Source organism: Pleurodeles waltl, chromosome 5, assembly GCF_031143425.1.
Source record: "Pleurodeles waltl isolate 20211129_DDA chromosome 5, aPleWal1.hap1.20221129, whole genome shotgun sequence".
Classification (NCBI taxonomy): Eukaryota; Metazoa; Chordata; class Amphibia; order Caudata; family Salamandridae; genus Pleurodeles; species Pleurodeles waltl.
In genome coordinates this window covers 527,334,288-527,622,645 of record NC_090444.1, presented here as the reverse complement: position 1 = coordinate 527,622,645, position 288,358 = coordinate 527,334,288, and the positions used below count along the sequence as shown (strand labels likewise).

Here is a 288,358-nt window from a genome sequence, read left to right as displayed (position 1 = left end):
CACAATCTTTCTGGGGTCAGTCAACTTGTTGTCAATCAGGTGCAGGCACAGCTCTGGAAAACAAAGACTGTACAAGTGCTCCCAAGCAATTGAGTTGCAAAGCCCCTCATAAGGTGTTACCTTCCTGACCTTCATCCAACCATCCAGTGAACTGCAAAAAGAATCAACACATTCCAACCATGCTTGGGATTCCTTCGTTTTGTAGGATCTAAATTTGTCTTTATACTGCTCAGGGGTAAGACCATACCTTGTGAGTAGGGGATCTTTCATGATAGAGTACGTGAGCCCTTGAGGATCCCCTAAGGATGTCAGAGTATCCCTCCCCTCTACCTCAAAGTGCTTCCACAGAACCACCCCCAATGCGCTTCAGGGACCCGATTCATGTGGAGGACAGACTCATACCACTTAAACCACAAGTATATGTCATCTTCCCTCTTATAATCCTTCACTAGGTCCTTAGGAATGTGCACCCTTCTACAGACTGCACTGTGTTATTGGGCCACCATCCCTACTATATTGGCTCCTCTGATCCAGCTCCCTCAAACTAAGGTCATGAGCCAGGATCAGCTTTTTCTCTTCAATGGCCAGCCTCCTCTCCTTCATTTCCCTCTCCTTTTTCATCCTCAACTTCTCTAACTCCAACTGGTGAACCCTCTCTGCCTGTCTGTCCTGCAACTCTTTAGGAGGCAGAAACGTGAATGACACACTGCTACCTGCCCTGGAGACACTCGCCACAGTCATAACAGGTACATCCACTTCCACAAGATGGACACTCTGCAGCTCTTCACCATCACCCTCCCCCTCTGTGTGCCCCACAGCCTCCTTGGCTGTCACCCACGCCCTCAGTGCCTTTTACAGCTCCTCCTTCCTGGCGGAGCTCCTAATAGGACAGGCAAGATCCTTACTGAACTGCTTTAGTTGCACAACTGTATAACTCTCCAGATTCTCCAACTCAAAAACAGCTCCAACTGGTGCATCTCCAGATTGAGACATGAAGCCAAATTAAAAAAAAGTGCAACGTTCCAAGGCAGAACAAAGAGTTCCCAATGTAAAGTTCAAAAATCAAAAGCAATGGAAGCAGATGAAGTACAAAAAGAGAAAAAACAAAAACAAGTAGTATGTGGTCACATAATGGTCTGCACTGAAACTAGTAGTGTACTTTTAATCACTGTATGTCAAGTACAAATACAAGTCTAATCCTCGCCGCTGATCACCAATGTTAGAAATTGAGTCTTTGATTGGCAGTCATGTTGCCCCCTATCCAAGCAAGGACCCTCACTCCAGTCATGGTAACGGAGAATCAGACTAAGTTAACCACCGTTCACCCCATGGCAGCTTGGCACAAGCAGGCAGACTTAACTCAGAGACAATGTGCTAGGTACTTGTACCAACACACACAGTAATACAGTAAAAACACTACAAAATGACCCAACAGGTTAGAAAAATAGCCAATATTTATCCGAACAAACCAAGACCAAAACAACAAAAATCCAACATACACAAGTTATGAATTTTTAAAGATTAAACACAAAAATAGCACTTAGAAACTCAAATGATTTGAATAAGTGATATCTAAACATTGTGACGGAATCGTTCCCAACAATCCAATGACAATGGTGCCAGTCATGGAGTCACATAGACTCCTAGGTACAGTACCTTGTGAAAATGAGGAAACAAGGTGGTGCATGGAGTCAGGGATTGCGGCGTCGCTGGATCCGAGGTGGCGTCAGTTCCGGTGCTGCAGAGCGAAGGAGTGGGGATGTCACAAATAGGCGTCCGGTCGTTGCTGGGGAGCAGTGGAGGTGAGGCGACGTCGGTGCAAAACGTTGGACCCATGCACTTCCGGTGGAGTTGATGTCCAGCGGTCACGGCGTGATGCGGCGACTCCCATGGAGTTGCGGACTTCAGCAATGCTGCAGTGGTGTCGGGTCTGCATGGTCGTCACACTCCACCGAGGACCATGGCTTCGGTTGCAGGCGGCATCATGGGATTCAGCAGCGGCGTCAGTCTGGAGTTGTCCACAGTTGGTTTTCAAGGGCCCAGGGACTGGAATAGGCAACACTTGGCAGGGCGGGAGTCTCAGCAGAGTCCAGATGCGTGCTGGCAGAGGAAATCTTTGATGGCCCTGAGACTTCAGCACAGGGGGCAAGCTCAGACCAAGCCCTTGGAGATTCTTCTCAAGCAGGAATATACCATAAAGTCAAGTCTTTGTCCCCTCTCACAGGCAGAAGCAGCAACTGCAGGATAACCCAACAAAGCACAATCACAGGCAGGGGCAGCACTTCTCAGCTCTTCAGCTCTTCTCATTGGCAGAAGTTCCTCTTGAATCTTGAAGTTTTCTAAAGTCTGGGGTTTGGGGTCTACTACTTATACCTCTTTCTGCCTTTGAAGTGGGCAAACTTCAAAGGAAAGTCTCTTTTGTTCACAAGATCCTGCCTTGTCCAGGCCAGGCCCCAGACACATACCAGTGGAGACTGCATTGTGTGAGGGCAGGCACAGCCCATTCAGGTGCAAGTGACCACTCATCCCTCCACTCTAGCACAGATAGCTCATCACGATATGCAGGCTACACCCCAGCTCCCTTTGTGTCACTGTCTAGAGGAGAGGTGCAAACAGCCCAACTGTCAAACTGATCCAGACAGGGAATCCACAAAAAGGCAGAGTCACAGAATGGTTTAACCCCTTCGCTGCCTGGCCTTTTCCCCCTCCTGTGCCAGGCCTTTTTTTTGCTATTTGGGGCAGTTCGCGCTTAGGCCCTCATAACTTTTTGTCCACATAAGCTAGCCAAGCCAACTTAGCATCCTTTTTTTTCCAACATCCTAGGGATTCTAGAGGTACCCAGACTTTGTGGGTTCCCCTGAAGGAGGCCAAGAAATTAGCCAAAATACAGTGAAAATTTTGTTTTGTTTTTTAAAAATGGGAAAAAAGGGCTGCAGAAGAAGGCTTGTGTTTTTTTTCCTTGCAAATGGCATCAACAAAGGGTGTGTGGTGCAAAAATCACCTGCTTCCCAGCTTTCAGGAACAGGCTGACTTGAATCAGAAAACCCAATTTTTCAACATAATTATGGCATTTTATTGGGACATATCCCATTTTTACGTTTTATTGTGCTTTCAGCCTACTTTCAGTCAGTGACAGAAATGGGCATGAAACCAAGGCTGGATCCCAGAAACCTAAACATTTCTGAAAAGTAGACAAACTTCTGAATTCAGCAAGGGGTAATTTGTGTAGATCCTACAAGGGTTTCCTACAGAAAATAACAACTGAAAAAAATATGTATTGAAATTGAGGTGAAAAAACCAGCAATTTTTCTCTACGTTTTACTCTGTAGCAATATACCGTTACCTCTGCTGGACTCTTATGGTTGCGGGGATATATAGGGCTTGTAGGTTCATCAAGCGGTACCCAGAGCCAATAAATGAGCTGCACCCTGCAGTGGGGTTTCATTCTATACCGGGTATACAGCAATTCATTTGCTGAAATATAAAGAGTGAAAAATAGCTATCAGGAAAACCTTTGTATTTCCAAAATGGGCACAAGATAAGGTGTTGAGGAGCAGTGGTTATTTGCACATCTCTGAATTCCGGGGTGCCCATAGCATGTGAATTACAGGGCATTTCTCAAATAAACTTCTTTTTTACACATTTTCTTATATTTGGAAAGGAAAAATGTAGAGAAAGACAAGGGGCAATAACATTTGTTTTGCTATTCTATGTTCCCCCAAGTCTCCCAATAAAAATGATACCTCACTTGTGTGGGTAGGCCTAGCGCCCGCAACAGGAAATGCCCCAAAACACAACGTGGACACATCCCATTTTTTGACAGAAAACAGAGGTGTTTTTTGCAAAGTGCCTACCTGTAGATTTTGGCCTATAGCTCAGCCGGAACCTAGGGAAACCTACCAAACCTGTGCATTTTTTTAAACTAGAGACCTGGGGGAATTCAAGATGGGGTGACTTGTGGGGCTCTGACCAGATTGTGTTACCCAGAATCCTTTGCAAACCTCAAAATTTGGCTAAAAAAACACATTTTCCTCACATTTCGGTGAAGGAAAGTTCTGGAATCTGAGAGGAGCCACAAATTTCCTCCCACGTAGCTTTCCCCCAAGTCTCCCGATAAAAATTATACCTAACTTGTGTGGGTAGGCCTAGCGCCCGGACAGGAAATGCCCCAAAACACAAAATGGACACATCACATTTTTTTACAGAAAACAGAGGTGTTTTTAGCAAAGTTCCTACCTGTAGATTTTGGCATCTAGCTCAGCCGGCACCTAGGGAAACCTATCAAACCTGTGATTTTTGAAAACTAGAGACCTAGGGCAATCAAAGATGGGGTGACTAGTGGGGCTCTGACCAGGTTCTGTTACCCAGAATCCTTTGCAAACCTGAAAATTTGGTTAAAAAAAATACATTTTCCTCACATTTTGGTGACAGAAAGTTCTGGTATCTGAGGGGAGCCACAAACGTCCTCCCACCCAGCATTCCCCCAAGTCTCCCGATGTATATGAAACCACACTTGTGTGGGTAGGCCTAGCGCCCGCGACAGGAAATGCCCCAAAACACAATGTGGACACATCCCATTTTTTGACAGAAAAGTGAGGTGTTTTTTACAAAGTGCCTATCTGTAGATTTTGGCCTCTAGCTCAGCCGGAACGTAGGGAAACCTACCAAACCTGTGCATTCTTTAAAACTAGACACCTAGGGGAATCCAAGATGGGGTGACTTGTGATGCTCTGACCAGGTTCTGTTACCCAGAATCCTTTGCAAACCTCAAATTTTGGCTAAAAAAACACATTTTCCTCATATTTCGGTGACAGAAAGTTCTGGAATCTGAGAGGAGCCACAAATTTCCTCCCACGCAGCGTTCCTCCAAGTCTACCGATAAAAATGATACCTCACTTGTGTGGGTAGGCCTAGCGCCCGCAACAGTAAATGCCCCAAAACACAACGTGGACACATCCCATTTTTTTACAGAAAACAGGTGTTTTTGCAAAGTGCCTACCTTTAGATTTTGGCCTCTAGCTCAGCGGGCACCTAGGGAAACCTACCAAACCTCTGCTTTTTTAAAACTAGAGACATAGGAAAATCCAAGATGGGGTGACTTGTGGGGCTCTGACCAGATTCTGTTACCCAGAATCCTTTGCAAACCTCAAAATTTGGCTAAAAAAACACATTTTCCTCACATTTCGGTGAAGGAAAGTTCTGAAATCTGAGAGGAGCCACAAATTTCCTCCCACGCAGCGTTCCTCCAAGTCTACCGATAAAAATGATACCTCACTTGTGTGGGTAGGCCTAGCGCCCGCAACAGTACATGCCCCAAAACACAACGTGGACACATCCCATTTTTTTACAGAAAACAGGTGTTTTTGCAAAGTGCCTACCTTTAGATTTTGGCCTCTAGCTCAGCGGGCCCTTAGGGAAACCTACCAAACCTGTGCATTTTTGAAAACTAGAGACCTAGGGCAATCCAAGATGGGGTGACTTGTGGGGCTCTGACCAGGTTCTGCTACCCAGAATCCTTTGCAAACCTCAAAATTTGGCTAAAAAAACACATTTTTCTCACATTTTGGTGACAGAAAGTTCAGGAATCTGAGAGGAACCACAAATTTCCTCCCACGCAGAGTTCCTTCAAGTCTCCCGATAAAAATGATACCTCACTTGTGTGGGTAGGCCTAGCGCCCGCAACAGTAAATGCCCCAAAACACAACGTGGACACATCACATTTTTTGACAGAAAACAGAGGTGTTTTTAGCAAAGTGCCTACCTGTAGACTTTGGCATCTTGCTCAGCCGGCACCTAGGGAAACCCATCAAACCGATGCATTTTTGAAAACTAGAGACCTAGGGCAATCCAAGATGGGGTGACTTGTGGGGCTCTGACCAGGTTCTGTTACCCAGAATCCTTTGCAAACCTCAAAATTTGGCTAAAAAAGCACATTTTCCTCACATTTCGGTGACAGAAAGTTCTGGAATCTGATAGGAGGCGCAAATATCCTTCCACACAGCGTTCCCCCAAGTCTCCCGATAAAAAATGATACCTCACTTGTGTGGGTAGGCCTAGCACCCGTGACAGGAAATGCCCCAAAACACAACGTGGACACATCACATTTTTTGACAGAAAACACAGGTATTTTTTGCAAAGTGCCTACCTGTAGATTTTGCCCTCTAACTCAGCTGGCACCTATGGAAACCTACCAAAACTGTGCATTTTTTAAAACTAGAGACCTAGGGGAATCCAAGATGGGGTGACTTGTGGGGCTCTGACCAGATTCTGTTACCCAGAATCCTTTGCAAACCTCAGACTTTGGCTAAAAAAAAATCCTCACATTTCGGTGAAGGAAAGTTCTGGAATCTGAGAGGAGCCACAAATTTCCTCCCACGCAGCATTCCCCCAAGTCTCCCGATAAAAATAATGCCTCACTTGTGTGGGTAGGCCTAGCGCCCGTGACAGGAAATGCCCCAAAACACAACGTGGACACATCACATTTTTTGACAGAAAACAGAGGTGTTTTTAGCAAAGTGCCTACCTGTAGATTTTGGCATCTTGTTCAGCCGGCACCTAGGGAAACCAACCAACCGATGCATTTTTGAAAACTAGAGACCTAGGGCAATCCAAGATGGGGTGGCTTCTAGGACTCTGACCAGGTTCTGTTACCCAGAATCCTTTACAAACCTCACAATTTGGCTAGAAAAACACATTTTCCTCACATTTCGGTGACAGAAAGTTCTGGAATCTGATAGGAGGCACAAATATCCTTCCACACAGCGTTCCCCCAAGTCTCCCGATAAAAAGGATACCTCACTTGTGTGGGTAGGCCTAGCGCCCGTGACAGGAAATGCCCCAAAACACAACGTGGACACATCACATTTTTTGACAGAAAACACAGGTATTTTTTGCAAAGTGCCTACCTGTAGATTTTGCCTTCTAACTCAGCTGGCACCTATGGAAACCTACCAAACCTGTGCATTTCTGAAAACTAGAGACCTAGGGCAATCCAAGATGGGGTGACTTGTGGGGCTCTGACCAGGTTCTGGTACCCAGAATCCTTTGCAAACCTCAAAATATGGCTAAAAAAACACATTTTCCTCACATTTCGGTGAAGGAAAGTTCTGGAATCTGAGAGGAGCCACAAATTTCCTCCCACGCAGCGTTCCCCCAAGTCTCCCGATAAAAATGATACCTCACTTGTGTGGGTAGGCCTAGCGCCCGTGACAGGAAATGCCCCAAAACACAACGTGGACACATCCCATTTTTTGACAGAAAAGTGAGGTGTTTTTTGCAAAGTGCCTACCTGTAGATTTTGGCCTATAGCTCAGCCGGCACCTAGGGAAACCTACCAAACCTGTGCATTTTTGAAAACTAGAGACCTAGGGCAATCCAAGATGGGGTGACTTGTGGGGCTCTGACCAGGTTCTGTTACCCAGAATCCTTTGCAAACCTCAAAATTTGGCTAAAAAAACACATTTTCCTCACATTTCGGTGACAGAAAGTTCTAGAATCTGATAGGAGGCGCAAATATCCTTCCACACAGCGTTCCCCCAAGTCTCCCGATAAAAATGATACCTCACTTGTGTGGGTAGGCCTAGCACCCGTGACAGGAAATGCCCCAAAACAGAACGTGGACACATCACATTTTTTGACAGAAAACACAAGTATTTTTTGCAAAGTGCCTACCTGTAGATTTTGCCCTCTAACTCAGCTTGCACCTATGGAAACCTACCAAAACTGTGCATTTTTTAAAACTAGAGACCTAGGGGAATCCAAGATGGGCTGACTTGTGGGGCTCTGACCAGGTTCTGTTACCCAGAATCCTTTGCAAACCTCAAAATTTGGCTAAAAAAACACATTTTCCTCACATTTCGGAGACAGAAAGTTCTGGAATCTGATAGGAGGCGCAAATATCCTTCCACACAGCGTTCCCCCAAGTCTCCCGATAAAAAATGATACCTCACTTGTGTGGGTAGGCCTAGCACCCGTGACAGGAAATGCCCCAAAACACAACGTGGACACATCACATTTTTTGACAGAAAACACAGGTATTTTTTGCAAAGTGCCTACCTGTAGATTTTGGCATCTTTTTCAGCCGGCACCTAGGGAAACCTATCAAACCGATGCATTTTTGAAAACTAGAGACCTAGGGCAATCCAAGATGGGGTGGCTTCTAGGGCTCTGACCAGGTTCTGTTACCCAGAATCCTTTACAAACCTCACAATTTGGCTAAAAAAACACATTTTCCTCACATTTCGGTGACAGAAAGTTCTGGAATCTGATAGGAGGCACAAATATCCTTCCACACAGCGTTCCCCCAAGTCTCCCGATAAAAAGGATACCTCACTTGTGTGGGTTGGCCTAGCGCCCGTGACAGGAAATGCCCCAAAACACAACGTGGACACATCACATTTTTTGACAGAAAACACAGGTATTTTTTGCAAAGTGCCTACCTGTAGATTTTGCCTTCTAACTCAGCTGGCACCTATGGAAACCTACCAAACCTGTGCATTTTTTAAAACTAGAGACCTAGGGGAATCCAAGATGGGTGACTTGTGGGGCTCTGACCAGGTTCTGGTACCCAGACTCCTTTGCAAACCTCAAAATGTGGCTAAAAAAACACATTTTCCTCACATTTCGGTGACAGAAAGTTCTGGAATCTGAGAGGAACCACAAATTTCCTCCCACGCAGCGTTCCCCCAAGTCTCCTGATAAAAACGATACCTCACTTGTGTGGGTAGGCCTACAGCCCGCGACAAGAAATGCCCCAAAACACAATGTGGACACATCCCATTTTTTGACAGAAAACAGAGGTGTTTTTTGCAAAGTGCCTACCTATAGATTTTGGCCTCTAGCTCAGCCGGCACTTAGGGAAACCTACCAAACCTGTGCATTTTTTAAAACTAGAGAACTAGGGCAATCCAAGATGGGGTGACTTGTGGGGCTCTGACCAGGTTCTGCTACCCAGAATCCTTTGCAAACCTCAAAATTTGTCTCAAAAAACACATTTTCCTCACATTTTGGTGACAGAAAGTTCTAGAATCTGAGAGGAGCCACAAATGTCCTCCCACGCAGTGTTCCTCCAAGTCTACCGATAAAAATGATATCTCACTTGTGTGGGTAGGCCTAGCGCCCGCGACAGGAAATGCCCCAAAACACAACGTGGACAAATCCCATTTTTTGACAGAAAACACAGGTATTTTTTGCAAAGTGCCTACCTGTAGATTTTGCCTTCTAACTCAGCTGGCACCTATGGAAACCTACCAAACCTGTGCATTTTTGAAAACTAGAGACCTAGGGGAATCCAAGATGGGTGACTTGTGGGGCTCTGACCAGGTTCTGGTACCCAGACTCCTTTGCAAACCTCAAAATGTGGCTAAAAAAACACATTTTCCTCACATTTTGGTGACAGAAAGTTCTGGAATCTGAGAGGAACCACAAATTTCCTCCCACGCAGCGTTCCCCCAAGTCTCCTGATAAACATGATACCTCACTTGTGTGGGTAGGCCTGCAGCCCGTGACAAGAAATGCCCCAAAACACAATGTGGACACATCCCATTTTTTGACAGAAAACAGAGGTGTTTTTTGCAAAGTGCCTACCTATAGATTTTGGCCTCTAGCTCAGCCGGCACTTAGGGAAACCTACCAAACCTGTGCATTTTTTAAAACTAGAGACCTAGGGCAATCCAAGATGGGGTGACTTGTGGGGCTCTGACCAGGTTCTGCTACCCAGAATCCTTTGCAAACCTCAAAATTTGGCTAAAAAAACACATTATCCTCACATTTTGGTGACAGAAAGTTCTGGAATCTGAGAGGAGCCACAAATTTCCTCCCACGCAGTGTTCCTCCAAGTCTACCGATAAAAATGATATCTCACTTGTGTGGGTAGGCCTAGCGCCCGCGACAGGAAATGCCCCAAAACACAACATGGACACATCACATTTTTTGACAGAAAACACTGGTATTTTTTGCAAAGTGCCTACCTGTAGATTTTGCCTTCTAACTCAGCTGGCACCAATGGAAACCTACCAAACCTGTGCATTTTTGAAAACTAGAGACCTAGGGGAATCCAAGATGGGTGACTTGTGGGGCTCTGACCAGGTTCTGGTACCCAGACTCCTTTGCAAACCTCAAAATGTGGCTAAAAAAACACATTTTCCTCACATTTCGGTGACAGAAAGTTCTGGAATCTGAGAGGAACCACAAATTTCCTCCCACGCAGCGTTCCCCCAAGTCTCCTGATAAAAACGATACCTCACTTGTGTGGGTAGGCCTACAGCCCGCGACAAGAAATGCCCCAAAACACAATGTGGACACATCCCATTTTTTGACAGAAAACAGAGGTGTTTTTTGCAAAGTGCCTACCTATAGATTTTGGCCTCTAGCTCAGCCGGCACTTAGGGAAACCTACCAAATCTGTGCATTTTTTAAAACTAGAGACCTAGGGCAATCCAAGATGGGGTGACTTGTGGGGCTCTGACCAGGTTCTGCTACCCAGAATCCTTTGCAAACCTCAAAATTTGGCTAAAAAAACACATTTTCCTCACATTTTGGTGACAGAAAGTTCTGGAATCTGAGAGGAGCCACAAATTTCCTCCCACGCAGTGTTCCTCCAAGTCTACCGATAAAAATGATATCTCACTTGTGTGGGTAGGCCTAGCGCCCGCGACAGGAAATGCCCCAAAACACAACGTGGACAAATCCCATTTTTTGACAGAAAACACAGGTATTTTTTGCAAAGTGCCTACCTGTAGATTTTGCATTCTAACTCAGCTGGCACCTATGGAAACCTACCAAACCTGTGCATTTTTGAAAACTAGAGACCTAGGGGAATCCAAGATGGGTGACTTGTGGGGCTCTGACCAGGTTCTGGTACCCAGACTCCTTTGCAAACCTCAAAATGTGGCTAAAAAAACACATTTTCCTCACATTTTGGTGACAGAAAGTTCTGGAATCTGAGAGGAACCACAAATTTCCTCCCACGCAGCGTTCCCCCAAGTCTCCTGATAAAAAGATACCTCACTTGTGTGGGTAGGCCTACAGCCCGCGACAAGAAATGCCCCAAAACACAATGTGGACACATCCCATTTTTTGACAGAAAACAGAGGTGTTTTTTGCAAAGTGCCTACCTATAGATTTTGGCCTCTAGCTCAGCCGGCACTTAGGGAAACCTACCAAACCTGTGCATTTTTTAAAACTAGAGACCTAGGGCAATCCAAGATTGGGTGACTTGTGGGGCTCTGACCAGGTTCTGCTACCCAGAATCCTTTGCAAACCTCAAAATTTGGCTAAAAAAACACATTTTCCTCACATTTTGGTGACAGAAAGTTCTGGAATCTGAGAGGAGCCACAAATTTCCTCCCACGCAGTGTTCCTCCAAGTCTACCGATAAAAATGATATCTCACTTGTGTGGGTAGGCCTAGCGCCCGCAACAGGAAATGCCCTAAAACACAACGTGGACACATCCCATTTTTTGACAGAAAACAGGTGTTTTTTGCAAAGTGCCTACCTGTAGATTTTGGCCTCTAGCTCAGCGGGCACCTAGGGAAACCTACCAAACCTGTGCATTTTTTAAAACTAGAGACCTAGGAGAATCCAAGATGGGGTGACTTGTGGGGCTCTGACCAGATTCTGGTACCCAGAATACTTTGCAAACCTCAAAATGTGGCTAAAATAACACATTTTCCTCACATTTCGGTGACAGAAAGTTCTGGAATCTGAGAGGAACCACAAATTGCCTCCCACGCAGCGTTCCCCCAAGTCTCCTGATAAAAATGATACCTCACTTGTGTGGGTAGACCTAGCGCCCGCGACAAGAAATGCCCCAAAACACAACGTGGACACATCCCATTTTTTGACAGAAAACAGAGGTGTTTTTTGCAAAGTGCCTACCTATAGATTTTGGCCTCTAGCTCAGCCGGCACCTAGGGAAACCTACCAAACCTGTGCATGTTTGAAAACTAGAGCCGTAGGGCAATCCAAGATGGGGTGACTTGTGGGGCTCTGACCAGGTTCTGTTACCCAGAATCCTTTGAAAACCTCAAAATTTGGCTAAAAAAACACATTTTCCTCACATTTTGGTGACAGAAAGTTCTGGTATCTGAGGGGAGCCACAAATGTCCTCCCACCCAGCATTCCCCCAAGTCTCCCGATATAAATGATACCACACTTGTGTGGGTAGGCCTAGCGCCCGCGACAGGAAATGCCCCAAAACACAACGTGGACACATCCCATTTTTTGACAGAAAAGTGAGGTGTTTTTTGCAAAGTGCCTACCTGTAGATTTTGGCCTGTAGCTCAGCCGGCACCTAGGGAAACCTACCAAACCTGTGCATTTTTTAAAACTAGAGACCTAGGAGAATCCAAGATGGGGTGACTTGTGGGGCTCTGACCAGATTCTGTTACCCAGAATCCTTTGCAAACCTCAAAATGTGGCTAAAAAAACACATTTTCCTCACATTTCGGTGAAGGAAAGTTCTGGAATCTGAGAGGAGCCACAAATTTCCTCCCACGCAGCGTTCCCCCAAGTCTCCCGATAAAAATGATACCTCACTTGTGTGGGTAGGCCTAGCGCCCGCAACAGGAAATGCCCCAAAACACAACGTGGACACATCACATTTTTTGACAGAAAACATAGGTATTTTTTGCAACGTGCCTACCTGTAGATTTTGCCCTCTAACTCAGCTGGTACCTATGGAAACCTACCAAACCTGTGCATTTTTTTAAACTAAGGACCTACGGGAATCCAAGATGGGGTGACTTGTGGGGCTCTGACCAGGTTCTGGTACCCAGAATCCTTTGCAAACCTCAAAATTTGGCTAAAAAAACAAATTTTCCTCATATTTCGGTGACAGAAAGTTCTGGAATCTGAGAGGAGCCACAAATTGCCTCCCACGCAGCGTTCCTCCAAGTCTACCGATAAAAATGATATCTCACTTGTGTGGGTAGGCCTAGTGCCCGCAACAGGAAATGCCCCAAAACACAACGAGGACACATCCCATTTTTTGACAGAAAACAGGTGTTTTTTGCAAAGTGTCTACCTGTAGATTTTGGCCTCTAGCTCAGCGGGCACCTAGGGAAACCTACCAAACCTGTGCATTTTTTAAAACTAGAGACCTAGGAGAATCCAAGATGGGGTGAGTTGTGGGGCTCTGACCAGATTCTGTTACCCAGAATCCTTTGCAAACCTCAAAATTTGGATAAAAACACACATTTTCCTCACATTTCGGTGAAGGAAAGTTCTGGAATCTGAGAGGAGCCACACATTTCCTCCCACGCAGCGTTCCCCCAAGTCTCCCGATAAAAATGATATCTCACTTGTGTGGGTAGGCCTAGCGCCCGCGACAGGAAATGCCCCAAAACACAACGTAGGCACATCACATTTTTTGACAGAAAACAGAGGTGTTTTTAGCAAAGTGCCTACCTGTAGATTTTGGCATCTTGTTCAGCCGGCACCTAGGGAAACCTATCAAACCGATGCATTTTTGAAAACTAGAGACCTAGGGCAATCCAAGATGGGGTGACTTCTAGGGCTCTGACCAGGTTCTGTTACCCAGAATCCTTTGCAAACCTCACAATTTGGCTAAAAAAACACATTTTCCTCACATTTCGGTGACAGAAAGTTCTGGAATCTGATAGGAGGCACAAATATCCTTACACACAGCGTTCCCCCAAGTCTCCCGATAAAAAGGATACCACACTTGTGTGGGTAGGCCTAGCGTCCGCGACAGGAAATGCCCCAAAACACAACGTGGACACATCCCATTTTTTGACAGAAAACAGGTGTTTTTTGCAAAGTGCCTAACTGTAGATATTGGCCTCTAGCTCAGCGGGCACCTAGGAAAACCTACCAAACCTGTGCATTTTTTAAAACTAGAGACCTAGGAGAATCCAAGATGGGGTGACTTGTGGGGCTCTGACCAGATTCTGTTACCCAGAATCCTTTGCAAACCTCAAAATGTGGCTAAAAAAACACATTTTCCTCACATTTCGGTGAAGGAAAGTTCTGGAATCTGAGAGGAGCCACAAATTTCCTCCCACGCAGCGTTCCCCCAAGTCTCCCGATAAAAATGATACCTCACTTGTGTGGGTAGGCCTAGCGCCCGCGACAAGAAACGCCCCAAAACACAACGTGGACACATCCCATTTTTTGACAGAAAACAGAGGTGTTTTTTACAAAGTGCCTACCTATAGATTTTGGCCTCTAGCTCAGCCGGCACCTAGGGAAACCTACCAAACCTGTGCATGTTTGAAAACTAGAGACCTAGGGCAATCCAAGATGGGGTGACTTGTGAGGCTCTGACCAGGTTCTGGTACCCAGAATACTTTGCAAACCTCAAAATGTGGCTAAAAAAACACATTTTCCTCACATTTCGGTGACAGAAAGTTCTGGAATCTGAGAGGAACCACAAATTGCCTCCCACGCAGCGTTCCCCCAAGTCTCCTGATAAAAATGATACCTCACTTGTGTGGGTAGACCTAGCGCCCGCGACAAGAAATGCCCCAAAACACAACGTGGACACATCCCATTTTTTGACAGAAAACAGAGGTGTTTTTTGCAAAGTGCCTACCTATAGATTTTGGCCTCTAGCTCAGCCGGCACCTAGGGAAACCTACCAAACCTGTGCATGTTTGAAAACTAGAGACCTAGGGCAATCCAAGATGGGGTGACTTGTGGGGCTCTGACCAGGTTCTGTTACCCAGAATCCTTTGAAAACCTCAAAATTTGGCTAAAAAAACACATTTTCCTCACATTTTGGTGACAGAAAGTTCTGGTATCTGAGGGGAGCCACAAATGTCCTCCCACCCAGCATTCCCCCAAGTCTCCCGATATAAATGATACCACACTTGTGTGGGTAGGCATAGCGCCCGCAACAGGAAATACCCCAAAACACAACGTGGACACATCCCATTTTTTGACAGAAAAGTGAGGTGTTTTTTGCAAAGTGCCTACCTGTAGATTTTGGCCTGTAGCTCAGCCGGCACCTAGGGAAACCTACCAAACCTGTGCATTTTTGAAAACTAGAGACCTAGGGCAATCCAAGATGGGGTGACTTGTGGGGCTCTGACCAGGTTCTGTTATCCAGAATCCTTTGCAAACCTCAAAATTTGGCAAAAAAAACACATTTTCCTCACATTTTGGTGACAGAAAGTTCTGGAATCTGAGAGGAGCCACAAATTTCCTCCCACGCAGTGTTCCTCCAAGTCTACCGATAAAAATGATATCTCACTTGTGTGGGTAGGCCTAGCGCCCGCGACAGGAAATGCCCCAAAAAACAACGTGGACACATCCCATTTTTTGACAGAAAACAGGTGTTTTTTGCAAAGTGCCTACCTGTAGATTTTGGCCTCTAGCTCAGCGGGCACCTAGGGAAACCTACCAAACCTGTGCATTTTTTAAAACTAGAGACCTAGGAGAATCCAAGATGGGGTGACTTGTGGGGCTCTGACCAGATTCTGTTACCCAGAATCCTTTGCAAACCTCAAAATGTGGCTAAAAAAACACATTTTCCTCACATTTCAGTGAAGGAAAGTTCTGGAATCTGAGAGGAGCCACAAATTTCCTCCCACGCAGCGTTCCCCCAAGTCTCCCGATAAAAATGATACCTCTCTTGTGTGGGTAGGCCTAGCGCCCGCGACAGGAAATGCCCCAAAACACAACGTGGACACATCACATTTTTTGACAGAAAACACAGGTATTTTTTGCAAAGTGCCTACCTGTAGATTTTGCCATCTAACTCAGCTGGTACCTATGGAAACCTACCAAACCTGTGCATTTTTTAAAACTAAAGACCTACGGGAATCCAAGATGGGGTGACTTGTGGGGCTCTGACCAGGTTCTGGTACCCAGAATCCTTTGCAAACCTCAAAATTTGGCTAAAAAAACACATTTTCCTCATATTTCGGTGACAGAAAGTTCTGGAATCTGAGAGGAGCCACAAATTGCCTCCCACGCAGCGTTCCTCCAAGTCTACCGATAAAAATGATATCTCACTTGTGTGGGTAGGCCTAGCGCCCGCAACAGGAAATGCCCCAAAACACAACGTGGACACATCCCATTTTTTGACAGAAAACAGGTGTTTTTTGCAAAGTGTCTACCTGTAGATTTTGGCCTCTAGCTCAGCGGGCACCTAGGGAAACTTACCAAACCTGTGCATTTTTTAAAACTAGAGACCTAGGAGAATCCAAGATGGGGTGACTTGTGGGGCTCTGACCAGATTCTGTTACCCAGAATCCTTTGCAAACCTCAAAATTTGGATAAAAAAACACATTTTCCTCACATTTCGGTGAAGGAAAGTTCTGGAATCTGAGAGGAGCCACACATTTCCTCCCACGCAGCGTTCCCCCAAGTCTCCCGATAAAAATGATACCTCACTTGTTTGGTAGGCCTAGCGCCTGCGACAGGAAATGCCCCAAAACACAACATGGGCACATCACATTTTTTGACAGAAAACAGAGGTGTTTTTAGCAAAGTGCCTACCTGTAGATTTTGGCATCTTGCTCAGCCGGCACCTAGGGAAACCTATCAAACCGATGCATTTTTGAAAACTAGAGACCTAGGGCAATCCAAGATGGGGTGACTTGAAGGGCTCTGACCAGGTTCTGTTACCCAGAATCCTTTGCAAACCTCAAAATGTGGCTTAAAAAAACACATTTTCCTCACATTTCGGTGACAGAAAGTTCTGGAATCTGATAGGAGGCACAAATATCCTTCCACACAGCGTTCCCCCAAGTCTCCCGATAAAAATGATACCTCACTTGTGTGGGTAGGCCCAGCGTCCGCGACAGGAAATGCCCCAAAACACAACGTGGACACATCCCATTTTTTGACAGAAAACAGGTGTTTTTTGCAAAGTGCCTAACTGTAGATATTGGCCTCTAGCTCAGCGGGCACCTAGGAAAACCTACCAAACCTGTGCATTTTTTAAAACTAGAGACCTAGGAGAATCCAAGATGGGGTGACTTGTGGGGCTCTGACCAGATTCTGTTACCCAGAATCCTTTGCAAACCTCAAAATGTGGCTAAAAAACACATTTTCCTCACATTTCGGTGAAGGAAAGTTCTGGAATCTGAGAGGAGCCACAAATTTCCTCCCACGCAGCGTTCCCCCAAGTCTCCCGATAAAAATGATACCTCACTTGTGTGGGTAGGCCTAGCGCCCGCGACAAGAAACGCCCCAAAACACAACGTGGACACATCCCATTTTTTGACAGAAAACAGAGGTGTTTTTTACAAAGTGCCTACCTATAGATTTTGGCCTCTAGCTCAGCCGGCACCTAGGGAAACCTACCAAACCTGTGCATGTTTGAAAACTAGAGACCTAGGGCAATCCAAGATGGGGTGACTTGTGAGGCTCTGACCAGGTTCTGGTACACAGAATACTTTGCAAACCTCAAAATGTGGCTAAAAAAACACATTTTCCTCACATTTCGGTGACAGAAAGTTCTGGAATCTGAGAGGAACCACAAATTGCCTCCCACGCAGCGTTCCCCCAAGTCTCCTGATAAAAATGATACCTCACTTGTGTGGGTAGACCTAGCGCCCGCGACAAGAAATGCCCCAAAACACAACGTGGACACATCCCATTTTTTGACAGAAAACAGAGGTGTTTTTTGCAAAGTGCCTACCTATAGATTTTGGCCTCTAGCTCAGCCGGCACCTAGGGAAACCTACCAAACCTGTGCATGTTTGAAAACTAGAGACCTAGGGCAATCCAAGATGGGGTGACTTGTGGGGCTCTGACCAGGTTCTGTTACCCAGAATCCTTTGAAAACCTCAAAATTTGGCTAAAAAAACACATTTTCCTCACATTTTGGTGACAGAAAGTTCTGGTATCTGAGGGGAGCCACAAATGTCCTCCCACCCAGCATTCCCCCAAGTCTCCCGATATAAATGATACCACACTTGTGTGGGTAGGCATAGCGCCCGCAACAGGAAATACCCCAAAACACAACGTGGACACATCCCATTTTTTGACAGAAAAGTGAGGTGTTTTTTGCAAAGTGCCTACCTGTAGATTTTGGCCTGTAGCTCAGCCGGCACCTAGGGAAACCTACCAAACCTGTGCATTTTTGAAAACTAGAGACCTAGGGCAATCCAAGATGGGGTGACTTGTGGGGCTCTGACCAGGTTCTGTTATCCAGAATCCTTTGCAAACCTCAAAATTTGGCAAAAAAAACACATTTTCCTCACATTTTGGTGACAGAAAGTTCTGGAATCTGAGAGGAGCCACAAATTTCCTCCCACGCAGTGTTCCTCCAAGTCTACCAATAAAAATGATATCTCACTTGTGTGGGTAGGCCTAGCGCCCGCGACAGGAAATGCCCCAAAAAACAACGTGGACACATCCCATTTTTTGACAGAAAACAGGTGTTTTTTGCAAAGTGCCTACCTGCAGATTTTGGCCTCTAGCTCAGCGGGCACCTAGGGAAACCTACCAAACCTGTGCATTTCTTAAAACTAGAGACCTAGGAGAATCCAAGATGGGGTGACTTGTGGGGCTCTGACCAGATTCTGTTACCCAGAATCCTTTGCAAACCTCAAAATGTGGCTAAAAAAACACATTTTCCTCACATTTAAGTGAAGGAAAGTTCTGGAATCTGAGAGGAGCCACAAATTTCCTCCCACGCAGCGTTCCCCCAAGTCTCCCGATAAAAATGATACCTCTCTTGTGTGGGTAGGCCTAGCGCCCGCGACAGGAAATGCCCCAAAACACAACGTGGACACATCACATTTTTTGACAGAAAACACAGGTATTTTTTGCAAAGTGCCTACCTGTAGATTTTGCCATCTAACTCAGCTGGTACCTATGGAAACCTACCAAACCTGTGCATTTTTTAAAACTAAAGACCTACGGGAATCCAAGATGGGGTGACTTGTGGGGCTCTGACCAGGTTCTGGTACCCAGAATCCTTTGCAAACCTCAAAATTTGGCTAAAAAAACACATTTTCCTCATATTTCGGTGACAGAAAGTTCTGGAATCTGAGAGGAGCCACAAATTGCCTCCCACGCAGCGTTCCTCCAAGTCTACCGATAAAAATGATATCTCACTTGTGTGGGTAGGCCTAGCGCCCGCAACAGGAAATGCCCCAAAACACAACGTGGACACATCCCATTTTTTGACAGAAAACAGGTGTTTTTTGCAAAGTGTCTACCTGTAGATTTTGGCCTCTAGCTCAGCGGGCACCTAGGGAAACTTACCAAACCTGTGCATTTTTTAAAACTAGAGACCGAGGAGAATCCAAGATGGGGTGACTTGTGGGGCTCTGACCAGATTCTGTTACCCAGAATCCTTTGCAAACCTCAAAATTTGGATAAAAAAACACATTTTCCTCACATTTCGGTGAAGGAAAGTTCTGGAATCTGAGAGGAGCCACACATTTCCTCCCACGCAGCGTTCCCCCAAGTCTCCCGATAAAAATGATACCTCACTTGTTTGGTAGGCCTAGCGCCTGCGACAGGAAATGCCCCAAAACACAACATGGGCACATCACATTTTTTGACAGAAAACAGAGGTGTTTTTAGCAAAGTGCCTACCTGTAGATTTTGGCATCTTGCTCAGCCGGCACCTAGGGAAACCTATCAAACCGATGCATTTTTGAAAACTAGAGACCTAGGGCAATCCAAGATGGGGTGACTTGTAGGGCTCTGACCAGGTTCTGTTACCCAGAATCCTTTGCAAACCTCAAAATGTGGCTTAAAAAAACACATTTTCCTCACATTTCGGTGACAGAAAGTTCTGGAATCTGATAGGAGGCACAAATATCCTTCCACACAGCGTTCCCCCAAGTCTCCCGATAAAAATGATACCTCACTTGTGTGGGTAGGCCTAGTGCCCGTGACAGGAAATGCCCCAAAACACAGCGTGGACACATCATATTTTTTGACAGAAAACACAGGTATTTTTGTCAAAGTGCCTACCTGTAGACTTTGCCCTCTAACTCAGCTGGCACCTATGGAAACCTACCAAACCTGTGCATTTTTGAAAACTAGAGACCTAGGGGAATCCAAGATGGGGTGACTTGTGGGGCTCTGACCAGGTTCTGGTACCCAGAATCCTTTGCAAACCTCAAAATGTGGATAAAGAAACACATTTTCCTCACATTTCGGTGACAGAAAGTTATGGAATCTGAGAGGAACCACAAATTTCCTCCCACGCAGCGTTCCCCCAAGTCTCCTGATAAAAATGATACCTCACTTGTGTGGATAGGCCTAGCGCCCGCGACAAGAAATGCCCCAAAACACAACGTGGACACATCCCATTTTTTGACAGAAAACAGAGGTGTTTTTTGCAAAGTGCCTACCTATAGATTTTGGCCACTAGCTCAGCCGGCACCTAGGGAAACCTACCAAACCTGTGCATTTTTGAAAACTAGAGACCTAGGGGAATCCAAGATGGGGTGACTTGTGGGGCTCTGACCAGGTTCTTTTACCCAGGATCCTTTGCAAACCTCAAAATTTGGCTAAAAAAACACATTTTCCTCACATTTCGGTGACAGAAAGTTCTGGAATCTGAGAGGAGCCACAAATTTCCTTCCACCCAGCGTTCCCCCAAGTCTCCCGATGAAAATGATACCTCACTTGTGTGGGTGGGCCAGGTGCCTGCAACAGAATAAGGCCAAAAACCTGTAGAGATAGAGGGGATAGCACAGCGAGTTGATAAGGACATATTCTTCTTTTATACATCTTTAGGCTGACTCTGCTTTGGGGACCCACACAAGTGAGGTGTCATTTTACTTGGGAGACTGAGGGGAACATTGGGGAGTAGGAATTTTGTGCTGGAGCGGTGATCGTACAAATGAAAGTCAGGAAAATATGCTTTTTTAAGCAAATTTTGAGGTTTGCAGAGGAGTCTGGGTAAGAAAATGTTGGTGGATCCACGCAAGCCACACCTCTCTGGACTCCTTGGGGTGTCTAGTTTTAAAAAATGTCTGGGTTTGGTAGGTTTCCCTAGATGAAGGCCGCACCCAGGACCAAAAACATAGGTGCCCACTCCCCCCCAAACACAGGTAGTTTTATAATATATCATTTTGATGTGTCCACATACGTCTGTGATGTGCCAAACACTAAAATTGTGAAAAGAAACGCACTTAGGTTATGTGAAAAAGACCCCTCACCCACCAACCAAGTTGGTGGCATGCTTCATCATCGGGGTCTCACCTGAGACACCTAGAGTGTCTCAAGTGTGCTGCGACGCCTGATTACAGCGGAGCAGGTTTTGTCATTACCACACATACTGGTTGGATTTGGCACGAGGGTGAGTGATGGTTCAGTAGATACAATTTTATTAACAAGAGATTTCACAAAAGGGAAATGCACTGGTAATAACTGAAAGGACAAAAAACTGAACCAATGACTCACAGCTCGTGAGCTGTTAAGCCACGGCAAGGCACCTACCACTTTACAGTCCATTCACACACCTTTCATACATGACATGCTCAAGATCATTCACGCTGCCAGCCACAGGCCAAGCACATTACAACACTCCCATCGACAGACAGCGCCAGTCAAGGGCCCATCACTTTCATATGCCCACATGCCTGATACAGCAATCACACCAGCTGATGAGTGTGTGGACTGGCGTTTGGCTGGCACCGCTAGCCAAGCGCCACCCCACCCATACCGCCAGTCAAGCGCCACCCCAAGCGCACCGCCAGCCAAGCGCCACCCCAAGCACACTGCCAGCCCCGGGCCACCCCAACCATACCGCCAGCTAAGCGACACCCCAAGCACACCGCCAGCCAAGCGCCACCCCACCCATACCGCCAGCCAAGCGCCACCCCAAGCACACCGCCAGCCAAGCGCCACCCAACCCATACCGCCAGCCAAGCGCCACCCCAAGCACACCGCCAGCCAAGCGCCACTCCACCCATACCGCCAGCCAAGTGCCACCCCAAGCACACCGCTAGCCAAGCGCCACCCCAAGCACACCACCAGCCAAGCGCCAGCCCACCCACACCGCCAGCCAAGCGCCACCCCAAGCACACCGCCAGCCAAGTGCCACCCCAAGCACACTGCCAGCCAAGCGCCACCCCACCCATACCGCCAACCAAGCGCCACCCCAAGCACACCACCAGCCAAGCGCCACCCCAAGCACACCGCCAGCCAAGCGCCACCTCACCCATACCGCCAGCCAAGCGCCACCCCACGTACACCGCCATCACTTTTTTTTTGTTTATAAACAACAAAGAAACCACTAACTAATTATAAAATAAGTACAAAACTACAAACACAAAAGCTCTAACTAAATACATGGCAGTAATGGCAACCGTGAAAACGAACATATGAAAATATAAAATAGGCAGTTTACGCTCACGGTATTTCCCAAAAGTTTTTCCTTGTGTGGTAACTTCTAAAACAGCCGGGCACACACAGCCCAGGCTTTGAAGGGCATTCGGGGCAGTACATCCGGCTCTCCCTCCGGATTGATCTCCGGGCACATACTCTACATTTCTTTTTGGGCAAGTCTTTTTTGGGAGTGGGAGGAATGTGATCTGGAAAGTGCAGATCTTTCAATCTAGCCACATCCTCCACCACTTCTACTCTAGGAACTCTTGCCTGTTCCACCACAATAAGGCTTTCTATCACTGACTCCTGAAATTTAACAAATGTCATCCTTGATTCAGGTGAACAATCCTTGAACACAATAAAAGCATTAAAAGTTGCCAAATGAAATAAATGTAGGGCCAACTTTTTATACCACTCGTAAGACTTATGAAGAGCAGTGTAAGATTCCAACCTCTGATCTACTCTATCAACACCACCCATGTGCCTATTGTAGTCCAAAATGCGCTTCAGCAACCTGACCCCAAACAGTCACAGGGGAAGTACTCTCATCATGGATGGTAGATAGCATGTACACATCCCTCCTGTCTGAAAATTTCAGAGCTAGTAGCTCATTATTCTGCAAGGCACTGCACTGTCCCCGATCAAGTTTTTTACAGACAAGCTCCCTTGGATAGCCTTTCCGGTTAGAACGGATTGTGCCACAAGCAACAGTGTCCACTCTAAACAACTACTTGAACAACTGCACTCCAGTGTAGAAATTATCTACGTACAAATGGTGACCTTTGTTAAACAGTCGTCTACCAAGTTCCCACACAAATTTTTCACTAACTCCAAAAGTGGCCGGACAACCAGGAGGGTCAATACTGGAATCCCTAACAGTGTAGACCCGGAAATTATACACATATCCTGTACTGCTTTCTGACAGCATATACAATTTAATCCCATACCATGCCCTCTTACTAGGAATGTACTGCTTAAAAACTAAACGCCCCTTGAAAAGGACCAAAACTCGTCCACACTTATCTCTTTGCCTGGAACATAGACCTCTGAAAACCGATATACAAAATGATCAAGGACAGGCCTAATCTTAAAAAGACGGTCACAATCAGGGTGATCTCGTGGCAAGGCTAAAGCATTGTCTACAAAATGCAGCATACGAAGAAGAAGCAAATAGCGATTACGTGTCATAGTTGCAGGAAATATAGCCGTTGCCATCAAGGGACTAGTGGACCAATAAGAAGCCAGTGACGGCTTCCTGATCAACCCCATCAAAAAAGTCAAACCTAAAAACTTTTTCATCTCTTCCAGATATGTGGGAACCCACTGAGTAGCTCTAGACTAAGGCTTAAGTCTGGCAGCGTTGTCCCGCAAATATTGCTCTGCACACAAATTAGTCTGCTCCACAATCTCTTCCAAAAATACATCGTCCATAAAAAAGTGAAAGAAATGGACAGGCAAAAAGTTTTCCGTATTGACTCTACACCCTGGGAGACCAGTAAATGCAGGTTACTGTGGGTGCTCCATGTTTGTGGCAGTCCAGGTGTCAGGTCTTCTAATGGGAAACCCTTCAGCCCCAGGCTGCTGCACTCTTGGCACATCAATGTCCTCCTCTTCAACAGGCCATTCATCTGCACTGAGAGTAGCTTCCTCATCAGAAGAATACTCTCGGACAGAAAACTCACTGCCAGAATCTCTCACTTCCTCCTCTGCCTCAGATGCAGAGTCAGTCTCGTAATCATGGTCTGAAGACGACTCAAAGAGCATGCCAACAACCTGCTGAGCGGTCACTCTGCGGCTAGCCATGATCCTCACTAACAACAAATGGATTGCCAACAACAACTAGCACTTAAATAAGTAATAAAAAAGTGTACCTTTATCACAAAGAGTTATGTACTAAAAAACTATACCACTCACTTGCCTGAAAAAGCTACTCACCAGCAACTACTCTGCACAGACACAACAATCACCAATGATATCCCACTAAAAAGAAAAAAGAAAAAAGAAAATTAGACATATGACAACACAAATATCATTGTCCTCAAATCTAAGGACAATTGCACACACAATACTGCATTTAGTACACCACCTACAAACACGTCATTCATGCATGTCAACAATACTCCTTTGGAGTAAATTGCTTTCACTTACCTAAAACATGCAACTATGCAGACCGCAGGACAACTACTGCCAAATCCGCAAGGATCCACAGCAAAGGAAGCAAAAGCTTTGAACTAGAACAAAAAGAAGAAATAAACTGTAATAATCACAAATACAAATACTTTGCCAGTTGACAAACACCCCACCACCAAGAACTTAGAAATTGTCCCTGGTGCCTAAGTGGCTTCTGCCCTACTAGGAGGCAGATGGGCCTAACAAAAAATAGGCTGATCTGCCTCCAAGGTGGGAAGAAATGGCCATCACTAACGTGCTCCCTTTGGGGGGCGACCCTTGCCAAAGGTGCCGCCGCCCCCCCCCACACAAAACACACACACACACAGGATCCCTGGTGCCTAAGTGGATTCTGCCCCCCTTGGGAGCAGATGGGCGTAAAGAAAATTGGCCGATCTGCCCCCAAGGAGGGCAGAAATGACCAACAGCTCTGTGCCCACTTTAGGGGGCGACCCTTGCCAAAGAGGGCAAACGGGGGGTAACCCCAGCACTAAACAAAAAAAGAGGAACCAAAAAAATAAAATTCCTGCCTTATTGGTGGTTTCTGCCCTCCTTGGGGGCAGATGGGCCTACAAAAATAGGAGATAGCTAATACGAAATTTCCCCCCTTTGGGGGGGCGACCCAAAAACATGGCCTATCTAGCCCCAGGGGGGGCCGAAACATATAAATAAATAATTGCCCCCGGGGCAGCGACCCTTGCCTAAGGGGTCGCTGCCCTAAAACAAAGAAAATAATTTCCCCGGTGTCTATTGGTTCCCCCCCTCCCCCCCCCCCCCCCGGGGACAGATCGGCCAAAAAATTGGCCGATCTGCCCCCGGGGGAGGGGGGGGGGCGAAATAAGAAAAAAAATTACCCCCAATGGGAGCGACCCTTGCCCAAGGGGTCGCTCCCAAAATATATACAAAATAATAACATCCCTGGTGTCTAGTGGTTTTTCAGCCTCCCCTGGGGGCAGATCGGCTGAAAAATTGGCCGATCTGCCCCCAGGGGGGGCTGAAAAAGGAAAATAATACCCCCCAATGGGAGCTACCCATGCCCAAGGGGTCGCTCCCAAAATATATACAAAATAATAACGTCCCTGGTGTCTAGTGGTTTTTCGGCCCCCCCTGGGGGCAGATCGGCCGAAAAATCAGCCGATCTGCTCCCAGGGGGGGCCGAAAAAGGAAAATAATGCCCCCCAATTGGAGAGACCCTTGCCCAAGGGGTCGCTCCCAAAATGTATGCACAATAAGAACATCCCTGGTGTCTAGTGGTTTTTCGCCCTCCCCTGGGGGCAGATCGACCGGAAATTCAGCTGATCTGCCCCCAGGGGGGCCGAAAAATGAAAATAATGCCCCCCAATGGGAGCAACCCTTGCAGAAGGGGTCGCTCCCAAACAATATGCACAATAACAACATCCCTGGTGTCTAGTGGTTTTTCGCCCCCCCCCCCCCGGGGGCAGATCGGCCGAAAAATCGGCTGATCTTCCCCCAGGGGGGCCGAAAAAGGAACAATATGCTCCCCAATGGGAGCGACCCTTGCCCAAGGGGTCGCCCCCCAAAACTACCTGAAAAAAAAATCCCTGGTGCCTAGTGGGGATTCCTTCTCCAGGATTGCGGTCCCCGACCGCGATCCTGGAGCAGGAATCCACTGAAAACAGGCAAAGGGGGAAAGGAAAAACCCTTTCCTTTCCCCGTGTCTGTTTTCCCCCACCCCCCAAACAGGGAAGGACTCACCTGAAGTCCTGCTCCCTCGACTCGCTGGAAGCAAATGGCTTCCAGCGCGTCCCTCGGTAATATTTGATGACGTTGGCCCGCTGACGTCATCGGATTGCCGAGGGAGGGGTGGAAGGGGAAGAGCTTCCCCTTCCATCCACGACCGGGGGGTGTGGGTGGGGGGGCTCATGGGGGAAGCGCTAGCGCTCCCCCGAGTTCCCGGGTGCAGGACGAGGTGATCTTGTCAAAGGCACCGTAGGGGTTAAGGAAGAAAATGTCTACTTTCTAAAAGAGGCATTTTCTAACTAACAATCTATAAACCAACTTCACTAAAAGATGTATTTTTAGATTGTGAGTTCAGAGACCCCAAACTCCACATTTCTATCTGCTCTCAAAGGGAATCTGCACTTTAAAATTATTAAAAGGCAGTCCCTATGTTAACCTATGAGAGATTGGTCTTGCAACTGAATTTAGCAGTAGTTCACTATTAGGGCATGTATCACACATCAGTACATGTCCCACCTTTAACATACACTGCACCCTGCCCATAGGGCTACCTAGGGCCTTCCTTAGGGGCGCCTTACATGTATGAAAAGGGAAGGTTTAGGCCTGGCAATTGGGTACATTGCCAAGTTGAATTAGCAGTTTAAAACTGCACCCACAGACACTGAAGTGGCAGGTCTGAACCATGTTTACAGGGCTACTCGTGGGTGGCACAACCAGTGCTGCAGGCCCACTATTAGCATTTAAGTTACAGGCCCTGGGGACCTCTAGTGCACTTTACTAGTGACTTACTAGTACATCAAATATGCCAATCATGGATAAGCCAATTACACATACATTTTACATAGGAACACTAGCACTTTAGCACTTGTTAGCAGGGGTAAAGTGCCCAGAGTATCAAAAACAGCAAAACCAGAGTCCAGCACACATAAACAACCTGGAAAGCAGAGGCAAAAAGTTAGGAAAGACCACACCAAGGATGCAAAGTCTAACACACCCTATCCTAGAAGCCTTTAGCGACTACCCTAGGGGTAACTTCTAAGTATTAAAAGGGAAGGTTTAGGCCTGGCAAAAGGTTTATTTTGTCATGTTGAATTGGCAATTTAAAACTGCAGTACAGGCTGCACTGACTGGGCTGAGACATGTTTTAAAAGGCTATTTAAGTCAATGGCGGAGTGAGCGTTGCAGCCCACTAGTAGTATTTATTTTACAGGCCCTGGGTAGAGGTGGTACCATTTACTAAGGACTTCTGAGTAAAGTAAATGTACCAATTAGGCATAGGCACATTTTACCATTTTTTCAATGGAAAGCATGATAACTTCACAACTGATTAGCAGGAATAAATTGCACAAAGTTCAAAAAGCCAACAAAATTGGTTCAGCAAAGGAAGGCAGAAATCTCAGGTAACCCAGCAGAAACTGCCCGCTATAACATACATGCATTAAATTGTGAAAATGGACTACAGACACTTGTGTGTCAGATGAGTTGGTGAAATATTGCACTACCATAAGTAGTAATTACTACTACACCTAACTCACAATCAGGGCCTATGTAACTTGCTCAGAACCATGACAACCTCACAGGAAATAGGCCAGAGAAATTGAGAAAACTACTGGGACCCCCCCAATGCCCCACAGAAACTACACCATGTAGGTAAAAAGCCAAACATTTGCTACATACATCTGGGATTATCTGTTAGTCTCCAATGCTTCCAAGAACACATAGCACATAAGGCAGTAAATTGCACAGAATTTGAGTACCAGTCTCAGACTTCCTAGTAAGAGCCCAGGACCAAAGCTACCAAGGAAGAAAGGTTCAAAGATTAAGTAAAATTCTGGAATCAAGCCAGAGGTTCCAGAAAATACCCACAATGTGAACAAATCAGTGAGGAGACTGTTTTAAGTGTTCCTATAAGGCCTATGAGGCAGGGTGGATGCTGGCAGATGGAGGTGACATTGGATACATCCATTTTGCTGGACATGGTGGGGGTTTTGTTGGGGTGGTCATCAGGGGGATGCAGTGGGCAATCCCCTCTGAAGCAGGTATTGAATGAGTCACAAACATAGACTGATTATACTAATAACTGCTATAATGTGTTTATCTATTGCTTTGTTAATTTTTTAAGTTGATAGCTGTTTACATAACTTATGTTTTATATGATATGCATAGTTTATGTATGTGCAGATGATTTTCATAAACAGTATGATTCCTTACAGTATTAAATATTCTGATGTATTAGGTCTATACATTGCTCTCTCTGCGGTGTTCTCATTGTAATTACAGGTAATAGATTGTGCTTAATTGTCACACTGCTTGACAGTAATGTGGTTGCAACAAGCACTGGCCTTCCTTTTCACTGTTATCTATGTCAGCTTGTAACTGTCTCGAGAAAGTCTGTATAAGCCACATTTCTTAGCAGCAGAATTTAAAAGTGTTTACTTTCAGCAGGTTTACACCCAAATCCTGCATTTGCACCTCATATATTCCTTAATATCCTGCATTAAAAGCTGATATTCTATCAAACTTTTGTTATTGTTACTTACTTCCACACCGTTTTTTTAAAGAGCACAACTGTTTCTCTTCTTCCTTAAGCCTCTTTTTTTATACAAGTTTCTCTAAATCTCATGCCTGTCCATATTAAGCTCTTTTGAAACCATAGCAATCTTATTAATTCCAGGAAACAATTGCTTCTCACATTTATCCCTCTAATGATCATGCCTGTATCAATAATGTACCACAGAAAAACTCGTGTGAATGTATGGAATGAGCATGTAAAACGAACATCAAAACCTAATGGACTGACCACTAACTTTGGGCTCGGGGTAGAGTGCTACTCGCCGTAAAGCGCTTTGACTACTTGTCAGGGGTAGTAAGCACAATATAAATGCAATTTAAATATATATATATATATATATATATATATATTTTTAAACGGTTACCCTTCCATCGGATCAAGATCCCTGGTCTATGGCTTGGGAGTTCATGCATCAAGCTTCTCCGTCATCAATGAATAACATAAGCTAAAAAGAGAAACAACATGACATTGGTTCCCTTAAGCCTCAACCATAAACCTGACAAACAGAAATATCTTGCAGATAAACAAGAATGTACTGGATATGTGTAAATATGCCGGGGATGCTGCGCTCAAGATATGCTGTGATGCTCTGCTTCCAGTACCTCAATTAATAATGACCTAGAAATTACTAAATACAAAGCAGGAGTCTGGAGGAAATGAAGAGGAACGAGTCCAGTCAGATCAGTAAGTTCAATAAGTACAGTGATTGCTTTCCGTAGTATAAATGAAGGCAGATGCAACCAGTTTTGGACGTGTAAAGGAATTCCCTGGGGAAATGTGCCAAAATTCAAATTCACACATGTGGGTACAGGACAAAATTGGTTCGCCTACAGTAAATGAGTGAGACAATAGCAGAACCGAATTTTGAAGAAAACTCGGTATGGAAGACTACAATCCTGTAAATAACGTTTGCACCTGCAGTATCAGTGAAAAACCTTTCAGCTCTTCTTTGTAAAAAATCTATGTCTTAAAACAACAAATTAGGAAAATGTTGCTAATTTCACAAATGCCCATAATCGTGATACTACACAAAATTCCACGTGCATGGCAGTTTTCCCCTGTGTGTTTTTTTCGTGGTGCAGGCCGGAGTCAGACTAGACGTTTATGAAAGCAGGTGAGCAAAGCTCCCATCCCTCCCTGCATTTCGCAGGGGCATGCTTAACATGCTTTGTTGAGACATCTATCTGAAACCTGTGTAGCAGGTCAGGAAGGTGCTCACTCTCCTCTTTGACTTGGCCAGTGCCAATAAGAAAAGCTGTCATGTCCTCTGCTTTAGTGCCACATTTACAAGAAAGTGGCGCATCAGTACTGAAGCACCAATTTTCTTGCGTTGCCCTTGCCCCACCTAACAACACCATGTGTGCACCGTATTTGTAATACGGTGCACCATGGCGGTCATTAGAACAATAGCGTCAACATTTTTTATGCTCTTGTGGTGCTTTGCTACACTAGCATCAAAAATGTTGAGGCTAGTGTAGCAAAGTGCAAGGAGGCCCATTGATTTCAATGGGTGTGTCATTTCAATGCCTGCTATGGGCAGGCATTAAAACTGATGCCAAAACTTTCGCAGTTAAATATTGTCGATTTCACTGTGCCATTTTTGTGGGCCTCCTAATGCCAGAATGCCCTCCTGCACACAATATACCTAACGTGTGGCCCATAACAGGGCTGCAGTGCGCACTCAGTCCAACATCGGTCAGCAGCGTGGAGCTACTGCAAGCTGCGTGGCTGCACCAGCGTCAGCTCCAGATCCAGGCTACTTTCCTTTCACTGTCCTTAGCAGCCAGGAGCACGGTGCAGAGGGAGGCAGAGAGCCAGGCCACAGGCAACGGGGACTGGACCAAGCATTCAGCCAGGTAAGACCCTTGTTTCGCTTTCCCTTCAGTGTGCACACGGGGGCTGGAACTGGACATGGACAGTATTTCCATAAGCTTGAAAAAAAGGAAACTTGCAGTCAGAGTTCCACTTAAAAGGAACTTGTCTCCCCAGAGTCCCTTGGAAAGTAAGTGGTGTTATGGGGTACAGTTCTGAGGCCAGCAGGGAGAGCAGGAAACCAGGGAAGCATCAGCTGCTGAGTGTAGTCTGGCAGCCCCAGGCCAGATAGTGTCTTAGAGCCTAGTGGCAAGCATGGGTAGGCACTTTGTGAAAATACCAAGCTGCTGGTGGTGAGCTGGTTTGCTGCTGCTAGTGCTGGGCCCTAAAGAAAGCGTGGTCTGAGGCTGTGTGTAAGTGCAGAGGAAGCAATGTCAAGGCTGGTGCAAGACAAGGGGTGTGCTTGGCCCTCAATAGCAGGTTTGTAAAGGAGGGCAGTTGGTGAAGGGAAGTGTGTAGGTGTGAGAGGAGCAGGCTCCAGGCTGGTGGTCTGTGCCAGCACAAAAGGCCTGAAACAGAAGCTTTCGCTGACTATGGGTGCCATACCACCCTGGCCTGAAAGCGGTGCGCTCTATCTCAGAAGCTCTAACAGGAAGTCAGGCCTGGTTAGTGCTACCAACCAGGCCCAGCCCTGCTTAGCGCTTCTGAGAACAGGTGCATAATTCAAGCCAGGGTGGTAGGGCAGGTGGCACTCAGCTGCAAGCAGAACTCCAAGGAATTCCACAGAAGTTTAAGCCAACTAAGTGGAATTCCACAGAGTAGAACTCTGAACTCTGCCCACCAGTTACTAAAACACCCCTTCACAGTGATAATAGCTTTTTGGGCTATTCACCGTAAGTATACGCCAACACAAAATGTTTCTCTGTACTGCTTTTAAATACTTCATACCATACCTTTTGGGGTAACAAGGCCTACCTAGGGGTGACTTATCTAATTTTAAATTCAGGGTTCTTTTGAGTCCAAAATGATTACCTTGACAGGTTTGACTGCAGGTTTAAAAGCTGAAATGTGTCTGTGGAAAGTTTTGAGAGATTCTTGCCATCTGTCTCCAAAATATACAATGGTCTTGATGGAGAACCCAATTTTTCTTAGCAGTTTTGTATTTTAGGGGCCCTCAAAATTGCCATGGCAGTTCTACATAGAGGTCTAATATGCTTTTTTCCAAACGTTTAGCTTAGTCTGTGGCTCTCCTAATCCGTTTGGCTTAACAGGTATGACATGCACTTATCTGCAGTCATATAGAGCTGCAGGGGATTACTTTGAATCAACTAAGTGTTGTCACTGTCCCACAGGGCAGTCATCCAAGGGATGTTCAACACTGTGCTTCAAAGTTAATCGCCTTCCTGTAAGAAACCAGCCATCATAGTCCTGTTTCACATCATGTATTTGTGTTTCACTCTGCACTCATTGGCCTAAACATCTTATAGTGTTGAATGGAGGTAAGCTCAACTTTTCTGATTAAGGCATCCTTATTGTCTCTATATTTCTTTTGATCAGTCTCACTCAACTAAAGTATAGCTTAGTCCTCAGTTGTGGAAGAACCATTTGGAAGAACCACTGCCATTTCCTCACTTCTGCATCTCACAAGCTAGTAAAAGCTGTGCAAGAAAGCCAGCACATCTTCTCAAATGATGTAATTGCTTTGGGGTATTGAGAAGAAGGGTTCTGACATTTGTAGAGGCAGTGATGATTTATAATTTACATATAATTTTATGTTTCTTAATGGTGTTGGGGTAGATGATGAGGATTTTTCACTTACTATATGAGTCTGGGTTATGTTTCAATTAGTTTGTATTGGGATTTCTAAAGTATAGGCATACCAACCTGTCATTAAAAACCCACCCTCAAAAACGACCAGCAATTCCTGCCCCCACTGATCAACCATACATTACCACCCACATCAAGATTTATGCAAATAAACTAATATTTATGAGCTGTTCGCCATTTTCACAAACTATGGGTTTTGGAGATCATCTAAAAGTCACAACACTCACAGGTCCTTCGTGCATGTTACAACCCTGTGGTCTCTATTATGGTACTCAATCGCCGGGTTCCATTGCTTCTGAAACTTTTCTCGTTTGTCAGCCATGTAGTAGGCCAGTTTTTCAGAGTCCAGCAATGCCCATAATCTATGTGGTCAATAAATATAGGTTGGTAGTTCTGTTGGGTCCCAACGTGACAGAATCATGTGCTTTAGATCCAAGGAGCAGATGTTATATTATTTTCCATCTCCCAGGGTGGATAGAGTATAGCTCTTTAACAGGTCTACCCAGAAAGACTGTCTAGGGAGTTCTCTCTATGTCTGTGATGATGATTTGAGATATGACTGTCAGCATTTCTTCCTAGAAGTGTGCTCATTTTGGACATGACCACAATAAATGTTGATTGTGCCTGCTTTAATGCAATATCGCCAACAGCAGTGTGATTTCGTACTGTTGAGTTTCACAGGGGTATGGTTCATCAGTTTAATATTTTAAAGAAAGCTTCCCTCCCTTGAGCATGATATGTGTAACTATCTAGCATTAACTCCAAAGTTAAAAGCATTTGACTATATTGTATTCCCCAAGCATAGTATTCTTTGGATTAAAATAATGCAAACAGTTTTATTGGAAAAATAGTTTAACATAGCTTGAAATTCGTTTCCGGAACACAGCAACATTAACTTGGTCAAGAGAACATTATTCTCACTATGTCATGGTTCAAATGTTTCGAAGGTGTGTATTGGATTCATAGAGAAACTCGACCCATAGACATTCTGGATATTTTAATGTTATAAACCAAGTTGGTGGTCCTAAATAACATAGCATGTTACATACTTCTGACAATGGGGGTTATTCTAACTTTGGAGGAGTGTTAATCCGTCCCAAAAGTGACGGTAAAGTGACGTATATACCACCAGCCGTATTACGAGTTCCATAGGATATAATGGACTCGTAATACGGCTGGTGGTAAATCCATCACTTTTCCGTCACTTTTGGGACGGATTAACACCTCCTCCAAAGTTAGAATAACCCCCAATTTATTTTGTTCCTCCTGTGTTTGCTATCACATTTATGATGTTTGATTCAAGTTGTTGGTCCCCCTTTACATATTTTTATAATCATTGGTGAGCAGTCAAATTGCTAAATGCTCCACATTTTAATGAACCTGAGGATTTAGACTTAAAGGGGACTATTCACAAAAGCACTTTTGAGTATGTAAAATAGTACCCCAATAGTATTGTTTAACAGACTGACAAATGCTATTCACACACCTCCCCACCTACACCTGCGCTATTTCTTATGAGTGGAGGTATCCACCACAAGTGTAGAGAACTCCACATGTGGAGGTAAATGTTTCTGTAGTAAATGTGGTATAAACAAGGGGAAATGGTAGAAATATGGGGTATATCTACTACTAAATGGGAGGTTAATGCACAGGAGAAGTTGAGAGAGTGACATGCAAATAATAAAACACACCCACAAAATACTGCAACAATTGCTAATCATAAAGGTTACTCTGAAATGTACTACGGTAGTGCTACTAACAAACAGGCTGTATTCTAATCCATTGAAACAATATCAAGCACCACACATGGTCAATCACTGGCACCACAAGACACTCTTATAGAAATCAGTAGAGGCACAAAATAGTACTAAAACAATACAGGGAAAAATAAGGCAATACATACATTTTTGTTTTATACATGTCTCACAATTTCTTTTATTGTTTTGCATAAATATTAAATATTTAAAATAACAACCATCATTAATTTAAGGTACAAGTAATAGAAAAAAGACATATTGCAACAAGGATTTAATCTCATTCAAAACACCTGCTACTGCAAAGGTGAAGTGGGGGTTGAAAAGTCCGGACTCCATCACACGCATCAGTTGGTGAAACCCACTACAGTATCAATCAATCATCCAAAGGATGCCTTGATATGAAAGCCCTAAATGGTAAGTATCTTTGTTGTCTTTCACCCTCTTTCTGAGGAACAATTATTTGAGGAGGAGAGACAGGATTTACAGCAGAGGATCAACATCCATGTCATGCTCAATGAAGCAGTCATTGCAAGGTACTTTGCATGGTTGTAGACCGGAGAAGGTGCTCAGTTCACCTACAGCCCCCTCTCAGGTCACCTGCGCACATAATTCAGTATGGGATGCACTCAATTTCTTGGCCACAAGATCTTTCCTGTGGGTCAGTGGGGAAACCAATGGCATTTCACAAAGAAAGCCAGTCAAGCTGCTTGTAACAGGTCAGCTTGGCAGTGTAATTTTAAGGATTTGTGGGTTTCTAGGCAAAAATATTTTGGGAGACCCCTATACAAACACTTGGACTTTTGAATTCATACTATTGTGAGCTATTTCAAATCTTTATGGCACAAAAACTTAAATCAGATCCTAAACTTTCTAAAGATGGCAGTAAAATCAATTGAAAACTTAAGCTGTCCAGCACCCAAAAGCTAAAAAAGAAAAGACCAAATGAAAGCTTGAAAAAACATTGATAAAACATATTTTTTGTGTTGCAACAACATCTTACATGGCATTCAGAGTCTAACTAGTCTGTCTTTATCTTGTAGGTTACAACATGGTGAGTATGACTTGGTGGATGTTTAGTAGCAGAATGGAGAATATTAAAATGCGACATCTGGACACATCACTTGAATTTGTAGCTTGTTCAGATATTTATAACCACTTATTAGTCCCCCTTGATATCTGTCATTCCCTCACCATTCCACATAAAAATGAAATCTGATAAACTGCTCATTGACTCTGTCACAACGCCTTGCCCGCCTCTCCTCTTTCTATGTGAAAACTTCTCTGGCTTGAAACAGGTGAAATAGAGAGAGGTTGAAAGCATGGTATAATGTGAGAGCTGACGTCAAGGACGATAGTCTGAAGGAACAAGCTAAAGTGATAAGGGAGGAGAGGAGAGAAATACGGTAAAATCTGAAAGGGAGGTAATCAGAAAGAAAGATACCAACGGGAATAAAGAGTAAGAAGTAAGTAGAGAAAGAAGGGTAGAAAAAAGGTAAGATTTTAGAGCAAGGAAGGGAGAGGAATGATAGAAAGAGGGCAGGAGTGGGAAGCAGGTGGAAGGGTAGTGAAACAAGGCAAATAGGATAAGAGGGGTAGAATGACAGGCCAGGCAAAGAGAATAGTAGTGTAGACAATGTAAAGATAGAGGGGCTGAAGATAGAAATAGGGATAGAATAGATAGAAAGGAAGAGAAGTGGATGAGATACAGATAGAGTAGTGGGGTTATGACAGACAAGGCAAAAGAGGGTGTAGTAGACAGAGGGGTGATATACAGAGGGGTGCAGAGAAAGACAGGAGAGGTAGGGAGATGTCAAACGAGAGAGTGTCACATAGAGGTGAGGAACATAGGATAGATTATGTAGAGAATGGGCTACAGAGAACTGATAGAGAGACGTTGTAATGACAGAATGTAAGGAAATGCCTCCTTGGCATGGTTGCCCCCTGACTTTTTGCCTTTGCTGATGCTATGTTTACAATTGAAAGTGTGCTGAGGCCTGCTAACCAGGCCCCAGCACCAGTGTTCTTTCCCTAACCTGTACTTTTGTATCCACAATTGGCAGACCCTGGCATCCAGATAAGTCCCTTGTAACTGGTACTTCTAGTACCAAGGGCCCTGATGCCAAGGAAGGTCTCTAAGGGCTGCAGCATGTCTTATGCCACCCTGGAGACCTCTCACTCAGCACAGACACACTGCTTGCCAGCTTGTGTGTGCTAGTGAGAACAAAACGAGTAAGTCGACATGGCACTCCCCTCAGGGTGCCATGCCAACCTCTCACTGCCTATGCAGTATAGGTAAGGCACCCCTCTAGCAGGCCTTACAGCCCTAAGGCAGGGTGCACTATACCATAGGTGAGGGTACCAGTGCATGAGCATGGTACCCCTACAGTGTCTAAACAAAACCTTAGACATTGTAAGTGCAGGGTAGCCATAAGAGTATATGGTCTGGGAGTCTGTCAAACACGAACTCCACAGCACCATAATGGCTACACTGAAAACTGGGGAGTTTGGTATCAAACTTCTCAGCACAATAAATGCACACTGATGCCAGTGTACATTTTATTGTAAAATACACCACAGAGGGCACCTTAGAGGTGCCCCCTGAAACTTAACCGACTATCTGTGTAGGCTGACTAGTTTTAGCAGCCTGCCACAAACCGAGACATGTTGCTGGCCCCATGGGGAGAGTGCCTTTGTCACTCTGAGGCCAGTAACAAAGCCTGCACTGGGTGGAGATGCTAACACCTCTCCCAGGCAGGAATTGTCACACCTGGCGGTGAGCCTCAAAGGCTCACCTCCTTTGTGCCAACCCAGCAGGACACTCCAGCTAGTGGAGTTGCCCGCCCCCTCCGGCCAGGCCCCACTTTTGGCGGCAAGGCCGGAGAAAATAATGAGAAAAACAAGGAGGAGTCACTGGCCAGTCAGGACAGCCCCTAAGGTGTCCTGAGCTGAAGTGACTCTAACTTTTAGAAATCCTCCATCTTGCAGATGGAGGATTCCCCCAATAGGGTTAGGATTGTGACCCCCTCCCCTTGGGAGGAGGCACAAAGAGGGTGTACCCACCCTCAGGGCTAGTAGCCATTGACTACTAACCCCCCAGACCTAAACACGCCCTTAAATTTAGTATTTAAGGGCTACCCTGAACCCTAGAAAATTAGATTCCTGCAACTACAAGAAGAAGGACTGCCCAGCTGAAAACCCCTGCAGCGGAAGACCAGAAGACGACAACTGCCTTGGCTCCAGAAACTCACCGGCCTGTCTCCTGCCTTCCAAAGATCCTGCTCCAGCGACGCCTTCCAAAGGGACCAGCGACCTCGACATCCTCTGAGGACTGCCCCTGCTTCGAAAAGACAAGAAACTCCCGAGGACAGCGGACCTGCTCCAAGAAAAGCTGCAACTTTGTTTCCAGCAGCTTTAAAGAACCCTGCAAGCTCCCCGCAAGAAGCGTGAGACTTGCAACACTGCACCCGGCGACCCCGACTCGGCTGGTGGCGACCCAACACCTCAGGAGGGACCCCAGGACTACTCTGATACTGTGAGTACAAAAACCTGTCCCCCCTGAGCCCCCACAGCGCCGCCTGCAGAGGGAATCCCGAGGCTTCCCCTGACCGCGACTCTTTGAATCCTAAGTCCCGACGCCTGGGAGAGACCCTGCACCCGCAGCCCCCAGGACCTGAAGGACCGGACTTTCACTGGAGGAGTGACCCCCAGGAGTCCCACTCCCTTGACCAAGTGGAGGTTTCCCCGAGGAACCCCCCCCTTGCCTGCCTGCAGCGCTGAAGAGATCCCTAGATCTCCCATTGACTTCCATTACAAACCCGACGCTTGTTTCTACACTGCACCCGGCCGCCCCCGCGCTGCTGAGGGTGAAATTTCTGTGTGGGCTTGTGTCCCCCCCGGTGCCCTACAAAACCCCCCTGGTCTGCCCTCCGAAGACGCGGGTACTTACCTGCAAGCAGACCGGAACCGGGGCACCCCCTTCTCTCCATTCTAGCCTATGTGTTTTGGGCACCACTTTGAACTCTGCACCTGACCGGCCCTGAGCTGCTGGTGTGGTGACTTTGGGGTTGCTCTGAACCCCCAACGGTGGGCTACCTTGGACCAAGAACTAAGCCCTGTAAGTGTCTTACTTACCTGGTTAACCTAACAAATACTTACCTCCCCTAGGAACTGTGAAAATTGCACTGTGTCCACTTTTAAAACAGCTATTTGTGAATAACTTGAAAAGTATACATGCAATTTTGATGATTTGAAGTTCCTAAAGTACTTACCTGCAATACCTTTCGAATGAGATATTACATGTAGAATTTGAACCTGTGGTTCCTAAAATAAACTAAGAAAATATATTTTTCTATACAAAAACCTATTGGCTGGATTTGTCTCTGAGTGTGTGTACCTCATTTATTGTCTATGTGTATGTACAACAAATGCTTAACACTACTCCTTGGATAAGCCTACTGCTCGACCACACTACCACAAAATAGAGCATTAGTATTATCTCTTTTTGCCACTATCTTACCTCTAAGGGGAACCCTTGGACTCTGTGCATGCTATTCCTTACTTTGAAATAGCACATACAGAGCCAACTTCCTACACAGAACTAAAGAAGGTAGAGGTGCAGTAGCAGTGGTGGCAAGAAAGGAGTAAAGGAGTGAGAGTGGAAGGGGAAGGTCTCCAGAGCCATGTGTTCAGAGTCCTGATTTCACACAGGAGAGGCTTGTGGCTTCGATCAGCTAATTCATCAGCCAATATTGGAAACGTGTTAGAAATACCTGGATACCCATCTCCCTTTTTGTAGAAGAAACTGAAAACCAGGCAAAAAAACCTCCAGGAGAAGGTAAACAGACAAAGCAGCAACAGAAGGGACTGAGCAGGAAGTTGTAGAAGAAATGCTAGGTGAATATTCAGAGTGAACAACTAGCTGCAGCAGGCATTGCTGTGATGCACTGGATACTTCCAGTGGCTTCTTTTTGTAGTGTAGCCAAAGGGCCTGGACATCTATCTGAACCAGAGCTACTTGATGCTTATTTCCCAATGTAAATTCACCTCTGGCATTTAAATGCATAGTGTTAATAAGAATGTGATGCTCCTGAATGTATTGTGAGGTTGACCCTTAAATGGTGTTGTGATGCTCTGCAAGCTTAGCCTGATTTTTCCCCTCAGTCCTGACTGCCTGACATCTGCAGCCGAAGAGACCAGAGAGCCGTGATTCAACACACATGTATCCCAATTATACAGGCAATGATCCGCGTGGAAGCAAGGTGGTGCCCGCCACCCATCAGGCTCTCTCTGCAACAGTATAGAAAGGGTGGGTGCACAACTCTCCTGGCTTGAGAGCCATTGGGCATGGTGATGGACAGAGTGCACCTCTGGCAAGTACTTGTGCTTCCAACATGCTCTTTGCACAGCGATATGCCCTGGTGTCTGTGCCCAGACAGAGAAAGGTGATTCAGATGGAGTAGAGGCAGAAAGAGAGAGGGTTGGGGGGAGAGGAGGCAGTGAAAGAATGGTGAGTTAAATTCAGGGGTTATATAGCGAGAGCACGAGAGGTGTGAGTTAGCAAGAGATGAGGAAGTGAAAGAAATGTGAGGTAGAGATAAATCAAAGGTGTGTGGTACACATTGTTGAAGTGGAGAGACATGTGAGAGAGGAGTGACCTATAGAGGTAGGAAGAGAAAGATTGAGAGGTGAGGTAAAAAGAGCAAACAGATTGAGAGAGAGGAAAGAAGCGGAAAAGGAGAGGTACAGTAAAGTGAGGCGGATACAGAGCACTGAGAACCGAAGAGGTGATGAGTTAGAAAGAATGTTCAGCCAGAGAGAGGAGAAGAAAAGAAGAGATCTGGAAGCAGGCACAAAGACTGGTAGAAAGAGAGTTGAGGTCATCAGAGAAACTAAGGGAGATGGAATAGCAAGAGATGTAAGGAGAAAGGTGAGATAGACAAAGGTAAGGTAGAGAGAGTTAAGATACAGACAGCTGGGGTAGGTACAAAGAGATATTGAGAAGGGAGAAAGAAACATAATGAAAGAGAGGCGTGGTAGAAGAGGTAAGATAAAGGCGAGACATGAGACGGAAAGATAGGTAAAGAAGAGAAAATGGGACAGTTGTTGGTAGCAATGGCATACACGTAGTCACAGGAGCAGTTTATGGCAATTAAGTAAAACAACAATCTGTTTTTATGCTGGTTTTACAGCAGGGCGTCCAACTGTCCCAGGGCCACTTGGAAGGTGATGGCTGAAGGCAATTGCCTACTTTGCACATGCCTCAAAAGTGCCCTGTTTCCTGAGTGCACACAACAGTCACATCTTCGGACAACCATCTCTTGCATGTCAGTTGTTTTTGGAGATTGCGGTGATATATGGCTGCTAGGTAAATGTTATTAACTCACACTGGATCTGAATGTATACATAGGGAATGTCATCACAAATATAGTCACTCATAACTTTATCATATTAAGTATAGCTGAGATTAAAATGAAATCCATATATGAATAGAATATCTGCAGCATTTCCAATCAAAATACATTAGAAACGTATCACAGAGATCGCGCGCCAGAGCAATTAAGATGGCAGCAAAATAGCGGCGTTCCTGAACTGCAGAGGCCGTTTTTTTTTCCTGGAGAGCGTTTATTCGACGACTAGCACACTTCTTCTTCAAAATGTGGAATGTAAATATGCAGGGAGCAGTTTGGTGAGTTTTTTTAATCTTTTTTCACAGTTTACTTCTTTAAACCTGCTGCTCCCTTTCTCACAAAACTGTTGCACCATTTTGTGAGGACCACTTTTATTCCTAAACTTTTTGTTTTTTTTCTCCTTGGCCATGCTCTATATTACCCACTATTATTTTAATTAATGTGGGGACCTCTATAATTTTTTTTTTTTTTGCCATTTTGAGATGTCGACTCAAATCATTTTAGGTACTTCATTCTGGATTTTCTTCTATAATTAACCTAACCAAAGGTGAGAGAACATCAATAAATAATACTGTTTTAAGTCTACACTACATTGCTAAAATAGAGATTCCTCATACTTCAAAAGTGTCTGTATCCTCTGTATCTAATTCTAATGGTCCGGGGGTAACAAAAGAGCTAAAAAGGACCCATCCTCTCCAACTAAGTCTCCATTGCCTCTTACATTGGAAGACATTATGGATGAACTCAAGTTATTAAAGCCTTTTGTTATGGAAACAAATATTGCACTACAACGAATTGGGGAGAAATGATCACGTCTGGATTCTAGACTTTCTGATGTGGAGCAGAGGATCAGTGACATACAAGACACTCCTATTAAAGTTGATAATCTGACTACGGAAGGCATACTAATTAAAAAACAGACAGAAGATTTGGAAAATCGTAATCGGCGAAATGATCTTCGCATTTATGGCTCGGAAGGCTCAGAAGGCCAGGATTTGATAAAAATTTTGCAAACTCATATTCCAAAGATTGTTGGTCTGCAGAATACCACGATCCTTAACATTCAGAGAGCCTATCGTATTGGTCCTTCTTCTACATCTAAACCAAGAGGAATTATCGCCCTCTTTCTACAATACTCAGATTTAATGACAGTCTTAAATGCCTCCAAACAACATAAACAAATGTTGTGGTCAGGCCAAAAGACTTTCTTTAGCCAGGATGTGGTCACGGCGACAGCCAAAAGAAGGAAAGAATTTCTGGATCTCTGACCAGCTATAAGATCTATGAATGCTGGATTTGGCCTTGTTCACCCTTGTTTCTTTAAGGTTACCTTCAAGGACAGAACAACTACTTTTGAAAATCCCTCTGACTTGAAACTATTTATACATACCCGCAACGGGGAGGCAATGGAACTCAGCAAGACTTGATTGGTTAATATTGGATTTTTAAATCATTTATTTTTTCTTTACAGGTTTTGAAAACACTGAAATGTCAGGCAAAGAAAATCCCCTTTCCGATTGTGTCTATATTCTTGTATATCTCGACATCATGGTGTTCTTCCCCTTGTTGGTAAGTCACGTCGTCAGTTGTTTATACTGTAATGTATTTATTCTGTTTTAACGTCTCTCCTCCCTTTTCCTATATAATTATTTTAATTCCTTGGGGTGTTGTTGCTGATTGACCTCTAATTTTTTTGCTTCTCCCTTTCTCTCTTGCAAAATATATTGTTGTTGTCAGGATAATTATGACTGAAGCCTTTTTGCTTTTCGTCATCTTGTTTTTCTTCTATCAATGGTGTGCTTTTACCACCTCTTTACTTCTCCATCTCTTTCGTACTCTCTTCTTCTCCTTTTGTCTTTCTTTCTTCTTTTATATTTTTTTACCTTACAATGCAATGTTGGTATCCACAAGCAACCTCAACTGAATATGTGTTCAGAATTTTCCCTTCCACCTTACTCTACGATTCATATGTTGTATGTGTCTTAGATTTAGTTAAGGGTCTGTTGTCTATATGTCTTCCCCCAGTTAAATGACCAGTCTTCGTATTATTTCATGGAATGTTAAGGGTTTACGTAATCCAGTTAAGAAACAAAGAGTGTTCCATCATCTCTCTAAATTAAACTGTCAGGTTGCTCTCTTACAAGAAACACATCTTAAGGAGCAGGACTTTAAAAGTTTAAATAGAAATTGGGTTGGTCATGTTTTTGGTTTATCTGCAGGTCATAACAAGAATGGGGTAATACTTTTGTTTCATACATCTTTACACATGCAAGTTATAGAAGAAATTAATGATGTTACAGGTAGATGGATATTACTGGCAGCTAAAATTAATGGGGTGCTGTACTCCATTTGCAATGTCTATGGTCCACCTGGAGTAGAGCCTCAATTTTGGATTAATTTTTCTTCTTTACTATTAGCTTGCAATTCTGCACAATCTTGTGGTAGGAGGTGATTGCAATCAGCTTACGGATCCTTTTGTAGATCGTCATTCTCAAACTCGTTATATCCCTAATAAAATGCAAAAAGCATTTCATCAAGCAATATCCTCCAGAGGTTACGTGATATATGGAGAATTGCACATCCAGATGTATTAGAATTTACGTTTTATTCTGCAGTCATCACTCATATTCTAGAATAGATTATATATTTGCTACACAAAATATTTTACAATCAATTTCACATACTGACATTGGGTCTATTCTTATATCAGATCACGCCCCAGTAATTATTGATTTGAACTTTCCAGGCAATTCTCCAGCTTCTAATCGCTGGAGATTTAATAACATCTTATTGCAAGACCATTTATTTATTGAACAATTTACAATGTTTTCTAAAGAATTTTTTAGGCAGAACTTATCTTCCAATACCCAGATTAAATGTATATGGGGTGCATTCAAAGCTACTGCTAGATGCTTTATTATAGATTATGTTGCCACTAAAAAGAAAGACAATTATAAAGTTTCCTCTCAATTACTTGCACAAATAAAGCGTCTAGAGCATGAATACTTCTCCTCTAACAAACCAGATATTCTATCCAGGCTGATTGATGCTAAATTACAATACAACAAGCAATCTTTGGATAGTGCATGTGGTACTCTTCCAAACAAATTCCAAATTTTATAGGGGGAAAAATAAAGCGGGTAAACTATTGGCAAACTACTTAAAGATTAAAAAACAAAAGTCTAAAATTACTGTTATCACAGACACATTTGGAAACAGACACACTAATGACTTAAAATTCTGGAATATTTTACTGATTACTATACCACATTATATACTCCTGAAAATGCTTCTAATATATCTGAGGTTGATGCTTTCTTCCACTCTATTCCTATGACACATAAAGTAGATTTGTCTCGATTCAATTGAATTTTACTGAACATTTGCATCCATTTTAGTTCCAAAGTTATTAACACTTATACAATATTTCATATCGCAAGATCAAGCCAAGGGCACCTTTTCTGAAGCTAGGTTGTGCTTGATTCCTAAAAAGATAAAGATTTATCTAAATGTGGTAATTATAGACCTATATCCCTTATCAATGATGACTGTAATTTTTTTGCAAAATTCCTTGCCTTACGTATTAATCATTTTATCCCAGATTTAACAGACATTCACCAGATAATTCTAGAACTTTTCTCAATATTCTCCATCTTGCTTCTAAGTCCAGGGACCCTATAGCTGCTATAACTCTAGATGCTGAAAAAGCCTTTGATCGAGTTTGTTGGGATTTTATGTTTGGAGCATTAAAATAGCACGGTTTTAGACCTCATATTAATAAACTCATTAGTATTTTATACTCCTCACCTTCTATGTCTATTTTAGTCAATGGTAAACAATCCTATTACTTCTCCCTACACAGAGGTACTAGACAAGGTTGTCCTCTATCACCTCTTTTATTTATATTAGCCCTTGACCCCTTCTAGAGAAAATAAGTAGGTTGTCTGATTTTTACGACTTTAAGCACAAAGACATAGAGATTAAATTTACAGCATATGCTGATGATATTCTGCTCTTCATCTCTAATCCTCAACAGACTATTCCAGAATTCTTTTGCTCACTAAGAGAATACTCAAATGTCTCAGGATATAAGCTTAATGTAGACAAATCAGACGTTTTGCCATTAAATGCTTATTGTTTACCCGACATGTTTAAAGGCACTAGTTTTACTTAGAACTCTAAGCATATTAAATGCCTGGGCATATCCTATTCCAATTCTATTAAAGACACTATTCAAATTAATCTCAAAGAAGTTGAGTCAAAGATTTTGAAATTGCTTGACAGATGGTGCCACCTTTATTTAACTTGGTGGGGAAGATTGGCCACAATCAAAATGATGTTGTTGCCCATTTTAAATTTGTATCTATCTATGCTCCCATTTAAACTCCCATCTGGTTTTTCAAAAACTATAAATACATTATTTTTGTTTTTTTAATGGAACAAACGTAAATCTTGTATATCTTTAATCAAACTACAAGAACCTACAGATAATGGAGGTGTAAATTATCCATGCCTTAAAAGATATAATTCTGCATTTGTTTTAAAAACAAATTTGGTTGTCCCTCTCTCCCACTTTTCACAATGGAACCTCTCTATGGAGTCAATTGGAACACTCACAAATTACACCATTTACTCTTAGAGACGCAATTCGGCTTTCAAAACCCCCTAAATCCCTTTAATCCCCGATTATCACTCATTCTGTCTCTATTGCCAAGCCACTACTTATTGCCTATCACTCCTCATCTGAGAACCTTAGGCAAACTCCCATATGGTACAACAAGGATATTAACATTTATAATAGAACTTTAGTGTGGAAGGAGTGAATGCGCAAAGACATTATAACTCTGGATCATTTAATTTAATTTGAGATAATGCTGTACTTGCATTTCAAGATATTCAACAGACATTTCATATTTCCTCTCATTACGCCGTGCCGTTCCAATCTCTCTCCGCTATCCTCTATAAATTATTATCTCATACTTTGTCTAGGCCCTCTGCTACACAGCCTATTTCCCAACCTCATAATTTCTCCTCACAAGTCCCAGCATCCTTTATATATAGAACCCTTACACATACCAGTTGTGTGAGACCAAAGTCTAAATAGAATTGGCATGGGAACAGGATTTCAATCAACATTTTCCTATATCTACATGGAAACAAATATGGTCACAAATCCATACAATATCCTGTTCAGCGTCTACAACCCAAACATGATTTTATTTTTATAATCGGTTGTATTATACTCCTATAGATCTTTATAAATTTAAACTTACTACAGACAGTAATTGCTGGTCGTGTTCTAAAGAAAATAGCCATTATATGCACATGTTTTTTGAGTGCCCTTCAGTCCATACTTTTTGGAAACAAGTTTGGGATAAAGTCATTCAAATTTTGTCCATTAATGTACCCTTCAGTATATAACATATTGTTATGGGCAGTACCTCACCTATTTGGCATTCCCAATCCCTGCATGGCAAACTGGCTGATTTACTCATTGCTAGTGCACTGCAAATTATAACTTCTAATTGGAAAGATGCCACAAAAATATCTGTTGTAGCTTGGTGGAATCTGATTTGCTATAATCACAGAATGGATTGAGCAAATACTAATACTACTCAACTGTTAATTAAAAGAGACAAGTTATGGCTTCCTCTCACATCTTTTCTTTCACAACACAAGACATTTCATACTGCTGTTAATACTGCTTTGGAACCTCCTTGAATGTCCTTTATTTTTTTTGTGTTCTTTCTTTTTTTTCTCTTTTTTATTTAGAAATAATGGTTGCTCTATTGAGAACATGTGATCTTCATTTTGCATTGTTTTCATTTTTCTTTTCTCTCTTCTCTTCCTTCTTTACTAAAATATGACAAAAATGCTATTATTTGATGGTACAATATTTTATTTTGATTGTGTATATAAATTGTTTTTATAGGTATAATTATCCTTATGACTTATTTTGTTCCAATGTAGCTATCTTATTGTACTAATGTTTGCTAACTCATTTAATAAAGCATCATTAAACATAAAAAAAGAAACGTATCACACGTCTTTGTTGTGGGTGATGCTCCTCTCTCCCCAGCTGTTCACCCCCTTTCTGACATCCAACCACATGGCCTCATCAGTGGTATAACTAGACACATACACGCTTGCAAACCATCATTGAGTACACCTTTGGTGTCCTCAAGTCGCACTTCAGATGTCTTGACTATGTGGAAGGGGTGCTCCAGTATGCCTAAGAAGTGGTGTGCAAGATGATTGTAGCTTGTTGTGTGTTGCACAACATCGCCATGCAAAACAGCTTACCTTTAGACCCTTCCCCTGAAGTACGGTCCCATCTATGTTTCAAGAGTGGGATATGGAAGAGGTCAGTGTCTGAATGTGTGTGACTAACTCCTGGCATAATTTTCTCCTGAGCTCCTAGTTTGGTTTCTGTATCACAGTGGTTAGACAGTATTGAGTCAGTGATAAATGGTAGCCTACATCATCCATAGATACATTCCTAAACCATCACTTTTTCACCACCATGATGTTACAGCCAAACCTGCAAGGCTTGCTGTAATATGCACTCACTAACATTTCACTCACTCACGTATTCTTTCATAGATTACATATTATGACTATATACATCATTCACATACAGTAACTTTTTATTTCACATTCTAGCATCCAACAGAAATATTCACTTAGAAGGTGGATTACATACACACAATGTCATTAACCCATATATATATATATATATATATATATATATATATATATATATATATATACTCTTCTGAACGTATTTACATTGTTTTCAATTAATATTTCATTACACGAGTGTTCTTTTTATTTGTACAGGCATGCCTAACCTTTTTATGTTTTTACAAGATCACTGTTTTCCTACTACGTACCAGATTTCTAAGCCTTCACTTTGAAGGTGGAGACCTTTTTACCAGTGGCAGAAAACTCTGTAATCAGGGTGTAGCTCTCTTCTAACCATGACGAGCAGGAAATGACATAGAAGAACAGGAGGTCGGTCATTACTGAGCCATCCATTGACCACAAGACAACCGTCCTACATCCCACTGCTTCATTCTACAGTTTGCCAGCAAAATAGATGAGAGTCATAAAGAGAGGACGCACCAGTTTTTGCAAAAAGAATAAGAAAACATTGAAAAGCTCTCAGCTAAATAAGTTGAGGAGAGACAACGTTTTGAGTAATGCAGCACAAAGCCAATGTGAGAAAACAGGGCTGATTGCAGAGGCCCCCTAACTTTTTGCCCCCATTTTCCGCTTTTGGCTGGTGTTTTCCTGACTTTGATGGTGCCCTGGGTACTGCTATCCAGTCCCAGAGCCTGTGATCTGTGTAAAATCAATATGCAAATCAGGCTAATTATAATTGGCTAAGTTAACCTACCTATAAGTCTCTAGTATATGGTATGGCATGTAGGTTTAGGGACCACAGCATAGGGAGTGCACCCATAGGTGCACTGCTGAGGTGCCCAATGTCATTTTAAAGACAGGCCTGCCTTGCTGGCTGCTTTTAAATTAAAGTTATATACAAATTCAACTTTGGAATTAAAAGTAGTTCCAAAGTCTTAAACTACCTTATTTTTACATATAAGTCACCCCTAATGTGTGCCCTATGTGTCCTTAGGGCTGGGTGCCATGTAACTATATGCAGGGACCTTGTCAGAGTCACCAGATCCTCGGGGTCTGTGCACGTTCCCAACACGTCCACCACTGAACAGCTCCAAGACTCTGATCGATAAATCACAGAGACTGAGAGAGTTCAAGAGGGGAAGAGGGGATTAGGAAGGGAACAGCTGGGAAGGAGACCTGTATTAAGAAAAAGGTTAGAACACACAATATGAAAATTATATCTCCTGAAATCAATACTAGACTATGATTCTAAGCCTAGTCACTCTGAGAACATGAACAATCTAAGAGTTAAGTTAAAAATGATTAAGTTTCAAGATGGCTGGATACCTGTAGGGGAATCAAGATGAATTAAATTAAAACTTTCTTATTCAAGTACTTTCCTTTACATGAGAATCAGAAAAACATTCTGATTAAATTTTAAAACCAGTCATATAAATCCTGTTTTGAGAATGTATACTAGTACCATACAATATTGCATCTAGAAACTCTGACCTTCTGTGTACTCTTAAAATGGTTCAACACAAATTGCGCATATTGCAAATGTATATATATATATATATATATATATATATATATATATATATATATATATATATAGTAAACACCATAAAAGGATTGTGCACCATGAATAACACGATATGGATTCAGGAAACAAATCACATAACTTGTCTACTCGAATATTACATAATAAATATCTTAGAATAGTGGCATACAATAAACAACATGAAAGAAACTCGAGGAAAGAATCGTGCGTCTTGCCGATTCGAGTGTCACCATGTAAAATACCAAGAAATGGTAACACGCAATGAATATCAAGGTCAAACCATCATTAATCGAATTGCGCGTCTTGCCGATTCGTAAAACACAATGTAAATGTCAAGAAATAACAGCTCACAATAAGTAACAAGATCAAAGTACAATGAAACGAATCGCACTTCTTTTGCAGATTCTTAAGCCACCATGTAAATGTCAAGAAATGGTAGCGCGCAATGAACAACAAAGTTAAATCCTCATGAAACGAGTTGCGCGTCTTGTCAATTCGTAAAACATCATGTAAATGTCAAGAAATAGTAGCGTGCAATGGACAACAATGTTTAAACACCATAAAACGAATCGCGCGTCTTGCCGATTCCTAAGCCACCATGCCAATACTCAAGAAATGGTAGCACGCAATGAATAACAAAGTCAAACCTTTATGAAACCAACTGCGCGTCTTGCCTATTTGTAAACTACCATATAAATGTCAAGAAATGGTAGCGAGCAAGTAATCTGTTACTCATTTAAGAATTAAACCAAGAATCTGAAAATTCTCAATAACGGTGTCCGGAATGTCCAACCACCGCCTTACCGCCTGGAACAATGATCACCAATGAAGGATGAAGGGCAGAAGACTGGAAAATCCAAATACGCCGCCGGAACAGGAGCTCAGGAAGAAGCTGCTGCTCTGCACCGGGACCTCTGAATAGTGAGCACTGGGAGTTGGGCTGGCTCTCTTTTATAGAGTCTTGGCCCAGCCCAGAACCACACCCAGGCATGTTGCAGGGAAAGTCTCTGGAAGGCCCTGGAAAGGGGTCACACCCTAACACACTCTGAAAACCTGCAGCAATACATTGCAAAGGAACAGTATTTGTAAGCATATTAAGAATACGTTTTCAGGATTGAACTCTGCAATGCAAAAGGTTAAACCACAAAATATCAGTACAATGCATAAATTACTTTGTTTTGAGAGTGCTGGGTTTTTTCATTTTTGTCGCCAATAGAGCGCGTACTGCTCTGTTGTTGACAGACCTTATAAAAATAGTTTTATAAGCCCTGGTGTAGTAAAAACAGCCAAATTCATTTTTCCCTCCTTGTAGTGAATGGCCTTCATAGGCTAGAATAGGGAGACTTTATTTTAATTTTAAAAGTCCCCTTAAGTAATGGATACCAAGAGCCTGGTATCAAATTAATTGTTATAATAAATCCCACAACTTCCAGTTGTTGGATTTAATATAACTTGTTCAGGTAAAGAGTTTTAAACTTTACCTGAAAAGTTGCCAATTTCAGCCCTGCATTGTTTTTGCTGCTGTGCTCTGATTGGCCAGCCTCTGGTAGCCTGGCAAGGCTGCCTTGATGAGGTGTGAAGTGGCCTGGCTTCACACAAAAAGATGTGCCTGTTGGAGGGAATTTCCCCTCAGCAGGTTGAGGCAGGAAGTGGGAGGGCTGTCAAACTGGTCTTCAAAGGCAGAGAAGGACATTTGGAGCAACCCAGTAACACCCCCACATCCTGAAACCCCAGACAACTAGGTGTCCCCTTGATTAGATTAGGAGAGGGCAAGAGAGGGGTGTGTTTATGATTTTTAGCCACACCAGTGGGTGGGCTCAGCCAGATGTAATCAATAATCAGATTCAGCCATGATGGATTTTTGAAGAATGTTGCCTCCTGTGATTGATTTTTGCCACACTTCCCAGGAAGTGGTCATCACAGGGGGAAGGACACTGCACCTGATTGGAGAATCAGGACCCCCCTGTTTTTCACCCAGGAGCAAGGATAAAACTGGAAGACCTGCACCCACACCTCAGTTCCCTACCACATCCCTACCAGGAAGAACTACAGAAGAAGAAGGACTGCCCTGCTGGATCCCTGGCCTGCACCTGGAACCTGCACTCAGAAGGACTGCACCAGCTGCACACTTGGGCTTCACCACAAGAAGGAATTTGCCTGGCTTCAACTGGTTCAAGGAGGGACTCCCTGTTTGCTACAGGTGAAAAATTGCTAACCAGAGTGCCCTGTAGCAACTCCTGAAGAAATCAACCAATTGACCACTGCCCAGTGGCCAAAAAGGACTTTTCACCAGGTGCATTCTGGGAGTTGTAGTCCGCACCCCCAAGGATCATCTCAGAGCTTCTGGACCCTTGGGGTGAGCTGTGGACCCCAAAAGAACCTTAAAAGAACATCTGGGAGATGCCCCAGACGTTTGGAGAACTTTTGAAAAAAAGCTCCCTAGTGGGACCGACCCGCTGCGGCAACTCTAGCCGGCTTGCCTCAACCACGACCCGGCCTGATTTGCAGGTTCATCCCGGTAAAGAAAATCTCAGAAAAAGAGACTAAGTCCGAAGGTGAAAAGTTGACCGGGACCTCCCAGCCAGCGTATCCGAGGAGGGCTCCAAGGACGTCGGATCAAGATCCAGATTTACCCCGGTCGAAGGATTTTTACCTCGAAAAAACAACTAAGTCCGAAGGTAAAAATCTCCAGAGGGTTCCTGCGACGCGTACCTGGAGAAGAGTTCCAGGAGGTCATATTGGACTGGCAGGTTCGTCCCGCTGAAGAAAATCTTCAGAAAAGAGACTAAGGGGGTCATTACAACACTGGCAGACGGCGGTAAGACCGCCAACAGGCCAGCGGTAAAAAAAATTGCAATTACGACCATTGCGGAAACCGCCAATAAAGACAGCCACTTTAACACTCCGACCGCCAGGGCGGATTCACCGCGGATAAAAACACGGCGGAAACAGGAATTCCGAAGGGAAAACGCTCACCTCTACACACCCCATGAGGAACGAGGGCACCATGGAACCGGAACTCCAAATTCTACCTGCGATAGTCTTTCTGCTCCTCTACCAAGCGCACAAACGCCGGCGGCGAAGACCATGGTGAGTACTGCACCTACGACACAGGGGAGGGAGAGGCAAAAAACAGGGGGACACACACGCAACACCCCCTCCCCCACCCTCACCCACTACAACACACACACTAATACATGTTGATACATTACAGTTACACCCCCAAACCCCCGGAAGAATGCAAAGACAAAAGGAAATGAGTGTAACCATTGTAATCTATTAAAATCCAGTACTCAAAAATATATATACACTATAAACAAATATATACACCAATAATACAAGTCCAGGTATTGCACCATTTATAGTCCGTGGACCACTGGGCCCAAAATGCATGGGCGAGGCCCACACTCGATACCTGATCATACCAGAGAGAACACTGCAGGGGCATCAGATAGAAATACAACAGGCACCTCAGGGGGAAGGGAAGGGGGGGCACCTCAGCCGGATGAGTGCACAATGCCTGATCCACGAGGGGGCTCAATGCCCACTGTTCAATCCTGGGGAGTGCAAAGCCACAGTCTCTAAAGTCTCTACAGTGGGTGGTTTGCCCACTGCCATATCCTGGGGAGTGCAAAGCCACAGTCTCTCAAGTCTCTCCAGTGGATCGGTTGCCCACTGCATTATCCTGGGGAGTGCAAAGCCACAGTCTCTCAAGTCTCTCCAGTGGGTGGTTTGCCCACTGCCATATCCTGGGGAGTGCAAAGCCACAGTCTCTCAAGTGGATAGCAGTCTCCACTGGTTCTGGAGGGGGACTGGTGCCCAGAGTGCTTCATCCTGTGAAGGACAGACGTAGTGGATGGATCGCTCCACTGGTTCTGGAGGGGGACTGGTGCCCAGAGTGCTTCATCCTGTGAAGGACAGAGGTAGTGGATGGATCTCTCCACTGGTTCTGGAGGGGAACTGGTGCCCAGAGTGCATCACTCACCCCGTGACGGACCCAGTTGTGTCAGTGCCCCTGCCGCTCATTGGCTAGCGGTGCTTGAGTTGGCGGTGCCCTGTTCAGCAGTGCTTGATTTGGCGGTGCCCTGTTCAGCGGTGCTTGATTTGGCGGTGCCCTGTTCAGCGGTGCTTGAGTTGGAGGTGCCCTGTTCAGCGGTGCTTGAGTTGGCGGTGCCCTGTTCAGCGGGGCTTGAGTTGGCGGTGCCCTGTTCAGCGGTGCTTGATTTGGCAGTGCCTGTGCTGGCGGTCCTTCATGGCCCAGCGGTGCTTGTGCTGGCGGTCCTTCATTGCCCAGCGGGGCTTGTACTGGCGGTCCTTCATTGCCCAGCGGGGCTTGTACTGGCGGTCCTTCATGGCCCAGCGGGGCTTGTGCTGGCGGTGGCCTCCTGGGCAGCTGGGCTGGGGCTGGTGGTGGCCTCCTGGGCAGCTGGGCTGGCGGGGCCCTCCTGGGCAGCTAGGCTGGGGCTGGCGGGGCTCTCCTGGCCGGCTGGGCTGGGGTTGGCGGTGGCCTCCTGGGCAGCTGGGCTGGGGCTGGCGGGGCCCTCCTTGCCAGCTGGGCTGGGGCTGGCGGGGCCCTCCTGGGCAGCTGGGCTGGGGCTGGCGGTGGCCTCCTGGGCAGCTGGGCTGGGGCTGGCGGGGCCCTCCTGGGCAGCTGGGCTGGGGCTGGCGGGGCCCTCCTGGGCAGCTGTGATGGGGCTGGCGGGCCCTCCTGGGCAGCTGGGCTGGAGCTGGCGGTGGCCTCCTGGGCAGTGGGGATGATGGCGGTCTTCTCCGCCATGCAGCTCTATCCAGACTTGCCGGGTTTCTTGTGGCCCTTCCCCACCTTGGGAGGTGTAACAGGTGACTCCACACTCCCACCGGGACCCCTGCGAGTGGCTTTGGTGGCTGGAGTCTTCCCCCTCTCCCGCCGGGCACTGGCCAACTTCTAATGCTTCACAGGGGGGGACTGGCTGTGCTGTGGCTCCGTGCCACACTGGCTGTCCTGCTGGCCGGTGCACTCCACATACCTGTGACAACAGGCACCACTGGTCCCATATATGTTGTGGCTGAGGTGCTACTTCGAGACCTATGAGATGGACGGGGTGGGGGAGGTGTGGGCAAAAGGTCAAGACTGGACAGGAAAATTATTTTGGACACACTGGGACGGGTAGCTGGAGGGGGTTTGGGAGTGGAGGAAGAGGTGGTGGTAGTAGGAGGTGTACGTTTGGTGACTTTGGGTGCAGGTGCATGCGCTGGAGGCTGTCGTGAGGTGGATGGCTGTTGGGTGGGTGTGTGCCTGTGTTTGTGTATCTTCAGAGGGGGCGTCACAGACACACTGGGAGAGGACACAGGGGACATGTGAATGGTAGTAGGGGTGGTGACTGCACATGAGCGGGGTGTGCTGGTGGGTGTGCTGGTGGGGGATGACCTGGCTGTAGAGGTAGTGCATGCAGGTGTGAGTGTAGACGAGACTGGGAGGGAGGAGGGAGACGACGAGGAGGGGGACACAGTGGAGGCAGAGGATGTTGGTGTGTCTGCATGTGTGTGTTGCTTGTGTGAGTACCTGTGGGATGTGAGGTGCTTATGTTTGCCTGAGCTTCCCTTGTGTGGTGAGGTGTGTGCAGGCTGGTCTGATAGTGTGCTTGGGATAGGCAGAGGTACAGGGGATTGGGTCTGGGTGGAGGAAGTTGGAGGGGGGAGGCTAGAGACGGTGACAATGGCTGCCATCAGTGCTGAGGCCAGAGTTTGAAAAGCTCGGTGAAGGGCCTCCTGACCAGAATGAATGCCTTCCAGGAATGCATTAGTTTGTTGCAACTGCCTTTCTACACCCTGGATGGCATTTAAAATGGTAGACTGCCCAACAGTGAGTGACCTGAGGAGGTCAATGGCCTCCTCACTGAGGGCAGCAGGGGTGACTGGGGCAGGGCCTGAGGTGCCTAGAGCGAAGGTGATGCCCACCCTCCTGGGTGAGCGGGCACGGGGCAAAGGCTGAGGGGCTGCTGGGAGGGCAGTGCTGGTAGGGGGGGTGGCGGCTGTACCTGTAGATGGGGGGGCACAGATGTTGCCGCCACCACAAGGGAGCTCCCATCAGAGGACGAGTCTGTGTCGCTGGTGTCAGGCTCCTGTCCCCGCCGTGGAGCTCCCCACGCCCTCCGTCCCACTGGTGAATTCCGAGTCCGTAGTCTCGCCCTCCAGGGCCATGTGGGATGCAGCTCCCTCGTGCTCCAGTGCCACTGCTCCTCCGCCTAATGATGCTAATGCACACAAGAACAGGAAGACCACAAAAAGGGGGGGAGACAGAAGAAAGACATGTTGAGTGCATGGAGTACCGCTACCGTTGGCGGACAAGATAGACACAGAGGCCCCCTGCACTACGCCGCACTCTTGGGCTCCACAGTGCAATTCCTGGCGAAATGGCCTACAAGGCTATGGATGACATCTGCACACATAGATGACACAGGGGCATGAATAGCTGTACTTGGCACTCTACAGAGGTGGGGTGGGGGGGCCACAGGGCCATGCCTTACGGAGGGGCCTAGCCTACGGAACTCGCCCTGGCCTAGGGAAACCCACAGCCCTCCTCCCCCACCCAGACAACTCCACTGCGCGCAAAGTCAGCTGAATGAGAGTGTACTCACCCCCTTGTGTAGGCTGTGATGCCCTCAAGCACCCATCCAACTCCGTGTAGGCCACCGCCAGGATCCTGAACATCAGGGGGGTCATGGTTCGACGGGCACCCCTCCCACGTTGGGAGGCCATCCCCAGCTGAGCCTCCGCCGTCTTCTTGCTCCAGCGGCGAATGTCCTCCCATCTTTTCCGGCAGTGGGTGCTCCGTCTGTGGTAGACCCCCAAGGTCCGGACGTCCTTGGCGATGGCATGCCAAATATCTTTCTTCTGGTGGGCGCTGACCAACATGAAATGTACAGGGGAAGAAGAGAAGTCATTACCAACTGCACCGTCAAAGTGAGTGGCCCCCATCCCTACCCTTGCCATGTGGCACATGCACTCACCGTCTTACATGCACGCAGCACTCTGCCCCCTTACTTCTTACATCCAGCCCACTCCACACAGGCATAGCCCATACAACATGCTTCCTGTGTACTTACCTGTTTGTCTGGAGGACCGTAGAGTAGCGTGTACTGGGGGAGGACCACATCAACGAGCTTCTCCAACTCCTCCGATGTGAAGGCAGGGGCCCTTTCCCCTGACGCAAGAGCCATTGTCTCTTCCAGACTGAGGTCACAGTAGCACTTGCAGTGTAGGTCCTCTCCTGTCGAAGATCAGGTATCGAGTGATTGAAGTGATAGAAAATGTCGGTCACGTCCGCGGCTGTCACGTCCGCGGCGGTGTGTACCATCACCGCCGGCGTACATCGTCATTGGCTCCTGGGACCCATAGGGTCCAATGTTAACCAATGCAGCATTGGGCCGCGGTCTCCGACAGCCTACCGCAACTGGGTACAACGCCAGCGCAGTTAGCTCACATCCCATTGTCCCACTTTAGAGGTCAGGCAGCCTCCATTTCAGGGGCCCACATGGCCTCATTTTCAACTGTGTCACACATACCTATGCCTAGTTTCAACACACATACAGGTCACCTTTTGTGTATGATTGGTGTTCTGTGTAAACTGTGGGTACGTACCTCTGAGTTGCTTGACTCTGTGGTCGCTGTTGTCCTTCATAGGCACCGTCCACTGGGACATGTGAGGAGATGGCGGCATCCTCCGGTGTACTGACCGTTGGTGGACTTGTTGACAATGGAGTAGCGACATTTGATAATCACCTACAGGTTTGACCATGCCACAATCCAGGAACTGTTAACCCAGTTGGAGCCAGACCTGATGTCAGCAATCTGCCATCCCACAGGAATTCCCCCTCAAGTGCAGGTGCTGTCAGTGCTCCATTTCCGTGCAAGTGGATCTTTTCAAACAACTGTGGCCATGGCATCAGGGATGTCTCAGCCTATGTTTTCCAACGTATTGTCCAGAGTGTTGTCTGCCCTTCTGAAACACATGCGGAGCTTCATCGTTTTCCCTCAGGTGGAAGATTTGCCTACAGTGAAAGGTGATTTCTATGCCCTGGGACATATCCCCAACATCATAGGTGCCATTGATGGGACCCATGTGGCTCTGGTCCCCCCCCACAGGAGTGAACAGGTGTACAGAAACCGGAAGAGTTATCATTCTATGAATGTACAGATGGTATGTTTGGCAGACCAGTACATCTCCCATGTGAATGCCATGTACCCTGGCTCAGTGCATGACGCCGACATCCTGCGGAATAGCAGCATCCCTTATGTGATGGGTCAACTCCAGAGGCACCGTGTGTGGCTATTAGATGAGCCCCTAGAAGCAAGACAGTGGGAATGGTTGTCTGGGGTTATCCCTACAGGTTAGTGTGTGTCTAACAGTTGTCCCTCGCCATTTGCAGGTGACTCTGGGTACCTCAACCTGCCATGGCTACTGACCCCAGTGAGGAATCCCAGGACCAGGGCAGAGGAATGCTACAAAGGCCCATGGGCGAACTAGAAGGGTGATCGAGCGGACCTTCGGCCTCCTGAAGGCCAGGTTCAGGTGCCTCCACATGACAGGTGGATCCCTATTCTACTCACCAAAGAAGGTGTGCCAGATCATCGTGGCCTGCTGTATGCTTCACAACTTGGCTTTGCGACGACAGGTGCCTTTTCTGCAGGAGGATTGTCCAGATGGCGGTGTTGTGGCAGCTGTGGAGCCTGTGGACAGTGATGAGGATGAAGCAGAGGAAGAAGACATGCAGAACAGGGACCAGGTGATCCAGCAATATTTCCAGTGAAACACAGGTGAGAATACAATCCTGCCTACTACATGTACTTTTACACTACTACCTCTATCCTGTCTGTCGTTTTCACCCAGTGTATGGTCACTGAGTTGTCACTTTCCCTTACTGTTTCACAGATGTGGGTCCCACTGTATGTCATCTGCTTAAATTCCTCATGGACTAGAGCTGTGTGACATAGGTATGTTGACATTACTATTTTTTTTAAAAATTGTCACTGTAATTGCAAATACACTATTTTGAAATCACAGACAGACTCCAGATCATTTTGTGCTTTAGGTGTGTTTATTTAAATGCAAAATATTGGAGGGGGAAGTTAAATGGTGAGGGGTGATGACGGAGGAGTGTCCATGGCAGAGTCCAGTCTATTAGTCTCACAGGTGCATTGCCCATATGGGCATAGGAAGTGGAGCTGGGGCAGTTTAATTATGGACAGGGTGACAAAGTGGGACAGTAAGATGACAATCAGGGTGGTCTCATTTCTAGGCGGGGGTCTTGGCATCGTTCTCTGTCTTGTTCCTGGATCTCAGGGACCGTTTGCGGGGTCGTTCTCCGTCTGCAGGGGGTGGGGTGCTATGGCGGGGCGTCCTGTCTACTAGTGCCGGCAGAGGTGGTGGGCAGTTCATCGTCCATGCTAGTGTCAGGGGCCCCTTGTAGTGCCACAGTGTCCCTCCTGGTGTTGAGTACTTCCTTCAGCACCCCGACGATGGTGCCCAGGGTGGAGCTGATGGTTCTGAGTTCCTCCCTGAAGCCCAAATACTGTTCCTCCTGCATGCGCTGGGTCTCCTGAAACTTGGCCAGTACTGTTGCCATCGTCTCCTGGGAGTGGTGGTATGCTCCCATGATGGAGAAGAGGGCCTCGTGGAGAGTGGGTTCCCTTGGCCTGTCCGCCCCCTGTCACAAGGCAGCCCTCCCAGTTCCCCTGTGTTCCTGAGCCTCCGTCCCCTGGACCGTGTGCCCACTGCCACTGCCCCCAGGTCTCTGTTGTTGTTAGGGTGGTGGGTTATCCTGGGTTCCCTGTAGTGGTGGACACACAGCTGATTGACGTGTCCTGGGGACGGAGGTATGGGCCCGCTGGGTGGGTGCTGTGCTGGTGTTTCCTGAGGGGGGAAGGTCTGTGGTGGCCTGTGCCTGTGTGAGGGGAACTGACTGTCCAGAGGTCCTCGATGGTCCGGGCTGGTCATCTAGATCCAGTTGGACAGAGCAGCTGTCATCACTGTGGGCCTCTTCTGTGGGTGAAGTGGACATGCCTGGACCCTCCTGTCTGGTGACGTTGGGTAGGGGTCCTGCAGGGTTGGAAAGGCATGATTATTGCATCTGTGTGTGCCATGGTGTGCAATGGGTGGGTGACCGTGTACCCCAGTGCTGGCATTCCTGTGTGGGAGCTTGTGTGATGATGGTTTAGGGGGGTGTATGGTTATGTGCAGTGTGCATGCTTTGGTGATGGGTGCCCATGCTTTGTTGTTGCATGCAGGGCTTGGTGTTGGGATGGGTGATTTGTGATATTGGTACATTTGTGAGGAGTTGGTGTGATGGGGGTGAGGGCGAGGGTGGGGGTATGTGATAGCATGCAGGTAGGGTGGAGGATGTAATAGTAAAGCTTTGACTTACCAGAGTCCATTCCTCCAGCTACTCCTGCAAGGCCCTCAGGATGCAGAATCGCCAAGACCTGCTCCTCCCATGTTGTTAGTTGTGGGGGAGGAGGTGGGGGTCCGCCGCCAGTCCGTTAAACCGCCCGGTGGTTTCTTGAGACCACGCAACGCACCTTTCCCCGTAGGTCGTTCCACCTTTTCCTGATGTCCTCTCGATTTCTTGGGTGTTGTCCCACTGCGTTGACCCTGTCCACTATTCTTCGCCATCGCTCCATCTTCCTTGCAATTGAGGTGTGCTGCACCTGTGATCCGAATAGCTGTGGCTCTACCCGGACGATTTCCTCCACCATGACCCTGAGCTCCTCCGAGAACCTGGGGTGTCTTTGCTGTGCCATGGGGTAGTGTAGGTGATGTGTGGGGTGGAGTTTGTGGTGATAAGTGTGGTGATATGTAGTGGTGTGTTGTGTGAGGTGCGTGGAAGTTATGTGGGTGATGGTGTTATGTGCCTGTGGATGCTGTTGTACTTGCTGGTGGTGTCTCTCTTTGGCCTTCTTTCTGTATTTTTTGTCGTGGGAGTTTGTGGGTGATGTGGGTGTGTTTTTATATTGTAATGGGTGTGTGGGAGTGGTATGTGTATGTGTCTCAGGTGTGTGTATTTTGAATCGTCCAATGTGGGGATGTTTTGTAGAAGTGTGTGTATTTTGAGCGCGGTGGTGTGTACCGCCAATGGAGTACCGCGGTTGAAAGACCGCCGCGTGGATTCGTGTGTCGTGATAGTGTGGGTGTATTTCTGTTGGCGTGACGGTGGAGGTTTTGTTATCGCCAGTTTATCACTGACATTTGGTGTGGCGGACTTGTGTGGGTGTCTGAATTTTGGCGGATTCCGAGATGTGGGTTATAATAGCTGTGGCGGAATTCCGCGGCCGCGGCGGTGTGTTGGCGGTCTTCTGCACGGCGGTAAGCGGCTTTTACCGCCAAAGTTGTAATGAGGGCCTAAGTCCAAAACTTTTGACTGAGGCCTCCCGCGAGCTGTAGCCGAGCAGGGCTCCATCGCGGTCGGCCTTAAACTTTGACTTTGCCCCGGTTGAGGTGCAACCAGATGACCCGATTGGCGCTCTATGTTTCTAGGTGCTAAAAAAAAAAAAAAAAAATCTTTAAAAATTTATATCTACGGTTCCCCTTATCCGATTTTATTTGTTTTTGTGTCATTTTAAAGATAAAAATATAATCTATTTTTATAAATTGGTTGTGGATTTTTAAACTGTTTCCTGTGTTTTATTTAATTACTGTTTTGTGATATTTGAATGCTTTACACTGTCTCCTAAGTTAAGCCTTGTCGCTCGTTGCCAAGCTACCAAGGGTTGAGCTGGGTTTAATTTACTGGGACCTAACTGGACCTAAGTGGAGATTAGTGGTCTATTGCTAAGTGTAGGTACTTACCAATAACCCATTTTCCATCAGCCAAATATGGCAGGACATTGCCAGTGCAATTGGTGTTCACACTTTCACCATCACCAAGCATCACAGTGCAACACACCACAACTCAATGGACACATGCCCTCAGCACCATTCAACTTGAAACTTCAGTAGGCCTTCACCAGGTCATTCAGAACTTCTTCGCCTGGATCTCCAATTGTGCCAACAGTGTTGTGGCACTGAAACAAACATAAGTGAACAAAACCTCAGAACAAGCCACCTAGTACACCCCAGATCTAAGATCCACCAAGCGCAACTGCCATCGACTCGAGAAGTGTTGGTGAGTCACCAAGGAACCCTCTGACAGGTCAAGCCAGAACAAGCAAGAAATCAGGTGGTGCCACGAGACTGGAAGACTACAGCGGTAAGAAGCATGCAAACCGTGACAGATTGCAATGCCCAAAGATTCAGCGTTGCTCTGGAACTATGGAAGAACCTCCCTAAAACATTGTGGAAACTGCACAATTGATGCTTCACACAGTACAACAACAAGCCCAAGAGTTACAAAACCTGTGTGCTGAAAATACAGCACTGACACAAGCCTTGGTTTCTCCGTCCATTGAGATACCTACTGTCTCTGCCTCAACACCACTTTATTCTGGTTTATTCAAGTTAAAGGAATTCCTAGATTCCTTAATGGTATAGTTTGCATTTTGACCCACTCAGTTTACACAAGATAAGACCAAAGTGGGTTTTCTGATCAGCGCCCTATCTGGCCCAGCCCTAGCTTGGGCAGCCCCCTTGGTAGCCGCTGATGACTCTTTATTGTCAAACTATTCAGCCTTTATTAAAGCTTTTGAACAGATGTTTGAACGACCTGGACTGGAGACCACACCTGAAGAAGCTTTATGTGATGAACAACAGGGCAATCAGGATGTCCTGAATTATATAACCTGTTTCAAACAGCTAGCGGCTGAAACCACTTGGCTTGAACGTACTTTTGTAACTTTCTTCTGTCAATGATTACGAGATAAAATTAAGGATGACTTGGTGCATTCCACTCTGATAGAATATTTAAAAGAACGGATGGATTGGCACTAAATATAGAGTACCGTTTACGAGAATGTAAGTTGGAGAAACGAAAGACCAGGGTGCAGTCCCAGTCAGGAGCATTTTGCCCCTCAGTACGTCGCCCTGATGAAAATATTTTATAGAGAAGAAGAACCCATGCAAATAGATATTGCTTGTGGACCTTTGCCTGAAACCGAGCAAGAAAACAGACGAAGTAAGGGCCTATGTATTTATTGTGGCAATGCAGGTCACTTGATTTTAATGTGTCCTATTTGTCCTTCCAGACCTTCGGGAAATGCCAACTCCCGACCCCTGTGAGAAGGAAGGGGACAGGATGTGTTGAAATACCTTCTACTTGCTCTTCAAAAGAAAATACTACAGCTCTCTTTATATTGTCCGTAATCCTACAGTGTCCTAATAATCAAGAATAACAAGTATTTGCATTAATGGATTGTGGAGCAAGTGGAATTTTTTTATATGGGAAATGTGCTAAACAAAAAGGAATACCTCGTGTCACTAAAGAGATACCAGAACATGTCCAAACAGTTGATGGCTCTCCTTTAACCTCTGCACCAGTGGTCAATACTGCTCCTACTCTTGGCTTGCAATTCAGACGACATCAGGAATAACTTACTTTCGATTTGATATCTTCCTCTAATCATACTATGACTTTGGGTATGCCTTGGCTACCACAGCACAATCCATATGTTAATTGGGAGACAAGGACTATATCGCTTTCATCCCAATTTTGTCAACAACATTGTTGTTCAACTGACTCATATTGGTCCCCTAAGGGTCCCATCATAACTTCCAAAGAAGCTAGTGGTACCATCAACATGATTCAAGGAGTGCCCGGCTACTATCAAGAAAACTCTGAAGTGTACCAGAAACCTATAAAGCCCATTTTGCCTCCTTATCAGGAATATTACTGCACCATTCCCTTGATATCTGGGGAGTGGTTCCTTTTGGAAGAATGAATTCCTTATCTGGACAAGAAAAGAAGGTACTTAAAGAATACATAGATGAAAGCATACAGAGTGGATTGATTGCTCCTTCTTCTTTACCTGCCGTGGCTCCTCTTTTCTTTGTGCCAAAGAAGACTAAGGATCTAAGCTCCTATATCGACTTTCGAGAGTTGAATAAGATCACCATCAAGCATAGGTATCCTCCACCCCTTACTAAGGATGTCTTAGAAGCAGTCAAGAAGCCAAGTTGGATCTGCGGGATCCTATCATCTTTTACGAATTAAGGAAGGCGACAAATGGAAAATCGCTTTCTGTACTCCCTTAGGCCATTTTGAATACCGCGTTATGTCTTTTGGCATCACCAATGCACCTTCCATATTCCAAAGATTTATGGACTCACTGTTCGCTGATCTTTTGAACCAAAGTGTTGTAATATATCTAGATGACATTCTGATATATTCTCGTTACCCCAAACAACATTCTAAGCATTTTCTTCAGGTTTTGGAAAGACTTCGACAAAACAGTCTGTACTGCAAACACGAAAAATGTGAATTCAACAAGACCGAGGTACAATATCTTGGGTTTCATATCAATCAAGTTGGCATCGCCATGGATCCAGAAAAGGTACAAGCCCTGCTTGACTGGCCATCTCCTGCTTCTATTAAGGAGACTCAGGCCCTCATTACAACCCTGGCGGTCAGTGTTAAAGCATCAACAGGCCGGCGGAAAAAAAATGGAATCACGACCGTGGTGGAAACCGCCAACATAGTCAGCCACTTTAACACTCCGACCGCCACGGCGGTACAAACAAACAGCATGGCGGTCACCGCCAACAGACAGGCGGAAGACAATGTGCCGCCCACACTATTATGAGAGGCCAATCCGCCACCTTTTCCTGGGGCGGATTCAACGCAAACAAAAACACAGCGGAAACAGGACTTGTAAAGAAAACGCTCACCTCTACACACCCCACGAGGAACCAGGACGACATGGAGCCAGAACTCCAAATATTCCCTGCGATTGTCTTCCTCCTCTGCCAGAAGCACGACTGATGGCGGCAACGACCACGGTGAGTACTGCACCTACAACACAGGGGAGGGGGGAGGGAAAAGAGAGTGACACACACGCAACACCCCCACCCTCACCCACAACAACACACACACCAATACATGCTGAAACGTTACATTCCCACCCCCAAACCCCCCTGGAAGAACGCAAGGACAAAAGGAAATAATTTTAACGATTGTAATCAAGAAAAATCCATTACTCAAAAATATATATACACTATTAACAAATATGTACATCAAGATTTCACGTACTTGTACTGTACCATATAGTCCGTGGACCACTGGGCCCAAAATGCATGGACGAGGCCCACACAAGATACCCGATCCAAACGGAGAGAACACTGCAGGGGCAACAGATCGAAATAAAACAGGCACCTCAGGGGGAATGGAAGGGGTGGCACCTCAGCCGGATGAGTGCACGACGCCAGCTCCACGAGGGGGCTCCATGCCCATTGATGTATCCTGGGGAGTGCAAAGCCACAGTCTCTCAAGTCTCTCCAGTAGGTGGTTTTCCCACTGCTTTATCCTGGGGAGTGCAAAGCCACAGTCTCTCAAGTCTCTCCAGTGGATGGGTTGACCACTGCTGTATCCTGGGGAGTGCAAAGCCAAAGTCTCTCAAGTCTCTCCAGTGGGTGGGTTGCCAACTGCTTTATCCTAGGGAGTGCAAAGCCACAGTCTCTCAAGTCTCTCCAGTTGGTGGGTTGCCCACTGCTGTATCATGGGGAGTGCAAAGCCACAGTCTCTCAAGTGGATAACAGTCTCCACTGGTTCTGGAGGGGGCTTTGTGCCCAGAGTGCTTCATCCTGCCAAGGACAGAGGTAGTGGATGTGATACTCCACTGGTTCTGGAGGGGGCTTTGTGCCCAGAGTGCTTCATCCTGCCAAGGACTGAAGTAGTAGATGTGATACTCCACTGGGTCTGGAGGATGCTTTGTGCCCAGAGTGCTTCATTCTGCCAAGGACTGAGGTAGTGGATGCCTTTCTCCACTGGTTCTGGAGGGGGCTTTGTGCCCAGAGTGCTTCATCCTGCCAAGGACTGAAGTAGTAGATGTGATACTCCACTGGGTCTGGAGGATGCTTTGTGCCCAGAGTGCTTCATTCTGCCAAGGACTGAGGTAGTGGATGCCTTTCTCCACTGGTTCTGGAGGGGGCTTTGTGCCCAGAGTGCTTCATCCTGCCAAGGACTGAGGTAGTGGATGTGATACTCCACTGGTTCTGGAGGGGGCTTTGTGCCCAGAATGCTTCATCCTGCCAAGGACTGAGGTAGTGGATGCCTTTCTCCACTGTTTCTGGAGGGGGCTTTGTGCTCAGAGTGCTTCATCCTGCCAAGGACTGAGGTAGTGGATGTGATACTCCACTGGTTCTGGAGGGGGCTTTGTGCCCAGAATGCTTCATCCTGCCAAGGACTGAGGTAGTGGATGCCTTTCTCCACTGATTCTGGAGGGGGCTTTGTGCTCAGAGTGCTTCATCCTGCCAAGGACAGAGGTAGTGGATGTGATACTCCACTGGTTCTGGAGGGGGCTTTGTGCCCAGAGTGCTTCATCCTGCCAAGGACTAAGGTAGTGGATGCCTTTCTCCAATGGTCCTGGAGGGGGCTTTGTGCCCAGAGTGCTTCATCCTGCCAAGGACTGAGGTAGTGGATGTGATACTCCACTGACGGTGGGGCAACATGCAAACTGCCCAGGCCCCTGGAACTGACTACCAGCCTCGTACGAATGACCACTGGGGATGGCAGCCATGTCTGCGGTGGTGCCACTGGCTCAGGATGTGAGGTGGCCACTGGCGGTGCTGGCGGCGAGCTCAGTAGAGGCGGTCCTTGCTGCGAATATTGGGCAGCGGTGCTGGTGGGGGGCTCACTGACCTCGGTGCTGGCGGCGGTGTCATGAGCGGCGGTGCTGGTGGGGGGCTCACTGACCTAGGTGCTGGCGGTGGTGTCATGAGCAGCGGTGCTGGTGGGGGCTCACTGACCTCGGTGCTGGCAGCGGTGTCATGAGCGGCGGTGCTAGTGGGGGGCTCACTGACCCCGGTGCTGGCGGCGGTGTCATGAGTGGCGGTGCCCGTGGCGGTGGTGCATGTGGCGGTCTTGTCCACCGTGCAGGTTGGCAGCGACTTGCCTTTCTTTCTCTTCCCCACCTTGGATGGTGGCGCAGCTGTCTTGCCACTCCCAACTGTTGTCTTTGATGAGCCTTTGGTGGCAGGTGTTTTGGGCTTCTCCCTCCGGGATGTGGGCAACTTCTTCTGTTTTGGAGGTGGGGGAATGTCCTTGGCTTCCACCCTTGGCACTGGCAGACCAGCTGCTTGGCGCACTCCAGAAGCTGGTTACTGCTGGCACCACTGTGCCCAGTGATGTAGTGGCTGAGGTGCTGGGTTGGGACCTGGAAAGGCGGGCCCTGGGGGACGGAAGGGGTGGGGGGAAGGGAAGAGGTCAAGGTTTGACAGGAAACGTTTTTTAGACACACTGGGACGGGTAGATGGAGGGAGTTTGGGAGTGGAGGAAGAGGTAGTGGTTGTAGGAGGTGTTTGTTTGCTGACTTTGGGTGAAGGTGCATGGGCTGGAGGCTGTTGTGAGGTGGATGGGTTTTGGGTGGGTGTGTGACTGCATTTGTGTAGTTTGGGAGGAGGGCTCACAGACACACTCGTAGAGGACAGAGGGGATGTGTGAATGGTATTGGGGGTGGTGATTGCACGTGAACAGTGTGTGGTGATGGGAGTGCTGGTGATGGAGGTAGTGGCTGAGGATGTAGTGCATACAGGTGTGAGTGGAGACGTGACAGGGAGGGAGGAGGGAGACGTGGAGGAGGGGTACACAGTGGTGGCGGTGGATGTTGGTATGTCTCCATGGGTATGATGCTTGTGTGAGTGCCTGTGGGATGTGTGGTGCTTATGTTTGCCAGAGCTGCCCTTGTGTGTTGAGGTTTGTGCATGCTGGTCTGATGGTGTGCTTGGGATAGGCTAATGTACAGGGGATTGGGTCTGGATGGAGGAAGTTGGAGGGGGGAGGTTGGACACAGGGACAATGGCTGCCATCACTGCTGAAGCCAGAGTCTGAAATGCTCTCTGCTGGGCTGCCTGGACAGAATGAATGCCCTCCAGGTATGCATTTGTTTGTTGCAACTGCCTCTCTACACCCTGGATGCCATTCAGAATGGTAAACTGCCCAACAGTGAGGGATCTGAGGAGGTCAATGGCCTCCTCACTGATGGCAGCAGGGCTGACTGGGGCAGGGCCTGAGGTGCCTGGGGCAAAGGAGATGCCCACCCTCCTGGGTGAGAGGCCACGGGGCACACGCTGAGGGGCTGGTGGGAGGGTGGTGCTGGTAGGGAGGGTGGCGGCTGTACCTGTACATGTGGGGGGCACAGAGGGGCCCGCCACCGCAAGGGAGCTCCCATCAGAGGAGGAGTCGGTGTTGCTGGTCTCTGCTCCAGTCCCCGCCGTGGAGCTCCTCTCGCCCTCCGTCCCACTGGTGAATTCTGAGTCTCTTGCCCTGATGCACATACACTCACCGTCATATCATGCATGCCTCATCCCCCCCATCTCCCATCCACACCACTCCAAACAGGCATTGCCCATACAGCATGCCCATAGTGTACTCACCTGTTGGTCTGGAGGACCGTAGAGTAGCATGTACTGGGGGAGGACCCCATCCACAAGTTTCTCCAACACCTCCGAAGTGAAGGCAGGGGCCCTTTCCCCAGACACTTGAGCCATTGTCGGTTCCAGACTGAGGTCACAGCAGCACTTGCAGTATAGGTCCTCTCCTGTCGAAGATCAGGTATCAAGTGAGTGAACAGAGAGAAAATGGCGGTCACGTCCGGGTAGTGCGTACCGTCACCGCCGGCGTACATCGTCATTGGCTCCTGGGACCCATAGGGTCCAAGGTTAACCAATGCAGGTTTGTGCTGCGGTCTTCGACCGCCTACCACGACGGTGTACAACGCCAGCGCAGTTACCTCATATCCCCATGTCCCACATTACAGGTCAGGCAGCTGCCATTTCAGGGGGTCACATGACATTAATTTTAAATGCATCACACATATCTAGGCCTTGCATACACACTAAGGCAGATACATAGAGGATTCACTAATGTGCGCAAGAAAGTTGCTATTTTCGTGCCTCAGTGTTGGCTGACCCTTTGATCGCTGTTCTCATCCATAGAGCACGTCCGCTGGTACAGGTGAGGAGATGGCGGCATCCTCCAGTGTACAGACTGCTGGTGGACCTGTAATAGTAACCTACAGACTTGATCGTGCCACAATCCAGGAACTGTGTGCCCAGTTGGAGCCAGACCTGATGTCAGCAATCCGCCATCCCACAGGAATCCCCCCTCTAGTGCAGGTCCTGTCAGTACTCCATTTCCTGGCAAGTGGGTCTTTTCAAACTACAGTGGCCATAGAATCAGGGATGTCCCAGCCTATGTTCTCAAACGTGTTGTCCAGAGTGTTGTGTGCCCTGCTGAAACACATGAGCAGCTACATCGTTTTCCCTCAAGTGGAGGATTTACCTACAGTGAAAGGTGACTTCTATGCCCTGGGACATATCCCCAACATCATAGGTGCCATTAATGGGACACATGTGGCCTTGTACCCCCCGCAGGAGTGAACAGGTGTACAGAAACCGGAAGAGCTATCACTCTATGAACGTGCAGATGGTGTGTTTGGCAGACCAGTACATCTCCCATGTGAACACCAAGTTTCCTGGCTCAGTGCATGACGCTTACATTCTGAGGAATAGCAGCATCCCTTATGGATGGGGCAACTCCAGAAGCACCGTATATGGCTATTAGGTGAGGACAAGGACCCTATACAGTGTGAATAGTTGTCTGGGTCTGGGGTTGTCCCTAAGGGTTAGTGTGTGTCTAACAGTTGTCCCTCGACATTTGCAGGTGACTCTGGCTACCCCAACCTGTCATGGCTACAGACCCCAGTGAGGAATCCCAGAACAAGGGCAAAGGAACGCTACAATGAGGCACATGGGCAAACTAGGAGGGTTATAGAGAGGACCTTCGGCCTCCTGAAGGCCAGGTTCCGGTGCCTCCATATGACAGGTGGTTCCCTATACTACTCACCAAAGAAGGTGTGCCAGATCATCGTGGCCTGCTGTATGCTGCACAACTTGGTTTTGTGACGACAGGTGCCTTTTCTGCAGGAGGATGGTCCAGAAGGAGGTCTTGTGGCAGCTGTGGAGCCTGTGGACAGTGAAGAAGAGGAGGCAGAAGAAGAGGACATAGACAACAGAAACACCGTGATCCAGCAATACTTCCAGTGAGACACAGGTAAGAAGACATTACTGCCTCCTACATCTGATAAAATTGTTCGACCTATCCTCTCTCTGTCACTTTCACCCAGTGTATGAAAGCACAGACTGACTCCAGATTTTTTTGTGATTCAAGGGTGTTTATTTAAGTGCTAAATAGGGGAGGGGGGTTGTAAAATGGGCTGGGGTGATAGTGGAGGAATGTCCATGGCAGAGTCCAGTCTATTAGTCTCACAGGTGCATTGTCCAAAGGGGCATGGGAAGTGGAGCTAGGGCAGTTTAAGGATGGACAGGGTGACAAAGCGGGACAGAATGATGACAATCAGGGTGGTCTCATTTCTTGGCGGGGGTCTTGGCATTGTTCTCTGTCTTTGTCCTGGATCTAAGGGACCTCTTGCGGGGTGGTTCTCCATCTGCAGGGGCTGAGGTGCTTGTGTTGTGGTCCTGTGGCTGTGCCTCCTGTCCACTAGCACAGGCAGAGGTGGTGGGCAGTTCATCGTCCAGGCTAGTGTCAGGGGCCCCTTGTTGTGCCACAGTGTCTCTCATGGCGTTCACGAGGTCCTTCAGCACCCCAACAATGGTGCCCAGGGTGGTATTGATGGATTTGAGTTCCTCCCTGAACCCCAGATACTGTTCCTCCTGCAGCCGCTGGGTCTCCTGAAAGTTAGCCAGTACCGTTGCCATCGTCTCCTGGGAATGATTGTACGCTCCCACGATGTTGGAGAGGGCCTTGTGGAGAGTGGGTTCCCTGAGCCTGTCCTCCTCCTGTCGCACTGGTTTTCCTGGGCCTCTGCCCCCTGAACCGTGTGCCCACTACCAATACCCCCAGGTCCCTGCTGTTCTTGGGGTGGTGGGTTAGCCTTGATTCCCTGTAGTGGTGGGCACACTGCTGCTTGACGTGTCCTGGGGACAGAGGTATGGGGCCGCTGGGTGGGTGCTGTGCTGGTGTTTCCTGAGGGGGGAGGCTCTGTGGTGGCCTGTGCCAGTGTGAGGGGAACCGACTGTCCCGGGGTCCCAGATGGACCGGGCTGGTCATCTAGATCCAGTTGGACAGAGCTGCTGTCATCACTGTGGGCCTTTTCTGTGGGTGGAGTGGACATGTCTGGAACCTCCTGTCGAGTGGCGTGTGGTAGGGGTCCTGCAGGGGTGTAAAGGCATGATTGTTGCATCTGTATATGCCATGGTGTGGAATGGGTGGGTGACTCTGTACCCCAGTGCTTACATTCTTGTGTAGGACCTGGTGTGATAATTGTTTAGGGGTCTGTGTGGGTATCTGTAGTGGAATTACATTGGTGATGGGTGTCCATGCTTTGTTGTTTCATGCAGGGCTTGGTGTTGGGATGTGTGGTTTGTGATAGTAGGACACATGTGAGGAGTTGCAGTGATGGGGGTGAGGGTGAGGGTGGGGGTATGTGATGGCATGCAGGTAGGGTGGGGGATGGAGTAGTTAAAGCTTTGACTTACAGAGTCCATTCCTCCAGCTACTCCTGCGAGGCCCTCGGGATGCAGTATAGCCAAGACCTGCTCCTCCCATGTTGTTAGTTGTGGGAGAGGAGGTGGGGGTCCACCGGCAGTCCTCTGAATCGCTATTTGGTGTTTTGAGACCAAGGAATGCACCTTCCCCCGTAGGTCGTTCCACCTCTTCCTGATGTCATCCCATGTTCTTTGGTGCTGTCCCACTGCATTGACCCTGTCCACGATTCTGCGCCATAGCTCCATCTTCCTAGCAATGGAGGTGTGCTACACCTGTGATCCGAATAGCTGTGGCTCTACCCGGATGATTTCCTCCACCTTGACCCTGAGCTCCTCCTCAGAAAACCTGGGGTGTCTTTGCAGTGCCATGGGGTGGTGTGTGTGATGTGTGAGGTGGTGTGTGTTGTGATGTGTGGAGTGATGTTTAGGGGTGTGTGGTGTTTTGTGCGTGGATGTGTATGTGTGATGGTGTGGTGCGGTGTGCCACTGTATGCTGGTGTGGTCTTTGCTAGGATATCTCTCAGCTTCTTCCAAATTTTTCGTTGTAAGGGTTTGTGGGTATTGTGGGTGTATGTTTTATATTGTATTGGGTGTGTGGGAGTGGTGTGTGTATGTGTATCAGGTGTGTGTATTTGGAATTGTCCAATGTGTGTGTATTTTGAGCGCAACGGTGTGTACCGCCAATGGAATACCCAGTTGAAAGACCGCCGCGTGGATTTGTGGGTCGTGATAGTGTGGGCGTATTCCTTTTGGCGTGATGGTGGAGGTTTTGATATCGCCAGTTTATCACTGACCTTTGGTGTGGTGGACTTGTGTGGGTGTCTAGATTTTGGCAGATTCTGTGCTGTGGGTCGTAATAGCTGTAGCGGAATTCCGCGGCAGCGTCGGTGTGTTGGAGGTCTTCTGCACAGCGGTAAGCGGGATTTACCGCCAATGTTGTAATGAGGGTCTCAGTGTTTTCCAGGGATATCCAGCTCTTACCGACAATTCATAAAGGACTTTGCCCAACAACTAGGTCTTATAACCCACACCATCAAAAAAGAAAAACAAAAAAAAGGTTTCATTTGGATTGAAGATGCAGAAAGGGCCTTTCAGAATCTTAAACGTGCCTTTAGTCGAGCCCTGATATTACATCATTCTGACACAACTAAGAAATTCATAGTGGTCACGGATGCATCAGACAGAGCCATTGGAGCTGTGTTACTACAAAGGCAAGACAACAATGGCTTAGAACATTCTGTAGGTCATTCTGACCCTGGCGGTAAAATCCGCCAGGGCCAACGACCGCGGGAGCACCGCCAACAGGCTGGCGGTGCTCCCTTGGGCATTCTGACCGCGGCAGTACAGCCGTGGTCAGAAACGGAAAACCGGCAGTGTACCGCCACTTTTCCGCTGCCCTGGGGAATCCTCCATGGCGGCGCAGCTTGCTGCGCCGCCATGGGGATTCCGACCCCCATACCACCATCCTGTTCCTGGTGGTTTTGGCCGCTAGGCAGAGGATGGCGGTATGGGGTGTTGTGGGGCCCCAGGGGCATGGGTACTGCAGGGGCCCCCGTAACAGGGCCCCACCAAGATTTTCAGTGTCTGCCATGCAGACACTGAAAATCGCGACGGGTGCAACTGCACCCGTTGCACCCCTTCCACTCCGCCGGCTCCATTCGGAGCCGGCATCCTCATGGAAGGGTGTTTCCCGCTGGGCTGGCAGGCGGCCTTCTGGCGGTCGCCCGCCAGCCCAGTGGGAAACCCAGAATACCCGCGGCGGTCTTTTGACCGCGCAGCGGTATTCTGGCGGTCCCAGCCAGGCCGGCGGCCTCTGTCTTTTATATATCCCACATACGGACAGACACTGAACGCAACTATTCTGTGTTGGAAAGATAACTGCTCGCTTTAAAAGCTGCCTGCAAAGAATAGAGGCATTTTCTGATGGGTACTAAGGAGACATTTGAGGTCAGGACTGATCTTTGTAATATACAATGCCTCCACAGCTTTCAATGCCAAACAGTTGTCAAACCAGATGGGCTTTCTTTTTCAGTCAGTATGATTTTGTAGTCACATAACTACCTGGGTCCTAAAACCTTGCGGCAGATGGTCTATCCCACTGTTATCAGGAAAACACGATTACTTCTTCCCCACATATCATAGAACCATGTCGAATCATTGGAGTCGTACATTCATTTCTTGATCGTGTGAAATCAGAATATCAGAATTTACCTCTTGAAGAGTGGAACACTCTAAGTCCCCACGGAAAAAGAACAAGGAAAACTATTATCATCAAGACACCCTGTTTCTGCCTACTAAGGATGTTCAAATAGAAGCCTTGCAAATGTGTCATGACACTCCTATTGCTGGGATCAAGAACACGCAGGAATTGCTCCGTTGTTCCTTTTGGTGGCCAACTTTAAGACTGACGCTGAAACATATGTAAATTCTTGCCCAACATGTGCTCAGACCAAGATACCCCGAACTAAACCAGCAGGTTTATTGACGCCCTTACCTGTTCCATCCTTTCCGTGGCATACATTGTCCACAGATTTTATTTGTTTTCTGCCATCTTCTGCAGGACACCATGTCATAATGGTAACTGTTGACCTGTTTACCAAAATGGCTCATTTTAAGTCCTTGATGAAGTTACCCACAGCTAAGGAAATGAGCCAAATCTTTATGCAAGATATATTCCGCCTGCAAAGCCTTCCACAAGTAATCATTTCTGATCGAGGACCCCAATATGTGTCCCGTTTTTGGAGAGCTTTTTGTAAATTTTTACACATAGATGTTGCTCTATTGTCTGGATTCCATCCTCACACCAATGGTCAAACAGAACGCCTAAAGCAGGGGCTACAACAATATTTACACTGATTTGTAATGCCACTCAAAGCAATTGGTCCTCGTATCTCCCACTGGCCGAGTTTTCCTATTATAATACACTCCACAGTGCAACAGGTTCCACACCTTTTTTTGGTACGTATTGTTTCCATCGTATGGCTTTTCCTAACGTCACCCAGGAGCAGTCATCTGTTCCAGAAGTTACCTCACTTGCTCGAAGTCTCCGCCATGTACAGGACTTGCTATGTACCAAGCTTTTAGCTACAAAACGTTATATGAAAAGAGTAGGTGATACCCGACATAGGCCCTAATTACGACCCTGGCGGTCGGTGGTAAAGCGGCGGTAAGACCACAAACAGGCCGGCGGAAACAAAATGGCATTGGTCATCCGCCACTTCATCATTCCGACCACCATGGCGGTGATGATCGCTGGGCTGGAGATTTCGGTCTCCCCCGTCCGGCAGCCGTCACTAGACCGCCAACAGTATCAGGACCCTGCATACCGCCATGGATTTCGAGTGATTGGAAACCGCCATGAGATCCATGGCGGTAGGCACCATCAGTGCCAGGGAATTTCTTCCCTTGCACTGATAGGGGTCACCCCCGCTATCCCCCACGAGTCCTCCCCCTACACAGCCACCCCCCTGCCACCTCCCAAAGGTGGCACAACCCCACTCCCCTCCCCACCCTCACCCCAACATGCACATATATACATATACACACCCCTACACGCACACAACCCCAACATGCACATACACGCACCCCTACATGCACACATGCCTCACCACAACACATACCCGCACACATACCAACAGACATGCACACCGACTGACCAGCACACATTTCCCATACACACAGCACCCTCCCCGCACGCATACACGCACTCACACACCCCCTCTACACACTCACACGCATACCCCCATGCACACACACAACACACATCACCCCCCACCCCCTCCCCTAACGGACGATCAACTTACCTTGTCCGTTGGCCCTCCGGGAGGGGATGGGATCATGGGGGCAGCTCCGCCACCAGCACACCGTCACCAGAACACCACCACACCGAATCATGGGACGTGATTCTGTGGGCGGTGTTCTGTTGACGTGGCGGTGGAGGTTAAGCAGCCTCCACTTTCCCACCAACCGCCAGTATGGCTGCTGGCGGCTTTCTGTACGGAAAAGGACGGAGGGCTGCCAGCGGTCATAATACGCGGCACGGAAGACCACCACCACTGGCGGTCTTCAGCACAGCGGAACCTCGGCTGTCTTGCGAACAGACCGCTGAGGTCGTAATGAGGGCCATAGTGCTGCACCATCTTACCAGCCTGGGAATAAAGTATGGCTTTCTTCTAAGTTTTTGCCCTTTCGTTTGTTCTAGAATAAATTCAAGCCCTGTTACTATGGACCCTTTAGAATATTGCATGTGTTGAATCCAGTCTCTGTTGGACTTCGTTTGCCATGGACCTGGAAAGTTCATCCAGTTTCCCGTGTGTCTCAACTCAAGCTTTTTGTTTCTGATCCATATCACAGACATGCCCATTGTCCTCCTCCTCCTCTTTTGGTTGATGGCTATCCTGAATATGAGGTTCAGGAGATTTGTGATTCCCGCATTTTTCAGAATCATCTCCAGTTTTTGGTTCACTGGAAAGGATATCCCCTGCTGTTCTTGGGAGGATGTTTCTACTCTCCATGCTCTCTGCTTGGTGCACACTTTTTTTCAACATTTTCCGGACGAACCTGGAGCTTTGGGGGGGGACCTACTGCGATGCTGTGGGGACCCACGGTATCTCCCTTGCTGGCCGGATTGGTCGGATTGGTGGTCTGCATTTCGGGGGGCAGTCCTGCCACGAGCCGCACTTTGGGCCGGGACCTGTTTTCTCGACCGCGGCATGGCTCAGGAGTCTTCTCTTGGGCTCTGGGTCATGCCGTGTTCGCTTGTTGCCCCATTAATTTTTCTTACCTATTTGCTGGACTTCTTTTTTCCTTTTTTCTTTCTTCTTTTTCCTTTTAATTCTTGTGGCCATATTTTCTTCTTCCCAGGTGTCTGTGTTTCCTTCCATGCATGCATTGCACTACCTTTTCTACAACAACACTTTTTCCATTCACCTGTATGTGGCTTTCCCAATCCAAGATGGTACCTTTAGTTCTTCCTCCATATCACTTCCTTTTTGTTAGTATATAAGCACAGGTCTTCTTTTCCTCGCGTTGCAAACACTTCCGTCCTGGTGGTGTTCCTGGCTCCTTCTTACCGTGTTTTTGGACCTATCTTGTTTTTTGCTTGCAGTTTTTGTTGTTCTTGATTCTTTTTTCTTGTCTGCTTCTTATCCTTTGCCTCTTTTCAGGAGTTCCTTTAATCTGAGGTTTTTTCCCAATTTTGGATTTTACCTTTGGGACTCCTTCTGGAGGTTACAGCCTGCTAAGTCATTGTATTGTCAGCAGCACCGTGGCTACTAGAAAGGGTCGCCCTTACCTTGGTCAATCCAGAACACGCAAGGAACCAGGTGGTGCCCGGAGACTGGCAGACAACAGTGGCAAGAAGCGTGCAAACTGTGACTTGTGAGGGAACTCTTCAAAACAGTTAAGGAATTTTCCAACCCAACAGCCACAGAGACTACCATCCACCCCTTACAAGAACTATTTGACTTCCTTTCAGACTACTTCCACAGCAAGATTGCCACCATCTACAACAACTTTGACCCGCAAGCCTCCACCCCCCCAGCCTCGACAACCAACTAGCTAACACCAGCCATACGATCACCACCTGGTCTCCGCTCACCACGCAGACCACCATGACCATCATGTCATCGATCCACTCTGGGGCACTCGTCAATCCCTTCCCCCACCATCTCTATAACCTTGTAATCAGCCCTATCAGCACAGAACTCACCAGCATCCTCAATATCTCCATCTCCACAGCAATTTTCCCAGACAGATTTAAACACGCCAAGGTCAGACCCCGCCTAAAGAAACCTTCAGCTGACCCCAGTGACCTAAAAAATTACAGACTAATCTCCCTGCCTACCTACCCAACCAAAGTATTCTAGAAGGCCATCAACAACAGCTCACCAAATGCCTGGAACAAAACCACCTACTCGACACCTCTGAATCCAGATTCCAGGCCAACCACAGACGACATCAGAACACTCCTCGACCACAGAGAAAATGTGGCCATGATCCTCCTTGACCGCTGTGCTGCGTTCGACACGTATCCCACCACACCCTCATTGATAGGCTCTACAACAACAGAATACAGCAAAACACCCTCAAGTGGATTACATCTTTTCCTACTGGACTCACACAGATCATCAGACTACCCCCTTCACCTCCCAGGAACCTAATATGCAGAATACCCCAAAAATCAGCCCTCAGCCCCACCTTATTCAACATCTGCATGAACACCCTTGCAGATGTCATCAGATCCCATGGACTCAACATAATCTCATATACAGAAAACATTTTCTCGCTGACCGACTACCTCACCAATCCCAAAACCAACTTCTAAAACACCATGATCAACATAGCCAATTGAATGAGAGACAACTGCCTCAAACTCAACTCTGACAAAACAGAAGCACTACTCTTTGGGAAGATCCCCTCTGTATGGGCCACAACTGTTGGCCAGCAGAACTTGGACAAATGCCCACACAGCCGAACCATGCATGCAACAGGGGAATCATCCTCGACAGCCAGCTGACCAAGAAACAACAAGTCAATTTAGTCGATGACTCCCTGCTTCCACATCCTTCGCATGCTCCACAAAATCTTCAGATGAATCCCATTCAACACTAGAAAGACCATCATGCAGGTCCTCATCACCAGCCGCCTCGACTACAGCAAAGCCCTCTATGCCAGAATTGCATCCCAACACCTTAGAAAACTCCAAACCACACAGAACACCACAGTCAGGCTGATTCTGGACCTCGCCAAATGGATCCACATCATCCCAACCTCTGAAAACTCCACTGGCTTCCTATCTAGAGCAGAAGCCAGTTCAATATCTTCACCCATGCATACAAGTCTCTACACAGACAAGGACCATCCTACATCAACCATTGACTGCACTTCCACCTACCCGCAAGACACCTGCGATCCACCTCACTAGTCTTGTACCCCCTGCATACACACAGCTGCAGTGGGAGACACTCCTTCTCCTACATCGCCGCCAAGTGCTGGAACGACCTGCCCCTCCATCTCTGAACCGCTCTTTCCCTGGCGGACTTCAGAAAGAAACTCAAGACCTGTTTTTTTGATGGAGACATTGCACCCTCAGCACCTGGATACCCCTAAGGGGGATAGAGCTGCACTATACAAATGCTGATTGATTTATTGATTGATTGGTTGATTTATTGATTGATTGATAAAGCCAGGGAATGCCAAAATCCCTGGGAGTACCTCCAATGCTTAGCATATCTGAAGGCTGAGGTATCCTTTGATTGTCATTCACAGTACGAAAGTCTCTCTCCACTGACCAGGAGGCCCTTGAAATAGTCCGTCTGAGCCTCCATGCTCAGCCGGAGACAAATGAGCAGCAGAAAGAGGTAAGTCTGATCATCATCAAAATAATTGCATATGTGGTTTCTAAGTGTTCTGTCATGTGTCATAATTTATTTGTTTTTTTCATGGGAACGTTGTCTGTATTGTATGCTGTCCTGTAAAATGTATGGCCGAATAACATGAGTGGCTAAATATTATGACATGTGCCTAAATCTTAGGATGTATTATATTTATTTCATTTCAGATTCAGATCTGAGATTGTTTCAAATACATCTCTGGCTTTTTGACACACACAAAACGGTCAATGTAAATCAATGCACTCACAATGAACACTTTAAATCATCTGTACCCCTTGTGCTAAGATTGAAGTTTTACCATGTAGAACATAGGAAAAAGCTAATAAAGGTAAAGTAACTAAGGGGGTCATTATGACCTCGGCGGTCTTTTTGAAAGACCGCTGAGGGACTGCCGTGCTGAAGACCGCCAGTGGTGGCGGTTTTCCGCTCGGCGTATTATGACTGTTGGCAGCTCTCCGTCCTTTTTCGGACGGAGATCCGCCAACAGCTATACTGGCAGGCGGCGGGGAAGTGGAGGTTGCTCCACCTCCACCGCCACACCAACAGAACACCGCCCACCGAATCACATCTTGTGATTCGGCGTGGCGGTGTTCTGTTTTGACGGTGTGGTGTCGGTGGAGCAGCCCCCATGGATCCCGTCCCCTCCCGGAGGATCGACGGACCGGGTAAGTCGATCGTCCATTAGGGGAGGGGGTGGGGGGGAGTTGTGTGCGTGCATGGGGGTGTGCGTGCGTGTGTGTATGTAGAGGGGGTGTGTGAGTGCATGTATGCTTGCGGGGGTGTTGTGTGTTTGGGAATGAGTGCGTGTATGTCTGTGGGTATGTCAGTATGGATGTGTGCATGTGTGTTTGAATGTGGGTGTGCGTGTCTGACTGTGTGTGGATGTTGGCATGTATGTTGGTGTTTGTGCATGTATGTGAGTTGGTGGTGCTTGCGTGCGTGTCAAGTGTGAGTGAGTATTGTGATGTTGGGGGTCAGGGTGGGGAGGGGGGCCCTGCCACCTTTGGGGTGTGGCAGGGGTGGTGGGGGGTGTAGGGGACGGAGTCGGTGTGGTGGTTGGGGAGACCCCTATCAGTGCCAGAGAAGGAATTCCCTGGCACTGATAGTGCTTACCGCCATGGATTTCATGGCGGTTTCAAACCACATGAAATCCATGGCAGTCAGCCGGGTCCAAATACTCCCGGCGGTATAGTGATGGCCGCCGGGCTGGAGACCCAGGTCTCCAGCCCGGCGGTCGTCTCCGCCCTGGTGGGCCGAAACGGAGAACCGGCGGATGACCATGGCGGTAACCGCCATGGTCATAATTCCACAAAAAAAGACCGCCAGCCTGTTGGCGATCTTACCGCCGCTTCTCCGCCTTCTGCCAGGGTCATAATGACCCCCAAAGTGTTTCAGCTGCTCAGCGAACTATAGACAACCACTCTTAAACACAAACTGTGGAAATAACTGTCTTGCTGCAGTGAAGCCAAACCCAGGAAAAAGCAGGACCAAGGGTGAATACAACAAAGTACCTTGGCTACTAGGCAGGCATTATAGAACTCAGAACAACCACTGGAGAGAAGGAAAAATCCAGGCCTAGGGAGTGTGTGCCCACCCAGAGAGTCACTTCCTCACAAGTCAAAAGACTCTGGGCAGAGGCTGTAGATCAAAATGAGGGGACGTAATGCTGGACAGGGGCCATGGAGCCAACTGAGGGGAAGTAATGCTGGACATGCATTCCAGGAGTAACAGGGTTCCTTCTGGTCCAGAAGGTGAAACATCTGTGGTGTCTCAGGAGCAGGCACCTCCGTCATTGGAGCTTGAGGCCACCCCAGAATCACTCAAAAGACCTGTACAGCAACAGGACCTCCAGCTACACCCTCTGCTCCACTTCCTCCTGCATGTGCCCAAAGGGAAAATCAGCAACCAGGAGTATCATTGTGCCACAGACTTGTTGACAGTGTTAGTACATGTTGGACTAGGCATTTGTCTCATCTAGTGAGTTAAACCTCCTCACCCGCTGTTGTTGTGTCACCCTGTACATCTGTCCATGCTGGTCCCCGATATACTCCAGTGTGTCAAGTAATTAGGTTAATGTCCAATTCCGCCCAGGAACTCCCCGTGTTTGCATTACATGACGGTTTGCTTGGGGTTATTAAGTCAGAGTTGGAGGGTGACCAGGAGGTTTTCCCCCAAACGCCATGTTTTTTTTCTATTCCCCACCACCATCGACGTTGATTTTTCCTCCCAGTTCTTAGGCACTATTTTCTTCTTTCACTCCTTCAGAAATGGATGTCACCCTTCTAAAGCTCAAAATGCTTTATTTAAAGCATTATTATTTCACCTGTTTTTACTCATTCCTTCATGTGTGGGCATGCCTGTTGCATGTATGTATGATGCAGTAAGGGAAAATATCAATTGAAGCAGGTTCTATGAAACAATACAGTAAACTTGTTCATACACAAGAATCTTATTCAGCTGGGCAAAAATAAAATGACACACCAATCAATGGTAGTTTAAATGGATGTGTATGACAAAGGTGCACAAAAAGTTTCAATACATGCAGAGGTTTGTAAATAGTGGATGTAAATGTGTTGGTATATGGAAGGGTGAGTCATTGAGGGGTGGGGTAAAAGGTTTATGGATTTGGTGGTTGATGTCCATGACTACAGAGGTTGTCCATGAGTCTGTAACACAGTACTGGGTCTAGCAGGTTTTAGGGTTATGGTTGTGGTTGTGGAATAGGACAAGGTGGATTTGTGGGTGCAAGAGGCTACAGGGAGCACTGGTAGCTTGTCAGTGGGGTTTGTGGGGTGGGTTGGACTTACAGGTTGGTGTAATGCCCCATGCTCCTGTGCAATATGTCCTGCATCATCTAGATGGCCTAGGCTTGTTACCTTTCATCCTTCTCCCTCAACAAACTAAGAGGTTACTGCACAATTTAGCCATGCATTGGATGGAGGATTTAATCTTATTCAAGACACTGGTCTGTCTCTCCATCAACCTTGGTGAGCTCAATGTTTCACAGGGTCTAAGACATTTGCTGACTATATCTAAGCATAGATGTTTCCTACTGCAAAACGTTATCTTTACAAAGAACAGGATTTGTCCATGCTAGCCCACTACATATGTGGGCATCCAAAAATGCTAGCAGGTTTCCGTTACATAGAGGGTTGACATTTGGGAGGTTGTGAATTAGAAAATAGGGGTTTATTTTCCCTTTACAAAAAAGAAAACATGGGTGGTGCACCAGCTTATTGAGGGGGTAGCATGAGAGTCAACTAGAGGACCTGTATGTAGACATTTGGACTGAGGATCGTCCAGTATAACTATTATAGCAATCATACAATATTAGCAGTCGTTGGGGGACTTGTAATCTGTAAGAGTTGTCTAGAAGGTAGGATGCTGATATTTGTTTTGATTTTTTCCCTGAATAGGATAACTAACCTCCCCCTTCCTCCTTTTGAGCTGTGGTAGCTTCAGACATGGCTGCTCGGAGGAGGATAGTTTTCTCCCTGGTTTACATGACATCCTCTGCTTGTGGGCAGTGCGGCATCATCATCAGGCTCTTGGTACCCAGGAGCTAATGTAAAAGTGCATTTTAAATATTATGGTGCACATTAGAGATCATGTATGATTATGAAACTTACAGATTATACCTGATTTGTGATCAGTTGCTGATACTTCAACATGAATAAAGAATATGTTTCAATCTTACCTTTATTAAGTTAGTGATCATTAAATGGTTCAACAACTAAAAGTTAGAATTAATCAGACCTGCTCTTGCCATGGATGCTTTGTTTGTAGATAGACCATAAGTTGCCAGATGCTGAACCTTGGTCCTAGAAGTGAGTAGCAGATATGTGTCCCAAGATCCAGCTGCTGATGTACTAAAAATATGAGAAGCACATTTGTATTAGTGTGACTGAGATTAATTGGATTTTAAGACTAATAATACATTTTATAGAAATATTTAATTTTTTCTTAAGACAGAAAAAGTGAACAGTAGAAAAACATTTGGTAGAAAAGACAAAAAGAAAAAAATAAGGGAGAAATCTTTTTAAATAGCAGCACATGTAATCATGTCACACACTTACCTAATGACAGAGGGCCAAATTGTTGCTTTCAGGATGTTCCTAAATATCTTATGCGAGGTATGTGGTATCAGTGCCAGGGGCATTGGGTCACTAAAGTGTGAAGGACAATATTTTGAAAAACACACAATTAGTCAGAAATGTTAACAGCGTGTATAGAAATGTCTGACATACATCTGGCATAAAGAAGGACAAACAGATTGCCTGGATCAAAACTAGTGGGATGAATTCCCAAGTTATAATTTATAGGAATATAGCATAATATGAAATATAAAGTACAATTCATCAAATGCAAGCATTCGGAAGAAGGATGGCAAGAGGGGGAATAAAGGAAGAATAAATATACTTATCAATACATCAGAAAATTAAAGGATGTGTTTAGTGACATAATAAATGCAAGATTTGCCATTTAAGTTCATACTTTTAATTTCTTTCACAAATATTGCATGTGGAACACATGAGTTAAAATATTGCATGTACAAATTTCAAAACTTGTCCAGATTCTTTTGGAGAAAGAAATATGGTTAAACACATGAAAAATTATATTCTTAAAGACTCTTCTCTCCATCCATTGTTCATGGTCAGTCAACATTTTGGTATACTGATGGGAGCAGAAAAGGAGGTGATGAAAGTTGGCAGATGGGCAGACAACACAGGACCTTTGAAATTAAGTATGACAAGATATGAATGAGTACATTGGAAGCCTATGGATCAACAATATATGAGCATGTAGAGTACATTCAAGTGGAGAACCTTTTTTAAAACTGGCCTTGTTGTTAGTGAAGCACAATTGAATTGCTATTCTAAAAGCAAATGTATGTACCTCAATACTGTACTATGCATCCAATGTGTATCTCTCATAATCCACCCAGAACCTGAAGTTAAAGATCAATTCACATCTCACATGTAATTGAACTGCTATTATAAGCAAACAATTATTTGTGCTTATTATGCAGGCCCAGAGGATATTTGTGGTGAAGACTTTAATTAATTGGATTATTCAAAACCTTTTGTCAACAACTTGCTCAGGTGTCAAAAATGATAATTTTCAACTAAGTGATAGAATCACATTTTTTGTGGACTCAGTAAACACTATAATTGTCTAATGTATTTCCCTTTAAACATGCATAAATATTTAGAGAGCAGGCTATTCAAAATCAACTCATTCTAGCCAAGGTGGAGCAGAGATACAGGCTAATAGCATCTCCTGCATGGAACCTTGAGCCTAATCCCGCCTAAGGATTTAATCTGTGGTCACCAAACAATGGGGACAGGTTCAGGTGCATTATAACTGAAACCGCAGATCATTCAAATTCAGGGAGACATCAGAGTGGAAGTGATACTTTATATAAGACACAACAACATTTGAATAATGGTTCAGGGGGTTGTACCAAAGAAATACATAGAGTTTATTGAAATGGTATACAATTCCTTCTGTAACACCCTTATGTTGCAACATTTCCCCCTTTATTGGTCCTCATATCTTATTGGCTAAGAGTCTTTCAAGCTATATTCTTTTATTTTATAGAAGGGATTATAATTCAATAAATAATCAAAAGCTTAGTACCCTTTCTTTGAATCTATGAATTCTTGCCGTAGGTTTATGTTTATTTGGAATTATCATGAAAAGTGTACCTTCAATATTATGTGTTACTCCTACATTTTATGTAATTTCTTTACCATAAAGACAGTGATGAAATACTTTTCAAGACAGTTGTTTTAAAACTTTCCTAAGTGATGATGCGTTATTCTTGGCTTCTTGCCCAAAAACAGATTGAAATATATGTATCGTTTGGATGCTGAAAGTAGAACACATATAGGGGGTCATTCCGACCCTGGCGGTCATGGACCGCCAGGGCCGGGGACGGAGGAAGCACCGTCAACAGGCTGGCGGTGCTTCAGGGGCAATTCTGACCGCGGCGGTAAAGCCACGGTCAGAAAAGGGAAACCGGCGGTTTCCCGCCGGTTTTCCCCTGCCCCAGGGAATCCTCCACGGCGGCGCTGCAAACAGCGCCGCCATGGGGATTCCGACCCCCTTCCCGCCAGCCTGTTCCTGGCGGTTTACACTGCCAGGAAGAGGCTGGCGGGAACAGGTGTTGTGGGGCCCCTGGGGGCCCCTGCAGTGCCCATGCCACTGGCATGGGCACTGCAGGGGCCCCCTAACAGGGCCCCATTAAGATTTTCAGTGTCTGCAAAGCAGACACTGAAAATCGCGACGGGTGCCACTGCACCCGTCGCACACCAGCAACTCCGCCGTCTCCATTTGGAGCCGGCTTCATTGTTGCTGGGGCTTTCCCGCTGGGCGGGCGCGCGGCCTTTTGGCGGTCGGCCGCCCGCCCAGCGGGAAAGTCAAAATGACCGCTGCGGTCATTTGACCGCGGTACGGTCTTTTGGCGGTCTCCTCTAGTTATTGCTTTGTATAGAAGTGCTATTCTAAATATTATCATGTATTTGATATTTTTCATTAAGTTCTTAATTTCATATAATAAGGTTTTTCATGCACATATAATCTCATACATGTGCATCCGGATGAACCTTTGCACATTGGGGTACTCACTTAAGCCCAAAACCTTAGTACAAGGGTTGACATTTTTTCCCCAACCAAGAGACAGATTCACACTTTCCAACATGGTTGTGATCATCAACCTAAATAATTTATTTTGGATGCAATAATGAAGTGTCAGGGTGGCTGAATACCAAATGCCGTAATTAACTTATATAAACCAAGTGCTACCTGTGCAAAACAGAATATACAACAATATACATTTATATCATTTATTGAAATGCACTTGCAAGTAAAACAGATATTCAGACTACAATTAAAAACAAAATAGTAAAAGGGGAAAATTACATAAAGTAGATACAACCATATATGTTTACAAGTCTGTCTTTTTATTGAATACACTCTTTGGAATTTCCAAAAACCAGACATGAGCACAAGAAATGAGTCCCCAAAGTTCATTGACACATTTTGGTGGAATCACATATGATTCAGTCCTTGTTTCTTCAGGACATAATTTTATAATCCTTCTCATATGGCTCAAGAACGAGTGTGATGTAAAATCAATTATGTTAAAACATGCCTAGAACCAAACATAAATATAGACATTACAACAAAATGGACTTGGAACACGAAACAAAGTTATCAGGTTGTTAACAGCATTTGTAAGACAATTTTTGCACAGAAAGCGCCAAGGGCATCCACTGAAGATGTATAACCTTGGGTCCTCAGGAAGAGTAAAGTATTAGATCTAAGGATCGGGGTGAAATACTTATCAATTAAAATATTCAAACATGTAAAAAGAAACACCCTTACAATGGAAACTTACATCCCTGAAGGGCTTCCAGCACGGGTAGCCACCAAGTACCCAGCTTGTCAGACTGGTACTAAAACCACTAAATTGCTATTTTATTGTCTATTTATGAAAATGTATTTCTTGTCAAAATTGATTCCGTATTAATGGTACTAAAAATCTTTAAACCTTCAGAACAGATGACACGAGGTTAATATTACAACTTTTAGTATGTATTTATTACTATACCTCAAACTTCAACAGCCAAGATCTCCAACGACTATGAATGAATTTCCTGAGAGATTCAGGTTTTCACTGAATGTTCTGGAATATATCCTAATTCCTACCAGGTCCTGAAGTGTCCAGTAAAGTTTCTGGTGCCTGGGCTCTTGTAGCCATATGATGCATGTATGTATGTGGGTATAATTTACATTATATTTGATTGAAGCCCCGGGGATATAATGGCCCCCGGGGCTCCAGGGGGCAGTGCAGCCCCCGCGTTGTATCTAGTTGTATGTAGTTGAAGCCCCGGGAGGTGGCAGTCCCCAGGGGGTGCGGGAGGGGTGCATGAACCTTTGTTTTTTAGTATATATTCACTAAAGAACCAAAGGTTACAGGAATTTTATAGTTAGTTCCAGATTTACACACACAAAACCATTTAAATTCAGCTGTTATAGTTATATTATATTTGAAGTGAGTACAACTTGTGCCCTAAGGTAACTATAACTCGTGCCCTCAGAAGACTTTTGGAATCACTCTTTGAGGCCTCTGTTCAAGACAAGCAGGCCCAATCTTTTCTTTTCAATCATCAGGGGAGTCCCTCTTTCACAGACAGCAGTGCATTCCTTCTTCTGAATCTTCCACAGGTCCAGGAATGTTCTGATGAGAAGTTCTACATGTCTCATTTTTATACATGATGCCAGACTTTGTGTGGGGGACTACCCTGATATACCTCCAATATGGGGTCTGTTCAGTTCTTCCCCTTTCCCTTTGTTTGGCTCCAAACTGTCTAGAGTGATAAATGAAAGGTCAGGTGTGACATCAGGTTCTTCTGTGTGTGCTGCAGTCAGGGACCTTTGAAATGTAATCAGGGCAGGGGACAGGTCCCCCCAGCCAATCTCACAGGAAGACCCTCTACCCTTACAGCTAAGGCTTACTTTTTTTTCTGCCTGAAAGCAATACACAACCCACAACAGCATAGCCATTCACAGCCATATGATCAAGGACACTGGTGGAAAGGCTCAGCATGTGTCAGCAGAAAAATGTCCGCTTTTTAAAAGTGGTATTTTCAAAACTGTACTTAAAATCCACCATACCCAGCAAAGAGGATTTAAAATCCAATTCATTTGAGTGTAAACCTCATTACTCTATCTGCACCCAATTTGAACTTAGCCCTTATTTAATGTAACACAGTAACTCAGTAGTCCATGGGAGAGGTAGCCTTAACAGTGTGAAAAATAACCTCATGTTTTCCACTGCCGGGGCATGTGAAACTTAAACACAGATGTCCTACATTTTAAATACCGTGCACACAGACCTTTAAGCCTACAGACCCTACCTTACGGATGACTTATAATATTAAAAATGAAGGTTTAGGCCTGGCAAACGTTTTATTTTTGCCAGGTTAAAATGGCAGTTTTAACCTGCACTTCTGGCTGTGGTGTCAGGCCTGAGATATTTTAAAATACTACTTTTGTGAGTGGCACAATGAGTGCTGCAGCCCACTAGTACCATTTAATTTATAGGTACATGTAGTCTATTTACTGGGGACTTATTAGTAACTTAAATTTAACAATCACGTGTGGGCCAATTTTAGCATGTTTTCAAGACAGAGCACAAGCAAAAATCTGGGATGACTCTGCAGAAAAGCCAGGGCCAACACCCGTGTTCCCATTTCTACAAGTCAACACCTACTGTCCTAAGCTGCATAGTCAGTGCTTAATTTGAAAATAAAAATTTGCCGGTGCCCAAAGCCCCCACTCTTAAACATGCAGCTGCTGCAATTAAATGTGCGAACACAGAATATTGAGGCAGAGTAATCCTGAATCCATGTCAGGCCTCTTCAATCCATTTACAGCCACTCCATGCTCCTCCAGCTCACTCTTGCAGCTTTCTGTTTTTCTCCCATTGTGAGGCTTTTTCGTTTTTCTCTTCCTGCATCTTTCCTATATGTGTCTTTTGCTCACATTAAATACTTGAGGCAGAAAAATAAGTGCCAGCCCTAAAAAATAAGTGCTGGTGCCCCACACCGGAAACAACAAGCACAAATTAAGTACTGTGTATAGTGCATATAACCTACATTTTTCAGAGTTTCGGGGACTTATTTACAAAGATATATTCAATCGTAAAATACACATCAAATTCATTGCTCATGTGACCACTTGATTTGACATGTAATCACAAATGTTGTAAATAATCTTACAGCTGTAAGATTATGGCCCTAATTAAAACTTTAGTGGATGGAAAAGGCTGTTTACCGAAGTCCCTCAGTCAGGATACCACCAGTGTGGTTCCCTTCACGTGGCCCCTATTTTGAGTTTCCCGCTCAGTCAATGGGCGGAAACAAAGTGTCATATTTTCTCTTTATACTTTGAAAGATATTACAATGAATGCAGTATAATTTACTGGTTTAGTTACGTGTTCTTAATTACTTTGTACTTTTGGAGGTTACCATTTATTTGTATAAATAATATGACGTCTGAGGTCTTGCATTTGTTGTTCAAGTTATAGTTTGCAAGGCTGTTTTACTAGTTATGCATTGCAGGCTGAACCATAACTTGAAAATGTCAATGTTTTTCGGTTTTAATTTGTAACCATTATAGCACATTAACTGTGATTTGTAGGTGATTTTCTGAGGGTTTTTTAAACATAGGTTAGGGTACCTTAGCAAAGCCAAATGTAATTTAAATCTTTTTCAACTTTTTTATCATATGCCACTTGCAATACTCCTTTGCACTCAACTCACCATGAGCTGTCAACAATGTTGTGCATATCCTTTGGCTTCATTCTCCATTTTGGGGAGCTGAAGTGCATTAACATGTGGGTAGGATGCAAAACTGTAGGGTAATGTATTGTTGATAGAGTGGTAAATGGAAATGGTTAGACCTGTCAGCTCTTGGGCTGTTCCCCCTGCCTTTTTGGCCTCTGACCTCCTGTTTTTTGATACAGTGCTGAATTTCGTTTTTGCTAGTTTTAGGACTCTGGGCACTTTACCACTGCTGGCCAGTCCTAAAGTGCAAGTGCCCTCTGTCTAAGTTGGATTGATAATTGTGTTTTCCATGATTGGCATATTTGATTTACTAGTAAGCCCCTGATAAAGTTCACTGTGTGTGCCCATGGCCTGTAAATCAAATGCTACTAGTGAGCCTGCAGCACTGACTGTGACACCCAAAAGTAGCCCTATAAACATGTCTCAGACCTGCCACTGCAGGGTCTGTGTGTGCAGTTTTGAACTGCCAGTTCGACCTGGGCCAAACTTTCCCTTTTTTACATATACACCACCTCTAAGGTAGGCCCAAGGCATACCATGGACAGCGTGCAGTGTATGTCAAAGGTAGGACATGTAGTGCTGTGTTTTACATGCCCTCATAGTGGAATACTGCTAAATTTGTTTTTCACTATTGCAAGGCCTAACCCACCAATAGGTTAACATTGGGAATGCCTTGAAGTATCTTCTTAGTGTAGTTTCCTATTGGGAGCAGATTGATATCCGGACTTTGGGGTCTCTGAACTCACAACTGAAAATTACATCTTTTAGCAAAGTTGGTTTTTAGATTGTAAGTTTGAAATGCCACTTTTAGGAGGAGGACATTTGCTTAACCATTCTATGCTGAATGCCTGGCTGCTGAATGCCTGTCTGGGTCAGACTGACAGTCGGGCTGTTTGTGAATACATTCTATACAGTCACTCAAAGGAAGCTGAGGTGTGTCCTGCATATCCTGATGGGTCATCCTGGGCTAGAGTGGATGGAGGAACTGACACTTGCACCTGAAAAGGGCTGTGCCTTCCCTGACACAAAGCAGTCTCCAACCCCCTTGAGCGTGACTGGGGCCAGGACAGGGAGAGGCTGGGTCTTGTGCACTACAAAGACTTTCCTTTAAAGTTTGCCTACTTCAAAGGCAGAAATGAGTATAAGTATTGGACTGCTGACTCCTCAACTTCAGAACACTTCTGGACTGAGAACATTCTGCCAGGAAGAAGAGCTGGATACTGTAAAAGGAACTGCCACTCTCCATGTTCCTTTGCTGTTCTGTGCTGTGCTGGCCTGATGATTGCTGCTTCTCTCCTGAGAGTGAAAAGACTGGACTTGGCTTTCTACATCATGTTTTCCAAGGTTCTCCCAGGGCTTGAACTGAGCTTCAATCCTTCTTGGACAGGGTGTAAGCTGACTGCCAATTAGAGACCCCATTTCTAACAGGAAAACATGCAAAATATTATTGTTATTTAGCCTGCTGCTTTCGGTCATGGCTTCTACTATGCTCGTAGCAGGGAAAGAGGTCAGATGTACCCAGATTATATGTGTTATGGGTGTTCCAATTGGATTGACAGTGGGACTAAAACACATAGGCCCTCATTACATCCCTGGCGGTCTTGGACCTCCAGGGTTGTTGTGGCGGATTTCACCACCAGCAGGCTGGCGGTGCAATCCCTAGTATTACGACCGTGGCGAAAGCGCTGCAGTTGCACCGCCGGGACCTGCGGTTTACCGCCACGTTGGTCCTGGCGGTTTCAACCCCCCAGGGCAGTGCTGCTTGCAGCACTGCCAAGGGGATTGCGAGTCCCCCTACCACCAGCCTTTTCCCGGCGGCACGGGGAGTCGCAGTGCCCCTGGAGGCTCCTGCACTGCCCATGCCACTGGCATGGGCAGTGCAGGGGTCCACTGACACGGGCCCGTGCAGCTATAGCAGACAGTGAAAAGCGTGACGGGTGCAACTGCACCCGTCGCACGGCCGCAACACCGCCTGCTCTATTTGGAGCTTCAGCCGCCCGCTAAGGTCGTAATGAGGGCCATAGACTGCTATACCCAGCTTCCCAGAAGGGTAGCAGGAGGAAGCGTGCATGATTTCCAAAAAAGGAGGGAGGGGTAAATGTTAAAATAAATGATACATTTATCCAGAAAAGTGCATTGCCCTCCATTTAAGGGCCATGAAATTCTGAACTCGGCTGCAACTGAGAATTTCATACACGCTCAAACCAGGTAAAATGTTAGGGTTGTAAATAGCCCAACAATTATATTTACCAAAGGACACCGGTGCGGTAAATCGGATTCCTGCTATAGTTCCACATTTCTCAGCAAGCAGTGTTGGGGAACGGGAGATAGGAATCAACTGGCAATGCTGTGTTTTTGACATATCTTAACTATACCACTATCTAGAGGTTTGGTAATTTCAGGAGTGAGGATATCATTGTGGTTTTCCTAAACAATTTGTCTTGGTGGAAATTGCAAATTACTTATTCAAGTTGGAATACATACATTCTACTGTGTGCGTTGATTTATTATAGCTTTTTGAGGCATTTAGCAGTGTTTAAAATTAAGAGTTTTTTTTTATAGAGCATACAAGGTAATCTGAAATTTCCATTCTTCCGTTCTTGTTTAGTGACTGAATGAACCGTGCTATTGCTACACATAGGTAGCTTGCTTTCAATGCACATACCAGGCGGGATCCATTCTTCTATTTCAATTTTTTTTCACAGCAAAATAAACGCTGTTGGTTCAGTCAAATGAATCTTAACAGCCAGGCACAAAAAATAACCCGAATGTTTGACCAGTCTATCAATAAAATAGTAGAGTAAATGCAATTGCATGTTAAATAATCCTTTAACCTGCTCTTCTTACAAATGTGTTTGTTCCCGAGGTAAACGCGTCTTCAGACTTAATATTTCTATTATGGTTATCAGAGTCGATCAGAACAGGCAGCTGCATTTACTGTTTTCCATGAAAAGATAATAAAAAGAAACTGTTTGTAAATCAGATTATGTGAGAAATTGTCTAATGATTATAATTTATAACCCATCGCAGAATAATGATGTATTCAAGAGTTGTCACCGTATGATGAAAGGAATCTAATATGAAATATTTTCTCCATGAAGGAAGACTGCAGATGAATTGCACAGAGATACAATCCTCAGATAAAGCCGAAGAAGGGTCCCTAGAATACTCAATAATAGGCTACTCAGGGTGAATTGGCATTGCAATAAAAGCTCACAAATTAAAAAGTTTCAAAATGAATTCTGATGAAAGACATGCCAAGGTGAAATGATAAAAAAAAATCCTTGAAATCAAAGATATGTTGGCTCCAACAGACTGTGTAACAGGGGAATGTGTTATACAAAGTCTAATTTTCTGAACCAGAAAACATTTGCGTAAAAAGGAGGCATTTATTTCACGCATTCAAAGGTTCTGACGGGCTGGTTTGGGATGTAATTAAAATCGCCATTATCATTTTCCTTGGAATGCTTTCAACGCTCTCGCTGAAAGAAAGAATAACACTAGGATGTATTTTTTAGCTCAAGGTTGCAGTAGCTGAGGCACACTGGCCTCGGTGTATCAGGCTAGGACATTTTGTCAACTATTAAAAGATAAACTGCCACGAAGACAATAGACTGTATAATCAACAAGAAGGGTTCATTGCCAACGCACCAATTAATTTATTATTGATATATATCTGTACTTTCTTTTCATGACTTAGAAATGTTCGCACTTGATGCTTAAGACTCGCTCGAGTGTCTCGTCCGTGCTCAGCCACTCATACTGAAGCCCTTCACCGCAGGTATACCTCTCTAAATCAAACCATACATAGGCCTTGCAGTAACCATCCCTTGGCAAAGGAGATAATATGTTTACCGGGGCTTCCCAAGATTATACAAGGGCGAGCTGGGGTGCCATTAAGGTAAGGCCCAGGAGCAACAGAGTTACATTCAGCAAGAGGCCCCCACTAAGCGAAGATCTGGGAGACCCCCTCATCACACTGTGCAGGGGCAAAATGTTGGGTTACGCCACTGATTTCCACTTGCCCTTTACCAATGCAATCTCAGTGCCCCCACCCCTTTGTTTACTGTACTTATGAATATTTTTCATAAGTATCACGTGCCCCAATGCAGCCAGCTGCTCTCCTCAGCCTTTACTTGGACTAGACTCTATGCTCCTCAACTTCATTGCTGACTCAGAAATCTAACCTAGGACTGCGCCTTTCCGTCCGTAAACATGTGCAGTGAATATTCTGCCTTTCCTACAAAGAGTGTACTCCTCAGTGGCTACAATACTTCCACCAAGAAAACAAACAGGTAAATAAATAACTTTACATAAGCTGCCAGCACCACTTTAATGGCTAATTTGAAGTTGACACAGTGAGATGACAGTCAGTGACTTTAGGCCCTCATTATAAGTGATCATTAGTCAGATGGGACACCTAACTCCTATTATTGGACCTGTCGGGAATGACAAGAGGTGCAATATTTCTGCACCTAGTATTCCAGGGTGTAGTAGTACTAAATGGTTTAATGGATTTTATACAGACGAATTTAATTACAAGTTCTCATGTGAAAAGTAGTGCAGCAATATGCATAACATGCAATGCTATGGTACATCGCATAGATGCCTATGAGGAATCAACCTTTGATCCCCAGCAGCACCTATTCTTACAAATGCCCCTAAAATCAACAACAGAGTTACCAGAACCACCACCCCTTAATTCCAGGCCACCTGTAAAGAGTGCCACAGTCACAAAAAGTGACAGTCACTATCACAAAGGTCAAATCATCCTTGGTTCTTCTGTTGAGTACATACACCCTACCATCTAGTCAAGCCCAACTACAAATTAGATCTACCTACCTCTCTGGAGTTAACCATCCATAATCCATCAGCGTTCAGGTACTTAGCCCTAAAGAGTTTATGATGAAACAATTATTATGTCAATCCCCTGCAATGAGCAAGATCGTTTATGTTTTCCTTTTCTTCATCACCATCATTAAGCACCACAGCAGCTGCAGACCTTTCTGGGTAATGCACCTAGTGAATTTCTCAAAGCCTAGATATTTTCAGAACATTGTCACTCCAGTGTTTACTGCTCTCTAGGCAGTGTATTTTTCTTGATTGAGTCCACTGGTTTATATTTCCCCTCCTCATTTACTCCAGTCCCACATCAGAGTCATTGATCTGAATTACAAACTTCTTGCTGAACTCTGTGATGTGTAATACAAGTATAGAATACAGGGCATGTGGCAAACCCTGAAAGGACCCCTGAAACTCCTATGTCCTATTGCACATCTTTGGCATCTACTTATTCATTACATTTGAGAGGGCTTTTGCCAAGTCCACTTTTACTCAAAGAACCTTTCATATTATTCTGCAGAATGCATTTGGTTGTCACTAACAGTCAATTGTATGTACGTAGATTAATATTACACCCACTACCTCACCTACCACTACCTCATTAGGTAAGTAGGTAATTGTTATTCCAAACTTCACCTATTCTTACCTTGGAATGCATGTATGTTTCTATATATATGTATGTATGTATTCATGTATTAATTAATGTATGTGATAGTTCTATAGCTAAAAGGCAGCAGGTAGCTTTGCATGGGTAAACCCAGCATAAATTTAACGTGTGATAAGAGAGGTGGCTGGGTTGTGGTCTGTTAATGCATTGTGAGGTAGTTTGCTTTAAAGAGTTGTGTATTCAACTCCTTCCTAAATTGATGCAGCACCAGGGCAATCCTGACAAATAAGGGGATGTTGTTCCAGATCCTGGGTGCATAGATGGAGAAGGCTTGCAGCCTTGTTTTGTAATTATTATCCTTACCTCTACTTATGCACACTTTACAATCTGCTAATTAGGTCAATGTAGGGCACATTGCATTGTGATATAGCACATGCAATATAGTGAGTATACCCTGCATTTTGGGTACCATCAACTTTGCAATGGGTAGAAGAGATAGATGTGTACTCTGTAAACAGCCTGGTAAGTTGCAGCTGCCTGCCAGTATGGCAAATAGTGGATGGGATGGCCTGGGTAGGCATATGTATATTATGACGATTTGCAACACAATTTTCATCAGTTCCAGTCAACACTTTGCTAAAAAACTATTAGAATGTTGATTATGCAATTTTCATTTCAAAATAACCATGTAAACTAACAGTTGAACTAATGATTCTAATAAATTGGCTAGTTGTTGTCATTAGTCTTTCTGACAGTTATGATCACTTTATAGGTCATTCAACAACTGATTGCTAGCCTTAGATCTGAATAATGTAGGGGTATTCCATCAGCTTAAGTATTTATCATCTACCTTCAATGCAAGAATCAACTCCACCCATCTCTCGATGCTTTGCCTCTCTCTAAGTATTATCTGATGCCTTCCAATTCTTCACCAGACACTCTGTGCAGTTGCACTAGAACACTATACCCAATGTTACCAGAAAGCGTCTGCAGAGGTGTTTCTCAGAGTACCAGGATGAAATTGTCCTGCTGCTATTGACTGTCATGGTGGTGGCACAATTTACTTTCTCTGACTAGCCATCCTTATCGCTGTATCTTTGGAGTGATGTCAGTTCTGAGAAACCAACATGGTCATTTTGAAATATTACATAGTTACAAAGGAAAACACTACGAGACAGCATTGATGTTGACATGCATTTGCTGACACTACAGGCCATTTCTGGGATAGTACTGATCCAAAAGGGGCAGCAGGCAGAGCTCACATAGTTTGCTACTAGTGTTCTTTAGCTGTGATCCCACCACCCTGAGGCCCAATCCCCCTTACCTCACTCCTAAGGCACATCGCAGCTCATTCTGAGGAAACAGAATGATCTTTCTGTTATCTCTAGCAACACCAATAGCCTTCACCATCATTACCTCACATAGCCCTTACCATGCATACCATTACAATTGTTGTAATGGTACACTTGGTAAAGGCTATTTGTGGTAATGAGGCATGCATTGAAAAGCATGCACGGTAAAGGCTAGTCGGGGAAACAGCTGCGTTGAAATTGCTGTTTCCCATTTGGGGGAAGAAGTGGTACTGGCTGGGACTGCCAACTCTGGGAAGAACTTTCAACATACTGAGGACTCACAGCCCATGCATGAAACCGGTATCAGGAATACCATAAGCACTAATTCCATATTTCAAGTTCAGTCCCTGAAATCTCTAATCGAGATAAGTTCTGGCAGAAGTTTGAGCACTAAGGCAGCAGCAGGCTCAGAAGATTGAAAAAATACAGCAAAGACTGACTAGAATTGAACAGAAGTTTGAGCAATGTGAACAATATATGAGAAATTTGCAGTAGGCTTTGCAAAGAATGTCTGATTTAGTGGATAAAATGGGCTCTTTCAATATAGAAGTACTGGATAAGCAAAAAAATAAAGTTTTTATTTATTTAGAAAGTAAGAAGGACGAAATGGAAAATCATGAAAGACGTTTTAATTTTCGATTTTTTGGGATTCCAGAAGGGAGTGAGTCCCAAGGGTCAATCCAGAGTGTAACACAGTTGATGGATTCCCTCATTAGGAAACATATCTTAGCAGACGCACCAGTGGATTTCACAATTATGAGGGTGCATAGAGTCCCAGCACTTCAGCCAGTAAATGTGAATTTCCCCCAACCAATTCTGGTTTATTTCTCCAATCCCCAGATCAAAGAACAGATTTGAAGGGGACAATTAACAAACAGTGTTTTCCGTTACTAGAAAATACTCATATGAAAGTGTTCTCAGATCTCTCACTAACAGGAGCTCAACGTCAAAATGTTTTCTAGGACTGGTTAAAGAGTGCAAACTTTTGGGGGTGCAAGTCTTTCTATTTCAGCCGTCCAAGCTCAAAGTACTTGTGGACGACCAATTTCATGAGTTTCAGACGGCAGAGGAAGCCCAGACTTTCCTTGCTAAAATGTCAAAATCATGAATGTTATCAATATGATAAAATTGGTTCAAGAGTTGGGGAGTATGGTCTCTTGGCTGATCTGTTTTTCACAATTAGGCTGAGCAGTTACTGAGGAAGTGAGAGGAGGGCCATACTATGAATGCAAGGTGTAGCCACAGGGCAGCTTTCAAAGGCAGGGAACCTTGGGAAGGGATTGTGGGGGTCTCCCCGTATCCAAGGATGGGGTAGGAGCAGGGCAGAGCGGTGGGAAGAAAGAGTAGCTAAAAACAAGGTAAGAAAGGAGTTTGAATGGGCTAAAGTTTACAAAGATTGCAACGATCAAGCTGTAAGCAAGGGCAGAACCAACGCAGCTAATGTAGGGTAATAGGAGGTTTGGTGGTTTTGTAGTTAAAATATCTGAGTAATGCAATATGTTAAAATCATAACATGCAACGTCAATGGGTTAGAGAATAGGCGTAAAAGTAGTGCACTAATGAACGGCTTTCTTCTTATCATTGGGATGTTATTTATGTGCAGGAAACTCATTTTAAAAGTAACACCCTGAAAATACATTTCCCTGGAAGTTTCTCTCAAACTTTTCCTCTGTGGTTGCAGCTGTAAGGGGTATAGCAATTCTGTTTACAGAATGTGAAATTAAAAAAGTACAGAGGTGGACCTGGGTTAAGGCCATAGTTATGGATAGGATGGTCAATTTGTAAATTATTATCGACCTGTGTCTGATGATTCACATCCATTGAAACAAATCTATGACTTAGCCATGGAAGCGGAGGGAATAATAGTTTCGGCAATTTGAATTTCATACATGTTTTGAAAAGGGACACCTTAAACACATCGAAAAAAACAGGTGGTGCACAAAACAGCTAGGCTACTGCAGGCAATCAAGCAGGATTTTATATTAGTGGACCCTTGCGGGGGTCGACCATGCAGAAGGTGCACAAAATACATGTAACACAAAGCAATTTAGAAATGCCGGCAGATTAGATTTTTTTTAGTATTCAGTACAGTGAAATGGGAGGCAGTGGAAATTATGGCAAACTCATTCTCTGATCATTCAGTAGATAGTCTTCAGATGGAGCTAAGTCCAAGGTGGCAATTTGATAGTTCACTGCTTTCAGAACAAAACTGGTTGGATGAGAAGAGAGACTTTATACAAGAGTTTATTATATAAACTGTAACTCTGCATCTGACTTCATGGTATGCGAGGTCTTTAAAGCTGCATTTAGGGGGCAAGTCATATCTTGCAAAACGAGAAGAAACAGGCACGTTTGGAGCAAATTGAGAAGCTGCAAGCAACAGTTGACAAGGCCACGAATTAGTTTTTTGTTACTTAGGGCAGCCAATAGCTTTGGTAGAATATCAAGAGAAGAGAGGCTTGCGTGAAAAAGCAAAACAAGATCTAATCCCTTCCTGCACATAAACAATCTATCCCTTCAACGCAGACACCCTTGCACTAGGTGCAGGGATGCCTGCCTTGGTGCATACAGCTTAATTCAGCACCGGCGCAGGGGGAAACGACTCATCGCTGCATTTTACAAGAGGAGCAGCTCGGCGCTGCTGTTTTTGGTGCAGCACCGCACTATGCCACTTTGGCATAAATCAGGGCCCAAGGGTTTTTACGAGTATAGAAGACTATAAAATAAATGAGGCAAAAACATAATTTTTGTTATGTAATGCATCTAAATTAGATATTCCAGACAGTCTAGAATCGTTATCGCAGCACCCAGTAAGGTACTTAGAAATGTATGTGACCAATGCGTTTGCCGATCTATTTCAAGTTAATTATAGCTGGACCTTTAACAAGATTAAAGTGCTGCTTGAGAGCTGGACCTTGTTACCTCTTATGTTGATCGGGAGAGTTGCATTAATTAAAATGTCAATCTTGCCTTTGCTTTTATTCCTTTTTATTAATCTTCCCTTATAGCTACCTAATGCATATTTTATAGCACTTGACACTATTTTTTGAAACATTTTATGGTAAAACAAAAACTCCAGTGTAAAAAAGGACAAATTAGAACTGGGGGTAGAACAAGGGGAACTGGCTCTTCCTCATATTAACGTAAAATCAGGCAGCCCTCCTGGACAACCTGATTATATTTTCCAAAGCACATACTGGATTTGATAGCCTCTTTTAAACCTTATGGTCAAAGAAAGTGAGATCAGATTGTCTGTGTTTTTGAAGATGACAAAAACTACCCTAGAAGTCTAGATATAAGACTTTGAGGGTGTTAGAACAGCACTTCAAAGATTTTTGTAAGCATTGGGAGATCCTAACTTGTCATGCCTGAACCCAATTGCAGGAGAGTGAGATTTGGGGACTGATGGCTCCAAAGCCAATGGTGCATCAGTGGAAAGAGAAGGGGATCAACAAATTGGGGGACTTCTATACACGCATGATGTTAATAACATGGGATCAGGTAACCCGACGATTCAGGTGTAATAGTATGGATGTTCAGCTCAGCTATAGACAAATTGTTTCTTGAAGGCTAATTATAGGAAAATGAAGACGTAATCCTGTTTGTTGGTCCACTTGTTCCATGAGAATAAACTTTCAGTACTGGGAAATGGATACAGGTTTCTTAGAAGAGATTTAAGCCAAGCAGTGGTACCAGATTACCTAGAAAGAGTTAATAGAGAAATGGGAAGTAAGTTACCTATAACAGAATAGCAACATATTTGTGAGATGGGATATAAATCACCCGGAGCTGCTTTTTATAAAAGGATGGCATTTCTTTCATGGTGGTTTCCATACTATGCACCATCTAGGCTTCATAGAATGTATCCATCTCACACTAATCAATGTTTTTGGTGCAATGCAATGGACAGAGGAGACTGAGGACATACATTTTTTCTATGTCCCAGGTTGCAGCGTTTTTTGCTGAAATTAGTAAAACAATTCAGGTTCATGTACCACCGGAACTCGCATTGGTTATATTTGGTTCCTCTCGCTGAGTAGGCAAGATCAATAAGTATTCCCAATGGTTTATATCAATTGAGATCGCAGTGGCACGCTCATTGATCTGGCAACAATGAAAATCTACTAGCACCCCCACTGTTAATTTATGGGTGGACAAGATGAGGAGGACCAAATGTTTCGAGGAGGCATACGCAACAAGATGGGGGGGTGATGTCAAGATTTGTAAGAGTGTGGGGAGAGTGGATGCCTCCAGATTCTTTCTTCTCTGTGAATGAAGACTGAGGTGGCAAGTGAAGCTGCTCAATGGTATTTTACCAACTCAGTTGCATTTTTTTATCCTGCCTTTACTAGCACACTTGCACTTTCTATGATGCACTTTACACATTAAAGGAAAAGGTGACTAATGTATGAAGCCTATTGTTTAAGCATTATAGTATTTCCTGTGATGGATATTAGTTTAGCAAAATTAGCATGTATTACTAGCTTTCTTAAAGTATAACCTTAATGCCAGTTATAAGATGGGAGAAGGGACTGAGTATGACAAAGCTGCTAAAAATGTTGTATTAGTAATGCACACAGGTACTTTAGTGTTCCGGGTTTCTTCCTTGAAAAGATTTCAAACAGAAGCACGAAAGCAAGTTTATGCACTTTAATTGTTCTAAGGCACTTTAATGTAAGATATGCACTGTTATCAAGAGCCAAGTGTTTTAATTAAGCCTTATTGGTAATGCAAGTACACACTTGATTGCTTTTCTTCTGTATTTATTATGCCTAATAGTATTATTTTGGTTTTATCGGTTTCTGTACCCTTTTTAATACAATTGTTTTTTGTAAAAAAGAGACTGCCTTGATGTTCTCATATGAACAAAGAAAATCACTCTGATGATCTTCCATCAGAGTGCCTGGCTTCACTGCAGTTACTACCTACACCACTGGGAGTGCAGTATATTCTTTGATGCCAGCACCTGGTTATACCATTTTTCCCCAAAATATTGGTTGACCCAAAGGTTGACAGTGGGTTTATCTATGCAGGCAAGTATGCATCTGCATAGATGTAGAAGGCCTTTTTTGCCTCAGGGTCAACCAATTGCATTCCCACATTTCCTTAGCCAGCTGTGCGGGTACTTGTAGTAAATACCAAAGATCAATTTGAATGAGCTGAAGTTAACCCACATCTCCATTCCACTGGTCAATTCATAATGATTGAAGGGATTTTAAAACTACCTGAGCCTTGGTCTTTGGGTAGATATTTTAGCCCTAGAGCCCCCCATACCAGCTATACTGACTGTCAAAGGCCTGCTCCAGCATTATAAGCCTGAGCTGAAGGTGAGGTATTATAAGGGATCGGGCCTATATCAGCTGGTATATCCCCCTTTGGAGGGCTATGAGGCTATTAAGATGAAAGAGAGATATCCCTCCTCTCACTCGTCTGACATATATCTTCCCTGGCTATCTCATGCAAAGCGATTTTACACTTGGCGAGGGCCTGCTTACAGGCGTACCTGCATCCTGCAACGAGACTCCTATTCCTTGGTGATTATTTGAACTCTGCCTTCAGTCTCCACAGGCACCTTGAATCATTCCCATCAAACCATTTTGGATCCTGGGAGCCCTTGTTAGATGATGATATTGACAATAGATTAAGCACTGCATAAGCAATATCCTCAAAAGCTAGCAAGACATCCCGCTCTGCAACATCTTTATCCAAGCAGGTAGCAAACTCCTGAGTACATTTGTCAAACAGTGAGGCTTTTAGGAGGAGAGGGGTGTAGTAAGTACTCCAAGATAAAGTTGGATATGTTTAGGTTCTTTATTCAGAGTATCCCATCCACTCTCGGCCAGCAGCAGCTATGCCAAGCTCCAGCCTGAGGAATAGAATTCCCCTTACATTCCAAAAATGATGTAATACATCTCATCTACCACACAACTTCCCCCAATACATTTAAACATTTGAAAATAAATAATATGAAGTACAAAGGAAGAATAATAACATCCCACAGAAACTAAAATATGAATAAAACCTTAATAATGAGAAACAAATGGATAACTAGGATGACAATCTCATGAAACTCTTTTTGATATCACAACATGATTGAGGTTCTGTTAGACCTGACATGCCTTAGGGTGGTCACCCCTAACTTTTTGCCTGCCTCCCTCCACTTTTTGGACTCTGTTTTTGCTGGCTTTTAGACTCTGCGCACTTTACCAGTGCTAACCAGTGCTAAAGTGCATATACTCTCTCCCTTTAAACATGGTAACTTTGGATCATACCCAATTGGACTATTTAATCTACTTATAAGTCCCTAGTAATGTGCACTGTATGTGCCTAGGGCCTGTAGATTAAATGCTACTAGTGGGCCTGCAGCACTGGTTGTGCCACCCACTCAAGTAGCCCCTTTACCTTGTCCCAGGCCTGCCATTGCAAGGCCTGTGTGTACAGTATCACTGCCAATTCTACTTGGCATTTAAAAGTACTTGCCAATCCTAAAACTCCCCTTTTTCTACACATACGTCACCTCTAATGTGTTCCCTAGGTAACCCCTAGGGCAGGGTGCTGTGTGGGTAAAAGGCAGGACATGTACCTGTGTAGTTTACATGTCCTGGTAGTGTAAAACTCCTAAATTTGTTTTTACACTACTGTGAGGCCTGCTCCCTTCAAAGGCTAACATTGGGGCTGCCCTCATGCATTATTGAAGTGGTAGCTGCTGATCTGAAAGGAGCAGGAAGGTCACATTTAGTATGGCCAGAATGGTAATACAAAATCCTGATGACTGGTGAAGTTGGATTTAATATTACTATTCTAGAAATGCCACTTTTAGAAAGTGAGCATTTCTTTGCACTTAAATCTTTCTGTGCCTTACAATCCATGTCTGGCTGGGTTTAGTTGACAGCTCCTTGTGCATTCACTCAGACACACCCCAAACACAGGGTACTCAGCCTCACTTGCATACATCTGCATTTTGAATGGGTCTTCCTGGGCTGGGAGGGTGGAGGGCCTGCTCTGACACAAAGGACTGCCACACCCCCTACTGGGACCCTGGCAGACAGGATTGAACTGAAAGGGGACCTGGTGCACTTCTAAGCCACTCTTTGAAGTCTCCCCCACTTCAAAGGCACATTTGGGTATATAACAAGACCTCTGTGCTACCACCTCCGAAACTTGCTGGAGAAGAAACCTGAACCAGAACTGCATCCTGCCAAGAAGACCTGCCTGGCTGCTCAAAGGACTCACCTGACTGCTTTCTACAAAGGACTGCTGCCTTGCTGTTGGCCTGCTGCCTTGTTGAACTCTTGCCTTGCAGCAGAAGTGCTCTCCAAGGGCTTGGATAGAGCTTGCCTCCTATTCCCTGAAGTCTCAGGACCAAAAAGACTTCTCTTTTTCAACTGGACTCCTTGTGCACCGAAAGATTTGACGCGCAGCTTGCTCCGCAGTGAAAAATTCACCGCATGCCGATCCGGAAAGACGCCGCTCGACCCCGCAAGGGAAAGATCGACGCAATGCCTGTGGTGCGACTGGAACTTAGACGCACGGCCCGCCTGGACAACGCCACCCGACTTCCAGAGAGGAAATCGACGCAACACCTGCTGTGAGGGAGAAAATTCCACGCACAGCCCACCGGAATGACACGCAGTCGGATAACAAGCCCAGGATTCCACGCACAGACCCCGGGACATCTGGTAATCCCGCGACTCACAGAAAGAGACTGTCCATGCGACGGAAAACGACGCTCGTCTTCCCCGCGTGAAAAATAACGACGCAAGTCCGTGTGTGAAGGGGCGAAACCGACGCACACACCATTTTTCCACGCATCTCCTCCTCTGCGGCCCTTTGCAGAGATTTTCCACTCCAAACCAGGTATTTTGTGCTTGAAAGAGACTGTGTTTGCTTTTTAAAGACTTAAGACACTTTATATCACTTTTCAGTGATATCTCTACAATTTCATATTGCATCTTTTATCGTTTTGACCTGCAAATACCCAGATATATATTATATATTTTTCTAAACACTGTGTGGTATATTTTTGTGGTGCTATATTGTGTTATTGTATGTTTTATTGCACAAATACTTTACACATTGCCTTCTAAGTTAAGCCTGACTCCTCAGTGCCAAGCTACCAGAGGGTGGGCACAGGATAATTTGGATTGTGTGTGACTTACCCTTACTAGAGTGAGGGTCCTTGCTTGGACAGGGGGTAACCTGACTGCCAACCAAATACCCCATTTCTAACAGGTTCTATATCCTCCCATCCTTAATTTTGACAGCATTTCTGAAAAGTTGAATGACTTCGATTTGGACCCATGAACTTACTTCCACTCTTACGCAAAGAAGGTTTCCTCACTAAAGTTTTGCCTCCCACCTTTGCACCAGCGTTTACTGCACTCTTCTTTTTATCATAATATTCCTTCTGTAGGAAAGTCCTTTTTTTTGCCTGATCACCCCCACTCTTTCTGGATAGGTACTGGTGGTTACTGACTCTTGGCTGTGCCCTGGGTACTGCTTACCAGTCCCAGGGCCAGTGCTCTGTGTAAAATGGATATGCAAATTAGGCTAATTATAATTGGCTAAGTTAACCTACCTATAAGTCCCTAGTATATGGTAGGGCATGTAGGTTTAGGGACCACAGCATAGGTGGTGCACACCTAGGTGCATTGCTGAGGTGCCCAGTGTCATTTTAAAAGCAAGCCTGCCTTGCTGGCTGCTTTTAAATTAAAGTCATATGCAAATTCGACTTTGGAATTAAAGGTACTTCCAAAGTTTTAAACTACCTTATTTTTACATATAAGTCACCCCTAAGGTGTGCCCTATGTGCCCCTAGGGCTGGGTGCCATGTAACTATAAGCAGGGACTTTATAAAAATAGATTTATAAGCCCTGGTGAGGTAAAAACAGCCAAATTCGTTTTTCCCTCATTGAAGTAAATGGCCTTCATAGGCTAGAATGGGCAGACTTTATTTTTAATTTTAAAGTCTCCTTAAATGTTACATACCAAGAATTTGGTATCAAATTGATTGTTATAATAAATCCCACAACTTCCAGTTGTTGGATTTAATATAACTAGTGCAGGTAAAAAGTTTAGACTTTACCTAAAAAGTTGCCAATTTCAGCTCTGCATTGTTTTTGCTGCTGTGCTCTGATTGGCCAGCCTGCAGCAGCTTCTGCCAGGCCACTTTTATGAGGTGTGAAGTGGCCTGGCTTTACACAAAGGAATGTGCTTGGGGGAGAGAATCTCCCCTCAGCAGATGGGGAAGCAGGAAGGGGGAGGGCTGCCAAACTGGTCTTCAAAGGCAGGGAAGGACATCTGGAGCACCCAGCAACACCCCCACATCCTGCAACCCCAGACAGCTAGGTGCCCCCTTGATTAGATTAGGAGAGGGCAGGAGAGGGGTGTGTTTATGATTTTTAGCCACACCAGTGGGTGGGCTCAGCCAGATCTCTCCTCTAAAAATCAGATTCATCCATTTTGGATTTTTAGAGACTGTTGCCTTCTGGGATGGATTTTTGCCACACTTCCCAGGAAGTGGTCATCACAGGGGGACGACCCTGTCCCTGATTGGAGGACCAGGGCCCCCCTGCTTTTCACCCAGGAGCAAGGATAAAACTGGCAGACCTGCACCCACGCCTCAGATCCCCACCAAATTTCAAGAAGAAAGAACTACAAGGAGAAGAAGGACTGCCCTGCTGGACCCCTGGCCTGCACCTGGACCCTGCACTCAGAAAGACTGCACCAGCTGCACACTTGGGCTTCACCACAAGAAGGACTTTGCCTGGCTTCCACTGGTTCAAGGAGGGACTCCCTGTTTGCTACAGGTGAAAAATTGCTAACCAGAGTCCCCTGCACCAACTCCTGAAAAAGTGACCAGCTGACCACTGTCCAGTGGCCAAAAAGGAGTTTGCGCCAGGTGCACTCTGGGAGTTGAAGTCCGCACTTCCCAAGGACCATCACAGAACTTCTGGACCCTTGGGGTGAGCTGTGGACCCCAAAAGAACCTTAAAAGAACATCTGGGTGAAGCCCCAGAAGTTTGGAAAAGATTGGAGAAATTTTTGAAAAAAGCTCCATAAAGTGACCGACTCGACGCGGAAATTCTAGCCGGCTTGCCTCAACCGCGACCCAGCCTGACTTCGTGGTTCGTCCCGGTCAAGAAAAACATCCGAAAAAAAGACTAAGTCCGAACGTAAAAAGTTGACCGGGACCTTCCAGCCATCGTATCCGAGAAGGGCTCCACGGACGTCGGATCAAGATCCAGGTTTACCCCGGTCGAAGGATTTTCATCTCGAAAAAACGACTAAGTCCGAAGGTAAAAATCACCACCGAGGAAACCGACTTCGCGTATCCGGACAAGGGCTCCAGGAGGTCGGATCCAACTGGCAGGTTCGTCCCGGGGAAGAAAAACATCGAAAAAGAGACTAAGTCAGAAGGTAACTTTTTGACCGAGGCCTCCCGCGACTTGTAGCCGAGCAGGGCTCCATCGCGGTCGGCCTGAAAGTTTGACTTTGCCCCGGTCCTGGTGCAACCAGATGACCCGATTGGCGCTTTTCGTTTCTGAGCGCTAGAAAATAATAATACTTTAAAAATTCATATCTCCGGTTCCCCTGAACCGATTTTAATCGTTTTTGTGTCATTTTAAAGATAAAAATATAAGCTATTTTTATAAATTGGTTTTGGATTTTTAAACTGTTTCCTGTGTTTTATTTAATTACTGTTTTGTGATATTTGAATGCTTTACACTTTGTCTCCTAAGTTAAGCCTTGACGCTCGATGCTAAGCTACCAAGGGTAGAGCTGGGATTAATTTACTGAGACCTAACTGTACTTTTGTGGAGGTTTGTGGCTTGTTGCTAGGTGTAGGTACCTACCTGCCCTATCAATAACCCATTTTCCAACATAATTGGAAGCAGCGACGGGATCCTGTACTTGTGTTCAATATCACGTTACAGTTTTAGATAAAACAAATTAAAAATCCTTTAAATTGTCCTAGTGCAAAAATTGTTTTTAATTTTTAATTTTATTTTTTTTTAAATTAATTTGGATTAATTTCAATTATTGAATTTTTGTAATTTTTCTAAATTCTTGTTTCCAATTTTTGCAAAAAGCTTTTGTTGACACAAAACTAGGGAACCATGGAGCTTGATCTGGCTAGCCTACCCACACTGACAGTAGTCCAGCTTAGGGGGTTGTGTATTGAGAGGGGGTTGCCTGCAACCACTAATCTCAGGAAGGAAATCCTGATTAAATCCCTGACAGCATGGGCTGAGGCCCAAGAGGTAGAGACAGAGGAAGCTCCAGAGGAGGAACCAAAAGAAGATGATGCTAACTCTAACCATTCAGGGGAGGAAAGGCATCAGACCCCAAGTGAGGAAGAGGAGGAACGGTCCTCACTGGACACAGTCACTAGGGGCAGACCCAAAGCTAGTGGTAGGAAGAGGGTCCTTTCAGGAGGAGAGAACCCCTCCATCAGGGAGAGAGAGCTGGAAGCCCAGCTAGCCTACATAGCTTTGGAGGCAGATAAGCTTGCCCTAGAAAAAAAGAAGTGGGCAAGCAAAGAAAAAAAAGATGGAAGCAGCGAGAAAGAAACTGAGGTGTCCCTAGGTGGGGGTTTTGCCCCCAGATTACCCAAAGGGGTGGTTCCTGCCTATGTAGAGGGGGATGACATCGATAAGTGGCTGGGGGCCTTTGAGAGGGCCCTCCAGATGAGGAAAGTCAAGCCTCAGTACTGGGGTTCACTCCTTTGGGAGTTAGTTCCCAACTCTGGGAGGGATAGGCTCCTAACCATGAGTGGGGAGGATGCAGACTCATACCCCAGTATGAAGAGATGCTTGACTAAAAAGTTTGGTCTAACCCCAGAGCAGTATAGGCTTAAGTTTAGGGACACCCAAAAGACAAGCACCCAGTCCTGGGTGGACTTTGTGGACATTTCAGTGAAAGCACTGGAGGGCTGGATACAGGGCAACAGGGTAAGTACCTTTGAGGGGCTGTACAATTTGATTATGAGGGAGCACCTTCTAACTAATTGTGTCCAAGAGAGGCTCCGCCAGTATCTAGTAGACTCTAGGATGACCAACCCCAGAGAGCTGGGGGAGGCAGCAGATGACTGGTTAAGAACTAGGGTTAACCAGAGACCCCCAGGGGGTGATCAGAAAAAGTGAGGACATGGTTCTTCTCAGGGGAAGAACCAGGGGAAAGATGACAAAAAACCCAAAGAGTCCTCACAAGAGTCCCCAAAAACTTCTCAGGGAGGGGGAGCCCCGAGCCAATTCACTTCTAAAGGGAAAGGGTATCAGGGGAAGAATTTTGATCCTGCTAAAGCAGGAAGGTTTCAGGAGCTTGCTAAGGCCGGCAAGTGTTTTGACTGTTATCAGCCAGGACATAAAAGAGGAGATGCTATCTGCACCAAGAAGCCCCCCACTGGTGGGCAATCCCAGGGGATTGCTAGTGTAGGGTTGGGGGTGGAAGTTGACCCAGGGGTGGAATCAGGGTACACTGAATTCACCTTAGTATCCGTGGGTGGGGTGGACATTGCAACTATGGCCACCTTACCTCCCATCATGCAGAGGTATAGGCAGAGGCCTAAAGTCAATGGGACTGAAGTGGAAGCTCTGAGAGATACAGGAGCCAGTGTGACCATGGTTGCAGAAAAGCTGGTTTCTCCAGAGCAGGTCTTACCTGGTGTCTTCCACCAGGTGACTTATGCAGATACCAGAACCAAACTCCATCCCATGGCTATGGTGAGTCTGGAATGGGGAGGTGTGACTGGCCCTAAAAAAGTAGCTGTAGCTCCTGCCCTCCCAGTAGAGTGTCTGCTGGGAAATGATCTTGAAGCATCTGAATGGTCAGAAGTGGAGAGAAGGGTCCATGCAAAGATGCTGGATCTCCCTGAATGGGTGTGTGCTGTGACCAGGTCACAGGCAGCACAACAGGGAAATGCTGGACACTTGGACCCTGGAACAATGGGCCAAGCCTCCAAGAAGAAGAGAAAGGGCACTGGGTCTGGCTTGCCAGCCCCAACAAGTACAGAGGGTCAGGAAGAATCCAACCCTGAGGGGGAGGATCTGAACTCTGAAGGAGGGACACCTTCCCTGCAAACTCTGCCTGACTTGGCAGAACTGCAAGGGGCAGGTGGGCCCACCAGAGAAGATTTGTGCCAGGGACAAAGAGAGTGTCCCACTCTTGAGGGCCTGAGGCAGACTGCTGCCAGGCAAGAACAAGGGGATACCAGTGGTACCCACAAGGTTTACTGGGAGGATGGAGTTCTCTACACTGAGGCTAGGACCCTCAAAGAAGGGGCTACTAGGAGAGTAGTGGTCCCCCAAAAGTATAGAGAATTCCTCCTTACCTTAAGCCATGATATCCCCTTAGCTGGTCATTTGGGACAGACCAAGACCTGGAACAGGCTGGTCAACCATTTTTTTTGGCCAGAAATGTCAGAAAAAGTCAGGGAGTTTTGCAGCTCCTGTGTCACCTGTCAAGCCAGTGGCAAGACAGGGGGCAAGCCAAAGGCTCCCTTAATTCCACTGCCAGTGGTTGGGACTCCCTTTGAGAGGGTGGGGATTGACATTGTTGGTCCCCTAGACCCACCAACTGCTTCAGGTAACAGGTACATTGTGGTGGTAGTGGACCATGCCACCAGGTACCCTGAGGCAATACCCCTCCGGACAATCACTGCACCCACAGTGGCTAGGGCCCTACTTGGTGTGTTCACCAGAGTGGGATTCCCAAAGGAGGTGGTCTCAGATAGGGGCACAAACTTTATGTCAGCCTATCTGAAAGCCATGTGGGAGGAGTGTGGTGTTACTTATAAGTTCAGCACACCCTACCATCCACAGACCAATGGTCTGGTGGAAAGATTCAATAAGACCCTGAAGGGCATGATCATGGGTTTGTCTGACAAACTCAGGAGGAGATGGGATGTCCTCCTCCCATGCCTGCTGTTTGCCTACAGGGAGGTGCCACAGAAGGGGGTTGGATTCAGCCCCTTTGAGTTACTGTTTGGGCACCCTGTAAGAGGCCCATTGTGCTTGGTGAGAGAGTCTTGGGAAAAGCCTCTCAAGGAAGCCAAGGAGAATGTGCTGGATTATGTACTAGGCCTGCGGTCTCGCATGGCTGAGTATATGAAGAAGGCAAGCAGGAACCTGGAGGCCAGTCAGGAGCTCATGAAGCTCTGGCATGATCAGAAGGCTACCATGCCTGAGTATCACCCAGGGCAGCTGGTGTGGGTTTTGGAGCCCATGGCTCCTAGGGCACTACAGGCCAAATGGACTGGGCCCTATCCAATCCTAGAGAAAAAAGGTGAGGTCACCTACTTGGTGGACCTTGGCACCCCCAGGAATCCTCACAGGATCCTGCATGTTAATAGGATGAAACCCCACCAGGACAGGGCAGACATGACCATGCTGATGGTCACTGATGAAGGGAAGGAGGAGGAGGGTGAACCTCTGCCAGACCTCCTGTCCTCAAAAGAAAAAGATGGGTCAGTGGAGGGAGTGGTACTCTCTCCCAAACTGACAGATCAGCAACAACAAGACTGTAAGCAAGTCTTGGGACAGTTTGCTAGTCTGTTCTCCCTGACCCCTGGACTCACCAATTGGTGTGTCCATGATGTTGACACTGGTGACAGCTTGCCTGTCAAGAACAAGCTGTACAGGCTGTCTGACCAGGTCAAGGCCAACATCAAAGCTGAAGTGGCTAAGATGTTGGATCTGAAGGTAATTGAGCACTCTGATAGTCCTTGGTCCAGTCCAGTGGTACTGGTGCCCAAAGCTAGTCCCCAAGGTGGGAAGAAAGAATTAAGATTCTGTGTGGACTACAGAGGTCTAAATGCAGTCACTAGGACTGATGCTCACCCCATACCTAGAGCTGATGAGCTCATTGACAGGTTGGGGGCTGCCAAATTCCTGAGCACATTTGATCTGACCTCAGGATATTGGCAGATTGCCTTAAGTCCAAGAGCTAAGGAGAGGTCAGCATTTTCCACACCAGAGGGCCACTTTCAGTTCAAGGTGATGCCCTTTGGGATGAAAAATGCTCCTGCCACCTTCCAACGGTTGGTGAATAGAGTCCTATCTGGGTTGGAATCTTTTAGTGCAGCTTATCTGGATGATATAGCTGTATTTAGTTCCACCTGGAGGGACCACCTGGTCCACCTGAAGGAAGTGCTTCAGGCCCTGCTTCAAGCAGGCCTGACTATCAAGGCAAGCAAGTGCCAGATAGGGCAAAGTTCTGTTGTGTACCTGGGCCACCTTGTTGGTGGAGGCCATGTACAACCTCTCCAGCCCAAGATCCAGACTATCCTGGATTGGGAGGCTCCAAAAACCCAGACTCAGGTCAGGGCCTTTCTTGGCCTGACTGGGTATTACAGGAGGTTTGTTCAGAATTTTGGGACCATAGTGGCCCCTCTGACTGAGCTTACCTCCAAGAAACAACCCAAGAAGGTCATTTGGACCCCAGAGTGTCAAAAAGCTTTTGACACCCTAAAACAGGCTATGTGTTCAGCACCAGTGTTACTGGCCCCTGACTATAGCAAGGAGTTTGTAGTGCAAACAGATGCTTCAGAGGAAGGGATTGGGGCAGTGTTAGCACAAGTTAATGAAGAGGGCCATGATCACCCAGTTGCCTTCATCAGCAGGCGACTACTCCCCAGAGAGAAGAAATGGAGTGCCATTGAGAGGGAGGCCTTTGCTGTGGTTTGGTCCCTGAAGAAGTTGAGGCCTTACTTGTTTGGCACTCACTTCCGTGTACAAACTGACCACAGACCTCTCAGATGGTTGATGCAGATGAGGGGGGAGAACCCAAAACTGTTAAGGTGGTCCATTTCCCTACAGGGGATGGACTTCACAGTGGAGCACAGACCTGGGACTGCTCATGCCAATGCAGATGGCCTTTCCAGGTTTTTCCACTTAGCTGATGAGGACTACCAGGGTGTAGGTTAGTACCCATCACCTTTTATCTGGGGGGGGGCAGTGTAGGAAAGTCCTTTTTTTTGCCTGATCACCCCCACTCTTTCTGGATAGGTACTGGTGGTTACTGACTCTTGGCTGTGCCCTGGGTACTGCTTACCAGTCCCAGGGCCAGTGCTCTGTGTAAAATGGATATGCAAATTAGGCTAATTATAATTGGCTAAGTTAACCTACCTATAAGTCCCTAGTATATGGTAGGGCATGTAGGTTTAGGGACCACAGCATAGGTGGTGCACACCTAGGTGCATTGCTGAGGTGCCCAGTGTCATTTTAAAAGCAAGCCTGCCTTGCTGGCTGCTTTTAAATTAAAGTCATATGCAAATTCGACTTTGGAATTAAAGGTACTTCCAAAGTTTTAAACTACCTTATTTTTACATATAAGTCACCCCTAAGGTGTGCCCTATGTGCCCCTAGGGCTGGGTGCCATGTAACTATAAGCAGGGACTTTATAAAAATAGATTTATAAGCCCTGGTGAGGTAAAAACAGCCAAATTCGTTTTTCCCTCATTGAAGTAAATGGCCTTCATAGGCTAGAATGGGCAGACTTTATTTTTAATTTTAAAGTCTCCTTAAATGTTACATACCAAGAATTTGGTATCAAATTGATTGTTATAATAAATCCCACAACTTCCAGTTGTTGGATTTAATATAACTAGTGCAGGTAAAAAGTTTAGACTTTACCTAAAAAGTTGCCAATTTCAGCTCTGCATTGTTTTTGCTGCTGTGCTCTGATTGGCCAGCCTGCAGCAGCTTCTGCCAGGCCACTTTTATGAGGTGTGAAGTGGCCTGGCTTTACACAAAGGAATGTGCTTGGGGGAGAGAATCTCCCCTCAGCAGATGGGGAAGCAGGAAGGGGGAGGGCTGCCAAACTGGTCTTCAAAGGCAGGGAAGGACATCTGGAGCACCCAGCAACACCCCCACATCCTGCAACCCCAGACAGCTAGGTGCCCCCTTGATTAGATTAGGAGAGGGCAGGAGAGGGGTGTGTTTATGATTTTTAGCCACACCAGTGGGTGGGCTCAGCCAGATCTCTCCTCTAAAAATCAGATTCATCCATTTTGGATTTTTAGAGACTGTTGCCTTCTGGGATGGATTTTTGCCACACTTCCCAGGAAGTGGTCATCACAGGGGGACGACCCTGTCCCTGATTGGAGGACCAGGGCCCCCCTGCTTTTCACCCAGGAGCAAGGATAAAACTGGCAGACCTGCACCCACGCCTCAGATCCCCACCAAATTTCAAGAAGAAAGAACTACAAGGAGAAGAAGGACTGCCCTGCTGGACCCCTGGCCTGCACCTGGACCCTGCACTCAGAAAGACTGCACCAGCTGCAAACTTGGGCTTCACCACAAGAAGGACTTTGCCTGGCTTCCACTGGTTCAAGGAGGGACTCCCTGTTTGCTACAGGTGAAAAATTGCTAACCAGAGTCCCCTGCACCAACTCCTGAAAAAGTGACCAGCTGACCACTGTCCAGTGGCCAAAAAGGAGTTTGCGCCAGGTGCACTCTGGGAGTTGAAGTCCGCACTTCCCAAGGACCATCACAGAACTTCTGGACCCTTGGGGTGAGCTGTGGACCCCAAAAGAACCTTAAAAGAACATCTGGGTGAAGCCCCAGAAGTTTGGAAAAGATTGGAGAAATTTTAGAAAAAAGCTCCATAAAGTGACCGACTCGACGCGGAAATTCTAGCCGGCTTGCCTCAACCGCGACCCGGCCTGACTTCGTGGTTCGTCCCGGTCAAGAAAAACATCCGAAAAAAAGACTAAGTCCGAACGTAAAAAGTTGACCGGGACCTTCCAGCCATCGTATCCGAGAAGGGCTCCACGGACGTCGGATCAAGATCCAGGTTTACCCCGGTCGAAGGATTTTCATCTCGAAAAAACGACTAAGTCCGAAGGTAAAAATCACCACCGAGGAAACCGACTTCGCGTATCCGGACAAGGGCTCCAGGAGGTCGGATCCAACTGGCAGGTTCGTCCCGGGGAAGAAAAACATCGAAAAAGAGACTAAGTCAGAAGGTAACTTTTTGACCGAGGCCTCCCGAGACTTGTAGCCGAGCAGGGCTCCATCGCGGTCGGCCTGAAAGTTTGACTTTGCCCCGGTCCTGGTGCAACCAGATGACCCGATTGGCGCTTTTCGTTTCTGAGCGCTAGAAAATAATAATACTTTAAAAATTCATATCTCCGGTTCCCCTGAACCGATTTTAATCGTTTTTGTGTCATTTTAAAGATAAAAATATAAGCTATTTTTATAAATTGGTTTTGGATTTTTAAACTGTTTCCTGTGTTTTATTTAATTACTGTTTTGTGATATTTGAATGCTTTACACTTTGTCTCCTAAGTTAAGCCTTGACGCTCGATGCTAAGCTACCAAGGGTAGAGCTGGGATTAATTTACTGAGACCTAACTGTACTTTTGTGGAGGTTTGTGGCTTGTTGCTAGGTGTAGGTACCTACCTGCCCTATCAATAACCCATTTTCCAACACCTTCCTTCTCTCTACACATTTCCTCTCACATTCATTCTCCCCTTTCATGCTGGACAAGGAATCATTTTTACCCAATGACACCCAACCAAGAGCTAATTGAGTGTTACCTTTGCGACCTCTGAACATTTCAAAGGGAACCTCACCATTCGTTGAATGAAGTGGAAACCTGTAAGCATGCAAAAATTCTCTTAGACACTATTTCCAACTCATACCTTCAGCAATTTCCAACTGTACACATTCTTTCACACATTTATGGAATCTCTCACCAGTACCATTTCCCTCAGGATGATACAAAGAACACGTTCTATGCCCAATGCCCCTGCACTTTAGAAATTCCTTCATTTCAAAAGAAACAAATTGTGGACCATTATTAGTCACAATAGTATTTGGCAAACCAACACAACTGAAAATCTCATTAAAAAATCAATACCTCTCCTGGTCTCAATACTACTGACAATGCCTATTTTAGCCCACCTACAAATCTGATCTACCAATACCAAGATATAGTAAGCCCCCCCTTTTCCGTGTATCGATCCAACAATGTCAACCGCCACTACATCCCATGGCTTGCTAGGAAATTCTCTAACACACATCGGAGGTACCCTAGTTTTGTATACTTTGTCACTGTTGCAACAATCAGGACATTCTCTGACCAGCCTTTCTATCATCAGGTCCATGCCTGGCAACCAATAATTGAGACAAATTCTAAATTTCGTCTTGCTCATCCCCTGATGTCCCGCATGTCCCAACTCCACTATCTTGTTAATCAACTCAGATGGAACAACTAACCTCAACCCACGCAAAAGAAAACCATGTGCTGTTGACGACTCATCCTTTACTCTCCAATATCCTCCTAGAACTTCGTCACACTTCATATTCGAATTCCACCCTTGATAAAGTGCCTCACAAACTCAATGTAAAACAGAATCTTCCGCCACAGCTCTCACCCATTTATCTTGTTACACTATCCCTCCTGTGACACTTCCATGATGTTCTTCATCATTTTCCTCAAAGCACTCTTCAACATCAGAACTAAGGCCCTCATTTGGACTTGCTGAAGACCGCCAGTGCAGGCGGTTTTCCGCCCAGCGTATCATGACTGCTGGCAGCCCTCTGCCCTTTTTCGGAAGGAGAGCCGCCAGCAGCCATACTGGCAGTTGGCGGTGAAGTGGAGTCCCAGGATTTGGAGTGGCGGTGTTCTGGTGATGGGGAGCTGGCGGCAGAGCAGTCCCCATGGATCCCGTTCACGTTCCCTCCCGGAGGATCACCGGACAAGGTAAGGTGATCGTCTGTTAGGGGAGGGGGGTGGGCGGGTGTTGTGTGTTGTGTGCGTGCATGGGGGTGTGCGTGGGGGTGTATGAGTGCATGTATGCATGCAGGGGTGTATGTGTGGGAAATGTGTGTGTATGTGTGCATGTATGTGAGCATGTATGTGTGAGTGTATGTGAAGTAGTTGTGTGAGTGTGCGTGTAGGGGGGTGGGGAGTGTGTGTGTCAATTTTGGGGGGTGGTAGGGGGGGTGGATTTGGGGGGAGGAATCTGGGGAGGGGGTGGAGGAGACCCCTATCAGTGCCAGGGAAAGTATTCCCTGGCACTGATAGTGCCTACTGCCATGGATTTCGTGGCGGTACAGAACCCCACAAAATCCATGGCGGTATGCGGGGTCATAATACTGATGGCAGTCTAGTGAGGGGCTCCCTGGCGATTGGAGTGAAGTGGCGGTTTGGCATGGCTGTAACAGCCATGCTTGTAATATCATTTTTTTTTCCGTCTGTTTGTGGAATTACCACCACTTCTACACCGACCGCCAGGGTTGTAATGAGGGCCAAAGTCTTGACAAACAATCAGCAATTCTGTTGTTCGGTCCTGGAACATAGAAAATTTTAAAACAAAATTCTTGAAAACCAACAATCCATCTGCTAATCCTACAGAGATCATGTCTAGTCCTTTCCTCGTAAAAACTTCCACAAGTGGCTTATGATCAGTGAAAATAGAAAATTCTCTTCCCCACACAAAATTCTTGAACTTGTTGATCGTGCAAAACACACTCAGAGCCTCTCTCTCAATTGTCGAATAATTCATCTCCACCCCTCACAAAGTTCTAGAACTATACACTACAGGCCTGAGATCATCGCCACTACCAAAATCCTGTACCAGTACCGCCCCCAGACCTTTCATACATGCATCTGTCATAATTACACATTTTTTATCAGGATCAAAGGAATTCAAACAATCAACTGTTGACAATTCCTTTTTTATACATTCAAACTCCTTCTTACACTCTTCATCCCACGTGAATTCAATTCCTTTTTTAAGCAGTCTCCGCATGTGCTCCATCTTGGAGGCTACATTAGGCAAAAACTTTGCATGAAACTCTACCATCCCAAGAAAAGACCGCAGCTCATCTTTCCCTTCAGGATTATGCAACTTTAAAATATTCGTAACAAGATCATCCTTGGATATAGACCTTTAGAATTGATTTTGTGACATAGATATTGAATCTCTGTTTTATTGAAAGAACATTTCTTCAGTTTGAGCGTCAAACCATGTTCCCTTAATATGGTTAAAACTCTTTTCACCCTCATTTCATGCTCCATTTCAGTCTGTCTATGAATCAATACATCATCTTGGAAATACTTAACCCCTGGTTCTGATCCAAATAAACTATACATCATTCGCTGGAAAACAGCAGCAGCTGACACCAATCCAAACGGCATCCTTATGAACCGAAAAGTCTCAAAGGGGGGTGATAAATTTGGCATAATCTCTTGAGTCGGGATGTAACATGACCTGATGATATCCAGAGGTCAAATCTAGTGTACTGAAAAACTTTGACCCATGTAGAAGCGAAACGATCTCAGTTGGGAAGCAGAAATTGATCACTGACTATGCATTTATTGAGACTCCTCAAATCAATGCATTATCTGATTTCGACAGATTGTTTGAGTGCAACAACAATTGGCGAAATCCACTCAGAGCATTCTACTGGCTCGATTACTCCATCTTTGCATAGCCTCTTTATCTAATTTCAACGTCATCCTTCATAAATATAGGAATTGGACGTACTTTGGCAAAAACAGAAACAGCCCCTTTCTTGATTCCGATGCGGTGAGCATACCCCTTTAAACATCCCAATGTGTCACTAAATACATCCTTAAACTCATTAACAAGCTCAGGTGTAGATGCAATCTTCTCACTTTGCACCGAAAGTTAATGCACATCGTTTACCCATAACATCTCAACAAACTCACTTTTAATCATAACGGGTGTAGGAGAATTTGGGTCTAGAATAACATCTACCTCTCTTTGGTGTGGCCAATTCAGAATACTGTCCCCTTTCACAGGAACATATACCTTTCCCAAAATTGTGTTAGATTTGAAAGAAATATCAGATTCAAAATATCCTCTAAGTTCTATAACCTGCCCACCATAAGCACCAGGAATCACATCAGGTTATTTCATATTCACTTTGTGACTTAAATGTTTGTCAAATAAATCATTAGATATCAAAGTCAACCATGCACCAGAGTTAAACAAAAGTTCACTCCCAACCCCCAACATAGTAACTTTATCCCTGGGGTGTCTTTTTTGTTCAGGTTGCGAACAGATAAAATACCATCTTCATCTATCTTTACTGGTGTTAGACCTTTGCCCGACTTAGAACATTTGCCAAAATGAGCTTTTTTGTTACATATTTTGCAAGTTAGGTTGAGAGCTGGACACTTTTTATATGAAGCATAATGATCAATATTACCACATCGAAAACATTTGGGCCCTCATTACAACATTGGCAGTAAATCCCGCTTACCGCCGTGCAGAAGACCGCCAACACACCGCTGCGGTGGCAGAATTGCGCTACAGCTATTACGACCCACAGCTCGCAATCCGCCGAAATCCAGACACCCACACAAGTCCGCCATACCAAAGGTCAGTGATAAACTGGCGATAACAAAAACGACACTGTCACGCCAACAGGAATATGCCCACACTATCACGACCCTACGAATCCACGTCCGGTCTTTCAACCGCAGTATTCCATTGGAGGTACACACTGCTGCGCTCAAAATACACACACATGTACAAAACACGACCACATTGGACAAATCGAAATACACACACCTGATACACATGCACACACCACTCCCACACAGCCAATCCAATATACAACACACACCCACATCACCCACAAACCCTTACTACCAAAAATTCTGAAAGAAGGCCAGAGAGAGACACCATCACTCACACACCATCCACGCACCTCAGACAACACACACAAACACATCCCCTCACACATCACAACCGACACCACCTCACACATCATGGCACCTCAACGACACCCCAGGTTCTCTGAGGAGGAGCTCAGGGTCATGGTGGAGGAAATCGTCCGGGTAGAGCCACAGCTATTCAGATCACAGGCGCAGCACACCTCTATTGCAAGGAAGATGGAGCAATGGCACAGAATCGTTGACAGGGTCAACGCAGTGGGACAGCATCCAAGAACACGGGATGACATCAGGAAGAGGTGGAACGACCTACGGGGGAAGGTGCGTTCCGTGGTCTCAAGACACCAGATTGCAGTATAGAGGACTGGCGGTGGACCCCCACCTCCTCCCCCACAACTAACAACATGGGAGGAGCAAATCTTGGCTATACTGCATCCTGAGGGCCTCGCAGGAGTAGCAGGAGGAATGGACTCTGGTAAGTCAACTCTAACTATGACATCCCCCACCCGACCTGCATGCTATCACATACCCCCTCCCTCACCCCCATCACTCCAACACCTCACAAATGTTCCACTATCACAACCCAACCATCCCAACACCAAGCCCTGCATGCAACACCAAAGCATGGACACCCATCATCAAAGCATGTCCACAACAGATACCCACACAGACCCCAAACCAATTATCACACAAGGTCCTAGACAAGAATGCAAGCACTGGAGTACAGGGTCACTCACCCATTGCACACGATGGCACACACAGATGCAATAATCATGCCTTTCCACCCCTGCAGGACCCCCACCCAATGTCACCAGACAGGAGGTTCCAGACATGTCCACTCCCCCCACAGAAGAGGCCCACAGTGATGACAGCAGCTCTGTCCAACTGGATCAAGATGACCAGCCCGGCCCTTCTGGGACCTCGGGACAGTCGGTTCCCCTGACACTGGCACAAGCCACCACAGAGCCTCCCCCCTCAGGAAACACCAGCACAGCACCCACCCAGCGGGCCCATCCCTCTGTCCCGTCAAGCAGCAGTGTGCCCACCACTACAGGGAACCCAGGCAAACCCACCACCCCAAGAAAATCAGGGACCTGGGGGCAGTGGGCACACGGTTCAGGGGACAGAGGCAAATGAAAACAGGGGAACTGGGAGGACCGCTGTGTGACAGGGGGAGGACAGGCCCAGGGAACCCACTCTCCACGAGGCCCTCTCCAACATCATGGGGGCGTACCATCATTCCCAGGAGACGATGGCAACAGTACTGGCCAACTTTCAGGAGACCCAGCGGTTGCAGGAGGAACACTATCTGGGGATCAGGCAGGAACTCAAGTCCATCAACACCACCCTGGTCACCATTGTAGGGGTGCTGAAAGACCTTGTCAACACCAGGAGGGACACTGTGGCACAACAAGGTGCCCCTGACACTAGCCTGGATGATGAACAGCTCACCACCTCCGCCAGTGCTAGTGGACAGGAGGCACCGCCACAGGACCACGACACCAGCACCCCACCCCCTGCAGATGGAGAACCACCCCCCAAACGGTCCCTGAGATCCAAGAACAAGACAGAGAACAATGGCAAGTCCCCTGCCAGGAAATGAGACCCCCCTGAATTTCATCCTTCTTTCCCACTTTGTCACCCTGTCCATCCATCAACTGCCCTAGCTCCACTTCCTATGGCCCTTTGGACAATGCACTTGTGAAACAAATAGACTGGACTCTGCCATGGACATTCCTCCACCATCACCCCTGCCCATTTTACAACCCCCTCCACTTATTTGCACAGAAATAAACACCCTTGAATCACAAAACAATCTGGAGTCAGTCTGTGCTTTCACAAATGTGTATTTACAATAACTATGGAATATTGCAATGTCAATTTTCTTGTCAACATACCAATGTAACACAGTTCTAGTCCATGAGGTAATATAGCAGAGGTCACACAGTGGGACCCACACCTGTTAAATGGAAAGGCAAAGTGACAAGTCAGGGTCCATACACTGGGTAAAAGTGACAGACTTATGATAGGGCAAACAATTGTATGAGATGTGTGAGGCAGTGATATCTTCTTACCTGTGTCTCACTGTAAGTATTGCTGGATAATGTTGTTTCTGTTGTCGATATCCTCTTCTTCTGCATCCTCTTCTTCATTGTCCACAGGCTCCACAGCGGTCACAAGACCTCCAGCTGGACCATCCTCCTGCAGAAAAGGCACCTGTCGTCGTAAAGCCAGGTTGTGCAGCATACAGCAGGCCACGATGATCTGGCACACCTTCTTTGGTGAATAGTAGAGAGAACCGCCTGTCATATGGAGGCACCGGAACCTGGGCTTCAGCAGGCCGAAGGTTCTTTCTATAATCCTCCTAGTTTGCCCATGTGCCTCATTGTAGCGTTCCTCTGCCCTTGTCCTGAGATTCCTCACTGGGGTCAGTAGCCATGAAAGGTTGGGGTACCCAGAGTCACCTGCAAATGTCGAGGAACAACTGTTAGACACACACTAACCCATAGGGACAACCCCAGACCCAGACAACTATTCACAGGGGATAGGGTTCTTGCCCTCACCTATTAGCCACACACCTTGCCTCTGGAGTTGCCCCATCACATAAGGGATGCTGCTATTCCTCAGAATGTAAGTGTCATGCACTGCGCCAGGAAACTTGGCATTCACATGTGAGATGTACTGGTCTGCCAAACACACCATCTGCACATTCATAGAATGGTAGCTCTTCCGGTTTCTGTACACCTGTTCAATCCTGCGGGGGGTACCAAGCCCACATGTGTCCCATCAATGGCACCTATGATGTTGGGGATATGTCCCAGGTCAGAGAAGTCACCTTTCACTGTAGGCAAATCCTCCACCTGAGGGAAAACGATGTAGCTGTGCATGTGTTTCAGCAGGGCAGACAACACTCTGGACAACACGTTAGAGAACATTGGCTGGGACATCCCTGATGCAATGGCCACTGTAGTTTGAAAAGACCCACTTGCCAGGAAATGGAGTACTGACAGGACCTGCACTAGAGGTGGTATTCCTGTGGGATGGCAGATAGCTGACATCAGGTCTGGCTCCAACTGGGCACACAGTTCATGGATTGTTGCACGATCAAGTCTGTAGGTGACTAATACGTGTCTCTCTTCCATTGTCGACAGGTCCACCAGCGGTCTGTACACCGGAGGATGCCGCCATCTCATCCACTGCCTCCACTGTGTCCCCCTCCTCCACGTCCTCCTCCTCCCTCCCTGTCTCATCTCCACTCACACCTGCATGCACTACATCTTCAGCCACTACCTCCATCACCGGCACGCCCATCACCACAGACCGCTCACGTCCACTCACCACCCCCACTACCATTCACACATCCCCTGTGTCCTCTACCAGTGTGTCTGTGAGCCCTCCTCCCAAAGTACACAAATGCAGGCACACACCCACCCAACAGCCATCCACCTCACAACAGCCTCCAGCCCATGCACCTTCACCTAAATTCAGCAAACGTACACCTCCTACAACCACCACCTCTTCCTCCACTCCCAAACCCACTCCATCTACCCGTCCCAGTGTGTCTAAAAAACTTTTCCTGGCTAATATTGACCTCTTCCCTACACCTCCCACCCACCCGTCCGTCCCCTAGGGCCAGGCTTTCCAGGTCCCAACCCAGCACCTCAGCCACACATCACCAGACACAGTGGTGCCAGCAACTGTGGGCTATTGGAGTGCGCCAACCAACAGGGCTGCCATTGTGCCACGGAGCAAGGGCAAGGACATTCCGCCACCTGCAAAAGTTAAAAAGTTGCCCACATCCCAGAGGGAGAAGCATAAAACACCTGTCACCAAGGGCTCAGGGAAAACAAAAGGGGATAGTGGCAAGACAGCTGCGCCACCATCCAGGTGGGGAAGGGCCAGAAAATAAAGGGCAGGTTAGGAGAGGGCATTGTGGCACCAACAATGGGACCAGTGTCACACCTTCTGTCCACGTCGACACCAACCTGTACGGAGGAGAAGACCGCCACCTGCACCGACTCCTGCACCGCCACCAGCACCGCAGTCACTGAGACTGCCACCAGCACTGCAGTCACTGAGCCCGCCACCAGCACTGCCGCCACTGAGCCCCGCCACCAGCACCGCAGTCACTGAGCCTGCCACTAGCACCGCCGCCACTGAGCCCGCCACCAGCACTGCCGCCACTGAGTCCGCCACCAGCACCGCTGCCACAGAGCCCGCCGCCAGCACAGATGCCACAGAGCCCGCCACCAGCACCGCTGCCACTGAGCCCGCCACCAGCACTGCCGCTATTGAGGCCGCCGCCAGCACTGATGCCACAGAGGCCACCGCCAGCACCGTTGCCACAGAGGCTGCCGCCTGCACCGCCACGACTGACCCCGCCCCGAGCACCGCCAGCAGCCCCGTGACATCCTGAGCCAGTGACACCACCGCAGACATGGCTGCCATCCCCAGTGGTCAGTCGTCCGAGGCTGTTGGTCAGTTCCAGGAGCCTAGGCAGCTTCCATGATGCACCAGTTTCAGTGGAGAAAGGCATCCACTACCTCCGTCCTTGGCAGGATGAAGCACTCTGGGCACAAAGCCCCCTCCAGAACCAGTGGAGGAAGACTTCCACTACCTCTGTCCTTGGCAGGATGAAGCACTCTGGGCACAAAGCCCCCTCCAGAACCAGTGGAGAAAGACATCCACTACCTCTGTCCTTGGCAGGATGAAGCACTCTGGGCACAAAGCCCCCTCCAGAACCAGTGGATAAAGACATCCACTACCTCTGTCCTTGGCAGGATGAAGCACTCTGGGCACAAAGCCCCCTCCCGAACCAGTGGAGACTGTTTTCCACTTGAGAGACTGTGGCTTTGCACTCCCCAGGATGAAGCAGTGGGCAATCCACCCACTGGAGAAACTTGAGAGACTGTGGCTTTGCACTCCCCTGGATAAAGCAGTGGGCAATCCACCCACTGGAGAGACTTGAGAGACTGTGGCTCTGCACTTCCCAGGATAAAGCAGTAGGCAATCCACCCACTGGAGAGACTTGAGAGACGGTGGCTTTGAAATCCCCAGGATAAAGCAGTGGGCAATCCACCCACTGGAGAGACTTGAGAGACTGTGGCTTTGCACTCCCCAGGATACAGCAGTGGGCATGGAGCCCCCTCGTGGAGCAGTGGTGTTGTGCATTCGTCAGGTTGATGTGCCCCCCCGAGGTGCCTGTTTCATTTCGATCTGATGCCCCTGCAGTGTTCTCTCCGTTTGATGTCTGGTATCATGTGTGGGCCTCACCCATGCATTTTGGGCCCAGTGGTCCACGGACAATAATTGGTGCACTATCCGGACTTGTGTATTTGGTGTACATAGTTGTATATACTGTATTTCGAGTTTTGACTACTGGATTTTTCATGGTTACAATCGTTCAACTCAATTCCTTTTGTCCTTGCATTCTTCCAGGGGGGTTAGGGGGTGTATATGTAATGTTGCGCCATGTATTTGTGTGTATGTTGTAGTGGGTGAGGGTGGGGTGAGGGTGTTGCGTGTGTGTGTGTCACTCTCTTTTCCCTCCCCCCTCCCCTGTGTTGTAGGTGCAGTACTCACTGTGGTCGTCGCCACCGTCTTTGGTGCTCCTGATAGAGGAGCAGGAAGACCATCGTAGGGAGTATCTGGAGTTCTGGCTCCATGGCGTCCTGGTTCCTCGTGGGGTGTGGAGAGGTGAGTGCTTTCCCTTCCAAGTCCTGTTTCCGCCGTGTTTTTGTACATGTTGGTTCCGCCCCGGAAAAGGTGGCGGATTGGCATCTTGTGATAGGGTGGGCAGTACATTGTCTTCTGCCTGTCTGTTGGCGGTGACTGCCACAGTGTTTGTTTCTACCGCAGTGGCGGTCGGAGTATTAAAGTGGCTGTCTATGTTGGCGGTTTCTGCCGTGGTCATGATTCAATTTTTTTTACCGCCTGCCTGTTGGCGGTCTTACTGCCGCTTTAACACCGACCACCAGGGTTGTAATGAGGGCCTTGGCATCCTTGAATGTAGCCCACTGCCCTTGAGTAATTTTTCCATCATCTTTATCTCCATCTCTATCTTTGCAACTATTTTGTTCAGTCTTTGGCAAATCTTATGGACTGCCAGATTTTTATTTATTTCTAAGTCCTCAACACATGCTAAGGTGTGTTCCACATTTTTGGCCAAAGTTATTAGTCCATGTAGATAAGGATCGTCCTTACCCCGCAATTCCTGTCTTATTTTGTCATTGCAACATCTCAACATAAATTGATCTCTATTACACTCTTCTATTGTAGACCCAAATTTGCAGGATGAAGCTAACTTCCTCAGAGCTGTCACATACTCTTCAATACTTTCATTGGGTTTCTGCTTTCTCATACCGAAGTGATAACGTTCCAAAATCGTGCTAATCTTAGGTAAGTAATGTAGGTCTAATTGTTTTAGACATGTTTCAAACTCATTTGCGTCAGTACCATCATCACCTGGGTCAGGAAATGTTTCAAAAACTTCCTGACCTTCACTCCCCAGACAGTGCATAGGTAAAGATGTTTTCCTTTCATTGGACAAATTGGTACCACATGCTCTAGAATAATGAAGAAATGATTTTTTCCACTTAGACCAAATTATAGGCAGATCTCCTGGCACAGGCAAAAAGAATGGTGGAGGTGGATAGTTTTGCATAGTTACTATGGAATAAATAACCTAATTTTTCACTATTTTTTAAATATGATATCACAAAACACTAATGTATAAATTATAGTTGTTGAGAACTTTTATAGTATTCCTTGTAGACAAATAGCAAATCACGAGAGTCGTTGTCAAAATCTACACAAAGCGTGCGTATCGCTGAAGAGTTTATTAGCGTGTGTATTGCTGCAGTTGTTTGTGTTTTTGGAACGCGTAGAAAACAAAGAGGATGTTTTCTAAAGGAAATCCTCTTTTTCCTTGATGCACGAAGCTACACGTGTTAATAGCGTGTGTATCGCTGCAGTTGTCGGTGTCTTTGGAACATGTAGAAAACAAAGAGGATGTTTTCTAAAAGAAATCCTCTTTTTTCTTGATGCGCAACGCTGCACATGAAGAGTTTCTAGGAAATCCCCTTGTTTTCTTGACGGTCAACGTCAGCAGCAAAAGACCGCGCACGAGTCAAAACGGAGCGAGCAGGAAGTGTCACGATCTTTAATTACCATGGAGGCACGAGAACACAACCAGTGAGTTGACTTTTAAATATTCAATGCTTGTTGGAAGTCAAATACAAAATATTCAAGTTGTTAATGTAAAGAAGAAAAAAAACAAGTTTTGCAAGTGAACGGAAGTAGTAGATCCAGCACTTGCAAGTAGTGAATCCAGTGGTGCTTGCAAGTAGTAAATCCAACGTTTAAAATATCGATTTCTTGTTCAGCGCTTAAAATAACTGGTTCCTAATCACACTTCCACAGAAAAAGGAACTTCCTTAGTTTTCAATATGAAGATTTACTGTGTGTGATCCATTTGTAGATTCCAGAGTTACAAACTTGAATGATGTCAGAGAGTTTCAAGATGCAAGGTGTTAGGACACTCCAATTTTTTTTTTCCACAATTCGTCACCAGTGTAGTAATTACTCCAAGATAAAGTTGGATATGTGTTGGTTCTTTATTCAGAGTATCCCATCCACTCTCGCACCGCAGCAGCTATGCCAAGCTCCAGCCTGAGGAACAGAATTCATACAAAAATTAGAAATGAGCAGGGACAATGGGGCAGAGACATAAATAAAATCAATAATCAATGAGCAGCCCCGCCTCTTAAAAGTGGAAACAATGCAAATGTTTGGGGAGTTTACAAATGTGTTCAGGGCAAGAACAAGATTATGGGAGCTAAAACGGTATTAAGCACTTTGCCCTCCTTTGAATGAACAAAATGGACGTTCTCCAGACGCATACATTTGGGTTTTGAGTCGTCAAATACTAAAGTGCAATCACATAGATGACAACTGAAATCCCCAACAAGCACCAGCAATTCCTTCCAAGTATTGCCCCCTTTCCCCAGGCATTCAAGGTGGAACTAAGAAGTGAGGGACTAGAAAACCCCATTCTGCCCCATCCTGGCATTATAAAAATTATCAAGGTCTATTGGGAAGGGCGGCAGGTATTCGGTCTGTGCTTAATTTCAGTCTGTGGTTCCGTTGGGGAGCACCAGCACTTATGTTTGAGGGCCAGCACTTGGTTTTCTACATCAGGTATTAACTGCAAGCAAAAGACACATATGGGAAAGTCGGAGGAAGAGAAGAATGAAAAGCTTCACAAAGGGAGACAGCAGAACACTGCAAGAGTAAGCTAAAGGGGCAGGGAGTGGCTGTACATGGATTGAAGAGGCCTGAGGTGGCTTTGGGATCACACTACCTCAGTATTCAGTGCTTGCACATTTAGATGCAGTAGCCGCGTGTTTCAAAGGAGAGTTCTGGACACCGGTATGATTTTATTCATAAATTAAGCACTGTATTCGGTACAGAGATCAAAAATCTCTGCAACACCTGGGCTTCCCACTGAATATCAAAGACAAATGAACACAGCTCTACTGCTGTAAAAGTGATCAAACCCCCACAAGCCCTCCCTGACACCAAGAGCACTACAGGGAGGAAGTACATTTTGTAGTCTTCCAGGCGAAGGTATCATTTACTTCCTACATTTCCTGAAGGCATATTATGTCGTAGTGTGTGACAACCTGCCACCAGTTAGGCTGAATACATTTGACAGAGAGTCCTGTGATGTTCCATGATAAAATATTCTGGTCCTTAAAGAACTCAGATGTGGCCTACTGGGATGTACGTGAAACAGGAGACAAGGTGGGAGCACCATTATTGTGTAGCCATTTTAGCTATAGTTTTATACACGTTATTTTAGCAAACTATGCCTGCTGCTGTGCACTTTACTCTAGATATATTTTATTCAGCTTCGTCTTTATTATTTTAACAATAGCCACATTTGCAGCCTTACTTTATTTTCTCTATCTAGCTGTTCTTCACCGAGGCCAGCACTGCGTTCTTAAACAAGACATTTCTTTCACTCTGTGCTTTTCTCAAGGCTTCAGTAAGATAGGTTACCTGCAAAAGTGGTACGCTTTGTCTCTAAAATTCACAGAAACATACACACTCTTACATGGGGATCCCTTTAGCTGTTTTATTATAAAAACACTACTTTGACCCATGTACATTAGAGGGAGGTTCCAGCCAGATGACCATGACTGTATGCTTATTGCTGAGTGCTTCGCTGCAGCTTCTTATGTAGACTACAGTCCTCTTGCTCAGGTACAAAGGCAGAATTAGGGCTTAACAGGCAGTGCTCTAACATAGCCTAGGTAGGAGCTATTCTTAACGATTTTAGTGACAACAATAGTGTCATGCTTCATCGTCCTAGTTATTGCAATCCATGCTTTATTATCTAAGATGCAGTTCCTTCAATAAAACCTTATTGAACCATAGTCTGCCTCTGATTGTCCTTGCATACGTGAGACTAATGTAACTGAGAGAAACGGATGAGATCTGAGTGACCACGATTTCCATGAGGAGTCAATTGTGTCATGCGCTCAGTTGCCCAATCATCCCTGCTCTTGGGTGGAGATGAGGCACTGCTAGTTAGCTGGAACAAAACCCGGATTAGGCCGGCAGGTGTCACCTGTAGTGGGTTCAGACTCAGTCCCCCACAGTGCAAGTGATTCTGCCACCCGAATCCAGTAGTCTCATTAGGATAATGAGAGCCTACGCAACACCATGGGGAATCAGTCAATCACATGGCTCAAGACTACTCAATGGAGTGAATCTGTTTGAAGTGGCCAACATGCAAGACTGCTGCCTTATTAGGCAGTTACTACCAGAGAGGCCTTCTTCCTGTTCTACCTGAGGCAGGATAGGACCAGAGGCCATCTCTGGTTTATAAAAGAAACCCAAAGGAAGGGTGACTATGCCAGATAAAACACAAATCCTAGACAAAGGTAAGGCTAAAAAAACATGGCCAACAACCAAGGGATTGTTGAAATTTACTGCCACACAATCCCTCTCCCACCTCTTAGTGCCCTTGCCACCCAACTGACTCTCCGGGCCCTCATAATGGACTCCGATATTCCCCACCCAGACAATGATTGTAAATTAAACCAATGTACCTCCTTGTTTTTTAACTCCTGATAGGATCCTGGATTTTTACGAGATGAACATCCCTTGACCACTAAATAGGATGTTGCCTTAAAGGCAGATTGAGTATAGCCCCAGGGTTAGAAAAGAGAGGGGGAGCAGCAGTCTGTGGGCTTACCACCTTATTTGGGGTGACTTGATTCAGACGAGCCTTGTTAGATTCCTTATTGGGGCTCAAGGGCTTGGGGGCAGTTATGGAGGTACTTGCTTAAGCCGGAGGCCTACTTGATCACCATACAGGGGAGGACAAGAGGTGGTAGCAGTATTGACTGGTATAAGTTGGGTGGACTTCCCCTGCTGTAATACCCTCCCCAGGTTGATAAAGGCCAGAATTTTGGAAACTCGAGATTCAATTTGGGTGTACCTAGACACAATTAGATCTAACTTGGCATTTAAGGGAACTTTGAACTTAGTTAGGAATTCCGTAAAGTGAGGATAACCTCTCTCCAAGCAAGAAGGGTTAAGGTCCGTTTGGGCAGCCACATTAGCCTGAGAACTACATTGGGGCACAATAGGCCCACCCCTTCTTCCGCTTGTGTTTGGTGTTGACCAAGGATCTATGAAGGTAATATCCTGATCCTAAATGTATTCTCCCTACCTCTCCCACATGCCCTCTTCAGGACCCATCAACTCAAATGAATTGGTAAGCACACTGGACAATATGAGTGCCTGACTGCAGCGGGGTGAATGAGAGGTGGGCAGAGGGGGACTATCCCTTGACAGGGAGAGCCTTCTTTCTGCCAGCTCTATTTCCTTTGAGACCATCACCCAATTAAAAAAGCCCTCAATGGTGGATACATGAGGAACAGCGGGTGGGGGGGGGCTTGGTGGATGGAGCCTTTCTCTTTCCCATATTTATGCACCTACAGTTAATCCCTCAAGACCCCCACTCAGCCAATGCCAGCAAAAGTAGTGATCCCTCCAGATCAATCTCAGACACCAGAAATATACACCGCCCTTGGCAGAACCCTCCAATGAACCCCCAACATGGATTAGTGGGATTGGTCTTACAAAAAGTCCAGTTACATGAGGCAAAGGTGATGGCTTACTCCATGGGCCACAAATCAAGTCCAAGGCAAAGAAGGAGAAGCTCCCATTAAAGTTAGCCTTCTGTAGTGCAGTCTAAAGGCCTCCCACAGGATCCCCAAACAGGTAGGGCAATCCCTGCCGGACAGACACCCTGGACCCGCAAAACGAACCAAGAGGAGTGGCCCCACCCTGCCTCTTCCTGGCACTGAGGCTTATAGGACAGGTATGTCCTTGACCGGGGCATTGTCTGGGCGTGGACCGCTTGTGTCCCGTGCTGCGGGGCAAGAAACCAGGCTTTATAGTGCTGTGAGCTGTGGCAGGTCTGGGGTAGTCAGGGACCACCTCCTGGGCCCGAGCCTTCTGGTAATTGAAGTCCCCCCACAGGGCTGCAAAAACAAACAGTAGCATTCGATGCCATGGGGCAAGGAAGCATGTGTTATAGCGGTGCTGTGGGGCAAGGAAGCGTGCTGTGAGTGGTGACAGGTGTGGGGTAGGCAAGGACGCCTCCTGAGGCCCTGAGCCTGCTGGTAATTGAAGTCCTCCCACAGGGATGTGGAAACAAACAGTAGCATGGTAGTAGTGGAATCCATTAGTATGCCCCCTGGTTTTGCACAGCACAGGATGGGCGTGAGGATATCTTCACAGACATTGGAAGTGTATTGCCTCTATTCCTGTAGCTGGAGAGAGGAGACATAGGCGCTCATTCCAACCCTGGCGGTCGGTGTTAAAGCGGCGGCAAAACCGCAAACAGGCTGGCGGTAAAAAAAAATGGAATTCCGACCGAGGCGGTAACCGCCAACAGAGACAGCCACTTTAACACACCTACCGCCACGGCGGTACAAACAAACAGCGTGGCGGTCACCGCCAACAGACAGGCGGGAGTCAATGTACCACCCACAGTATCACAACCTACCAATCCGCCACCTTTTCCGGGGCGGTAGCCCCGCCGATAAAAACACGGCGGAAACAGCCATTTCGAAGGGAAAACGCTCACCTCCATACACCCCACGAGGAATCAGGACAGCATGGAACCCGAACTCCACATACTCCCAGCGATAGTCTTCCTGCTCCTCTACCAGGAGCACGAACTCCGGCGCAGAAGACAGCGGTGAGTACTGCACCTACGACACAGGGGAGGGGGGAGGCAAAAAATTACGGGGACACACATATGCGACACACCCACCCCCACCCTCACCCACTACAACACACACATTAATGCATAGCAATACATCACAGTTACACCCCCCAAACCCCCGGAAGAATGCAAAGACAAAAGGAAATGATTTTAAACATTGAAATATATTGCAATACTGCCAAAAAATATATATACACATCAAAAACTATTATATACAGAAATGTACAAGTCTGAGCATTGTAGCATGCATTGTCCGTGGACCACTGGGCCCAAATCACATGGGCAAAGCCCACACAGGATACCTGACTCTAACGGAGAGAGCACTGCAGGGGCATCAGATAGCAAAACTACAGGCACCTCAGGGGGAAGGAAGGGGGGGCACCTCAGCCAGATGAGTGCACGACGCCAGATCCACGAGGGGCCTCCATGCCCACTGTTCAATCCTGGGGAGTGCAAAGCCACAGTCTCACAAGTCCAGACAGTGGGTGGGCTGCCCACTGCTCAATCCTGGGGAGTGCAAAGCCACAGTCTCACAAGTCTATACAGTGGGTGGGCTGCCCACTGCTCAATCCTGGGGAGTGCAAAGCCACAGTCTCACAACTCTATACAGTGGGTGGGCTGCCCACTGCTCAATCCTGGGGAGTGCAAAGCCACAGTCTCACAAGTGGATAACAGTCTCCACTGGTTCTGGAGGGGGCCTGGTGCCCAGAGTGCTTCTACCTGTGCAGGACAGAGGTAGTGAATGCATGTCCCCACTGGTTCTGGAGGGGGCCTGGTGCCCAGAGTGCCTCGTGCAGCCCTGCCTGACACAGATGCGACCCAGCCCCTGGCGCTCATGGGCCAGAGGTGCCTGCGATGGAGTGGCCAGTTCAGCGGTGCTTGAGATGAAGGGCCCAGTGCAGCGGTGCTTGAGACGGCGGTGCCCAGTTCAGCGGTGCTTGAGATGAAGGGCCCAGTGCAGCGGTGCTTGAGACGGCGGTGCCCAGTTCAGCAGTGCTTGAGATGAAGGGCCCAGTGCAGCGGTGCTTGAGATGGAGTGCCCAGTTCAGCGGTGCTTGAGATAAAGGGCCCAGTGCAGCGGTGCTTGAGACGGCGGTCCCCAGTTCAGCGGTGCTTGAGATGAAGGGCCCAGTGCAGCGGTGCTTGAGATGGAGTGCCCAGTTCAGCGGTGCTTGAGATGAAGGGCCCAGTGCAGCGGTGCTTGAGATGAAGGGCCCAGTGCAGCGGTGCTTGAGATGAAGGGCCCAGTGCAGCGGTGCTTGAGACGGCGGTGCCCATTTCAGCGGTGCTTGAGATGAAGGGCCCAGTGCAGCGGTGCTTGAGACGGCGGTGACCAGTTCAGCTGTTCCGGCCATGGCGGGGTGCTCATTTGCCACCTGTCCTGTGGCTGGCGGGGCCCTCCTGCCCATCTGTCCTGTGCCTGGCGGGCCCTCCTGGGCAGCTGTGCCGGGGCTGTTGGTGGCCTCCTGGCCACCTGGGATGGGGCTGGCGGGGCCCTCCTGGCCAGCAGGGCTGATGGCGGTGTTGTCGGGCGTGCTGCCCTTCCCAGCCTTCCCTGATCGCCTGTGGCCCTTCCCCACCTTGGGCGGTGTGCCAGCTGTCTCCACACTCCCTGCCGGAGCCCTGGTAGGGGTTTTAGTCCCTGGTGTTTTCACCCTCTCCCGCCAACCACTGCCTATCTTGGGATGTTTCTCCGGGGGTGGGCTGCCCGTGCCTTGGCTTTGCACCAAACTGGCTGCCCTGGTGGGTGGGGTACTCCACTGTCCATGGCAGACTTTGATGACAGGGGCTGATTTTGTCGTGGCTGAGGTGCTGACTCTAGTCCTATGACATGGACGGGGTGGGGGAGTTGGTGGAAAGAGGTTGAGTTTTGACAGGAAAATCTTTTTGGGAGTAGTGGGACGGGTAGGTGTAGTGGGTATGGGAGTGGAGGAAGAGGTTGTGGTTGTAGGAGGTATAAGTCTGGTGGCTTTGGGTGCAGGTGCTTGGGCTGGAGGCTGTCTTGAGGTGGATGGCTGTTGGGTGGGTGGCTGCCTGCGTTTGTGTATCTTGGAGGGGGGGGCACAGACACACTGGGAGAGGACACAGGGGACGTGTAAATGGCAGTGGGGGTGGTGACTGCACGTGTGCAGGGTGTTCTGGTGTGTGTGCTGCTGAGGGACGTAGTGGCTGAAGATGTTGTGCATGCAGGTGTGAATGGAGAGGTGACAGGGAGGGAGGAGGGAGACGTGGAGGAGGGGGACACAGTGGAGGCAGTGGGTGTTGGTATGTCTGTATGTGGATGTTGCTTGTGTGACTGCCTGTGGGATGTGTGGTGCTTATGTCTGGCTGAGCTTCCCTTGGGTGTTGAGGTGTGTGCAGGCTGGTCTGATGGTGTGTCTGGGATAGGCAGAGGTACAGGTGATAGGGTATGGGTGGAGGAAGTTGGAGGGGGGAGGCTAGAGACAGGTACAATGGCTGCCATCAGTGCTGAGGCCAGAGTCTGGAACGATCGCTGAAGTGCCGCCTGACCAGAATGAATGCCCTCCAGGTATGCATGACCTCCTCACTGAGGGCAGCAGGGGTGACTGGGGCAGGGCCTGAGGTGCCTGGGGCGAAGGAGATGCCCACCTTCCTGGGTGAGCGGGCACGGGCCAAACGCTGAGGGGCTGTTGGGAGGCGGTGCTGGTGCGGTGGGTGGCTGCTGTACCTGTTGTTGCGGTGGGCACAGATGTTGCCGGCCCCACAAGGGAGCTCCCTTCAGAGGACGAGTCGGTGTCACTGATGTCTGCCCTAGTCCCCGCTGTGGAGCTCCCCTCGCCCTCCGTCCCACTGGTGAATTCGGAGTCTGTTGTGTGGCCCTCCATGGCCATGTGGGATGCAGCTCCCTAGTGCTCCGATGCCACTTCTCCTCCGCCTGATGATGCTAATGCACACATGAACAGGAAGACCACAAAAAAGGGGGGGTGAACAGAATATTGACATGTTGAGTGCATGCATTGGCGACACTGTTGGCGGACAGGACAGACACAGAAGCCCCCAGCACTACGCCGCGCACTTGGGGTCGACTACTCAATCCCTGGGACATGGCCTACAAGCCTATGGACAACATCTGCACACATAGATTACACAGGGCCATGAATAGCTGTACTTGGCACCCTACAGAGGTGGGGGGCGGGGGCACAGGGCCATGCCTTACGGAGGGGCCTAGCCTACAGAAATCGCCCTGGCCTAGGGATACCCACACACCTCCTCCCCCACCCAGACACCTCCACTGCACGCAAAGTCAGCAGAATGAGAGTGTACTCACCCCCTTGTGTCTGCTGTGATGCCCTCACGTGCCCATCCAAATCGGGGTAGGCCACCGCCAGGATCCGGGACATCAGGGGGGTCAAAGTCCGACTGGCACCCCTCCCACGTTGGGAGGCCATCTCCAGCTGAGCCTCCGCCATCTTCCTGCTCCAGCGGCGGATGTCCTCCCATCTCTTCCGGCAGTGGGTGCCCCGTCTGTGGTGGACCCCCAGGGTCCGGACATCCTTGGCGATGGCACACCAAATATCGATCTTCTGGTGGGCGCTGACCTATTTGAAATGTACAGGGGGAGAAGAATAGTCATTACCTTCTGCACCCTCAATGTGAGTGACCCCCCATCCCTACCCTTGCCATGTGGCACATGCTCTCACCGTCGTTTGATGCATGCCTCAATCGCTCCCCTCCCCCCCCATCTTTCATCCACCCCACTCAATACAGGCATAGCCCATACAGCATGCTCCCAGTGTATTTACCTGTTTGTCTGGAGGACCGTAGAATAGCGCGTACTGGGGGAGGACCCCATCCACAAGTTTCTCCAACTCCTCCGCAGTGAAGGCAGGGGCCCTTTCCCCAGTCGCATGAGCCATTGTCATTGTCTCATTGGTCACAGCAGCACTTGCAGTGTAGGTCCTCTCCTGTCGAAGATCAGGTATCGAGTGATTAAGCAGATAGAAAATGGCGGTCACGTCCACAGCGGTGCGTACCGTGACCGCCGGCGCACATCGTCATTGACTCTTGAGACCCATAGGGTTCAATGTTAACCAATGCTGCATTGCGTCGCGGTCTTTGACCGCCTACCGCCACGGTGTACAACGCCAGCGCAGTTACCTCACATCCCATTGTCGCACTTTACAGGTCAGGCAGCCGCCATTTCATGGGCCCACATGGCTTACTTTTTACTGTGTTACACATACCTAGGCCTTGCATCAACACTCATACAAGCCATTCTATGGATTAAGAATCGTGTTCTGTGCAAGCTGTGGTTACGTACCTGTGGGTTGATTGACTCTGTGCTCGCTGTTGTCCTTCATAGGCACCGTCCGCTGCGACATGGGAGGAGATGGAGGCATCCTCTGGTGTACAGACCGCTGGTGGACCTGTCGACAATGGATGAGAGACATGTCATACTGACATACAGGCTTGACCGTGCCACTATTCAGGAACTGTGTGCCCAGCTGGAGCCAGACCTGATGTCAGCTATCCGCCAACCCACAGGAATCCCCCCTCAAGTGCAGATGCTGTCAGTGCTCCATTTCCTAGCAAGTGGGTCATTTCAAACAACAGTGGCCATATCATCAGGGATGTCCCAGCCTATGTTTTCCAAGGTGTTGTCCAGAGTGTTGTCTGCCCTGCTGAAACACATGCGGAGCTACATCGTTTTCCCTGAGGTGGGGGATTTGCCTACAGTGAAGGGTGATTTCTATGCCCTTGGACATATCCCCAACATCATAGGTGCCATTGATGGAACCCATGTGGCTTTGGTCCCCCCCCCCCCACAGGAGTGAACAGGTGTACAGAAACCGGAAGAGTTATCATTCCATGAATGTCCAGATGGTATGTTTGGCAGACCAGTACATCTCCCATGTTAATGCCAAGTTCCCTGGCTCAGTGCATGACGCGTACATCATGCGGAATAGCAGCATCCCTTACGTGATGGGGCAACTCCAGAGGCACCGTGTGTGGCTAATTGGTGACTCTTGTTACCCCAACCTGTCATGGCTACTGACCCCAGTGAGGAATCCCAGGACAAGGGCAGAGGAACGCTACAATGAGGCCCATGGGCGAACTAGGAGGGTGATCGAGCGGACCTTCGGCCTCCTGAAGGCCAGGTTCCGCTGCCTCCATATGACAGGTGGATCCCTATTCTACTCACCAAAGAAGGTGTGCCAGATCATCGTGGCCTGCTGTATGCTTCACAACCTGGCTTTGCGTCGCCAGGTGCCTTTTCTGCAGGAGGATGGTCCAGATGGTGGTGTTGTAGCAGCTGTGGAGCCTGTGGAGAGTGAAGACGAGGAAGCCGAATAAGACGACATAGACAACAGGAACACAGTAATACAGCAATATTTCCAATGACACACAGGTAAGAATACACACCGGCATACTACATGTACTTAAACACTACTACCTCTCTACTGTCTGTCGTTTTCACCCAGTGTATGGTAACTGAGTTGTGACTTTCCCTTACGATTTCAGAGATGTGGGCCCCACTATGTGACATCTGCTTTGTTTCCCCATGGACTACAGCTGTGTGACATTGCTATGTTGCATCACAATGTAAATAAGCATTTTGGCACGGTAATGTCTGATACATTTGTTCAAAATCACAGCCAGACTCCTGATTGTTTTGTGCAATAACTGTGTTTATTTAAGTGCTCTATATTGGAGGGTGGTTGCAAATTGGTGAGGGGTGATGGTGGAGGAATGTCCATGGCAGAGTCCAGACTATTAGTATCACAGGTGCATTGTCCAAATGCCTGTGGAAAGTGGAGCAGGGGCAGTTTAAGGATGGACAGGGTGACAATGTGGGACAGTGGGATGACAATCAGGGTGGTATTCTTTCCTGGTGGGGGTCTTGGCATCTTACTCTGTCTTCTTCCTGGATCTCAGGGACCGCTTGCGGGGTGGTTCTCCTTCTGCAGGGGGTGGGGTGCTGGTGGCCTGTTGGCCCTGTGGCGGGGCCTCCTGTCCACTAGCGCCGGCGGAGGGGGTAGGCAGTTCTTGGTCCATGCTAGTGTCAGGGGCCCTTTGTGGTGCCACAGTGTCCCGCAATGTGGTGACTACCAGATTCAGCACCCCTACGATGGTGCCCAGGGCGGAACTGATGATTCGTAGTTCCTCCCTGAACCCCAAATACTGGTCCTCCTGCAGGCCCTGGGTCTCGTGAAACTTGGCCAGTACCGTTGCCATCGTCTCCTGGGAGTGGTGGTAGGCTCCCATGATGGAGGAGAGGGCCTCGTGGAGAGTGGGTTCCCTGGGCCTGTCCCCCCCTGTCACACAGCAGCCCTCCCAGTTCCCCTGTTTCCCTGGGCCTCTGTCCCCTGTACTGTGTGCCCACTGCCACTGCCCCCAGGTCCCTGTTGTTGTTGGGGTGGTGGGTTAACCTGGGTGCCCTGTAGTGGTGGACACACCGCTGATTGACGTGTCCTGGGGACAGAGGTATGGGCCCGCTGGGTGGGTGCTGTGCTGGTGTTCCCAGAGGGGGGAAGGTCTGCAGTGGCCTGTGGCTGTCTGAGGGGAACCGACTGTCCCGAGGTCCCCGATGGGCCGGGCTGGTCATCTAGATCCAGGTCAACAGAGCTGCTGTCATCACTGTGGGCCTCTTCTGGGGGTGGAGTGGACATTTGTGGACCCTCCTGCGCGGTGACGTTGCGTTGGGGTCCTGCAGGGGTATAAAAGCATGATTATTGCATCTGTGTGTGCCATGGTGTGCAATGGGTGGGTGCCCATGTACCCCAGTGCTTGCATTCCTGTGTGGGGGCTTTTGTGACGGTGGTTTGAGGGGGTATGGGTATGTGCAGTGGGCATGCTTTGGTGATGGGTGTCCATGCTTTGTGGTCGCATGCAGGGCTTGGTGTTGGGATGGGTGGGTTGTGATGGTGAGACATTTGCAAGGAGTAGGAGTGATGGGGGTGAGGGTGGGGGTATGAGTTGGCATGCTGATGGGGTGGGGGGATGAAGTAGTGAAGATGAGACTTACCAGAGTCCATTCCTCCAGATACTCCGCCGAGGCCCTCAGGATGCAGGATCGCCAAGACCTGCTCCTCCCATGTTGTAAATTCTGGGGGAGGAGGTGGGGGTCCGCCGCGAGTCCTCTGCACTGCAATGCGGTGTCTGGATACCACGGAACGCACCTTCCCCCGTAGGTCGTTCCACCGCTTCCTGATGTCATCCCGATTTCTTGGGTGCTGTCCCACAGCGTTGACCCTGTCGACTATTCTGCTCCATAGCTCCATCTTCCTGGCAATGGACGTCTGCTGCACCTGTGATCCGAATAGCTGTGGCTCTACCCGGATGATTTCCTCCACCATGACCCTGAGTTCCTCCTCTGAAAACCTGGGGTGTCTCTGCGGTGCCATGGGGTGGTGTAGGTGATGTGTGGGGTGGATTGTGTGGTGCTAAGTGTGGTGATGTGTATTGGTGTGTTGTGTGAAGTGCGAGGTAATAGTGCTCGGTGATGGTAATATGCACGTCTGGGTGCTCGGTTCTCTATTTCTCTGTGCGTGGTCCCGATTTTTTAGGAGTGGGGATTTGTGGGTGATGTGGGTGTGTGTTTTATATCTAATTGGGTGTGTGGGAGTGGTGTGCGCATGTGTATCAGGTGTGTGTATTTGGAATTGTCCAATGTGGCTGTGTTTTGTAAGTGTGTGTGTATTTTGAGCGCGGCGGTGTGTACCGCCAATGGAATACCGCGTTTGAAAGACCGCCGCGTGGAATCGTGGGTCGTGATAGTGTGGACGTATTTCTGTTGGCGTGACGGTGTCGGTTTGGTTATCGCCAGTTTATCGCTGGCCTTTGGTGTGGCAGACTTCTGTGGGTGTCTGTATTTTGGCGGTTTCCGTGTTGTGGGTCAGAATGACCGTGGTGATTTACGGCGGTATGTTGGCGGTCTTCTGACAGCGGTATGCACCTTTTACCGCCAATGTTGGAATGACCACCATAGGCACTGAAGTGGGGAGGGAGTGACCGGATTATTCCCTTTACCCTTGCTTCCTGCCTCTCCTACCATGGACTGTGAAAGGTCACACAGGTATTAGTCACTATGAATGAATATTGAATTAATAAACAAGTGTTGTTCTGCTCATTTCCATATGGCAGACTGTGATAAAATGCGCTGTTGACCATTAAATGGTGGTGCCGAGCAGCAGGAACCACCGGATCAAATTAAGCACTTGCTGTATGGCATATCTGATTCTATGGTTTAGAGGGCACTTATTTAGTAAATTACCTCCCACTTGAAGATTTTACATTTTGACATTGAGCATAATATCGCAATTCTAAAGTGAATCCAGGTAGTTAGTGATTGGCCTGCTAAAATTCAAAATTATCTGGTGCCTTCAATCTCTGAATTCACTACACTGATCAATGCAGAGAATGCTTTCAGCTAAAATGGATGCAAATCCAGCTAATTGTCATTCATGTCCTCAAAAACGTAATTCAATCAAAACCAAAGGGCTGTCTCTAATGGAAATGACACTCCCAGATTCACACTGTAGTCAAAAGCATTCATATACACTTGCGGTGCTCCTGGAAGAGGGAGACCCACCCACCTCCCCTACAATACCAATCCGAAGATGGACAGTAATAATCTGAAATCCAAGGCACAGGCTGAGCCCAAAGTAATACAAAGCCAATGCAATTTTTTTCAAATTTGTCAAAGGTTTTTCATTCTTAATTTTATTTTTGAAGAATTCTCTTCTGATATTCCACAAAGACAGCCACAGTTCCAGCCAACATGTGTTTCCTCAAGCAGGAGTGATACCTAAGACTTCATCAGGGTTGGAAATATCATAAAAATACTGCCACTGTAATAAAATAAATATAAATAAAGGTATGGAAATTCTACCTTCACCACTAAAAAACAAACATAGTGCTAAATAATGCAAAATTGAATCTAAAAGTGGAAACCCTGTCACATCACAAGAATTCACAATGTGTTGCCATCAATGAACCAAACTATCAGGTAAAGTGTCTGAGAAGCCAGAATGTCTAACATAGAAAAGACAAAAAAAGTATTTCCTTCCTGTGCAAACCTTTTTATTGGATGCTTGGAGGAGGAGTTGATCTGGGGCCCAGGAGGAGCACAACGGAATGTCAGTAAGCTATTTTACACTGGGGATGATCCATGATGATTGCCTTATGATTTGAACTTGTACTATTTCAGAGTTGAACAGCGTTTGTGATTATTTGAACTCCAACTTAGCGGGTCTTAGATTTACTTGCCAACATTCAGAACAACATTGTATTTTTGGATGTAGAATTGTTCATAGAAGATAACATGATTCAAAGTTGGTTGCATCATAAGACATCATGTAATCCCATCTTACATGTAACTTGTGCAAATCTGAAGCATCAAATCAGACCAATAGCGTTTAAGGAAATTACTTGTGCAAGACGAAATTGTAATAAACAGTCAGATTTTCAGTATTGTATTAAAGATATGGAGCCACGAGTCTTACAACGAGGTTACAGCTACCATGACATCAAATTAGCCCATGACAAAGTTATGAAAATATCAAAGTGTAACACATTGAATTATACAAAAAAGTATAGTATTGATTATGTACAATGTGTTAGCGACTACACACAAATATCTAGTATATTACTGAAATGTATGCCTAAGCATTGGCACATATTACATGCTGACAAAAGTTTGAATAAATATAACTCAGGCAGACCAGATTTTACTTACCGTAGGGGTTCAAGCCTCAGAAACATATTGAGTCCAAGTTACCCAACTAGTAGACCAACAGAGAACTGGGTAACTGAACATACCAAAAGTTTTTTCAAATGTGGTCACTGTGGCAGGTGCAAATGAGCACACAATGGAACACTGTGCTTTGGGGGAAATACAAATGAGAAATTTAATGTACTTTCTATGTTGAATATATTATTGAATGCAAATGGGGTCATATATAGGTGGGTAGTAAAATTAGAGACCTGAAATTGAGGATAAGTGAACATTATAGGGCTATGAGACAGGAAGATGAACGATATGCAGCAGTTATACACATGAATGAATGCTCATCGCAAAGGCTGGTTAAGAATTAAAAAAAAATTCGTATTGAGTACATGAAAAAAGAACCTCGAGGGGGCAACAGGGAATTGTATTTAAGAAGAAGAGAATGTATTTGGATTATGCCGTAGAAGAGGGCTTGAACACTGGACATGAACTGGAATTCTTTTTTAGGAGAATAGATGCATTAGACTTATAAAAGAACCTACATATTTCCATGAGACAAGACGTTCTATTCCCATGGGGTCCTTTGAGTCAATTTGTGAACATGCACATTATTATTTTTTCACATTGACTTTCTTGTTTTTTCTAATTAGAATATGTACTTTTTCTTAATTGCTGAGTGGTTTTACATATTTCTTTTCACTACTTTTACCCATTTTGTGTGTGTCCTTATTACAGGAGAATGACACTTGTCTGTCACTTTTTTTCATGATATATTTAAGGTTATGTGTGAATCACTGGATGTGGTTTCAGGGGAACTTGTGTAGATTCGTAGGTCGGAATTTTCATTTGATTAATAATTGTGGAGTCTTGTGGAGATGATGGAGATACTTACGACCCCAGTTTGAATGATTGGTTATTGATTGTCTATTCGAAGACTTTGACACTCATTATGACTTTAGCAGTCTTTAGGCAAGACCGCCACAGTGGCAGCTGCCAAAAGACCACCAGTGTTGGAAGTAACCCGCCAGTCATATTAGGAGTACACAAAGTATTCCAGCAAATAACAGCCACAAATCCGACACCGCCAGGACAAAGGAGGGTGGGAAAGAGGAGGTTGCATCACCGCCACACCGACAACTTCCCACCCACCAGATTACGAGCTACAAATCAGCACAGCGGTCCTTCCACTGTGGAAAACCATTCGAGGTCCGAACTGCCTCGCTCAGAACTGACTCCTGTCAGAACACAACACCACATTGGGCAGTCCGAATAACCCATACAGGACACACATCCATACACCAGGAACACCTACTCACAGCACTTTATAACACACCCCCACACAACCCACAATCCTTTGTGACTAAAACCACATACACAAACAGCGAGGACCCAAAACTTAATACTAAGTACATATACAACATAGGCATGTATACACTTTACACTCAGCACACAACACACATCTGCAACACCAACACCATACACACATCACAACTAAACACAACCACCACCACTACCTACTACCACTCACTGTCAAACACCCCCACCCAACCAAGCACCTAACACTGCATCCCACTCACACAACATCCCCCCCAACAAAACCACCATGTCATGGCAAAAGCACCCACGCTTCACAGATGAGGAGTTGTGGGTCATAGTCGATGAAATCCTCAGGGTAGGGCCACAACTCTTTGGAGCACAGGTTCAGCAGACTTCCATAGCCAGGAAAATTAATTTATGGCAAAGAATAGTCAGCAGGGTCAATTCGTTGGGCAGCCATCCACACACAAAGGAGGACATTGAGATAGAGGTGGAACGACCTTAGGGGGAAGGTGCGTACCATGGCATCCAGGCACGAGCTGGTGGTAATGAAGACTGGCGGTGGGTACCCACCTCCACCCCCAGAGTTCACATCATGGGAGTAAAGGGTCTTAGATATTCTGCATCCGGAGGGCCTGACTGGAATACCTGGAGGACTGGACTCTGGTGAGTAACTAACAGCCCCCTGCCTGTAAGTCGTCCTGACCAGCATGCTTCCTCACCACCCAATCACACCCCAAATCACTCCATCTCCCACTACACCTCCCACCTACTAACCTAATGCCCCTCTCCTGCATGTCACACCGCCACCCACCCCCAATGCCCACACACTCCCTGCCAAGCGCACGAATAGCACTGCCAATAACAATCTCTATGACTCCCATAATGCACTATCCCATCCACCACAAAACATGCATTGTGCATGTCACATCACACCGCTTGCATGTATGACTATTGCACTAGCTACAGCAACTGGATGCTTTGACTGAGGACCACTACATGGTAACGACAGCAATGCTATGGCACTCCACAATGGAAAACTAGCCCAGACACTGCACTATCACCAATCCAAAGGCCCACTAATTCAGGCACACTACCCTGAAATGGACCATTCCTGGCCATTACAGTAAGGAGGTATACTCCATGCACAACAGGCACAGACAGGACAAACAACTTTGCATGCACACATACCCACCTCCCATATCGACACCATGCTGCAATGTACAGCCATTCCTAATCACATTCCTAGCAAGCCAGAATGCCCATCAGCCAACAGGGCAAACCTGTCATGTGAAACATCAAACAAGAGCACAACCAACCCACTGAGATAGTGACCAGGCCTGATGCAAACAAGCCCAAGGAGCACGGTACACATGTCTCAAACCACCATCCACAAACAGTGTAAGCAGTGCTGCACCTGTCAATTTCATTGCTGGGAATCAAGTCAAGCCACTGTATGCATAAGACAATGAGACAACCATTCACACCATCATTAAACCCTCTCTCACTCTATCCACAGGTACCCCTGCCAGTACCACCATGGAGGGGATACCAGAGACTGCCAGCCTTCCTCAGGATGAAGGCCCCAGTGAGGACAATGTTGCTGGATATCTGGACAGAGATTACCTATCTGACCCATCTGGGAGCTCTGGTCATTCTAACACTCCCTGCCTCACACCACCCATACCAGCACCTCCGTTCCCACTTTGTGGCAACAACAACTCAGCCAATCCTTCGTCCTCAAATCAGTGTTACAAAGACTCTTCAATCAATAGTGTGCCCCACAGTACAGGCACCTGAGTCGACCCCTCACACCCAAAACAATGAAGGTCCTGGTGAAACTGGGAGTGGGCACACTGTGCCAGGGGCACAGGTATATGGGGGAAGAGGGTGTGGGAGGGACCCTGTGGGCTAGAGGATGGGGCAGCCAAGGCCCTTACCTGACCAGTAAGCCAGCTCCCAAGTCCAGGGAGCATATCAACTATCCTAAGACAGCGTGGGCCAGATTATATCCATGATGTGCATACATCCTGTAAAGGGAATACCACTAGGAGGTCATGCAGCAATGGCAGGCCCACAATGCTACCATGGCCTTCATTGCAAGGGTGCTCAGGAACCTCACCACCACCCTGCGTGCTTCCTCCACCCACCAGCAGGCCCCTTTCACTATCCACATCACATCACAGCCCTCAATATCTGCGGCTGCTAGTAAAATGGCCCTGCCAGAGGAGACACAGGTCTCAGGCACCCCCTCCCACTGTAGCTGGAGAACACCCGACCCCGCAAATGTGGACGTCCATCCAGACATCCGGCTGGAGCAGATGCTAAGACCAAAACCACTGCCAGGAAGTGAGCCTCACCTGATAGCATAGCTCTCCCTTGCATGCCACTGAGACACCCTGTTGACTGTTCTAATGCATAAACTCCATTTTCCCATGGACACTGGACCTGTGCTACCTACAGCTGTGCCACTTACTCTCAGGATTTCTTCTACCATGACCCCACTTATTACCTGTTTGTCACACAAGTCACAATAAACACTATTGATCATAGCCACTGCATATGTATTTTTCTTTCTACAGTCACAAAAGTATGTTTACCTATTTGTCAAAGTGGAATGTGCCACAATCGAACAGGCAATGTAAAGGAATGCAGAGGGAGTTATCATCTGCAGCAGACACAGTACAACAGATATGTGTCAGGGCTGATGTAAGGGAGTCACTAGTGTTGCCACACACCAGAGGAAATCCACACATACAACATGCAAAGCAACCCATTACAGAGATCACAATCAGGATAGTTGGCATGGTGAAAGCTAAAGCTAATATTTAGTCCATAATGGATGTGCCCAGTGTAGCAAACAACTCAACAGGGCACTACAGATAACACCTCTCCTGCACCAGTTTCAGGAAATACATAACCAAACACTGTACATAGCTCATCTCATGCTAAAATCCACAATGTGCACAGTAACCAAAGGCCACAAGCAATAGGTACGAGTGTAAAAGATAAATGGTGCACAACCAGTAGCTGGAATACCATGAGAACAGGAGTATGCAGGACACATTGCACAATAAAGGCCTGACCATGAGAGATGTTATGCATTAAACCTGCAGAGAGTACACATGTTAGAGAGTATACCCTGCAACTCAGCACCTTACATGCAATCAGTCACCTCCCACAACACACACATAGGAACATGAACACATTACACCACCACTGATATACCAAATCATGAGGACCATAGATAAAATACCTATGTTGAAATAGCAGACCTGAAAATACACAGACAACATACCTGTATGTCACTGGAAGTACTGAGTGAAGAGCTCAGCCCATGTCTCAGCTCCCCCTTCCTCATCTGCCTCATCACTTTCATGTCAGCATAACCAGCCACTGGTCCAGCTGCCTCCTCCTCAGCTAGTAAGGGTATTTGACGTTGCAGGACTAGATTATGGAGCATGCAGCAGGCTACTATGATCTGCATACCTTTTGGGAACTGTAGAGGAGGGCACCTCCAAAGATGTGCAGGTACCTGAATCTGGCCTTCAGGAGGGCATCATTTAAATGGTTTTCCCCACAGTGGCAGGGTACCTCACTGGTGTCAACAGTCAGGGAAGGTTAGGATGGTCAGAGTCACCTGTGTGCACAGAGGTAGGACCTGTTACAATACAGGTACAGACACAGGGAAGATTGTGATGACAGGTGACAACAGAGACATACAACCAAAAGCTTACAACCCAAACCCTCTCCCTCTGTAGATGTGTCATCTTATGTGGGATGTTGCTGTTCCTTAGAATGTAGGAGTCATGCACAGATCCAGGACCCTTTGCTGTCACTTGGGAGATGTATTCGTCTGCCAGACACACCACCTGCACATTGATGGAGTGGCAGTTCCTATACACCTGTTCATTGGCACTTGGAGGAATCAAGGGTATATGAGTGCTATCAATGGCCCCTATCACATGAGGGATGCATCCCACATCATAGAAGTCTGGTCTCAAAGGGGCCAAAGCCCCTCTTTGGGTGAACGTGATGTAGCTGTCCAGGTGTGTCAATGAAGCACACAGTACATCCTTCAACACAAGGCTGAACATGGGATGTGACATCCCTGCTGCCAAACCAACTGTCATCTGAAAGTAGCCTGTGGCAACAAAGTGTAGCACTGACAGAACTTGGACTGTTGGAAGGATGACATATGGATTATGTATGGCATGCAATAGATCTGTCTTCTACTGGGTACTTAGTTCCATGATGGTGTGATGATTCAGATGATAGGTCTGAAATATGTGCCTCTCTCCAGGGTTGCAAGATCCACCAGTGGACGGTACACTGGTGCATGTCTCATTTTCCTCAAGACAGGGTATCTAGGATGGAGAGGAGAAATAGCACAATGTGAAGTGCACACCACACATGTTGGCACTACACATCCAACGTACACACACACCTAACACTGCCCACATGGAGTACACTATTGCCACATACCATATTGGGCATGGTGAAGAGGCATGGACTACTCCCTTGATACACATTGCTGCCCCATCAATAGTGTGTGACATACATCACATCTATCAAGTTCCATATGTGGTACACTGACCTGTCCTGCCAGTAGCCTGTAGGTAGTAATGCCATATACCTATATGGTGACACCGCCAATCAGCCGATGTGTACCTGAACATGCTGGTCATCATACACACAGTCACGTAGGGTCACTGTGTCATGTATCTCACATGTATGTGCCAAAACATGATGGCACCACTTAGGCCTACCCCGCTATCTGCCGTATAATGTGGATGGCACACTTATTTTTCTGCAAAATGGCATGATATGTGCCTAAAATGGCAGTCACCTGACCTGCAGCACTAGACAGGTGGTAGTGCCCTAATTCCTCTGGCATATGTTGTCATGGTGGTCGCAACCGCCGTGCAACTTTTCATTCTCTAAACTTGCTGTCTATGGGAGACTGGGGCCAATGGCGATCACCGTCGGTGGTGAGGTCCAGTATGCGGCGGCCGTGACCGCCATTTTGTGCTGCCTAGCTCACTTGACTCCTGACACTCGAGCAAGCAAGACCTCCACATGCTGAGCCATGTGTCCTGTCTCTGGGAGCCATCAAGCCACGTCCTGCAGGTGATAGGGCCCCTGCCTTCACCCCAGAAGAACTTGAGCGGCTGGTGGATGAGGTCCTACCCCAGTATGGACATCTTAATGGGGCACCAGAGGACCAGGTGAGCCCAATGCCACAGTCATGTGTGATAGGGGTGTGTGAGGGTGAATGGCATATGTGTGCTGGTCAGGGAGTACATACATGCCGGGGGCATGGAGTTTAGGTGTGTGGACCGTAAGGATGGGTATGTGTGGGTATTTGGTGGGTCTGGTGTTTATAGTCCACTGCTGTTAGTATGGTGCCAGTCTACATTACTTTCTCCTTCTGTCTTGTCACCCATGCAGGTCAATGCAAGCAAGTGCAGACCCTGGGGGTCCAAGCCCGGCAGAGCACCCATTGTCACAAGTGGTAAGAGGACCTGAGACGCTGAGCCCAGCTGGGGATTTCCTCCCAGCGAGGGAGGGGTGCCCATCGGACCCTGACCCACCGAATGGCCTGTATTTTGGTGGTGGCCTACCCTGAGGTGGATGGGCATTTGAGGGCACCGTAGCAGCCACAAGGGGGTGTGAGTTGACTGAATCCTGGGACTTGGCTGGCCATATTTGGGATTGGGTGCCCAGCTGCTGCCAAAGTGGCATTGCAGTTACTGCTACATGTGCATCAGCATTTGGAAATGGGCAATAGGCACTCCTGCTGACTATCTTTTGCAGTTGTGTCCTCATGCTCACTGTCAGTAGGTGTTCATCTACCTATTCCATACCTCTCAAAGTCTGTAATGTGAAAAAGCACAAATGACATGGGCACAGGTGTGACTCTATCCTGGCCCTACAATGGATGTGGATGTCAGTAGTACCCTAAGCATAGTGCATGACCAGCTGCAACCATCTGCATCAGTGGCACTGAGGTGTCGGTCCACTCCCATCTGTGAAGCCAGACTGTATATGCGACTGTGCGACTCTCCTTCCATCCCTGGGACTATGTGGATCATGTACTGTAACTGGTATAGATAGATTGTGGAGCTAGCATTAAAGTTCTAACACTGCACAGCACTTCATGGGACAGGAGTACTGGCCTGGGAGCTTCCTAGACATATATATTGGCGATGTGCTGACTGTAGGGAATGTGTAGGTAGGCAACCTGGGACACTGATACATGTCCATTTGATGAGGTCTGATTTCATAGTTCTAATATTCATGGGGCTATACTTTTGGGTATGTGTCCTTTTAAAGTATGGGTTGGTACTGGTGGTGGTAAGTGCCCTGGGAGATCCCTGATGTGTCACCATGGTGTGTATATGGCATGTATTATAAAGCCATAGCTTGTCCTCTGCTACATTGCTGACTGAATCCCTACATCATGTCGACATGGATAGTTGGGTGCACTTCAGATGGCCTGTAACTCTTACAGCTTGGCTTGGCAGTTAGGTTGGTTGAGATTGGGTGTGGTTTGTGTATTGCATGACACACCTGATGTGAAGTGTTTGGGTGTCTGAATGGTATTGGCCAAATCTGAGTTGTCCACCATGATGGCCTCACTATACTGAGTGGGCAGCCATGTGTAAGGACTGGTAAGTGTTGTGTGTTCAGTGTTTGAAGTTGTCTTCACTGTAATGGACATTTGACAGTAGACATGGACTATTCAGGTGTTGTCACTGTAGGGAACTGCAGTGTATTGCGTAATCTGCACATCCAATGGGAGATAGCGGTATGGTTAGGTAAGGTGTGTAATCAGGCATGATATTGATGGTGCATCCAGGGCATGCTGCTCCAGCTTAAGAGGGCATAGGTTGGCATCATGGGGATGAGTCTAGTAGTGCTGTCCTACTTAAGTATTGCTGTAGGCATGAGGATTGGCAGTAGTCAGGTGTGGGAAGTAGTGCAATATTATGACATGATGTAGGTAATGTGTCCTTGCAAATGAGATTGCTGAGCCATGATATGTATAGTGACAGATGTACATGAGTTGCTGTGTCAATGGTAGGTGTATGTTAACCATTTTGTCCCCTATTTCTCTCTCTCCCTCCCTTCCCCTCTCTCGCTCTCATTGTGTGCATTTGCATCAGCTGGTAGAGGAGAAGGGACACAGGCGAGTGGGGAAGCAGCAGCCCACGGGAACCATGGAGGTGGCACCACCAACACTGATGGACCCAGTGGGACGGAGGGCAAGGGAAGTGCCATGGGGGAGAGCGGATCCGATACATCCTCTTCATAATCCTCCTCCGGGGGACACTCCCTGGTGGTGGAGGAGGACTCATCGGGGACCATCACAGCAACATCATTGTCCACCACCCCTCTTACTACCACTGCCCTTGCAGTTGCTCCCCACCCAGTTGCCCGGGCCTGCTCACCCAGGAGGGTGGGCGTCTCCTTTGCTGAAGCACCTCTGCTCCTGCCCCAGTCAGCCCTGCTGCCCTCAGTGATGATCTATTGACCTCCTGAGGTCCATCTCTGTGGGTTACTCAACCATTGTGAATGCCATCCAGGGACTTGCAGCTCAAGTACAACAGAGCAATGCATCCCGGGAAGGCATTCACAGGGCCATGGCTGCCTTCTAGAGATCCTTTCAGGCTCTGGCCTTCTCATTGATGGCAGCCTCTGTCCCTTTGTCTACCGTCCCCCCTCCACCTACCTCTTTCCAATCCCAAACCCCTCTACCCACACCCATCCAGGCTACACATTCTCACAGGCATGCATCCACCTCAACAGACACAGTTGGCACTGACAAACATAAGCACCATAAGAACCACCACTGTCATGCACACAGACAACACCCACCTGCTGACCCAACAACATCCACTCCCTGTACGATCTCCCCCACCACCCCCTTGTTCACAGACTGCACCTGACACTCCTGCAGCCAGCACATCATCAGTTGCAGATCCAGCCACCAGTCCCATCTTACCCATAGTCACCACAATGTCAAACCCTCAGTCATCCAGCCCAGTCACCACATCCGCACTCATCACAACCACTGACACCACTACATGCAGGTATGTACCATACCTGCAGACACCACCCCAACAGGCAGTCACTAATTCAGCATGGCATCTCCCACGTCCACATGGGCTGAGGGGCCACACTCCCTCAACCTTTTTTCTGGCAAGAAGAATGCCTGTCAGGCTTAAAAAAAGGTCAGCCTGACAGACGCTCTTCTTGTTCAGGCAGCCAGGAGGTAGACATGTGTTAAAATGCTTGAGCTGAACTTTGCAAGGGTGATATGGAGGAGCGTCACTGGTTGCATCAGACCTGGGCACTTCAGTTTTAAGCCCTGAACTGCCCAGGGCAATGTCAATCAGTGACACCTTGTCAGAGTGGGGGTCGGGTTAGCAACTCTTACTGACCTCATCCCTCTCTGTGATGAGTAGGGACTGCTGCCTTCCCTCATAGGCTAATAAGGGAAGGCAGCAGTCCTATCCCTCCTGGGACCTCTGAGGCTTTCCTCTCTACAATGAAGGTAAGTTTTATGTGTTTTTTTATGTTTGGTGCTTGCATGAATGTATGTGCATTTGTGAGTGAGTATTGTGAATGGTGTTGTGAATGGTGGGCTGTGTGTGCACTTGTGTGAATGAATTGGTGTGAGTGTGTATGTATGCGTGTGTGTCCACCTCCTCCCTGGTAAAACTACCGGCCACTACTGAGTTTTTTTAGCAGGATTTTCAATTTTGAAAGCTGCCTTTTAACTAAAGTCACTTGATTCATATTGTGTTTTTATTTTATGTTGTTTTCTTTCAGATTTACTCTTTTCTTTAATTCAAAATGGAGTTAGTGGATGCACCTTTTAATCACCAGTGATCAAAGCAAGAATGATATGCAATTTGACATCCTTATCATTAGTGAAAGTAGGGTAAAGGGTTGTGAACATTCCAAGCAGAAGGTAATGTGGTAGCTCAGATCACATTGTGCAGGTGGTGAGGGGTCTTGACTGAAGACTATGGGCCTGATTTAGATATTGGAAGACAGGTTACTCCGTCACAATGGTGAGAGATATCCCTCCTGCCAAAATCTAAATTCCATAGGAAATAATGGGATGTTGATCTCAGCAGATGGGATATGTGTCACCGTTGTGACAGAGTTACCCATCTGCAAATCTCCAAATCAGGCTCTAAGTTCAGTGCTTAATTTGTGAATAAAACATGCTGGTGCCAAACACTCTCTTCTGAAACAAGCAGCTGCTGCAATTAAATGTGCAGACACAGAATACTGAGGCAGCGTAATCCTGAAGCCATCTCGGGCCTCCTTAATCCATTTATGACCATGCTCTGCTCCTTCAGCTCATTCTTGCTGCTTTCTCCTTTCTCCTTTTTTGATGCTTTTTCGTTTTTCTCGTCCTCAGTCTTTCCAAATGAGTCTTTCACTCGCAGTAAATGCTTGAGGCAGAAAAATAAGTGCCGGCCCTCAAAATTAAGTCCTGGTGCTCTGCACCAGAAGCCACCAGCACAAATTAAGCACTGCCTAAGTTTGAATCATCTTCAGGCATCTGCAACCAAGGGTTAGTTGCTGTCTTTAGTGATTGAGGCTGGAGGTACTGAGAACTGGGCTAACTAGATTAATCGATTATGCCAAAAATGAAAATTTTAAGATGGTGGGACTATGTGATCTATCTTTTTGAGGGCTTTTACCTTGATCACTTAGTCGTTGATGAGCGGCATTCATGGCAGATACCATCATTACAACTGTCATCCATGGCCATAGGTCTTAGTGCTTTGGAATTTGGGAACACTGTGCATTTGACTTTCCTAGAGTATCTATATTGAGAATTCAGGAATGTTAGTGGTACTTGTGATTTCATGGTTAAGAATACATTATTCGTTGTAATTCTATATTCACTATCATCTAATGATGAAAAATATGTTATTTGTAGGCATATCAATGTGACCTCTGCAGAGTATGATATTCGATATACTCGATAGAATAACTTGATTTAATGTCCTAATAAACTACACCTAAACTATATTTATTTGATGAATTTGAGAAATGTGATGGATCTGAAATTCTCCATGCTACAGGTGCTATTTTCTCTTTAAATTAATCATTACTTTAAGATAGTTCCTAACTTGTTCAGTTGCACAGCCCACACTGGACTATGTCCCTAGTAAGCACATTCTGAAAACATCTGAGTAATGCACAGTGTAAGACAGAATTGACACAAGTATTTTAAACTGGGATGTAGGAAATTTAGTGCCATTAAAATGGAGAATAACAAATACAACCAACATCGCTATGTACAATGTTCCTTATGAGGATATGTTATTATAAAGATGGGGTGGAATGAGTCAGGACAGGGTGATGTGGACTCACCACGCACAGTGTCCTGAAATATCTTCTGCACGTCCTTGATTAACTTGTAAAGGATATATGTTTTTTTAGTTTCGCCCAGAAGTGATGACAATTCTTGTGGCTCTTGAGTGTCTCTCTCTCAGGATGGCCTCTAAGCAGCCCTCAGTATGCTAAGCTTGACTTGTGTACTTTAATACAGGAGCCAGCTCCCCTACACTTTTGCCATTATTCGTTTCTCCTTCTCAAGGTAAAGAAAGTTCACCAGGGCTTTCTCAGACTTCTAAGTTTATTCACATCCTTGACGAAAGAAAACATCACCTGCCAGAGTCTTGTTACTAGCCAGATGGGCACCTGTACTGGTGGAGCGGAACCTTTTCAAAAGTTAGACAAATGTAGCCTACTATCACATGGAGGGCACTCTGTATGTGAAATATGGCGGACTAGAACCAACTCTTCTAATGTCGGCCTACCGATGCAGAGCGCATGATTTCTTTCCAAATTTTCACATAAGATAGAAAGGCAAACATCAGCTTCTCAAGAAAATATGAATTCTCGGGGAATATGTGCTAACTCCCTGGGTGACTTCTAGACAGTCCATGGAAGAAAACAAAAGAAAGGACCCAGATAGACACCGGATGTGGTTTGGACCCCAGAAATGTCAGGGGTTAAGTCATCTCCCGGCTGACCTGAAAGTGACTGTTGCCAGACAATAAAACAAGTTTAGATCTGTTTAGTGTATTTGGCTGATTGTTTATTGTAGTCAGAAACATGCAAGGGCAAAACTTGACAGCGCATCTGAAGCAAAGGCACATAGGCGGTTCCATGGATAGAAAGCCAAAAGGTCTGTACAAGAAATCATCATCTTGGGCTGGCATGCATTATATTCTCTGAGAGCACACCATTAAAATGCATCCATTCTCTATGTAGGCCACTTCTAAACTCAAACACACAAAGCACCCTTATGGACATGAGAAGGAACCCAGTGATGCAGGGATTTAGTAGTCCTTCCCCTGGTCTATGGGTAGATGGAAGCTAACACCAGCTGTCAGTATCTCCATTACCTGGCATGGGGCAGTAGCCCTTCCCTACAGTGGCCTGAGGTGCATTTTGGGGGCAAGCTCAGTTCTAGCAGAGGATTATGCTGTCCTGGAGAGCAACACATATCTAATATGAAGAACCTCGAAGGCCTCAGAGGTGTTAAGTTCATTGTGGGGAAAACAAGGTCAGTCTGATAGTGAAATCAAACAGTAAGACGGCAGCAATCCACACAGTGCAAGGACTTTCATCCCCCTAAATCTGGAAAGAAACTAGCTGCAAAAAGAGTAGGAGCATCTTAGGTTAACCATCTCCCACAAAGGTACAAGAGAAAGTCAAGATGTATCAGCCCCGTTATACCAATCAAGAGGAGGAGGTTTCCAGCCGTTGGGAAGCACTGTGGCTCACTTTGGTTTCAAGAGAAGTAAGGACACTCCCACAAAAACTCCTTATTTCTGTGTTTCTGCGATGATGGTCACATTTATCATTTGTGCATCACCAAGTAAAGTGTCTTGATTTGTTTTGCTCCTATTAAGATCTTTGTTTCCATCACACTTTGACATTACCAAACACATGCGCTTCATTTGTGCTGCTGTAACTGCTGATATGTTGCAAAATATATGTACAGTTCATTTACAGATTTGTTATGTTGTGAGTTAAAAAAATTACATCTTCCAGCTTTTACTTGCACACCCCTTACCCCCACTGCAAGATTGACAAATAGTTCACTTTGCAAAATCCTCTCCTCTCTATTTGCAGTAAAATAAAATAAACTAGACAATAATATTTGTGTTAACAGAATAAGCAGTAATTTGTAAGAAGTCTTTGCACGCACAGCAAACATGACAAGATAATGACAAGATAAAAACGAAATGTAAAGGCATTTTATTGTTCAGTCATCAGCATGATTGTTTTGGGGGTGCTGCACCACTTCCTCACCCCTCAATTCCAGCGCCTATGACCTTTGTAATGAGTTCTGGGAAGTTAATTGGAGGTTACATAAATAAAAAGGCATTTGTGAATCTTTGCAGCTTCGTGATGCTATCATAACCCCTGGAATACTGAACGTTAGCGACTCAGATGACATTACCCAAAGAGCATTTCAGCTGCCACAAGGAAGTGAATCGTAGGTTCTTCCTAAACCTGACACATATTGAGGCAAGTAGAACGACTAGAAGAAGACAAAGCCCTTACAGACTTAGGGGGTCATTTCAACCCTGGCGGTACAAGACCGCCAGGGCTGAAATGACGGAAGCACCGCCAACAGGCTGGCGGTGCTTCCAGGGTCATTACGAGCCGGCGGTTTTCTGCCACAATGGCCCCGGTGGTAGTAATCCGCCAGGGCAGAGCTGCTAGCAGTGCTGCCCAGGGGATTACGAGTCCCGCTAACGTCAGCCAGGAAAAGGCTGGCGGTAGGGGAGTCGCGGGGCCCCTGGGGGCCCCATGCGGCTTTTCACTGTCTGCTATGCAGACAGTGAAAAGCGCGATGGGTGCAACTGCACCCGTCGCACGGCCAAAACACCGCCGGCTCCATTTGGAGCCGGCTCCCATGTTGCGGCCCACATCCCCGCTGGGCCGGCGGGGATGTCATTCTGGGCACCGCGGGAGTGCGGCCGCATTGGCGGCCGCACGGCGGTTACAACTTGGCGGGCAGCGCTTGCCGCCCGCCAATGTTGTAATGAGGCCCTTAGTGAACTGCTCGGTAGGTGTTGTGTCCAACCTGCTTATTCATATGAGGCTGCTACTGTTGTGTGCTCCTCTGTGCACTCTAGTACACTGTAGATGTGTCTTCTTACAGGTCCCTGCCTGTAAGCTAGAGTATGGTTACTTCGACCTTAAACTAGAGTTCACCAAGAGATCCATGACATTTCTCACCATAGCCTTTGTGCATACATTTACAGAAGAGAAGAGGCACACAGGAGTACTACCACAGCTAAACTTAAATTCTATAGACAGTCCAGATAGGTTAAAGTCTAGCAATTATATTAACAGCAGTAATTAGCTGAGTGCCAAATGGCACTTTATATGTCATTGATATTTTCCTTATCAAATGGGTAAAGTACACAAAAGACATTTCTCATCAGCTGCCACTAAGATGATTCTAAGAACGTAATCTCCAGTGCAATGAGGTGCCTTTGGTGACTTTGCCTAGGGTATGACATTGTACACTTAGAAAGTCAAACAGTGCGGATTGTAAAGTTTATTTTATTGGAAGTTGGGATATTAATTGATGAAGTGACAAATTGTGGTGCATGTGCAAAATATGGAAAGCAGTGTATGTATTATATGAGCTATTGGAATGAAAGATCTAGCTGGCACAAGTACGACATGCATAATCTTGTACTCATTTACAAAATGTTCAACCAGAGGGATGGAGAGATGAACAAATGCCTCAACTCCAGAATCGTATGTTTCTTGTTATAATCCTGTAAAGATAAAAAATGGTGACATTCTCAGCTGAATTCATCTGCATTCCCTCAAATGTCACATCCCACGATAGACTTCCTTTCCAAACCTTGCTCCTTGTAAATGGCTTGCCACAGAGGCAGACCTCAGGAGACATTTTGTCTTGCTCCAACCTCTCACATCTTCTCTTTTTAGGCTACCAGCAGGTAGCCATGGCAGCTTTTTCTGATTTGCAACACATGATGGCCTGTGCTGGGGTTAATTATTGGCTGTGTTGCTATAGAGACTATGTGCTAGCTTGGAGGCCTGCTCCAACCTCGCCCATTTTCAGCTTTTAAGCTACCAGAAAACAGCCATGGAAGCTTTTTCTAATTTCCAGCACACTAGCTTGTGCTAAGGGTAATTGCTGGCTCTGGTGCTATACAGACTATGCAGCATTAGCTTCTCCGCTGTAGTGGAAGAGCATCGCCCCCCCCAGCCAGCTGCAGCAGCTGCTAAACTTTTACAGTAAAAACATAATAAACTATGTTTGTTATGTTTTATTGCAAAAGGGGCGGGGCCATGGGCGTGACAGGAACAGAGGGGGAGCGCACAGGATCCCCGCTCAGGGAGCATGTATGTTTGGCTGGCTGACTTGAGCCAGCCAAACATACATGCACACTAGGCTCTGTCCAACCAGCAACGCAGTGCCGGATTAGAGAGAGCAGGCAGAGGCTCCCTCTCTGCCTCGGAGCACCCAGCCAGTGCACTCCAATCCTACACGCCAACAGCATGAAAGCAGCATTAGGATTGGACGCAGGGCAGGCCGGGAGCCTGTGACTGCAGCTGAGAAGCGGTGCAGTGGTGGCACGGCACGGCAAAACAGGTACGTTTTTTTTTTATCATTATTATTTTTTTGGTAGCTCCTCATCCCCATGCCATGTGCCGCCCTTCCTTTCCTCCCTTCCACGAGTCGCAACTGAGACTATGTGCTTGCTTGGAGGACCTATGTGTATTCCTGCCTCAGTTTCTAATTCCCGACACGAGCCTGAGCAGCCTCAACTTCCACCAGTCTCCTCACAAGATTGTCATTTCACGTTTACACTAGCTTTTCTCTTGTCCTTCGGTCTTACATCATCCTCTCATTGTTTACCTGGGTGGGGAGTGGGCATCAAAAAATGCTATTCTCAAAGTACTTTCCTTAAGTAATTAATACCTATAAAGGAATAGATGTATACTGCATGCTGTATCAGGTGGCAGGGCAGGGTCAGACTGTGATAAAACATGGGCCCACGCACCAAAATAAAAGTGTCTCCCATCAGCATATCAGATAGCTAAAAAAGAGGCCCATATTTGCAAATCAGGCCAGTTTTGAGGTTTTGGTTTGCTGCACGCAATGCCCATGGTAATATCAGGGAAAACAACAGTAAAAACGGGCCCTCCTGCAAATAAAGCCAGACCACAAAATAAAAAAAAAGCTGGCCCACACACTGATCTGTCAGGGAAGCCAATCAGGCACTGCTTTATTGCTATACAGGGCAGACTGACCTTGTCAGGTGGACTTCAGAACAGAAGGGATGCAGACTCGCTGATGCATCGACTGCAGTAGTAAGAGGCTTGTTTGAGTGTAGTAAATGCTAGCTGAAGTGGTACTTCATTTGGAGGAGCGTATCAATTTGCTCCAACTTATCCAACCCAAAAAGTGCTGATCTATTAAGGTGGCCTCCTAACCAATGCATGGAGCTCTGCCCCGTTGTGCATAATTTGGTTTCTGTTCCTTTTTATCTAATTTGATTCTGCTGCATTGTATTTAATTTTATTTATTTTCAGCTGCATTGTATCTTTGTTTTCCTCTGGATTTGAGGCTGTTTAGCTCTTTTTGCTGTCCTACTTCTGCTGTTTTTCCTGCTCGCTGCTCTCCCACTTCCTGCCTCCCTGCCAGCCCCTCCCACCTTATGGAGGCAGCAGCACAGACACTCACATTGGGTGCACTGGAGGCAAGTTTGTCTGTGCTTGAACAGCACCCAGCACTAGGAACCCTGGTTCTTCTACCCCGCACAGTTACACCACCAATGACCTCTGAGCCCTGGATTCCAGATGCATCAACAACAACCACTTCTGCTGTACATCTCCAAGCACCACCAGAGGGCTGTTCCCCTACCAGCACTGCCACTTCACCTGCAGCACTGAAGCAACCAACAACACTAGAGACGCCACATACATGACCACTTCCACCACGCAGACTGAGACTGCCACACCACAACTCTAGTGCATTATACTCAATGAGATATCTCTTGGGAAACATACCACAAAGATTGGGGATATGATCTCATCTCTCACCCCCCAATGTCATCTTCCTCACAGAGACGTGGCTAAACCCTGCCTCCACGCCAGACATCGCCATCGCCACCATCGAAGGCTTCAAGATAACACACGGGGACCCAGATAATGGATCACCTCGACTTCTAACTCCACACAGACAGAAAAAACACCATTAGAGGCACCCTTGCCTACAGACTACCAGCACCATGCCCCAGCTATGCCATTCCAGACCACATTGTCATAATCGCCATCAACTCCCAGCACTACATCCTCCCACCTCGACGACCGCAGTGACACCAACACAACCAACCTCCTAAAGAGCATGAACAACATCAGTCTCAAACAACTGGTCACCATCCCTATCCACATTGCAAGACACACATTCAACCCCATTTTTACATCCAGTGACACAGTCAAGTACAACTATGTCACACAGTTCACCTGGATCGACTACTACAGTGTTCACTTCACCATCTCAGAGCCAACCAACATGGGCACTGTGCCCCCCAAATCCACACGCAGAGATTGGAAAAAGACACAACATCTAACCCAGATCAGGCTGCGAAGCATTTCTCCCAGTGCATCTCAGAATGTGCCGACACAATCGCCCAAGCCAGCCAAGTCCAAGGTGCTACCAGAAGAGTCAACTGGTGCAGCGTGGAACTAAAGTCCACCAAATTCAAATGCCGGCAGACTCAAAGGAAGTGGTGCACTAGCAAAGAAACAGACGACTTCACTGCCTTCAAGACAGCACTCAACCAGTATCGTCGCCTACTGAAAGAGACAAAGAAGAGCGCACTTGCAGAGTTCAAAGAAGCCAGCACAAACCGCAGCATGGACCTCTTTGCCATTGTGAAGGAGTTCTCCAACCCAGAAGCAACCAAGAACGACATCACCCCCTCTCAAGAACTGTGTGACACCCTAGCAGACTTCTTCCATGACAAGATCTAACCCCAAGCCCTGCTCTCACCCAGAAACCCAATACAAACACATGCTCACCCACTGGGACATCTCACAACCCAAGCCACAATCGCTATCATGAACTATATGCACTCCAGAGCACCTACTGACCCCTGTCCCCACCACATCTTCAACCGCTGGAGCAAGACGATTGGCAACAAGCTCAAAAATGGCCTGAAAACCTCCATCACCTTGGCTTCTGTCTCCGAGGACTGGAAACACCCTGAAGTAAAGCCCCTACTAAAGAAACCATCTGCTGATCCAGCAAAGCCTAAGAACTAATAATCCATCTCCCTCCTCCCCTTTCCAGCTAAGATTCCCGAGAAGGCAATCAACCAGCAACGCACTGAACAGCTGGAACACAGCAACCTCCTGGACCCCTCTCAATCCAGATTCTGATAAAACCACAGCACTGAGACAGCCCTGATCGCAGTCACTAACAACATCAAGACCCCCCTGCACCCCAGCAAAATGGCAGCCCTCATCCTCCTGGACTTGTAGCTCGCTTTGACACTGTCCCTCATCACATCTTGATCAACAGACTCCACCACATCAGAATCCAGGGACACATCTTCAAGAGGACTGCCTAACACCTCACCATAAGAACCCAGAGAATCAGTCTTCCACCATTCACCTCTGAACCCAAGAAGGTCATCTGCGGCATCCCCCAAGTACCATCCCTCAGCCCCACCCTTTTCAACATGTACATGATCCCCTGGCCAACATAGTCAGATGGCATGGACTCAAAATAATTTCCTATGCCGATGACACCCAGCTCACCCTCTCGCTCTCAGGAGATCCCTCCACCACTAGAGCCAACTTCCAAATATGTCTGATCAACGTCACAAACTGGATGAAGGACAACTGCCTCAAACTAAACAGGGACAAGACCGAAGTCTTCATCTTTGGGAACAACACCTCACCATGGAATGACACATGGGGGCCTGCGAGACTTGGCCCACTCCAACACCAACACACCACGCCAAAAACCTTGTCATCATCTTGGACAGCAAGCTATCTATGAAGCAACAGGTAAACACAGTCTCATCTGCCTGCTTCCACACCCTACACATGCTCCGCAAGATCTTCAGGTGGCTCTCAGTTGACACTAGGAAGACCATCATGTAGGCCCTCATCACCACCAGCAGGAACACCCTCTATGTAGGAATCACCACAGGTCTCCTGAAGAGAATTCAGACAATACAAACCACAGCAGCAAGACTCATCCTGGACCTCCCCAGATGGATCCACATCACAGCCCACCTTAAGAAGCTGCACTGACTCCCAATCCAGGAGAGATGCCTGTTTAAGATGTTGACAAATGCATGCAAAGCCCTGCACAACAAGTGCATGACCTTCTACCAACCAACCAGACATCTACGATTCACCTCCCTCTTCCTTGCAGACACCCCCTGGATCCACCAAGCTAACAGCGGAGGACACTCTTTCTCTCATCTGACAGCCAAATCCTGGAACAACCTCCCCCTGCACCTCAGGACCATCTCATTGCTCCAGGAATTCAGGAAAGGACTCAAGAACTGGTTGCTCAAATGAACTAATCACCACGCATCACCTAGCAACCCCAGAGCATTGAGACCGTCATGGTTAATTCGCTGTTCTTTACAAATGATTGATGGGATGACTGATTGCTTGATTGATCAACTTCTTGGCTTTACGAAGGAGAGGAGAAAGGTGGTGGTACACTTCAGTGAATAGCAAAATTGCAAACTTATGTAGAGCTCTTACATCAACAATTCTGATGCCTAATTGTGTTCCACCCTATTATCTACTACTTGTGTGATACATTTGCTTGCCGAGACCTCTCTGTGCAATACACTCATACAACCGCTTTGGGTCCAGTCAGGCCTGATTGTGAAAACTGTTGCTCAACCCTGGGTAACCTCTCTGTGCAATACACTCATAAAACCGCTTTGGGTCCAGTCAGGCCTGATTGTAAAAACTATTGCTCAACCCTGGGTAACTGTGTCTTCGAGCAGCAAGGCTTAAACAACAGAACTAGTGTAAAGCATTTTTAAGCCAAAACAACTGAATAAGAAAGTCACACAACATGAAAGCTTGTAGAAGAGGTGAAAAGCCTAAATACAGCAAAAGACATTTCAGAAGAGCTTGGACTGACCAGGATCAAGGCCCAGTCGATGGTAAAAGAAAGAAACTTAGGACATTTTTGATTGACTCTCAATGCATAATACATTAGATAGCTTGAAGGCCACATTATAAGTATTTATACTAAATGCCATACAACTGACTTCAACAAGCAATCCTTCCAGTAATGCATGCAACTCAACTTCTACAACACTGAGAGAGCAAAGTCCAAGAGGACATTTATTTCCATCCCCTTTAGAAATAAAATATCTTAACAGTAAACTCTTTATTAAGAATTTACAACAGAAATTCATTCTGTAAGTTGAAGACATTAGGTTCACATCTGGATAGTTCTAATGTGCTGTTATCTAGATAATTTAATTATATTTAGGGCCATACTTGGAACCAAATGTAGCATTTGAAGCAGGAGCAGCTCACGGAAAGCAGAAGGGGCAGGGCGGTGCCTGGGGGAGGGGCAGGGGGGCCAAAATTAAAATAAAATAAAATATTTTTTTTTTAAAACACTTACCTTAATTCTGCGCACCGCTCCACTTCTCCGTCTCCTCACTGCAGGCACAGGCTCAAAGCCAGCCCTGCGGCTAATCCTGACGATGCTCAAAGCAGCATCCGAATTGGCTGGGACTGCCAAGCCAGGGCACTCCCAGGCAGCCTGGGAGCCTGTGCAGGCTCTCTCCAGCCCGCCAGCTGTATTGTTGGGCTGGAGAGAACCTACTGCACATGTTTGTTTGCTCATCACCCCAGTGGCCAGCTCTTTAATCAAAAAAACAATAATAAATACAGTTTTTCTGTAAAAGGTTTGCAGCTGCCACTGCTGGTGAGGGGGGGGCAACGCTCCTTCGCCCTAATGAAGGAGCTGCCCCTGATTTGAAGACTCACTTTGATCCCAGAACCAGGACTTTATGTCTAATGTAATTCACTGATTAATAGTGGTTTTAACTGCCCAGACTTAACTCTGGTCAAATGCAGGGAATGGTCCACGGGATATGAGCTCTACCGGGCAAACTCAACGCATGGTCAAGGGATGAGTTCCTTAAATCACTGTTAAAAAATTAATGCTAATCAACTTAGGCAGAATTTGCTCAGAATAATACAGAATTGCCAGCAGCGTGTAGGGCTGCAGAATGTACCCTAGTTCATGCCTCAGTAACAACAGTGGAGTAGATTATGGGAGACACTGAGCATTTAGGTGTACTATACAGTGTTTTTGTACACCCTTACATGCAATACACTCATGAAACCATCTTGGTTCCTGACAGGCTCCGTTCTAAAACCTCTTGCTGAACCTGGATAGTTTTGGCTTCAAGCTACAAGTCTTAAACAAAGGGACTGGTGTAAATCATTTAGAAACATAAGACAACAGAATAGGAAAACCCAGAAAATGAAAGAAATCCAACACCAATAGAGTTTTTATACACAAAGATGAGCAAAATTCATGAGAGGGTTCCAGATATATAGATTTTTAAGGAAAACATAATTCTCAGCTTTGTCGTCCAAACCATGAACAACTATCGGTAACCATAAAGTTTGTAAACTTTTGAAAACTGTGAATGAGTTGTGTTTAGCTACTCCAGCCTGGACTGAGCAACCACTTCTGGCAGAGAGAAAATCAGGGAGGCCAACAAGGAATATTTGAATATTTGCCTGAAAATCAAAGCAGTCTCAAGTCCAATTCAACACTTTTTATCAAAACCGTGATAGACTTCAACAGAGTAGTCCTGATGCTGAAGATATAGGATGCTGAGGATGATGAACGATTATCTCTGTGCTGTGCAGTCTATGGGATCTTAACTGGGTTATTTCTTGATCCAGGAGTATGGTAGGGAAACTTTGTCCACAGGAGTTAGAATTTCTCAAAGTCTTCTTTGAGCTAGTAGAAGCCCAGCTGTGGCTGGACTACCGATCTCCAGTACCAGTGATCCCAGCAGTTTCCTGTGGTGAGGGCTAGTATCAATCTTGGATGACCAATCACACTCTGACCATAATCTAAAGTCCTGCAGACATGGGTGTAACTTTAGAGTCCTGAAGGGATGTCGTCTTGACTACACGTCAGCCATCAGCAGCAGTGCCTTGCAGATGGCTCCTGACTAGTCAGTACAGGGTACTTTAGCTTTTATGTCCCTGGTGATAGAACAAAGGGTCAGCTTGCTGGCCCTTGGAGTTCAGCTTGTCGGTCTGGGGTTCTAGAGCTACTTTTCCAGTAAACAGGCACCACAAGTGCAGTCCTCTATTTACTAGCCTAAGGAGCAGAAGGTGAAGTCCAGGGTTTAGTGCAGCCTTTCTTGCCAGGGCCAGGGATCAGCAATGCAGTCTTTCTTTGGTCATTTTTACAGTCCAGATGTGATCCAAGGTTCAGGGTTTCAGAGGTGCAATATTTATGCCAAGAAAGTGCCAGGGGTGGATGATGTGGTCACTAGCCAAAGGGCTACCAGGATCTCTCCCACCCTTTGACAACTTCTAGCTATGTGTGCCATTTAGCAATCCCAAAGTGAACTACTCTTTCCACTCTCTAGATGTCTGAACTTTTCCTTTGCTATTAGCTTGGTAGCCTAGATGTGTGGCTACCTGTGTGTAGGCAGCTGGCCTGGTGTGTGGTGGGTACCTAAAGTACTTACACCTTATACCAGGTCCAGGTATTCCCTATTAGTGAAGCGCAGGCAGTGTCTAGAAGCCAGGATCTCTAGAATTAGCTGTAGATGAGCAGCCAAGGCTTATTTAGGAGACGTGCAAAGCTCCTGCAAAACCACTGTGGCCACACAGCACTTACACACATGAAAGAAAACACTCAGTTGTACAAAAATAAAGGTACTTTATTTTTGGTCACAAAATACCACAAAATACTACAAGGGAAACTCTCCAATGGGAGGTAAGTAATACACTAATTACATACACTAGAAAACAGTGATAGGCACAGCAAAGGTTAGAAACCAGTACAAATGCATTTAGACAATATTGACCCAAGTGGGAGCCCAAACCATATACTACAAAAATTGAATGTGAACCCAGGACCCCACCTAGGTAAGTAGAATGTGTAGAGGGGAGCTGGGTGTACTAGAATACCACAGAAGTAAGTATCACAGTACCCCCTCAGCGATCAGGAAAGCAGGAGTAAATCACTGGAATTTCCGCAAACCACCCAAAAGGAAGGAAAAGAAGAAAGGAAGACACTCAGGCAAGACTTCAAAAAAACAATGGTGGATTCCTGGAGCGGAAGACCTGTAGAGAGAGGGGTCCAAGTCCAAGAGCCACAGTGGAGTCCAGGAGGAGTAGGAGCTACTACCTACCCAGCTGCACATGCAGGAGCTAGTCGACGGTGATGAAGATCAGGTCAGCACTGCAGCCCTAGATCCAAAGATAAGTTTCTGAGGGATGCAGTAGATGTCCCATGCTGAAAATAAGATTGCAGATGGACGTTGGTGCAGGAATCTCACAAACAAGCGTTGGAAAAGTGGTGCTGCTGGGGACCAGCAAAGCCCAGGAGGATTCAACCCAGGAGGGGGAGTCAGAGGAGACCCTCAGTGACACAGAGAGCCTGCAGGAGTGAAGGCAACACTCACAGGAGTCCTACTGGATGGGGACACAGAAGTTTCGGGAACCCACGCAGCACTACAGAAAGGGATCCCACGCTGCAGGAGAACCATGCAGAGGGCTGTGCATCGCAGGAAGGAGTGCTGCGGGCTGGAGCTGCACGCACCCTGAAGTTCCCTTTGAGGAGATGCAAACAAGCCTTGGAGCTGCAGAGACGCTGTGCACAGGGTACTGTCCTGCGTGGGAAGGCAAGGACTTAACTCCACCAAAGTTGTACAGCTGGCAGAGAGGACCAAGAGGACTACTCTGGACCACCACCCATGATGCAGGATCAATGCTGCTCAGGATGAGAGGAGATTCGTCATTGCAGTAGGTGCCTGCGGGTGCAGGGGAGTGACTGCAAGGGAGATTCCTTCTTCCTTCTCGTGCAGACTGAAGACTTGCCACCCTCAGAGAATGCACAGCTAGGGAAATGTTGCTGAATCCTGGAAGGAGCTGTGGAAATAATGTTGCAAGAAGAGTCTTCTTCCTGGATGTAGATTGTCGGTTCTTGGAGGGTCCAGTTGCAGTTCCAGTGGCTGGAAGTCAAAATGCTGGTTGCAGAGGAGACCTGCTGGAATTTTGCAAGCTGAATCTGAGGGCCCACCCAAGAGAGAGACTAAATAGCCCTACAAGGGGGATAGGTCAGCTAGCCAGATGACCATCTATCAGGAGGGGGCTCTGACGTCACCTGCCTGGCCTGGCCACTCAGATGCTTCAAGAGGTCCCTGCCAACCTTGAATTCAAGATGACAAAACCCAGGGACCCTCTGGAGGAGCTCTGGGCACCACCCTTGGGGTGGTGATGGACAGGGGAGTTGTCACCCCCCCTTCCCATTGTCCAGCTTCACACCAGAGCAGGGACTGGAGATCCCTTAACTGGTGTAGACTGGTTTATGCACAGAGGGCATCAAATGTACCCTTCAAAGCATACCAGTGGCTTGGGGAGGCTACCCCTCCCAAGCCATGTAACACCTGTTTCCAAAGGGAGAGGGTGTTACCTCCCTCTCCCACAGGAAATCCTTTGTTCTGCAATCCTGGGTTTGAGCTGTTCAAGCAGCAGGAGGGCAGAAACCTGTATGAGGGGTGGCAGCAGCTTGGGCTGCCTGAAAATCCCTGGAAGGCTGGTAGGAGCAATGCTGGGGGTGTTCTAAGGAGCCCCCCGACTGCATGGAATTATACTTCCAATACTGGTGACAGTATTGGTGTATGATTCTGACATGTTTGATACCAAACATGCCTAAGTTCAGAGTTACCATTATGTAGCTGGACATAGGTGGTGACCTATGTCCAGTACATGCGTAAAATGGTGTCCCCGCACTCATGAAGTCCATGAAAATGGCACTGGAGTTCGTGGGAGCACCTCTGCTAGTGCTTGCACCCTGCTGTCTGGGCTAGGATGGCATGCCATAGGTGTGACTTATAGTGAACTGGTGCAGTCACCTATGGTGAATAGGGGTGCATGCACCCTTTCACTCAGGCTGCACTGGCAGGTCTGCAGAACACTTCACATGGGCTCCTCATAAGGGCATAATACATGCTGCAGCCCATGCAGATCCCGTGGTACCCCAATGCCCTGGGTACCTGTGTACCAAACACTAGGGACTTAGATGGGGGCACCAGTATGCCAAATTTGAGTGAAAATGGTAAAAGTTACCAAGTTAGAAAAGAGAGTGAATAATCACTGAGGTCCTGGTTAGCAGGATCCTTGTGAACACAGTCAAACACACTAACAAAAGGCAGAAAATGGGGGCAACCATGCCAAGAAAGAGGGTACGTTCCTACACTGTGGGTTACAAGCCCATGAAAAAAATGGTTTGGCAACTGGTTTTCCCTCTCTACTCCCACCACCCGCTCATCTACCTGAACAAAGGATCACCATTTGCCCATCAAAGGTGGCTTCACCTTGGAAGCTCCCTTTTTAGACCAGCACCCCATGTGGCTTCCTACATGGGTGAGGTAACACCTTCCTCTGTGGCAGGTCTCCATTTTTCGTAAGCCAGGGAGTCGTTCACATATACCACTTAATAATATACAGTTCACAGCCTTAGGGCACTATAGGTCTTCCTTAGGGGAGACTTGTATATATTTTGGTTAGGAAAATGGGGGGATTTGCAATTGATTTCAATGGCAAAGTTGAACTAACAGTTGTACACTGCCTTCCAGGTTGAAGTGGCGGCCATTTTGTACCTTGCCTCACTCAGGGTGGCACAATCAGTGCTGTAGCCCTGAATGGTCACTCTCACTTACATACCCTGGTCGCCCTTGGCACCATATCATAGTGGCTTGTATGTAAGTCAGTTTACGCCAATTGGGGGTAGCTAATTCAACATAGATGTAAGGGTTTGGAGCACTGGCACTGAGGTCTGCTTAGCATGCCACAGTGCACTCTCAGAGCTGAAAAACCAGCAGCATCATTCCAAAACTTTGGGGGTGATCATGCAAAAAGAGGCATTTTCTTACAGCGACAACAATATTTTCTTGATACAAAATTATTATGGGTATCCGGAGATCTAATAACTATGCAACCCCACAATGGCACTGCCATGTAAGGCCGCAGCTTATATTTTTGCTCAGAATACATCTAGGCATGCACACAAAGCTTGTATTCAACATCTCATTATGTGAGGATCGAACATGGGCAGATTTCATTAGGAAAATGACTACTTTTAGGTACCTGGGCAGACTACAAACCTCATTTAGAGTTTAGTGGAGCAGGAGGACCACTATAAGTAACTCTATCTGTGTAAACATCTAACCTGGCAGCCTTCATGAATACCACCAGGTCACAGTGATGCTTGCCCCACTCTGTTTGGGGCAGGGCAACCATCACTTATTTTTCCTACATTTGTCCTCCTTGAGAATCTTGGAAGACAAGGAAAGTGAAAATTTGGAATGGCTCCACATGTAAGAAAAAAACTCCTTACATGCCACAACACTTTTTTGTATTCAGAAAACAAACTCCTGCTTTAGGAGCTATTTTGTTACTACTACAAGTTTGCTGAGCTGCTGCTTTAAACATGGTACCCATTTGGCAAGTTTACCGTTTTCCAGACAATTTCAAAGGCCCTTATTAGAAGATGCAATGAGTTCCTGGTTCTTGCAGTAGCTCTGTGTCATCCGAATAAAGGAGACATAGAACAGAGGTGCCATTATCAAACAAGCCATCTGCCTTACAAGGCTTAAGATATGGCAAACAGATAAATTGGTAAAAAGATTGAACCAAAATGGACCAAACAATCTACACCATCACTCAACTGCACTACTTCAAAGCAGCCTGTAGTTTCTCCCTTCTTCCCATAAAGTAAATCTGCAGTGTTCTTGGATTACGAAAGGTAACAAGCACAATAGGTCTCTCATTTACTTGAGTTGGAGATTTTGGCACTGTAAATGCATAACACGACATTATTTGGCACATTAATTGGTCAACCCTGCCGCATAGTTTGGTCTTTTCTGCCACATAATTCCAGTGGCTCTGCATATAACTAAAGGGTTCCCGGGATTTTTGAAAGGCAAAACCACGAACTAGGGAAAGTGATGGGCGTGACATGGGTGTGGCTAAAATCCACAAATATACTACAAGAGGTCAGAAAAGCAGCGCTTGTGCGGTGCTATGCTCGACCCAAAAAACGGGGCTGAGATCTATTAGCTTCCCCAACATTAGTTCTGTTTTACTTTTTATTTCTTATTTGGAAGAAACAAACCCTGTTCCTGTCAGTATTTCAGCCAAACTCCATGGCAACCGCTATCAGGCTACATTCAGGCCATGGTCTGGGAGCTCCTGCAGATCTTGAAAAACAGAAGCTCCAAATCGATGCCATCTGTTAGTGTAACCTTTCCAAATCTTTTGAAATGCCAAGAGAAAGTACTTCTACGTGCATGCTCGTATCTCCTATAACCCTCGTGAAGAGAAACTATTCTGTACAAATACAGACGAGACTCCTTGTTTCAGTGGAGGTTTGACGCAGAAGTTATTTTCTGAATTTCTGAATGCAAATGAAGGCAGCAGAACACTAATTCAGCACGGTGCAGTTTTTCGGGAATACAGCATTGTGTTTAGACACACGATGTCACTGGCCCTGGGAGACATTATTCTCTTGGGCAAAGGAGCAAATACTTGGTTTGGAGCACTCTAACAGCAGCTTGATGAGAAAAAGTAATTTCTTACCAGATTGCATTAACCCGTCCCATCGCTCCCCTATAAAGATGTAATGAAAAATTAATGTACTTCAAACCACTTTGCGAGGCACTTGTATTATTACATATTTCCGGGTTGCTTGACTCATGTCAGCCGCTAGTTCCCATGGAGCCTGAAGGGATGCAATGGGTCTCGCGTTTGCTCGAGGTAGAGCTATTAACGTTGTAAATTCCTAACTGGACTTTTCTTGCCACACAAACTGCAATTAAAAAGTACATCAGTTGACATAAGCGAGCGAGACACCAAAGAAACAAGAAGTTCGCTCCCAGTCAAAGTTATAAGTGCAATTATCCATGCAACAGGGTCGATGGCAAAGGCGGTAACAAAACCGCCCTAAGGAGGCACAAACATGGTGCAGTTACCAATGAAAACAAAGGATTTTTGAAAGGCAAGCCCGTGAAAAAGTGAAAGTGATGGGCGTGTGGTGGCTGCAGTTAGAAGCCCAGATACATACCAACAGGTGGGAAAAGCTTCCACGCTGCTATGATCAACCTAAAAAACATAGATTGAATTTCCCAAAAACTCCACAACAGAGGGAAGATTTCTCAGTAGGGCTCTTTCCACATTATTGAATGCCTCCCTTAAGCTGTGGTGGTTATAAAAGTCTCATGTTGTCCAGGATGAAATATTTAATAATCTGAATCTAAGTGCAGTACATGATTTACCATACCTTCAGTCTTTCTAAATCCCGTCTGACAATTGCAAATACACTTATTCTCTTTTAAATTAGATTGCAGTCTGTTGACCAATATTTTGCCAAAGGTTTAACACTCCCAAACCAATAAGGATATTAGTTGGCAATTTCCAATTGTCATACAGCACTCCTTTGAAAATTTGAACATTAGTCGCAATTAACCAAGAAAGACAGATGAACCACAGCATAAGCACTTTATTGAATGAGACACCTATTAGAGTCAATCATCAATTAACATCTCAATCATATAATTCTCTTGGGACCATGTCTTGGGCATTCAAACTATTTTAGATTGATGGAGGTTAAAAACCGTCCCCTCCTTCCTACTTTTCTGTACAAACATGCAAAGTTTTTACACCATTCTTCATGTACATCAGATTTTAAAGAGTTAATTTTTACCTCTCTTCCATCTGGCTAGAAGGTTCAAGAACTTATTCCAGTTTAAAAAATGATTGCATTGTGCACCATTTCAAGGTTCCTAATGGCTACATCACTTTTTAGAGGCTATCAATTCCGTAAAGTTTCACTGGAGGGTTGTGAGCATGACCCCATTTTAAAACTCACAACTCCTGAGTGGTTCCCAAAAAATATTTTTTACTTCAGTGCATTCTCCAAAATACCTCTGCAGCCCTTTTGGTCCTTCCATGTCACAGTGCCCTTTCCTCGGGATCTGCACGCTGCTGAACAAAAGGCCCACCTCCCGGCGTAACCAACTCAGAAAGCTATTATAGCACTGAGTTATGATGAAGCCAAGCGGTGGGAAGGGAATTAGGGCAGGGAACTGCAGGGAGAGAGATCTGAAAAGAAAAGGTTAGAACAAATATGCGTACATTCATTCATAACAGTATAACTCACCAATAGACTCTTGAATAAAGGCGTCTCCGTGATATCAGATTGAGACCCTTTGTGAATTGGGCGTAGCCCCTTCTTTGCATCATGGAACAAGAACAAACTGCAACCTCCGAACCTAGAAATGGCAAGAGCCTTGGACTATGGGCATACTCTGAATATCAATCATGTAACCACTATACAATCATAAACATAAATGTTTGATCTCAGCCTAGAAATTCTCAAAGACTTAAATATGTATCTCACATATTCTCAAAGACTTAAATATGTATCTCACATGTTGACTGAAGCGATTTTGATTGCCATGCCAAGGGCGCCTTACTCATGTGAACTGAAGCGCTTTGATTGCCGTGCCAAGGGCGCTTTACAAGTGTGGCCTGAAGCGCTTTGCTCGTTGTGCTAAGGGGCGCTTTACTCATGTGATCCGAAGCGCTTTGATCTTCGCGCCCAGGCCGCTTTACTCTTTGAACCGAAAACGCTTTGCTCGTTGTGCTAAGGGGCACTTTACTTTTGGAAGTAACAAACCCCTTCAAGATTGGGCTCATCAAGACCTTACCGCTACGAGTATGACCTACTCGTATCTGAATTCACCATGGAAACAAGGATACTCCGATTTACTGTCAATCTGCCATGCAGGAAATCTGCTCTTCTTCAGGGGAACCCCCAAGAGGTCTGACTGCATCGAAGTCTTCAAAATAGTGAGCAATGTGCTTGGTTGTGGCTGGGCTTTATAGGCCTGCCACACCCCAAGATGGCCGCTGCCTCTAGAAATCTGGGAATTGTAGTCCATTCCTAAAATAGCACTGATAATTGCATCTTGTCCACCAATGTCCTCACCCTGCAGCTACATGAGCTTTACCACAGGGCAAGCAATGCTGATGACCACTTTTAGAACAAGAGGGGATGACAAGTGGTGCGCATGAAGTGCCGCAAATACGCACAGTGGAGTTTCGGGCGGGACCTGGACCGCGCACAGCTTTATTCCTGACATTCCAAATCTGTACTTGGTCTTGTTATTGCTGTTGCCACAGATCTCCGGACATCTGAAAAAGTAGTAAGATCATTTACAGGGCAGATGTCATCGTGAACCACCTCTGTTGGTATAGTCTAATGGGGGACAAGTGATTCTACAATTATATGATATTTTTCTTGCATGGTGTTTCTTCCCAATGTGTTTCCAATCTCTAGTTGTCCCTGATCTGTGGGATTAAGGGAGGATACACGAGGATTGATTAACTTAATATCCGGCACCATCTAGAGTTGTGGGGGATTTTGACAGCAAGAGGAGACATGTTGACTCTCAAGCCAGATAGTTACTACCATCTCTTAAATGAAATTTCAATTGCCAGTCCCAACAAACATAAACCATGGTTCTTCAACCCCATGAATAATTCTAGCTGTATATTTTTGGGACACCTCCTTTTGGTGTCTCTAAAATAATTAGCAATCAACAGGTCAAAGAGTTGATTAAACTTTTTTGAATTGTGGAATACATTTTCGCTAGTAACTTCTGGAAAGTCTATGATATAATGCCCTCATTAATTTCACATGTGGGTTAGCAAGAAATCCACAAGTGAAATATTAAAGTCCCCAGTAATACTTTAAAGATATCCTACTGGAACATAGCTAGATGTTGCCAATATTCTAGTCTATGGAAACAGATGCTCTAACTTTATTGCATTTCACAGGGGGAGTGCAAGTTTGCTGAAACTATGTAAAGTGAGAGCCTCCATCAATCACATTTCCTGAAGACAAATAGGATTGTGGTCTTTCATATATTCTTCCAAAATAGGTCTCCCGTCAATTAAAAAAAATGTAATGTTCTATTTAATACATTGTTGCATCTTACCATGCATGTGCACTGCAAGAGGCTTCTTCACTTTTTGAAATAGTTTCTCATGAATATCTATAAACTAATCTCCATGACTCTACCAGTGGGCCTTACATTTTTTTCCTTCTTCTGGACTCCCTGAGTGCACGCTGTCAATGTCAGACCCTTATGAAATCAATACTGTTTCAGAACTTTCTTGCACCATCTGCTGTAGGATAGACATCTCCTAATATGAATCATAGTGTGAGTAAGAGCTATGCCTCTAAACTATATATATATATATATATATATATATAAGTCTTCAAGATATATTACACTTGGCAAGCTCCAGTACAATCAGGTCATAGATTTTCTTGCTGAACCACTCCACCTCCAAAGTATCCTGTGTAGTGAGTAAACTCAACCACTAGCCATGAATATCCAGTGTGCCACCTTTTTTATGAAAAAGTACTTGATTTACAGTGGCCATTATTAAAAGGAAGCACACCTGTCATAACCTCCTGCAGAGCTTTAATTGGGATAGGGGTGGTCTAATCATAACACACAAAGCCACAGGCTGGTCCTGGTTATTAGGCCCTTTGCCTGTGGCAGAAACCTTTTAACATTTCTCTTAGATAATGCATATACCAGTCATACTGACCTTGATTCACATGTCTTGTCTTTGCCCTTATTACTGCTAATTTCTTTCCTACTGAACTAACCTTGCTTCATATAGGTCCATAGTGATTTACATTGATATCCATGTTGATTGGCCCTCATCTATTCTGGGGCCTAATGTACTCACCTTCCACTCAGCCCCACTCATCACCAACTGGGTGAGGTGCTTTACTGCTGATCATAAATGTTGAACCTGAGCTTTTAAGGTCCCAACTTCTGTCAACAGAGAAGTAGACACTATAGGAGATACTCTACAGAATTGACTGCAGTTACTTGAAATTGAAATATAATTAGGTGAATTGCTTCCCTTAAACTTTAGGCTGTCCGTACCACTGTCTTTGAACATTATGGTGGTCATTCCGACCTCAGCGGTCTTTTCAATAGACTGCTGAGGGACCACCGTACGGAAGACCCCCAGTGCTGGCGGTCTTCCGCACGGGCCATTATGACCGTTGGCAGCGCTCCGCCCGTTTCCGGACGAAGAGCCGCCAACAGCCATACTGGCGGCAGGCGGGGAAGTGGAGGTAGCTCCACCTCCACCGCCACGCCAACAGAACACCGCCCAGCGAATCACGACCTGTGATTCGCTGTGGCGGTGTTCTGTTGGCGTGGCGGTGTCGGCGGAGCTGCCCCCATGGGTCCCGTTCCCTCCCGGAGGATCACCGGAACAGGTAAGGTGATCGTCCGTTAGGGAAGGGGGGTGGGAGGGTGTTGTGAGTTGTGTGCGTGCATGGGGGTGTGCGTGTGTGTATGTTGAGGGGGCGTGTGAGTGCGTGCATGAATGCGGGGGGTGTGTGTATGTGCATGAATGCGGGGGGGGTGTGTGTATGTGCATGAGTGCGTGCATGAATGCGTGCGTGTATGTGTGTGTATATGTTGGGGATCGGGTTGGGGAGGGGGGTCCTGCAACCTTTTGGGGGTGGCAGGGGTGGTGGGGGGGTAGGGGAGGGAGTCGGGTGGGGGTTGGGGGTGGGGGAGACCCCTATCATTGCCAGGGAAGGGATTCCCTGGCACTGATAGTGCTTACCGCCATGGATTTCATGGCGGTCCCAAACCGCATGAAATCCATGGCGGTAAGCCGGGGTCAGGCGGGTTGGAATACCGCCGGCGGTATGTGACAACCGCCGGGCTGGAGACCCAGGTCTCCAGCCCGGCGGTCGTTACCGCGGTGGCGGTCTGAACGGTGAAGTGGCGGCTGGCCATGGCGGTAACCGCCATGGTCAGAATTCATGAAAAAAGACCGCCAGCCTGTTGGCGGTCTTACCGCCGCTTCACCGCCGACTGCCACAGTCGGAATGACCACCTATGTCCCTTCATCTACGGCTGTACCAGGTTCAAAGTCTCAAATGCACTGCATAATTTGATGCAGGTAATCCAACTGTACTACAATGATTCTTTCCACTGTGCTTCACAGATGGTTCTCGCCATCTTTTCACTAGGAGTGGATGATAAATTCTGCTCCAACGGCAGAGCTGGCAGAATTTTGATCAAATTCTGCTAACTGCTGCATGGCGGCATTTTTTCTCACACGCGGCTCGCCAACGATAAGTGGGAAAGCAAAAGCGAGAATTGGCATCCCCTAGCATGATTTTCAAGTGCTAGGAGGGCACCTAACAAGAATTTCCCAATGCGGGTGGTCACGGAAGCTCACAACTGTTCACTGTGAGAGAGCTGCCCTTTGAGTAGAAAATCTACTTGAACAGCAGCAAAATCAACTTGAGCAGCAGTGCCCTCTGGAGCACTGAGTGGTGCAGTTCGCACTGATTTGTCAGCGTGGAATGAGCTCCCGAGACTGAAAATCCGCACAAGCAGCACGATGTGCCAATTTCTGCCAATTTGCCGAACTCCACAGAATCTCGTGGTGTTTTCATGTAACTCCGTAGAACTCACAAAAGACTCCTAATCTTAAAATGATAAATACAAACTGGAAACTCTAACGGGTATGGAATGGTGTGCTGGTGTTGCAGCCTATGTACCTGGGAATTTGACTTTTGACTTTGAGAATCAAACAGCTGGAATCAATCTGGTCTTGGAATAACACCATTAACTCTTGTAGCAGCAAGAGTGACTATTAAACTTACTTTGTCATTGGATCACAAATATGAGACGATGCCCTGAATTGAAGGAACAAATTCACCACAGTCCTGAATACTGGTTGATTAAAAAAAGTCTAAAACATCACCACAATTCCCTAGTGCTGCTCCATTCCCCTGAAACCATTTTACTTTCATCCTAAGAACAGTACATTCAATACTACAATTTAAAATGAATGACAAATCGAAATGTGTTCACATCCAGATAATTTCCTAATTCATTTTCAGAATAGTCCTTGTTTGCAGTGCTGAGATGTAGCTGGTCTTGTTTGTGAAATATGTAATTTGTAAAATATGTATATAATTTATGGATATGTGTAAAATGTAGATATAAACCACACACTTTCGTTTCTTAAGAACACTCATTTTTAAGGTTGAGTGACCAAACGCTCCGTCCCTGTTGTAATCTCTCTGTGGCCTTTTAACCATGCCCATGTTATGCCCATCACTTTCATTGGTTTATGGGCTTGCCTTTTAAAATTTGCTTGATTTCATTAGTGAAAGGCATGCATATGTCATGACTTTTCTGGTGTATAGCCCTCCTTGAGCGCACTGGCCAACTACTGAAAACATACCAGGCTCCATGTTTTCAGCATGGTTGTTGAACTACTTTTTTTCTTTTTTATTTCCTACATAACTCGAGCAAACGCGACGTGACACCTATTGCATTTCAATTGCTTGTTGTGACTGCCGTCCGTTACGGCCCAGACACCTCCACCCTGCACCTTGACACTCAGCAGAAGGAAGCTGCGGTTTTGCTTCCCCTTGTTGAGCGTCATTCTCCTCAGTCTGCTGCAATAACCTTCAAGTGAAAGGTTAGCACTTTGCCTCTGGACCACATGAGCTGAAGCACAATTTAGGGCTCGTGGAGAGCTGGACGCAGTCCAGTCTTTCCACGGGAGCATTTGGGCCAGATGTAGATGGCCGAGGCTAGGATAGGCCGGGGTTTTTAAGGGAGGGTTTAGGGGGAGGGTATATAGGGAGGGGCTGGAGAAGGGATTAGCCTCTTCTGAGCCAGCTTGTCGCACTGCGCAGAGGTTGGCCGATCCATTAGGGAGTGACAGGTGCGTGTAGGGTTATTAATCATGGCCATGGGCTGTGAAGCTGTGCCGGTTCGGGCTGCACTTCACATTTTGGGCGAAGCCGGCCATAGTGACCTGCTCAGGCCCGGTGTATTAGACCAGGCCTGGGTCGGGCTGTCACAGCACAAGGATTGGCGGCGGCGGCGGTTGCCGCATGCCACTCCCCATCAAAGGGAGTGGGAAAAAATGCCAAAAGGGGGCGGGGCAGAGCGCGTCCACCCCCTTCTCATCGGGTGGCAGAGGGGCAGCAGGGGGAGCTCCTAATAGATACAGGGCAAGGGGGCACAGCCTGAGAGTAATGGGCACACTGGGAGCATGGCAGGTGCCTCTGAGCAGGGCCTGCTACAGGGGATGGATACTCAGCAGGCAGGGCAGGAGCCCAGTGGGCTTGGTGGGTGGAGAAGACCTTGGACCTCTCTGTGGCTGGTTTGCCAGCCACAGTACATAGGAAAGGCAAGGGACAGGTGCCGGGTGGCAGCAAAGGGAAGGGAAAGAAGGTTAGCGCAGCTCCAAGTGGGGCCCCGGGGGGCCCACTGGTTGGTAGTGAAGGGTGGGCTGGTTTGAGGCGTGCAGGAGAACAGTTGGAGATGTGTGGCCAAGGACAGGGTGTTGATTCATGACAGCATCCTTCCACTGACTGGTCGACAGTGGATATTGAGGACCTGATTCAAGAGCAGAGGAAGCTAGTCCCTGAGGCAAAGGAAAGGTGGGCCAAGTTATGCAAGGAGAGGGGGGAGGAGGAAGGGAGGTCACGGCAGGCAAAGAGGAAGTCGGTGGGGGTGAGTTAGGGGCCATAAAGAAGGGCATGTTTCGGGGCAGGGCAGTTGGGTGTGGGTCCCTTATGAGGAGCGGTGGATGGATCAGCCGGCTGGTGTGGCTGGTGGGACAGGCAGCATGACGGCAACACAAGGGCACACAGCCCAGTGCAGCGCAGGGAGTCAATGCCAGCAACAGAGGTTGGTAGAAGGGTGGCGAAGCTAACAGGGCGCAACACGGCCCCAGTATGTTGGTTGGAAGCCATAGAGGGGTCTTTGACGGCCTTCTCTACACCGCGGGAATGCATGAAGCACACACCTGGCTTACTCCATGGGGGACTCGGGCTGGATGCAGAACATGACACGGTTGAGGCTGCAGGTGCTGATGAAGTATGGGGTGTGGACGAGGAGGATGTGTTTTAGTTGGATTATGAGGAGGACCTGGATGACTGGGAGGATGGGGAGATTCGCGTCAAAGAGGTGAGCGGGATACTAGAGAAGGTGAAGGGGCGCAGGAGCGGTGCAACACCTTCTTCTCTTACTGTTTTTCAGGCTTCAACATCTAGCACAAAAGGACACAAGGTTCTCCAGCAAAGAAGGCGGTGGGCACAAGTCACCATTGGATGCTGGTGCTCCTGGCTGCAGTGTCCAAGGTAAGGGGGACTGGTGGGCCCCATGGGGGGATCGGAGGGGCAGGGCCAGCGCAGCCCAATACAAGTCTAATGGTGTAGGGTAGGACTAAATACACACTACGCCTAGTACAGGTGGGGTATTTGTAGGCGGTAAGGACCAGGTGGTTGAAACAGTGCTGCCGCCACAGGGCGGGCGGCAAGCATGGATAAGAAAGATGATGCCAGGGATGGGGCCAGACACAAGAAAAGACTCCCATATATGGGACTTGCTATGCTTTTTGGGTCGCATGTAGCAGATAAGACTAAAGCAAGGATTTGGAAACACAACTATGTTGGCGTGTTCAAACTACTTAACAGAGATATACAGGCGAAGCAAGGTTCTAAGGAAGAGGAGTGGGAGCTGGTGCATAGGCCTAAGGTCCTCATAACTGTGGACAATTGGACCTCTGCATTTTTTATTCATGACAGTATTTACTGTGAAAAATACCCAGACAGGGCCATTGCCATGTTTAAATACATGGATATCATTCATAAGGCCCAAATGCATTTTGGGGGTTTTGCGTGGCTGAGCTATGATGAAGAGTTCAAGGCCAGAGTGAGCGTTAATCCTGAAAAGCCATGGGGTGACGTGGATTCAGAGTTATGGATGCAATGGATGGCCTCTTCACATTCAGCAGCATCCACCCACATGGCTAGTGGTCTCCCGGTGGTTTACAAGCCGTTTCAGCAGCATCCCACTCAGGGAGGGGCTTGTATGGCAAAGAGGGCCCCAGTGCCTAGCTGAGGATCATGTTGGAACTTTAACAAGGGGTTTTGCTCTCGGCACCCCTATAAATTTAAACATGAGTGTGCCAAATGTGGAGGGAGACACCCAGTTATCCAATGTTTTTCCCTCGCTAGTCTGGCTGAGCAGTGGAGATCTACCAGGGGCAGAGTGAGGGCAAGGTGTTCCTGGGCAGAAGGGCACCTTCTCCAATTAAGTTGGAGAGGCTACTGCCCTGGTTGTGCACGTATCCGGATACGGACATGGCGCTCAAATTGTAATGGGGTTTCAGAGAAGGTTTCTGAGTGGGATACCAAGGGCCACAGTTGAGGAGATGGGCGGACAATTTGCAGTTAGCTAAGGCCATGTCTAAAGTAGTGGTGACTAAACTGAGTAAGGAAGTGGCAAAGGGGATAATTGCAGGCCCCTTTTACGAGTGGCCAATGGATGATTTGATGATTTCACCTTTAGGGGTGGTACCAAAAAAGAGCAAAGGGGATTTCCAGCTGATACATCATTTGTCATATCCTGAAGGGGCATCAGTGAATGATTTAATCACACCGGAGGATACGCAAGTGGTTTACGCCTCAGTAGATGATGCCATTCGGCTCATAAAGGGGTGTGGGAAGGGTGCTGAGCTGGCTAAGTGCAACATCAAAGCAGCTTTTCAGTTGCTTCCCATGCACCCTGATGACTTCTCTCTGCTGGGGATGCAGTTGGGTGGGCCCATTTACGTGGACAGAGTGCTGCCCCTGGGGTGCATGATTTCCTGTGCTTTGTTTGAGGCATTCAGTACCTTCTTGCAGTGGGTTTTTATTCAGGTGAGTAGACATCGGACGGTGTCGCACTATTTGGACAATTTCCTTTTTCTGGGGATGCCACATTCTGACTCGTGTTGTAGGGCATTGCAGTGTTTTGAGCAATTGGTGGTGGATTTTGGGGTGCCCTTGGAACCTGAGAAGGCAGAGGGCCCTAGCCGTGTTTTGACCTTTTTGAGCATCAAACTAGACACAATGACTTTTATGGCACGTCGGCCGGCTGTGAAGGTTGAGGAGATTCTCCTGTTTTTGCGGCAGATCAGGTCGAGACAGAAGATTGAACTGAGCGTGGCCCAACAGCTCCTGGGTTTCCTTAACTTTGCATGTAGGATGGTCCTGGATGGTAGGGCTTTTTGCAGGTGCATGGGGCTGGTGATGTCAGGTGCATGCCCCCCTCATCACAGGATTCGACTGACAATGGGTTTGCGAGAAGACATTAGGGTATGGGACCTGTTCTTGACACAGTTCAACGGGGTCTCCATGTCCTTTCGGGAGGAAGACACTGTCTGGCAGGTGCAGATTTTTTCAGCCACGGCGGGTGCCTGTGGTTTTGGTCTTTTTCAGGGATGGGTGGTGGTGTGCCAAGACAGTGGTTGAGTCAAGGCAGGAGCATTGCCTTTTTGGAATTCTTTCCTCTGCTGGTGGCTTTGTCGGCATGCAGTGATGAACTGGCCAACAGGACAGTGATGTTCCACATGGATAATCTGACAGTGGTTGAACTGGTGAACAGACAGAGAGTCAGGGATCTCAGGGTGCTGTGGTTGCTGAGGAGGTTTATGTTGCATTGCTTGACTTTGAATATCATATTTAAGGCTGCGCATATTCCAGGGGTCAACAATTCCATTGCAGATTCCCTGTCACGTTTGCAGTGGCAGAGTTTCCACTAATTGGCACCCGGCACAGAGGAACACAAGTCAGCGGTCCTGGCAGACATTTGGGAGTGGGGGCATGATGGTCATGAGACTGGTGGAGATGTCACTAGCTGAATCAACTCTCTTGAGTTATCACCTTGCATGGTTGGAATTTCAGGATTTTTAAGTTTTTGGAGGGCAGTTTTGGAGGCCAGAGCAAGGAATGCTTGAGGCTCAGGTGCTGCGTTTTGTAATATTTTTGATTCAGAATGCCACAATTGGGGGCAAGTTGGAAGGAGTATCTTTTTATGGGAAGTTGTTTTTTGGCTGAGACCCGGCAAAGGATGACATTTTGGGAAAAATGCTGAAAGGTTTGTGGAGAATGAGAGGGAGGTCCAGTGCTGTGCATGAGGCTATTACATTTTACTTGCTTTTGGACATTTTGCATGTCTGCCTCTTTGTTGTGTGAATGCCCATGAGGTGGGTCTTTTTCGTTTGTGTATGATATAGATGTTTTTTGGGGCATTTCATGTGTCTGAATTATTGGGTGTTGGAAAAGCTTGTGGTGTAGGGGTGGGAGATGTGCAAAGGCAGGGTGAGTGCCTGGGGATCTGGTTGAGGCGATCTAAGATGGTTCAACTGGGAAAGCAAAAATGGATATGGTTGGACAAGGGGGGGCGATGGAGGCATGCCCAGTGCGGGAATGGGACAATTTCAAGGCGCACAGGGCGGGCAACAGGAGAGTGTGTTTTGTCATGAGAATGAAATGAGCTTTCCAGTTGTTGTCCGTTTTGAGAATGGTTTTGAGATGCCTGGGGAGGCAGGCGGGTAACTTTGGTACTCACTCCTTCAGGATTGGTGTGGTAAGTGTGTCAAGTTTGGGGCTGGGTTTTGTTCTTCAAGTGTAGGGTTTTCTGAGATGGGGGAGATATTGTTGCACTCTGACATTTGTTTCTCCTTCCAGGCTGTGTGCGTGGCCCAGAGAAAGATAAGGCGGTCACGTGGTTGGTCGGACACTCTTCATTCATTGGGCGGCTAAATATGCAGAGAAGCAGGTTTAGGGACGATCTCTGGGACTTCTGAGTAGCAGGCACCAGGTGTTGGGGTGGGGAAAGAGCAGAATGAGATGGGAAAATTTGCTTCCTTTTATCACATCGATTATGCCGACATGGGGATGTCCTGATGTATTGGTGTTACACCTTGGGGAAAATAATCTGGTCCGTCTCTCTGGGCTCACACTAATACAACACATGCAATGGGATCTGGCACTGCTGCAGCACAACATGCATGGAACTTGTTTGGTGTGGACTGAATTTGTGCCCAAGAGAAAACAGGAGAGGAGCACTGAAACATGGGGTTATTGAAAGGGCACGGACAAAGCTCAATAGGGCTATGCAGGTTTTCTGATGGGCTCATGATATTAAAGTGCTGTTGCACAATGGGATAAAAGAGGATGAGCATGACAGTGTGCATCTCTCAGTGATGGGAAATGCCGAATACATGTTGGAGTTGAGTTTCTTGCTGACCAATCTGTTCGAGGAGAAGTTTTGGCAGAGTGAGCCTGTTGGAAAGGCATGAGGTGTTGCAGTGGGTTCGCTGGTGGGGCAGCAAAACGTCAAAAGGGTTTGGGCTGGCTAGCAGTAGGTGGGGGAAGGTGGAGAGTCAGATGCAAGCCTGTCCACCCTACCAGGGGGGGGAAAAGAAGCAGGTGAAGGTTGACAGATTGGGGGATGCCCAATCCAGACAGGGGTCAAAAGGAATAGGGGGATGTGTGGGAGAATGGAAGTGGAGGCCGGGTGAACGAAGGATGAGTAGGGGAATGAAGTGAGAATGGAAGCTGGGGAATTCCAAAGGTTAAAGGTAAAGAGCTGTTCAGTTAAAGTTCTAGTTATGTTAATGTATTATTACAATGAGCAAGCCTGTCCTAATAAATGGCCTTTTACACTAGTAATCGGGTGTCGTAGTCTATGTTCCGATGTAGGGCCCCATCGAGAGCTGGACGCAGTCCAGTCTTTCCACGGGAGCATTCGGGCCAGATGTAGGTGGCTGAGGCTAGGATAGGCTGGGGGGGTTTCAAGGGAGGGTTTAGGGGAAGGGTATATAGGGAGTATCTGGAGAAGGGATCAGTCTCTTCTGCACCAGCTTGTCGCGCTGCGCTGAGGTTGGCCACCCGGCCTCTCTACATGAAGGAAAGAGGTGGTGCGCTGGGGTAGGGAGTGTGCATGTGGGGTTTCCCTTTGGGGGAGGATTTGTTGCCAGTGTTAGTGCAGGTTGCTCGCTGCAGGCAGTAAGTTGGGGAGGGTGAAGAGTCAGATGTGGGCCTGTCCACCCTTCCAGGGGGGAAAAAGAAGCAGGTGAAGGATGACAGATTTGGGGATGCCCGATTCAGACAGGGGACAAAAGGAATAGGGGGATGTGTGGGAGAATGAAAGTGGAGGCTGGGTGAGCAAAGGATAAGTTGGGGAATGAAGTGAGAGTAGAAGACGGGGGAGTTCCAAAGGTTAAAGATGAAAAGTTGTTCATTTAAAGTTCCAGTTATGTTAATGTATTATTACAGTGAGCAAGCCTGTTCTAATAAATGGCCTTTTACACTAGTAAAATGGTGTCAGAGTCTATGTCCTGATGCATAATGCTTTTCTGCCCCCACCCCTTTCAAGCTTCTCAGGTCTGGTACCCTTCATAACAAAGGCAACCAAATCGCGGCATGTCATGGTAATACTGTGTGTACAGTCCTGACTTTTCATTTGGTAAACCAGTGCATTCTGGGAGTTTTAGTAATGCCGGTTCACCATTTAGTCAGTTGCATTACAGGCGCCTAAATGCAGTGGATAGTGAAAGGAAGCCCATGGAACGTGAATCTAGCGAGTCAAAGTCCTACAGCCATCCTTCGTTTATTGCCCGACACTAGCTCTCGTCCCGCGCTGCATGATGAAAACTACATTCTGTTGAAGATCGTAAGTGCCATGGCCTCACATTCTTTAAGATATGCTCTGGAGTAGACCTAGTCATCAAGAGGCCTCTATGGAGAAACTATTAGGTGGCAAGTGCATTAAAAAAATGGACATGTTGGAAAAATCAACATGCAAGATCAAGTGGATATTTTTTAATATAGGCAATGTCTACATTTGCAACTTCAAACATTTACTAGAAATGCCATGTCAAGAGATTTTAGAATGACATATTATTAATGCAGTTCTTTTCAATTATGTTTTTGACAACTGTTATGTAAGTGAAGAAAACAATACTTCTTCTGTATGTTTCATTATACAGTTAGTAATCCTGATTTGTTATTCTCTTGTTCAAATAACATTGCATTTAACATATTACTGTCACCACTAGTAGCAAGACAATACTGATTACGTCAAGTAGTAGAATTTTGTAGATTTTTACGAAGAATTAACATTTTCATGGTAGTGTACTTTGTTAAGTAATAATTATTATCATTTTGTTCTTACAGCATAGCAGTATTACCACATAGATTTCACTTTAGCCAATATTTTCATATAAAACATCAAAAAATTATGTAAAAGAAATATAATGGCCAAGTGAGTCACTGGAAGATGCTTATCCCATGAAGTACAAACTTTGGATATCTATCGCTGGTCAGTGTTGTTTAGCCTTTTCTTTATCTTATCTTGTCTTGGGTGAGAGCTTTCAATATGGGAAAACAGTGTTCCACTGCCCTAGTGGTGATCATTCAGTAGTCATGTATTAATCAGAACAATATCAGATAACTCCAATCTCTACCAGAACCACCAACCATCTTCCCTTCACAACCTTCACATTCTAGTCCATTCTACATCAATTATTTTCAGTATCAAAAATACACAAGCATAGCACATTCAGCCAACAAAGCACAACTCCCACTTTTCAGATGTCACATACCAGACAGCCTGTTGAAAAACTTATTGTGGTCTTACCAAGAGCATTCAGGGGCTTGGAGGCAGGGGCATAGCTTTAGTAAGATTGTGTGGGTGTGAGCATTGGATTTCCCAACAGTCATGTTGGCACTTAATGTTAAAATACAGTATACGATGAGAAGGGAGAACAAGACCTGCCTAAGGGGCAGCAGAAAGGGAGGGGAATGCAGTGGGCAGTGGGCATGCTTGGTAGGAGTACTAAGTGAAAAGACAACAGCTTATGTTGTGAAATAACCAACATTTTTGAAGTATTACCAAAAGACTGTGGTGGTCATTACGACCCTGGCGGATTACTTCCGCCAGGGCCGCGGGACGCGGTGGCACCGCCGACAGGCCGGCGGTGCCCCGTGGGGCATTCTGACCGCGGCGGCTTAGCCGCGGTCAGAGAAGGGAAACCGGCGGTCTCCCGCCGGTTTCCCGCTGCCCCCAAGGAATCCTCCAAGCCGGCGCAGCTTGCTGCGCCGGCTTGGGGATTCCGACTCCCCCTCCCGCCATCCAGTTCCTGGCGGTTCTCCCGCCGGGAACCGGATGGCGGGAGGGGGAGTCGCGGGGCCCCTGGGGGCCCCTGCAGTGCCCATGCCAACGGCATGGGCACTGCAGGGGCCCCCGTAAGAGGGCCCCAAAATGTATTTCACTGTCTGCCTTGCAGACAGTGAAATACGCGACAGGTGCAACAGCACCCGTCGCACCTTCCCACTCCGCCGGCTCGATTACGAGCCGGCTTCATGGTGGGAAGGTCGTTTTCCCCTGGGCTGGCGGGCGGCCTTTCGGCGGCCGCCCGCCAGCCCAGGGGAAAACTTGGAATACCCTCCGCGGTCTCTGGACCGCGGAGCGGTATTCCTGACGCGCAACATTGACGGGCGGCCTCCGCCGCCCGTCAATGTTGGAATGAGGGCCTGTGTGTTTTTAGGTCAGGCGCGCAAGTGCAAGGTCTGTTGTAATCCATCTCTGGGCTTTTAACCTCCCCCACCAAACGTGCATTACTATCTCTCATTCATGGGCTTGGCTTTAAAAAATCCTTTGTTATCATTGGTAAACGCTTTACATTTGTCCCTGGTTGGGGCAGTTTTGTTATGGCCTCGGCCATCGACCGTATTACATGGATAATTGCACTTTTGCCGATACATTTCATTGTGAGCAAACTTAATTTTCCTTTTGTGTCTCTCCTTTGTGCTTAGTCTAATGGTGGCCGTGGTGCTTTGAATCGGCTCATTTATGTCAACTGTTTTACTTTTCATTTTCAATATATGTGGCAAGAAAAGTCCAGTTAGGAATTTACAACGCTAATAGCTCAAATTTGAGTAAACGTGAGACCAATTGCATTGCAAATGATTGTTTCCTTTCCTCCTCCATTTGCCTCCTGCGTTTTCTGGTGGGCAAACAAAGTCATTATCAGCACACACGCAAACCAATTTGTATGCATGATAAACTGTGTTGCCAAGACAGTGGGCACCCTTGGTGCCCTTATACTTTTATGCTTTACATTCCTGATTGCTAAGCGTGTAAAATGAGGAGAGAGAGCTTCTTTAGCGTATTCTCGAGACCTCACATACCTTGACTCCCTCTTGACATTGTAAAAAGTGATTTGAAGCATTTTCAGAGAAAATCACACCACGCATTGACTTTCCCTTCAGTTGTACCATTCACTCGAAAATATTTTGCATTACCAGGTTATATACATTCTCAAATGCTACAAGCGGAGTTTCATAGCTTTACCGCTGTTTGAGCTATGTGTGTTTGTATGGGCTGCTCATTGTGTTGCCATTTCAAATAGACTTGGAATGCTATGTTGGAGTGTGTTTTTTAAAAGCAATATTAACATGAAAAGCTTTGAATATATTGTATGATGTAGCGGCATAGAAAATGTGTTAAGATAGAAAATAATGCACACGTTTGAAATGTGCCCACGGGGAGTGGTTACCAATGTTTACGAAGACTAATGAAAGCTGTTAATTCTGAATTATTATGCAATAATGTTTTGAATTTGTATTAGCATATCATAATTAGAGTTATGTATTAAGAGGTTGCTTATTAAATTAGAAGGCCTTAGCTTAGCGAGGGTCTGGGCCTAGCTGCCTGGTCTCATATTAAACTGCATTTTCTAACGTGCAATGTGTTGTTTTTCTAAAGGACACAAAGCTGTACTTTTCCAGAAGTGATATGTGTGTAGTCGTAGTAAATTCTTGCTCAAGGAGACGTTCTTGCTGAATGCAACACTGTAATTTATAACAGGTGCAAGGTTAACTGTAGTAGGAGAAAACAATGGAGACACTGACTGGAGTGCAAAGTGTAACTTTTCCTACCTGACATTCCAACCAATGAAGACGTCAATAACATGGACCAATCCGCGACATGAGAACTGTGGTTTGTGGAAAATTCTGGTAAGATGCGTGAAGAATTATTGGACAGAGATAACAATGCACCAATTATTAACCAATGAGGAGTTAAGGGCTAATTAGACAGTTTTGATTTAACAGAGGGAACCAAGGAGCTTAAAGGAGACTCCACTCACTCACAAAGACTTTTCACTCTTTTGCTTTGTCCTGATACTTTAAACCATCCTCTACCCATTCTTACCTGATAATTACTTCCCCTCCATATGAGGGAAGATCCTATTCCTCAGCTATGCTATATTGAGACTTTGCCCCGTCCTATCTCTGCTGGTGGTGAATCAACTGATGTCCTGAGGACGAAGACTGACACTGTTTGCTGATCTGTTGGATTGGTAACTATCTGATGCAAAATTGTAATTGTCTGTGTGCCTTTTCTTTCTAGGTACCAACTGCTATTTGATAGAGGCATAGTTTAGATGTTTTCCAAATTCGTGTTTTCTAAAATGTTTTGCATGAAGCCCAAAATGCTAATGCTGATTTGAGGTTAGTTAAGGAGTTCACAAGTATCTTGTGCAAATAGACAAATGACTGACTTCTTGCTTTGTTGAATCATGTATTACTGAGACTTCATATTAATGACGTGCCTAAATACTGAATGAATATTCTCTATGCATTAATTAACTGTGTTCAAATTGCTAATTAGAAGAGTTCCTAATGAAGTTTATTGAAATTGAGATTAACAGAGATGACATTAGATTGTAATCAATAGGGAAATAAATATCCTAACTCTTAACTAAATTGTTGTGGTTATTCATGACTGAAGGGTCATGGTGTGTTCAACTTATTGATTCTTATTAAATGTTATTGATTAGCTTGTTGATTAGTTACTGTAAATATTGATGGGGTTATTGATCTATTGATTTGTGATGCCAAAAAGACATCTCATACTGGGAAGTCCCCGAACGTGGTCCAAAGGTTCGTCGACCTTTACGCGTCTCCTTGTAAGTTTACTTATTAAGGCTCTGACGCGCTAGCAGTTTTTGGTAGCAGTGGGATGGTTTGGACCTTTGGGGCCCCAGTACGAGGTACCACGGTTTTATAGAGTCGATGGTCCAAAAATTACAGTTTTTGTAGAAAAGGTGTTGGTTTCTGGTAGAGACTGATGGGTGTGGTTTGGAAGGAAGCAAAGTGTATTGACTAAAATTGGGTTTTGTGTTTTTTTTTTCCTTTCAAGGATGCAAATTGGAGAGATGATGTGCCCCTAAGTCCCAAATGAATTTCCCAGAATCTCTGAGCTTGCTGAAGGAAGTTTGAGTATGTTCTCGGCATTCCAGTGATAGTGTAAATGAAGTAGATTTTGCGCTTGCACAGGTTATGCATATCGCAGCTGAACTGTGAAGTTTGTGAGGATTTTGGGCCAGATGATGATGTTTTAGTAGGAGTGGGCGTACTCCGCAGTATGAGAGAAGGGAAGTCGGCGCACTTCATGTGAGTGTGGCGCTTTGTGCTAAAAAATTGTCCACGTGGTTGTTGATGATGTACGGACCCTGCGTGGTCTAAGACTCCGGAGTATATTGATAAGTGTATGAGACACTTGGTTTATGTTGTAATTTCTGCGGTTTAATAGGTCAATGGTGAAGTCGACAAGTCGGGTATGAGTCAAGGAGAGTGAATGAAAACTTCGATGGAGATTTGGTGAGTTCTAAAGTGCACTGGAACAATAATCCATTGACAAGTCGAGAGTAAAATTTGCGGGTCAAATTTTGCTTGCGAGTGCGGGATCTGAGAAGGAGAGAGTTGTGGCAGAGGCTAAGCGAAATTTCTGTAAAGTTCTGAAGCGATGGTTTTACCCTTTCCAGTAGTAAACTGGCAAATTTTGAGTTTTATTTGGTTGGTGCTCGCAATATATTGCATTAGTTTGCAATATATTGCCGCAGGACTTTGTCAGCCGCAGTGTGTATGAGGGTGATGTCATTGGAGCCGCGCTGGGATAGGTTGGTTAGTGAGAAGGGTCGCACACGGATTGGCAGCCGTCCGTGGGAGGCAAAAGGTTGAGAAGGTAGGCGAAGAGAGTTCTGGGAATTAAAGTCACTTCCTGATTTGATTGTGAACAAAATAAAAGACGTAAAAATGAAAATTTTCAAGGCTTTAAAGAGCGCCTTGAGGGAAGACGTATATATTACCGCAAGTGTAGGGGGGTACACCGCCAGAGGATACACCGGCTTATACTGTAATGGAGGAAAAGGAGGTCGCACCATGGGGGTCATTCTGACCCTGGCAGTCATGGACCGCCAGGGCCAACGACCGCGGGAGCACCGCCAACAGGCTGGCGGTGCTCCCATGGGCATTCTGACCGCGGCGGTACAGCCGCGGTCAGATACGGGAAACCGGCGGTGTCCCGCCGGTTTCCCGCTGCCCAAGGGAATCCTCCATGGCGGCGCTGCAAGCAGCGCCGCCATGGGGATTCTGACCCCCTTACCGCCAGCCTGGCTCTGGCGGTTTTGACCACCAGAACCTGGCTGGCGGTAATGGGTGTCGCGGGGCCCCCTAACAGGGCCCCACCAAGATTTTCAGTGTCTGCCAAGCAGACAATGAAAATCGCAACGTGTGCAACTGCACCCGTCGCACCCCTTCCACTCCGCCGGCTCCATTCGGAGCCGGCATCCTCATGGGAGGGGGTTTCCCGCTGGGCTGGCGGGGGGACTTCTGGCGGTCGCCCGCCAGCCCAGCGGGAAACTCAGAATAACCGCGGCGGTCTTTTGACCGCGCAGCGGTATTCTGGCGGTTCCCGCTTGGCGGGCGGCTCCCGCCACCCGCCAAGCTCAGAATGACCCCCCATGTCTTTGGCTAAAGCAATGGTGCAAAGATACAGAGAAAGAGGGGTGCTTAGCGCTTCTGGAGCACGGAACGGTCAATTTGAGGATTTTGGAAAATTTGCAGAGGGTGCTAAATGAGCTAAAGCCACCTCCGAGGCCTGCACAGTTTGAGGCACTAGCAATTTGGGAGCTGATGGCAATATGACAGCAGCAACAGAAATTTGAGAGGAGAATGAGGAAAGCAAAAAAGACACTAGCGGAGGCCTGGTGGGATAGTGCACAGAGAGTTTGGAGAAGAGAAACAATAGATGGAGTCAGGCTGTTTCTAGCAATAGCTCAAGAAGGTGAAAACAAAGGGGGAAAAGCCACTTGTAAGACTGACAAAAGTCCTTCCAAAGACAAAGAGGCTAGGAAGCCCTGGTCAGAGGTAGATGATTCAGATGATGATGAGTTCCTTAATCAGTTACTGAATGATCAACCGCCGCCATATGCAATAGATGACAATAGACCGAGTACTAGTACATGTCCTGCAGGTTCGACCAAAGAGAAGGTGACAACGAATACGATACACGTTAGTCCCGTCTCGACACCAGTCCTAGTGCAGAGTAGTTTTAGCATGTCCACTGCCCACGGTATGCAATCTCAGCTGCAACCACCACAGGTTCAGAGAATTTACCCCGATGTCCCAATTTTAGAGACTACCACAAATCTGATGTTGCCGACAGAGCAAATATATGGAAGACCAAAGTTGATTCAGACTGAGCCAACTCCACCTTTACTGCCCCAGGTGCAGCAGAATATGATTCCGAATGATACTTCGGTCACAGGGCCACAATCAACCATGGCACCAGTGATGAACCAGAATATAGGAGTTAGTCCTCCACAGGTTTTGGGGAACAGGCACACACCAGCCACCATATCTTTGCCTATTACAATTGGTCCACCAGTACCATTGTATGCGCAGGCAAAGCCTAGTTTATGCGATCAAGGGGTAATGACTCAAGATGTGACAAGAGGAGGATTCGTAGGAAGCTCTCAAGGAACGACTCCAGTGGAACCGACATTTGAAGGATCTAGACCCCTGTTAGACTTCAGTCCGATTGGGGCTCCTCCAGAGGCTATGAGACAGTCAGGTTCAAGACTGTTAACTCTGCAGATCTTGAGTGTGAATATACCACAGACACCTTTAGCTCAGGCTGGGAATATCTCATTACAGGGTTTAACTACACAACAGCTGACCGACTGGCTAGACAAGCTTAATACTCCACAGACTGCTCCTGTATCCACAGGGAGAATGGAAGGAGAAGAACACCTGAATTTTGTGAGGTTGGGCATAGAGGGAAATGAGCTTGTTGAAGGGAGCATGGGAGTGAACAGGTTAGAGTCATGCACGGAAGCAGAATTGAGATACTTGTGTCCAAAGATAACTAGAGAAGTGAGCAGGGTGCACCAGAGGTTGGCAAATTTGGCAAATAAGTACGGCGTAGATTTAGAAAATACCAAACATCTGAAGAGGAGTTATAGGTTAGATTTTGAGCCTAAGGACTTTGAACACATGAGGTCTACTGGGATGAAGGCACACCTCAAGGAGATACTGCAGAGTGCACAAGTTTGGGGAGCCTTAGAAAAGTGAGAAGGCATATGGGCGAAGAAAAGAGACAAGAGGAATAGTGACTGCATAGAGCAGCCAGCAAAAGCGTTACCGGACACCGGTACGGTAAAGATGTTACCAATGAGAGAGACTGCCGGAGGGGTTCTTGTCCATGTACCATGGACTAGAGGTGATATTCTATCATTTACGAATGATTTCCCCAGGCTAAGGGAGAAGCCAATAGAGTGGTATCAGCAGACGGACAGGTTTGTGAAACTTGCAAAATGCCTTTGGGAAGACCTGAATACTCTCTTTGAGATCATAGTCCAGCTGATTTGTGGCTTGAGTGCAAGAGGAGCGTGGATTGGCTGAACGAGGAACCGGCAAGGGACAGAATCACAGGAGCACAGTCTCCTGAGGTGATGAAGTATTACTATAAGGTGATTGAGTTTCTGAAATTGAGAGATTCACTGAAGAATATTGATTGGCAAAGGATTGATCGAATGGCTCAGGAAGCCATGGAGTCTATACATGCCTACTATGAGAGGTTGTTGAAGGTGTTCAATCACTACAGTGGTACAGAGGTTGTTGAGGCAAAGGATATGAATCACCTTGTGTTTAGATTTGTTGAAGGGTTGAGACCTGAGATTAGCCAGATGATTAAGAGTCACTTGATTTGCTGGCAAGCAAAGCCGATTGATGAGGTGTTGCAGTATGCAAAGTACTCTAGTGACGAAATTGAGTTAAAGCAGAGAAAGTTAAAGGAGAAAGCGATGGTGATGCAAATTAAGGCAGCACAGTCAGGGATGCAGGGAGGTTGTGTGCAGCAGATGGCGCAACAGCCGCAAGGCAATGGGATGTTTCCAGCGCAAATGAGAGGTAGAGGTTGAGGAGGTTTTGTGAACCGAAGTACAGATTTGAACACTGTAGTGGTTCAAAACGATGTACAGGGAATGAAGAAGATGTTACCTTGTCATGCTTGCGGGGTCGTTGGACATTGGAAGCAGGAGTGCCCGATGATGGTGCAGGAGGGTGTTGTTCAACAAAGCAATTATGTCAGTTCATTCCAAAATGTGAGAGGACCGAGATTGAGGGGTCCAAATCCGAATTTCCCGAATAATGTGAATCAAACGCAAGGGTTTTTATCCATGCAGCAGGTGCAGATGCCGCGTATACAGCCGATGCAGTTACAGCAAATGCAACAGCAGGTTCCCATGGTACCTAGACAGCAAATGCAAGTGTCTTTAGCGCCAATGGAACAGCAACAGGTGATGCTTCCTCAACAGGTCACAGGTCAAAGAATGAGTCAAAATAACACAGTGCAACAGTACCCATAGCGTGGTGAGAATGAAATAAACGATGAATGGTTGGATGAGAGCTCAGATAGTGACGAGTGTAGGCTTGCAGCGTCCTTAGATTAGACCAGAAAGGTCCCTATGTTCAGGGGAAGGTAATGGGTCATAAGGTTTCATTCCTGGTTGACACAGGAGCTACACGCTCTACAGTCAGAAGTGCAGAAGTTCCGAAACTACCCCTTTCGGACGGACAGCTAAGGTAGTGGGAGTAGCAAACCAACTCCTGACTAACCCGATCACAGATCCGGTTCAGGTTGAGCTTGGCACTGTCCAAGGATTGCACAGATTCATGGTTTCTGATTCAAGTCCCGTGTCCTTACTGGGAAGAGACTTACTGTGCAAGACGAGGTGTTCAATCACCTGTTCCAATGAGCGAATTGAGGTACAGACGAACAGCGATGATGAAGGGGAGGAACAGGCTTCAGAGCCTGAAACTGAGACCACCGATGAGGAGTATCCTCTGATTAATTTCTTCCCGATGTTCACAGTGGCTGATCTCCCAGCAGACTTGCAGGGAACAGTCCAAGAGAAGGTGTGGGACTTGATAGGGAAAGAAGTTGGACTGATAAAAGGAGTAGAGCCAGTTAAAGTCAGTGTGAAGCCAAATGCTGCATTACCCCAGGTACCGCAGTATCATATGGCACAAGATGTCCTTATAAATGTTGCGCAATTAATTGCAGACTTTGTTAAACAGGGAGTCTTGAAAGAAGTGATGAGCAGCCCATGTAATTCACCAATAATGGGACTGAGAAAGCCTTGTGGGAAGGTTCGGATTGTCCAAGATTTGAGAAAGGTCAATGACATAGTGGTGAAATGCTGCCCAGTGGTGCCACATCCAGCTGTTATTGTTTCAGATTCCATGCGATGCAGAATGGTTCACAGTCATTGATCTGTCCCAAGCATTCTTTTCTGTGCCTCTTCATGAGGACAGCCAATTTCTCTTCAGTTTTAAATTCCTGGACAAGGCTTACAGTTGGTGTCGAATTCCTCAAGGGTTTTCGGAATCACCTTCCATATTCAATCAGATACTGAAGAAGGATTTGGAGTCATTGGAGCTGCTTTTCCAATCAACTCTAGTGCAGTACATTGATGATTTGTTGATCGCATCCAAAACAAGGGATGAGTGCAAGAATGATTCGATCACCTTACTGAATCACCTGGGAAAGAACGGACACAAGGTGTCCCCAAAGAAATTGCAATATTGTCAGAAAGAGGTGAAGTACTTCGGTCATCAAATTGAGAAAGGGTCGAGGAAGTTATCCAGGGAAAGAGTAACTGCACTATTACAGATGAACCCCCCAATAACACGGAGAGATGTTAGGATGTTTTTAGGAATGGTGGGTTACTGTTGTCAGTGGATCCCGAATTTCTCAGTCATCTGCAAGCCATTGGTGAGACTGACGGTTAATGAGGGGCTGGATGTGATAGTGTTTGGGAGAGAAGGAAATTAAAGCGTTTACTGAGTTAAGGGAAAGCATGTGCAGGGCTCCAGCTTTAGGTATGCCTGATTACACGAAGCCTTTTGTTCTGTTTTGTCATGAACGTGATGCATGTTCTTTGTCTGTCTTGACACAGGTCCATGGAGGTGTAAATTACCAGTAGCATATTTTTCAGCTACTTTGGACCCAGTTGCAGCAGCCTTACCAGGTTGTCTGCGTGCAGTAGCTGCATTTGGACAAAGCCTCAAACAGTGTGAAGGTATAGTGATGGGACATCCCATAACAGTCATGGTCCCTCACTCAGTTGAAATCCTGTTGACCCGTACTAAAACACAGCACATGACAAATGCAAGATTGACTAAATATAAAACGATCATAATGGGGACACCAGATGTAACGTTGAAAATATGTACAGTATTGAACCCGGCAACTTTGCTTCTAAGTAAAAATACAGAGGTTGAAAATGTAGAAGATGTAGAACATGATTGTCTTGAGGTAACAGAAATGTGCACAAAACCGAGGCCTGATATTAAAGATACACAATTGGAAGAAAATTACCAAATTATCTTTGTCGATGGCTCATGTTTGAGAAACTCAGTAGGAGTGCTGAGAGCCTGATATGCTCTAAGCACAATTTCTGGTATCTTGGAAGCGTCTTGGCTTCAAGGGGTGTATTCTGCTCAAGTAGATGAACTGGTTGCTCTTACTAGAGCTTGCCATGCCTCTGCCCAGATGAGAGTGACTATCTATACTGATAGTCGATACGGATTCAGAATTGTCCATGATTTTGGCCAATTATGTTCACAGAGGGGTTATTTGACTTCTTCTGGTTCACCAGTGAAAAATGGTGAGAGAATTAAGGAGTTGTTGCACACGATTCAGTTACCTCATGAAATTGCCGTGGTGAAATGCAGCGCACACCTGAAGTCACAAGACTTTGTTTCAATGGGAAATGGATATGCAGATCAAGTCATTGAACTCTATATCGTTTAAGGATCAATGGGAATTGTTGCCTGAAACAGAAAATGAGACATGCACACGTTACGCATTAAGGGTGATTGATACGTTAGAAGAGTTGAGATTGTTGCAGGGTCGTGCCAGCAAGGATGAGAAGCGTTCTTGAGTTAGGATGCAATGTGTACAAAGACCAGATGACTTGTGGGTCTCAGATGAAGGGAAAATGGTCTTGCCGAACAGTCTTTTGTCACAATTTGCAAGGTTTTACCATGGTCAAGCACATATTGGGAGGGATGCCATGATCAGGTTGTTCAAAATTGACTCGTTTAACCCGAAATTAAGACAAGCTGCAGAAGTGATTTGCCATAGGTGTGTCATCTGCCAACAGATGAATGCGGGGAAAGGGACAGTGGTGAATTTGAGCCACATTGGGAGAGCTGGAGGTTCATTTAGCAGAATGCAATTGGATTTTATTGAGATGCCTGTGTGTGGAGGCTTGAGATATATGCTGATGATTGAGTGTATCTTTAGCCATTGGATTGAAACGTACCCTACACGCAGGAATGACAGCCTCACAGTAGCGAAGCTGCTGCTTAGAGAATTGATACCACGTTTCGGTTTTCTGATCTCTTTAGAATCAGATAGGGGAAGTCACTTCAACAACGAGGTGGTTAAGTTGCTGTGTGCAGCACTAAACATTGAGCAGAAGTTGCATTGTAGTTACTGCCCTGAACCATCAGGACTAGTGGAACAGATGAATGGTACCCTGAAGTCGAGAATGGCGAAAATGTGTGCAGCCACAAATTTGAATTGACCCGATGCATTACCCTTGGTGTTAATGTCAATGAGAAATACACCTAACAAGAAAACAGGACTGTCTCCTCATGAGATTCTCATGGGTCGAGCTATGAGATTGCCTGCAGTGCCTGCAAATACTCTTGTGAATATCACGGATGATATGGTGTTGGACTACTGCTAGGGTCTGGCTGATGTGGTCCGCTCTTTTTCTCACCGGGTGGAAGCTACCACCCTGCCACCGATAAATGATCCAGGACACAATCTGAGAGCTGGTGATTGGGTTGTCATCAAGAAACATGTAAGAAAGACGTGTTTGGAGCCACTTTGGAAGGGACCATATCAAGTGATACTAACAACTACTACTGCTGTGAAGTGCGCAGGAATTCCAAACTGGATCCACGCCAGTCATACGAAAAAGGTGACGTGTCTGACTGATGAGGAAGTTGAGTTGTTGAAAGTACCAACAACAGAAAAGGAAGTCTCAGGGCCGGAGAGTGATCGAAGGGTAACTGAGACAGAAGGAGAGCCCATTGAGGACGGCTTGGTCAATACAGTAAGAGACGAAGGAGAAGAGATCCAGAGGGGTGACGGCGAGCCTATCTCAACTGGGGCAGCAGGAGAGCCTAACCAGAGGGAGGTTCTCCCAGAAGCAGACGGTTATGGAAATGAATTTGAGCATTTGACAGACCCAGAGGGCGAAGAAGTCGAGGTGGGAGAGAGTAAGAGTGCCCAAACTCCTCCTGAGCAGATTGCAGGTCCATCAAGAGAAAACACCATAGAGCCAAGAGAGGGCGACGGGTGGCCACGGGAAAGATAAAAGACCGGAATGATACTGAAAGGAGGCAAGTGGCCAGAATTGCAAGTGAAAAGGGGAGAAGATGCAATAGAGGAAGAAGTGGATACAACAAGGAGAGAAGATTTAAGTGAAGGAGAGTTGCAAGGTGATAGCAAGTTGAAAAGAAAAAGAGTAGCAAACAGAAGGTACGCGGGTCCTGAATGGGTGTATGCAACAACAGCTGAATGGCAACAAGAGTTCTTGGCGTTTTGCTTTGATTGAGAAATTCCAGGTCAATACTTTGGAACCTGAGTCTGGCTGAAGAGACTGAATTGGTGTAAAGATCGAATTAAAGTTAAAAATTGAGAAATGAGACTGAGAATTTACCGGATGAGACTTTGAAACCTGAATTGACTTTGAAACCTGATTTTGACAAGCTGCTAACCTGAATTGACAAGGATCCTGGGAGTGAGACTGAAAGCTGTAAATTATTGCTCAATGAAGACTTTCGCTTGTTTGACTTTGCTGCGAGAAAAAAAAAAAGAGAGAAAATTCATTTTAACGATCCTCTGTTGTTGTTTGAATTAGCAATCCTTCACTTTCTGATTCTTTACAGATCATGGATAACATTAGGCAGGATAACAGAGGGATTAGGCATTGTAACTATTTGGGTGTTGGTTTAGGTTTTGTGTGTGTGATATTCATTATGGTTGTGGGTATGCCACTAATGGATAACAGTGGGGCTAACAATGCTACAATTCCTGAGACAACCACTGCACTAACAGCTTGGGAAAGGTTTGAGCTCAATACGAGATATTTGCATGATGGAACTAATGCAAAAGGGGAACTTTCCACTAACGTTTTCTATCGCTTGCTGAGTGAGTATGTTGACACAATGGATTCGAAGGATTGCTTTGTGTGCACACAGATTCATGTTTTGGTACAAGAGGGGGTCACCTATCATAGTTTGGCATTGACCTATGGGATAAGTTGTAGTCTGTTACTAACAAGATTCTATAACCAGGAAGAGATTCAATATTTCTATTTGAATTATGACCTTATGTTTTCTTGTGTACCTATAATGGAGGATTTGAGTGGGGTAGCTAGATACTATAGTATAAAGTTAGTTAAAGGATTCTTTTAATCAACATTGACGATTAATACATCTTATGCCCACCGCAATAATTTGACATGCTTGCTTACACCGGTAGAGAAGAGCTTTCTAGATCACATGGAAGATAGAAGAAGGGCATTAAAGGGTAGGTTAGAAAAAGGATTGCAGCAGCTGGCTTTTGCTAGTAGTGAAGGTTATGGTGAAATTAGGGAACAAGGGGAGCTAGCTTTAGATGCATTACACGTAGGGAAGCTTTGTAAATCCAGGCCGAAATCATACTATGACAATGTGTTTGTGGGAATGAGTGAATGTAAGCATGTGGTTTTGTTTCAGAGTAAATGGACGTTCATGTTAAATGGACAGGATCCAGCGGTCCCTGGGCTCTATTACATATGTGGACTTAATGCTTATTATCGTCTTCCAAAGGGATGGTATGGGACATGTTTTTTGGGTATAGTTTTCACAAAGATATATCAACTTGATGATTTGAAAAGGTTTCCAAAATTGTCTGAATTACATCGTACTAGACAGAAGAGAGAGACTGCTGCTGGTATAGTAGGAGACATATTTGGGGCGATAATTCCCTCAGTGGGAGTTATCTTGAACACCATAAAGATTCGGAAGTTGTCTACTTTTGTGGACAACTTGCTGACAAACATTTCAGGGGCTATACTCCTGATGGATACTGAACTTGCTGCAGAGAGGTCTATGACTCTTCAAAACAGGCTTGCTTTGGACATTCTTTTAGCAAAAAATGGCGGAGTCTGTAAAAATTGTATGGGGCAAAATCAAAGGGGAAGCCAATAAGGGAAGAAATTGAGTTGAGAGAATTTTAGGATGTAAAATTTGTGGGGAGAGGTTTGTGTGATGACAAGATTCATCAGAGGAGGGATTGTTAGAGTGTGTCTTTTAAAAGCAATATTAACATGGAAAGCTTGCAATATATTGTGTGATGTAGCTGCATAGAAAATGTGTTAACATCGAAAATAATGCACACGTTTGAAATGTGCCCACTGGGAGTGGCTACCAATGTATACAAAGACTAATGAAAGCTGTTTATTCTGAATTATTATGCAATAATGTTTTGAATTTGTATTAGCATATCATAATTAGAGTTATGTATTAAGTGGTTGCTTATTAAATTAGGAGGCCTTAGCTTAGCGAGGGTCTGGTCCTAGCTTCCTGGTCTCATATTAAACTGCATTTTCTAACATGCAATGTGCTGTTTTTCTAAAGGACACAAAGCCGTACTTTTCCAGAAGTTATGTGTGTAGTCGTAGTAAATTCTTTCTTATGAGAACCGATTTGCTCAAGGAGATGTTCTTGCTGAATGCAACAGTGTAATTCGTAACAGGTGCAAGGTTAACTGTAGTAGGAGAAAACAATGGAGACACTGACTAGAGTGCAAAGTGTAACTTTCCCTACCTGACATTCCAACCGATGAAGACGTCAATAACATGGACCAATCCGCGACATGAGAATTGTGGTTTGTGGAAAATTCTGGCAAGATGCATGAAGACTTATTGGACAGAGATAACAATGCACCAATTATTATCCAGTAAGGAGTTAAGGGCTAATTAGACAGTTTTGATTTAATGGAGGGAACCAAGGAGCTCGAGGGAGACTCCACTCACTCACAGAGACTTTTAATACTTTTGCTTTGTCCTGATACTTTAAACCATCCTCTACCCATTCTTACCTGATACTTACTTCTCCTCCATATGCGGGAAGTTCCTATTCCTCAGCTATGCTATATTGAGACTTTGCCCCGTCCTATCGCTGCTGGTGGTGAATTGACTAATGTCCTGAGGATGAAGACTGACGCTGTTTGCTGATCTGTTGGATTGGTAACTATCTGATACAAAATTGTAATTGTCTGTGTGCCTTTTCTTTCTAGGCACCAACTGCTATTTGATAGAGGCCATAGTTTAGATGTTTTCCAAATTTGTGCTTTCTAAAATGTTTTGCATCAAGCCCAACATGTTAATGCTGATTTGAGGTTAGTTAAGGCGTTCACAAGTATCTTGTGCAAATAGACACATGACTGAGTTCTTGCTTTGTTGAATCATGTATTACTGAGACTTTGCTAAGTACTTCATATAAATGACGTGCCTAAATACTGAATGAATATTCTCTATGCATTGATTAACTGCGTTCAAATTGCTAATTAGAAGAGTTCCTGATGAAGTTTATTGAAATTGAGATTAACAGAGATGACATTAGATTGTAATTAATAGGGAAATAAATATCCTAACTCTTAACTAAATCGTTGTGGTTATTCATGACTGAAGGGTCATGGTGTGTTCAACTTATTGATTCTTATTAAATGTTATTGATTAGCTTGTTGATTAGTTACTGTGAATATTGATTGGGTTATTGATCTATTGATTTGTGATGCCAAAAAGACATCTCGTACTGGGAAGTCCACGAATGTGGTCCAAAGGTTCGTCAACCTAAACGCGTCTCCTTGTAAATTTACTTATTAAGGCTGTGACGCGCTAGCAGCTACAAAGACAGTGTTAAACAATTTATATCAGTGAATGTTGTCATTTTTAAAAGGATAAGTACACTCGCAGAAAAGAGCTCTTACCTCTATACTGTTTAATATTTCTGATTCTTGCCATGGTTTTAATAAAGGTCTCGTTCTCATTTAGAGTGTGGCCTTAAAGACGTCTGCAACAGAAGAAAAGCTACCCAAAGAGGGCAGAGGCCAGCAGCAACAATGCGTCACCTGATGATGTTACAGCAGCACACAGGCACAATGAAGAAGCAGGCATAATGATGGGCTAGCTTCCACCTATCATGTCAGGCATGCTGTGTATGACAGGCTTTTCCAATTTAGAGCCTGATGCATAAGAACGTAAAGGTGGCTAGCCCAGAGCATGGTTACTCACAAACATTTTCCCAGGGGCCGAAACGTTTGGTCAGCGGTATGACTGAGGGCCGCACTGATGTGAGCAGGTGGGTGGTGCGGTGGAGGGTGGTTGAAGGTGGGTGTAGTGAAAGCTAAGCATGTACATCTAATGTCTGAATTGAATTGCACAATGTGGAATCAGAAAACCTGGGATTACACCGGGCTTTCATGCTTGACCAATTTGTGTGATCCTAGGCAGTTGTTCTATTTAATTTTCCCTCATTTATCACATATAAGAGGACCTCGATCACGAAATACATAACTTTGGAATGTGTGCTGTACAAAAATGTATACTGTGTTCTTTTTAATAATCTAGATGTTCATGTTTAATAGCTATCCTGGCCACCCAAGAGGTGCAAATAACAAATGACTTGCCTTTTAGTTCACTATTGGCATTATTGGCAGGGTGGGAGGGAAACATGAATGTTTCTAAATTAAAGTTTGAAAACTATCACTTAAAAAATACTTTTCAATGCACTGACATAATCTGATTTCCTAAGGTGGAACACTTGTGCAGGGAATATCCTTTTTGAATTTTGAAGAAACTATCATATTTTACAGGTTTGCTGCAAGATATATTATATATCGATAAATAGGGGTGTTCCTAAAGTTGAACTGCAGTGCAGGACATCTTAATTACTCCTCTTCTTTAACTGCAATTAACCTTTAAATAAATGCTTGTCTGTTTATTTAACATATTTTTTTATGTAAGTGCTAAGTGGAGTAAAGGCAGCCAACTGCTGCTGTTGACCAAGGGGCCACATGTGAAGGTCAGGAGGGAAGCATGCGGCCCCAGGCCATACTTTGAGTATTACTGGCCTAGAGGACTGATTATTCTGTCAGCTAGTGTACAAAACCAGTCATCATCATCAAAATACTTATCCACTGTTTTATGCTATAAACGTCAAATAAATACAAAATACACAACATTGTATGATAAAATATGATGGAATAAAATACAATAAATGTGTCTTAATAATTAAGGCACCATGACCAGAATCTTCAAAACAGACACATACAATCAGAACAACAACATATTCCCTACATGCAAAAAGCATTGCACAAGGAGCCCTAACATTTATAACAAGCCTTAATATCTAGAATGCACCCTCAAGGCACTAAGTATAAAATTTAAGACTATAACAAAAAGGCAAAAGCATCAGCATGTGACTTACTCCCTAAGGCACGAAGAACTTGACACACAAATTGCTGAGTTTGGGGCACATAAAAAGAACAGAACAATTCAAACTGCAGTGTGCTTTGTGCTGCTGCTGGAAGCTGACAGTGGCAATAAGGCATAGAAGAAAAACAATAACCCTTTTGGGGAAAAGCCTCTAGGAAATGAATAGTGTGAACTGTAAACCATGTCAATAAAAATGTATGTCTTTCATTGGGAATAATCTGTAAATTAAGTGCTGGGTGCGATGAGAGATCATAAGGGCAGCTGACAATCACTTCACTTATTGTGACCGAACGACCACCACCATTATATCGGTGAATACGTTCTTTGATATGACTAGACGAGATAGAAACTAAACTGTCAGGATCACAATAAAAGGCAGGAGTACCAAATCTTTCAAAACTAGTCTTAATATATTTTAACCAGGGAATATTTTGATTTCTATAGAGAGACATACAATCCCTGTTTATAATTCGACACAGCTGCACCTCGGGGTTAGTCCAGATCCTGTACCACAACATCAGGGGCTGGAGCCCAGTGTAGTCTCCCAGGTAAGAAAGTCCAACCTCTTCATGACAGAAAGCAGCAGGAGTGACCTGTGGAACTGCCAACAGAGTCCTCAGAAACGTATTTTTAAGTATCTGAAGAACATTGATATTCACGCAGCCCCAAATCCTACTACAAAAGCAGCCACGGAACACATTTGCTTTTAATAACACAGATGATTTCTTTCATCGACTTGTGACCCAACCACTTAAAAAATCTAAAAATGGCATCAGTAGAGCACTGAAATTGCATCGCTCACACTGTAAGTAAAAACTTCCAATTAAGATCTATATCAAACGGAATCCCCATATAAGTAAAATGGGGAGGCTTCAGGATTTCCTCATCATTGAGCATGACCTTTTCAGTCTTCCCAGACTTAGGGCACCATTTCATCACAAAGGATTTAGATTGGGTAATCTTGAGGCCCAAAGAATCCATCAAAGTTTTAAAAGAATCTAAAAAAAGTGGAGGGCGTATGCTGTTCGAGCTATAAGAACAGCATCATCTGCAAAAAGCAGAACAGGGATTTCTCTCATGCCCATTTTAGGAATATCTTTCCCCTCCTTGGAGAAGTGGTCCCCCAAGCAAGATGGACAGAACCTTTCTTAGCATTGGTGTACTTTTGAATAATGGGGGAGAGATTTAATGATTGTTCAATGGTCCCAAGACCAGACCGAAAGTCAAACTGTAATTTAGAAAGCCCCTGCGACTCTATTGCCCAAGTTTCCAATTTGGACAGTATAACTATCCAATATCTTTACTGCGCTATCCAAAAGAGAAATAGGGCAGTAGCAATGGGGATAGCTCTTGTCTCCCTTTTTAAATATAGGAACAATAATGGCCGCCTGCCGGGATTTCAATAAGGGACCTAAGGTGGTAGTCCTTTGTACATTGGTTAATAAGGGAGCTGAAACCTACGGGCATGATTTAAAAACATCCACAGGGACTCTATTGGGTCCAGAGTCATTCTCCAAAGGATTATTATTAATGGCTAAGGTGACATCTTGTACTGTAATTGCATAACAAAGTGCTTGACTAGCACCTAAATCACAGGGGATTGCCTTATTGGAGCCCACGATGAGAGACTGCTCCTCAGTGCCAAATACTTTAGAAAAATGAGCCACCCAATCTTTGCTACTTATAACACAATCCATTTTAGGGACAGCCTCGGGAATTATACGAGTTCACCACCATCCAAAAGTTTCAAGATTTTTTATGCTCACTTGCTGATCTAAGGTGCTCCCACGTTTTGGCCCTCATCTCTGCCTTCCGCTTACGGGTAGCCTCTTTATGAAATGTCCTAGCCTGAGTGATGTCCAACTGTATCCACGGATGCTTTTTTAAGGCGAGATTCAAGAATCCATGGGCTTTAGGACAAGTGGTAAACCACCTGGAACCGGCTCCTCTCTTCCGAACCTCTTTGGTCAGCTTATCAGCCATGTAAATATTTAACCTTGTATGACCCGCTGTGACTTCAATAGGGCTAGTATCTTCATGTAAGACAGTATCAACAGCTGAATAATTATGTCAAAAAAGATTTCTGTAAAAGGCATCATGATCTATCCTCTCCCACTTAATACTAACTCCTTTATTGGAACTAAAATCCACCTGGGGAAAAGAAGTTCTAGATGCCTTCCTGATTACAGGAAGCTTAATTTCCATGGTAAGAGAGTTGTGATCACTCAGACATGAAACCTTAAATTCACAAGAACCAACGGCTGATAAAAGTGACTTAGACAGTAAAATATAATCAACAAAAGAATTGGATTTGGGTCCCATGAAAGAGGAGGTTTTTAACAAATGTTGACCAAGTGATCCAGTGGTAACATCAAGTTATGCAAATATATCACTCTATTCAAAGAATCACCATATGATGTATGTTTAAAGTGGGCAAAATTATGATTAAATTCATCACAAATACCACACATTGGGTGTCCCCAAACGCACATAACTTTATGTTAAAATACCCCACCCAAATCATTACCACATCCTTGCTGTGCCACTCAAAATATTTTTCAGAGAAGCCTCTAGATCATCCATAACACTTGTCTCTGCATGGACAAAAAATTCACTAGAACCACATCAAAAAGGTCTATGTAATGTGATCAATAACATCTGAAAATATGCAGAGGCAGCTTTCACAGAAACATTAAAATCCACCAGGGAGACAGATACAAAGGTCGCCAAGCCCCCCTTTGCCCTCCCTGAGGTAGATCAAATTGCAGGGAAATGAGACAAACCCGTTAGCATGGGAAACATCCCCCACCTGGGTCTCTTGGCAACACATATTTTGATATCACCTCGCAATGTTCAACCAATCTGGAGATTCCAACTTGAAGCATAAACCTGCAATGTTCCAAGAAAGATTGGGGGGACAGAACTCAGGATCTCCTCTGTAACTCAGTTCCTATTTGACAGTCAATCATTTTGGTCCTTAGAGGAAAGAACATCAAACCTACTAAACAGAGGGAGAGAGCAGGCCTGTTGCTGAATATAAGACTTTGCAGCAAACCCTAGGACACCTGTTTGGGAGCCTTTGCCCCGCAGAACCAAGAGTCTCTGAGCCTGGGGAGGCTAAATAATAAGCTGATTTGGTTTAATGCCTTCCCGGTTATTAACTTGACAACCAAAGCAATGCAGAAGAGCCTGCGCAACTCTGGACTTTCTAAAGTTAATTATCACACAGTCCTCTTTGATAGATCTCGATAGCAGAACAATATAGGCAACCCTCCTGGTAGAGATGATTTCTCTTGAGAGATCACAGGGAAGAGCACATGTGATCCCAGCCAGTGCAGTACCTTGTTCCTCAAAGAGGCATGTGGCTCCAAGATCCCAGATTTAACTTTAGGAACGTTGGTCAAAACTATAACATAAGGAGTGCATTCTAATGGTATATGAGGGCATGGGAGAGGGATTTCATCACCAACAGTCTCACTCATGGAGCCCAACTCTCTTCCAGGTTTGATCATTGTCGAGTCTGTTGGTCTCCTAGATGAAACAGGGTCTGCTGACCGATTACTAGGCATATTAAATGAAACAGGAATCAGAGAGCTCCAATTCACCAGGGGTTTATCAATTACAAGACTGGCCTACTAGTTACATTGCTGGGTACACTGTTACAAAGGACAGAAAAGGGGGTCTTAGAGATACACTGCCTCACCAGTGGCAAGGACCTGAGATACAGGGTAAGATAAGGAAGGGACTGCAAAATTGCAGTTCTTGTCACACACATAGGGGTCATTCCGACCCTGGCGGTCATAGACCGCCAGGGCCGGGGACCGCGGATGCACCGCCAACAGGCTGGGGGTGCATCCAGGCCAATTCTGACCGCGGCGGTAAAGCGGCGGTCAGAAAAGGGAAACCGGCGGTTTCCCGCCGGTTTTCCCCTGGCCTGAAGAATCCTACATGGCGGCGCTGCAGGCAGCGCCGCCATGGGGATTCCGACCCCCTTCCCGCCAGCCTGGTTCTGGCGGTTTTGACCGCCAGAACCTGGCTGGCGGGAACGGGTGTTGTGGGGCCCCTGGGGGCCCCTACAGTGCCCATGCCAATGGCATGGGCACTGCAGTGGCCCCCTGACAGGGCCCCACAAAGATTTTCAGTGTCTGCATAGCAGACACTGAAAATCACGACGGGTGCAACTGCACCCGTCGCACCCTTTCCACTCTGCCGGCTCCATTCGGAGCCGGCATCCTTGTGGAAGGGGGTTTCCCGCTTGGCGGGCGGGTGGCCTTCTGGCGGTCGCCCGCCAGCCCAGCGGGAAACTCAGAATGACCGCCGCGGTCTTTTGACCGCAGTATGGTCTTCTGGTGGTTCCCGCGTGCCTTACTCAGTAGAAGAGTCCTGACAGGGCTGCTCCCATGAGTCATTCAATTCACTAAAGCGACCAGGGCCCACGCCAAACTCGAAGAGGTTGTACATTGAAAATCCTCCAAAGCTGATAGCAAGGACGAAGAAAGATGGTGCAATCTTCTTATCAATAATATTTACTGAGCGGCTTAAAAAATCATCCATAGTGGTCGAGACAGTAGCTGTGGCAGATGCTGAGGGGCAAGTGCAAGCTTTACGTTTAACCATCTCAAGATTAGAGCCAACAGGCATAATACTTAGCGGGGAAAATAACTCACCATTCTTAAGCAGGCAAATATCCTAGAAAACGTCAGCCACTAGACGGCCCAATCACAGCACGGTTTTATGCAGGACCAAGAGAGAGAGGGCCAAGCCTTGTCCAGGCATGGACGGGCACAGACGGGCCCACTCATGGCACAGTCCTCACCGGGACCTGTGCCCGGGCATGTGCCCAGGCTCGTCCTGCGCACAACCCATGCAGCAGGACCCTTGTGCCAATAATAAGCACTTCCAAGAGTGATTGCAGATTGTGGGCGGCACTCCTGCCGCTAAGGATACTGGCCGGTGAAGTTTCAGGCTCCCCTGTGCAATGGGATCCTCGCACCAGTAATATGCACCTCCAGGCACGAGTGAGGGTTGTGTGCAGCACTCCTGCCACTAAGGATACTGGCTGGTGAAGTTTTAGGCTCCCCACGCAGTGGGACCCTCACACCAGTAATAAACTCCTCCAGGTGCAAGCGCAGGATGTGAGCGGCCCTCCTGCCAGTAAGGATACTGGCCAGTGAAGTTCCAGCCTCCCCTCCACAAAACCAGTTATAAGACTCATAATCATTTGCGGGTCAACAAAGTAACCAGCATTGCTGTGTTAATTGCCATCAAAAGCACCTGCCATGCTAAATAAAATGAAAAAATAGAAATTTAAAAACAAAAATACCATGCAGTATACTGACCATATACTTAACAACAAATAACTTATGAAACCGTGTATGACTCTCACATGCACAAAAACGCTCCACTCTGTGGGGGTTATTACAACTTTGGAGGAGGTGTTAATCCGTCCCAAAAGTGACGGTAAAGTGACGAATATACCACCAGCCGTATTACGAGTTCCATAGGATATAATGGACTCGTAATACGGCTGGTGGTATATCCGTCACTTTACCGTCACTTTTGGGACGGATTAACACCTCCTCCAAAGTTGTAATAACCCCCTGTATCTCTTACAGCTAAAGATGAACTGGAAGTTTGAAACATTTCCTTAGCATAAATTTAATAGAGGCAGACATTTTCTTACTTGACGATAAACCAAGTGTTGAAAATGATCCTTTTTTGCATGGAATACCCCACATAACCAGGGCCTATGAGTTAAATGTCACCAGTGGGATGCAGCACAAATTATGACATGCACTGTAGTTAAAAAGCAAATATGACTGCATGCCTTCCATGTGTAGCACAGGGGTGCAGGTATTAACTGTAATTTTGACCTGTCAAAATAAACCCATTCAACAGGTCTAAACCGTATTTTTTCAGTAAAAAAATGCTTTATTGAAGAATTAACATATGGAAATACAGCAAAATTTTTAAATATCCAAAAAGATGGGACATGTCATAGTAGAAACCACATTAATTTTGAAGAAAAAGCAAATATATCATGAAATACAATTAAATGGTCTATGTAAAACAAGACCCATCTTGCAAACAAAATATGGACACAATTTTGCAACATAGAACTAACGGCATTTTGGGGGTCATTCCGATCTCGGCAGTAAAAGTCGCTTACCGCCGGCCAGAAGGCTGCCATAACACCGCCGCGGCCGCGGGAAACCGCTACGGTCATTCTGACCCGCAACTGGCAAACCGCCAAAAACCCGACATCCACAAAAGTCCGCCACACCAAAGGTCAGCGGGAAACTGGCGATGACCAAACCTCCACCCTCACGCCAACAGAAATACGCCCATGCCATTCCGACCCACAAATCCCCGCAGCGGTCTTTCACCCGCGGTATTCCATTGGCGGTACACACCGCCGCGGTCAAAATACACACACCTTTACAAAACACTACCACATTGGATAATTCAAAATACACACACCTGAGACACATACACACACCACTCCCACACACCCAATTAAATATAAAACACACAACCACATCACCCACAAACCCCTACGACCACAATTGCGAGTGAAGGACAGAGAGAGACAGCACAGCATAGAGTACACCATCACACAGAGGCAAATCACAACATCACCCACACAATTTCCACGCACAAAACACCATACACCACCACACTCACCACACTCTACAACACATACACCACCCCTCACCTCATCCACACCACCCCATGGCACCCCAAAGACACCCCAGGTTCTCTGACGCAGAACTCAGGGTCATGGTGGAGGAAATAGTTCGTGTAGAGCCCCAGCTCTTCGGGGCACAGGTGCAGCACACCACCATTGCCAGGAAGATGGAGCTATGGAGCAGAATAGTGGACAGGGTCAACGCTGTGGGACAGCATCCACGCAATCGGGACGACATCAGGAAGCGGTGGAACGACCTACGGGGGAAGGTGCGTTCCATGGTATCAAGGCACAACATCGCGGTACAGCGGACTGGCGGCGGACCCCCACCTACTCCCCCAGAATTCACAGCCTGGGAGGAGGAAGTCTTGCACATCCTGCATCCTGAGGGCCTCGCAGGAGTAGGCGGAGGAATGGACTCTGGTAAGTCAAATCTTCACTACTCCATTTCCCCCAACCCACCTGCATGCCAAATCATACCCCCACCCTCACCCCCACCCCCATCACACCAACTCCTTGCAAATGGCTCACCATCACATCCCACCCATCCCAAAACCTAGCCCTGCATGCGTCCCCAAAGCATGGACACCCATCCCCAAAGCATGCCCACTGCACACACCCATCACCCCCACAAGCCACCGTCACAAAAGCCCCCACAAGGGAATGCCAGCACTGGGGGACACGGCCACCCACCCATTACACGAAATGCCACACAAAGAAGCAATAACCATACTCTTATACCCCTGCAGGACCCGAACGCCACCACACCGCTACGGAGGGTCCAGAGATGTCCATCCCACCCCCAGAAGAGGCCCCCAGTGATGACAGCAGCTCTGTCTCCCTGGACCCTGATGACCAGCCCGGCCCATAGGGGACCTCGGGACAGTCGGTTCCCCACAGACAGCCACAGGCTACACCAGACCTAACCCCCTCTGGGAACACCAGCACAGGTCCCACCCAGCGGGCCCATGCCTCTGTCTCCAGGACACGTCAATCAGCGGTGTGTCCACCACTACAGGGCACCCAGGTTGACCCACCACCCCAACAACAACAGGGACCTGGGGCAGTGGTAGTGGGCACACCGTCCAGGGGACAGAGGCCCAGGGAAACAGGGGAACTGGGAGGGCTGCTATGCGACAGGGGGGGGGGACAGGCCCAGGGAACCGACTCTCCAAGAGGCCCTCTCCTCCATCATGGGAGCATACCACCACTCCCAGGAGACGATGGCTACGGTACTGGCCAGGTTCCAGGAGATCCAGGTCATGCAGGAGCAACAGTACATGGGGTTCAGAGAGGAACTGAGGAACATTAGTTCCGCAATGGGGACCATCGTCGTGGCCCTAACCCAGATAGTCACCACATTGCGGGACCATGTGGCACCACAAAGGGCCCCTGTCACTAGCCTGGACCAGGAACAGCCTACCACCTCCGCCGGCGCTAGTGGACAGGAGGCCCCCACACAACGACGGGCCACCAGAACCCCACCTCCTGCAGAAGAAGAACCACCCCACAAGCAGAACCTGAGATCTCACAAGAAGACAGAGTAGGATTGCAAGACCCCCGCCAGCAAACAATACCCCCTGATGTCATCCCACTGTCCCACATTGTCACCCTGTCCAACCTTGAACTGCCCCTGCTCCATCCTTCCACAGGCATATGGACAATGCACCTGTGCGACTGAGAACTGGACTCTGCCATGGACATTACTCCACCATCACCCATCCCCGTTTTACAATCATGTTCCTTAAATTTAGCACTTGAATTAAATCACTTCTTGCACTAAAAAAATCTGGAGTCTGCTTGTATTTTGAACAAATGTATTAGACATAACGGTGCCAAAATGTTCAGTTACATTGTGATGACAACATACCACTGTCACACAGCTGTAGTCCATGGGCAAACAAAGCAGAGGTCACGCAGTGGGGGCCACAGCTCTGAAAACGGAAGGGAAAGTCACAACTCAGATAACAGGAACTGGGGGGGAACTCAGACAGTAGAGAGGCAGGAGACTTTAAGTAAATGTAAAAGGGCGTGGTTGATTCGTACCTGTGTGCTACTGAAAATACTGTTGTATCACTGTGTCCCTGTTGTCTGTGTCGTCCCCGTCGTCCTCCTCCTCTTCACTCTCCACAGGCTCCACAGCTGCTACAACACCACCATCTGGACCATCCTCCTGCAGGAAAGGCACCTGGCGTCGCAAAGCCAGGTTGTGAAGCATACATCAGGCCACAATGATATGGCACACCTTCTTTGGTGAGTACATTAGGGATCCCCCTGTCATATGCAGGCACCTAAACCTGGCCTTCAGGAGGCCGAAGGTTCTTTCTATAATCCTCCTAGTTCGCCCATGGGCCTCATTGTAACATTCCTCTGCCCTTGTCCTGGGATTCCTCACTGGGGTCAGTAGCCACAACAGGTTGGGGTAACCAGAGTCACCTATTAGCCACACACGGTGTCTCTGTAGCTGTTCCATCACATAAGGGATGCTGCTATTTCGCATGATGTACGCGTCATGTACTGACCCAGGGAACTTGGCATTTACATGGGAGATGTACTGGTCAGCCAAACAGACCACCTGGACATTCATAGAATGATAACTTTTTCTGTTCCTGTACACCTGCTCACTTCCACTGGGGGGAACCAAGGCCACATGGGTCCCATCAATGGCACCAATGATGTTGGGGATATGTCCAAGGGCATAGAAATCACCCTTCACTGTAGGCAAATCTCCCACCTCAGGGAAAACAATGTAGCTCCGCATGTATTTCATCAGGGCAGACAACACTCTGGACAAAACCTTAGAAAACATAGGCTGAGACATCCCTGATGATATGGCCACTGTTGTTTGGAATGATCCACTTGCCAAAAAATGGAGTACTGACAGAACCTGCACTAGAGGGGGAATCCCTGTGGGTTGGCGAATGGGGGACATCAGGTGTGGCTCCAGCTGGGCACACAGTTCCTGTATAGTGCCTCGGTCCAGTCTGTATGTAAGTATGACATGTCTTTCTTCCATTGTCGACAGGTCCACCAGCGGTCTGTACACGGGAGGATTCCTCCATCTCCTCGCAAGTCCCAGCGGACGGTGCCTAGGAAGGACAACAGCGAGAACAGAGTCAATCAACCCACAGGTACGTAACCACAGCTTGCACATTACACGATTCACTATGCATTGAATGGCTTGTATGAGTGGCAATGCAAGGCCTAGGCCTGTGTGACGCCGTAGAAATTCAGCCATGTGGGCCCTTGAAATGGCGGCTGCCTGACCTGTGAAGTGTGACAATGGGATGTGAGGTCAATGCGCTGGCGTGGCACACCGTGGTGGTAGGCAGTCGAAGACCGCGGCGCAAAGCAGCATTGGTTAACATTGAACCCTATGGGTCTCAGGAGCCAATGACGATGTGCGCCGGCGGTCGCGGTACGCACCCCCGCGGTACGCACCGCCGCGGGCGTGACCGCCATTTTCTACTTGCTTAATCACTCGAGACCTGATCTTCCACAGGAGAGGACCTATACTGCAAGTGCTGCTGTGAACTTGGTCTGGAAGAGACAATGGCTGCTGCGACTGGGGAAAGGGCCCCTGCCTTCACATCTGAGGAATTGGATAAACTTGTTGATGGGGTCCTCCCCCAGTATGCGCTACTCTACGGTCCTCCAGACCAACAGGTAAGTACACTGGGAGCACGTAGTATGGGCCATGCCTTTGTTGAGTGGGGTGGATGTAAGATGGTGGGGAGGGGAGCGAATGAGGAGTGCAAGGCACGACAGATGAGAGCATGTGCCACATGGCAAGGTTGGTGACGGGGGGCCGCGCACATCGACCATGCAGAAAAGTGATGAAATTTATTTTTCAACCCTGTACATGTCACATAGGTCAGCGCCCATCAGAAGATCGACATTTGGCGTGCCATCGCCAAGGACGTCCGGGCCCTGAGGGTCCACAACAGACGGGGCACCCACTGCCGCAAGAGTTGGGAGGACATCCGCCGCGGGAGCAGAAAGACCGCTGAGGCTCTGCTGGGGATGGCCTCCCAACGTAGGAGGGGTGCCAGTCGTCAATTGACCCCGCTGATGTCCCGGATCCTGGCGGTGGCCTACCCCGATTTAGATGAGGGCGTGAGGACATCACAGCTGACACAAGGGGGTGAGTATCAGCACATTCCGCTATATTAGCGCACAGTGGAGGCGTCTGGATGGGGGAGGAGGGCTGTGGCTATCTCTAGGCCAGGGCGGTTTCTGTAGGCTAGGCCCCTCCGTTAGACATGGCCCTGTGCCCCCGCCCCCCACCTCTGTAGGGTGCTAAGTACAGCTATCCATGGCCCGGGCTCACCTATGTGTGCATTTGTCGTCCATAGACTTGTAGGCCAAGTCACTATCATTGAGTAGTGTACCCAGAGTGCGCGGCGTAGTGCAGGGGGCTTCTGTGTCTGTCCTCTCCGCCAACAGTGCCGCCAATGCATGCACTCAACATGTCTTCCTTTCTTCTCCCCCCCTTTTTTTTGGTTTTCCTGTTCATGTGTGCATTAGCATCATCAGGCGGAGGAGAAGTGGCATCGGCGCACGAGGGAGCTGCATCTCACATGGCCCCGGAGGGCACTGCAACCGACTCCGAGTTCACCAGTGAGACGGAGGGCGAGGGAGTCTCCACAACGGGGACCCGTGGAGACGTCAGCGACACCGACACGTCCTCGGAAGGTAGCTCCCTTGTGGTGGCGGCAACATCCGTGCCCACCGCAACAACAGGTACAGCCGCCACCCAGCGCACCAGCTCCGCCCTCCCAGCAGCCCCTCAGCTTTCGCCCCGTGCCCGCTCGGCCAGGAAGCCCGGCATCTCCTTCGCCCCTGGCACCTCAGGTCCTGCCCCAGTTACCCCTGCTACCCTCAGTGCGGAGATCATTGACCTCCTCCAGATGCTCATTGTTGGGCAGTCTACCCTTTTGAATGCCATCCAGGGGGTAGAAAGGGAGGTGCATCGGAGCAATGCATACCTGGAGGGCATTCATTCGGGTCAGACTGCCCATCAGCGATCGTTCAACGCTCTGGCCTCAGCACTGACGGCAGCAATTGTCCCTGTGTCTAGCCTCCCCCCTCCAACTTCCTCAACCCAATCCCACTCCCCTCTTCCTCTGCCTATCCCAGACACACCTACAGACCAACCTGCACACACATCAACACCTAAGGGCAGCTCATCCAGACATAAGCACCACAGATCACACAAGCATTCAACCTAGCAACATCCACATGCAGACACAGCAACACCCACTACCTCCACTGTGTCCCCCTCCTCCTCGTCTCCCTCCTCCCTCCCTGTGACGTCTCCACTCACACCTGCATGCACACCACCATCAGCCAGTACGTCCATCACCACCACACCCACCAGAACAGTCCGCACACGTGCAGTCACCACCCCCACTACCATTTACACGTCCCCTGTGTCCTCTCCCAGTGTGTCTGTCACCCCCTCTTCCAAACCACACAAACGCAGGCAGCCACCCACCCAACAGCCATCCACCTCACGACAGCCTCCGTCACAAGCACCTGCACCCAAAGACAGCACACTTGACTCTCCTACAACCATATCCTCTTCCTCCACTCCCATACCCACTACAACTACCCGTCCCTGTCTTTCTAAATTGATTTTCCTTTCCAACCTTGACCTCTTTCCAACAACTGACACACCCCCTCCATCTCGTAAGACTCGAACCAGCACCTCAGCCACCACAAGCCCTGCACCTACTAGGATCATCGTTCAGGGCTATTGGAGTCCACCAGCTCCTAGGGCAGGAACATCGGCCAGCAGCAAGGGACAGCCAGCCCACCCCCTGGGAAAAGAAGCAAAAAAGGGAAGGGCCGGCGCCACAGGCCTGAGACGGCTGCCCTCAAGGACACCAGCCTTGCACCGTCACCTGGCCCATCCACCAAGGGAGGCAAGGGCCCCAGAGATTCTTCCAAGGAGGGCAAGGGCCCCAGAGATACTTCCAAGGGAAGCAAGGGCCCCAGAGAATCTTCCAAGGAGGGCAAGGGCAGCAAGGCGAAGAAGTCCGGCAGCAGGCGAGCTGCCCAGGAGGGCCCCACCAGCCCCATTTGGGGTGTGACGGAGGACACCCAGGGGCCCAGGAGTCCAGCACAGGAGGGCCCCGCAAGCGATAGGTCGGATGGCGACTGAGCGGGAATGATTGCCCAGATCTGGTTCCCTAGGAACACAAGACAAGCACCGCTGAACAGGGCCCCGTCGTGAGAAGCACCGCTGAACAGGGCCCCGCCGTGAGAAGCACCGCTGAACAGGGCCCCGCCGTGAGAAGCACCGCTGAACAGGGCCCTGCCGTGAGAAGCACCGCTGAACAGGGCCCCGCCAAGAGAAGCACCGCTAAACAGGGCCCCGCCGTCTCTGCACCGCTCCGCTGGGCCCTTCATCTCAAGCACCGCTCCGCTGGGCCCTTCCTGTCAAACACCGCTCCGCTGGGCCCTTCCTGTCAAGCACCGCTCTGCTGGGCCCTTCATCTCAAGCACCGCTCCGCTGGGCCCCGCCGTCTCTGCACCGCTCCGCTGGGCCCTTCCTGTCAAGCACCGCTCCGCTGGGCCCTTCCTGTCAAGCACCGCTCCGCTGGGCCCTTCCTGTCAAGCACCGCTCCGCTGGACCCTTCCTGTCAAGCACCGCTCCGCTGGGACCTTCATCTCAAGCACCGCTCCGCTGGACCCTTCATCTCAAGCACCGCTCCGCTGGGCCCCGCCGTCTCTGCATCGCTCCGCTGGGCCCTTCCTGTCAAGCACTACTCCGCTGGGCCCTTCCTGTCAAGCACCGCTCCGCTGGACCCTTCCTGTCAAGCACCGCTCCGCTGGGCCCTTCTTGTCAAGCACCGCTCCGCTGGGCCCTTCTTGTCAAGCACCGCTCCGCTGGGCCCTTCATCTCAAGCACCGCTCTGCTGGGCCCCACCGTCTCTGCACCGCTCCGCTGGGCCCTTCCTGTCAAGCACCGCTCCGCTGGGCCCTTACTGTCAAGTACCGCTCCGCTGGGCCCTTCATCTCAAGCACCGCTCCGCTGGGCCCGCCGTCTCTGCACCGCTCCGCTGGGCCCTTCATTTCAAGCACCGCTGGCCCATTGGCAGGGCTGGATCTGTGTCGGGCAGGGCTTCACGAAGCACTCTGGTCACCATGCCCCCTCCATAACCAGTGGAGTCTGTAATCCACCAGATGGACTGTGGCTTTGCACTCACCAGGATGGTACAGTGGGCAATCCACCCACTGAAAAGACTTGTGAGACTGTGGTCTTGCACTCCCCAGGATGGTACAGTGGGCAATCCACCCACTGAAAAGACTTGTGGGACTGTGGCTTTGCACTCCCCAGGATGGTACAGTGGGCATGGAGGCCCCTCGTGGATCTGGCGTCGTGGACTCATGTGGCTGAGGTGCCCCCCTTTCCCTTCCCCCTGAGGTGCCTGTGGTTTTATTATCTGATGCCCCAGCAGTGTTCTCTCCAATGGAATCGGGTTTCGTGTGTGGGCTTTGCCCATGTGTTTATGCACATTGGCCCACGAACAATGGCATGTAGCCAAGATGTGCCGGACTTTTGGAATATGTATACATTGTTCATGTTGTGATTTATTTGTTTTAAAAATCTCATATTTCACTTAAGTTCAAATATGCTTTAATATACTTCTATTTTAATGATCATTTTATTTTGTCTTTGAATTATTCCGGGGGGTTTAGGGGGTGTAACTCTGACTTGTTGCTCTGCATTGGTGTGTGGGGATTTGGGGGGGGGGAGTCGCGTATGTGTGTGCCCGTAATCTTTTCTCCTCCCCCCTCCCCTGTGTCGTAGGTGCAGTACTCACCGTTGTCTCCTGCGGCAGCGTTCGTGCTCCTGGTAGAGGAGCAGGTAGACAATCGCTGGTTGGATGTTTAATTCGGGTTCCATGCTGTCCAGGTTCCTCGTGGAGTGTATAGAGGTGAGCGTTTTCCCGTTCGTGGTCTGTTTCCGCCGTGTTTTTATCGGCGGGGCTCCCGCCCCGGAAAAGGTGGCGGATTGGTGGGTCGTGATAGGGTGGGCGGTACATTGTCTGCCGCCTGTCTGTTGGCGGTGACCGCCGCGCTGTTTGTTTACCCCGCCGTGGCGGTCGGAGTGTTAAAGTGGCGTCTGTGTTGGCGATTCCCGCCAGGGTCAGAATTCCATTTTTTTTACCGCCTGCCTGTTGGCGGGTTGGCCGCCGCTTTAACACCGACCGCCAGGGTCGGAATGACCCCCTTTATGTTTTATGTATTTTATAAAAAGAAGGAGAAAAATAAAGGGGGGAACCAACTAAACCACATATGTTTTAATAAGTTAATAAAGAGGGAAAGAGGATGGCAAGGAAATAATGGTACAAAATAACCTAGAGATATAAATTGAGCTATTTAGTGCAAGTGCATAAAGAATACAACGGGGGATATAAGTAATTCAGGGAGGTTTTACTTGATAAGTAGGAATTCAAAGGCAGCCATAGCAAATCTGTCCTAATGGCTATCTGTAATGTCGGTGAGTGAGCAGTATCCAGTCTGTGGTTATGACAAATCGGGTGCCACCATGTTAAAACAGAAACATTATTAAAGTTCTTCCAATTAGAGGTAATAATCTGAAAGGCCACTGCCAGTAGAAGATCCACCAACTTACTCTTAATCTTACCTGGTCACCATATATCTGAACAACCACCAAGAAAAAAATGAACAATGTTGAAAGGAGTCGAAATAGAAAAAAATAGAGAAATTTTGGGCCAGATGTACCAACAAGGCCTTTTGCGAGTCGGAAATAGCGATTTTTAGGAAATCGCTATTTCTGATTCGCAAAATGCAATGTATCACATTTGCGATTCGGTAATAGCGATTTCTTAAAAATCGCAAATGCTATTACCGAATCGCAAATTGCGATACCGGCCCCTTTTGCACCTATGGGCCTGTAGGCCTATATTTACGATGTTTTTGCATTTCCAAAATTGCAATTTCTTAACTGGAAATTGCAATTTTGGAAATGCAAACCCCCAGGGTGCTGGGGGCCTAAGGCCCCCTCTGCTGCACCCCAAAATGTTTTTTAGAACATGTAAGGTGCACACATGCCAAAAGGGCATGTGTGCTTTACATGTACATTTTAAAAATGCATTTTAAATGCATTTTTAAAATTTGCACATGGTTACCACTAAGTTCAACTTAGTGGTAAATAGCAATTCCTTAATGCCCAATTCGCATTAAGGAATTGCTTCTTACATGTGCTTAGGAATCGCAAATAAGGAATCCTTATTTGCGATTTCTTATTTAGAGAGTCGCAATTTGCGACTCTCTAAAAAGGGTCGCAATTTTAAGGAATCTCTATTTTAGCGATTCCTTAAAATTGCTTTCAGAATGCCTTTAATACATTCTGAAATGGCTTTTTTGCATTCGCAAACGGGCATTCGCACCGTTTGCGAATGCAAAACCTTTCATACATCTGGCCCTTTGTTCCATATGTGATACAGAAAGGAAGAGAGGTTAGGACAATGAAAAAACATATGACGAAAGTCTCCATTAAAAGCATTACAAGTCAGACAATTGTTACTGTTGAAGAGTTTAATTTTAACTAAAGGGCAAGGAGTTAAAAGCAACCCATTGTAAAAGAAAAACATGGTCTGAATAGATGTGGCAGAACGAGAATTATGATTTATTTTTAGCAATCATTTATTCCATATAGAAATGGAGAAAGTGAACTGTTGGTCCTGTTCCCAAGAGACTTCTGTTGTAGTTATGTCAATCCCTAAATCTGAAATAGAAAGCTGTTTATAGATAAAAGAAGCTTTGACTTCTGTGGAGCAGTCATTAGGTGTTATAGGATCACCAGAGTTCTATAACATTTTGTCTAAGAATGTCTAAGAGAACAGCATATTTGGATCTACATGAGGGGGGAATTAAGAAGCGGATTTGTAATTATTCAAAGGGGATGAACTGATCATTAGACATGATCTGGGAAATTGATGTAATACCTTTAGTCAACCAGGGAGACCACTTGAGGACTTTGTTGGTTATGGTGATGTTAGGATTGTACCAGATAGGGGATAATGATAGCAAGTGAGAATGTGTATATATCTAAGAGATATATGAACTCGCAATATGATTGCAATGATTAAACAAGGGAGAAGGTATAGAGCTAGATTTTTGAGCAATAAGGGCAAATTGAAGAAATGAAAAGTGTGAAATTAGTGAAAGCCCAACCCAGCCCCAGAGGGGAGAGGAGATAGAAGGAGATATACCGATAGAGAACTAGATCTGTTTGAGGGTAAAGGCTGAATGATACTATGAAAAGTTAGTTAAGTTACCACCGCCATTTGTTTTTGGCTTCTTGAGTTTGGGTAGGGAGACCCTAGCTGGTTCTTTGTTGCATAAGAACCTGGATAAAAAAACTCAATGGATCTGAAGGTAGTTTGGGGTAACCGGAGAGAAAGCATATGTAGGTAGAAGTTAACAATAGGCAACAGAATCATTTTAATTGTATCTAGTCTACCACACCATAACATATAAAGAGGAGACCATTTAGCTGAAAAGGAGAAAGTGTTAGTTTTAGAGCTTCTATATTGGCCTTAATGATCCCTTTAATGGAGGGGGAGTTCAAAATCCCTAGACATTTAACCCTGGAATGGAGGAATTCCACAAGAAGCCCATATCTTTAAACATATCCTTCTGGCAATAATTGTTGACCGGCATTACTTTGGATTTATCTATGTTAAGTTGGTATTCAGAAATGGAGGAGTAGCAAGACAATAGTCAAATAAACTCAGGGATTCAGGTGATTGGGTTGGAAACATAGAGCAACATGGTGCCTGATTGGGCAGTACATTTAATATTTACCTGTCTATGATTATAATATATATAATGGTTCCAAATCAAGGATGAAAAGATTAATGGTGACAGGGGTCGTCCCTGTCTGGTCCCTTTTGTGAGAGAGAAGTAAGGATACTGGAAGGCATTACTGAATACCGAGAGGGAAGAAGAAGCATAGAGAATTTTGTGCTGCAGAAATCTGGGACCAAAACCTTGACATTTAAGTGCATCAACAAGAAATCCCAATTTATACAATCAAAAGCTTTTTCCACGTCAAAGTTAAACACCACTAAAAGGGTTTTGCTTCAGGAAGCGCAATGGATAGTGTTTAGGAAGGTGCAGGAATTGTCCGAAACGTTTTGACCTTTGACAAAACCGGAGTGTTTAATTCCAGTGAGAGAAGGGATTAACTCATTGCACAGAATGCCAAGATTTTTTAAAAGATTTTACAGTATACAATATTAAGGGAAAGTGGTCTTTAGTTTTTGCATTCAGCCAGATCTTTATCTTTTTTTAGGAATCAGACATATCATGGCTTCCAAAAAAGTGCCAACCATAGTGTCAGAGACTAGAAGGTGTTGAAAGAGTAATAGGACTTTGGGTTGTAGAACTTTTGAGAATTTAGGGTAGAATGCAACAATAAATCCACCTGGCCCTGGTGCTTTGTCCTTTGGGAGTTTGGAAATGGCTGTATCTATCTCAGCATGGGAGATGTCTGCCTCCAGTGGAGAGAAATCAACATGTGGGACTTTCATTTTTAGAATCATGTGAAAAAATGAATTTAAAGAATCATGAGTGGAAAGTGTGTCCTCTGAGCATAAATCAATTACCAGATGTATCATGAATGATTTTTTTTAGACCTTTGTTTTTTGGCTTTAAAAAAACCTATCTAGCATCTTACCTGCGTTATAGTACTTCACATTCATTTTTAAAAGCGCAACACAAGCATTATTGATGAAGTTCTATTAAAACTGAGTTTGGCCTGGACGAGTTGATCTAGAACATCTTTGTGGGACAAGTAATATTATTCATGTTCTAGTTTCTTACTGTGTTGTAAGAGAGTGGAGGATTCCTTGGTAGCAGCCTTTTTTTTATCTCTAAAATAGATAATTTAGCCTCACACTTCAGATTTGAAAGAGTCCCAAACATGGTGGAACTTGATATCTGGACTAATGTTACTGTCAAATAATTCAGTGACGATTTGCTCAAATCCCATGACAAACTGCTGATCCTGTAGCATCCAATTGTAAAAGCGCCTCCGTTTAGAGCGAGTGGAGGAATGGGGTAAACTCTAGCTCAATTATCACTTAAGCATTGTCAGAGACAAGGATGTGGCCTATTTCAGTGGGAATCAAATGTGTAGGAATTTTATCTAGAAAAATATAGGGGGTCATTATGAGCCCGGCGAATGGTGTTTAAATGGAAAAAATTACTGCCAACATGCTGGCGGTACTTTTTTCCATATTGAGACATTGACAGTTTGGCTCAAGCCAAACCGCCAATGTACCACACCGACCGCCATGGCAGTAATGACCGCCAGGCTGGAGACTTCAGTCTCCAACCTGGCGGCTGTCACTTGTCTGCCTGCGGAATTATGACTCCATCTACCGCCATGGTTTTCGTGGCAACCTTACCGCCATGAAAACCATGGTGGTAGGCACTATCAGTGACAGGGAATTCCTTTCCTGTCACTGATAGAGGTCTTTCCCATCCCCCTCCCACTCCCTAGATTCCCCCCTCATTCCTCTCCTCCCCAGACCCCCCACTACATACACGCACCTTCATGCACACACGAACACACACATACACACACATATCCACATTCCTCTATGTATTCATACATCCATTCACACAAATCCATGCACACTGACATACAAACACACACGTATTCACACAACACAACATACACGCACTCACACATCCATACATGCACACAGAGCCAACACGCATCAGACACCCACATATACACACGCACCGACATAGACACACACACCCCCACACACACACAACACTCCCCCACCCAGCTGTCGGTCCTCCAGCAGGAATCAGAGCGCTGCTGCCAGCAGCAGCGACCACCAGCAGAACACCACCAGGCCGTATCATGGGTCATGATACGGTCTGTGGCAGTCTACTGGCGCGGCACTGCTGGTGGCAGCAGCGTCACCTTACCGCCATCCGCCGGCATGGCCACAGCCGGATTTCCACCATCATAATGGCGGAAATCCGCCTTTGGTCATAATTCGGCTGACGCCTGGTAGCCGCGGCGGCAGTCTTTTGATGGCCGTCGCCGCAGCGGTAGGTGGTTTTTACCCCCGGGGCTGTAATGAGTCCAATAGTCTATTCTAGAGGAGGAATGGTGTGTAGGAGAAAAAAATAGATATTTTAAGGGATAAGGATTACAAAGATGCCATGCATCTACTAAACCTCTGTCAGAAACTGTTCTATGAAACGATTTTTGTGTATTGTTAAGGATGTATTTGAAGGTAGACTTATCTAATCTAGAAAGAGGTCCATCCGTTGATTACAATCTCCTCTAATAATGAGAATAACATCCATAACCGATGTTAGTTTAATTGAGACTGAATCCCAGAAATGTGTATCCACCTCATTAGGACCTTCGACAATAAAATTAAAAAAGGAGTAAGGGCACAAACTAATGGTTGTAGCTAGATGAAGCCACTTACAATCCACATCACTTTCTTGCTTTAATTATTAACAGATAAAGCTTCATGGAATAAAATAATAGTACAGTACCATGTTTTTGGTGAACAGCAGGAGAACAATAATTAGAACCAACTCAACTTTTTTCACTAAGGATGCTTTTTTCAGCATTTGAATGTCTTTTTTAAAAGATGAGTTTCTTGTAACTTAGCAACATGATAAGAGAGTTTAAAGAGATGAGAGACTACTCTTTGTCTCTTAATGGGGCTCTGAAGGCCTTTGCAACCCGAGAAACAATTCTTAATCTATCGATAAAGAAAATTGGTATACAAAATACATAACAGCAACCACCACAAAAACAAAAACACAAAAAAGACAGAGAGGAAAACAGGAAGTGACTGGGAAGAACAAACAAGGGATGAGTCCAAGGAAGACCCAAAAGATGTAAAACCAAAGAAGGATGGGTGAAAGTCAGAAGGACCAGAACCATGGAAGGAAAATTCAGGGAAAAGGAAAAATTGTAGATGGAGCACAGAGGAACACCATGAAGGATGAACCGACCGAAACACCCGATCTGACAAAAACAAAGTTAGAGGTGTAAGTAACCAGACATGAGAAAGACAAAGAGGACAAGAAAAATGTTGGATACTGCCATCTGGGATATGTATAAAACTGAGAAAGACATCTTACCCATTCAGGAGGGGAGATTTGAGATGGACGTTCAATTGAAAGAAGACTAGACAACATCTGAACAATGAACAGTTAAACAAAGCCAATGTCAACAGGCACGGGACAAGGGTGAGAAAGAGAAAAGACATTGGTAATAGAAAGGCAGCAATGCGATAATATCAGCCCATTGACAAATAAGAACAGGAAACAAAAGAGACAGAATATAAATGAAACTTGAAGTGTCGCCAGTGTCCATGGCTCTTCTCTTGTGAAGATGGATGAATTCCTTGAGTTGTGCTGGAGAATCAAAAGTGGTGGTCCTGTCCTTGTAAGTAACCTTGAAGGTACATGGCGGAGAAGGCCATATCTTGCATTCATTGTGCACAAGGAGGGGCGTAGGTCCAAGAGTTCCTTAGGATGAGGAGCAGCTGTAACTGGGGATACGTCTTGTGAGAGGAAAATTCTGTGACCAGGCCAAGTCATCTGCTTTCGCAACATGGAGGCAGAAAGAACTTGCATTAAACCAATATATTGGAGAAAAGGATAATAGTTCCTCTAGGTTTTAGGAATAAAATTTGTCCTTGAAAGTCTGGGTCCAATACGATGGGCTCTTTGAATGTTAAGGGGAGAACTGTTGGTGAGACCTACTATCTTGGGTAAATTCACATGTAAAAAAGGAAATCATATCACCCCCATCCGCTCCCTCTGGTATACCATAAACACAAAGATTATTATGCCTGTTTTTTTATTTTTTATCTTTGTTTTGTCTTTTGAGGGCGGCAACTTCCTTGGCCATTATGTTTACTTTCGAGGCTGCATTCCGAGACTCTGCAATATGAAGTTCAATATCAAAAACCTTAGACGCAAGAAGAGACCACTTGTCTTCAAGATGTTGAAAAATATTAGTGGTTTCCATCCTGAAATGTTTCAACATTTTTAATTCATACATTATGTCGTCCCTGGTAATGGGGGGGAGGATTTCATAAAAGAAGCTGCATATTTATGAAATCTTTTATTGCTTCCACCTGGATTCTCCTTGCATGAAACAGATGGAACATTAGTGAGAGAACCATTCTTTGAAGAAGTATAGCCTCCCTCTCCCATTTTGTGTATGCAGTATAAAGAGCACCAGTAAGGTGGAAAGAAGACTTGACTGACAATGTTTGAAGCAGCTGACCAAAACTGTGGAAAGCAATCCAGCTGTAGTGTAGGAGAAAACAAAGAACTGAGTGATATGAACTGTCCCTGAGTGAAATGAACAGTCCCAGCAGAGTACTGTTGGCTGAGGAGTTGACGAAAATGTGGAAAGATCCCCAAAAAGAGGACATTTATGACACTTCTGAAAGCCTGGCCATTATTTGGAAGAGCAGAACCCAGACATCCACTTTAGAAAAGAGCAGCCTCACAAAGAATAAGCATACGTTCAAGTTCCTGTCAGTGTAAAAATTGGCAAGAAAGATGCTGGCAGTGGCCTGTTGTGGGTGAAAGCAGAAGAGCAGGCTGCAAGAAAGGGGATGCTCAGAGTAACAGAACTAACTCAATATCAAAGTCCCCTGCCCTCCAGCTGCCCTCCGCTTCCATGGGATGAGGTCAAATGTGTCTCTGGTCAAAAAATCCAGACAGTGGAGCAGGAGTTCTGTCAGCCGGTGGCCATTTTGTGAGCATCAGAGCTGCACTCATAAGCTGTTTTTTAAATATCAATGCTGCAAAGGTGGGTCACCCCTGGGAACCTTTATCCCATTGTTTAGGGGGGTGGCCAGGAGTTTCCCCAACCATAAACTGGTGCTGGGCATAACTGTGGTGCCCCTAATATACTCCTTACATCATTTCTGAACCTGTGAAAGAACAGAGGAGGACTGGACCTGCTATCTGTGACCGGTGAAGAACTCTGGAGACTGGACCACCTGTGGACCTGCTCTCCCTCTTGTGCCCAAGACAAAGAAGTGACCCCCAAATGTTAAAAGGCTAACCTCCTTTTTATGCAACATAATTCAAGAGGGATTTTCCTGCATTTCAAGCTAAGCACTTGACCTGGACCCTGCTGCTGGTCTCTTTTGGTGTAAGTCTTTAACTTAAAGCATTGTTGCCAAAGTCCTGGACCCTTGGCAGGTGTCAACGTGTATTCTAAAGTTTCCTAAAACCTGAAACTCAGAAACATTTTGCGAACCTTTTGTTTTGAGAACCAATGGGGGGCCAGTACCAACCTGTTAAAAAGATTGGACAAAGGGATAATGTCACTGGGCGAAAGATTAAAGCTGTCCCTTCTATGTTCATTCCATTGCGCAAGACCCAATCCCATGCATTAGGATCCTGAAGAGAAGGTATCCGGACCCTGTAGAGTGGTATTCTGCTACAACATGCAGCCTTGCTCTATAGGTGCTGTTAATACAGAGAGTGTCTAAATTCACTGCTCTATGCTGGTTCACACTGAGTTGCACACACCTTCTCACTTGCATTGGTGAGTGAGATGATTTGCTTTGCTTTGACTATTTTCCTGTTGTCTATGAACTATGATTGGCTTGGTGCTCTAGGTCTCACTACAAGACCACTTGTAATGTGAGCACTCCATCACCCACAGGGAAACTCTCCTGCAGACCCTCTCTCATCAAGTAAACCCTGTATGTGATGGTGTCTGTTGGACCATGAGAAACCTATTGAATATAATATCACTGCACTAGTAGAAAATATATGTTACATGGTGGACCTGCACCTTTCACTGACGATCTACTCTCCCTAAACTTACAGTGCAATAAATATGCCTTGCCCGACCTTGGTAAGAGGGTGATAGTGAGACCTAAGCCTCTGACCTGACACCACCAAACAAGAAAGATGATCTGGCAGACCTAGAGGTGCATGAACTTGGATGGGGTCAGGTGCTCACCCCAAGATTAGAAGATGATATCTTTAACTGTATATATACATTTCACCCTGTAATATAATCTCCCACTCCACTTTCCTCCTATATTACCTCTGCACTGAATTAAAAGGGTAACACAGGCATTCCTATCACCTACTGGTGCCCACTGAGGTGAGGATGGCCGTACCTGCCCACAGCCTACCTGGGTAGCCCTCTATCATTGTTGTGACTCGGGTCTACTACGTTGCTATGGGTATGCACACAACCGCACTATGTTGTTGCACTAAAACATAGTAACACAGAACCCAGGTGGTGCACCCCATTTGACACCAACCTCCCAACACTAGGTGCTATTACGTTCTGTATGGACATAATAGGCTTTGTTGTTAGTGTTTGCTCCAAAACTGTGGCCGGGTTGGGAAGTTATACAGGGCCCTTAGTTGAATACATCCTATGTAAGGATTATGGCCCTCATTATGACCAGCCGCCCGCCAAGATCTGACCGCCGGGCGGCCGCAAATGGGGCCGCACTCCCACCGCGGCCATCAGGAGATCCCCGCTGGGCCGACGGGCAGAAACCTCGTTTCTGCCCGCCGGCCCAGCGGGGATCTCGGCCGCAACACAGGAGCTGGCTCCAAATGGAGCCGGCGGTGTTGCGGCCGAGCGACGGGTGCAGTTGCACCCGTCGCGCTTTTCACTGTCTGCATAGCAAACAGTGAAAAGCTGCACGGGCCATGGCAGGGGGCTCCTGCACTGCCCATGCCAGTGACATGGGCAGGGCAGAGGCCCCCTGGGGCCCCATGACTCCCCATACCGCCAGCCTTTTCCTGGCAGTTCAAACCACCAGGAAAAGGCTGGCGGTAGGGGGACTCGTAATCCCCTGGGCAGCGATGCAAGCAGCGCTGCCCTGGCGAATTAAAACCGCCGGGACCAATGTGGCAGGAAACCGCCGGTCCCGGCGGTGCGACCTTAGCGCTTTCGCCACGGTCGTAATACTTGGGATTTCACCGCCAGCCTGCTGGTGGTGAAATCCACCACAAAAACCCTGGCAGTCTAAGACCGGCAGGGTTGTAATGAGGGCCTATATGTTTAGGTGCAAAAATGGGTGAGTAAAGTAACATTAGGAGGTGCCGTCATGCTCAATGCCAGATCAGACAAGTTGAACAGGATATGTCAATAAGCAAAGCTGAACTTATGTTGCCACTGGGAATCCACCAATGCCCCTTAAAGAGTCATGGTGCATAGCCAATACAACTGTATAGCATGGAATGTCGAGTGTTGGGAACTCCGGTTAAAAGGCACAGGGTCTTCTCCATTTATGAAAAGGATAGCTGTTCACATTGCATATCTGCATGCCACTTACAAGACACTTTGGGAGTTAACTAAAGTAAAAAAAAGAAATTGCTTTCCTAAATACATGACACCTACTGCTCTGCTTCCTCCGGATGCACATTGATCAGGACAGCACCAATAGTGTCTTACTCTGTACTTGGCTCCCACATTGGAACATCAAGTAGATGAATAATATTTGGTGCTCTAGTTCTGCCCCATTGGAATAATTAAATTTAAGAGGACACCCCCTGCAAAGTACCTGTAGGGGCCCCCTCTCACATTGGCCTAGTCAGGGTCCTGCCGCCCATGCACAGTGTACTGTGCTGGGGGGCCCCCTTGAGCTTGGGCCCCCCCCCCCACACCACAGAAACTGTGGGGTCCTTTGTTATGCCACTGTTCTGCCAAGTGTTTATGCCCCCAACATCCACGAGTCACACTTCCTAGATAGCCTGAACCTCATTTGTCTACACCATGTATCAGCACAGCCATTACGGTGTGAGGACATTAACATGGTGCTTGACTGTGAGTTGGACGGATCCTATCTTGCTGCAGAGGGCTCACAGTTAATGCCATTGATGGCTCGATTCACAAGATGCCTGGAGCAGTGGAGCCTGTCAGATATCTGGCACGAGTTACATATACACAACAAAAAGTTCTAATTTGACTCCCCGCTGTACCTGGAATGTACAATTTATTTTTGGTGGATGGTAACACAGCATTCATGGTTGACAGGACGGAATTCCTGGATCAGGTGGTGTTCAACCATATATCGTAATTGCTGTCATTGGCCTGTGCCAAACCCTTAGCCATGGGCCACACTATAGTGGCACTTCAAGAAACCCATTATCGCATGCAGGTTGGCAAACACATAACAACAGATGCCATAAAAATGCACCAACTACAGCTGAATGTGCGGTTGAGTCAGAAGCTTTTAAACTATTGATATGCTGACAGTGCATTAAGATCTCCTGTGGAATAAGAAAAGTTCTGCATGCACAGATCCTTGATATCTAGACTTATATGCATAAATATGAGAAAGAGGTTGTTATAGACACAACCCTTGCACCAGCTGAACCAAAAGTGCATCAACAATACGATACACAGTTATTCTGAATGCAACATGTGGACTATTAGGAATTTGTTGCAAAACAACGCAATGAAGGGGACAGGGCAAGCCAATTGTTGGTGTGGCTGCTGAATGTGAAAGCAACAGAAAAAACAATCTTCACAATTCACGCTACAACACTCCCAGTAAAACATTAATGTATTATTTCCAACTTACTATGACATCTTCTACTCCCCCCTCCAGAAGGGCACACTTTAAGTGCATATCAAGTTCTAGATAGCATACCACTTCCAGATGCTCCCATCATGGTAGAGGTGATAACATTAGTAAATGACCAATTCTCGTACCTAAGGCTACAAGGCCCGATGGCCTGCCAGTAGAGTTGAATACTACATACAAGGCTTGTCTGCCGCAGCAGATGTTGACCATATACATTAATGCATATGAGAAGGGGACCATACCACAATTGGTCAGGGAGGCAGTGATAGTAGTACCACTCATGCAAGGTTTGGACCCCATCAATATGAAATTGTACCAACTGCTTTCTCTCATTAATACAGATGGCAACATCCCAGGGAAGCTTCCAGCCAAAAGAATACAAGGTTTGATGACTGATCTGGCCCAACCAGATCAATGCAGTTTATGCTCATCCAGAACACCTTTCTCATCCTGCTACACCTATTCCATGTCATGGATCAAATACCACAAGGGGATACATCACCTGTATTGAATAGGTATTCTGCACAATAATGTGGCCATTCTTTTTTGCTGTTCTTGAAAAGATGGATTGGGTCCCAGAAATGCAGAGGTGAGTCAAATTACTGTTCATGCAGGCCCTGGCTAGAATCTGCAAGGGGCACATGATACCCCTGTCTCGTTCCGCATTGAATGTCCTATTCAATGCGGAACGAGACAAGAGTTCCCACTCTCATCATTGTTGTCCTCACCATGGAACCATTGGCTTGCTTTCACCCCAACAGGGAGAGAGAGTGTGATATCCCGCTGCCACACAAATATCACATTGTTTACTTGTATGATAAGATGCCCTCCAATAGCTAAGCGACAGCGAGATTGCCCTCCCAGGTGTGATGGAGTTATTTTCTGATTTTGACTGTGCATCAGGTATTCAGATTATTTGGAGTAAATCTTACTTCTTCCTGCTCATATCAGCACTTCTATGGTTGGCAACACAAAACTCCCCACTCCTCTGAGATACTGACTCATTTAAGTTTTTGGGAGTTCATGTATATTGGGACCTAGGAAGGTTGATAACAGGAGCAAAACAATCATTGACATTTTGGTGTGGCCTCCTCCTCTCCCTTACGTGATGCATTGCAATAGTGAAGATGCTGATTCTGCTTTATTTCTTCACAAATTTGCTGTTCTCACTACCAACAAAGGTCATCATGGAGCTCAACACTCTTTGACTCAACTGATCTGTGTTAGGGGAATGGGAAGAGTGAGAATACATTAACATATGAGACCACTGTACAAAGGAGGGTGGGAGGTTCCCACCTATGAGGCTTATTACTTACCTGCTCAACTACAATGGCCCATGAGGTGGTGATCAATGACCAGTGGAACTCAGTGCAGTGTTGAGCCCATAACAATCTATGAAGCAGTTTTTGGGATGGCCCCCTCTTTCTGATAAATGTCCCCACATTTTAAAAAACACCCTCTGATGCTGGTACCAGGTCTGGAAATGCTGGATCCCAGGAACTGAATGTCCCAGAAATCCTAGTATGGTATCTCCTGGGGGTTACAATACTCAACAGAATACATTACCTTCAACCATGGACCAAGGCTGGCATGTAATGGGTGGGAGACCTATATTCAAATGGCACCCTTCATTTGCATAAGACTCTGAGGGACACCTGGGAGTTCAATACAGGACACTTCCTAACACACAATGCAGTGCTCAGTGTGGTTAGGAACATGTGTGTAAAGGAGAGGACAAACGACCCAGGAATGAAATGCTACAGATGATGATGACACTTGGGGCCCTGAGAAAAGCCATATCCCTACTCTATGATACTATCTCCCATACTCTATGCTGACCCAGGTGAAGTCAAGGCCCATCGGAAGGGAGTGATGGGCATAGAGCTGTTGGATAATGATTGGGACACAATTCAGTAATACCCCAAAACTATTACTAAGAAAATACAATTTAAATTCATATAATCAAATTACATTCACCAGGAGTGACTAACACCTAATACAATAGCATATCTGACTGCTGTCTTAGATGTCGAGAGCCACAAATGGACTTCCTCCCCATCACATGGAACTGTACCTTAATTACACAGTACTGGGATGAGGTAACAACAATCTTAATTGACTTCTCAAGCATAATGGCGAACTGGGATGCTAAAATCTCCTTGCTGGGACAAATGCCCGGACTGAAACTAATAATCATTTATGTAGATTCCTGGACCTCTGACTCCTCCTTGTCAAACGAAACATAGCTTTGGCAAGTGCCCAATATAGCACCATAGTTGAGTGATGTACAGAACCGTACCAGAACTGAGATAGCTCTCCTAAGTAATCAAAGCCAACGGAGGGACGGTGGGGTGATTTGTCACTCAGTAGGACACTATACTAGTATCACGACAAGCAAAGATGGACAAAAGGCCACCTTAGGGCCAACTGAGTTCTCAGTGCAAAAGTACAGATGACTAACGGGTAATTTACAGATATTTAAACAGGAGATAAATTCTGAAACATGGGAACAGGAATGAGGTCTAAATGTGGACCTGCTTCTTTCAGCCTAATTACCAGGAAGGCTAGGTTATTGCACTCACCATGTTAACTCTGATTGTCACTTTAAGTTGAACCTGCACTACACATGAGTACAATATTCTGACAGTTGAGGTTATGCTTCCTTTGGGCTTGAGATTTTTTAAAGAAGTTAATTGACAATTCCCATGAACACACTGATGCATGTTGTGTTGACTCACTACTGAACCAATGCCAGTAATAAACCAGCATAACTGCCAGCAAAGTCTGTTGTGAGGTATGTATATTTCTGTATTGATCCATATTAGAAATTGGATTTCTAGTTGTTATAAGTATGCACCGTTTCCAATTAGGGACCATAATCCTAGTCAAGGTAAGTCAGATACACAACCTAAATTAACCTGTGGTAGCTTGGCACAGACCAGTCAGGCTTAACTTAAGAGGCAATGTGTAAAGTATTTGTGCAACACTTAAATTACAGCAACATAGTGTAAATACCACAGAGGGACTTCACACCAGATTAGAAACATTAAGACTATTGTCATGAGTAAAACAAGATAAAATCAATAAAAGTCCATTAAGTAGAACTGGAGATATGAATTATGAATTTTTTGAACAAAAAACTTAAATATTGTACATAGAATTCCATAGCGCTAAACGGTTACTTGAGGTCATGCTAGACTGAGGTAAATCCAAAGTTGAGGTTGACCAGGATGCAGGCCAGGCAAGCTACATTACCCACGCAGGGCCCACTAAAAAGTACCTTGCATGGAGGGCCAGGACAATGTCGAGGAGGCGATGAGAAGGCGATGCGTTGGTTCTGATCCACGGAGTCTGGGTGATGCATTGTCATCAAGACATGAAGTTGTTGAAGCAATACCCTCGAGGTGCAGAGTAGAACCCTTAGTGATGCAGGAAATGCGTCGTCATTAAGCCACGCAGCAGGGGATGTAAAGGCCATGCGCAGAAGCTGCTAGTGATGGGGCAATCTTGAGCTGCACAGTCATCGATGCGAAGACCTCATCAGCAGCAAAGATGTGTCGGCATTGAGGGAGGATGTGGTGGTTCGATCACAAAATGGTGTTGAGGCATTGATTTCTGTAGTACAGCAGCTGCTCCGCCCACTTCCATAGCCCAGGATTGGATTGGAACCTCTTGGCAGGGCAGGACACACAGTTGGCAGAGTCCAATAGCTGAAGCAGGATAGAAGGAAGTCTTCCGTGGCCCTGAGACTCCAGAACACGGGGCAAGCCAGCAAGCCATTGGAGTCACCTAGGTTCTTGGAGGAAGTAGAGAGGTAAGTCCAGTCCTTCTCACTCCAGGCAAAAGGCAGCAGGCCAACACAGCAAAGTGGTTTAGCAGAGTGGTAGTCCCTCCTGGCAGCACTGCAGTTCTTCTTCCTGGCAGAATTTCCTCAGAACAAGAAGTCTACTGAGTTGGTGGCGTTTGAGGTCCAGTACTTATACCCAGTTGAGCCTTTGAAGTGGGAGGGATTTCAAAGAGAGGTCTTTCAAGAGCACAAGAACCCTGCCCTTCCTTCCCTGTCTCAGACACTCTACAGGGGGTTATGCTGCTCTTTGTGTGGGAACAGGCACAGCTCTATTCAGGTGCAAGTAGCACCCATGTCGCCCAGGAAGATCCATCAGAATGCAAGTGGCAAACCTCAGCTCCCTTTGGTGTGTGACTGTCTAGAGGGAATACACAAAGCCCAGCTGTCACCCACCGTGAAGTGAATTCAGAGACAGGCTGAGGCAAAGAATTCTTAAAGTAAAAAAGCACCAACTTTCTAAAAGTAGAATTTTAGACTTACAATTAAAAATCCAACTTCACCATAAGTTGTGGTTTTAAATAGTGAGTCCAGAGGAACCAACCTAGAAAATTCTATTGTTTCCCAATTGGAAATTACACTTAAAAGCTGTATCAAGGTAATCCCAATGTTATCCTAAGGGGGAAATAAGCCTTACAGTAGTGAAAAATGAATGTGATACTTTTTCACTACCTTAAGATGTTAAACTTAAAAGTACATGTCCATCATTTTAAATACACTGCACCCTGTCCTTGTGGCTATCTAGGGCCTACCTTAGGGGTGACTTACACATGCTAAAAAGGAAGGTTTGGGCCCGCAAGTGGGTGCAGTTGCCAGGTCGAAATGACAGTTTAGAACTGGACACACAAGCTCTGCAGTGGCAGGCCTGAGACATGTTTAAGGTGCTACTGTAGTAGGCGACACGATCAGTGCTGCAGGTCAACCAGTAGCATTTAATTTACAGGCCCTGAACATATAGTGCACTCTATTAGGGACTTACAAGTATATTAAATATGCCAATTGTAGATAAGCCAGTACCACCATGTTTAGAGTACAGAGCACCTGCACTTTAGCACTAGTTAGCAATGGAAAAGTGCACATAATCCTAAAGCCAGGAAAACTGAGGTCAGCGAAACAGGAGGTCAGAAGGCAAAAAGTCAGGGGAAACCATGCAAAGCATTCCAGGTCTAACAGTCTGTAACTACAAATGTGCCATTACAAATATTTGAAAAAAAGATTGCTTGTGATTTCAGTTTCTGCACCTGCACAGCTCTTATTTTTCAGTTTCTTACATGATCTCCATTGGAGCATTGTGCATTAATACTTGTACATTTATGTTCTATACTTGTGAGGCTTAGATTTATGCTCATACGGAAATGAAAGATCTTCTTGTCGCCCGTCTCTATAATTCACTATAACAAACATTTTCAAACTTCTATTTCGGCATTAGTGCAGATTTCTTTGATAATGGGATACTTAAAAGCAATTCTTCTTATTCACGCTGTGCTGTGAATAAAGACCCCAGTCAACAACAAAAAATGGTGTCAGATACCTAATAAGCATGCGTTCTGACAACGATCCATAAAAGAATGCACATTTGCGAACAATGTATAACTCTAGTGCAGGTGGTCAGCAAACTTGTAGGTCTATACATTGAGACCATGCCTCCTGACATAGACAAGATAACTCCTTAAAATGTTGACTCACAACGAGCCAAGTTTTACTGGGAATACGGAAAGAAAAAATCTCAAAGCCACAAAACAAATCTCACATCAACATCCCTCTCCAAAGAACCCTTCGTAATCCACTTTGGGAAGAAGCTGACACAAAAAAACATATCTTCTATGCTAAATCCATATGCAAACAAATCTAGCAAAAAGCTACGAAAAAAGGTTTTCGAAACTGTAAGACAAACGACTCATATCCCACCTGTGCTGATCACAAACACATTCAAACAAAAACATGAAGACTTTTGCACGTACATCATTGAGAAAGTGAAACTGATTGAATCATCCCCCACGAATGTATTCAAACAGCAGTGCAACAAGTCCACAAGCATGAAATCTGATGTCTCCTGGTACTCAATTAGTGATGTGACATCTACCAGTGGCGGCTGGTGACATTTGAAAGTGGTGGGGCGTAAAAGTTCTGGATGAGTGCCCAGTGGCGAGCGAGCCTAGTGAGCGAGCCTGACCATGATAAGGTGGGTTTGGGGGGTTCTCCCCCACAAAAAGCAGTGCTCTGAAGTGGTCACAGGGTGACTTCAATTCAAGAATTCAATTTAGCTTTATTACGGCAAAAAGGCCCCAAAAGCATATAAGGTACAACATCATCAATACAAAACAGTTAAAAAGAAGCCATACAAATCTCAAGAGTCTCGAAAGATAATTAAAAAGCACAGGGCGACTTATTGTTGCTCAAAACAAATCAGTAAGTAATATGAATAGGTGCCCTTTTCATAGATGGCCAAGCTGAATCATAGTAAGCCACGGGCTGCCATGCTACATTAGAATTCTGACCAAAGCTGTCATGAATTCCCTAACTTCTTCCAAGATCTCCAGTAAGAATGAAATTAGTTATGGAGTCTAGGCTATTTTTGCTGTGCTTTGTATGTGTGCAATACAGCACCATATGCAAGTGTACTGGAAAGTAAGCAATGTACATAACTTGTCTACTCTGCAGGGGATTTTTAAAGTACTAATTTACTGATAAAAGGGGGAAGGGGTGATTTACACTTAGTGAGAGTATACAAATAAAAAAAAGGTAAGCTTGAAATGTAAAAACCGTATGTATAGGCATTCATTTTGCATGGCTTAGACTATTTCCAAAGTGCCTAAAAGCATATTCTCTTGCAAACATATGGCCTCATGCTGAGGTGAAGCAGATGTACTAGGATAGGATGACTGCAATATGGTGGGTAGAATCACATATCTACATGAGCATTTCAAACACTTTGGAGAGCTATTCAAGGCTGGTGCGACACACCTGAAGACGTGCCTGGTGTATGCGTGAGAAGAAGCCCAGTGAATGACACTTGCAGGCGTGCTCTTGACGTGGGAGAGAAGACAGCTCATCTGGATAATGATTCAGCCTTTGGCCTTTTAAGACAGATAAAAGTTGAATGCCATTTAAAATGAATTGCTGAAATATGTGCGTTTTGCTTGTAAAGTGATCTGGGGTCCCATCATTGTAAAGAAATGCTCAAATCGCAGACAGCATACTAAATACCGCTATATTTATTTAAAAAGAAGAAGCACTCTAAAGAAATGTAAATCAGGTAACGGTATACATAAAAATACAAGCAATCGCAAAGTTTCTTTTCAAACGTACAAACATTTGTACCATAGCCTATTTGCTCTTATATGAATGACGTACCCAGGAAAGTCTGTTCACTCACGTTTCAAACGATTTCAGCGCTTAAAACAGAGGAGTGTTTTTCCCATCACGGAGGCGGATTTGCTGTACATGGGCTGGACACTGTCCCGGAGTATTTCACAATGTGCGTGGAAAGGGATTTGGTGAGTAACAATTAGTTATGGCCATTCCTGAGAAGTCCACAATCATGCGGGTTGAGATTGTGTTGGAAAAACTGCAGGGTGTCTTCTTTTCAATATCTAAGCATACCCTTGACATATAATTGGTAAATGGAACAATGGGGCAGTAAAATTGAACTAAAATCTGAATGACTATGTGGTGTTTTAATGGTAAATGCATAGTCTGCTATTTGACCTGCTGTACCGCAAATCTCAAAGGGAAAGGCGGGCGAGGGGAGGGATGGAGGGAGTAGGGGGGGGATGGAGCAAGGCAGGGGATGGGGGGAATAACATTTGTATTAAAGTCAAATACTTACCTTTTCCTGTCGCCTCTGCATGCAGATCACGTCGTGGTCAGCCAGCCTCATGTACAACGCAATCCTTTCCCAGCTACTCCCAGAATGAGGTAGGGCCATGGAGGCTTGTTCCCACCCACCCTGTGACGAAGGGCTGCAGTGCTACACAGCCTTGCTGATTGACAGCCAGCTTTGGAAACCCAGGGCTTATGCTAAAGCGCCCAGGCTGTTTTCTTTGACCGAGGCTTCAGTGCGTCATCAGAGGCAGTCCCTTACAGTGTTGTAGGCTGCCGGAGGCCAGGGCTGAGATCAGGGAAGCCCTATAAATCCTGCGACGGCCAGCACATGCGCTGCAGCACACGTGACTTTCAAAAGTGCCTGGTTTTGCCTGACCCTCGCGCAGAACGAGGGTGACACTGTTTGAAGTTTTAATGTATGAAACTTTTTTTGGGATGCAGAAATTGAAGCTGGGGAAACGTTTTTTTTAATGCAAAATTGAAGCTGGGGCGGAGCCCTGCCCCCCTAATGAAGAAACCACCACTGACATCTACAGAGCTGATCAACACAATAGCCAAGAATTAACTTTCCCCCATTTTTCTGAATCTATTCAGTCCCCACCTCTATTGAAAGAGATAAGCTGGGTAGGTATGTTTTGTTGGCTGAAACTATTAAACACTCTAATGTCTTAAAGAACTGTACCAGATTTCCTCAAATGGAGGACACTGGAAAACAACAAGAGAAAGAAACGAAGGACCTGAATAATGTCTGCCGTGGTCCAAATTTACAGCTCTTCTCCAAACTGTTGCAGAGGTACATGGATATCAGTTTAAACTTTTCATAAAAGGAGGTGTGGCTTTCACGCTGAACAGGATTGCAGTGGACCCCTGAGATCTGCTGCAAGCCTACTAAAAGCCAATTTTAGTATGTGCGTATTTTACCTGGACGTGCCTTCATACTCTCTTTCAGCCCTGCATTGTTTTCAGCTGGTGGGTGTTCATTCTAGAGTCTTCTGAGTGCCCCAAGCTAAGGCGGTGAGTTCTTACAGCAGCAAGCGGCCACCATTTCAGCAGTGTGCTGCTCACATTGTCTGCATCCTCTGCCTTCTGCTTCTCTGTTCTTCTGTGTCTTGGGTAAACTTAATTTCTACAAGAGTATGCTCCTTGTTACCACTCTCTCAAAAATTTTAAGTTTTACAACTTGAGATGGTATTATTTTTTCCCAGTACTGCAGTGGTAAATTTCCATAATATATGAATAGCCGCCATTTTGTTTGCACGCTGCATGCCTCCCAATTTTTGCTAAACTTTTAGATAAGCCTGAAAGCAACATCCTTATTCAGGCCTACACCCTCAATGCCACTAATTCTCATGAGGTTTCTCATTGCACTCAGTCTGCTGGATTTTTCTCTCAGAGTCTGCTGGAATTTTCTCTCAGATTCCTCACAGAATTGCTCTATATTTCTGATACAGACACTGGGAATTTTCATTTGCTGATGGCCTGAACATAACTAACCGGTCATTATGAACCAGGTGGTCTACAGACCAGCCAAGGCCACGATGGCGGTCAGACTGCTGATAATGTGGCAGTCCAGCAGCCGCATTACGACTGTGGCGGTTGCACCACGGTCGAACCACCAACACCAACACTTTTTGGCCACTGGTGGTGCTGGCGGTCCTAGGCCGCACAGAGCAGCGCTGCCCTAGGGATAACGACCCCCCTCTCCGCCGGCATTTACGTGGTGGTTGCCCCGCCACATAAAGGCTGGCAGAGGCGGGGTGCACGGGCCCTATGGGGACCCCTGAATTGCCTATGCACTTGGCATAGGCAGTGCAGGGGCCCCCATTGCCACCCCCATCACACTTTTCAGTGTCTGCTTTGCAGACAATGAAAGGAGTGATGGATGCTGGTGCACACTACGCACCGCAACATTTCCACCCGATCAATTATCAGCCAGCGTCAATGTTGTGGATTTTTTCCTGCTGGGTCAGTGGGAAACTCGCAGTAGAGGCTGCGGGAAGGATCCCACACTGACGGTACCCTGACCACGGGACTTCGGCAGACGCCTTTTCCATCTGCCGAAGTCCTAATGAGGTCCCTAGTCTTTACAGATGTTTTTCTCCTTTCTCATTTATTAATCTAACTTTGAAGTTAATTGAATTCTGTTTTACTGCTGCTGCTTACTTTTTGAGGTTACCACGCTACAATTTACTGACTTTAAATTCCGTTCACATCTTCGCCACCTTGAAAGGGTAGGAAAAAGGCCCTTCCAGAAAGCTTCACATTATTCTATACATTATGTTAAAATGGCCAGTGATGATCTTGCCACTGCACGTAGTCTAAAAGATCCAAGAATGATCTCCAATCACATATTATGTTGTCCTCCAATCCAGTACTGGGCTCTATCCTTGATAAGGCGAGGGGTCTAAAACCTTTCATGTGTGCTACTAATGAAAAATGACAGCAAACTGTAGACTGGTGGATCGTTATGGAGGGTAAAATGTTCGAGATGGAGCAATGTGTTAGCAATCCTCAGTATGTGGCCACCAAAATTCCTCTCCTTGAACAAGAAATCCAAAAACGTAAACTGCATACTGCATACTGCAGCCTGTCATCCATGTTCCTATTCCCCTATCCTTATTCCCAATACGTTAAACATTGTCTAGTGGAGCATTTGTGGTCTGGGACATCCAATTAAAAGACAATAGGTACTCTCTCATTTGTCAAAACTCAATTCTCACATTGCCTTTTTGCAGGAGACTCATTGTCATGATGTTGAATCGCTTAAATTAAAATGCCAATGGGTTGGTCAGGCTGTATTTTTCTACGGCTATTGATCGCAAGGGTGGTGCGGCCATTCTATGTCATAAATCGCTAAAAGTACAGATCTTATTAGCTGAATGTGATACTAATGAATGATGAGTATTGGTTACTGCTATTATTCATAACAAACAAGTTTCTCAATTCAATATCTACGACCCAGTTAAACCTAACCCGGGTTTTTGGCATAGTATTAAAGTTAAACTTGCTTCAATTTATACTCCCAACATCATTGTAGCAGGTGATTGTATTCAATGGTTGGACCCCTTTACTGACAGCAAATCCACATTCAAATTAAATCCTGATAAATTCCATAAGGCATTACCACTCCTCTGTTTTTTGATGTTTGGAAAACATGCAACACTGATACTCATCAGCTTACATTTTTTCCCAATGTACATTTTACCATGTCTAGAACTTACTGTATTTTAGTTAGTAAGGCCCTCATTACGACCCTGGGGGTCGACGGTAATTTGGGGAAAGGTACTGTCAACAGGCTGGCGGTACCTTTTCCTAAATTATGAAATTGGCGTTTGGCCCAAGCAAAACTGCCAATGTACCACTCCGTCCGCCAGAGTGGTAACGGCCGCTGGGCTGTGGAGTTCGGTTTCCAGCCAGGCGGACGTCACATTATGATCCCTCCTACAGCCATGGTTTTCTTGGCAAGCATACCACCATGAAAACCATGGCAGTAGGCACTATCAGTGCCAGAGAATTCCTTCCATGGCACTGATAGTGGTCTCCCCCACCCCACTACCCCTCCCCATAGTCCTCCCCCACCAACCACCTCCAGTCCCCCTGCACACTTACACACCCACACACGCACACATGCACACCCACACACACACACATACCCACATCCACCCACGCATGCACACATACATACCCACACAGTGCAACACACACAAACATACAGTCACACACATGCATTCACAACACACACATGTATGCTCACATTCAGTCATTCACACACTCATTCAAAGCGACTCACACCCACATGCATGCATACAAAAACAGACACACACACACCCCATGCACACACAACACCCCCCCACACACATACACAACACCCCCATCCCCATCTCCTGTCGGAGAACCCATCTTACCTGCTTCCAGGGGGTCCTCCGGCAGGAGACGGGACACAGTGCTGCTGCCAGCAGCAGCGTCCACCAGCAAAACACTGCCAGGCCGTATCATTGCTCATGATACGGTCGGCGGTGTTTTGCTGGCGTGGCGCTGCTGCTGACAGCAGCGCCACCTTACTGCCGTCCGCCGCCATGACCGTCAACGGTATTCCACCAGTCTTCTGGCAGAATTCTGTCTACGGTCATAATGCGGGTGGGCGGCTGGTAGCCACGGCGACGGTAAGTTTGCTACTGTCGCCGTGGTGGTAGGCGGTCAATACCGCCAATTTTGTAATGAGGGCCTAAGTCCTTACTCCCTTCTATACAATCTTCAGAAATTGGTTCTATTTTTATTTTGGACCATGGCCCTGTTTTATCTTCCTTTAATTTATCCCTCAATAACTCCAAAAGTGGTTGCTGTAGATTCAATAATTCCTTGCTATCAGTTCACAATTTTATAACAGATGCCACTGGTTTCATTAAGGAATTCTTTCAAATTATTCAAGGCAGTGGTTCCTAACTTGTGGTCCGGGGACCCCTGGAGACCCGTAAAGCCTCCTCAGGGGGTCCACCACTGCTTAGAAAATTTAAAAATCTTAACAGATTAGGTCCCCAGGTTTAAAGACTCAGTAGGTGGTCCCCAGAGTACAATAATGATTCAGTGGTGGTCCCCAGGTTCCAGTAATGGTAAAGTGGGGGTCCACAGAAGTCAAAAGGTTGGGAACCACTGATTGAAGGTATTGACAATTCCATTTCTAACAATTGGGATGCTTTTAAAGCCTCATTTTAAGCTTTCATTATAGCTTATTCTGCTAAAGGGAAATGAAAGTTATCTTCCCAATACCTTGCTTTACTCCAGCAAATTAAAATACTTAAATTACCTTTAATTCTCCCTTGGCTTTACATGAATTAATTAAAGCCAAATGTAACAACAACAAAGTTGCTAATTCTGATGTGTGTAACATCATACTTAAAGTTAAATCTAAATCCCACGGAGGTAAAAATAAGGCAGGTAAAATGCTGGCTAATTCCTAAATCAGAGCATAAAAAAGTTGACCTATTCGTCATGAATTCACAAATACCATTGTGACTTCCAACTCCAATATCTCTACTGTCTTCCAATCTTACTACAAATCATTCTATGCAGAAGATACCATTTCATCGGAATCTGATATACAAAAATGATTTAATGGTCTTCCCAGTCCTCCTCCTCTCTCTGACACATTTAGAACATCAGAAGCTAAAATAACCCACCAAGACATTATAGATGCCATTAAATCCCTAAAAACAGATGAAGCTCCCAGTCCAGACTGATTCTCTATTGAATTAATTCCCTCCTTTGTATCTTTTTTTGTCTCCAAATTATTAGAAATTTTTAATTCTTTCCTTCTGACTTCGAAGGCTAGTGGCTCTTTCCTAGAAGCGCCGATTGTTATTATTCATCTGCCAGATAAAAAAAAACACCATTTATAAAACCCTTTATACCCAGCTCTTTGATTAAATTTAACTGCAAAAAATGTGCCAAGACCCTAGAATCTCACCTAGAAACTGTTGTGCAGACTTATGGCGAATAATGGCATAATGTCCTCTAATATTCTCATACTGGCTAAGAAATACAATGCACCCCTTGCAGCCCTATAGCTTGATGCTGAAAAAGCATTTAACTAAATTATTTAGCAATTCATGTTTACCAATCTCCTCTGGTTTGGCTTAGGTCCCAAATTTATTTCATTTATAAAATTATTACATTTCTGACCCTCGTGATAAAGTTTTTGTTAATGGTAATTTCTCTTGTTATTCTAATTTACATAGGTACCAGGCAAGGTTGTCCCCTTTCCCCTTTGCTTTATATTCTTTATCTGGAACCCTTCTTTGAATGCATTTGCTGTAATACGGGTTTAAATACAGTTCACTTGAGACTCAGCTATCGACTTCTGCTGATGATGTTCTTATCTACATGTCCAATCCATTGTCCTCGTTAGATCCTTTCTTACAAGAGATCAATTTATATTCTAATGTTTCTGGACATAAACTCAACTTTTACAAAACTGAAGTTTTACCATTAAATCACTTGCGTTATCAGTAAATGTTTTAGACCAATAACTTTATATGGTGCCCTTCCAGAATTCAATTCCTTGGTGTGTGGTTTTCTTCTACTATTTCCTACAGAATTAGCCATAATTTTATTATTTTAAAACTCAAACTACAAAAGTTACTCTCATCCTGCTCTCTGCTACATTTATCATGGTGGGACAGATTAGAAACCCTCAAAATGATGAACAAACCTTCATGCATTGCCCTGTCTAAACTTAAATGCCCAAAGAATGAAGGTGGGTCCGATTCCCTGACTTTAAGCTACATCATTCCACTTTTTTAATTCAACAATTTTATGCCTAAATCAATGACTTTTAAGACTCTCTCATACCTCAATGGATTGCATTTGAACTCTCCTCATTGAAAGATGTTTCAAAGATGTGATCTATATGTCTAAACGTACTTTTATTTCCAAAAAGCCATTTTAAAATTCTCCCATCATGTATTTCATACAGGTTTTTAAGCTGATTTTGATTTTCAACAATGCTTTCTAACCTCCTGAATCTGGTACAATAAGTTCCTCAAATTTTGCCATAAATATTTTTATTTTAAACACTGGAAAGGGAAGGGTATTCGTTTTGTCTGCCAACTTGTAAAGGATAACTCTGTTCTTCCTTTCTTCTAACTACAAACACAATACAACTTACTATGGGCCTGATTTGGATCTTGGCAGTAACAATCCTGCTGTCAGTTTTCTGTCTGAGAACCCGCCTGCTTCCATGATGGTTCACCCACCCTATTTAAATGTTAGCTAAAGCATAGGTGAAAAACTGCTGACAGTCCACCATCACTACTAAGAATAACCACCTGCATCAATGGCACAGTAGGCAAAAGCGGATGGCAGCCAGACGCAAGCCCATTTTCCCGCTGAGTCAATCAGGATGTGCATTCCCATAAACACACCTGAGTTGGCAATTTGGCGGGATAAAAGGTCAAAACTCACTTTTATCCAAGTGTTCTCATTTTCTGCCACCATGAACCTAGTCATACCAGTCCTGCCATTGCTGCTGCTTCTGGACCAAGATGGAAATCAACCCCGTTGTTGTCGGAACAAAAGGTAAGTCACAGTCAGACCTGTTATCCTCAGACTAGTTTCTGTACAGTAGCGCTAGTCTTGTCATGTGTAAAATATGTTTTGCAAACAACACCATAATGATGCACAATGCATATGTGTGTAATGTTGTACTTAGAAAAATGTATAATAACATACCCCAAGATTTTAGTAGCACACTCCAATCTGGTACAAACTGCCTTCATGCCAATTGACACCTACACAAAAAGTCACAGCAATTATAAATAGAAATGTGTCCATATAGGTGTGCAATCACTTCTCAATACATTCCTTGTCATAAACATAAACAGTATGCCTAATAGGAGCTACTCAATCCCATGATAATGTAGCAATTCCACTACAACTTGCTATAAGTGGGTCTACAAAGAATGTACTGCCAATCTTACCTCTAAAATGCAAACATGGCAGAGATGCATGAAGGCTGAATGTTCACTTGGTGTGTGCAATATATGACAAACATTATATGTCACTTAAATGTAACGTGCTACGTGCCCTGTGTAATGCATATGTGCATATCATTGACAAATCATGTACAAAATAACACACATGTATTCTCCAGTCACAATAACAGAAACACATATACTATTGGTGTAAATGTCCAGTAAAGTTGACATGTCCTTCACAAATGTACAACACTAATGTATGCATTATAAAATTCTAAAAAAGATACAACCTGTGCTTGTCACTGTCACAAATGAAAATAAGTGCATGGCACACACATTAGCATAAATAATATCATCAGCAAGCAATTAGTAACAATCATAACATAAGGCCAGGACAAAGGTATTTTCGAAATAACCATATTTTATCTGAATGAGATAACTCTATCAGGCGTAAATGAAATAATACAACTAAGAAACAAAGACACTAGGCCATTGGTCCATACTATGGGTGACATGACCCCAACTTGCCTCCTAATGTCACTGCCAAAATAAACCTCCAATGGGAGGGGCACCTATGGGGGAGATGACAGGAACCTCAATGATTTTACTGGAGGGGGTGGGCCTTTGGTTTGGGAAAGGTGGGTTTGGTAGGGGTATGTTAGAAATGGGAAGGGGGTGTTTTGGGATATGGAAGGGGTGGTTTGGGATGTGGAAGGGGTGGAAACATGTTTGGGAGGGGTAGATGTACATTTGGGAGGGATGGTGTAGGTTGTGGAAAGGATAAGTGACAGGGAAAAAGAAGGTCTTCATTGGGAAAATGGGTGGGGCGGTTGGCAGGGAGCTCAGGTTCGGAGGCAGAGGGAGTAGAAGGGTCTGATGTGCATGTTCCTGTAGATGTTGTGGGCACCTGAGTGCCTAGTGTATGTGCTACATGTTTTGCTTTGTGTTTCTTGTTGGGTGTCTGTTGGGTGGATGAGTGTGGGTGTTTGTGTTCAGTATGTGGGTGTCTGGATGTGTCTGTTTTGGAGGGTGTGTGTGTTGTGGTATCTGTGGGTGTGCTGGTGGTGTGTGCAGGTGTTGGTGTGGGGTTGATGTCTGCGGGTGGCATGGGTGTTGGTGTAGTGGTGGGTGTGGTGTCTGTGGGTGGGCTGGTGGTAAGTGTGGATGTCTGCTATGGTGGGTGTGGTGTCTGCTGGTGTGCTGATGGTGAATGTGTGTGTGTTTTTGTGTTGTGGTTTCTGTGGGTAGGCTATTAGTGGTGGTGGGGTGTCTGGTATCTGCATGTGTGTGTCTGTGGTTCTTGCTATGTCGGTCTGAGAATGTGCTGCTTGTTGTCATTGTAGTGGGTGTGTGCAAATGTTTGAGTGTACTTGGGAGATGGCTGGGTTGAGGGATTTTGGATGGGGAAGGGGTGGGAGTCTGGGCACAAGGTTGTGGTGGGTGAGAGTTTGCACTCAAAGAGGAGGCCAGACCCTGGAATGACCACTATAGGCCAGATGGGACACTGTGATTGCCATCCAGGGAAGCCAGCATCTGGGCATTCTGGTCGGCCAGCCCCTGGATGGCATTCAGTAATGAGGTCTGGCCTACAGCGATAGCCCTTAAAGGATTTGCAGCCTCCTGATTGAGCACAGATTGGGACACCATGGCAGGGGGGGTGCCTGCAGCAAAGGAGATGCCACCCCTTTTAGGGGGTGGCTACTGCCACCTGGGGGGAGCAAGAGAGAGGTTGGAGATTGGAACGAGGGTGGTGAACGACAGCGTAGGTGCAACAGTTGCTCCAGGGACTGCCACCACTAGGGGCTGGTCTTCATTGGAGGCCTCTGATGAAGATGAAGAGTCGCTTGTGGCCCCCTTGCCGGTCCCTCATCCTCTATGGCTCCCTCAATGTCCATGGTGTCCACACCTGAGCCCCAGTGGCCAGCTTCCTCCCCATAGATGTGGCTGCAGTCAATGAAAAAGAGATTAAACAGCATGAGTAAACAGTACACATAGGCCTTGAGGCTTTTCCAACCCATTGCAGTACAATGCTAAAATATATTCACATTTCCAAAACAGCCATGTGTTGGGCTAAAAATTGACTTCCCAAGATGGGATGCCACAACATCCATGTGATGTAACCTTCTATCTGCAAATGTCCCTTCAAATATCACATTTGTCACCATCATTGATATCTCATCTGGACAAAACTAAGGACACCAAAATGTTGTTTGGGTGATGTGTAACTCTCTCACCGATGTGGACACATTCCTGTCTGTTGCAATCAATACAGTTTGGCAGACAGTTTCAAATTTTTTCACACAGACTGATTTACTTATAATTTGTGAAGGACTAAGGCATCATGCCTACCTGCAAATGTCCACATGAACTGACAAAAAATAAGCTGTACAAACAGGTTTCAGAAATGTTCCATATACAGAATTAGGTCACTGTACACATGTTTCTAGTCCTTTTGGAGCAGATGATTATTATCATATGGTCATAGCACCAACTTAACAATGTCAAGTCTACAATATCAACTGCATCATAACTGCACAGTTTGCCATGTCATCAGTAATAGGGCCTACATTACCTATTCAAAGATGAGAAGGAGCACCACACCTGGCCCAATCATAAAATGGGGCATGTTTGGTCCAGCTGTCCCTCATTACTTTGAGAAAATGCAGGTACCCCTTTGTTCGAATGCAGCCATATGTCTGCTCAAAACAGTACTTGGCTTGTGGTGAGGAATCTAGTGGCAACCTTTAGCATAAACAGAGGTGTGGAATTGGAATTTAATAAAATATCTACTTGTCGATGGGACAGGTTGCTTCATAAATCTACTTATCCACTAAAGAAATCTTCTTGTCCCTTTGGTTCCATGTAGTGCAGCGACAAATTATAACAGCAATCTTATTATATAAGTGCTTTGATAAAAGCCTTTCCGATTATACCAGGGACTGTACTATAGAAGGGCTTGAATACTAGCAATTTACTTATTTTGCCACCTTTCTGCAGATATAAGTACTGGGGCTAGAGGTAGCACTAAGCGGTAGTTACAGGGTTGGAATGTCCTTTTGAGTCTGTGTACACGTACTAACTTGCATGTTTGAAGGGTTTCTTCGGCTCTTCTCTGATCTTTCCCCATACTGAAAAAGGTTAGAAATTTACTCCTGACAAGGGGCAGAAATAAACCTTCTTCTAGGGCTGTGAAAAAAGTGGTTGGAGGGAAAATGAACTTGCAAACACTCACCAGACTTTGGCATGAGCAAATCCATACATGCATATTTGCTTGTGCTAAAGTACAGTTCACAAATGTTTTCTAGGAGTGCAATTTTCTGATATATTTCTTTAAATTCTTGTGAATTCATGAAATATGTAAATCTGCACTTATGCAAAGACAAATGCCATGGATGCACTTTTGTGACTGTCTTTAAGCACTGGGCCCCAAGTTAGGTCTGGCATTAATCAAGACCTTTTGTTTTTGTTAAAATTATATCTCTCTTTTGGCTTGCTTCAATGTGAATGATCACAATCTGCTCTTTCACAAGGAACATATTGGCACACAACATAGTTTTGTCCAATGCCAGGAACTACTGTGGCAATGTGTGCTTTTGTTAGATTTTTGCTTGTTTCCAGTGTTTGTTTCAATAGTGAGGGCCCAGCATCTCCCACAACAATAACATTTTTCAAAAGCTATTTCAAAACCAGATACACATTGACAAAAGCAAAAGACTGACCTCCAATGTTGGAATTATTGGCTTTGCCAATGCTTGTTTATGTTTCATGTTTCCCATAATCTTGTTGAAACTGGTTACACTGACCTTCCATTATGAATATTTTTGGGAAATACTAGCATACATCAACATTACTAAATGATGCTTCAAAAAAATGGTGCCTAAAATGTCACAATAGTTTAACAAAACCTTTTTTTTCCAGCTGCATTTTTTTGTGAACAATTTATTTTGAAAGCAAAGAATCATAAATCTTGCTTTTAAGCTTCTGCAAATATTCACATCTAATCAGAGAGCACTCTGTGAGTGTTATACATTGCCTTATATTGTTAAACTTTTCAAAAGTGTGTACACATTTTTTTTCTGGAACCGCTGTCAGTAGTGCAATCCGAGCTTGCAACATTTATTTAGAGCGTAGACCCAACGAATAAAAGCTTTGCATTAGTGAACCATAAATACAAGTTCGATCAGCATTAATATGTGCACATAAAGGTTACCTCAATGCAGACAATTCCCTTCCCTCCTCCATAATGTGGTACTATATATTGGCAGTCAAAGATTTTGTGCTGCAAAGGGTTAGGCCTACTTGTCCCAAGGACAAAATACATCTGAAAACTTGTGGCTTTGACCCCAAATAATATGTCCTGGGCATCAGGCTATAGGACTTCCACTCCCCTGATAAAGCAATACACAAGGCACAGCATCAGACACTGTCTGATCAACTTACACCTCCAGAAATCCTCATATGTGTTGAACGTGTGTCAAGCTTCATGTTAATGCCATACACAATTGCTGGAAGTTAAAAAGGTTAAACAACAAAAATAGCTACAGACAATAGCTTACCCTCTTCGTGCTGCTGTTGGGCCCTCAACTGCCTATCAAGGTCCGAGTAGGCCACCACAAGGATACGGGCCATTGGGGGGAGTCAGGGTGTAGCGGACCCATTTAGATCATTGGGAGGACTGCCCAAGCTGGCCTTCTGCAGCTTTCTACGCTGAGTGTTGCAGGTCCTCCCTCCCCTTTCAACAATGCAGGGTGCGCCACTTATGAACCCCCAAGGTTCGCACTTTCTTAGTGATGGCTTTCCATAATTCCCTTTTTTGATGGGCATTGACATGTATGGATAATAGATAAGAACAAGAAGAGAAGTTTAGAGTGATTTGGTTCGTCTATAGTGCTGTTACACATAACTGTTACATTGCTTCCATGCATTAACTAAACAGTAACCACATCTTTTCCTAAAACACTTAGCGGTTTCTAGAAAATATTGATTTTCTGTAATCATTTGAGCACCCTCGATACTTTCTATCTCCTCATGATACCAAGTCAGGCACAAAACATCATCTAGGCCAGGATTGTGAAATATTTCCTGTTGTGAGACCCACTCCTGATTACTCGCAATCAATATGAGCTGCTAAAGGCTAAACAACCTGTACTATCCTTGCACATAACCCCACCACAACTCCATTGGCTTCATGCCTAAACTCCTAAGAGTTAGAACCCATGGTTTGCATCACATCATGTGACTAAGGGCAGTATGGAACGGCAGCTATGTGTCAGCGAGAGCAGGGATTTGCGGGATGTCTGAACCAGTGTGTGTAGGAATGGGACATACTTGTGTGGATGGCTGAGACCCTGTGGCATTTGAACTTGCAGCACAGGGAATAACTTTCCCTATATGTGACCCCGCAGCATGTATGAAACCACACTGAGCATCCAATTCCACAATATGGGCTGTAATCCCACTTGACAGGCCAGTATCAGACAACTCTATTCCTTTAAAACTATTTCTTCCATTTAACATCACTATCAATTTGATATTTGCTTTATGTTGTCACTCATACAACTGGTACACTGTCTACTGGTCACTGGTAGCAAGACGTCTGCAGTTTGTTTGGTGAAACTGGAATCATGAGTTACATGGACAGATATTACAGCTTATCCTTTCAGGTGACTTTACATTTCCGAGCACAGACGTTTCTAACAGTGGCAAACAACATTTTGTACCCAGCTAAATCATTCAGTTCACTACACTTCAATCCCAACACTTTCCCCATGAACTCAAGAGGCCAAATTAAGCTGCAGACAAAAAATGAACCAGTTGATTAGTCAAACATTTCCCTAAAAGACATGTACCTGCTCCTCTTGGGGCCCATGGAGCTGGCTGTATAGGGACAGGCCCTCCAGCTCCTCGGTGCTGAAGGCCGGGGTCCTGTCACCTGCTTCGCCTGCATCCTGGCTCCCAGAGGTTGCTGACAGCAGCAAGAAATGAAGAGGTCTTGTTGGCAGCAGTGTTAGGAGACTACCAACCTTTTTTCAAAAATTCTAAAAGCCACGACGGATGCTATCCGTGGTGGAAATGGACATAGCCATTGGTTTTCGTGTGTAGCTGTCACACATGTTAGTTAATGGCAGGGTCTGTCATGGAGGGTACCACCTACTACGTGGGCAACTTCCACCGACGGCCATCGGGTAGCAAATGCCCTGACGGAAAAGTCAGGCATCCTCCATTTTAGAGTGTGAAGCTGTGCATTTTTAAATTGTTATTGCGTCACCAGCACTCAAAATGGAGATCAGAAATGAACAGCACTGTTCTTGGCAAGATATGACACAAAAAATTACCTGTGACTGTGTTTGACATTGATAGTGCTCCAGGGGAAGTCATACCTCAGTTGATTGTATTTTTTTAAACAAACATGTGCAAATACATTTAATTATTTGTACATAATTAAAGAAAGAAAAAAGAAAATGAAAATATAGTTTTGAAGTTCCAAACATTTGTTAACAATGTGCGTACATGTATTACACAATGATATTCCTAATGTTACCAAGACGTAAGATGTGTGGTGATGTTCAAAGTATGGTGAAACCTTTTAGGCTATTTTGTTTTCCATACATGCAGACTTTTAAACCCAGGCATGGGTAGGAGACGATGGCCTCAGGTCTTCCGGCCATTTCCAGACCTTGCCACTGTGGAGGAAAGGGATGCAATAGGGATTGTAGACTAAATAGGCAAGCTATCCTGGATTTGTGTCAGCAGTTGGAGTCTGATCCCCTGTCTCACATTAGGAAAACAACAGCAGCACTTCATTGTGTGGCCACTGGCTCTTTCTAATACACTGTGGCAGTATCTGGGGGCATATCCCACCCATCTTTTTTCAGTGGTGTGCTACAAGAAGCCCTTGCTTCCTTGATGAGGCCCATCAACAGCTACAACTGGCTTCCCACGACAATAGGATTTGACTATAGTGAAGGGAGAATTTTATGTTTAGGGTGGACTACATGTAGTTGGAGCAATAGATGACACACATATTGTCTTGGTGCCACCATACACAGGTGTACAGATCTACCACAATCAGAAGAAGTTCCATTCCATCAATGTGCAAGTTGTCTGCTTACCAGATTTATACATCTCATGTGTGTGTGCCACTTTCCTGGGTCAACACATGATTCATTTGTACTACTAAACAACACCATACCTTTAGACATCACAACTTGGACCGAAGAGAGGGCCTGACTTTTTGGTAAGTATAATATGACTTGAGAATAATCAATGTGTTAAACTTTGCTATTTAGACTGTCGTTGAAATACACTCTTACAATCAGCGAAAGTTTCCATTGTTAAGGCAGCTTGTGTGATGGAGCCATACCTGGGGTGGATTTAGGGCTGAAACCCTGCATTTTAAGTTTACTTTTCCCACAAAAGGGGTCTGGAGTCGGGATCTCAAGCCTTGTGATGGCTTTTTGGTACAAAGCACCAGTAATCTTATTTTATTTTGCACCTTGTATCTGGAGTTGGGATGCTCTTTTCTGGTCCCACTACTGCGTGCATCAAGTCTGAGATTTCACAGAGAAGAGCTAATATACCTGACGTCCCTAGGCTCATGGGAGTTGTGTTACTCCTTACTAAATCTCATAACAGCAGCCTTCCATATTTAGAAGAGATATGCAATATAATGTATTATTTAATTTGAGGTTGACTTATTCACTTTAGGCTCCCTTGATATGTGTTTGGTGTCTTTGTGATAATCTGCTTTTTAATTGATTTTAGTGGATTGTATCTTTTAGTCTTGCAGTATATTTTATTTTTGTGCTATGCTTTTGATGGCCTTCAGCTGAATAAAGTTTATTTGACTTGCCTCAAGGATAATTTGCTTGAATTCAAGTTTAGGAAGGTACAATGACTTGATATGATATTAATCTATTGATATGTTGCTTCCATGTAGGAGACTCAGCTTATCCTACCAGACCATGGTTGTTAGCATTGCTGAGGAATCTGACAATGCCAGGGGAAGTCTGCTTCAGTGAGGCCTGTGGAAGAACACAGAGGACAGTGGAGTGGGCATTCGGGTTCCTCAAGGCCAGGTTTACGTGCCTAAACACCATTGGAGCCTTCCTCTACTCACCAGATAAGGTGTGCTAATTCATGGTTGCCTGCTGCATGCTCACCCAACATCGTCTTGCAATGGAACATCCCAATAGTCACAGAAGATGGAACCGTGAAGAGCCACTGAGTGAGGATGTTGAAACGCCCAATGAGGAGGCAGTGGTGAAGAAGGAGTTGACTTATGTTAAGATGTGAATGGCCACTACTTCACTTGAGTGTAAGTTTGCCTTTATATATTATAACCTCCTATGTCACAACAACTAGTGACAAAGCGAACATACCAATGGTAATTTGATAAGAATGGTCAGTTTAGGAATGTCCAAGGCGAAGATGTGAATGGATGAGAGTTTCCCAACATTCACGACTGTGGTTATTGGCATAGATTAAATTTGCTTCTGTATGTATGTGTGCCCTCCTAACTTGTAATTTGAGTAAACTATAATATGTGAAATCATGAATTATCCCTTGTTATTCTGTTTCAGGGATCTTCCCCATGTCATATTCATTTGGCCATTTCAAAGCTTTCAAAGCTGTGACATTTGCATTGATATGTTGCTGTTGGAAAGTACAAAGTGAACATACGTTGATCCTGGGACAGACTCCCACTTGGGATGAACAGATCTTGTGCAGAGACAACTTGCATTGTGATAGAATGGAAGTTCAGGTGATTGGATTGGACTTCTTTTCTGTATGATAGTGCCATCAAGGCAATTTGTGCCACTTAACTTGCTCAAACCACATATGTATGTCAAGCCATTGCATGCTGTTCTTCCTTCACATTGGCTAAATGTTCAATTTGTGTTCAGTGGAGGTAGCTGTTGATGTGGCTCTTCATAATTGATAGAACTTTAATATATGAATGTTAGCTGTGGCAGTGCACCAGATACTGCCACAATGTCATGTAATGGTCATGTGGCCTAAAACTGTTTTATTGCCATTTTATAGGCTCTTGGTGTTATTGATGAGGGACTCCTATTGCGATGGCAGGATGTATGGCTCCAGCTGAGGTTGTGCATCAAGTATAGCTGATGTATTTTTTTTGCTCCAATACAATATTTCCTTTCTTCCATTGTGTCAAGGTCGTGGAGCATCCACACTTGAAAGGCACAGACTATTGGGGTTGTGCATGGTTTGTGAAGCTCAGCTCTGATTTTGTCTAAGACTTCTTACCTATACATGTATGTTACCAATACATTTAGATTTTGCTTTGTTTTGTTTGAATGAAATGGGTAGCATATCACCTCTTTCTCATTTCTAATTGTGCTTTGCAAATACGTGTTCAAAAGATTTGACAAAAGGACAGATATGAGAAATGAAATGCCACAATAAATGCAAGAACAGTCTTATAAATTGTGCCCAAATAATTTATTTGCATTACACAAAGGATCACAAAAGTGTATCAAATAATGAGAAAAATGAACTGAACAGTCTATCATGGTGGATGAAAGTATAGTAGTAGAGTCAAAAACTGTTTGGAGTCCAATTAACAAAATACAACTGTCCTCACAAAAAGGAAAATGGGTCCCTGAAATAGTCCACAGAGTGAATAGTAGACACACAGTGGAGGTAATTAGGATCTCCGTCTCTTGGAGGTGATGGTCGGGGTCTTGCCATCCTTTGATGGTTGTCTAGGTGACCATCCCTTCCAGGGAGGAGGTGGGCACAGGTGCAGGGACTGGGGTGGTAAGAGCAGATGCCTTTTGTGGCCGTACTCCCTGTATGTGGATGGCTGTGGTGTACTTTGTCCAGATGTAGAAGGACCACTGACAGGGGCAGATGCTATGGGAAAAGCCCGCACATAGGATAAAAGGTGTCAAAAAGCACTACAGTCAGGGAGCACATTTTGTCATTGTGATTACGCATTTCCAACATGAGCTCCCTCTGCACCTCCTTGATCTCCTGGAGCTCAGTAACGACGTTACCAATCATGTCTTAGAACTGTTGTACTGCTCTCAAGACTTGGTCTATGGTGGTCTGGCAAATGAAGACACCAGTGTCTTTATTTTCCTGGCCCTCTGATTCCCTCCCATGATGCTTACCGCCACTGCTCTGTGTCCCCTGAGGCAGTGTGTCCCGTCCCCCTGAGTATTGCAAGAACTGGAGGTGCTGTTGGTGTTGTCTAAACAGCAGCCAGGACTGGGAGGCACAAGACTGGTGTGATATTCCTTTGGACAAAGGAAGTGGAGATATCCATTGGCTGAGGTGTTGCTGCAGCTGGGGTGGAAAGTGTAGCTTTGGGCCGAGTGAGACTCACTGGAGCTGTCTGGCCAGACAGACCAGATAGACCAGCTGGCTTCCAATCATTTGGACCTGCAGGAGTGGAGTCCTCACTGAAGGCTTGCTCCTGGTCAGGAGCGGAGCTGTTGGGTGGCAGATGGTGGTCTACTGGCCCAGTGTTGGTTCTGAGAAGATGCAGAGAATATGGAATTAACGTCTAGTTTGTCCATCAATGTGGCTTTTCCTACAAATGGGGCTACCTAAAAAGTAAAAACAGACTGATAGATTAGCCCTTTGTGTGATTTATTGTTTTACACATGCACGCAGATTTACACAGATGCCAACTCGAATTATGACACTGTAGGGATATCCTGAAATGCAAAAGTGTATTTTAGAATTGTACATTACATGTAGCAGCCATTTAAACCAACTTAGTGGTGAGTAGATTGGAGTTCTGGACCATTCCAAGGACTAGAAGTGTACAAAACATTTGAAACACAATGGTTCAACTTAATATTTAAACTGTCATTGGTCATCATATGGACAGTGACAAGTCAATTGGGCGTGGCTACTACTTCTATTTAGCATGCCACATAACACTGAGGGAAATCTTGGATTCCCAAGACTACGAATTATGTCAACATTCCACCTCTTCCTAATCTCCTCCTGTGTGCACAGATTGTTAGATACATCATTCACTCTGTCAGCTATTCGGGACTACATTTACCTTTTCTGAGGTACGATTGTATTTTGTATTTGTGCTCCAAACAATTGTGGCTCTACTCTAATTCGTTAATTCACCACTACAGACAGCTCCCCCTTTGTGAAATTGGGATTTCTCCTCCCTGCCATTTTGAAATTTTTCTAAACAAATCTAGTGCCCAAAAAATGAGGAATACTGTCAGAAAGAAAAACTTACAAAAAACACAGAGGGAGAGGAACACAGAAAAAATCTGCCTCCTGTGTTGTAAATTCAGCTGTCTGGTCTTCTGCAGTGGATTGGCAAAGGATCATGGTCTGGAAAGGAGTGTGTTTTAGAGTGTATTTTACAGGCGTTCACAATTGTTCAATAGACAACAGGTGTAGACTACTAGCATCCAACTAATGGAAACAGCACTAGTACTATACTCAATGGGTCCCACGGAGGACTCCGGTTGTCATAGGCCCACCGCTGAAACAACACCAGCATGAATGTGTGATCTAAAGAGGCTCTGCAGGATCCTACTGTCAAGATGGTGACAGAGAACCTACTCGTCAGCACTGGAGTCCACCATGTTGGCTGCCAGATGCAGCTTGCGTGACCGAGTAGACTTTGTCGTGGCAGTCTTTGGCTCAGGCAAAATACATCTAAATACAGAGCACAGAACGCCACCGACTTGACAGTCTTTTCGGGCCTGCCACCAATGTGGCTCGGACACCGTCAAGATCTAAATCAGGCGCTAAGTTCTTTTTTTAAGGAATATGAAATAATATCTTCTGTTATACTGTGCTTTTTATTCACTCAAAATTTCCCTCCTACCCCAGTTCCACTCCTACCTTCGACACAGTTGGATAATATTAATCACAATTCTATTCCCAAAGCTAATTATATATAGAAAATGTTACTATCACCAATTTCTGTGCAAATCTAAAATCCTATAGAAATATTATGGGAAAATGACCTTTTTATCATTTCTGTTTGTTACTGGGATAAAATATGGCTCAAAATATTTAACACTTCTAATGCTACACACATAACAGAATCTCTATTTTTTATTTATAATAGAACCATTATTACCCCTGAATGTATTTATAAATTTAATTTATCTGTTTCTCCACTGTATTGGCCATATTCTGTCTCAAATGGGACTTCAACCCATTTACTTTATTATTGCCCTCATTTGTTTAATTTTTGGAAAGCTATTTGGTCCAAATATTTAAAAATCTTCCACTGTCACATACAGCTAACAAATCAAACCTCATCCGTAGGAGGGCCAGCCCGGATTCCCAAGTCAATGTGGTGGATAGGATCCGAGGCTCCTTATCCCGCACATATGAATTAAGGACTAGCCATCCATGTGATCAGTTTGATAGCACCTCCATATCTTCTAGTCGGCTTAAGATCTTAGCCGATTTGTTAGTTCCTTTTCTGAAGGCTAGTGCTGACAATGTGCTATCCCACAAATCACTGTTTAAGCCGGGATAAACTTTTTTCCCAGTGGGGCTTAAAATTATTGTTACCCCTTGCAATGGGGATTTCTTGCCAGACTAGGTTTGCTAAAGACCCCATGGGCGTGGAATAGAGTTTATAGCAGCCGTTCGCAAAAGCTGCTAACCTTGCCAATGATTGCTTTGTTAGGGAAAACTCCAGTCTGACCTGGGCCGGAGATGCCCAGGTAACTGGAAGACTTGCTTATAGGATTTCTCTAATAACTTATCCAGTATGGCTACCTGCACCCCCCCTCATTATTTCCATTCCATATGCAAGGGTTGGCAATATTTTTGCTCGCATCTTCATGGTCATTGGTTTTAGGGGCTGCCCCAGGGTGGATTTTGCCAGGGTGCCAAAAGCCCGGTTTGGAGCTTGTGCCTTCTTTATTATTGCTTCTTTGTGCACTGAGAATGTTCCCCTGGAGTCTAATCTGACCCCTAAATATGTGTACACCGCTACCTCCTCAATGTACTGCCCATTTAACAGCCACTTACGGTATGGGTCAGTTTACAGTTAAGGGGGATTATTTTAGACTTCCCATAGTTAATTTCTAAGTTGTTGGCTAGTGCATAACCTCCTAGGCAGTTCAAGAGTTACTGTAAGCCTACCCTGGTATTGCTAAGCAACAGCAGGTCATCTGCGTAGAGTAGGCTGTACACTTGACGGCCCCCTAAGCTTGGTGGGTAGGCCAACTGCTCATCCAATGCTGATGTGTACAGATTAAAGAGAAGCGGTGCTAATACACAACCCTGTTTCAGGCCAACAGTGGTTTTGATGGGCCTAGATAAAAACGAGCCGTCACCCAGTGTGATTTTAACCAAAGTGTCAGAGTAGAGCATGATGATAGCATTTAATAAATTCATCGGCAGCCCCCACTTCTGTAGTTTTAACCATAATTTCTCTCTAGGGATGCAATCAAATGCAGCCTTAAAATCCACAAAACACTTATAAAGGGGTGTCCCTGTGACCCTTGCCCTATTTATTACCAGGCTTAAAGCCATAAGGTTTGTCAGCGTGCCCTGTTTTTTTGTAAAACCTGTTTGGTTAATTGGGAGCCTCCCCTTATACATGGCCCACCGTTCTAAATGCTGCAGGATGCCTATTGAGAAATATTTCAGGTCTACATCTAGAAGGGCAATTAAGCGGCGTTGGAAGGTAGGGAGGCCTTCCCTCCCTTGTAAATACGGTGAATTATCAAACCCTTCCAACTAACTGGAGCAAAACCTGTTGTTAAAATATAATTGAACAATATGGCAAAAAAGGTCACCCATTTTGCTGCCCGCTCTTTAAATAGAGCCTGAGGAAGGAAATTGGGTCCAGGCGCACAGTCTTGGCATGATTTTTCTATTATCTTAGCTATTTCCAGAGGACTGAATGCGATGGGCTCCTCCTGTTCCCTACTGATCTCGGTTACCTCTCAAAGGGAGATGTTGGCCTCTGTCACAGTTTTTTCTTTAAAGTGGGTTCTCACACATCCCACCCATGCCTCCTCCATCACATTTTCATTGTTTGCAGCTCTGGGACCTCTCTCGATATTATTGATCAGGCTCCAGAACCGGCTCAAGTTTGCCAATGTTGATGCAATAATGAAGTTTTGCCCATAATGTTTCCTGATTTGTTTGTCTAAAAAAACATATGGCCCTCTTTAGCAGTTTCCTTTCTTGCCGTAGGGTTTCTAAGATTAGTTAATTGTTTGAATGTCTCTGTGCCAATCTCAAGAGGCTTCTTACTTCCGCTTTCCTCCTTCGTATTGTCTGTGGCATAAGTATGGTCTTTCTATGTCCCAGGGGAGCCCCCTTGCCCTCCCATTCACAGAGGGTTGCTTTACAAGGCCTTCAGTTAATGATTCCCATGTGGCAACTACTCTTAATGGGTCATTGGCCATCTTTTCCAATTTCCCTACAGCATCCTCAGTTTGAGCTGTGATCGTAGACAAACTCCATTTTAACTGTTTTAAATTTTCAGCACAAAGATTCCCATTAAGGAGTTTTGCTTCTTCTTAGGTAGGCTCCTGGCTCCAAATCGTAATTATTTGCAGATTGTGATCGCTTTCTGTGTGAGCTTGAATACTAAAGTCTCTCACCAATCTGAATAGGAGGGAGTTTACCAGGGTGTAGTCCAAATGTGAGACAGCCCTTTCAGTGGCTCTTGTCCAGGCCGGGGGTATATCAGATGGGAGCCCCCAATTTAGTGCGAAGCGGCCTGCTAGCTCACAGCTCTTAATTAGCTTTAGGCCCACTTTATCCTGCTTTCTCCTCTGAGGTAATTTTTGAATGGGTAATGGAACCGCTAGTTGTACATGGTCCTCGCTTGGTTCATGAAATAGATTAAGGTTAAAATCTCCTGACATTAACCAGTAGGCCAAATTGTATGTGTTTATTATCTGGAGCAGATGTTTTAGCAGGATATCAGCTTCCAACTTTTTCTTTTTAGGGTTAATATATGCATTGATCAGGATTAGGGGGTCCTGTATGTTTTTTGCCCAATTGTCTAAGCAGAACTATAGGAAGGGCTGGTCACCTGGCTGCCCTCCCGATAATTTTGCCTCTAGCTTGGTGTTGATATAAATTGACAGCCCTCCTTTTGCTCTTCCAAACGTGTTTTGTTTAACCGCCGGAAAGTTGTACTCTTTGTAACTAATTGAAGGAAAGTTTGTAGGTGCCCATGTTTACTGCAACATTATGATGTCAAAGGTACCCAGGAATTTGGTGATCTCTACATCTTCCAGTTTTGATTGTAGACCCCCTATATTCCTTGAGCAGATACTTAAAGATCTGTGTGTCAGGAATGATTGATGGGTTGTCATTCAGGCTTTTTGTGGCAGTCTGGGGGCTAGTGCTGTTGGCAGCCAGGCCCAATTATCTTGTAGATGGCTGTCTCTCAGGGGTTGGGCCACTGCTATCCTTCTCCAGTCCTCACCTTCCCTTATTTCGATCTGTAAATCTAGAGGCGATACTGTTCCTTGTCATGCTGGTTCCTGGCCAGATTCTCCAATCTGTGGGTACCCAGATGCTCCTCGTAGGACAGACCGAGTGGCTGCATACCCCCAATCTGCATTGGTTCTTTGTGCTAACAGCTGTGGATATCTTTCTCCTAAATAATAGCCTGCCTCAATTCCCCAGGCTTTCAAGATGCTTTTTTTCTATGATTTGCTTTGGTAATTCAAAAGAGGCAAATATTACCACTGTAGGTTTCGTGGTCTGGCTCCCCTGTGTTTGGATGAATTTAATGGCGGTGATGTCGTCCGAACTCACTGCTGCCAAGTCTTGTAGTGCTTTTATTAGCTTGAGAATGGTGGAGCGATTGAGCAATACCTTGAGGCCTTCTAGATTTGTACTCCGGGATCCATAGTAATTGCAGTCCTTTGTCAGGCAGAGCCTGATTTGAACTCTCTGCTAGATTTGGCTGGACCATTTTGGTCTCCGCCAAATCTGCTCTTAGGTGATGATTCCTTGTTGTTGCATCCAGCTCCACAACTTTGGGTTTTACCTCTGCAGAGCTAGGCCTTAGCTTTACCTGGATGGGTGTTTGGGGCCACAATACGGTGAGTGCTTGTCGGCGCTGGGGTACAGGAGCCCTATCTAACAGCTTTGAGCCTATCACCGCCGGGTCCTGAGGCAGAAGCCCCTCTTGGTCCGATGCGCAGGGCTGTGCTGTTAAGCAATTTATTTCCCCCACTGCCACCTCCTGCACTGTGTGGGGATCCCATTCCAGATCCGGATGTCGCCTGAATGTTCTTTCTGCCTTTCCTTGCCCACTTCCTTTCTCTTTTTGTCAGCCGATAGTCAGAGTGGCTTTCCAAAACTCTGGGCTCTGTTGTTTGAGAGGAATGATCCTGTGCCCTTTGTTGAGAGGCCATCACTATTTCCCTAGTTGGATTTCCCCTCCAGGTTAGGTGACCTTAGAGCTAGGGAGTCTTGCGGGCTAGGCCAATTCTCCTCTGGGGGCGTTGAGGATTTTGGGGTTGGGGGGCAACCCCAATGACTGATGGGATGTCCGGGCCAAGCTCTCTTTATTGGTAGGGTGGCAAATCTCTTCCAGGATGTTTTTGAAAATTACTAGTAGTTGGCCCAATCCATCAACTACCTCCTTGCAGGAGCAAATGGTAAAGTCCTTAAATTGATTTTGTTGTGTTCTTGTAATTAATGAGTTTAGTTCTTGCAGTTTGCTATCGATTCCTGAGATGAAAACTGCAAGAGTCTTTAACAGGTCAACCTGGATGTCCATTTTATGGGACTGAAACTGTAAGGCTGTTACTGTAGTCTGCATTGAATTCAATATTGCTGCCCCTATGTCTGTTACAGGCGCCAGGGAGGCTGCAGGAGTATTTGAGTCCTTCCTTTGTGGTGTCCTAGAGGCAAGGGAAAACTGGGCGGAACACTGTCTGTCCCCAACGCTCTCCAGCATCCTTGGAGCTATAACCTCTTGGTCTGCGTTTCCCAGGCTAATGACAGGAAAATGGAAGTAATTAAGACTGGTGCTCATTGGAGGGGACTGTTGCCCTGCTCTCCCCAGCCCCCACCGGGCAATGACCTCCTTATTTATGGAATTGTTTGGGGGTAGGATGCTATTTGGTCATACTTTACCACACCCGGAGATGAGGTGCTGATTCCTGGCCACTTGTAAAGGACCCTAACCCTCCTGGCACGGGGAAACTGACTTCCAGGTTTTTGGAGTCTTTCGAGCTCGTAGACCTGGCCTGTATCGTTCTGCCCTCCAGTATGCTGACAATTGGCGACAGTGGTAGGGGTGGTGGGGTGTTACATTTACTCTCCTTCTGCCCCCTTCTCTGCTCCGGGGCCTGGGCCAATGAGGTGGAGAGGGGTGAATGAGGCTTCATAGTACTGATTGTTGCTCCAAAATAATCCGTTATTTTATGGGACGCGGCTGCTTCCGAGGCCAGGGTGGCGGTGGAGACTGCCCCCCTGGCCTGGGGATTAATGGCATCACTGCGAGTCTTGACCATTGCCATTTTGAATGCGGGATCCTGCGGTGTCGAAGGCTCCATGTATGACATGGAGGGACTCAAGGGGCTTGTGTAGTGGGACCAGGGTGATCTCACTGTGTGAACTCTGCTAACTACACCCGCTCTTCTTTTGTTTGCGTTTCCATAGCCAATGATTCCTCCTTTCTCTTTCTTTTATGTGTAAGTTAAGGCCTGCCTCTTGTTTTGCCTGATCTCATCTCTGCTGTCCGCAATGGGGGCCAGAATAAACAGGATAAGGGTAATTGCTAGATGGCCAGTCCGCTGTTGGAACCTAGCGGAAACTTGCTTACTGCTTGCTTAGATGGTTGTATGCTGCTTATAACATATAAGGGTCTTAGAAAGTTCTTATAGGGTTCTATGCTTGCTTGCGTGCTCGCTAGCTCTAGTGGGACCCTCCGACAGGGTGAGGAGTGAGGGATGGAGTGGGAAATGCGCTATGGCGCAGGGTGAGCGGGACCCGCAAGCCTACCCCACAAGCTGCACCCAACCTAGCCGGCCCGCTTCCGCAGAGAGGTGGGGCACACACTCTGCAGTGGTGGCTAACCCACTGCACTCGCCAGACACACAGTCTCACCATTCCCAACTCCCTCACCAGGCCTCACCGTGCACTCCTGGGCTCCTGTGCTCCTTGGCCAGCAATGACCAACTGTCCTCTACTCCTCTGTGCACTGTGCGCTCTCCACTGTATCCCCCGGTCTGCTGTGCTGTACAGGCTGAGGTCCAATCCGATGTTCTCCTTTTCTCTTTCCAGCAGTGTCGTAGGTGTGGAGGCTGGTTCTTGGTGGCAATGGCAAGTGGCAATAGCCTTCTCACGCGATGATCAGAGGGGCTAAGCCCCCCTTGCCCCATAGCCGCACCCCATCGGTCGGCTTCTACAGGGGTCAGCGAGGGAGACCGCCGGATGTGCCGCTCACCCGGCGGGTGGAATGTGCTACTCGCGTAGCTTGATGTTACTGCCTGCTCTCCAGACGCACTTCAAACGTGCTTCAAACATGCTCCCGAGCTCCGGAGCTCAGATGTGAGGGATGAGCTGCTCACATCACTTCCACTACTTGGTTGGTAGAGGAAGTTGATGGCATGCAGAAGATTTGCAGAAAGAAACATAATCTGTGGTATTTAAAAACCTCTAATATATGACTGCTGGAATGTTTATGTTTAATTCGATGCCATCCACTTTGCAAGGTATCAGTAGGCTGCGAAGTCTTTGGCTCCCGAACCACAAAGAATAAAAAGGTCTGTGAGGCACCCTGCAATATACAGGTAAGGCTACACACGAGTGGAAATGGGCCAAAATGGCACATTGGAGGGGACACCTTAGTAACCTTGTGAGATCTAGAACAGGTGCCAGAGAGGACTTGAAGAAAGTAGGAAGTGCATACTCCATTGCCCAGAGATTTAGACAGTCAGTCACCAACCTCAGCACTCATTTGTTCAGAATTATTTTTTTTATATTAATAACAAAAGCTCTAAAGTCCCATGAGAAGAGCAGTGTACTAATGCATCCACTCCGTGGATCTGTGTTTGACCTCATGGTTTTAGTTTCGAATCTGGACATGTCGCTCAATTTTTCATTCTTCTGCGGGTGAGAAAATGAGGAACCTTGAATTAGCAAACTGATGCTATTCAGTGCCAAAAATTAAACGTACAGTTTGTACGTACACGTTACGTCTTCCTGTTAGTTCTTTTGTTCCTTCCTTCTTGATCCACCAAAATATTATTGTGAATGATAGTTGTCCAAGCGAAATTGTTGCAAAGAAGATAGTGCCTGAACCTGAAGTACTTCAGCACTGCAATTTATATGCATTGAGTTCGATTTCCCTTCAGTGTATCATTTAGCAGGACAATCATTTGCTTCCTCCATCGCACTGTGGTCTGAAAAACTCCAACATCTTTAGAGATGAGTCCACGGAATTATTTTGGAAGCATTAAATATGTAACTGAATGAAAGGAAAAATAACTTTAAACATTTTCATTATTATTGAAATGGCTTCGCCTTCCCACATTAAATGTATAACCAGATAATAATATGGACATATAGTCGAAGAAAGAATTGGAGGAAAACGTGCTTAAAAGTCGGTCGCAGAATGTGATGGAGCTACTGGAGGTCACGCGCTTGGTCACTAGAACGTGCATGAATGTGCTGGTGCTTACTGATCGCTGCCTTGATGCCCCCCGTTAGGAGTGGAATTATAAGTGGCAAAAGCAGTATCCCCAGTGCAATACCATTCTGGGCCATTCTTTGTTTCTGATGTCTCCGGAATTATTGGAGCTGCAAACTCTGGACCCAATAACTTTGAACCCAGAGACACAGCACCCAGGGACATCTGTGGCGCTGTAGGGGTTGCAGGCAAATTCTGTGTGGAACTGAAGAAGGTCCACCTAGCTGAAGGAACAAAAACTCCAGCCATTAACCACTTGCTCCAAGCAGGTGGGAAATGGCTGCGGATTTATGCGCCTCCCAGTGGAAAGCATGCCGGATTGGACTCGATATTCCTAGGCCCGTCTGTTATTCCTCATTTCGGAGGGGCAATTTATAATGCTGTTGATCTCGTGAGAAGATACTACTCGGAATGGTATCTCCCCAAGGTGCTAATGGGGAGTTAGTGATAAAGCCCTTGCTAGAAAAATTGGGGACCATGTGGTCATTGCTCACACAAGTATTGACGAGCTTTGACATTTTCTGCAGGATTGTCCTAGTTTGTTAGACTATAGGGGGAAATTAAAACCACGCTTTTTGCAGCATATCTGGACCCATGCTAGAGATTTGTATTTATTTTTAAACTGCCGGTTATCCGTATTATTAAAGAACCAGGGACCATATGTACGAACACATTTTCCCATTGACACAGAATGGGAAAAACCCTTTGCTACATCTGGCCCCAGATGATGAAACAAATATAAACAGGAAATTGATAGGTGCGACCAAGTCTTTAGGCCACCCATTAGGTCATCACTTCGATGGCTGATGCAACATAGTTTTTCTCTTATGCTACTCTTAAATTGGAGTTTTGTCTTATGATTCTTGAAACTTAAATAAATTGATAATTTGATCCTAGGTTTCTGGAGCACATTTCCTTTAGAGATTCGTTAAATTGCAGCTCACCTACACTTCCGTACACAATCAAAACACACTTTGCCTCTCAATAACGGAATACTAGCCTGCCTGTGTATCCTAGTGTCAGGATACCTCCTGAAGGTCACAGTGCATTCTTCAAAATCCTGTTTAAACATAACATCACATCACATAACGTAACATAACATCACGTAACTTAAAATGACAGAACATAACATTAAGGGACTCATAAAGATGGTGTGAAAGTCAAGCAGACTACATTATTACATCTAATGGCGCAGGTAGGCAGTTGGAGAAATTCCTGGCATCAGTCCATCAGTATCTGGCAAGTAAAAAGTGTTCCTTGTTGAAAACAAAAAGGCTGCATTCGGATGTGCAAACAATAGCCTGATCCTGGTAAATTAAAGCTAAGAGGAAATCTGCAGAATCTAAAGTGCAAAGTGCTGCGAAGCACTTTCTACAAACTTCTTATGAACACAGTAGTGTGTTAGCCCCTTTTGATGTTTATTTCTGATGGACTATTTTGCTTTTCCCAGTCCTCATCCTTTCTTGGCAAGATTCACTTGTGCATTTCAGCGACTTACTCAACCTATTTAGTTGTTTGTCTGTGATGAGGTAGGGCAGTCTGATACGCATGGAGTTTTCTGTTATGCGATACACTCTTAGACTGTAAGTAAACCATTGATAATTTTCCAATGTTTGCAATTGCCATCAGAGAACCATTTTAGTCTTTTTAGGAGTGATTCAAAGTGCCATGATATTTTCAATGCCAGAGCACCTGCCCTGTGTCAAGATTCAGAATGGGATTGATACACTGATTTTAAAAATTCAATATCCCAAAAAAGGCTGGTTGGAAGAGCATCCATTTTTGTTATCGGAATTACCACCCTCACTACATCAATGAATATGGCACCCACTACCAGTACTTGTTCAACCTTTGCCAATCCTACAGAGCAGTCTACAGCTAAGGCAACTACCATCTTCCAAAGGAGATATCCCTAGCTCACTTAATCACTGTGTTCAAATTGATGCAGAGCAATCCTGAAGATTATGAGATACAGGTCAACTATCCATACAGGACTTAAAACTAACGTACTGAAGTTAAGAAAGCGATGAAGACCCACAACTAAGGAACGTCCACTGGTTCAACAGACCTGGTGTGAGGGGGTACAATAACAGGTTCTCAATGAAATCCAGTGAAAGATGCCAGGGAGTGAGAGGTCAAACTGAAAATGGTGGAGAGCATCACGTGGGCAATGTAGGTCCATGCAATATAGGTTCTACAAAAAAGTTAAAACTACTGTTCTTAATCATCAGGAAACCCCTGAAATGAGCTTGGCAGGTCTCATGCAAGGCAAGATAGAGATGACAGCACCCTAGTGATGCTCCCCTGCTATGATGGTTGCTGGCAACGAGGATGGGATCTTTCGTGTTCTCTTTCTGAACAATAAATTAGTGAGGCACAGAAAAGGCATATGAGTTGGTATGAGGATTTCCTGTGTATCCCTCACACGGTTGGTTGCCCCAGAGTGTTGACCCACCATGTGTCACTCACTTCTCACACAAGACTGGAAGTTCAGAGTTCTAAAGTGTTTCATCATCTACGGCTATGCTCCCACTCTAGAGTAGTTGGAATCAGGAGTTACCAGAGTTGTTTTTCTGCCGGTGGAAAGAGGCAACCTTGTATTGTTAGTCCACTCGCCACTCTGTTTAGTAAGCTTTTTCCATCCCTCATGAAAGATCACCCTTGTCTTCCCTCAAAGTGTTTTGAGGCAGATCCCCACCCCACAGGTGTATCCTGCTCAGTGGCCCTGCAAGGTCCAAACAAGACCAGTCAGAAAACAATGGATCACCCTTACTCAAATTACACATAAACTCATCACCTCTGGTGCATCACTAGTCAACCAATCTTCGTTCGGCTACACATTGCAGGCACTCTTTGTCAAACTGAAAGAAGAGTGGCCAGGGCACACCGATAGCATGAATCCTGATCCTGATAATGTTCAAGAATAAATAGAAAGTTTGTTCTTGGAAGATGATGTGTAGATATTTTTTATAAGTGCAGGTAGAAAGTAGAAATCTCAATCAAAAAGACTGCGTTGTACAAAATGACCATGTGTCCAGAGCAGCCAGATGGTGATAAATGGTCAAAGTTACAATAGGATGTTCAAATGTAACAATAAGTCCATACAGCAAAACAGCCAACACGTGTTTCGTCTTCAAGACTTTGTCAAGGCTTCAGATGTATATAAAACATTACATTTAAACACGGAAGGTATATAGATCAAGCTGCTGGTAGTCATGAGTCCTTGGGAGAAATCAAATAGTATAGGCTAATGATGGCCATGACACTCTAGTCTAACACTCTGCCAAAACCCCGACGCGCACGGCACAGGTTTATTCGCTCCACAAATACTTGAGGCTTATCGTGGCCATCATTTGCCACAGTAAAGAATTAATAATAGAAAAGGTGGTAAGTAGTATCATTAGATCACCACATGGATGTGACCTTACCAAAATTACGGAGGTTGAAGAAGTGACTACAAGTGATAACACCAAAGAGTTGGCCTCTTGTCCCTCTCTTAGACTTCCTACAGCCTCCTTTTTTGCGGCTGAGGGGTTACAATAAGATCAAGGAGCAGAAACTACTGCAAGTAAACAGGGTACCATGAAAGACATTTATCTCTGTTCCAGTTGCTGATGCTATGACACCAGTGGCCAGCCGTAACAAAGGAAGTGGACAGGACCATGGATTATTAAAGCAAGAACAAGGACATAACATCGGGTACGCTGGCCCCATGATATGAGCATGGGGGTCCCTTTCTGTTGTCAGTGTCTCAGAAGTGCTGTATCTAAGATGAGTTCCAGTTGTCCTCCTGCTTTATAGAAAAGGGTTGAACCGTGACAAAAACGGTGGTGATTATACCAAAGAAAGAAGAAAAAGAGGAAAACGATTTGCGAACACGGTCTAAAAACGGAGACATGGCGCAGCTTATCAGAGCGAGGCAGTCACCCGTACCCGGCATAATTGTGAACCATGGTTACAGGAGAACAAGACAATCTATATTCCAATAAATGATAAGTATTTCCCTTAAAAGTCAACATTCTCTTCAGATAAGGGACACCGGTTTGGAAAAGAGAAACCCCTTCGCACAAAGGAGCTGTACAGATGGTAAGACAAGGGAATGCCTTGTCGAGGGTTCCTCTGCGCAGCGCTGGATGACTTCCTGCGCCAGCCCATTGCTCGTGTTTAGATTAGACTCTCGCGAATCATGGCTTTATTTGCTTTAATAAAGAAACATCCGAGTGCATAACACAACTGCAGGTAAAACATTAAGGATTCTCTCCACAACGGGTGTTTTGCAGCAGGGCAACAACACGTCATCACCCCCTGACATACAAATTGGATCACAAGGGGGTCCTTCCGGCCCTCTGGCTGTTTTCACTTTCTCATAAAAGTATGAGGCACGATCACTGGAGGGGAAGTCCAGTGTGAGTTCTTAGAAGTACCACTAGTTTGTCACTTGGTACCTTTGTTCAAGATGGTTTAACCACAACCTGTCACACTGATAGCCAGAGAGGTCGTTTTTCAACTAAATTGTGGATGTGGGAAATGTGCTGCAGTGTTCAGGGGTAGGGTACAAGCCTACCTACAATTTTCAGCTAAATAGGATGTCAAACAGATCGGGTTGAATGCCACGTGCCACTTGGAGCTAAGTGTCCATTTTAGGAATCTCTGGAGACATTCCAGCCTGCTGGCATCCTTACAACAAAGCTTTTTATCCCAGTCGCTGGTGTGAGCGTGCACTTTTTAATGAATTTCTCCATCCCACCAACACATAGTGCTCCATTCATTGGCGTTTCTTTTACAGATAATTGTTTCCAGGTGCCTTAGTTCAATTAGGTCAACTGGAGTCAACCAGTACTACAGCTCCCAGAATGCACGTGACTGGTAAACAAAACATAAAGGCCGTGAAACACTGCATCCTTGGTGACATCGAGTCGAATGAAAACCTTGATAACGAATCTCTTCATTCTTGCTTTAAGCATAAGTAGGCGCTCAAAACAATGCTAAACCCTAATGCAAGGAACACTCCATGTTCATGTTTGCCTTGGATAATAACATTAAAAAAACTAAGTAGCAGCTTCATTATGCCCATCAGACCAAAAATGTTTTAAAAAGGATGAAGTGAAAGGGTTGTCTGTTTCAGAAGCTAACTGAGTAATCTCCTCATTTCTCTTAGATCTGTTTTCCTGCATGAGGCAACCTTTGTGGGTGGGTTTCTGAGCAACCGGTAGAGAGGAAGCTAGCCAGGCAGCAGTGAAGCATGGACCTAATGGTGAGCAAACACTGTCCTTGGAAACCACTGCAGTAAATGGAGCACTTTGCCTGCATCTTTCAATTAGCTCTTACCTGCTGGAAATCATTTAAACTGTAAAGGATGTTGGAGCTGTGTTTTTCCTCTGATGAGTCCAAAGTAGTTAAGGCAACACTGCTCATATAAAACCATGTTGCCTTGAGAGCTCTGTGCTGTAATTAGAAATGCCTCCAAAGGACTTCCTGATTTTCGACCCCTCTCAGGCAGTATTAAATGTGCTGCATTTGAAAAATTCAAATATCATTACCTTGGTTTTTTATAAAAGACAAGGCTGTTCATCCCATGAAACTAAGGCATTTCATTTATGGACGGATAAGGGTTATATTAGTTACTCATATTTAGAAAGGTAGCAGGTCATGCTAGGACTGTACAAAAGCAACCATCACAAATAGTTCACACTAATCTAATGTTGCACCAATCAAGCAAAAATAGCAATTCAGACCGACGCTGTCCAAGAAGTCACCTCAGAAAGAAAATTTGGGAAACATGAAGGAGAAACTTAATTTTGCAAAGCAGCTTCTCAAATATATTGACTAAAAGTCATGTGTTTTACAGGCACTTCTGAAGGGTGAGCAATGAAATACATCAATATTTCATAGTCTGCAATAGTACTCATTAGAAGCATATCATGTTCGTGCCGGTGAGAAATGTGTGCATTTGAAACACAAAACTGGAGTAGGTGTGTGCGGGGAGCTCCATTCCACTGGCAGAGCTAACAGAGTTTTTAGAACTCCACGTTCCACTTGGAGCACAGAGTTATCCCAAAACTCTGGCTAAGCCTGCCATCAGAGCGGAGCTCACCTGGTGCGTGCTGCAGCCCAGACGTGAGTTGCACTGCACAAGCGCAAACAGTCTGCACTTGCGCTGTGCAGTCCATAACTGGGCTGCAGTGCACACCGGAGCAGACCAGAGGGAGGCAGCTGCTGAGACTCATTGCTATCGCACAACAAGGAGAGGAGGACCCCGTGGAGGACCCAGGTAAGTCCTGTCTCTTCTTTCTTTTGTTGTTATTGTTTGTGCACACTTATGCACAAACAAGGACTGAAACAGCAGCTTTCACTGCCTACAGGCCTGGCCTAAACTAAGGCCAGAGAAGTAGGCAGCGAAACAAAGCTGCCATTTCAGGCCACTTGTGCACTGGTCTGTCCTGTGTGCAGTGCACACAGGACAGTGCACAAGAGGCCTGAAACGGCAGCTTTCACTGCCTTCGGCCCTCCTGAATGCACCCGATCTCTACAGGGTGGGCAAGGTCGGGCCTCAGTGAACTCCACCCAGGCCTACACTGTAGGGTATATTTATGAGAGGCTTGTGCTGCCGGAAAATCACTTTTTTCATGCTCCAGGTGCGCAAGCCTCTCAACCATATCAATGAGCTCATGCAAAGCCACTTTGCATGGCTTTACATTGCCTCATAGACATGGAGTAAGACAAAGCACGCAAGACACTGTGTTGCCCTACTCTGCGCCAGGGAGGTGTTCTATGGGCGCAACACCCACACAACACCCATGGATTTTGATGCTGCCCCAGATTTACTTAATCACGTAAACCTGGGGCAGGGCCAAAACCTTACATAACAAAGATAAATATTTTAATTTCTCCTTGTTTGTTTCCTCTTTCCATGTGTGCTGGATTCTGCAGCACACATGGAAAGAGGAAAACTCCTGTCTGGCTTGGTTTTGTGCAGGAAGGTGTTCCTTCCTGCCCCAAAACAATCCTACATGCAACACAGGCACCACTTCACAATGGTGCTAGGGTGCCTGGTTTGGCACTAGGCAGCACACGGGAAAAGGACAGGAATTCACTGTATTTCATAAGGACAGGGCATTCCTGCCCTTTCACATTGGCGTAGGGCAGCAAAGCAAGAAGACATGCTGTGCTGTCCTACTCCAGTTCTGCATAAATATGGGCCTCGGGTGTGTAGCAGGCAAGTACATCTGTGCCACGTCGAAGCACTGCCTATGGGTATAGTTATAATGCAAATGTACATATTAGCCTGCACTAATAGCCTAGTAGTGAAACGGCACAAAGGCTCCCACAATTTACAGCGATACCAACTTGCACCAATCCACTGGCAGCTGTATATTGAGACATTTATTGAAACATTCATAAAAGTCACATAATGCAAATCTATGCTAAATGGAATTAGGAAAGTCAAACATTTCCAACTAGTGAGAACTTGACAGAGCTCTCACAATTCTTCGGTGGTGGCTAGTGAACCTCTCTTTTTTATTTTGTCAAAATATAACCCACAGTTGTATTGTCACAAAGACGAAAGATACACTCACTAGTTTGATCCCTTAGGCCTTCCAGAGACTACCCAAATTGAAGAAAAAAGACCCAGCAGCACATATCACTTAAATGCCACTCCACACTGTAGACATTTGATCAAGAGGACTTCATATTGAATTCGTTGCACCTAGCCATTGTTAATTGTAAGCCTAAAACAGCAGTTCTTATCTTGTGCGACTCGGATTCCATTATGTAGTTCATTTTCCCCAGCGAAACCCATTCTTCTGACATTTTCTACTATTCTATCCTCTACCACACATGTCACACATAAAACATCAGACTGTCCCTCTCCGTTGGGCTTACCTTGATGTATCTAGACTGGATACTGACTTTAATAAACTCACTTGATTCCAGAAGGTATGAAGAGCTGGAAAATATGCACACATATGTGGATTACTGACACCTGGTTCATTAACCTTGGACAAGGCACACTTCTCAATTCCTGGAATTCTTAAAGGTTTTTAGAAGTCAGCGAATCCTCTGGAGCATGAAAAACGTGACTGTTTCTTTGTGCAGCAAAATCAAATTTATAGATACTTGGCATTTATCTCTGTACTCCAACACTGGCATACAGACCACTCTTACTCCACAGGAATCTTATGTTCCTCGAAACGCCTCCCAAAGGAATTTGTGACACTTTGCCAGTTAGTTTTTTCATATCGCTCACTGCTCAAAATTAAACCTTAATAATGTCAGTGTTTTGCCCACAACTTTCTTACAAGGAGTCTGTCACTTGAATTGCAGCTATTTAGTCTTGAAAGTGGTATTGCTAATTTTTCTTGGAGAAGCTTACATGTTTTTTCAGCTGTCCGCCTATTAAACCCCGCCAGTATGTCAATCTTAAAGCGTCTAGTGGGGTAGTTAAGGGATCGTTTAATAATTCTGAGGTGCCAGCCAAATCCCGTATTGGCTGCCATGTCCCACAATATTCAATTCCCACAGTCCTCATAACTCCATATCAACATTTTGCAATATTATGTATGACCTTCAAAACAATTTTTAAAAATATTTAGAGGAAGTGAAATATATAAGAAATCTTCCATTTAGCATGTTTATCAAGACACGGACCCCATTTCTACTGATGATCTGCAACCATTATTATGGTCTCTAAAAGAAAACACCAAACATATAGGTGCGGGTTTGGTAATGCATGCTTGACATTTTTAGCAGACCTTTTTATGGTTTACGTGATAAACTGACCCCTTTAGAAACATATACAGAGCTATTAAATGTCCTTTGAATTGCATTAGTTTCTGTTGCATTTCTATGGAGATAAATATAAACAAGAAGTTGTATTTGGGCATGATAGACTTTTTAGGGTTACCATCTATACTTATCAGCTACAAAATAATCGTGCCATTTTTTTTACAGGAATTATTTTTTCATCCTGACTTTGTTCACATAATTGAACATTAACTTTGTGAGATAAGACTCCACTGGTATTCAACATAACCAATTTAATATCCAGTTTGAAAGGAAAGTATATAACAAACGCTGGTAATGATGTCTAACTTTAAATTCACAACAGCATAGCCAGAAAGTCAAATAAAGTCCTGAAAAATACCGTCTTCTCCAGGGATTGTCATTAGTTGATTGGATGTGAAAATCATAACATTGTCTGCATACGACACAAGCTTTATCTAAAAACACTTATAGCATAATTGTCTTACATCACTTTCCAGATTAAGTTTGTGCACAAAAGGTTAGATAAAAAGACCAAAAAATATAGGTGACAGAGTGCATCCTTGCCTTATTCCACTCAGTTCTGACATTTGAAATATGATTTCCATGTAATAGTATTCTTACCAGAGGATGATCGCATAGAGCCTGTAAGGCTGTTAAAAACTTACCTCTAAAGCAGACTTTCAGAAATTTCCATAAATATACTTAATTACCTAAGTTGGACAACTTAACAATTTAACATCATCATCAATCTCTGTTTCAAAAGTTGTCCTATTTGAGATAAAAAATTGGATGGATCTAATGAATATTCAAGAGAGTTCACCCAACTGCCTTATTGAAATATACCCTTTTTGACCTTTGTGTACTAAAGGAATGAGATGGGTATTCAACCTTGCTGAAAAAACTGTTGCATTAAAATTTTATAAAGACACTGGCCTATCAGACTCATATGTCTTGTGATCTTTATATGGCTTCAACATCACTCAATCAATCAATCAAGAGTATTTGTAAAGCACGCGGTGAGACGTCCCAGCACTCAAAAACAGACTGAAGATCGAGATTGGACTATCATATCTACACTTGATTGAAGAGCCAGGTTTTTAAATCTCTCCTGAAGCAACTCTCAGACTCAGACATATGGAGTTTGATAGGCAAAGTGTTCCAGAGTTTAGCCGTTAGTACAAAGAAATTTCTGCCATTTCAACAAACTTTAGAAAACCTGGGGATGCGCATAAGTTGGAGATGATTAGATCTCAAAGAACTCTCATGATGGTACTACCCAAGTCTATTTCTCAGGTAGCGAGAGCCTTTGCTCCTAGTGGCTCTGAAAGCCAATGTAAGGTCTTTGAACTCAATCCCCTTTGCAAGAGCAAGCCAGTGGAGCTGCTTTAAATGAGGTAAGATGTGTTGGTGGAAGGTGGCCCGACGGATCAGCCTGACAGCTGCATTCAGCCAATATCAGGTAAAGGTAGTGCCAGTTTCAGGTAAAGGTAAAGTTGGTCTTGACCCTTTTCTGCAGAGACATCTCTAAACTTTTTGCCTCCACCATCCTGTTTTCTGAACCTGTTTTTTGGCCTTCCAGACTCTGTGCCCTTTACCACTGCTAACCAGTGTGCAGGTGCTTGTGCTGTCTCCTTTAAACATGGTAAAATTGTTTTACACCCATTTGACATATTGAATTTAGTTGTAAATCTCTTGTAAAGTGGAAGCACATGGACCCACGGCCTGCAAATTAAATGCTACTAGTGGACCTGCAGCACTGATTGTGCCACCTATTTATGTAGTCCTTGAAACATATCTCAGGTCTGGCATTGCAGCCTGTGTATACAGTTTAAACTGCCATTTCGAACTGGCAGGATAAACCACTTGCCAGACCTAAACCTCCCTTTTTAATAAATATAGAACACCCCTAGGGAAGGTCCTACTCAGTGCAGAGAGCAAGGTGCAGTGTATTTAAAAAAAATTGGAATGTACTTTTACGTTTTACATGTCTTGGTAGTGCAAAACTCCTAAATTCATTTTTCACTACTGTAAGGCCTACGCCTCTCTTAAGATAGCATTGGACTCTCTTGTTACATTTAAGTTGTAACTTTCAATTGAGAGCTGATAGGAATGTTGAGTTTGATGTCTAAAGAAGTATACATTAAAACCCTTTTTAATGGAAAAGTTAAATTTCCAATCACAGTTCTGACAATGCCACTAAATCTTCTCCTACTTCAAAGTGGGCACAAATATAAATACACCTCTGGACCTGTGGAAGACTCCGATGGACTGCTGTGCTGCTCTCCAAAAAGGACTGCTACTCTCTGCCCTGCAACTCTGCTGCCTGAGGAAGGACTGGGCCTACATCTTTAACCCAGGACCACCAGAGTGACTCTGAGGGCTAGTTGGGTGGCCTCCTGATCAGATCCTCAAGGACAGAAAAGGGTTCAACCACATTGAACCCAGCACACACCGTCTGCTGTGAATCTTGCCACCAAGTGCTGCCACCCCAGTCCTAGGCCCTTGGAAGTGGTCCTGAAGGTGCTCTGCCAGCCTAACCTGTGGTACAAGTACAACCGATGCAGCACGATGCATTACCTTGCAGCTTCGCACCGGCATTGCTGCAGCGTGATGCATCCCTGATGCAGGACCCCGTTGCTCTTTGGAACTGCCATAGCCTGACACAATCTTGACATAAAACCTCACATCGCAGCCCTGCAGCTCCTTGAAACCGCTTGTAGGAAGTTGGCTCTGAATGCACTATTTCAAAGTAAGGAATAGTATGCACAGAGTCCAAGGGTTCCCCTTAGAGGTAAGATAGTGGCAAAAAGAGATAATACTAATGCTCTATTTTGTGGTAGTGTGGTTGAGCAGTAGGCTTATCAAAGGAGTAGTGTTAAGCATTTGTTGTACATACACACAAGCAATAAATGAGGAACACACACTCAGAAACAATTCCAGGCCAATAGGTTTTTGTTATAGAAAAATATATTTTCTTAGTTTATTTTAAGAACCACAGGTTCAAATTCTACATGTAATATCTCATTTGGAAGGTATTGCAGGTAAGTACTTTAGGAACTTTGAATAATCACAATAGCATATATACTTTTTACATAAAACATATTTAGCTGTTTTAAAAGTGAACACACTGCAATTTTCACAGTTCCTGGGGGAGGTAAAGTAATGTTAGTTTTTGCAGGTAAGTAAACCACCTACGGGGTTCAGATTGGGGTCCAAGGTAGCCCACCATTGGGGGTTCAGAGCAACCCCAAAGTCACCACACCAGTAGCTCAGGGCCGGTCAGGTGCAGAGTTCAAAGTGGTGCCCAAAACGCATAGGCTTCAATGGAGAGAAGGGGGTGCCCCGGTTCCAGTCTGCCAGCAGGTAAGTACCCGCGTCTTCGGAGGGCAGACCAGGGGGGTTTTGTAGGGCACTGAGGGGGACACAAGTCCACACAAAAAGTACACCCTCAGCAGTGCGGGGGCGGCCGGGTGGAGTGTGCAAACAAGCGTTGGGTTTCCAATGGGAGTCAATGGGAGACCAAGGGGTCTCTTCAGCGGTGCAGGCAGGCAAAGGGGGGCTCCTCGGGGTAGCCACCACCTGGGCAAGGGAGAGGGCCTCCTGGGAGTCACTCCTGCACTGGAGTTCCGATCCTTCAGGTGCTGGGGGCTGCGGGTGCAGGGTCTTTTCCAGCCGTCGGGATTTTAGAGTCAGGCAGTCGTGGTCAGGGGGAGCCTCGGGATTCCCTCTGCAGGCGTCGCTGTGGGGGCTCAGGGGGGACAACTTTGGTTACTCACAGTCTCAGAGTCGCCGGAGGGTCCTCCCTGAGGTGTTGGTTCTCCACCAGTCGCGTCGGGGTCGCCGGGTGCAGTGTTGCAAGTCTCACGCTTCTTGCGGGGATTGCAGGGGTCTTTAAATCTGCTCCTCTGGATACAAAGTTGCAGTCTTTGTTGAACAGAGCCGCTGTTCTCGGGAGTTTCTTGGTCTCTTGGAAGCAGGGCAGTCCTCTGAGGATTCAGAGGTCGCTGGTCCCAGGGAAAGCGTCGCTGGAGCAGTTTTCTTTTGAAGGAAGGAGACAGGCCGGTAGGACTGGGGCCAAAGCAGTTGGTGTCTTCTTTCTTCTTCTGCAGGGGTCTTTCAGCTCAGCAGTCCTCTTCTTCGGTAAGTTGCAGGAATCTAAATTCTTAGGTTCAGGGGAGCCCTTAAATACTAAATTTAAGGGCGTGTTTAGGTCTGGGGGGTTAGTAGCCAATGGCTACTAGCCCTGAGGGTGGGTACACCCTCTTTGTGCCTCCTCCCAAGGGGAGGGGGTCACATTCCTATCTCTATTGGGGGAATCCTCCATCTGCAAGATGGAGGATTTCTAAAAGTTAGAGTCACTTCAGCTCAGGACAACTTAGGGGCTGTCCTGACTGGCCAGTGACTCCTCCTTGTTATTCTCATTATTTCCTCCGGCCTTGCCGCCAAAAGTGGGGCCGTGACCGGAGGGGGCGGGCAACTCCACTAGCTGGAGTGCCCTGTGGTGCTGGAACAAAGGGGGTGAGCCTTTGAGGCTCACCGCCAGGTGTTACAGCTCCTGCCTGGGGGAGGTGATAGCATCTCCACCCAGTGCAGGCTTTGTTACTGGCCTCAGAGTGACAAAGGCACTCTCCCCATGGGGCCAGCAACATGTCTCGAGTGTGGCAGGCTGCTAAAACCAGTCAGCCTACACGGGTAGTTGGTTAAGGTTTCAGGGGGCACCTCTAAGGTGCCCTCTGGGGTGTATTTCACAATAAAATGTACACTGGCATCAGTGTGCATTTATTGTGCTGAGAAGTTTGATACCAAACTTCCCAGTTTTCAGTGTAGCCATTATGGTGCTGTGGAGTTCGTGTTTGACAGACTCCCAGACCATATACTCTTATGGCTACCCTGCACTTACAATGTCTAAGGTTTGGCTTAGACACTGTAGGGGAACAGTGCTCATGCACTGTGCCCTCACCTATGGTATAGTGCACCCTGCCTTAGGGCTGTAAGGCCTGCTAGAGGGGTGACTTATCTATACTGCATAGACAGTGTGAGGTTGGCATGGCACCCTGAGGGGAGTGCCATGTCGACTTACTCGTTTTGTCCTCACCAGCACACACAAGCTGGCAAGCAGTGTGTCTGTGCTGAGTGAGGGGTCCCCAGGGTGGCATAAGCTATGCTGCAGCCCTTAGAGACCTTCCCTGGCATCAGGGCCCTTGGTACCAGGGGTACCAGTTACAAGGGACTTACCTGGATGCCAGGGTGTGCCAATTGTGTAAAACAAAAGTACAGGTTAGGGAAAGAACACTGGTGCTGGGGTCTGGTTAGCAGGCCTCAGCACACTTTCAAATCAAAACATAGCATCAGCAAAGGCAAAAAGTCAGGGGGTAACCATGCCAAGGAGGCATTTCCTTACACAACCCCCCTCCCCAAACGAAAGAGGATGAGACTAACCTTTCCCAAGAGAGTCTTCATTTTCTAAGTGGAAGAACCTGGAAAGGCCATCTGCATTGGCATGGGCAGTCCCAGGTCTGTGTTCCACTATAAAGTCCATTCCCTGTAGGAAGATTGACCACCTCAACAGTTTTGGAATTTCACCTTTCATTTGCATCAGCCATCTGAGAGGTCTGTGGTCAGTTTGAACTACAAAGTGAGTACCAAAGAGGTATGGTCTCAGCTTCTTCAGGGACCAAACCACAGCAAAGGCCTCCCTCTCAATGGCACTCCAACGCTGCTCCCTGGGGAGTAACCTCCTGCTAATGAAAGCAACAGGCTGGTCAAGGCCATCATCATTTGTTTGAGACAAAACTGCCCCTATCCCATGTTCAGAGGCATCTGTCTGCACAATGAACTGCTTGGAGTAATCTGGAGCTTTTAGAACTGGTGCTGTGCACATTGCTTGTTTCAGGGTGTCAAAGGCCTGTTGGCATTCTACAGTCCAGTTTACCTTCTTGGGCATTTTCTTGGAGGTGAGTTCTGTGAGGGCTGTCACTATGGATCCATATCCCTTCACAAACCTCCTATAGTACCCAGTCAAGCCAAGGAATGCCCTGACTTGAGTCTGGGTTTTTGGAGCTGCCCAGTCCAGAATAGTCTGGATCTTTGGCTGGAGTGGCTGAACTTGGCCTCCACCTACAAGGTGTCCCAAGTAAACCACAGTTCCCTGCCCTATCTGGCATTTGGATGCCTTGATAGAGAGGCCTGGTGATTGCAGAGCCTTCAAAACCTTCTTCAGGTGGACCAGGTGATCCTGCCAGTTGGAGCTAAAGACAGCAATATCATCAAGATAAGCTGCACTAAAGGACTCCAAACCAGCAAGGACTTGATTCACCAACCTTTGGAAGGTGGCAGGGGCATTCTTTAAACCAAAGGGCATAACCGTAAACTGATAATGCCCATCAGGTGTGGAGAATGCTTTCTTTTCTTTTGCTCCAGGTGCCATTTTTATTTGCCAGTACCCTGCTGTTAAGTCAAAGGTACTTAAGAATTTGGCAGCACCTAATTTGTCTATCAGTTCATCAGCTCTAGGAATGGGATGGGCATCTGTCTTGGTGACAGAATTAAGTCCTCTGTAGTCCACACAAAACCTCATCTCTCTCTTTCTATCTTGGGTGTGAGGTTTGGGGACTAAGACCACTGGGCTAGCCCAGGGGCTGTCAGAGTGCTCAATTACTCCCAATTCCAGCATCTTGTGGACTTCCACCTTGATGCTTTCCTTAACTTGGTCAGACTGTCTGAATATTTTGTTTTTGACAGGCATGCTGTCTCCTGTGTCCACATCATGGGTACACAGGTGTGTCTGACCAGGGGTTAGGGAAAAGAGCTCAGCAAACTGTTGCAGGACCCTCCTACAATCCGATTGCTGTTGGCCAGAGAGGGTGTCTGAGTAGATCACTCCATCAACTGAGCCATCCTTAGGGTTTGATGAGAGAAGATCAGGGAGAGGTTCACTCTCAGCTTCCTGATCCTCATCTGTTACCATCAACAGATTCACATCAGCCCTGTCATGGAAGAGCTTAAGGCGGTTCACATGGATCACCCTCTTGGGGCTCCTGCTAGTGCCCAGGTCCACCATGTAGGTGACCTGACTCTTCTTCTCTAGCACTGGGTAAGGGCCACTCCATCTGTCCTGGAGTGCCCTGGGAGCCACAGGCTCCAAAACCCTGACTTTCTGCCCTGGTTGAAATTCAACCAGTGCAGCCTTTTGGTCATACCAAAACTTCTGGAGCTGTTTGCTGGCCTCAAGATTTTTACTTGCCTTTTCCATGTACTCTGCCATCCTTGAGCGAAGGCCAAGTACATAGTCCACTATGTCTTGTTTAGGCTCATGAAGAGGTCTCTCCCAGCCTTCTTTCACAAGAGCTAGTGGTCCCCTTACAGGGTGGCCAAACAGAAGATCAAAGGATGAGAACCCTACTCCCTTCTGAGGCACCTCTCTGTAAGCGAAAAGCAGACATGGCAAGAGGACTTCCCATCTCCTTTTGAGTTTTTCTGGGAGCCCCATGATCATGCCCTTTAATGTCTTGTTGAACCTCTCAACAAGGCCATTAGTTTGTGGATGATAGGGTGTAGTGAATTTATAAGTCACTCCACACTCATTCCACATGTGTTTCAGGTATGCTGACATGAAGTTGGTACCTCTGTCAGACACCACCTCCTTAGGGAAGCCCACTCTGGTAAAGATACCAATGAGGGCCTTGGCTACTGCAGGGGCAGTCGGCGACCTAAGGGGAATAGCTTCAGGATACCTAGTAGCATGATCCACTACTACTAGTATGTACATATTTCCTGAGGCTGTGGGAGGTTCAAGTGGACCCACTATGTCCACACCCACTCTTTCAAAGGGGACCCCCACCACTGGAAGTGGAATGAGGGGGGCCTTCGGATGTCCACCTGTCTTACCACTGGCTTGACAGGTGGTACAGGAGACACAAAACTCCTTAACGTTCTGGGACATGTTGGGCCAGTAGAAGTGGTTGACTAGTCTCTCCCACGTCTTGGTTTGTCCCAAATGCCCAGCAAGGGGAATATCATGGGCTAAGGTCAGTATGAACTCTCTGAACGCCTGAGGCACTACCACTCTCCTAGTGGCACCAGGTTTGGGATCTCTTGCCTCAGTGTACAGGAGCCCATCTTCCCAATAGACCCTATGTGTTCCAGTTTTCTTGCCATTGGACTCTTCAGCAGCTTGCTGCCTAAGGCCTTCAAGAGAGGGACAGGTTTCTTGCCCCTTACACAACTGCTCCCTTGAGGGTCCCCCTGGGCCTAAGAGCTCAACCTGATAAGGTTCTAACTCCATAGGCTCAGTTCCCTCAGAGGGCAGAACTTCTTCCTGAGAAGAGAGGTTCTCTTTTTGTTGTTGTGTTGCAGCTGGTTTCCCAGCTGACTTTCCTTTTCTCTTGGTAGGCTGGGTCCTTTTTCCAGACTCCAGCTCTACTTTTTCACCCTGAGCCTTGCACCGTGCCCTTGTCTTGACACACACCAGTTCAGGGATACCCAGCATGGCTGCATGGGTTTTCAGTTCTACCTCAGCCCATGCTGAGGACTCCAGGTCATTTCCAAGCAAACAGTCTACTGGGATATTTGAGGAGACCACCACCTGTTTCAGGCCATTGACCCCTCCCCACTCTAAAGTTACCATAGCCATGGGATGTACTTTAGTCTGATTGTCAGCGTTGGTGACTGGATAAGTTTGTCCAGCCAGGTATTGACCAGGGGAAACCAGTTTCTCTGTCACCATGGTGACACTGGCACCTGTATCCCTCAGGCCTTCTACACTTGTCCCATTAATTAAGAGTTGCTGCCTGTATTTTTGCATGTTAGGAGGCCAGGCAGCCAGTGTGGCTAAATCCACCCCACCCTCAGAGACTAATGTAGCTTCAGTGTGACACCTGATTTGCTCTGGGCACACTGTTGATCCCACTTGGAGACTCGCCATTCCAGTGTTAGCTGGAGTGGAGTTAGAAGTGGTTGTTTTCTTGGGACAGGCCTTGTCTCCAGTTTGGTGTCCAGGCTGATTACAGCTACGACACCAGGCCTTTTTGGGATCAAAGTTTTTACCCTTGTACCCAAAATTGGTTTGTGAAGAGGCTCTGGGCCCACCCTCCTGTGCAGGTTTTTGGTGGCCTGAAGAAGACTCTTTACTATTTTTGTTTTTGGATGTCTCAACACTCTTCCCCTGGGGAGGCTTTGTGACCCCTTTCTTTTGGTCACCCCCCGTGGTAGTCTTGGTCACCCTAGTCTTGACCCAATGGTCCACCTTCTTTCCCAATTCTTGGAGAGAAATTGGTCCTAGGTCTACCAGATGCTGATGTAGTTTATCATTTGAACAATTACTTAACAGGTGTTCTTTCACAAATAAATTGTACAGCCCATCATAATCATTAACACCACTGCCTTGAATCCAACCATCCAGTGTTTTTACTGAGTAGTCTACAAAATCAACCCAGGTCTGGCTCGAGGATTTTTGAGCCCCCCTGAATCTAATCCTATACTCCTCAGTGGAAAATCCAAAGCCCTCAATCAGGGTACCCTTCATGAGGTCATAAGAGTCTGCATCTTTTCCAGAGAGTGTGAGGAGTCTATCCCTACACTTTCCAGTGAACATTTCCCAAAGGAGAGCACCCTAGTGAGATTTGTTCACTTTTCTGGTTACACAAGCCCTCTCAAAAGCTGTGAACCATTTGGTGATGTCATCACCATCTTCATATTTAGTTACAATCCCTTTAGGGATTTTCAACATGTCAGGAGAATCATCTCTGACCCTAGTTATGTTGCTGCCACCATTGATGGGTCCTAGGCCCATCTCTTGTCTTTCCCTTTCTATGGCTAGGATCTGTCTTTCCAAAGCCAATCTTTTGGCCATCCTGGCTAACTGGATGTCCTCTTCACTGGAGTTATCCTCAGTGATTTCAGAGATGTTGGTCCCTCCTGTGAGGGGAACAGCATCTCTGACTATTATGTTTGGAGACAGGGCTTGAGAGGCCCTGTTCTCCCTAGTTAGGACTGGTAGGTGGGAATTTTCCTCCAAGTCACTATCTTCATCCTCTGTGTTGCCATCCTCAGAGGGGTTGGCCTTTTCAAACTCTGCCAAAAGCTCCTGGAGCTGTAGTTTGGAAGGTCTGGGGCCCATTGTTATTTTCTTTATTTTACAGAGTGACCTTAGCTCCCTCATCTTCAGATGGAGGTAAGGGGTGGTGTCGAGTTCCACCACATTCATATCTGTATTAGACATTATGCTTCTAAAAGTTGGAATACTTTTTAAGAATCTAAAACTAGTTCTAGGTTCTAATTCAAACTTTCACAAAACTTTTAAACACTAAAAGAAATGCTAACAGGAACTAACACAAGGCCCTAGCAGGACTTTTAAGAATTTAGAAAAAAATTTCAAATTGCAAAAATCAATTTCTAATGACAATTTTTGGAATTTGTCGTGTGATCAGGTATTGACTGAGTAGTCCAGCAAATGCAAAGTCTTGTACCCCACCGCTGATCCACCAATGTAGGAAGTTGGCTCTGTATGCACTATTTCAAAGTAACAAATAGTATGCACAGAGTCCAAGGGTTCCCCTTAGAGGTAAGATAGTGGCAAAAAGAGATAATACTAATGCTCTATTTTGTGGTAGTGTGGTCGAGCAGTAGGCTTATCAAAGGAGTAGTGTTAAGCATTTGTTGTACATACACACAGGCAATAAATGAGGAACACACACTCAGAAACAATTCCAGGCCAATAGGTTTTTGTTATAGAAAAATATATTTTCTTAGTTTATTTTAAGAACCACAGGTTCAAATTCTACATGTAATATCTCATTTGAAAGGTATTGCATGTAAGTACTTTAGGAACTTTGAATAATCAAAATAGCATATATACTTTTTACATAAAACACATTTAGCTGTTTTAAAAGTGGACACACTGCAATTTTCACAGTTCCTGGGGGAGGTAAAGTAATGTTAGTTTTTGCAGGTAAGTAAACCACCTACGGGGTTCAGATTGGGGTCCAAGGTAGCCCACCGTTGGGGGTTCAGAGCAACCCCAAAGTCACCACACCAGCAGCTCAGGGCCGGTCAGGTGCAGAGTTCAAAGTGGTGCCCAAAACGCATAGGCTTCAATGGAGAGAAGGGGGTGCCCCGGTTCCAGTCTGCCAGCAGGTAAGTACCCGCGTCTTCGGAGGGCAGACCAGGGGGGTTTTGTAGGGCACCGGGGGACACACAAGTCCACACAAAAAGTACACCCTCAGCAGCGCAGGGGCGGCCGGGTGCAGTGTGCAAACAAGCATCGGGTTTCCAATGGGAGTCAAAGGGAGACCAAGGGGTCTCTTCAGCGGTGCAGGCAGGCAAGGGGGGGGCTCCTCGGGTAGCCACCACCTGGGCAAGGGAGAGGGCCTCCTGGGAGTCACTCCTGCACTGGAGTTCCGATCCTTCAGGTGCTGGGGGCTGCGGGTGCAGGGTCTTTTCCAGCCGTCGGGATTTTAGAGTCAGGCAGTCGCGGTCAGGGGGAGCCTCGGGATTCCCTCTGCAGGCGTCGCTGTGGGGAATCAGGGGGGACAACTTTGGTTACTCACAGTCTCGGAGTCGCCGGAGGGTCCTCCCTGAGGTGTTGGTTCTCCACCAGTCGAGTCGGGGTCATCGGGTGCAGTGTTGCAAGTCTCACGCTTCTTGTGGAGTTTGCAGAGGTCTTTAAATCTGCTCCTCTGGATACAAAGTTGCAGTCTTTGTTGAACAGAGCCGCTGTTCTCAGGAGTTTCTTGGTCTCTTGGAAGCAGGGCAGTCCTCTGAGGATTCAGAGGTCGCTGGTCCCAGGGAAAGCGTCGCTGGAGCAGTTTTCTTTTGAAGGCAGGAGACAGGCCGGTAGGACTGGGGCCAAAGCAGTTGGTGTCTTCTTTCTTCTTCTGCAGGGGTCTTTCAGCTCAGCAGTCCTCTTCTTCGGTAAGTTGCAGGAATCTAAATTCTTAGGTTCAGGGGAGCCCTTAAATACTAAATTTAAGGGCGTGTTTAGGTCTGGGGGGTTAGTAGCCAATGGCTACTAGCCCTGAGGGTGGGTACACCCTCTTTGTGCCTCCTCCCAAGGGGAGGGGGTCACATTCCTATCCCTATTGGGGGAATCCTACATCTGCAAGATGGAGGATTTCTAAAAGTTAGAGTCACTTCAGCTCAGGACACCTTAGGGGCTGTCCTGACTGGCCAGTGACTCCTCCTTGTTATTCTCATTATTTCCTCCGGCCTTGCCGCCAAAAGTGGGGCCGTGACCGGAGGGGGCGGGCAACTCCACTAGCTGGAGTGCCCTGTGGTGCTGGAACAAAGGGGGTGAGCCTTTGAGGCTCACCGCCAGGTGTTACAGCTCCTGCCTGGGGGAGGTGATAGCATCTCCACCCAGTGCAGGCTTTGTTACTGGCCTCAGAGTGACAAAGGCACTCTCCCCATGGGGCCAGCAACATGTCTCGAGTGTGGCAGGCTGCTAAAACCAGTCAGCCTACACGGGTAGTTGGTTAAGGTTTCAGGGGGCACCTCTAAGGTGCCCTCTGGGGTGTATTTCACAATAAAATGTACACTGGCATCAGTGTGCATTTATTGTGCTGAGAAGTTTGATACCAAACTTCCCAGTTTTCAGTGTAGCCATTATGGTGCTGTGGAGTTCGTGTTTGACAGACTCCCAGACCATATACTCTTATGGCTACCCTGCACTTACAATGTCTAAGGTTTGGCTTAGACACTGTAGGGGCACAGTGCTCATGCACTGGTGCCCTCACCTATGGTATAGTGCACCCTGCCTTAGGGCTGTAAGGCCTGCTAGAGGGGTGACTTATCTATACTGCATAGACAGTGTGAGGTTGGCATGGCACCCTGAGGGGAGTGCCATGTCGACTTACTCGTTTTGTCCTCACCAGCACACATAAGCTGGCAAGCAGTGTGTCTGTGCTGAGTGAGGGGTCCCCAGGGTGGCATAAGCTATGCTGCAGCCCTTAGAGACCTTCCCTGGCATCAGGGCCCTTGGTACCAGGGGTACCAGTTACAAGGGACTTACCTGGATGCCAGGGTGTGCCAATTGTGTAAAACAAAAGTACAGGTTAGGGAAAGAACACTGGTGCTGGGGCCTGGTTAGCAGGCCTCAGCACACTTTCAAATCAAAACATAGCATCAGCAAAGGCAAAAAGTCAGGGGGTAACCATGCCAAGGAGGCATTTCCTTACACCGCTGCTGTGTGATGCATCCTTGACACAGGACCTCTCATTGTATCCCTGCATCTCCTCTGAATCACTACTGCACAATGCATCCTCAATGCAGGACCTCACAACACTCCACAAAACAGGATTTAAGGTACTTTGTTAAGAGGGCCTAACTGGGCTCCTGTATCCAGCCTGTGCTCCATCACAGTCAGTCTGAACTTGTGATTTTGTCTTGGCTGGGTGCGACCAGACAATCACAGTTGGCACTTTGTGCTTTTAGGTACTATTTTCACTTAAATCTTTACAATTGCACATCTATGGTTCAACTGATTAGATTTTTGTTGTTTCGGTATCAGATATTTTTTTACATTTTACTCTATTTTCCTAAGTTGCTGTCTGATTTTTCTGGTATTGTGTTTTCACAATATTATTGTTTGAAGTGCTGCATATATATCACACACATTGCCTCTAAGTTAAGCCTCACTCCTTTTGTGCAAAGCAATCAGAAGGTTAAACACAGGTTAATTTTGGATTTGCATGTGTGTCACCCGGACAAGAACTATGGTTGCTGCTGGAGTAAGGTTTCACCCCCCTCAACCAGTAATCCGATTTCCTATATTGGTGTACAGAAGTGAAGTTAGGACTTGTGCTTGTGCAATGCCATACAGTGATTTTTTGTTACACAAAATCCCAAACTAAAAATTTGATTTAATTTCAAGTTTCTATTAAATTCTTCATGATTAGCCTTTTCCTTTTTCCAAATTTACCCTCATTCTACTTGACTGTTGTGTCTGGAATCACACCTACAAGGATTGAGTTTGAGCTTGCCAAAATTGATGCCTACACTGTGGCTGAGCTCAAGTAGTTCTGCAAAGAGAGAGGACGTACAGCCAAGAGCAACACCAGAAGCTGCTCTATCACAGGACTGTATGGTTGGGTGAAGGGCAATGAAGTGAATACCGGGTTGATTGTAAGCTAACTGAACGCAAGGGGCTCACTAAAGAGACAGATCTCTTTCCAAATACCAGGGTCCATAAGAAGGTAATTGGGAGTGACCCCAAGAATGGTGGTTCAGGTTCCTCCCAGCAGAGTGAGTAGGAGGTTGAGAGCGACCCAGACAAGTCCCAGATTAAGGTGGAGGTAAAAGGGTTCACATGGCCCTTCTGAGAAATAGGAAGAAGGTCTGGTGGGCGGTTCCCCAGAGCACCTTATTTCCAACCCCACTGCTTTGAGTGTTCCCAGCTAGAATACAAGCAGGGGGACTCTGTCTGTCCTAAGAAACCATCCACTGGTCAGCCTTCTACAGGGGAAAGTAGAGGCCGTAGTGGAAAGTAGTCCCAAGGGGTAGGTCACAAACCATGCCCTGATCTCCTAGCTGGGATGTAGATTCAGAGGGTGAACAGGTGATTCCTGCAGGTGGACATCGTCATTTCCATCGGGTGAAAGTGAATGGGATTCCTAGAACGGTTTGAGGGAAACTGAGACTAACCAGCCCATGGTAATAAAAAGGCTGGTTTCCCCAGAGAGTATACCAGCCAGGTGTGTAGGATAACACAAATCTAGTGGCAGGATGTTTTTTCAGCCTATGGCCCTGGTATCCCTAAGTGGGGAGGGGAGTTGACCAAGAAGAGGGTCACAGTTAGCCCCTAGAGGCCCTTTGACTGCCATTTGGGGAATGAGATCTCCGCCGGTGTTTGGAGAGCTGAGAGGGGCAACCACCCAGAATGCCCTGGAAGTTCAGTTTTGAGGGGTTACAACTACAAAGGGAAAGTACAGAGACCCAGATGAAGAGGCAGGAGGTGGAGTCTACATTGGATTAGGGCTCACCAGCTCAGAGGAAAGATCACCCCAAGACCAACTCTAGTGAGATCAAGTCTCTTCCTGTGTTGTCGCAGAGACAGAGTGCTGTAGACCTGGATCAGCAAGACCCCTACATGACACAGACAGAGTGTATCACCCTTGAGAGGGGTGGTAGTTCCCCCCTGGAAGTCAAGATTCGCAAGGTATGTGTTCAGCCTCAGGGTACAGACCCTGGGCTGAGTGACTAGTCTCGAGTTACCACCTCTGGACTGGTGGTAGAGTGAAAGAAGGGTGCCTAGTACCTGGGGCTGCTGCCACCCACCCCGAGAAACCTCAGCGACCCCAGGATGGCCTGGAGCCTGGGCTTTGACACTGATAGCTGTCAATGGCCTCCGTTGGTTGCTGTCCTTATCAACAGAGTTTTCCTTTGGTTGGGGACAGAAGTCTGATCCAAGGAGCAGAATGGTCCACATCCCTTTGTTGGTCATGGTGGTACTGTCTGCCTACAGGAAGGCATCTGTGGGAAAGTTCAGGTCAGGAGCTGCACAGATGGGGTCCACAGATGAGGAGAAGGATTACCCATATGTCAGTTCAGTGACTCAGGAGAGTGTAGACAGAGGGACTCAACTGAGTTCAAAAGGGCGTAGAACTGAAAAGTGCCACTGAATTACAAGGCCTTTGCCCATGTCCTATTGCCTAACCAGGGAAGCCCATCAAGGCATTAGCTAGTCTACTCTAGCTTTTGGCTGGAGGGGTGGTCGTGTTGGACTTGGCCCTCTCAGCAGGGTCATCCCTCAACTTTTTGACTTCACTCTCCTGTTTTTTAGACCATTTTTGTTGGCTTTTAAGACTGTAATTACTGCTAACTATACAAAGGGCCTGGAAATAAAGTGTTACTAGTGGGCCTGTAGCAATGATTGTACCACCCACTTAAGTGGCCCTTTGAACATGTCTCATACCTAAGACAGCATGACCACCAGGGGGTTCTGGTACTGCTGCGTGATCACCAACCAGCAACCCACCCTCGTACTCTATCTACTTGCCCCCCCTTAGACTACATGGATGCTCCAAGGCTCCCATCACCTTTCCCATCAGTGCATCTACAAAGTTTTCTTGCAGCATCCTGTAGATCTAGATAACAGTGCGCTGCCCCTCAGTGCGAATAATCATTTGCTGCTGCCTGGTATGCTCCCTATTGCGTTATCATTACCACTACCTGCTGTGCGGTGGGAGGACCCCGGTTTTGGACACGTTCTAGCCCTTGCCATCCTATGTTCCTCATCCTTTTTAGTTGACAACCTGCTAAGGGGAGGGAGGCAGACTTCCTTGACTCACTATCTTTTATCAGACGCCTCCTCCCTGCTAGTAGAGTGCAAATGCCCAGCAAGAAGATGCAGGGTCAACTTACATTTGCAGAAGTAGTTAAACCCAAGCAGTCTGTTGTTCTTGTCACCCACACAATGGCCACTGGGGTGGCTCTGGATTATTTTATGGCTGAATTCAAACCAATCCAGTCTGTGATCTCCACGGCTGAACATTCAATGTCAGCAAAATAAAATAAAATAAGGAACTTAGTGTGATTAAGGGTGAGTTGTTGCACCTCTGCACCTGAATGGACCCAAAGGACAACCGTCTAGGCGAGCTGGATATTTGGGTTACTGAGCCCACAACATTGGGCACGGAACTCTGGAATGCTCAAAAAAAGCTTATGGTCTTCGAAGACGGGAGCTGTAGGAATAACATCTGAATCTTTGGAGTGTCAATGACAGAAGACACTAAAGATATTGTGCTTTTCCTTCCAAAGTTTCTTCCAGATCTTACTGGTCTCACATTCACACCTCCTTTGGAGCTCCAACATGCCCATTGAATGGTGCCTTGCAACACGTCTGCAAGCACCACTCCGATAATTGCCAACTTTCTATGGTTCCAGCACATGCGAGCTATTCTCTCTGAGGCACGCAGACAGGGACCTCATACATATAGTGAACATCGAGTTACTATCTCTTCTGATTCATCTTATGAAACAAAATATCCAGAAGAAGTTTCTAGACTCATGTTCTGCCCCCAGGAAGCTTGATCTGTGTTTTTTGTCTGCTGGACCCAGTAATCATGATTGTCACAGTGAATGTTTGGACCAAGGAATTTCATGACCTGGCAGAACTTGAGCTGTGGATGGAGCAGGAAGAGTCCAGCTCTGCCCACATAGCTATATCTGAATCTTCTTTTGGGGGACCCCTTGGCATACCTTGCTCCCAGTCCCCAGAATCAAAGGACCCAGATAGAGCGCACAGCAGACAGGCGGCTTGCCTGACTACTACTGACAGAGGCAAGTTTCGCTGTCCCTTGATACCATGCTTTCCAGTGGGTCATGGCTTATGGCTGATCCTTTCTGGGAGATGGCTCAATCTTCACCCACACCTGCGAATATATTACAGGGCTCATCATATGTCTCAGATGGCTTACCACCTGAACTCTCACATGGAAACCCTTCCTTTGGGGGTTAGGCTAGACCATAGGTTATCCAAAGGGATGGGAAGCATGTTGCTCCTATATGCAAGCCCCAAAATTTCTTCAGACCCCTATCCTCCTGGAAATGCACAACATCTGGGAGAATGGGCATACACACTTCAAAGCTCAGTTATGGCACAATGCAGCAATGACCATTGGCTCAAAGCCCTTTCTTTGGCAGGACTAGCGTTTTAAAGGCATTCTTATGTGGATCATGTAATTACTGAGGGAGAGGTTATGCCCTTTAAGGCCTTCTCAACCACACATGACCTACCATATCCCATTTTTGGAAAAATCTACAGCTGCAACACTTCTTTCAATCTATGTCGAAGACACACAAATGGCTCCATACAGAGTCTTCATTACACACTTACTTGGCTCATTGGTGCCAGTACAAGAAGCTGACCACAGACCTCTATGATCTACTTATCAACAGACTATTCTTAGCCCCACTGCAGTGCCCCTTCTATTTATGATGGCAACAAAGGCTTGGTCTCTCCTGTTCCCCAAAACAATGGGTGTACCTCATGGTTGACCACGATAGAGAACTGTGAGAATCACAGACAAATTCTGTTATTTTAAAATTCTTCAGGATTGGCATTGGTCTCAGGAAAGGCTCTTTCAGGTGAATTTGGCAAACACCTCTCACTGCTGGAGATGTGCCTCCCCCCATTGCGACATTCAGCATATTTGATTGCCTTGCCCACAACATCAATGCTACCAGACTCAGGTGGGGCAAACTCTTGTGGACACATGTGCGAGAGGACCGGTATCTTTAGCAGCACTAATCCTACTACATGACAGTTGGGGGATTTCTCCACCAGAAATGATGGCTGTCTGCAGCTTTACAACAGTAAAAATGTGTGTTCTCTGGAATTGGTCCAAGCCCACAGTCCCCAACCTAGAGAACTAGGTGGTTAGCATGATGCAGGTGGAATCAATGAACACTTGATTTACAGGTTGAGCGAACAATCACAGCTTT

General features: G+C 46.1%; 1 long non-coding RNA gene across 1 annotated transcript; it reads right to left on the bottom strand.

Moving 5' to 3' along the window:
- Nucleotides 1–81,482: 81,482 nt before the first annotated feature.
- On the bottom strand, nucleotides 81,483–234,201 carry LOC138297283 (uncharacterized). The gene is made up of 3 exons (XR_011203998.1): nucleotides 234,033–234,201; nucleotides 81,805–81,894; nucleotides 81,483–81,597 (listed from the first exon to the last, which is right to left on the bottom strand). It is a non-coding gene; the product is annotated as an uncharacterized lncRNA (long non-coding RNA).
- Between the last annotated feature and the right edge of the window lie 54,157 nt (nucleotides 234,202–288,358).